The 288,358-nt window shown below is 38.3% G+C and overlaps 4 protein-coding genes across 6 annotated transcripts in view; 1 reads left to right on the top strand and 3 right to left on the bottom strand.

Moving 5' to 3' along the window:
• COX7A2L (cytochrome c oxidase subunit 7A2 like) overlaps positions 1–469 on the bottom strand; it is a 10,172-nt gene extending 9,703 nt beyond the window's left edge. For all 3 annotated transcript variants that reach the window (XM_074167930.1, XM_074167931.1, XM_074167932.1), the window contains exon 1: positions 398–469. In XM_074167930.1, coding sequence (XP_074024031.1) covers positions 398–469 — 72 coding nt within the window. The remainder of the gene's footprint in view (positions 1–397) is intronic.
• An 18,655-nt stretch (positions 470–19,124) lies between these two features.
• Positions 19,125–29,282, bottom strand: KCNG3 (potassium voltage-gated channel modifier subfamily G member 3). Its single transcript, XM_074169078.1, has 2 exons — positions 28,660–29,282; positions 19,125–19,770 (listed from the first exon to the last, which is right to left on the bottom strand). The coding sequence occupies exons 1-2, from the start codon at positions 29,280–29,282 to the stop codon at positions 19,125–19,127; spliced, it is 1,269 nt and encodes a 422-aa protein (XP_074025179.1).
• Positions 29,283–48,109: 18,827 nt separating this feature from the next.
• On the top strand, positions 48,110–186,110 carry MTA3 (metastasis associated 1 family member 3). The gene is made up of 19 exons (XM_074163119.1): positions 48,110–48,181; positions 50,399–50,466; positions 52,352–52,445; positions 71,343–71,469; positions 85,315–85,378; positions 86,560–86,677; positions 105,111–105,213; positions 114,634–114,733; positions 119,147–119,335; positions 124,554–124,628; positions 129,825–129,883; positions 133,014–133,138; positions 134,400–134,551; positions 135,059–135,281; positions 143,702–143,788; positions 148,588–148,734; positions 160,497–160,525; positions 167,701–167,855; positions 185,975–186,110. Exons 1-19 carry the CDS (start codon positions 48,154–48,156, stop codon positions 186,108–186,110), a joined length of 2,079 nt encoding a protein of 692 aa, XP_074019220.1. The 5' UTR covers positions 48,110–48,153.
• A 65,459-nt stretch (positions 186,111–251,569) lies between these two features.
• HAAO (3-hydroxyanthranilate 3,4-dioxygenase) lies at positions 251,570–286,528 on the bottom strand. Its single transcript, XM_074168502.1, has 10 exons — positions 286,390–286,528; positions 282,093–282,171; positions 273,056–273,139; positions 271,295–271,401; positions 268,552–268,641; positions 267,787–267,830; positions 256,745–256,890; positions 255,481–255,549; positions 254,239–254,321; positions 251,570–252,825 (listed from the first exon to the last, which is right to left on the bottom strand). Exons 1-10 carry the CDS (start codon positions 286,467–286,469, stop codon positions 252,747–252,749), a joined length of 861 nt encoding a protein of 286 aa, XP_074024603.1. The 5' UTR covers positions 286,470–286,528; the 3' UTR covers positions 251,570–252,746.
• Between the last annotated feature and the right edge of the window lie 1,830 nt (positions 286,529–288,358).

Genomic DNA, 288,358 nt, shown 5'->3' with positions numbered 1-288,358 from the left:
GCACGAAGACTTGCCCAAGGTCACACGACAGGCCGCGTACGCTAGCGCCACGGGGGGGGGGGGGGGGGGGGGGGCGAGGGGGGAGCGGAAGATCCCTCCCCAGCGAAACAAACGCCCGCCAGGTCCCGAAGGCCCCGGCCGGCGAGACCATCACCACAGCAGCCGCCAAGCGCCCTCCGCCCGGCAGCATGCACTCGCCCGCCAGCTCCAGCTCCCCGCAACACCCTTCCGCCCGCCACCACTGCGCGGGGCTGGGCCCCAGCCCTGCCGCCTCCTCCGGCTGGGTCTCCCCCGGCGGCCAGAGCCCCGGGGAGCGAACGGCGCCGCACAAGGAGGAGGACGGCGAAGGTCACCGCCGCGAGGGCACCCAGGAGGAGGGTGGCGGCGGCCCCGTTACCTGGGGGTTGTAGGCGGCGGAGGCGGCGGCCTCGACCAGCCGCTGCGTGACGCCGCTGAACTTGTAGTACATGGCTCTGGGGGCCACCGGCACGCGCCCTCCCAACGGCCCACCGGTTGCAGCGGCGGCGACGGCTCACGCGGAAGGACCGCAGCCGGCTCGCTGCGACGCCTTACCCTGCCAAGGCCCGCTAAGTCGCGGGCCCCCGCCACGAATGCCTGCGAGCGCTGAGCCTAGGGAGGCCGCCAAAGGAGAGGGGTAAAAAAAAAATAATTTGGTGAAAGACACAAGTCGTTTCTCAAGCGTTGGGAGCGCCTCTCTGCCTCTGAGGCCTGCCTGCCGCTCTCAAAGCGGCAACTTCCAATCAGGCAGCAAGCTGGCCCCCTAACCGGCCGAGTTGCAGTGCGCGTGCGCACCACTACCCCTCCGAAGGGCAACGGTGGCGGGATGCAGGTGGAGGGCAGGGGCGGGGTTGCCGTCAACCAATCAGCGCAAGCGGCAGGCGAGGCCCCGCCCCCGCCGAGGGCGGGGGAGGGGAGGAGTCGGGGCGGCGGTGGCGGCGGAGGGAGGGAGTGGGGGTTGGCGGCGGTGCCTGCCGGGCTCTGAGGGTGGTGTTGCGGCCCCAGGGTGCTGCAGGAGGAGGAGAAGAAGAAGAAAAAGGAGAAGAAGAAGAAGAAGAAGAGTAATGCGAGTGCGCACGGGTGAAAAAAGGCTCGTGTGCGTGGTGGTCACCCCACGGCGGCCCAGCCCGATCTGCCCCTCTTGGGGGCCGGCGGCTCCGGCCGTCCCTCAGGCCGCCGCCTTGCCGCCGGCTGAGGCAGTCTCGGTTGCCCGGGCTGTGTGCGCTTCCCGCTGCCGAGGTCGGGGTGTTAGACTTTGGGGCAGCCGTGGCGGCTTGAAGTGTTTGCTTTCTGATAGAAATTAAGAAGCGACAGCAGAGGTTTTGTTTTGTGGTGCTTAATCGCTGTGTCTCCACTCCGTCAAGTGATTCCCTTCTCTCCCACCATCTTTTGAAAGCATCTGAAACCTCTAATTTGTTTCATAAAATAAGGCTTTCGTTAAATGAAATCAGCACTGTGAACTTGGGGAATGTGATATGATGCTGCTTCTGTTGTGAATTTAATCTTCCTGATTAAAGTCCAGCAGCCCGGAGGCTGAAAGTGCGACATGCTAGGGTTTTGCCATGCTTACGGCTAAAGGGCCTGTGGGCGTTGAGTGGTCATTTGGCTTCTGTGCATGCCTTGGGCTATAGACGGTTGCCAACTGAGATGTTAGTAATCCAGAGCATCCTGCTGTTATCAGAGTCTGACAGTGCAAATTCATAATTTGAGCTGACCCTGTGAATTGCCTACTGTTGGTTAAGATTAAACATACTGAAGCTTGATTAAAAAAGGATTATTTGTTGGTAATGTTTAATCATTAGCAACCTGCACCAGTTAGAGTATTGCTTATTAGGAGTCCTATATACAGTTTTGCAGATAGGCTTGCTATAAAAATATTTGTGGTCATGCACTGAGTGAAAACTATTAAAATATACTTTGCTTATAAACTGGAGGAAGATCTATTCATAGGAGATGTTTTAGAAAGTAAAATACCCATATAAAAATATGTATGATATGATTTCTTAACTCACCCGTGTAACGCCGCCTTAGTTTTTAGAATTTGATTTTGGTGGCAGCAAAATGGAGACTTGAGTCTTCTTGGATTTATCCCCTTCTGAACAGACATGTTCTATACAGGGTAATGGCTGCTCAGTAACAAGGAAAGACCCTGTGAGCCCTGTGTGTCTATTTACTTCTGATAGTAGGGCTGTCATCAGAAGCATAAGTCCTTGCTGCTCTGGTTCTTACCTGTGCCTGTTGACCTGGAGTCAGGTTTTTTTCATGGTGAGACTTCAGTTCCACAAACTCCGTCTCTGCTGTCCTCTCATGGAGAGAACCAGCTGGATGCTCCATACGTGATACCCTGAGTTGATGTTCTGACTCTGTGGTAGGAACATTAACTGGAGAGGATATGTTATTTGCTCAGTAAGTAGGAAATTTATGGAAATATTTTGTAAATGTTACAGGAAGAATTGTGAAATCCCTGTAGCTTTCAAGACTAGGCAGCATTAATGAACTGGAACATGTGCTGCATAATTTATGGTAGAAAAGAATTTGCTGATCAGGATTCTACTTATTTCTGAGAAAACTAAAATAGAAGTTATGTTTGATTTCAAATCTGCCTGTAATGGAGCAAAAGACCCTGAAGATGGGGTATACATATTCTTTTAGAGTGGGATGCTGTGGATCATGGCTAGGCTTCTGTGGTAGCAGTTCTGACCTACTGAAATCCATGGGATCTGGCTTGTATTATAACTACTCTGGAACCTTCCCTGTGTATATCTGTCTGCAAATGCACTATAACTCCTGTCCAGCTATTTCAGCATTTGCCAGAAGAAATAGGTGTTCCTGGCAAGCTCACTTACTGTGTTTGTTTTATATCTTGCTCTTCTACCTTTTTTTCCCCAATATTAATACATGCTATAATCCCAGAGGAGCACAGGTTTTGTGGCAGGTCAGGCAGGGAGATAACGCCATTGTATAACTACTTCTTGCTCCATTGATGCTCTTGATTGAAGTTCTTGAAAAGTCATTTAATATTGACTGAAAGTTGCAAAAAGGTTTGTGCCCTGGAGCTCCAAGGACGCTGTGAAAAATGTACAGCTTTATCCCCTTTTTTTAGTTAATCAATTTAAGTCACAATGTTTAAAAGTTAGCTGTGAAACTTCTCTGCTGCAAGCTGTTAAAACAAAACCTAGGTGCTCTCTCTCTCTTGTTTTAGCTCACAAAATCGAAGGTGGGGAATTGTTTACCGTGCAAGAGAGGTGCATGGGAGGATGACATGGATAAAATTACAAATGAAGCTTCTGCTGTTGTTCCTGTAGTGCAGGAGCATGGGGTCATTATGAGAAAAGGGAAGTAAAATCAGAATAGCATGCAGTCTTTCCTTTAAAGAAAGAAACAAACTTGGTTTTGCCTTAGGCTTCTGGTCCATCTTTTGCTTTAGTCTCTAGACTTTTGCCAAGACTGCTTTGCTTATCAGACTTTCTGACATAATGGATAATTAGATTGTAAAACTTACTGCCATAGGAAGTAATTGGAACCTAGCAGGGTTCAAAGAAAGACTGGGCATCTTTGTGAACCATAAAACTCTGTACAGTTAATGTAAACAAAATGTCCAGAAGGAAGAGACTTCCTGCATTGGACTTTAAGCTGAGCTCTGACTTTTAGACACCGAGATGAATAATTCATGGGGACCGTCAGCTCTACAACAGGTCTGTTAGGGATTTTATATCTTCATCTAGTGTGGTATTGGCAGCAGCTAAGGACAATACTATCCTACAGGCTACACTGTAGTTTAATATATTTAATTTTTTCCAAATTTTTAAGATGACTGATTTCATATGTGCAAGTTTGTTTATCATGGCTCATTCCTGGAATAGCACTAAGATTATGTTTCAAGATGCATAGCTTTCTGAAAGTGAATGAAAGAAGCAGAGTACCTTGAGCTTATTCTGCTATTTTGTTGCTGTTGTGATTTTTGTGTATTTATTTTCTTTTTGAGGATAAAATAAATAAAAAACAAGACCTTTTTCTGTTGCTTAATGAACAGAATCTTCATATGCTGATCATTATTTCAGCACAGATGTCTGTAACTCGAATTCTGTGAATATGCCCATGCAGCTCTGTTCTTGAATTGCTGAGAACAACTGTGTGGGTGGATTTAGAACATGAAATTGCCATGTGCGCCTATGTTTTGTTTATGCAGGACTTTTTTTGAAGAGTACTAGATTGGATTTGCTTAATATTTGCTTTGTGTGTCTGTGTGTGTATACATAATATATGCAAACCCCCAAATTAAAAGATGGTCACCAAGCATAAGCTCTATTAATGCAAGAGGTTATGACATTGTAAACACGTTCCATTTGAATCATATTACCAACTGAAAGAAATATATTAAGTCTATGTGCAGAATAAGGTAGTAGTTACTTCTAAAACCTAAATTTATTGGTTCTTTATTGCCTACATGTACTGAATACAGCACAGATGACCTTGGAAATAGACTGCTATTGTCAACTAAGAGATTTCTCTTTGATAGACTTAACAATACTGAAAATTAATAAAAACAGTTTTTAATTTTAAAACTATTCATACAGTTACATCGTAAAAACTTTGGTGAAATTTATATTAATATTGTATCTTTCTCATAACAAAATTCTTGCCTTTTTTTTTTTTTTGAGGGAGATGGGATTAAAGGCAGCCATTTATATCTTCTCTGTGTTTAGAAATAATTCCATGTTGTTTCATGGGCACTTTTTTGTCTGGACATAAGACTTCTACATGTGAAATACTTGCTAGCCATAGTTACTTAAAAGCAATAGCAATTTTGGCAATAAGGATGTTGTGTTTACTGTAGTAGATGGGGATCAGGAATGTTTTTCAAGGTGTTGACTTTTATTTAGGGGTATATACCTCTTGTTACATATGTGTAATATTCTTTCCAGGTTCTCAGGCAGAACCTGTCTGAGAAGGTAAATTAAGGAAGTGAAAACTTGATGATATAATTACTGTAAAGCCTAACGATTGCATAGTACTTCTGGGGCAATAAGTTATGCTTTTTATAGACCATTTATCTGCAGTTACGTGTTACCTGTGTAAAAGAAGAATGGAAATTGTGAAAGCAATAGTTTATTCCAGGTTAGCAATGAAGTGTTCTTTTATCCCCCAATGTCCAGATATGAAAAGCTTTATAGGAACCTACAGTAAATATTGCTTTCACTACTTTTCAGCTTTGTTGTCTTTGCTTTTTTCCCCCCTTTATTTTCAGAATTGCAGAAGTGAAGGTAAATTTTTTATCTAACTGAGACATCAATGTTGGCTGTCGATAAAATAATAATTACCTAAAACCCCTATTAATTCTACTTTTGAGAAAGTAATCTTGAAATCCCCAGGCTCTACCTCTCTGGCTTATAACAATTCCCACTTCTGAAATGCTGTACTGGAAATTTGGATACTTTGCCTCTTGCTCTTAACTTTGATAGGGACAACCATAGCTCCAAGTTTGTCTGACGGCTTTCTGCTCTGACGCATTTTTTTCCTTTACAACCAGAAGGGAAATCTCATGATGGCAGTACCTTATTCTTCCTGAACTTTTCATTTAAGTGTTATACAGGTAGTGAAATAGGTTCCCAAATTAAGTGAGCAGTGTCTCTGGACGTTGAGAGGTAAAATGTATCTGCAAGGTTTTCTGTTTCCACATTGCTGCCAAAGTCTTCCTTCAACTCTTCCTGCTCCCTCCCTAGGCTGTAAGTGTTGCTGTCTCAAACAGTCAACAGTCTACAGCAGAAGTTTATTTTGAGATATGTTGTAGGTACTGGGATGATGATGCATTGTCCTTGTATTTAATTTCTTCTCGTCAGCCTTTTCATATGCAAATTACAGACTTGAGTCCAGAGACAACCACATCCTTAGTGCAGTATTGTAACAAATTTCCCTCAATAGGGCAAGATTTATAGACAAAAAAACCCCCAAACTCTCTGCTGCACATGCGTTAGAGGAAATGTTCCCTACATTTGTATAATATGAAGCCAAGAGATAGCAGGGTATTGTGATGGGCTGAGGAAAGATCCCATGTACTGTTTCTCAGTACTAACAACTAAAATACAATTGTATTGGAAATGCACAGGGCAATTTTGGCCAGATAGCTTGACTTGAATACCTAAGTCTTTTGCTTTCTTTGTCCAGCACCCACTTGTTAGTCACTTATACTTAATTTTAGGTATTATCAGTCATGTTTCAGAACATTCTATACAGCTGTGTTTGGGCTAAATTTACTCCTTCTAACAGTGACGCTGCCCTGTATCTACTCTTCTCCTTGGAGAAGGCAGTAATCAATGAACATGCAGGATTGCCAACACCAGCAGTTCAAAAATCATGAGCTTGGGTTTAAAAATTTGTCAGTTTATTCATGTTTTAGGATGTGATCATGTTTTATCACGTGATCATGTTTACCACTTCTCTTTCACATCTCAGAATATAAGGAACATAAATAGGTGAATGTCTCATTTCAAATGATGAGTTTTGATAATGAATATCATAGCTAATAAATTTCAAAAGTTGAAATTTCAACACAGAAGTTGCCATGAAGAAAGTATGAACTGTTCATTAGAGCTCCACCTTCAACATAGTGCAAAGTGACCTCTAGGTACATGCTGAGGCAATCCTGTTTGATAAAGTGCATTGAATCCATGCTGTTCAGAACAAAGAAAGAAGAATAACAGCAATTCTTCCACCACAGTATCACTGTTTGCTAATAATTCTTAAGGTGGTGCCATCAAGTAGCGGTAATTTACATCTAAGCATCCTTGTGAGAGCACTAGACATGTCTTGTAAAATCTTTTGGTTGCGTTTTAGCTCAGGATATATCTAGGATGCAGAGTCATCTCCTAGTTTGCTCCTGGACACAGTTTTCCATGGGAAGGAAACTATTGCAGCCTTTGGCTGAGTCTGTAGTCTGAGTGAATAGGAAATCAGGACTACTCAGTGTGCCGTGGCCACTCGGCCAAGGTGTAGTCTAAGAAAAGCCTGGACTTGCAACTCCAGTGAAATGTGTGCAGTTCTGTGAATCCACAAGGGTTGAAAACAACAGATCTCCAGTATGTTACAGAGGAGAAACTGAAATATAAGGACCAAAAAGAAATCTTTCCTCCAGATGTACTCATCTGGAAAGCTTTTAATCAGAAATATGCTTTTGAAGTGAACCTCCAAGTTATACCTGTGCTTTGGTTTGTATCACTGAGCAGGCTTGGAGCTCAGGAATGGAATATCTTTTTGGTTGAAGCTCAACTTCCTGGGCGACTGCAAGATACACTTAAGGAACACAACCAGTGTGCTCTGATTGCTAATGGGCATTCAGACAATAGGACCAGACTAAAACTATTCTGAAGTGACCCCCCTGAAATGTGTGTGGTGTGGGTGTCAGGTCCCCAGCATCACCTGTTTCATTCTGCACGTCGCTCCTCTTGTCTCTGCTGCTTCCCACAGTAGGCACCACCTGGTAAATTGTGGAAGATGGCATGTGACAATGGATTTTCTAGATCCTAATGCCTGCCTGGAATTCCATTCACAGCTACTGCCCCTAGGCCCTTCTTCCAAGTACGCTGCCATGGGATAAAACCATTCATAGCTGGGTGAACTATCACCATACTCAGGCAGAAGGTCCATCTTTGCCCAGATTATTTGTCAGCAGGCTGTACTCTAAGGGGTTTCTATTTGACTGATTAAAAAAATAAAGATATACTTAAATGTAGTCATACTAATGTCAATTGTCTGGTTACTGGAAAAATCTTTCTCATAGAAAATAGTCTTGTTTTATGAATCATTTAGTACATTAGAGGTAACATTAAAAATAGATTGCTGCCATGAGATCAGTGTCTCCTGCATTGGAAATAATGCATCGTTTTGACTACATATATTTTTGAGGGTTGTATTCTGCCAGCAGCAGGAACCATTACCCTGTGATACCTTTACAACTAACAGTCTCCTAATTATCTTTCCTGCAGCATCCTATCATCTCACATTCTATAAGTGTGTAACTATTATGATTTAGTCTCTTCATATGGTAGTGTAACTTGGATCTGCTTCAGGAAGTCATGCAGGTTTTTTGATGCATTTCTCCTTTGTCTTGCCACATTACAAATGATGGGGTTTTTTCCTTTTAAAGTATTCTGTCAGCTGTTGTATACCTATCTGTGCTTTCTTACTGCCGTCGGAATAGGGACACTGTAAAACTGAGAGTACAAGCAGATGAAAGAACTATCTACCTCCTTATCACAGCATTTTCCTGCTTCGGAGAAAGAAGTTCAGAAGATTAGGTAACGATGTGGGAGAACACTGATAAAAGTCCAGAGTGAGGGGAAGAGGGAAGCTCAGTTGCAGCTCTGCAGAAAAGAGGACTGGAGGAAGTGTGCTGGAGTGAGTAGAGTAACAGCAGGGAAAGCTGAAAGGAGCTGTTCCTGAGCCAAGTCCTTGCACACATTAAAGGGTTGGAGAGTTGCAGAAATAGGGAGCCCTCCAAGTAAATGCTGCCTGCAACATCTGCCTCTGCATTGTGCAGGAGCTTTTCTTTGGCAGAGCATCACAGCCTTACAGAGCCTACAGTTAGATTAGGGTTCTTCGTACTGGGCTTTGCATCTCTATAGTTTTCTCCCAAGCAAGACGTGACCTGTGTGAGTGTAGGTATGTGGATGTGGATGGAAGCAGTGCGAGTCAATTGCTGACCGCATTTAATATCTGAATAAAAATTTTTGTTGAAAACATGTCTTTTGACAACATCCTCCCTCCTAAAGATTTTTCCTAAAGTAAATTTTGCTGAACAGTATCTGGCACCCTTGTCTTGCGTAGGTTCTGTGATGCCAATTGCTAACGGAGAGTTTCATTTGGCTCAATATATAGGAGCTTGGGCTTTTTTAATGGGAAAATCTGAGTTCTGGTTTCCCAGGGAGTACTGGAGTTTGCAGTACCATTGGTGGTGCAGGCATGATCATTTAAGAGTGCTATATCCTATGCTGCAGCCTGACGGAACTAAAAAGGGGTGGTGAGGAGGTGTGGAAACAGATTTGGCACCATGATTTTACTTGCTTTTCACTTTGCATACTCTCGATTGTTTCCCCTCCCCAATATAGTTCTCTTTTTAGATTTTGCAGTGTGGAGCTGATGTGATTATGGTTTCCTGAAGGATTCCCCATCTCCTTTAGACGAGAGTATTTGTTGCTCACTGTTCAAAGGCAGAATGGAATCTTGCTTCTATGCATCCTCAAAATTGCTGGAGGCACCGCTTTGATGCTATTAAATCGCTTGTCCCAGATCCAGTTGCCACCAAACAGACGGTATCAGTTTAATATAATTTGAACCTACAGACTTAGCACTTGCCTTATAGTGTAGAGATTACACTAAATTAACGGGAACCAAATTACTCCAGGTTCTCTCTCTGTTTTCTCTACACTATTGAATTATAGTATCATGTTTGTAGTGCTTCAGGGAGAAATGAATTAGGACTGAGATCTACACACTTGCCTTACAGGAAAGTTTTATGGGCAGAGACAAGGGAAACATTGTCCAAATGCTATTAAAAAGATTTTACTTAAGGTCCCGTATATTTTCAATGTAATCTGAGAGCTGACTTTGATTCATACATAAACCAATTTGAACTTTGGAACAATATGTGTATCTGTTCCCTTTTGTTCCTTTTTGGGTGATTGCAGCTTTAAAGCTTAAACAACTTTCTTAAAGCTGATTGCAAAAAAACCCCAAACTCATTATTTGCACACTTGATAGGTGAGGAGGAAATAAAAGACCTAGTAGAGAGTTTAGGGATTATTTATGGCTACTGGTAAATAACTGCAGACTTCTACAATGGACTTACTCAATTTTCTCTCTAAACTGTAACATTCAAGCTGAACATCCTCTGATTCAGAACTGTATCTCTCCTTTGAGCAGAGAAAAGGCCTAATCAAGTACTGTAGTGCTTATCTTCTTGCTTTAGTCTCCAAGACAATTTATGGTGCTTCAGCTAAGCTTTTGTTTCGTACTCTTTTTAAAAGCAAAGTAGTATTGTTCGTAGTATATCCTGCTTTAAAATAGTAGAAGATGGATAAAGAAGTGACTTGGGAGCCCAAGTTATAGAGCTGAACACAGCAGCGTTTGCTGCATGTGTTATAGTTAGCCTTAGAGTGCGAGGAGTTGGCTGACACGGTGTTGACCACAACTTTAGCCTGTGTAAGCAGTAAAAGGTTGTGTTTTCACGTACCAGCTATCAAGACTAAAGGTTAGGTAGGGACCCGCCATGCCGAGATGGCAAACGTTCATGGAAGTTTCTGGTGGTCATCTCTGAAAGGAAAGGATGTGACTTTTGGGGAGGTTTTAAGTCAAAGCCCTGTATTTGCTTTTGTGTGTATTTTGAGTTGTAGCCTGCAGAATCCAGTCCCTGGATCCCCTTAGTGTGGATGCCTTATGCTTTTTGGTAGTCATTAGCGCTCAACAGAAAGAGAAGCGATTGCTGAGTGGCATGAGACAGTGCCAGATTCTCTTCTATTCTCCTGATCTGAGAGACTGCGTCTGCAAGCAGACACATTCAGAAAACACGTAGAGGGAAGTAGTAAATGACAAATGTTGGCAATACAAGTTGTTGTCACATTGTGTAACCCAAAGAAATGAGCGAAAGCTTTTCTTTGTAGCAAAATAGGCACATACCAGTTGGGTTACACTTACCAGGGATGAGTGGAGCAGGGAACTGCTTTTTAGCACAGTTCCTCAAAGAGCAGGATGCTCCATTTACACAAGCATGTACCTATAGAAATGACAGTAGGCCAGAAAACAATGGGCAGGGTGGGATGGCAGACAGTGGGCTGGCACTGCAATTTCAGAAATATTTGGTGCCAGCGCAGAAGCCTGCCAGTGTGGCTAGTGGCAGAAAGAAAATAGGGCAGCTAGGGAAAAGGGTAAAAACCGAAGAGGAAAGGAGTTTGATGGAAAAAGTCTGGCAAAGGAAGAAAGCAAAGATGTGTTTTTGGGGGGGAGGGGATATGGCCAGACAGCAGCAGTGATGGGGAAGAGGGCTGAAAAGCACAGCAACGTCCTATTGTGTTTAGTGTTTGAGAGTTACCTGCGTTGTATGGTCTTAGTTTTTGGTGAGTCACTTAGAAAGGACTTCATTACTGTCTCTGAGCCTTTTGCACTGCTGCATTTAGTATTTTTAACCTTTCCCTATCCTTCTAGCCATTTCCTTTCTTTGTTAATTAGTCTTCCACCTGCTCTCTGCAGTGTTCTTTCAGTTCACATGACAATCCTGGACTCTTAAGTGGGGATAAATCCCCAAAGCAGGGAACATAAAAGCAGAAATTCCTGTTGTGGATCTTAAACTGGGATCTTTAATACTAGAGTGAAAGCCTACCAGTTTCCAAGGCTGTTAGTTGCTTCTAGTATGACTCTATCATATGCTGGTGGAAGTAGACCAGCCAGTGGAAATGCACTGTCCAAGCTTGGCCAGTTTGCTTTACAGTTTCTTGGTAGAAACAGCAATTTAGAGTAATCAGCCAAAAAGTAAAGAGATACAAATCTGTAACTCCGACATCTCATTGACAATTCAGCTGTCAGGTCCACTCACGTTGGCAGGAGTAGGTGGCCAAAGGCAGATTGATGATCTTTATTGCAGAGTTGTGAGTGGATTTGAATGGGCTGTGGGATGCGAGGGGTCAGGATAAGACTGTAAATGAAGGGTGGGATGTGGATGATTTAGGCTATTTTGTATTGCTTTGTAAAAGCTTTGCTTTGCATGACTGTTTGTTACCATTATATATGACATTTATTGTGGAGGAGGAGAGAGCTTCTTATTCTACACTGAGACAGAGAAGTGTATGGATATTTATTCTCGGCTATCTAATCTGGCGTTGAACTGCATTTCAGATGTGAATGGGACAGTCTGTATGAAGAGAAGGCAGAGGTAACAGCAGTCTCAGTCCCTGGATGTTAATCTTTAACCAAAGTGCTTCTTGAGTGAGGATCGGGTGAAAGGAGAAAGAGGAAGGTCTAAGAAAACAAGACAGAGATGCTGAAGATTGGGTCTACTATAAAGAGGGAAGCCGATGAGCTTCATGGTCCCTGGTCTTGTGTTGTGGGCAACCTGGCATTTACATCCAAGACTTTCTTCCACAAACCAGATGACAAATAGATTTTCTAAAACAAAGCAAAATTCATCTTAGCTAGCTGTTACTCACACTGTACCCAAAGGCAGGGATACTCAAGGAATCTATATACATTTGAGGCTTATAAACAAGAACCTCTGGCAAGAATCCACATTTTTAGTTGTGTTTTGTTTGTTTTTTAATTTAAGTAATTTTGTTACTGATGCTTTTCAGTGGGCCTCTGCATGACTATGCTTAGGGAATACACTGTTGGGATTGTATTTCTTGATTACTCTTATATGGTATCTATATAATAGCATCCTTATATAGCACCAAAGATTCAAGATGCTATTCCAATAAACAATGGCCCCAATTTTACTCATTCATAGTATCCCATCAAATGACATCAAGTTCAAATATTAAACCCTAACAACAAAAGTCATGGATAGAGACTGTGCTGTCTTGGCACAGCCAGTACAGCTGACAAGGCCTTTAGCAATGTAGAAGAGACTGTCTTCTAAATGCTGCATTCTCTGGGAGCCTCATTAAATTAAAAACAAAAAAAAAATATGTACTTGAACACTTAGTACTTAAAAGTATATCAGACTCAATATATAAGCTACAGTCATGCTACAGAGAAATGCCATGTTGTTTGCTTGCACTGTTGTCTGCAAACAGCTTTTGATTTGTGTTTCAGTCTTGGATTATATGGGTTTTAGGAGCAGCGTTGTAATTTTGATCCATGGCTGCAGAGCATTTAGTAGAACAGAAGCCTGGTCCTCGCTGTAGTTCCTAGTTGCTATTTCAATACTGGTAAAAGAGCAGTGAAAAGAAATATAAAGGCTGACGTGGAGGATTTCCGGGGTACAAGGGAAAGAATTCCAATTTTGAACTTCTAGCTTTCCTAGATTTTAATGAACCTCTTTACTGTTTTGTTTTAAAAATTCTTACGGCAAACAACTGTATAAAATGTTCCCCAAACAGCAAGAATCAATCTTATTTTGGGGAGTTCTATATATGTACATTTTCACCTCAGATTGCTAGGAGGTTCAAGTGTTGAGCATATCTGTAAAATAATAACAGAGTTAAAGCATTTAAGAACTCTTCTGCCTCCAAAATACTTTAGGAGTTCTTTGAGAAAAACACTTCTAAAATATATGACTATGTGGACATCTGCTTAATTTCTTCACTGATTGATTTTATGTAAAACTTTTAAAACTAATAAATAAAATATGAGAAGTAAAAACGCTCAAGATTTCTAAACGAAGTCTGTTCATTTTCATAATAATGCAGTGGGCTGGTGCCAGAACAGTTCATAATTCAGTGATCTCTTAAAATATTCAAACTTTTTTTAAAAGAACATTAGTTGTGATTATTTTTGGAAGTACTTTTGAAATGGCTACATTTAAAGAATCACCAGAGCGTCTCGGATCCCTTCACAATAATGCAAGCATTCCACTGGTGAAACTTATGGTTGTTTTGAAACTCCAGAATGATCACCATGTTGGTGATTTGGGTGGGTTTTTTAAATATAAATAAATTTCAGTGAACTTGAAGCCAAATTCAGTCCATTTTTCCAGATTTGTTCTTATAAATAATCCCTGAGGAATAACATGTGTTACATGGCTGCTTTTTCATTTTGTTTTGACAGTTCTGTTGTCCATAATTATAATAGATACTCAGTTGCTGAAGAATAACTCTGTGTAGGTTTAACTTTATTTTTTGTCTCAGACTAACTTCTAGATCAAATATTCAAATTTTCTATTGAGTAAAACTCCTAGGTTCTAAATGGCAGACTACTTAGTAGCCAAAAATTGTTAAAGGAAAAAAGTTTTTGCCTAGGTACAATACCAATATGAATAGCCACAGAATTCATTTGTTAAAAAGAACACATTTTATAAACATTTGTGTTTTTACCACTAGTCCATGAAATATAGCAACAAGACCAGCAAATTTTATTACATGATTTTATGCATCTAATTCTGTATTCACATCAAAAAACCACATTTATTACCTTTTCAAATTATATTATACATTTTTCTTTACAGATAAGCAAACAATATATAAAATTAACATTCTATAAAATTATAAATATTTGCGTTTGTAAAGAATAAAGGAGTCTAAAATGTGTAGTTGCAAACATTCACATTTTATTCATTTGACCAAGGATTTATATTCTTCTTCTTCTGTGGCTCTTAAAATTCCTTGTCAAGCGGATTGTCAGTCTTGGTGGCTCACTGTGCAGCATTCTTGATCTGTCATCTGCAAAAGATACTCCCTGCTTTGTGTTGCCATACATCATGTTAGTTTTTCACTATGAAACCAGCGTTTTGTTCTTTATTCCATATGGGCTGGGGCAGCTCTTCAGCTTGTGTAAACTGTTACAGCTCTAGCAAAGCTGGAAGACCTTTCTTACTAAGTCTACTTATTTTAAACAGGGATCTATTTTAGAAGCTTAACTAGCATCAGGTATACTGACCTGCACATTTGCTTTTACAAACAAATACCAGCAAATGAGAATCAATTTCCTTTTCTAAGCTCATAGTGAATATTTTTTATAAAGCGATATAATCTTTTTTTGCTATGCATAGTTTATTTAATTTTCCAGCAAATGTCTCCTTAGAAGCTCATTTGAAAGGATAATTCTAAAATTTTCAAGGTACTTCAAATGATCAAACTTTAATCAGTAGTTTTATCCTGAACCTCTTAGGTGGGAGAAAATTCAGAGCACAGCAGACTTTGTTCGTTGTGCTGGTTCCCAGGAAACTGGCTGGTTTGGCTGCTGAATTTAGCTGGCTGGTGCGTGCATACGACCACTTCCTGGCAGACGTTCAGATCTGGTAAGATTTTTGTAGTTGTTACCCGGAGGGGAAAAGACAAGTGTTTTGAACCCATAAGGACTTCAGTTTTATTTTGGAAACATGAGGGTTGAACACTCCAAAAGCTGAAGACCGATTTCTTTACAGGCACAAACTGCATACACAATATGAAAACTCAGTACCTTTTCCTTTAAATACATGGGTATCAAGATATGAAGCTTGCGTGAACAGGGTTTTCATCTTCCTCAAACTTGCTGCTACGTACACCAAGATAAGCCATTGTACAGTAAGAATGAATATCACTTACTTAAATGGCTCATCCCTGTGCTGATAAAATTGTTTATAATCATCAATCAAATTAATCTTTGTTTTTTATTTGGTGGATATTCATCAAGACAATATAATTTCCAAGTCTTACATCAAGGGAAATAATCCTCCAGCCTCTGTGATTTTTGGGATGGTGCTTCATGTAGAACTGTAGCAGGAAAAGCAGACAGCTCTCCATTCCAGTGATTTTATTAATGATCAAATGCTTTTAAGTGGCACGCAGTACCCTGAAGGATTGCAGCCAATATATAGTTCCCAACAGGTCAGTCCTAAGGACTGAACCTGTTATATAATGTATGATTAACCTCTGTTGTCATCAAAATGTACAATGGCGGTTCAAAACTCATTGGCACTGGCTTTAGTTTAAGATGAACAGAAAGGCTAGATCACAATTATATAAGCTGTCTTCATTTATCCCCCGTTTTATTATATTTGTATTTCATCTAATTTGTTCCAACTGTGAATGTTTCAAGATATTGAAAAGGTACTGCCCATGAAGTATTTTATTGTACAGGGTTCAAACTGGCAATGACTAGAAATGAGCCAGCTTGCCTTCACTTGGCTCTGAAATGCTGAGTTTCGAAATAGAGCGCTGTACCCCATGTCTGCATAAAACGTGGTCTCACGTAAACTTTTAGTAAAACAGTTTCATCTGTTTAAAAGTATGCTTATTTTTGATTACACATACAATTCAGGTTTTTTTAATTTTCACTAAAAAACCACTGGTCTGTTGAAAATAAGATGACATATATTACTAGAAGTCAGGAACCCTATTTACTTACTATAAAATTCTGTTTTAAGGCTACTGTTGAGATCACGTTACTTCAACTTGGTTTCTAAGGAAACTAAAGTCTACACACTGATAACCATACAACAATAAAAAAAGCAAAAAAATAAAACCACTCCAGTATCTCTCCTTAGTGGGCTTATATAGAGAGCAGTTTCAAAATAATATTTTATTGTAACTCAAAAAATACATTAGGTCATTCTGTTCACATTTTGCCATATAAAAAGTGAACATAAGCTGTTAAAAAAAAAAGACTTAATATAATCTCCACAGACTTACTCCTTTACAAGATTATTTTCATTAGGTAATACTTTTACACTGGGAAAGGATTCTTTAGCTGGAAATCACTTTATAAAGTTGTATAAAAACATTTTGTTTGTATACCACGTATAGCCTGGATCTTTGAAAACTTCCTGTCCTTAATTGCTTATACAAAATGATTCATGTTGCAAATTGGTATTCACAAGTTATTATGTGTAGTAATTTATATTTTTTCCTTTGTACGGGCATCTAAAGATTAGATTTATGGGTAGTGCTGAAGTGCATTTTAGTCTTGAAATTAAGATTGCAACATACTTTAAAGTATATTCACATTCTGTATGGATTTCAAACTATTGTCATCGTGATGATGGTTTGGGCGTTTTGTGGGAGGAGGGTTGTATCTCAGAGTATTGGTTTGGTTAAATACAATATACGGACAAAAGACAAAGTAAGTTTTAAGGCGTTTTATGAAAAACACTATTTTTCCCAAGCAATAAAAACAGCATATGAAAATCTGTAGGGCTAACTTCTTATGTGGGTTTTTTTTTACCTATTTTTAATGGAGAAAAAAAATGGAGCAGAATACAAAAAAATAGCTATTTTCTCCTTGAAAATGATTTTGATACTGTCAAAATAAACTTTTCATTAGAAGATGAAAATGTCATTTTCTTCAACAGCTGTGTTTGGCTTTAAGTCTGAAATTTCAATTTTGTCAAGGAGGAAATTTTTTGTAAGGAGAGAAAAAAAAAAACATTTTGACTGACTATAATATATAATATATGCAGGATATATATAGGTACACATGCAGGAATACAGAGCCAGCATCTCCGCTGGTGTAAAACATCTATGTGTCTCTGAAGTCACAACTTGCCTAACTAACATCAGCTGTGAATCTCACCCAAGAAAGAAATTTTTGCTTATCTCATATTCACCTCTCTGTGGAATGCTGGAGCTGGTTTCTAACGACATGATTCTGATATAAAAGGCATAAATATAGGAGTACAGGAACTACAGAGCTAACCTGAACACCAGAACGCGTCAGTGGCAAGAAACAGAGGTATGGCTGTAACGTTATTTAATAATGTAACCTTGAAAAACTACTGCTCGTCTGTAAGAAGGCTACTAAAATTCTTTTCAGGTCTCCAGAAAACTTTTGTTTGCAATGTAATTCTTTAAGACTACTAAACACTAAGACCACTTAAAATGATAATGAATTTTTCAGGTCTCAGAGTGGAGCCTTCAATGTACTGGTTACTGACCAATGTGGTACTTTTCTTTGAGTGAGCAATTCCAGAGATGTGTTTTCTAGGTGGTGGTCATTTTACTTCTAAAGCTTTTAACAAATATGTATATAAAAGATGCTTCTACAGCACAGTAATAGTAAATGCAGTATTTTCAGGCAAGCGCACCAAATTCAACTATGCTGACGACTCTGAACTTCCATGTTAATAACAAAGCTCCCTGTTGATGTTTATTGGTACCCAAATTTGTAAAGCTGTACTGTAATGTGTTTTAGTATCTAACTGCACATTTCTATATAGCAGCCTTTCAGAGTTATACTGAATGATTCTATTAAGCAGTACTACACAAGAAATGTAGTGAACAATATTTCAGAACCTAACCTGATTCACTTTAATTTTCTAGTTACATTGGAGAATACACCATTTTGCTGAGTGCAACTCACACTTCTATATTTTACTTTCTTTGGTATGCTCTGCGCTTTTTACAATTATTTTTAAAACTTCCATTACAGTAAAGCGTATCCTTCAGTAAGGATTGCAGAATTTAAAGATGATGAAAAGTCTTATCTGACAGGAAGCAGCTACTCTTGTTTTCCAGTGCTTTCTCCAGACTGCTTCAAATGATGGAATCTTATAATTTGTCTTGGAGAACTTTCACTATGATGTATATGTTTAATTAAAAGGGGGGAAAAAACATCTATGCTTACGAGTCTGTAACTTCAGGTGGATGGAGTGGAACTGAATGTACATAAAATCTGGATAGCTCCCTCACCAAGTACCAGAAAATATATTTATCAATGCCCAATTTTTTATGCTGATCTTTATAAAGTACAACACTTGCTTCTACTAACGATTTGGTTCCATTTAAATTAATTGTGGCTAAGGAAGTTCTTGCTACAACATTCAAAGGTGCACTTCTTGCACTTCTTTGAATTATGAAATTCAGAGCAACGCCACTAACTTCACTGGTTTTACAGAAGATTGTGCTTCATCAAAGATCAGAATTGGGCCTCAAGATTTTTTGCCCTACAGACCTATATTCTTCATCTTTCCTGAGTTACAGAACAGCTCTACTCTGTTGCGAACCTCAAAAGTAGCAGCGATTCTCCTTCAGTATCTAGTTTGCTTATCTGAGTTAAAAGTGGAGATACTTCAGGCAAGAAGTTGTCAATGACTCTATGGAGCATTTAGATATTGAAATGTTTGAAAAACTTCTGCTACACGTTGCTTAGACTGGTATAGGATGTAATTATGGGAATGACAGATCTCAGTGTTAAGCCCATGTTTTGTTCTGCTTTTGTGTGGAAAGGCAAACTGAAGACCAAACTAGTCTGACTGAGGACTTCTGAATCCTCTTTTGTTAATTTTGTTCTCTCAAATTTAAAACTCCCTGCAAGGTGCCCAAGGCAGATGGCCATCCTTCCTGTCTGAATGGTGACGGGCTTTCTCCAGGCTGGCGAGAATGTTGTTCCATAGGACCATCCAGTCAAGGAGGACACGAGAAGGGACCTTCCACCATTCTCTTCTAAGACAAAGCTTAGCAAGTAACTACAACAGAATGCAAGTTTGGTCAATTTAAGAATTCAGCAGAGAGGCTTCTACTGTACCTAGCGGATCGGAACTTGAGCTCATGGTAGCATTGCACAAAGCTGTGATAAATGAAAGTGATCGGCAAGGCTAGTAAAACGATGCCACTAACCACACAAATTCCTCCAAGAATCCTTCCTGGTACAGTGATGGGACACATGTCACCATAACCAACCGTGGTCATCGAGATGATCACCCACCAACAAGCAGCAGGAATGCTGGCATAATCCTTATTCTTTGTTCCCAAGTCCAGCCCATTTTCAAGAAGCTGGGAAAGTGCACTGAAAATTGCCATAGCAACACAGATAAAGACAAGTAGCATCACCATCTCTCGGTAACAACGCTTCAGAGTCAGACCAAGTGTTTGAAGGCCAATGAAATGACGAGCCAGTTTAATCACCCAAAAAATCCTCATCATTCTTAAGACCCTCAAGGTGACTCCGGCCCTCTGAAGCTGTGAATTTTCCCCTGTGAAAACTGTCATTAGAACAGAGATGTAGTAAGGAGTAATTGCCAGTAAATCAATAATGTTGAGAGGTCTTCTGACAAACTCACACTTGTTTTTGGAGACGATGAACCTCACAATGCACTCTGCAGTGAACCAGCCTATGCAGATAGCTTCAATTATCCTGTCAAAAGAAACAAAGTACAGTATTTATGTTCTGTGCAAAAGCCTTAGTGGATGTTTGGGTTGTTCACAGATATTACCAAACTGACACTCGGAGCTTCACAAATGACAAACAGAAAGCCATGCTATTCTTATCCTACGCATGTAGCACCAGATTTCAGCAATTGACCTGAGGATCTAGTGAGGATTTTAAACTGATCATTGCTAAGAATTTACTCACTGATCATTTTCTTTGAATTATAGATTGCTACTGCTACCTATGCCACCAATGCCAATGTGTAACATTATCTAGAACTCTTTTTTGTTGTTGTTGTTGGTTGGACTTTGGTGGATTTTATTAATTTTTTTGTTTGTTTTAAGTCTATGAGGCTTGATCCACTTGGGAATGCAAAGGTCTGTGGATCAGTGCACTGGCTAGTTATGAACAGCAATGTATAGAACCAGATTGGAAAACTAAAATGGAAGTGAAGATGGAGTAGGCAGAAATGAGCTTTTGCATTGGATAATTCATGCAAATTGGCTCTTCAGGAACCGACCTAAACCAGTCTATCTGATTTGCATCCCAAACAGGTGCTTACCTAGAACTATATTCAGAACTTTATAGGTACTGCCACTAAATATAGATGGCATTTTATTTTTCATCATTGTGTACACAAAGTAATAAGCTTGGGTCCTCCTATTTACCACCATGCTCTGCATTACTGATTTTTTTTCTTTTGTTTTAAATGTAACTGCACATAAACGTGTTGCAGCAAGAATGTCAAGGTAACCAGAGAAATAGGCAAGATCACCTTCTTGACAAATACAAATAAGAAAAAAGAAAAGGAATCCTGGAAGGTGATTTCAGTGTGTTCCTGAATATTTTCAAGTCCCAGTGCAGTGAATGAGACTTGAGAATATCTCAACTTGAAACCAATGGAAGGCAGAAACAGAAGATTAAATTAGTTATTTAATAACTGTTGTGCATGTTATATAGTTATTTAATAACTGTTGTGCGTGTAGTCTCAAATCTCCCATTTGAAAATAACCCTTTTCTTAAGAATTCAGACTGTGCTCACTTGTTTAATACAGGAGGGAATGGGAGCTAATCTTTCCCTCTTTCCTGTGTTTATCTTTTTCCACTAACAGTTTGAGCCAAGAAAAAGCCAATCACCAATGCCTTCTCATACCAACAGGTCTGAAACCAAACTGACGTGAGATTGGGGATTTGAAAATATAACATACAACCAGAGCTTTTTTTTGCTACTGCGAGGATCCTAACAAGGTAGTGTCTGTAGTAACATAATGATTTGCAAGTAAAAATCTGTAATTTCAAACCTAAAATTTTGCTTCCCTAACACATCTGCATAATTTTTTACCAGTTCTAAAATCTATTGTTATTATTAAGACAGTAGCCTGTTAGAAAGACAATATTATTCTGTAACTGCTGTAATTTTACTAATAGACTCTATAACTTTTGTAAAAGTTCCATACACTAAAGTTTTATTTATTTTTTATTAGTTCAATTTTATTCATTCATTCATTCACTTAAGTTTTACACTAAAAAATGGAGAAAACAGTAACGGTCAGTTGATGTAACATCATAATTCCAGCCACAGCAAATTTAAATGAACATAAATTAATTACTTAAGGAAATAGTTATTCACATAAAATCAGACCTTGTTTTTCTTTTTTCATGAATAACAATGAAAGTTCTGTAAGCAAGTGGCCTTTCTTCATAAAGGGCTTATAAAACACTTGTTCATGTTAGCACCTTTCGATGGAAAGACCTGTGAATTTCAAAAATAGATTGCTCTTAAGAATTATGTGTTCTTTTAAAAATTAATCTTTTGAAAATATTAGTGCTTCTTTTAGTAATTACAGTGAGTGATAACTGCCTCAAATGCAGATTTAATTTCTTTTAAAAAATGCTCAGATCATAACGTCTTCCAAACAAAAGTCATGTACAGAATATGTGAAAGTTATTGTATGAATGTGGATTATCGTTCCTTTATGTTGGAAAAAAATCAAGAAAAAAATATTAATGGTTAAGTTCTCTTAAATGCTTTTTACACATGATGAGGAAATACCTAAGACTTCCCCTAGTAAAATCAGTCAAACAGCAAGATCACAGTAATGGACACACTGATAAAAGTCTGAATGTACTTATACGTTGGCTAGTTCAGACCTCATGTAATGATTAAAAGAAAAACTGTGTCTAGATAGAAAGTTTTAGCCAGGAATATTCAACAATCCCAACAGTCTATTTTGTTACATTTTATGAAATTTCGCTGGTAGTGCTGCCAGTATCCTATGACATGGAGCATTTAAATGAAAAGCAATTCGTAATTATACAATTTAAAGCTTTTTCACTGGTTATTTCCTCCTGATGCCCTGAAAATGTTGGAAAAGTGTGTTTCCTCCATTTTGTCACAAATTAGTCAGGTTATCTCTGAGTTGATCTTTAAGGAAGTTAGGTCCTGGTTGTTGTGATTCAGTAGAAATCTCCTTTATGAATCAACGTTGATTCAGTGGTCCACTATAACTTTGGGGAATAGTTGTGCAAGTAAAAATCCACGAAACATGATCAATCCATTGTTTTACTCTGGCAGTTCCTAGCACAAGAGATACTGTAAATCGGTTATACTTCAGTAGGAAGGACTGAGGAAGCCTTTTATTGTAGAATAGGTTTGAAGGGAGCTAAGGAATATCACTGATGCAAAAAAGACAAAGCAAGATCAGGACAGTGGGAGATGCATTACTGCCACTCCGTTATATATTGCACTTCCATTTCTCCATTCTACATCTATCCTTCTTTCTCATCAATTATGTGCATCCTGGCGAGGGAAAAGATAATGAAGAAAGGTGTCCCTTATTTTCAGTCCTGGTAAATCACGAGTGCTTTGGTGAGAAGAACTAGAAACCTCTGGCCTGTTGGGAAAACTGGAGTGCTTCATACTATGTTTCCCTTTCAGATCAAGTCTACCTCTCCTTGTAGTGACTTATCTTTATGGCTAACCTTGTTAATGGATAAATAACATCTAACAAGGAAAACAAATTTTAACAGTTAATCCTCAAGAGAACTTAACTGAGTATGAAGTTAAAGCCAAATAAAATGCATGCACTTGGAAGACTAAAGCTACTGTATCTCCTGTAATCAATTCTTAAATCATTTGCTGCATATTCACAGGACAGAATGCCTTTTATTGCCTGTTCCTGCCATAATGCTGTATTAAAATCTATAACTATGTAACTAAATCATGAGCTTTATTTGGTAAAATGTAGTAACTATTTTATAAATTTCCATCACAGTTTTTGGTTGGGCTTTTTTTTCCCCCCATCAGTTGTTTTAAAATAGCTGGTATTCAAAAAGAAGAAGGAAAATTAAAAACAAACTCATGAAGTGTTTCCTTGATGATTCCCCACAAAATTTTTGAATAATCAGAGAAAATAAGTCCTGATTTTTATTCAGTTTTAGGTTATTTCTGCTCAAACTTAACTGTTCATTGTCCCAGACCTAAGCACGTGAAAGAGGGGTTTTCTCCTAAAATTTTAAGCCTCTTGGTACTTATGTCTTTCAAGATTTCTCTAATGAGTCTTTTGTCCATAAATGGAAAATCAAGCCTTTTGTGAGCTTCATTTCTGCTGTAATCCCATCACTGTTCAATTTTCTGTTCCATCTGATAACTTCCTTTCAGAATAAGCTATTTTATGTACAATGAGTTAAACCAGAAATTTTTTCAATCACTAGCAAGACTAGTTTGTTATTACTAAAAAAAAAAATCATATTGTGAATGTCTTAGAATATTTCAATTTAGCATTATTCTTTGCTCCAGTATGCCAATTTGTATACTTTCAACATCCTCTGGTGAGTTGGTTGAAATCTAGCCAAAATATTCATTAGTGGCACTGTTATCTATTAAGCTTGTAAATAAAATATACACATCAACAGGACACATGAGGAAAACAGATGATATGATTAAAGACAGTATATGACAGGATTAAAGATTAAAGTCCGTCAGCACTGATTTGTTAAATTGTTGCTAAAGCCTATATCCATGTAAAGCACATTAAACCTGAAAAACATCCACACAGTAGCCAGAATGATCAAATTCCTGCTCAGGAAGACTCTAGTCATTTCAGCAAATATGTGGTTGTTTGGTTTTTTTTTTTAATCCTTTTGAAATCAACAGAGTTTCTGTCTCTCTACAAACTGCAGAGTAAGGGCCACAGAACAGCTTCTTTCCCTGCGTTAAAAACCTTGCTGGCTTGTTTCCATTCTGTCCCTGCTTTGGTAGAAATAGTATGTCTTGATACATTAAACTTTGGTGCCTTATGTGGGAGGCTGTAATGACCCAGCACTCCCCAGGGAAGGGACAAGTGCCTTTCACAGCTCTCAGGATACCTGGATATGAACATTTTGAGCCCTGGGGTCCTCAGCATCTTTTCCAGCTACTGTGAACACAAGTGGCATCTAGCCCTGGTGAGTTTGTTAAGGCTCTCCTGTGGTCACACAGTGATACACGTCTGTTATCTCTATTTTTCAAAAAGCTTGTGAATTCATTAGAAGAAGTCCATGGTTTTAACTTAGGCCTGTAGTTCCATTCTTTACCTTCAGCCTACTGTTTTAACTTAGTAAAAATGTGGTTAGATAGTAGGTAAAAATAGGTTAGATCTTACCCATGAAAGAAGTCCTTCCTTTTTTTTAACAGATGTTGGACGTAAGCATTTGGGTGTTCTGAAATTCTGCCACCGTAAATGAATAATGATTTTTGTGTGTCTAAAATTCAAATGCAACTTTTTAAGCTGATGTTTTGCAGAGATGGGAAAAAAAAAAAAGCCCGCTGGCATCTGTTGAGAGATGCTGTTTGGAGAAGTTACTGTGTTTATTTGCTTTTGCTTAAGAATACAGCAATCATATAGGCTTGATAACCAAGCGATTCTTTCAATACAAATTTAATCACGATTAGTAAGTGGAAAAGGGGCAACAGCCTCTCCCTTGTGCTAACAAGCTACTCATATTTAGCATTAGAAAAAGAGTTTAAAGGCAGGTGGATAGAACTGTGCTGGCAGTAAGTCAAGCAGCTTCAAATGACTTCCTATTACAGGCTTGATAAGGTCTCCCCAAAAGATTATGCTTGTGATCAGTTTATGGACAGGTCCCTGATCAGAGGCTCGCAGTATGCGTCTGCTGGCACAGTTCAGAGGAGAGCAAAGATGACTTGAAATTGCCAGAAGCAACAGAAGGGGAGACAGGTGTCCCTGCTGTCTGCTCCTAAACTGTGCAAATCTGATGCAAATCTTTAGCTCTGATAAGTGAAACGTGCCAAGGCAGGGAAGAGAGCAAAAATCTTAAAATGCAAGAAATTTAATAACTCATCCCTCATCCTGAGAACAGGCCTGGGGAAGGCAATCCCTCTGCACATCAGGGAATTAGACTGTCAGTGTCTGTAAGATCTGTGAAATTCAGAGGTCAGATTCCCCACCTCTCTCTCCTCAAAAAGACTTACTTGTGGAGTTCTTTGTTGCCTTCTGAAAGGTGTTACTCCAAAGGATTTGAAACAGCCATAGGCTGCTCACCCTTTGAGGGTGTGGTCACCATGAAAAGTCGTAAGAACATAATGGTTTCTGAGAAAAGTTTGGTAGACTCAATTCTTCTTGTGGTGAAGAGGTGTTCATACAAGAAAAATAAACACAGCTGGGTATTAGCTGGCAGCCGGAGTAACCCTCACTGCAAACCTCATTAAAGGGGCTGATTTTCTAAATTAGAGAGTTGGTGACACCCTCACTTCTAGAGATGATGTCCAGGTAAACTGGAGACACGCTCCTAGAGCTGTTTCCACTGCAGCTGCCCAAAGCAGTTCTGGGGATGGTTACCACACTTCAGCCACGAAAATTATCCATGTGGCACCTTTCTGAACTCTAACATAACATTGAGGGAAGGACAGGGGTTTTTATTAGTAAGTGTGTGAGAGACTATTATCAAAGTTGCTGAATTTCATGAGGTAGTTCTCACCTCTTCTAAGCAGTGGCTTGTGCTGATCTGAATAGTCGGTTACATCCAACATCTACAGCTGAAGGACTTAGACATAAGCCCATTCAATTTTCATTTCTAGAACTTTTAAAAATATGTTTTTAGAATAATGTAAAGTCTTCATACTAGTAATTACAGTGCCATGTGAGTCAAAACTTTCTTGCATACAGAATCAATGTCACAATTGCTCTTGACAAAAAAAAAATAATTATTGTATTATCATGTTAGATAGAATTTCTTTATTTAGATGAGGAACCTTGGTTAATAAACAAAAAAACAGAATTTGGCTTCAAATTTTTAAATGCGTCAGAAACTAGTGGCCAGATTTTTAAAAGCCTTCTCGCCTAAGATGGACAGCATTGACAGAGTACACAATCCCAGACACTCCTGTGTGATTTCTGTGGTCAGACTTTCAAATAAGCCACTTAGCTACTCAGGTTTTGAAAACCTAACTCATTTAAAATGAAATAACTACAAACAAAACAAAATATAAACAAATAAAGGTAAATATAGCCAGGTGACAACTGGGCATGTTAGGTCAAATCCCATGGCATGTGTAAGTAGGTGTAACTAAACTGGCTCACTCACTTAAAAGCAATTGTAGCTCACACCTTGTTTTCCAGATATAACAGGCATTTTAGTGATGATGCAGCATATGCAATAAAGAAAGGAGTGGCTCCTGTAAGAGAACAAGGCCACCTCAGCAGGTGACCAGCTGTGGACAGAAAGGAACACATTTTTATCTGTTTTCTATGTGTTTGCCATTAAATTGCTATCAGTTCCTGTGCAGTGAGAGCCAGTAGGTTAAGTCACACATGAAACAAACCAGCCTGTATTGGTGTTTATATGCAACAGATTTTTGCAAGAAGAACGTTAGATACTGTTCAGCCCAAACTTTTACTGTTCTCTTTTTTTTTTGTGTGGTTGTAACCACAAAATCACCAGTACTATAACCAGTACTGAAGAAACTCACCCTACCATTGACAGTGGTCCTTCTGGTTTTAAAAGCAGCCGTCACTGCCCTGTGCAGTGCTTGGCTACACTGTACCTTACAAGTATTTAGGACCTTATCCTTCAAACACTGCGTATACAATATGCAATCATTCAGAAGAGTAAAATTATGTGTGTATATAATACATGCACATTCTTGAAGACATAGGTGCTATGAAAGGAAAATTACGCGTCATATGCCTTGTTCCTCTGCAAGTTGAACTCTTTCAGTAAGAGAAAAATTGTTGACTCCCACGCCATGAAGATGTGAACAAAGATACGACCGATGTCATTAGTGCTATGGTAGCATTGCATCTATTTTCTGTCTGTTGGGGGTATCTAAGCAATTTGCTGCTTTACAAAAAGATCACCCAGAGTATCTGCCCTTTGAAGTAACCTTGCAAAGCTTAAGTAAGGCTTTTTAGCTGGAAGAACCTGTAAGAGCAACTTTTGACATATCTGAATCTAAACAGGAATCAACAGCTTCTCAATCTCTATCTGCTTTCTTTTTGTTCATACAATTAAATCTTTGGCTCAGCTACAATGAGAAATACAGGTGCCGTTTTCCATTAAGCTAATGGAAACTACAAAAATACTTTCCAAGGAATTAATTTGGCTACTAAGATATAATATATCACATTCCAATTAACTCTATGGTAAAAGATGATGATTTCATAATGGCAAGGCTGCGATTTCACTGTAGGGCCCCTTTAGCTGAGCAGAAGCTGAAAACTTTTTGTTGAATATTCTGTCTGTTCTAAAAGAAGGGAGAATCTAGCAAATACAAGAAATGTTTCCTTCATTCTTTATACGTCAGTCTTATTTATGGGAGAAATCCTACTGGAGTGGTCTTGATTCTGTTCTCTTCGGAACAGAAGAGCGAGAGAGTGCGATGATACTGAAGTCAGCAGAGTTGCATTGATGTAACCCTAAGCTGAGGTCACAAAGAAGATGAAAAAAGGTTCGTTCTTACTAGTACAGCTCAGGATTGAGCCTTATACCCCATGGCCTGGTTTCTGCAAATGTTTTGCAATGTTTAGTGTGCTTCCACACGTTTTATCAAAGGGAAATGTAAACATCTGTTACATTCATACTGGGGTGCTTATATGAGGCATTTGCAAGAGGTTAATGCACAGTCTGATCATCTCCTGTGTTCCCCAGACAGAGAACCTGAGATGGAAAGAGGAACGGGGGTAAGGCTGTTCCCACACAACAAGATTTTAAAAGAGCAGAACCGTAACAGGCGCTGGATCCACTCCAGCAGAAGGACCTGTATGAATACAAGCAGAATACATACAGGATTGTGCTCTCCCCGAAGGAAAAGAGAAGGGAATTTCATTCTTCTCTTTTAGGGGTTTATTTCCCTTTTTTCCCCCCAGTCGTAACACCTAATGCGACTTTCCAAGTGTTTGAACTTCTTTATGTAGGTAAGGAATCCCGTGGCTCCTAAAAGGGGGGGAGACTAACAGCTCCAAGGTGCTGCACGGACGGAGGCACCCTTACGGAGAAGAGGAGCCGTATTCCGGTGGCACCTGCTCCGATGCCAGCCCGCCCGAGACCCCAGCCTGCCCCGGGCTCCTCCCTGCGCCCCCGGGATCCGCTCCCACCCCCGATCCCTGCACCGGGAGACGCCCGGTGGGAGCCGGGGCTGCAGGGCAGCGCCCGCTCCCCCGAGACACCCCCACCTTCACCCTCCCACCCCGGCTCCCCAGTTCAGAGCTGGGGTTTTAAGGCGCGCAGGCGATCGCCGGCGGCGGCGGCTACAGCCACTCGGGGACCGTCAGGACGAGGGGCAGGACACACTGGACGGGACACACGGGGAGCGGACAGCGGGAAAATAAAGGATCCTCCTACCCTGAGGGCTCCCTCACTGACTCTGCTGTGTACCTGCTCTGCTCCTCCACGCTGCGGTTCTCCGGCGCCCGCCACTCGGGCAGGGTGCTGGCGCACAGCACCACCATGGACACGATGACGAAGAGGATGGAGACGGTGGCCAGGACCTGGGCGGCCACGGAAGACGTGGGCTCCTCGAAAGTCCTCCTCATCCTCTCCAGCCACTTCCCGCCCTCGGCTGCCGGCGGCCGCCGGCCCTTGCCCTCGGGGCCGCCGGCCGCCTCCCCCGGCGGCTCCTCCGCCGTGTAGTAGGTGCACGTCTCGGACATGCGGTCGTCGAGGCGGCGCTGGCAGCAGTAGTCGAGGTGGGAGCCCTCCAGCCCCCAGTAGATCATCTCGTTGTAGAAGGAGAGCTCGCACATGTGCGGCACGAAGCGCAGGTGGCCGTGCCGCACGTAGAGCATGATGAAGCCGAAGGCCTCCGAGTGCCGGTCGAAGAAGTACTCGTTCCGCTCCCGGTCGTAGTCGTCGCACACCTCCAGCACGTCCTGCTCCGAGAGGCAGCCGTGCAGGCGGCTCACCCGCCGCAGCGGGAAATCCTTCAGCACCTCCCGGGAGAAGGAGTACCGGGTGCCCCCGACGTTCAACACCACCGGGGGGCCGCGGCCAAAGTTCATGGCTTGGGCGGGACGGAGGAGGGGAAGGGCGGGCAGGGCAGGGCGGCGAGGCGGGGGACGGCGCGGGCGGCGGAGGCTGCCCCGGCTCCGGCTCTGCTCGCACCGCTGGCGGCTCCCGCTTGGCGACGGGGCGGGCGGGGAGGTCGGAAAGGCGGGAGAGGCGCCGCCGCGGGGCGCCCCAGCGGCCGCGCGGGAGACGGGGCGCGGCGGAGGTTGCGCGCCCCCTCCGGGGACGCCGCTCGCAGGTGCGGCCGCGGCCTCAGCGCCGGCGGGCGGGCGGCTCCGCGGGGCCCCGCCGGGGCGGGGTGGCGGCCGCGGGCATGGCGGGGCCGGGGAGCTCCGCGCCCGGCGCCGCTCCGCTCCGCCGGTGCCGGCTGGCAGGAGAGCGGGAGGCGGCGCGGCGGCGGGGTGGGGACACGCCTCCTCCCCCGCCCGCGCACATGGCGGAGCGGAGCGCGGAGGGATGCTGCGGGGCTCCCGCCACCCCCGCCCCGTCCCTTCGGGGACACCTCCGGGCAGAGGGGCTTCGGGGGAGAGCCCGTCTTCGCTGCCGGCCCCGCGAAGCGGCACTTGGGCGAAGTTGTCCACCAAACCCAAGTAACACGCTTTGGGGGCGTTTTTCCCCCAAAAAAGCTGAAAGCGAGCACGACACCACTCGCTCCTTATTCAAGGCTGCCAGTGCCTGTCGCTCCCGTATCACTTGTTTGCCGCGGCTCCCGGCCCCAGGGTCGCGGGGGGAAGCGGCCAGGCCCTCCTGAAAAACGCGGGTTCTTTTCAGAACCCGCCCCCCCGTGCACACCCCCCGTGCACATCTGGATGAGGAGACACTTCTCTTTTTCCTCCTCGCGTAGTCGGAGGCTGCCTCAGGCAGAGCCGCCTTCCCTGCTTCTACGCACCTCTCTCTCATGTGTGTACTTCGGCAGCTTCCTACGTCCTTGTGTCCTACACCTGCCTACAACGTTAAAACACACGTCAGCTGGTACGACCCTGTCTGCTCTCTAAAGCTTTGGTTTCATTTGGTTGCATTATGTACGGAGAGTTCTTCATTTCCACTACTGTTTTTTTTTTTTTATTATTATTCTTTTTTCTTAACCTGAGTATGACAATAGTCCAGGCTGAGGTGTTTTCTAGGCTTATTAACATCTGGAGCATCCTGGGGTAAAATCACCCGAGATACAGCTCTCCCTTTCAGTGAGATGCTTCCAGTTGCAAATGTGCCTCCAGTTATCAAGAGAAAAGGCAGGTGAGTATATCCTCTCAAAACCAATGCCAAAGATTCGTTGCTCAAGCGCCGTGTCTGTAAAAGGTTAAACCAGTGTTTTACCATCCCCGTTCTTTGTTGCTCTAGATATATGTACTCGTCGTCTTTATGCGTTGGGGTTTTTTTTTTGTTTTGTTTTTTTGTTGCTGCCATGTTACTTTCTCAGCTGAAATTTGTAAGGCACAAAATAAATAAATCTAATTGTGTAGTAAAAAATTGTTGTTTTAAAGGAGAATGCGATTAAGCAGTATTATTTTTAACCCCATTTGTCGTCTTCTGAAAAATACTCCCAGAGAGATTCGAATAAATGTCCACGTTAGCACTCAGGGAACTCTGCGAGCTCTGCTATGGTTGTTATACAGTACGGCCACTAGAGGTCACGCTTAGTCATTTTTCTCTGTTCAGTTACGGAGAAGACAAAAAAACCCACCCAAACTCCAGCTACAAAATGTAGTAAAGTGTACACGCCAGCATGTTGTTCCACAGTAAGGTCATTTTTTTACCACTCTTTAGTCATTCTGGTATCCGTTTTGACATAGCTGGAAAAGATTTTGCTTCCAGCAGCTGCGTTCAATTAATGTGTCTTGGCTGCTTGTTAATTTTATAAGCAACAAACACTATTTTATACCTCTTCACCTTTCTTTGATGCGTATGCTTCTGTAATTCATTCTTTCAGGAATAATTACTAGAATACCTGTTTAAAAAAATTAAATAGCAAAACCTGACTAGAACTCTGACAGTGATAATGAGTTCCCCAGCTGCCTCTGGCTTTGCAATTTGCCCTGCTTCCTGTTCCATACGTTTTAACCCCCTTCATTCCTTATAGGCAGCTTGCAGAGGAAGAAAGGAGAGAGTACAAATAACGTGGTCTGAAGATGCACGTTCACTAACTGTATAGAAATATGCGTTGAAATGTAAGTTCTAGAGGTTGTTTCAAGATGAACAAAGCTTTATGTGCTGTGAAGTTGTGTGGCAGAGCAGGTAAAGTGCTGGGCTGACAAGATTTTATCTGTACAGTGCATCACTTGATGAAACACTGTAGGTTGATTTGATGCCTATTTCTATTTCTGGCTTTCGGTTTCTTTTAAATACAGAATACAATTATTTTCTCCTTCAGAACAATATTGTCAAACAGTCAACGTAAACTAACCTAACAACAGCAATATTTTCTTTTCCTCTGTATACTGGTAAGTTCAAATTTAGTTATTTTAGTTATAATTACTGACTTTCAATTGAAGAGATTTCTTCTAGCGAGCTGGTGTTGATTGCTGTAAAAAAAAAAAAAACCTTGCACAGGGAGTGGTAATTTACAAGGATCAAAACCTTGGTTTTTAAAGAGGATTTGTAATTTTCCAGTAAATGTTCTGGTTTTTGGCTTTTTGAGATTGGTTGTCCCATTGCAGTTGTGAAATAGCTGGTTAATAGTGAATTTGTGGTAATTCACATTGTTTCATGGGAATTACTCAGAATTCGCAAGTTCAGTGGTTGTTTTGGGATATATGTCTTATTTTCCAGGAAACTTCAGTGAATGTAACCTTTTTCTTTCTCTTTTTTTTTTTTTTCTGATGTTGGATTTTGTGACCAAAAGTCTTAAAAAAATTGAAAAAATAGGATGGAAAGCCTGAAAGAGATAAAGCACTTAAGACTTTGTGTGACCGTAAGCGAAACAGTTAGTAATATATTAAGAAAAATACATCTTTAAAGGCTATTGTGAAAAAAAAGTTTGTTTGAAAGTTCTAGCTGTCCTGCTTTGAAAGATGGTACCTAATTAGTAAAAAACAAGTGAGCCAAAAATCCACTTAAATAGGTCAACATAGAAATTAATAAAGAGTATTCAACCTATATGTTAAATGGTAAAGTATGAGGCATAAGGGGAATCTTTAAAAGGACTGAGCTGGCTAACAATCTAAAATACAATGAAGACCTCTTTCAAGTAGTTGTGTTCAGGTGGCTGGGGGGTTGGTTTGGGTTTGGATTGGGTTTTTATGATCTGGAGATAAACGCTGGGATGTTGAATCAAAGCAATTACTCTTTTCCTGGTGTTACAGTTGTTATCATTTGCTGCCCAGAAGGAACTTCACAATTAATAGTCATTATGTAAAAATAGCTTGCTTTGTGTCAACATTTATTTTCATGGCTTGCACTCTGCTATTGCATCCTAGGGGTATTTAATGAACTTGAAATATTTTCTACAGTTCCCAAGTCTTTCTGGCCCTGCACTGAGACCATTGCTCTGTGTTTTGAGTGCAGCTATATGTTTGCTTTTAGAAAAGAGACTCTTTACTTGCATTTTTTATATTAACAAAGTGGTATATTTTGACGGCAGGCATTTTTCTTAACTCGGGATGAGATTCTGTTCCTACTGAGGTAGCTACTGAGTGCTGTTGACTTCAGTGCAGGCAAAACTGGCTTTTGGTAGGGTGTCTTCTCTCGGGAATCTCAGTCATTTTTATGACCACAACACGTAGGAACTCTAGCTGTGGAGCAGGTTGCCATGATGATAGACTTGTACAAAAAGATCTTCCTGGCTAGGGTGTATACAGTTTGTAACGTGTAATACTGTGGGGAGAGAAAACCCAATGCTTTTTGGTATTAAACATACTGCATTTGGCCATATCTATCTTAATTACTTGAAGAGGCAATACATATAGACTAGAACAAATGCTTCAAAAGGTTCTGCATGCACAGATGGACTATCATTTGCATTTATCTTTAGTTTAGGTCTTGGGGAAAAATGGTTTCCAATAGATGTTTTTTTCTTTAATCAAACTTCTCTGTACCAAAGCCCCTCTACTTCAATATGATTTGTGGGCTACGTAGGAAACCTTTGAGGAGATAAGCCTATTACCACATATAATTACCAAACAAACAGCCTAATAACAGATGCACTTTGGATTGTCAGTGGCACCTGACATAAGAGTACAAGTTCCCTTGTCACTGAGGCACTTAAAAAAATCTGAATAATTTTGAATATGAATGTTTCTAAAAGTGGATGAATGACATTTAGTAGGGAGTTGGGTATTCACATATATATACATGTGCACAGAATACAATCTGTAGTTGACATTTATAATTTGACTAACTTATTTCATGAAACATGGTAACAATTTGTGAAATTTGGCTGTGAAGAATTAAGCTTTGATACTGGAGACTCAATGTATTTGTAGGTCAGACCATGAGCTTTTTAACATGAGAGAAAACTGCCCTCTGTTGTCCTTCACCTCCATATTGAGAAAACCCCAGCAAAGCTTCTTGTACCTGATGCTGGGCTAATTATTTAAGGCTATTAAATTTCAATGATCATTGAATCAAATGAAGCCCCCTTGGACAGAGATGGTTACTAGCTGGGGTAAACCAGTTTATTACATCTGAGCTCCAGGCAGGCAGATACAAAGCACAGAGAGAAGGACGTTGCTTGCCTGAGGAAGGTGATTAGAAGGAGACTTGCTAATGGGGAATTCAAAGGCATGAACGTATTCTCACAGGAGAGTACAACACAGGAATGTGTTTTCACACCAGTGAAATCCTTTTCTAAATGCCTACCAATGGGAAGGGAAACTGCAGAGAAGATGGAGAGAAATACTGGGATTTGGAGAAGCCGTGTGTGTGGGTGAAACCAAAGTATGCTCTCTCAGAAGAGGAAGAAATTAACATTATTTTGTCACGATACTACATTTTTTTTTTTTTTTTGTGCCTTAGCTAACATAAAGAGTTACTGTGGTGCTTTTTTTTTTTTTGGTAGGTTTCTTTTTTCCTCCTTGCATCCTTAGCAAAGGCTACGAGCTCAGTTCACTTGCCTAAACATACATGACTTAATGCCACTTGAGATGCCCTCCATTTTCCCTGTTCTCCACCTGCTGCTCCAGTAGTGCATGAGCCTTCTGTGTCTGGTCCATCAGCCCCTGTGGATGTCCTGGGTGCCATACAGGTGACACTTCATGCCTGTGTTTAGGTAACTGAATCGAGCCCTAGGCATCGTTGAAGAACAACCCTGGAAACTTAGAAGTTGGGTTCGCTGGGATTCGGGGCAGGTGCCCTGGTGAGTCACCTGTGGCCTTTGGGAAGAGAATTGAGACAGCTGGGGACTTCTGCAGAGCCACTGAAGGCAGCACATGTAGCCTTGCCTGCTCATTTAGAGGAGGTGTTAAGCCTGGAGGTCTAATTAGGTGAAACTTAACCACAGTAAGTTAGTGTCCTGCAAGTAGGGGTTTACTGGATTTGTGGATAAAATGTTCAAAAGATAAATTTCTGGAAATACCAGATTAAAGAATATTCTTTTATACCTTAGTGAGAAATAGTATACTTTTCTATTTTATGTATCTAAGCTCTCAGGGAAAGGAGAGGAGAGTTAGAAACTCCCTCTTGCTCTAAGCTTCACACTTCAGAGGAAATAAAGGTACATACAGCATTTTTGAAAATCACTTGTTTCCTAATGAATAGGGGAAAAATCAGCTTCTCAAACACTGCTCTTCTCAAATGCTATGTGTTAACAACTGAGCGCTCCATTGTACTAAACTACAGCAAATTACGTAGAATCAGGTCTTGTAACACTTGAGCATTCAAAATTCAGTTACTTGGACCCCTTACACGAGATTTTTATTTATAAAAAGAATTATTAATCTTTTTAGTCTAATCCTATATGTTCTTCCAGAGGTCCCAGAAACTTTTCCAGTTGACTGTACTGGTTTATAAAAATGATTGAGCTTGCTAACTTAGATAAACATTTGCATAACTATTTAAAACTTAAAGATGATGCTCAGGTTCTTAAAATACTAAATCTGAAGTCAAAACCTCATCCAGTTAATAAACCAGTAGTGTCTTGTGTTCTGTACACATATAAATCCTTTGATTCTGGGTGAAAATGTGATCTGACCTCTCTGTGAAAATCCTCTTTTCCTGAGCCTCTCGCAGCACCGGGGAGAGTGATGTGCTCGTATCCTTCCTCAGGACATAGGCAGTCACGGCTCTGCAGTGCAACCAGGTGTTAAAACCTTTGCATTATCGGAGCGTCAGGAACAACTGGAGCATAGCTCCATTACCAGTACAGGGAAGCCAATAAAGCTGCTCTAGCCTGAGTTTACCATGTAGGATGTTAAACGGCAGCTTGCCTTTTGTGGCTGTGCAGAAATAACCTAAAGATCCTTCAGTACTTTCTGTAACGTATCTGAAATGTATTGGAGAGGACTCTGGCTTCTAGCAAAAAGGTTATATTAAACTGGGTTGCAGGTAAGCAGTTGTACACAGCTCTCCCCAGGTGCCTACATAGTTGCCATCAAGATCTAAGCAAATTACATAGATGTTCCCTGAGTTCACTGCTGCGCCACTGACACAAGTTGTTATCCGCTTCCACGAGCGGTAACTTCTCATCTCTTACATTAATTAAATCATTCCTTCTTAAATCACACAAGAGACCAGATTATGTCCCGGAATTGGAAGTTAAAGTTATTGCGCCGTTATCTCCATTACACAGCTAGAAATCTCTCATAGCCAGAATGAGTCTTTCTCTGCCTTCATTTTACAAAGGTATAATATTCCTTATGATGGTATTTGTCAATGATGACTTCAAGATGTAACCACTGACGGTCTGGGTGAGGTACAAATACTTGCAACAAAATCCACCAGAATGATCCAGCAGATTGATCACCTCTTAACAAAACATCTGAGAATCTGGTTCTTGAGATCAAACAGCTGCATAAGAAAATATTTTTCTTTCTTTCACATTGTAAAAATATACATTTGTGTACAGTTTGTATGCTGCGCTGTTCTCTGGCATAAGTTACTATAGCTTCATTTTCTGCAATTACTGACTTAATGATTTTTTTAACACATTTTTTTGTATTTCAACACACTTTTGTTTCTCTGCTGGCAACTGCAGATCCTACCTACGTGCAGACCTGCCCCCACATTTTAAGTCAAGTGTCACTAAAGTCACAGTTCCTGAGTCACTTCTTGGAAAGCTACAATATGTTAACTAATTGTTCTCTTCCTGCTAATTAAAGGAGGACAAGGTGGGGGGGAGGGAGGAGTGGGATTCAGAGGAGTGGTTCGCCAGTGGTATCTCTCTATAACGTCTGCCAAATCCATAATGAAATTGCAGTTGAAAAAGATGTATTCCTTTGCCATCATGAAGTTAGAAAGTACTGCTGGTGGTCTTGCAGAGCTCAAACAGTCATGTCATGCTGAAATGCAAATGGCAAGAGGGCCACCTGCGTTGCTGTAATGGCCACTACCTCTCTGACTCAGCTACTGATGTACCTGCAGGATGTAAAGCTAATCAACCGATGTTAGCAATTTAGACATCCCCTAATTTCCCTGTTTCCTGTTGCAATAAACTGTGGAACCACGCTGTGGAGGCTGGAGTGACTTTGGCACAACTTTGCCATCAAGTTAGGACAGACTCCAGCCTGGATATAGTAGAAAACCAGAATTTCCCAATATTGATGACAAACCAGATCTTTCCTAGAAATGCTGGCTAAGAAACAAATTTTTAGTGCTGTCTGTAGAGCTATGCAAATTTATTCTGATAAAGATCTTTGACTTTTCAGTATAACTGGGTTTTTGCATGTTAAGCTGCCCGGGCAAGTTTATAGATGTGCCTTTTAGCTGCAAGAGCCAGAATAAAATAGATTGCTTATTTCAGGTTCTAAATATTTTTCTTTCAATGTTTTCCTTTGATCTATGGGGGTCTGGTTCTTGGTTTTTGGTTTTGGTTATGTTTGTTTTTTTTAACCATTGCACAAGCAAGGCAGGAGATGTCAGCAATCTTGAAATCACAGTAAAAAGAAATGCGTACATGTCTCTTTAGAAACGCTTAATATCATTTAATGAGACACACTGTGTTGTGTTGCACTTCAATGAATATGATATTGCTCTGGTTCTCAAAGGTGGAAAATTATAGTAACGATCACAAAGGTTGTTTCAAAAGGCTCCTACCCTTAGCAGAAAGTCTCTGCCTAAAGACTGCAGCACCCAGCCGGAGGAGCTTCTTTGTGTTCATTTTGTGGCACTGGTGAGGCCTCACCTCGAGTACTGTGTTCAGTTTGGCACTGGTGAGGCCTCACCTTGAGTACTGTGTTCAGTTTTGGGCCCCTCACTACAGGAAAGACATTGAAGTGCTGGAGCGTGTCCAGAGGAGAGCCACCAAGCTGGTGAGGGGTCTGGAGAACAAGTCCTATGAGGAGAGGCTGAGGGAACTGGGCATGTTTAGTTTGGAGAAGAGGAGGCTGAGGGGAGACCTCATTGCCCTCTACAACTACCTGAAAGGAAACTGTAGAGAGGCGGGGGTTGGCCTCTTCTCCCAAGGGAATAACGACAGGACCAGAGGAAATGGTATGAAGCTGCGGCAAGGGAGGTTTAGATTAGATATTAGGAAGAATTACTTTACTGAGAGAGTGGTCAAGCACTGGAACAGCCTGCCCAGGGAGGTGGTGGAGTCACCATCCCTGGAGGTATTTAAGAAACGTGTAGACGTGGCTCTTCAGGGCATGCTCTAGTGCCCGGGATTGTTGGTTTGTGGTGGGGTGTTGTGTGTGGGGTTTAGTTGATGGATGCTGCTTTTTTTTTTTTTTGGGGGGGGGGGGTGTTGTTGTTTGTTTGGTTTTGTGTTGTGTTTTTTTGTTTGTTTGTGTGTTTTTGTTTTTTTTTTTTTAATGTGGTTGGACTCGATGATCTCAAAGGTCCCTTCCAACCACTAAGATTCTGTGATTCTGTGATTCTGTGTTTGGGGGCTTGGACTTCTTATCATTATTTTTATTTACTTATTTGTATTGTGTGTTGTGGTCTCATGCTGAAGACCACAAAGCATGACCTTGCAATCATGTTGTTTTCTTAATTTTCTGAAGAGTATTGTTATTGGATTATCAACACATTTTTTCCCTCAGCAGGTTTACATGTGACTCTCTCTTTCTTCTCTCTTTTTTAGAAATTTCATCTGTTGAAACATTTGTGCTGCCAAACAAACTTCAACCTGGGAACAGACATCTCATGTTCACAGTGCCTTGTTTGTTTGATTCCTTTCCTCCTATAGGTATAGCTTTAATTTTGAGATCTGTTTTTAATTCATCACTGAATTGATTATATCACTGGTTTTCTGCATCTTCTACCTATTGCTTTTTGGAATTCATATATGAAAATATTTTTTCTTCAAAAGAGAAGAAGAATGGGGAAAAGCTTTAAAAAACCAAAACAAACCAAAAGAACCCCCAAAATAAACCAGAAGAACCCCAGAACACAAGTACTGATTAAAACATAGGATTGAAATCCTGTGCTTCTGTTTTCCAGGAGCCATACTGGGAGACCTACTTTTGAGTGTCCTACTCAAGAAGTGATGCATTCATCCTCTCTCTCTCTCTCTCTCTCTCTCTCTCTCTTCTTAGCCCCAAGAGCATTTTGTGCCTCTTTGAAGAGGACGGTGAGGAGTTCCCCACTCAGGCTGGACTGTGGTCACCCATTAAAAGATGTGTACAGTTGCCATGGCCTGGGTCCCGGCAGAAACTAGGGATGTGGCAGAGCTTGGTGCTCTCTCTTACTATTTCCAAAGATTATCTGGAAAATACTCCTTACAATCTCCTTGTCTCTCAAGTTCAACATTTCAGTGACTTCACAGAATGTGAAAAATACTCAGCCACTGCCAAATATGTAACCAGATTGTCTGCTCATACAGCTGATTTTTGCAGCCTCTTACATTTCCGTTATCCCCAGAGGAGTGGTTCTGGAAAGCAGAGAGGAAGACAAGCTTGTGGAGCTGTGATTCCTAACCGCACGCTTCTTGGCAGCTTTGTGGGAGGGAACCTGTTGAGATGTACCAGTATTCCTCCTCCTGGCACACCAGGGAGGTCTGGCAGACCAGTTACCAACCTGAAGTGTGAGGTTTTCCATCCATACTGGGAGCGGAGCAGACAGATGCGTTGTCTTCTTTCATGGGGTTGGACCTTAAAGATTCAAACTAATGCTGAATTTTGTAATCGTTTCCCCAAGACCGCGATTCCTGTGGATTAACTCAATAATATCAATAGAGTTACTATGCATTTACAGTGGTGTGACTGAGAAATAGCCATGGCCCTGTATTTCTGAGTCTCTGTAAGCAATGAAAAAGTATTATTTTATTTGCCGATAATGGTGGTCTGCCTAGTACTGCCATACTCACTGTGGTTAAGGAATTTTTACTATGTAGATAGTAAATTCCATTGAAAGGAATCTGCATTGCAGAAACTGTGACCATTTAGGTCAACTGGCTCAAGAGAAAATTTTTCTGTTATTCAGAGTACCTTTCTCTCATAGACAAATTGCTTGGCACAACTGTTTGTGGGCATTAGATTCTTTGCCTGTTTTGTTGACGTAAAAGCAATCCTCTCTGTCTCCTACAACTGGAGAAATAATTTCGTAGTAAAAAAGAAAATAGCTCTTGGGTTCCTTAAACCTCACAGGACAAATTTCAGCCTAGCATGATCTTTTACTACCAAGTCATAAACCCTGGAAGAGATGCTAGTAATGGAAATAGTGATGGAGAAAATTTTAGAGTTATGAATGGTGACATGATGGATTCTCTGTGCCTTGAAGTTTAGCACTTGGAAGGGACTGCAAGACTGGTGTGTCTGAAATAGCAGCATTACCTTTTGCTGTTCAGAACAGCAGACTCCAACAGAAAGCGAGTATTTCAATTTAATACACAATTCTAGAAAGATTGTGAAGAACTGTAGTTACTTCTGTTCTCTCTGGTGGGCAAATAATTTTGATGAAAGTGTAATGGGGTTTCCCAGTGTTTGTAGGGAACAGCTCACCCCTGAACAATGAAGTTCTTGAACTGTGCCCTGCATTCAGAAGTGTATTTAAATGTGTTAAGAACTAATACAGCAGCAAATATTGTTTTCAGTCCTTGTGATAATTTCGTCATAGAAATCTGTGGGTGAATAAGAAAGCTGCTCAGTGGCACAGTTCATCCCATTAAAAAAAAAGAGGCTTAAATTACAGGTCGATACTTTCATTTTTACATTTTGATGTATGAGAAACTGTAAAAGGCCTTTAAAAATGACTGGTCACCTTTAAGTCACAATTGCTATTAAGCAGTGTACCTCTCCAAGTTTTAAAGGTAGAACTAATATATAAAGAATAAAATGTGTTAAGTCTAAACTGTATTAAGCTTGCTAAAGAGCTAAGGTAAAATGTCAGATTAAGTAGTCTAAACTCTGTGGCATCCAGATTCCACGCTATAGAAGACAGCACTATGCCCTGCCCAAACTCCACCTCCTGCTTCTCCCATCACAACAGATCACTGTGCTATATTCAATCATTTATTTTCTCTTCTAAACAGAAAAAGGTTGATAGCCAAATACATGATTCATGTTCAGAAGAAAATATTCATCAAACAATCGTAAATAACCTTTCTCATCCCAAAATGTTGGGTAACTATCAAAGAGGAACCCAATCAAAACATGAAATCTTCGTAAAATATTCATTAAAAATTTCATATTCTGAAAGGTTTGACAGTCCCTATAGCTAGGATATTTTTATTGCAATTTCTCCCTCACTATCACAGTGTACTATTTTCAACTGTTTTCATGGAGAAGTCTGTAAGGAGCTGGTGTTATGAATAATTATTATAAGAACTTGTATATAAGTTGGAGGGTCTTTGCCTGTATTGTACGTTATGTATCTTCCAGTTGATGTTCATGAGAGCAGATGGCATTCAGGACCTGTTAGAACTGAGACCTACAGTGGAGGGCTGGAATGTTGATCACTGCTTATTCACAGACCCAGCCAGTCCTCAAAGGGATATGAGTCTTCATTTGGGAAGAAGACCAGAACTTCTGGAAGCTGATCTGAGAAACATGCATGAGCAGGCCTCTTCTGTCTCAGAGTATATGTGATTTAGCAGCATGAGCTGTGCTTGTTTTCTCTCTGATGTCTTCTGGGCATTTTACGTACACAGATGTTTGTACTTTGACCTGGCTGCTGGTTGTTATTCTGGTGAAATTCAGGAACCGGCTTCAGTGAAAATAGTCCTGAATAACTTGCTGACTAGTTTTAGGGCTTTTTGGTTGTGTATGTGGGGTTTGAGTCTGTTAGGGGTTTTTCTCCCCCCATTGCTGTTGATATGCATTAGTTTAAAAACTTTTACAGATCTCTAAAGCGACCATAGTTGTAACAGTATGAAAGAGGGTTATTCCAGTATAGCTTATTCTTGTGTTTAGAAGAATAGGAAAACAAGCACACTGTATGCATGTGAGCCCAAGACTCATTCCTTCTTTCTGTTGACCATGAAGTATTTTGAGTTGTATGGCAGAGCCACTGGATCGACGAATCTAAGTTATTTCAAAGAGCATATTGTAAAAGACGCTTCTTTAGGCATATTCTACCTGAAGAGCAAGAATTTGCGTTTTTCCCTAGCAGTTCTCCTCATTGCCAATTCCCTAGTTCAGAGTAGTTGGTTGGATAGCTTTGAGGAAGACAGGGGAATGGAAACATTCAGTTTTGACTGTGTGTGTTTGTATGTCGGTCTCAGCTATCTGCTGTATTCCTGCCTCCCAGTGGAGCTTCATAAGGAGAAGGCAGCTGATGCACCCTGCTTTTTCATTTATATTGAAATATAAATTATAAGAACAACTTGTTGTGAAGCACATAACATATTCCTTGGCATTCTAGACAATATTGTAGAATATTAAAACTCAAATACTTGCAGACTGTTAATCTCAGGTATCCAGATCTTACAGGTTTCCATCCCTCACTGTAACCAAGACCCAAGCTGCAGAAGGGTCTAGTTGCAGAGGTTAAAGAATAGTGAGAGATAAATAGGCACCGAGGGTACATTTGATCAATACGTTGCGCTTTGGTGTTGCCTGCCCATAATCATTCAGTCCCCAGAAAAACGGAACTGAACAGATGCTGAGTCCTTGACTTAAATTAATTCTGCTCAGCTGAATGTACTGTACTCTACTTAAATATGTGTCATTAAGCACCTTTGACAGCTTTTTAGCAGGTGTTTAGCACGAAAAATAGATCAGTTGAGAGAAAGGGAGAGATAAAGAGTAAATCCAGTGTGGTGTGTTTAATGTCTAGCTAGTATTACTGTGTTCAAGCCTGAAATGGCTTCATTTAGGAGCACTGCAGATCTATGCAACGCTCCAGTGTGCTTCCAACTGCTCTGATTCTCAGCCTCCCTAACATCAAAGATAACAAAGGTATATAATGATCTCACCTTAGTCCTACTGGAGTCAACCACAATATTCACATTGACTCTAATGGAAGCAAGACGTCAACCAAGTCTTCTCTAAAACTGGCAAACAGAATGGGGCACAAAACTGAATCTTAGAGCTGTGGGCTTTTTTGCCATTAGGATGTGAACTGCAAAATAAACGGGTAGCTATAACAAAAGTTCTACATGGGCAATTTTTTTTTTTTTTAAATCTGATTAGAAAGTACAATCTTTGTTACTCAGAATATTATAAAAAACTGTAAGAGTTACGCCTGTAGAGTGAGAGAAATGCATTTCTTGCATATGTAATCTACAGTAGTACGTGAATAATAAACCCTACTTTACTATCCCTCCCTCCCTCTCTTCACCAAACCTGTAGCATTATTTCCGTTTGCCATAGAATGGTTTTCATTAAAGCAAATGCAGTCAGAAGATGACAGGTATATACAGATCTGGCTTATTTTGCACAAAAAAGTCCTTAATTCAATTGTACGATTTATGGGAAATGAAATAATGTATGGTGTCAAAGCAGTGCCATATGGTAGGCTATAGCATCTATCTATATAATAGTATGATACTTATTGAAAAAACATTACCAAATATCTCTTTTTTACTGCCCGCTCAAATAGTAACTTGTTGCCAGCCATAAGCACCATTTCTCTCTTTGCATTGATTTAGTGGCGTTCTTACAACTTTAAGATTTAGATTGAACATCTAAATCTGCAGACTACTGATAAGTCAGCAATTAACTTAAGCTATTGTTTAAATCAAATTTTATGAAAATAGTGACATATTTAGCTAAGAGTCTCTTGAGAGATCTGACTCACAGAGTCAATAAAAAAAGCCAACATTATTTCTGATACCAAGAGATGATTTTCTCTTGAGAGAGGTTTGGGATTTTTTTTCTGATTTGTAAAGAAGTTGATACGGAAGCACCTATTGCAGATTGCACCTAGCTCTGTTTCAGTAGAGGCAGCTAAAATTTTCAATTTCTTAAGATAATAAACACTGAATTTCATATTCCTGTAAATTTAAAAAAAAAAATCTCACACAATGTCTGTTACAAAGTGGAAGTTATCTAAGGTTTTAATAAATATAATCATGAGTACTGACATGGAAAAATGTTTTTTCTTTAGTGACTGACATCGATAAGAATTGTTTCTGCTACAAATTCCTTAATGAAATTTTGCAAGCTATGCTGTGTCTTTGCATTAGTGTTAAAAAAAAAAAAAGTGCATGTATTCTTTTAACTGCCTGTAAGCCAGTCCAACCAATGTGTAGCTGTATTAGCTGGCATGTTCCTTCATGGTAGATGAAAGTAACTTTGTACAGACTATGTATTATTTTTGAGCTGCAGGACAAGTCCATGAACTACTAAAGTACTCTGTGGTGGTGAATTACTCTCAGTGTTAGTAGGAGTGTAGGCTGATAAGAAATGATAACTTGTATTTTTTTTTTTTTAACTCTTTGCATGGGTTATGTGCATGCATCCTGCTTATGCATTGTAGAAAAGTTTTATTGTCGGGGAGCCATGTTCCCTTGGCATGAACTCGTAAACTTGAACTGCTGAATGTTTCCTGTGCTTCCAGATTACCCATGCCAAAAAGAAACTCTAGACTCAGCCCCTTTGAGTTCGGCAGGTCCTGTAAGTGTGGCCCAAGAATGGAAAATTCTAAATATGTTTTCCTTTCTGTTGTGTCATCATGTGGGTGAGTCTCCATGAAAGCTCTGCAAGGAGCTGAGCACCTTTTATTAAGGTTCAAGCAACTCTCTCCAACGCTTTTCTTGATTTCAAGATGATATTTCTACCTGGAAGCTCCCAAGTATTCTGTTCTTAAACACACTTCTACCAATATATCTTACTTTAGACCTCTGAACTGTCAGTTTAATCCTTAAGCAAGTAATTTAGGAAGATTTGTCTTCAGTATTGGTGTCTTTTGTGAGAAAGTTTGTGGGGTTTTTTTGGTTTTGTGTTGGTTTTTTTTATTACCTAGAGAAGATGCTGGGCTGGAACCTTTGAAACCAAGTTCTCTGGATGCAAAACAGGATGTTGCACAACAGCTGCACGGGAAGTTCCCTTATTCTGCTACTTTCTGGGGTGATAAGGTTGTCAGAGCTTTTCGAAGCTTTCATCTTGGCTCTGCAATATTGGGAAAAGAGCATCGATGGTGAAGAGTTTTTGCATCTGATGCAAGAATCCTTGAGGTTTTGTCCTAAAACCTCTCAACTAATCTGAACAGCCAGAATTCTGCCACTGGCTGAAGAAAACATTTGAGCTCTGAAAAGCTTATAGGGAATTAAAAATGAAAATTCAGAAATAAAATTCTCTGATAGCACATTCCCATTCCCTTTGTCCAACAAATTCCACACATGAGAAAGAAGCCTTAAATTGCCTGTGAAGAGAAAGTGAAACTTTCTGTATTAACCCTAATGAAAAAAACTGTATTTCATCATTGCATTTTTTTTTTAAATACAGTAAGAAAATTGTATAGCTCCAGTCAGCTTAATGGGTATTTAGTATACATGATTTAGATGCATCTGATGATGCTAAAGTGAAAAAGCAAATAAGAGGGTGCAGCCTGGACCCTCTTTAGGCACCGTATTGTTAATACCAAGAAAGGTCCTCAGGCAGACCCTGCTCTCATTGCCTCATCTCCAGCTCTGTCTGTACTGCCAATCTAGCTCACTGTGGGGGCAGTAGGTGATCCTGGACCAGAGAACTGGTCTATGCTTTAAAATGTTCCTTTACGCTCTATTCTTTTCTTCTTGGCTGTTTTTTGGAGGAGTATGAGGAGGAATGATGGGCTGCTCAGGATGGCACAACAAAAAAAATGTGAAATGAAGTTCTCAGGTAATCTGTGTCTCTAACAGGAATAATCTATTTTGCAACTTTGATTTAGGTTGCCACAGAAATGTGGTTTCTTTCCAATAACACGAGGAATCTCGGTCTGTTGCTGAATACAGTTCATTTACCAGGTTAAGACAAAGCTCTTGCCTGACTTTTTTTTTTTTTTCTCAACAATGTTGTGGTTGAAACAAGGGTTTTCCATTATATTTAATCTAGAAAAATGAATATGTTTACATAACTTGAATTTTTTCCCATTCTGTGCACTGCGATAGCACAGAAAATGAACTCTATCCAGAGTTTTGTATACGTTACACCAAAGCAAAATGTACTGTCAGTCCTGCAACTTGGTACCCAGCCACAGGTAATTGTGCCCATTACCTCCCTCAGCTTACAGCAGTGACTTTAAACTATGCAAATACAGCAGCACGACACTGTACCATATCAGGTTGAGCTGTCTGTGGCTGTATGAACTGAGTTAGTATGAATAATAAGGCCCAGTGATTCAGTACTAAGGTATATAAATGTCGTTCTTTATTTAGCTGGTCTGTGATGCATGCCTTAGTTGGGCAACTATAAATAAAGGGTGGTGGTGTTTTTACTATTTTCAGGCTGTCAACCCAAAAGGGCTGGCTGGTACTATGGGCTTTCCTTGGCTGCTCGCTCATGCTTATGAGAGGGGAATTCTGTATCTTCAGCAGCTGCCTTCCTTTTCCATAGGCCATGCCTTCAGATGATGGAAGCCAGGGTCTGTTCCTGTTGAGACCCACTTCTTGCTGGATGCGGGTACACTGTAAGCTTCAAAGTGTGGGAAATTCCTCTAATGTTGTAGTGCAGACTTAAACTTGAGGAAAAGAGCTTGGAGGCATTTTGTTTAATTGATAATAACTGAGACAAGCCAACTATTTGAATTAACTGTTCCCTTGCCTTGAAAGTTTAACCTATTTACCAAGCAGTGAACCACAAGAGTGAAAATAACACACCATTTAACTTCTAGCTTATTTGAATTTGGGTGTCTGCTAAGGTAGTGGTATTGTGCCTCTAGAAATAACCATCTAGATAGAGCTGCTACTTCCAAGGAAGTTCTGCAGACTTTCTTTTCAGCTCCCGCAGATGTTCTTGTCAGGAGACAAAATAGAGGAAGATTGCCGATTTTTTTTTTTTTTTTTTTTTTTTTTTCCCTTTCAATGCATGAATGTGTTGCTCTTTATTGAAGATGACTAAATCACTGTGAGTGTTGTATGCCAGCTTCACATATTTCAGGAATTTGGTACTCACTTGCCTATTTGACACAAAGTAGTTGCTGGGGAAATTAAAAGTGCCCTAAAAGTAGAAGAAAACTTAACCTAATAGTCCCAGATTCACTTAAAGGGGGAAAGCAAAGAGGGCATACAATCATATGAAGCACCAGGGAAGCTCATCCTCCTTCAACATGTTTCCCTGCAGCTCGGGATGAAGCGGAACGTTAACTTGGTAAAGCTCAAGCTACACGCACTAGAATACAGGACATGAAACAAATAATAAATCATCATCTTCCTTGCAAGAAAATGATAAAAAGCACTTCTCTCCCGAGGAAGCATTCCACAGCAAGATCAATTTGTTTGTAAAGTGTATGGATTGTTTGTGATGGTGTGAACTTTGTATCAACACGGGGAAATAGCTTCACGTTACATCAATATTGATGTTTTTGGAGCATCCCTCTCACCAGATGATTTGTAAGCATCTCCTTCAACGCTTCCTGACTCCCAGACGAGCTGCTACACTTATCTTTACCCTGTCGTAGATGCTTTCTGCTGCATTCAAGCCGGTTCCTGCGGAGGGCTAAGAGACCCTCCGGCCTTCCCCCCCTTGCCGGCGGCGGGCTGGGCTCTCAATCCCCGGCCGCATCCCGCTCCCAGGGCCGACAAAGGAGCCGCCAAATCCATCGCCAACAGGTGCCGTGCACACGCACAAACGGGGGAGAAACTTTTTTTTTTTTCTGGGTTATTGCTAGGAGTTTCCTCAGTGGGGGAGAGAGCCCTCGGCTGCAGGGGACAAAGCGGCGCCGGGGGCGGGGGGAGGAAGCGGAGGAGAGATGGAAGGCACAGCCGCCCGCTTCTTCCAAGGCAGCGCCGGACTCCCGAGTTTTGGGACAAAGCGGCGGGAGCCCGCGAAACGTGGCGAGCTGCGGGGCAGGGTGGGCAGCCCTCGCTGGGAGGTAAGGCACCGGCCGGGGCCGCCGGGCACCCCCACCTCCCCCGGGAACGCCCGCCCCTCCTCGGGCCGCCCCACCTGCGGCCGGGCCCCCTGCCTCCGACCCGCCCCGGGGCCGGTGCGCGGGGGGAGGGAGAGGGGGAGGGAAGCGGTGGGGGCGGTTGTTTAACCCCTTCCCCGCCGGGCGGCTCCGGAAACGGCCGAGGCGGCGGCCCCGTGAGGCGCGGCGCTGTGTCCTGTGCCCGGGCGGGGAGGGGTGGCGCAGGGTGGGGGCGAGCGTAGGGCGGGGGGGCCGCGGGAGCCGCTCCCTCCTTGCCCAGCCCGGCCCGGCAGAGGCGGCAGCAGGAGGAGGAGGAGGAGGAGGAGGGCGCAGAGCACAGACATGGCGGCCAACATGTACCGAGTGGGAGGTATGTGGGGACGGGGCAGTGCTCGGCCCGGCTCCGAGGGCCACTGCGCCCGGCAGCGGGGACAGGGCCTGGCCGGGGGGGCCCCACGGAGCCGCGGGCTGTGCGCACCGCGGCGGGGTGAAGAGAGGCGCACCGGCCCCCTTCGCCTGCCGCGGTCAGCGCCATGGACCCCAGCGGGGCGGCCAGGCCCGGGCGGCCGGCGGGAGGCGGCAGCAGACCCCGGCAAAGGGGCCGCCGGGCCCTCCGCGGGGCGGAGGGGGAGGACGCAGGTTCCTCCCCCGCCAGCCCTGCGCGCCGGGTGGGAGGCCGGCCCCCACCGCCGAGGTAGGGGAAGGGCAGCGCCGCCCTCCGCGGGGAAGAGGGGGGGGGGAGCCGTGCCGTCGGCTGCCTGCCGCCACTCACAGCGGGCCGGGCACGGCCTCCCTTCGCGCTTCGCCGGCGAAGGGGCCGCCCGGCGCCCCCCGCCGACCCCCCAACCCCGGCGCAGCGCGCTGGCCCGGCTGCGAGGCGAGCGAGTGGCGGCCTACCGGGGGTGTGCGCCCCCGGGCCGGGGGCCTGCCACGGCACAGCGCAGCCGCTGCTGCGGCCTGGCGGGCCCGGGCGGCCGGCGCCCCCCCTCGAGGGGTGCCCGTCGGCGCTTCCCTCCCTGCCGTTCCCGTGCCCCGGCTCCTTCCCATTAACGGCGGAGTTTTTCTGCGGCTTCCCTCGTCTGCCGGGGATAAATAATAAATCCGGCTGTGTACCCGGGGGGATTTCTGTCAGCTTTCCTGCTTTACCGACGTGACCCCGGCGGAGTGCAGTGATAACTGCAGTGACTGCTTGGCGCCGGGGGGGCACAAAAGGGGCCACATCGGCGGTAAAAAACACGGCAGACGTTTCTCTTCCCACACCGCAGCCTAGCGAAATAGACACCGGTAACTTTCCGCTGCCTTCCCTTGCGGAGCGAACATGGCTGTGTTCCTAGTGCTGCGGCTCAGGTGCACCCGCTCAAGTTGGGTTTTTCAAGTACCTGGTGCTCAAAACCGGCTTGTCTCCTCCTCTCTCCTCAGCAGCCTGAAGTGAGAGGGAAGATGCAAGGAAATGAGGGGTGCTAGTCGTTAGTTTGACTCTCTTTCTGCCTCTGTCTTGAGATGTGCTGATGCATCCACAAATCGTCCATCTGCATCCTCCTTCATTAGGGCATTTAGACTGTAATCCCATCAGCCTTTACTCATGAAAGTAATCCTGCTCTGAGCAGCGCTGTTGAAATCTGGGCAGGGTTTGCTTCTTAGGACATCAGTTCTCAGTTTTTTCGTTGTGATCTTAATAAGCAATTGTGAACGATATCTACAGATCGTATTCTTTCTTTAGAGCTAAATGGTCTACCTGAGGCTCTATTTCAGTGTAATCTAGCGTGAGAGCATTGCAGAAGAGTTTTATACGTCATTATGGTCCCTCCACTCAATCTTTTTAAATAAAGTTTGCATAGTGCAGAAGTCAAATGCGAAGTGTGGCTGCCATTTGACAGGTACATTTTCATTTGATGAAAACAAGTTTTGAGAAAAACATGAAAGGAAATGCGCCGTTTATCAATTCTTTTTATGTTACATGGGAGCAACTTTCAGGGCATGAGTAAACTTCCATATATTCTATGAAAATGGTTTTGTATTAATGATGCCGTAAGACACTTTTCCCTGGAAGAACCTCGCTAACCTCATGACTCTTACTGCTTAATATAGTTCATATGTTACCAAATGGAGATGACAACAAAAGCAAGTATCATAAAATGTACATCACTCATTTGGACACCTGTACTATCACACCACCTGATAATAACTGTGAGGTAGCATATTTTACAGAAATATTTATCTCCATAGTATAGAAACTCACTAAAGCACTCGATTCTTAAATCTTTCCTGATCGATCATGAGAAATGGCTGCTTTTATATCAAGATTTATGATGTGTGTGGATTACTGAATTAGAACATAAGTTCCAGCACAAGACACTTAACTTTATTTCGGCATGATTGCTGAAGCACGTGTAGTGCAGTTATAACCAGATTTTAGAAACAAATCATGTTAAGTCTCAGTATAGAAATACTTGGCTGCCTTAGCATTTGCTAAGAAATCTCAGATTTTTACAGCTTCTAGGTTTAGAAGAAAAAATTTTACACTAATAATGATATGCTTTTATATGTTACTTTTTGACATTTCAATATATTTCCTTTTTCATTGCAGATTATGTTTATTTTGAAAATTCTTCCAGCAATCCATATCTCATCAGGAGAATTGAAGAACTTAACAAGGTACACAAGTATCTACGATTCTTGCTTAACCTTTGAAACAGCCAGTAGTGCACTTAAAAAAAAAAAAAAAAAAAAGATTTCTATTGTGGTAGAATTTTCTGGGGTTTTTTTTGTACTTTATTGAGATTTGTCATGTATTTGGTGTATGTTTCAGTTACTGAAATCTTGCTATGTGATATCCTGTAATTATGCCCTGTTACTTAAGGAAACATCCAGTTGATCGTTCCTGGTGAACAGGAGTACTCTGCTTTAAAAATTTCCAAACGAGTCCTTTGAGTGCTTGAGGAAGTGAATGAATTTAATTCTCTGTATGGCGATGACACTGTGAATCCATCTGGAATGATAACGATCACGTAATCTGTCTGCTTTTGGATGTATGTGTAAAGAGCTAGTAGGTATCAGTAAGACTTTGCGGTGATCAAATAACATAATATGTGACTTCTGTGGCTGTTTATTGCTCTGCTTATTGGCAGCTGTGAATGAAGGATGAGCTTCTGAATAGAAAGAGACTGTATTCTCTATCTTTATCATGAGTGTATTTTTATGAAGAATGGAGGCTTTTCAGAGTGTCACTTTGGGGAAAGCATGATTACTTTTCTTCGTTTTTGTACTACTAAGAATGGTGTAGGATTTTTATTTTTAGCGTGGCATATTTTTACTATTCCATCAAGCAGTATTAAAGCTTACTGATAGATTATGCCAAAAGTTAATGATCAAAATGCGTATTGTGATGTAAATATGATAAAGATTTTTTTTTCCTGTGGTTAGAAAGTAAATTTAAAAATTGGTGACCTGCAAACGTTCTTTTTCTTGTTAATGGAACATAAACACTACTCCATAGCAGGCATCAACCACATTACCTGTTAGTGCTGTCCACCACAACATCCACTGAACTTGTGCATGACAAATCATTTTGGACTTTTATTGGAGAAAAATATTTTTTATTTACAGTAATTGAAGTGATTCCAATCATGTTCTGAATGTAATGTCTATTATCTTTAAACTGCAGTGTTGTAATTTAATCTTGCTCGTGGATGATCAGAGCAGAGTCATGTATTGATTTTTTTTTTTTTTTTTTTTTAAGAGAGTTTTGAGGATATAGTCCAGATATCTTAATTGTGAATTATGTGCTTTCATGTGTTAAAGGTATTGAGCAAACATGGAGATGTTATGGAAATATGTAATGAAATGTTATCATTTTACCAGAGATAAGATGCTTTCTTTTCTTTTTGGTAAGAAACTTCATCAAAATATGATACTCTTCAGTGCCACGTCTTGAGTTTTAAATAAATAACTCAAGATAATGAACTAATGTTGTACTTTTCATAGCAAGAAAGTGTACAGTTCTTCAAATATTAGTAGATTCTTTACGTTGTCAGGTTCTTTAGCCTGATTCCTGTAATGCATCATGAAAACAAATGTGAACTAAATAGCTCTTTTGTCTTACGAGCTGCAGTGAATTTTCAAATAAACCATGCTATATTAAATATAACTGAAATATTACATTAAATATCTGGAAAAAAGCCAGAGTACTTTGAAATACTCATTTCTGTCTAAAGCTGAGTTGTGAAGAAATGTTCAGAAGCTTCTAATATTTCGTAAGGATTCTCATGTTAACATGATACTGGCATTGCGTCTCTAAAGAGCTGCATAATATATGGATTCTTAGCACTCCATACTTATAATCGGTACTGCTACCTGATCTGAAATTGATGTTGGCCCGTGTCAGGAAGTTTTTACTTATTTGGGTAGTTCTGTTGATATCAACCTGACTGACCATGCGAAAACTACTAATATGAGGGAAAACTGCAAGCAGAGGGCATTTAATTTGTATTACTCAGCTGAGGAAGGATGCATTCTGACTTGATTTATCTTTCTTTTGTAGACTGCCAATGGAAATGTGGAAGCAAAAGTGGTATGTTTTTACAGGCGAAGAGATATTTCCAACAGCCTTATAATGCTTGCAGATAAGCATGCTAGTAAGTAGATTGTATAGGGCATTTTTTTCTCTCCGTCGCAGCCTGTTCAATTTCTGCAGCTACTTAAAACTGCATTTCTTTGGTGTGTGAATATATATTAGGCATTAATTAATATCCAGTTAGATGCTTAGCATTATCTGATAGTGGTCCTGCTCCTAGTAGTTGCTTCCGGGACTTAAGTTAAACTGTATTGAAGTGGTTGAAAGTCTCCATTTGAAAAAAAAAATATATTTTTTCCTCTGGAAGATACAGCTATGTATTTATTTTTTTTTAATGTCAAAAGTAAATCTTGGGTGTAAGTCTGTTTAAGCTTAAGAGCGTTCATAAGGATTTTATTTGACTTTTTTGAGTTAGACATAAATGTGTATTGCTTAATGTAAGGAATGAAATGTATCACTGGAGACTGAAAATCACTGGAAATTATAAAATAGCTGTTATGTGCATTTATGCTAAATGTAGATATTAATCAGTAAAACAGTAGTAAACATCATCTCATTCATTTTTCAGAAAAGCAACAAGTTGTAATAGGGGAAAAAAGTCCCATTTTCATCAGGATCTTAATTTTTTTTTGGTAGCTGCCATTTGGTCTCCAACTGAAATACAATATTTTTCCGTAACTTTATAATTAAAAATATAACTCTGAAGAGAAATACAGAACCTAAAAACCTGAGATGTTTCAGAAAATAGTTATTTGCAAAGTACTGAGCTCATGTTTGTAAATAACAGAAGTGTTTAAATATGTCAATATCTGGTAAATTTCTTGCCATATACTGTTAAATAACAATTTGATTATAAATTATACTGGAGTTTTCAAAACTAATATGTAAATAAATGATGTAAGGTTTATAAATCTCTGTTCTCTAATTTATTGGGATGAATCTCTTTAAAGACGTTACTTCATGCCATATTTTGTGTGCAGATATGTGATGGAGTAATTAGACGCTTAAAAAAATACCGAAGAATTTGTTTAATGTCAAGTTCTGATAATTTTACTCATTCAAGTACCGTTAGTGAAGAGAAACATCCTAGAGAAGTGGAGGTGATTTGAGTACATAGTGTTAAGTACTAGCGTGGTTTTTAAAGAAAGAAGGTACATCTTGCTTATGTTCTAAAGGAATGATTTATTTAAATGTTTTTCTAATGTGGTTGGCTACACTTTATAATTATTGGTGACTTATTTTATGGCAGTCTGCCCCCACAATCGCTACAGCCTCTTGAGTTCTTCCTTATGAAATGTGTAGAAACAAGATAACTTTTAGTGAGCTTAACTAAGCACATTTCCAGCACATATTTTTATTTTTCTTTTCTAATGGAGGAGGCAGGGAAGGATGAAAAGGATAATGATTTTAGTGCAACTACTTTTTTATTTATTTATTCACTTGTTTTTTAAAACATGAATGTTGTAAATTTTTTTTGTTGGCTTATGTTTTAGAAGAGGGTGTGTTAGTTCTGTGGGCATCATTCAATCTGGAAAGGTGAATAAATTTTTTCTATTTCATTTGTGAGTGTTACATTGCCATTTTGTCAGCACTCTGATTGTAAAGCACTTGTTGACGGTCTGTTGCTCTTCGACTATAGCATACTAGAGGTTTACTGGTGTCAGTAGAAGTACTGTGGAATCTTCCATCATGTTTTCTCTATTGAGATTCTCTTGTTTTCTGGTGAGAAAATAGAAATGTGTTTTCTAGCTGATTCAACAAGCGTCTTGGAATGCTTCTGTCTCACACGTCGTAATTCTTCTAACCCAGTGTTCTTACAGATTCTGTTTTCTCTGTACATAATGTTTTCTTTCTGACTAATATGTGGAATCTGTATAGCTAAGTTATCTTATGAGATATATGTTACAGTTACAGGGGACAGCACATAGTGAAGGATTGCTCGCCTGGATCTTCGTACAGCTCATACAGCAGATGTAGTTAAATGTCAAATCAACTTAAATGTTTTGATTCTGGAATAACAGAGTGTTCTGTTTAAAAATATGATGTATGTAAACAAAATATTTGTATATTTATGAATTGAATGTTTTGGGAATGTTTTACATAGCTAAACATGTTGATGCTTCAACATTTCTACCTGTTTTGTTATAAAATAAACGGTAAAAGATAAGAGTTTCTTACAGAATGGAAATTCTAGTTCAGTCACTGGTTACTCCAGTGTATGTGTCTAGAGAAGTCTTTTAAGTATAAGATCTGCTTGCTACTTTCTAATGACATTTTTATATTGCTAGCAATTTTTTTTTTTCTTTCTGATAAGTGAAAACTGTCCTGAATAATGCACTTTTGAAGATTTTTGGCAGGTGGGGATTGGGTTGTTTTTTTTTGGGTGACACTTCAATTTCTGAAGGTTGCATTTTGTGATGTAGGTATGGTCCCATTTAATAAGAAAAGAAAATAGTTCCGTAAGAAAATATTTTAGAACTTCAAGAAATTTTCAATAACTTGGAAAGGTTTCAGAAAATTTCAAAGAATGTTTGGGAAAAATAGAATGAAGTAGATCTAGTAGATCACTGGTAAAGAGTCAATATACTGGGTTTTGGGTTTGCTTGTTTGTTTGTTTATTGCCTACAAAAAAGTTTCAGGATAAAAAAAAGAATGTGGGGGGAAGCAGGAGCAGGAATCAACTTTTCCTCAGGCCATTCTACAATACTTGGGTACAGAGGAGTTCCCTTGATTTCAAAGCATCTGACACTAATCTGTGAGGAAATTGCATTTCCTCTGTTTTTTCTCTAGTGTTTCTGGTGAAGTTAATTAATGAGCATTTTTATTGGTCTACCAGCATCATGTATGATGTCAGTGTAGATCTGGGAACAGTTCTGTAAGCTGACTGTAGCCATTGAAATTCAGGGGTTTGGAAGGTTTTGTAGGCCCTTGAAGACATTACATTTTTCTCCCTTCAATTTCTGTAACTATAAAATAGAGCCTATGATAAGACCAGCTTGAAAGCCGAAGCAAAATACCGGCCGAGGTCAGCTTGTTGATCCTATGCAGCCTCCTGAGCGGAGCAGGGACTTCCGTTGGAGTGCATCACCCACCAGCTCTTGGGTTGTAGCCATTACCATAGGGTCACTGCGAGGGGGTCGTTCCTTTCTTCGTGCAGCGGAGTAAGGCTTACTTTATGGGGAAAAAAAGGAAAAGAGATTAATAGAAGACAGCAGGCAGTACAGGAGCTATTTCGCAACAGATGACTGAAGTATGTAAGCAAATGAACTTGGAGAAGGAATAAAAACACTCAGCTTGTTAAAATGGGTGAAGCAAATGGAAAGCGGTGGCATAGAGATATTTTCTAACCAAACGGTGCGATTGAAAGAGAAATTGCCCATTGTACCTGGATCTACAAAATTTAGATGATCCTACATCTGAAGTGGAGTTGATGTAAATATTTCAGGACAAGGTTTTAATAGCTGGAGAGGGGGGAGTATACTAGTTCTGTACCAGCACTGGGTTTGAGTTACAGTGAAGGGCTCAACTTCTGTATTTCCTTTTTTTTTTTTGTGACAGATTTACATACTGTTACTCTTTTGAAGCTGAGTAGAGTTGCCTGAGTGCATGATGCCATTTTTTACACTTCCTTACATTTTAAATTCTTTCTTTGGTCGTGTGCTATCAGGTACTAGTATGTCTGAAGTAATTCTCTTAGCAACTCCTCAAACAACTTTTGCCTGGTCAACCCCCTGGGGAGGATATAAAAAAATTTCCTTTCGTCAGCGGCTTTTGTCTTCTGATTTTGTCTTCTGGGCCGATGGTAAAGCCCATGCACTACGTATTTTTTCTCGTTAACAAAATTGATGCTCTTGTGAATGAGATAGGAGTCAATTTAAAAACAAATCTGAGGTATATTGGTTTCAGTGACTGAGAGATCAAAGGTAAAGTGGAGATTTTTCTAGATTACAGAAGCTGTAGTCAAAACCTCCTTTTTTCATTCTCTGTTATTCTGTAGAGATCACTTACTGGCTTTACTTCTCATAGTTGCACTTTTTTTATGACTTAGCCTTTGGCTCTTGAACAGTCATGTTTCATGTCACGTTGCTTTGCAAAATGGCGTTTCTACTACAGGATTTTTGTACACGATAGATTTCTAGGAAGAAAGGAAGAGTTGTGTTAGTGATCTAGTGATCCCTGTTGAACAGTTGGAGTCTGTACTCACTTCTGCCCTTGGTATGACACTGATGTATTACTGTGATCAGAAACAAATCAAGTATTCTCTCTGTACTTTAGTTTCTTTATCTGTTAAGTAATGCTCTTATTAGCAGTTCTTATTAAGGTTGGTGAAAAAATATTTAATACACCAATACATTTTTATAGCTCCCATTAAAAGATCTCAAAGCTCCTTACAAATAATTTGCCTAAAAACTAGTTTATTTTGTATATTAATATCAGGAAAATTCCAACAGTCCTGGAAATGGTTTGATCTTAAACAGCAGTTTTGCTGTGTTTATGGAGTTCCCTTATATAAAGGTGCTTTGTATTTGTGGAAAAAAAACCCAATTATTTTGTTGTTGTCAATCTACGTTAGCATCATAATAATTGCCAAACGTTCCAGATGCATCCAAGAGAATGAAACTGTTAATATTCCGTCTGATTTTTGGGAAGCATTTTATTTCAGTAGAGCCACAAGGTAGCAGGTAGCCTAGAAGATGACAAGAAAATGAGTAATGTAGATTACTCTTTAATATTCCCAAAGATATACAAAACTGAAATGTGAATTCCTTTCATGTTTTATCAGTTTTTTTAATATATGATTGCTGTTACACAGTGGTATTCTTAATACTCAATTCCAGGAAAAACACATGAGAGTTTTTCCTGCCCTCTTCAACAATCGAAGAAATACAACTTGGAAAGTTTCATTTTTCAGTACTTTTCTCAAGTTTACATAGAACTAAAACAGAAATAGGGCAATTCAGCTATTCAGTCCATCAGAAAAAAACCCTGTGTGTGTGTGAAGACCCTTGGGGTTCAGTAGAAGAGCTCCAGAGTAAAATGCCTAAAATGCTATGTGGTGTTCAGTGGTCTTTTCTCTTAGTCACATATTTGACTCAGTATAATTCAAAACATTTATAAGCTAGTATTACTGGGTTATTTTTGTCCAGTCAGATGATAACACAATCAAAAACTTGGTGTTACGTTTTTTGTCACGGTTCTTTTTCATCATAGTAGCTCTTGTACATCAAACTAGAAAGCTGTTATTTAGAAAGAATATAATGTTTCTTTAAGTACAATCCCTTTTCTGAAAAATCACTTTTAAGGTGAGATACTCGTCCTTTTATTAATTCAAATCATATGTCTTAGCATAGAATGTGTCTTTTGACTGGAGATCTTACTTGAAACCTTAAATTGGCCTTTTTTGGTCCCATTAGTTCCCTTGAATACTTGTTGTTTCCACAGCCTGTGTTTGGTTAGAAGCACCTTTGGTCAAATGAATATGAGAGACACATGCTAATTCTTCCATTACATATGATCCATTTTCTCCACCTTCGTAATTTTAAATTTTTTAATGATTCATACTTTTTTTTTTTTTTATAAACATGGTGAATGCTTATATTGTTGTATTCCTCCATGCAACTTCCAGGGAATTAATTTAGACAGATTATTCACTTTACTGGTAGTGCTAGCAGAGAATGACATCCATCCTCCAGGAAAGGATGCTCAGAGGCACAGAGAGTTCTTAGTTACTCTTTCAAGGGAATTGAAGTTTAAAGAGCTGCCTGTTTAGCGAGTGGTCCTTTGAATGAAAAGATCATTGTATTGCATTGGTCTTGATACAAATAAAACAGAAACAAACTTTTGGGTCTTGCTTATGGTCATATGGGTGAAAAAAAACCCCAAAACATTTAGAGCGTGAGTTCAATTGATTTGTCCCTCTTGCAGTAGTGCGTAAGTGGCTCTTCTGTGGAATTTATTGGCTTTCAGTTGTAGTTTAATCCCAGCCAGCAGCTAGAAACTCACAGCCGCTTGCTCACTTTTCCCAGCTTGGGTGGGGGAGAGAACTGGAAGAGTAAAAGTGAGGAAAAAAAACCCTTGTGGATTGAGACAAATACAGTTTAAGGGGTAAAGCAAAAGCTGTGCATGCAGGCAAAGCAAAACAAGAATTAATTCCCTGCTTCCCATGAGCAGGCAAGTGTTCAGCCTTCTCCAGCAAAGAGGGCTCCAGCACATGTGACAGTTACTTGGGAGGACAAACACCATCACTCCGAACGTGCCGCTGCCATGCAGTGCTATACCAGCTGCTAACGAAATGAAACTGTGACACTTTCAGAAGATTTTCTGTTAGGTTACAGTTCATTTTTTAATTGCACTTGTTGAGAAGGCCTCTTTGCTGCTTGCTGTTAAGAAAACAAATCTGTTGATACTACTCTATGATGAAGGATACAATTTTTCTGGGAGGGAAGGGAGGTAAGGAGTGGAAAGGCAGAGCTGGGAATCAAAGATAGGAGAATCTCTTGGATCATTTATAAGGAAGAAGGTGGCTTGGCTGCTAGATATGCCCAAGGAGTGGGTGAGCAGACTTGTGTAACTGGTTCAGTTACCTTCCTAATCTCAAGGTTTCTGTAAATATAAACCAGTGTTTGTTTGCAGCTTAGTGTCCCTGGCCCTGTCATCTATGTCCACCCACTTCTCCCCCCCACCCCCACCCCTTCACCCTGGCTGAGTACCCAAGAATTAGGAGAAAATTATTTTTGACCTCATGTATCTGCCCTCTTTTCAGAAGATCATTGGTTTAGAAGATCATAGGGTTTGCTTTGAAGATGGGGTAGTGAACAGAGACAAAAACAAATATAGTAAGCCAGGGAAGTTCAGGAGAATGAATTCCAACGGCTCTTTTGCTTGAGACTGGAATTTTACATGTTATACTTATTTACAGTCAACTAGTAGAGACATGTAAACTAAGCACTAGCAAATTCAAGTATGTTATGTTGCTCCTGGGGATCCTCAAGTCTGTGATGTGGGTGAGACACACCCTAGGAGGAACATTTAAGGATGATATAGACAACAAATTCTTTAATCAGTGGCTGAGTAGCTTTTATGCTAAGGTATTTTTATATTACTGTAACTATCGCTTTCACTGAAAATGAGTTTGAGGAATAGGATTGGCCTTTTTCATGAGGAAGACATGACCTTTTTGATCTCCTGAGACAAGGGAACATTAAGTTTTCCCTCATTTACCCAAGAGAATGCCTTCAGATGTAATTTATTTGGAGAGGGGGAAAAAATTCAGAAATTGCTGAAATAGAGCAAGCCTTGTCCAAAATTGCATCCTTGTCACCAAGGAGAAACTTGTCTCAAGGCTCCCAATTATCCTTTTCAAGGGCACTTTGGGTAGTCTCGTAAATTATGTGTTTTGTTCATTTGATTTTTGTGTAAGAACTGCATACTTGTAAATTTTTTTTTCTCTCAATGGCACAAGCAATAAAGAAGCAGTAATGAGGAGCTTTTTGCTTCTGACCATCTCTGTGTTTTCTTTCTGTGAATGACATTTTAGCATTAGGAGTTAACAGTAGTGTATATTGTCTCATTAACAAGTTTACTGTCAGCTCTAAGTATCTCGTGGAATTGTGAACTGCTGTGGCCATTCAGGCTCTATCTTTGCTGTAGAATGTCTTGTTTGATTGTGAGTGTTAATGATCTTCTTTTAATGGTGTGGGTGGATTTCCAACTAAGGAAATAATTTTAGGAGTTCTTAGCTCTGATGGAAAACTTGAGTAAATACACTTGTTTTCGCCTGAGTATATGTGATCTGGTTTGGGTATGTAGGATTTTGCACATACAAAAATATTGCAGTTAGTTTGCATAACTGCCTCTAAATTTTTGCATGAACTAGCATACTAGCTAATAATGGCTAGTTTCATCTTTTGACCTCTTAAGAATAGATTTTTAATTTTAGGCAGTCACACCTAGATTTTTTTAAATTCAAAAACCTTATTTTCTGAACGTTTAATTTAAAAGGCTCGAACACATTGCTGCCAGTCTCTGTGAATATGAAAACACACTAAAACCAAAATCTGGATGGACTCTGAGCTTGCTGTGGAAAGCTGTAAAATATCAGTTCATATTTACGCTTGAAACTGTTTGATAGATATTTGAAATTCAGCTCTTTATTTTTATTGCTTAATTACTGAAATTAATTATTTAGTATGTTTCCTCACTAGGGAGGGAGTCAGTGGGGTACAAAAGGTGGCACTTCTTTGAGCTCTACTCACAAAATAAATGCTTCACATTTTGAGTTGGAAGGAGACAGCATTTGCAGAAATGAAAACTACCAAAGCATTTTGTGTTCTCTGTTTCCCTGTGTTCCTTAGGATTCATTTCCCTGTGGTAAAGTTTAAATACACTCATCAGTATTACTGTATTTCTTGTTCTGGGTTCTTTTGATTTGAGGAAAAAATGTGTTGGTCATCTCTCAGCTGCTAACTTTCTTGCCTCCTTAATGTTTGTTAATTGTGCAGTCCAGTGATCCTACACCGTTTTCTTGATGGCCTCCAAAATACTAGTAGCATTTCAATTGGTATTGTTGATCATAATTTTTTGTGTCATGATGATAAATAGGATGTTTTGCACCTCCTAGATTTCCATAATCTCAGATGGTTCTACTTTTCTTTTTTTCTTGCCTCGTAATTTTAAATGATTCTTCCCACTTTCTCCCCAGTGCACCCACACTGTACTAAAGCACCTGAGGCATAAATTTAAGACTACAAAAACATTGCTGGGTTATCTCTATCTGTAAAGCTCCAATTAGAGATGCATTTTACATCTTCAGAGAGTTCTCTGATAGTCTAATTGAATCAGTAGTTTATATCACTTACAAATCTGAATGATGTAAACTCACTATTAATATAGAAAGCTTTTTCCCATCATGCAGTGGCAGGTAAATGTATGAATCGGGGGTCAGGCCTGATGGTTTAAAGGCTTACTAGCGATAATTCTTGAACATCTATGTCATGCAGTGGAATGATGTCTGCAGTAGTTGTCCTCAGTAGTACTCGTGCATCCCTGTAACTTCACACATGATGACAGAGATGGAACTTACTAGCTTGGGCAAAGCACTGTGTGAGAATGAATGTAGGGCTTCCTACCCAAGTTGATTCATGCAGTGCTGAGTATATATGGTGTGAGGTATTATGGAAAAGGTAGAAGTATCAGATAAGATTAATAACTAAAGTACTTCTGTGATTTGTCTGTAAACTCTTTTTCTGTTAAACGTAGCCTGCATCTATAACAGGATATGGGCTCAAAGTTCTGTATATATTGAGTTTGACATGCGCCAAACCTCATGGGGTATCAGAGTGGGTGGCTGGAATCGCTGTGCTCTTTGGCGATGTCATTTGTCTGTTTGATCAATACTTTGTTTTTCACCTCAGCTACAGTTTGTAACCCTATCTGAGCAAGGGAAGATTTGTAGTGTGGACCTGCTTTAATTCTAATTTTGGCGTGCTGCACAAGCGCTTCTACAAAGATCCTTGCAGAGAGATGTTTTGTACTAACATAGAGTACATCACTCCCATGAGCAAAACAAGTTTGAGTGGTAAAAAGTGCAATTTTTTTTTTCAGTAAAAGCCTGTTCTACTTTATCAAATTTCTAAAAGACTTCGGGGAGCTAAGTAGTTCGTTTTGACAGTCACCCACTGTCTGAATCCAAAACTTGTTTGCAGATTTCTCCCGGTATGTAAGATGTCTTCTCTGTGCAGCTTGAGTGGTTGCTGGGCTGTGCACAGAGCGCTGTATGTGCACACATCCAGAGGTTATGTAAGTACGGGTGCGTTTTCTACTGGTACAACGGGTTAAGCGTCTATGAAAAACCAGCACAACTAAATTAGCAATCTTCCCATTTTTGATACGCTAACTGATAAATTTTGATTTGTCTCTTCTTGCTTCTGTGAAGGATTGTGACAGTGATATGCAGCGCTGAAGAGAGTCATGTTTCAGTTTCCTGTATTAAAAGTGCAGCCTTGTTTTGGCTTAAACCAGTGCAGAAATTGTTAGTGTTGGCAGGGTCAGTGACCTGTAACCTAGTCCTACAGGGTACTGTGGCCCTTTACTATGTGACAGTTTCTTTAGGCCAGATCCTTTGATTGATGCTGCTGTCAGTAGTGAAATCCTGATGCTATTATTCTCAGTAGGGCCTCAATGAGCCAAGGACTTAGTTGCCAAGAAAAAGGACTTTGATATATGGACAGCTTTTATATTTATTTTTGCCTTCAAAGGGTGACTGGCTTCGTATACTTTCATACCACTCTTCCCTTTTTTCCTGTTTTTATTATTTTTTCTTAATAAAAGGGAAAAAAACCTGGATCAGAATACCGAGTATTCAACATGTATGAAAAGAATAAATGATGATTTTTGATATTTGACTTAATACTATAACAAACATGGTATTTGAATGTGTTGTCTACAAAAGAAAGTACTGAGAATACTTGGTTTACTTGACCTTTATTTCCGTTTATTTAAAGAAAAATAACAAAAATGGCATATGTATTAAAGATTTGACTAGTTAATACAATGTGATGTTTATTCTTATGCTGTTCTGTTTGTTTTTCCCCCACCAGCATCAGAATTAATTTATTGAAAGTTTTTAATAATTTCAAGTGATACATATATTCATATCTCTTTACACTTTCTCATTTCAAGTACATAGTTCCCATTAATTAGAATGTTAAGATCTCTGTACATGCATCAAGGAAATAATATACCTTGGAAGATGTATCTCTAGCATAGCTGAAGATGGAAAAAAAATGAACTTTTAAGTCTTGCACAAACCTTCAGAGTGAATGAACTCCTCTTCCTGCTTGTCTTGTCAGGTCTATAAACAGATACCGTGCAGGCATTGAGCAGACTTTGTCTTGGATAACATTCTTCTCATTTTAAAATCCTGTACATAGAGTTTTAATGTGTTTTGGTTAAGTTTATTCAAGAACAGGATATACAAATCTTTTTCTTTCTTTTTTTTTTTTTTCCTACTACTTCTTTCCTCCCTGCAAAAAATGAAGCAAAATTCAGCCTTCTGGAAGGAGATACTCTAGAAGTAAATAATTTGTATTTTATAAGCAGAATCATATGCCATTCTGAGTGTAGGGGTAGGAAAGTGCTTGTACAATCTGTGCCTTTTTGTCTCTGCCAACAAATTTTTAAAAGCTGTTCTGCTCTTGAGGATGTGAATTGTATGTTAGAAAAGCATCTCTGAAGCTCTGTGGTTATCATTGTCACGCAGTGAAAGAAAATGCCAGCATAGATCTTAAAAGCAGACTCTGGGTTCTTACAAAAACTTAAGATGATTTTTGGTGTCCTTAGTTCTCGACATGATTTTATCCTTTTAAAAATATTTACACTGCATTTTATTAAGGAGAGGCAACTATACAACTTGTTAACTAACTAGGTCAGGCACACCTGTTGCCTGTTCTAAAGGAAAGACCATCTTGTTTTAACAAGTTACTATTGAGCAGGAGATCTGTATAGAAATGGTGAAAATCCAAATGATGGGAAAAGTTAATAGCATCAGTCTCATGAAAATGGAAGATCTAGATCTCCTTTTTCTCAAAATCGAGTCTAATAATTATTCATGCAGGTTACATGGCATTTTTGCAGATAGCCTTTGTATTTCTTGAGCCATATGATAGATCTAAAAAATGATTTTTTGGGCAGTGTCAGGTTCCCATGTGCACTTTTGCTCTGTAGGGTCGCCTGCCAGCTGGGATTTGAGGGTAGAATTTACTAAAACTTTACACATTCTTTCCCACCACAGCTCTAAACACATTTACACTTTGGAAAAGTTACTAATTGGCTTCTGATTCAGCTGATGAGCTGGATACCAGTAATTGGACATTGTAAATATTCATCATGTTGCAAATAGCTGTGTCTGTGGCACAATTTTGATTCTGCTGCTTGCTGCTACTAATGAGCTGCATAAAAAAACACTGCAGAGGACTGTTGCTCTACACATGCTGCAGTTCATACAGGTGTATGCAAGACCAAACACATTTTAGCCCTGTAACAGGATATTTTCTTGTTTGGAAGAGTTTGCATTTGAATAGGTGAGATAGAAACCAGGTAAGAGGGAGAGAGGGGGGAAAAAAATCTAGTTTAGATTTTTGATAGAGAATTGCCAGCTCTTTCATAATTGCCTGCATGACATTGTTTTCATACTTCTGTGGGACCCTTCTGTTCTACAGTGTTGTCATGAACTAGTTTGCAGTGCTGAATGATAGGATGAAAAAACTAGCATACTTCCTCTTGTATTTATTCATGTCACATTTAATTTATTAAGAAATATTTATTAACATAGCACATCATGATTTGTGCTACTTAGGAAGGTAATCCTTCCCTGGCTTCCACCCACAAGTTCATTGCTCTCAAAAATCCCTAAAACCAGTTATCCAAAAAACCCACCTATCAAGTTTTGGAAGGTGGAGTTTTCTGGTAATGAAAACTGTGCTAGGTTTCATTAAATATTTTTGCTACAGTTATAGTTATAAATAGTTATAGATAGTTACCCAGTTGCTTATAACTGACTGTCATCCTGGGAATTGTTATTATTGTAACATGCTACTTGGAATTACTCAAAAACACCCTTTTGCATGATTTTAGAAATAATTTTTATTATCGGAGAGTAGTTGTGGCATATTAGTTCTTAATAGTTGTGCAGTATAATTATTTTTGGTTTGTGGCCTCCTTTAGAAGAATAATGATGAGGTGGTGTGGGAGGGAGGATTACCTGGAAAATTGTGTAAGAAAACTGGATAACCCCACAAAGGCCATGTGTTATCCAATAGGAATTAAAAGTACACTTGTTCCCTATAAACATAACCAATCGGTCTTTTTTCCTGCCTGCAGAATTGCTCCGATTCATGCTGTAGATAGTAATATGCTTTCTAAACGACTCACAATCCATACAAATTGTGCTTTAGATTTTTAATCCTGTCTGACAGTAACAGCGAATATCAAATGGTTATGTATTCTAACAGCCAACTGAACATTGTACTAACAGACGTGGTGTAAGTAAAGCTAATTAATTCAGCTTTGGTAAACACTTTCTCAGTCAAATTGACAGTATAACCTCACATAGTCTAGCTCACAAAGTTGATTAAACTGCTTTACTAGGGGCTTAAATATCACAACTTAGTACAACGCAACGTGTGGGAAGAAGCCTCATGCAGATGAGCAAGTTGTCCAACTGCCTACCTAAGAGAGCTCTTCATTCACAGTCTGAATAGAGTTGTTCAGATGTTTAGACTTAATGTTTATCTTTTTTACTTATTTTGGCAGTAAATATATTTACTCCCTCTCCCTCAAAAACCTGTATTTATAATTCTTACTGCTGTAGCATCTAACTGCCAAATGCACACTTGATGTTTTTGCCACAGCCAGCTAAGCTTAAAAAGAGACTTATATGCAGCCATCTTTCCTTTGATGTGTGGCAAACTTGCTGCTGTTCAGCATTTGTGGCTTTTTATCTGAAGTTTTTAAAATATGTTGGTGATACCTGTGATGTATATAGTTTTTGGGCTGAGTATAGAAGAAAAAGATATATAGGGAAGGAAAAAAGTTCAGAAACTACTTTGACAGTAAGGCTTAGTGGCATTCTGTGAACTGAAATTTACACTGATCTAATACGATTTTAAAGGTATTTTAACAAATTAGTGAAACTGCTGTAACTCCACAAATTGTAGTAGTGATTTAAATCTCTCCATCTAAGCTTGCATAAGCCGGATGCAGCTAAGCTGAGATATGGTTTCAAAATTGGAAGCAATTAAGAGGTAGGAAGTTAATGCACCTCAGTTTATGGTTACACTACTGATTTGATTCAGCATCGTTCCATGCTGCTGTTGAAAGGAGTGGTCTTGGTTTCATGTCTTCCCAGTTTAAATCTCTTATTCCTGATTCTTTTTCCTTTGTGCCAGCACTAACATTTTTTGTAGGCACACCAGGCCGAGGAACTGGAATTGATCTGGATTAAGGGACAATTAGGTGAATAAAAGACTAATTGCATGGTCTTAGTCCTAGGGGGCAGTGGTTATGGGTTCATACTGTGTGTGGAGTCCCACAGGGATCTCTATGGGGACCTGTCTTGATCAGTGATCTGGAGCAGCTGTTGTGGTGCACTCTCATCACATTTACAGGTGACACCATACTGGGGGGAATGCCCAGGTGATACGCTTGAGGGAAGGGCTGGTAGTCGGGTATTCCTAGAAAGCAGGAGAAATGGGTTATCGAGAACCTGAAGATACTCAGCAGAGACAAATGCCAAGTCTTGCACCTGGGAAGGACGAGCCCTGGCAGGGATTCAGGCTGAGAACAGAGGGGCTTGGGCAAGTGGTTCTGGAGGAAGGGCCCTGGGGATGCTGGCAGTCAGCGAGGCCCTGGCAACAAAGTTGGCCAGCAGCATCCTGGACTGTATCACCAGGCACATAGCCAGTAGATTAAGGCAAGTAATAACCCCCCAATTATTCAGCACTTGTTGCATCACATCTAAGTACTGCATCCAGTTTTAGGCCCCTAATACAGGGAAGTTGCTGATAAATTGAAGCAAGTTCAGCAGATGCCACAATGTGGGCACTTGCCTTGCAAGGAGAGGCTGCAGGAATTGAGCCTGTTCAGCTTGGAGAAGAGGCGAACTCACAGTGCCTGCGGGGAGGTTATGGAGAAACATGAATTGGGTTCTTTGCAGTGACTAAATTGAAACAGGAGCGATTCAGATTAGATATAAGGAAAAGCTTTGCCACCATGATTGGGTTGCTGGAGGGGTTATGTGGTCTCTGTCCTCACAGGTTTTCAAGACCCAACTGAATAAAATGCTGAGTAACCTGGGCTGACCTCACAGCTGAGTCTACTTTGAGGAGGAGTTTGTATTAGAGACCTTCCTGCTTCCAGCCTGAACTACTCTGTGTTTCCATGGCTCTCTGATCCAGCCAACCTCTAGCTGAAAAAAACAGTCAGCGGTTTGGTGGCAATAGAGGGAGAATTTTCTTCTTCCTTTTAAAACTGAAGATTTACTCCATCTCCCTGAAGATAGACTTCAGTGTTTAAACTAATCTCTCTTACTTTCTGTTGCAGTAGACGAGAGGAGCACATGGGTTACTTTGACTTAGTTAAGGAAGAGTAATATGTTAGAGGAATTTAACTTGTTTGATAGCTGATGCTTAACCATAGAATGGTTTGAGTCACATTTAAACCTTTAAGTGCCTTTCAGGATTTATTTTAGCTATTTTTAAACCACTTTATATTAAATGGGTCTATTGTGTTTCTAGACACTTGCCCTAAGTTTATTTTCATTTTAGTTGTAAAAACAAGCAGTTCTTCCTCGTGGCAAGCTTGAGTCATCACATTACTTAACTATAAACAAAAACACTATACGAAATCTAGGTGGCGTGGACAGTTGTCTCTTATTCTCACACTCACTAAGAACAACACCATTTTCTACCAGTGAATCCCACAAATTAAATTGAAGAGGGGAAAAAAGAGTTTATCACATTTTTAAAAGTAGCAATGTGTATGTAAAATGAGTGAGAATTATGTATGGTTTCTTCCCAGTATTAATTGCTTGCTTGTCAGTTAAGTCTTAGTTATGTCAGTGGGAAAACGGGAAAGGGTGAGTCTGCAGCGCTGCCACAGAATGGCTCACCAAATCACTATGCTTTGCAGGATCAAAGTAAGTGTGTACAATTGCTGATTAGAAAGCCCACGTATAATAAATAGACCTAAAGCTTTAAAACCTCACTGGAGATGTCTGCTTTTGCTCTCCAACAAGCCAGCATTACCTTAAACTTCGTCCTAGGCCTAAAGGGGATTGTGTCGTTTTCAAAACTGATTGTATTCATCTCTGTAGTCATACCTGAGACTTTCAACATATTTTTAAGCTGAAAAATTTTAAATTGAATTTTGTTTTCTCTCTAATCTTGGAATGATAAAGCAATATGTCATCACCATACCGCTCTGTTAAAATACTTGCTTGGTCTGTGCCATTGCTCTATTTCTCTTCCTGAAAATGTGCTTAGCTTAGTGCTACTTTATGATTTCCTATAGGTACTTTCCATTTCACTTCTTTTGACAGGAATAACCTCTCAAATTAAATTCCACGTATGTTGCTAATCTGAGTCAAAGAGGTGAAGAGATCTCTAAAAGTACTGGAAGTTCTTCACTGCTTTTCTTCTAATAGGTGTTAAGGCCTGATCTGTGCAAAAAAACAGCTTCAAAAGCTGGTTCGAAAGCAGCTATGTTGAGATGCAGAATGCTTTCTATTGCCATCAAGCAAATTGGTTTTCTCACTTTGTGCTATCCAGTGTTTCCTTCCTAGGTACAGGTTTGTGTACTGCTGAGGCAAGCTATTACTTGTATTTAAATGATAATACTACTGGTAGCATTGTTTTTATATTAGAACACTGAAGAGGAAAATAGTAAAATTATCCTGGTGATAAATTATATTGTGTTGAGTAGAACTGTTCTGTGGCTGGCCGTGGTTTGTTCTACTTATTGAGCTTCAGATCATCATGAGTAACACATGTATGTTTCCTTTCTAAAAATGAAACAATGTAACTTTCCCTGTTGTATGTCTAGGTTTGGAGTGTTTTAATAGATAGATTTAATTTCAGCTTCAGGCTCCTGGATCAACACTTTCTTGGCTTATGTAAGATTAGTACAATAAATATATGGGCAAAATGTCGGGGTTTTTTAATTATTATTATTATTTTTTAATTTAAATTGTTACTCTGAGGGAGCTATTAGATACTTTAATATAGGTGTCTAAAGCTGTTTAAAACTCTGGAATATCGTTTCTGGATTCCTGCAGTCACTTTAAAATGGCACGTATTCTCCTGTGTTTTGTGCCACATCTGCAGTCAGATGTTTTGGATATGCCAGTCTAAAGTGGCCCCAGACACCTGTGTTTGGATGCCTAAATTGCTTTCTAATGGAGTGGTTTTTGTCAGCTGTTTTCAGATGGTTATAAGACAAGATTACCTTGCTTTAATGTTTTTCATGAAGGAGAGAGGAAATAAATAGCCAACTGAGAACTTTGGACCTGTAGAGTAGTACAAGCAGTACATTTATTTTTTTAAAAAAAAACCCCAATAAAGCAAGCACTGGCATGTCTTGGTATCTTAAGAAATATTAACGCTTGAACTTTGAAATACAAATGTAGCTTGTAATGGTCATTTACTGTAATAAACAATTGTAGCTATTAATTGCTTGAAACACAAACCTTTTAGCATTAATTTATGCTTTTTGCTTTAATTACCTGCTTAATTAAAAATGTGCTTTGCCTTTGCACAGAATTTTTTTTTTTTTAAATCTTGATTTATTTTTAGTATTATAGATGCCAGAGTAATTCTGAGCTAAGTTGTGGTATGACTTGAACCTGTACATGTGTCAGGTGAGGCTGTGGGGTGTCAGGTGAGACTAGGGGAGTCTTGTTTTCATTTTTGTTTTTCTTATTCTATTTTCCCACAAAACATGCCAAAACGAGGAAGGTGACTGGGGGGGTCTGCAGCAAGATCTAGTTAAAGTGGGTGGAATTGAGTTTGAGGAAGTTGGTTATATCAAAGTGTATTTTTTTTATCACTTTTGTGGAAAGAACTATTAGAAGTGGAATGAACAACACAGGCATAATTTTAAAAAATGAAATAATGAAGTGTTGCATTTAGAGAGAACGGTGGTTGCCACGAGGACGCAGGAAGGCTTTGTTTTGAGATAGTGCCTGCAGGTTGGTTGTAAAAATGGTTATTGTTGGAAGAGCAGATGAAGTTATTTGTTGTAGGTAGTTACGTGATAATTCTGGGGTTTCATCCTTTAATTTCTGAGACATATTTTATAAAGTACACTTGGTTTTGCAGCTGATAGATAATTTAGCACGTAGAAAATTGACAAATCTTAGAGAAGTTATTAAAGTGTCTGTATTTTTACATACAGTTTTCCTGGAGACTTTTTGTCCTTTCTGAGAGGCTAGACAAAGTATAGATTCAAGTTCTGTATGTCCCAAGAATCCACTAAGTAGGCATATTTCAGCCATGGAAATCCCGGCGTAGCCTTTTTGGAGAGCCTGTCATCAGATGACGTGTTAGCAACCACTGTGAACGTTGCTCTTTGTGTGTCACTTCCTAGTATCTGCTTTTATTTCTTCCTTTATGTTTACAGTTTACAGTTGGTTTAAATTTTTAAAAGGGAATGATATCCTTGGTTTTATCATATACGAGGCAATACTAGACAATTTCAGATTATACTAACTATAAAAGATGGTTTTCAACTGAAAATATCCTTCAAAAAGAACTATGGAATTTATGATTTGCTGTTATAGATGTTATCTTCTAGATTAAATAGTGCCGTCTTGCTTAAAATAGAAATAATTTTAAATGTTATTTAAATACGAAAAGAAACTATTTGTTGTCGGTATCTAATAAGGTTAACATATTGGAAGGCAGTAGGCCTTTGCAGTTTTCTTAGACTGCGATTTGGCAATCTTAGACTGCAATTTTGTTTAGTAAATTTCTGTTCGTAGAAAGTATGCTTTTCCCCAGGACTTCAGTAAAAGTTTTAGTAATACCAGTATCAGCAACAGAAAATCTAAACCAAAACTGGTCAGCAAGAAAGAGGCACCTCCAGAGAAAAAAACCAAACAGATGAAATAAGTTGAAAAAAGAGTGAGTAATGTTGTCAGGATTGTTCTTACAGCTGTGTGAAAGACATCAGTGCGTAGTACAGTAGGAGAGGAGCATAATTTTTTTAAGAGTTTAAGTAGAAGATATAGAATTCAAAATACTTAATATTATGTCAAGTTACATAAACTGTAGTCTTGTTAAACTCATCTTTTCTTTGAAATATTAAGGGAGGTTGGTAGGGGGTGGGGGTGATGTCAAGCGAAATGGCTGTAATGGTGTTATGCAACAGAGTTAATTTCAACCTACGCTCTGCTTCTCTGCAGAAGAAGTTGAAGAAGAGTCTGAAACTACAATTGAGGTTGATTTGACTGATAAACAGAAACATCAGTTGAAGCACAGAGAGCTCTTCCTTTCTCGCCAGTATGAGTCCCTTCCGGCAACACACATCAGGTAAGAAAAAGCAAATACCATTTTTCTGTGTGTTCTGTTGAGGTGGATTGCCTGCCAGTAGCCCACCCGCTTAAACACTTCAGCATTTATCTTCCAAAAGGATGTGATTGATCACAACTGAGTTGTGCCAGGTTTTCCCATAAACTGCTTTGGAACTGCCTTTGGTTTTCGTTCTGTTACTTCATGTTTGAGCCTTGGAAGGGACAAGAGCCTGAGAGCTCTGGCTTGCCAATTAGAGCATCAGTTGATATTATGGTATAAACTCAGTCTGTTCCTACTTTGCAAGAGTGTTTTTTTGTTTGTTTTTTAATTATTCTGCTGGGCCAGAGGATCTTTGACCATTTTGTCTGCCCAGGGAAACCACAGATGGGTTTGGAAAGGAGACAGTGACTCAGTGGTCAGATCTGCAATTTAGGGCTGCACGTATTTAAAAACAAAATTACCAACTTACTTCAGTAAATGTGAAGAAGTCATGATTGAGTTTGGCTAAATGTTGCAAAAGCATGTCAAGTATTGTTTTAAATTGCCCTAATGCTAATGTAGGAAGAATCTTGCTAAAGGTCAAAAAGCGTTTGTTGATTTCTTTCTGTAAATGATATAAATGCTCATGTTATCTCTTATTTAGCAGTCAAGCAAATGCTTTTTGTGTTGGGAGGGGGTGTGTGTGTGTTGGGGGATGATGTACCTAGAAATGGAAAAGAAAGAGCACAGTGACAAGGGGGGATCAGGTGGTGAGTGTAAAACAAGGGCTCTTACACTGCATTCTGAAGGAATTTTCATTTTCTCATTACATCCAGCTCCCCTCAGCTGTTTCAGACTATAATGACTAGAAGCTACCAAAAGAAAAAGTGTATATGCTCCAATAGGAGAAACACTTTGTATGTGCATATATATTTTCTCCCTCATTGGGAAATGCGTGTCTTATCTTTCTCACTGCCAACGCAAAAACTGGAATTTGGAAATTTTTATATTAATTTCCTGTGCTTGATCCAGCTACTTGTTCTCTGACTTTCTCAAAGTCATTTAACTGTCAAATCTCTGCTTCTCCAACTACAGCATAGAGATAATAGTCCTGTGCAGTTTCTTTTACTTACTTTGACATTTAGATACCGAAATAAGGTATTCTCTTTGTAGAGAGAAGATTACATAGAAGGAGTATTGTAAATGTCTTCTCACCTCACAACTCAGGGAGCAAATACAATAGATGTTCTCCAGTACATACTTCACAAAGAAGCCAGAAAAACACGTGAATTCATAGTACATGCAGCACTGCACAGCAGGCAAATGCAGAGGGATGACTTGCATCTACTTTTCAGAACAGATGAATGCTGTAGGGCTGTGCTGTCACCTGTTACTAAGATCTTTAACAGACAAATTCTGGATCGAGCTGTATGTAGTCTAATGATGTTATAACAATCTCGACTCTATTTTAAAAAAGAAACAAGAAGGAAAATACACTGCAAAATAGTCCTTATTTTGCTTTTTAACTTACTAATGTTCAGATTCTGTGATTCTCAGTAGTTTTCATAACTTTTATTAATTAGCTTGTCCTGTAAAAGAGGATAGAAATGTTGTGAAGGTGGTACTTCTCTAGCTTCCTCCCATCGGTGCTCCAGAATATCCAAGGATGGAGATTCCACAGCCTCTTTGGGTGTCTGTTTCAGTGCGTGACCACCATCACGGTGAAAATTTTCCTGTCATCTAATTGGGATTTCCCTTGTTGAAACTTACTGTCCACTGCCTCTTGTCCTGTCACTGTGCTTCTCTGAAAGGAGCCCAGCTCTGTCTTATTTATGTATCTTTTAATAAGGTAATTGAAGACGGGAGTAGGATTTGTCTTTTTAGTTGTCATACCTCAAGAGTGAACAAATTCAGTACAGTATCATCTGCAGACTTGCTGAAAGTGTGTTCAGTTCACTTGTTCAGATTGTTAACAAAGACATTAAACTCTTGGCCCTTGGTATCAGCACTTGGGGGATGCCTGCAGTCACCAGCTGCCAACTGGACTTTCTACCACTCACTGCAACAGCCTGGTAGTCTGGCTGGGTTTTTTCAAACCTTATTGTCTACTTACCTAGTTTTGTATGTTACCGATTTGATTAAAGGACACTATGGAACACACTGCAGGCCTTGCTAAAGTCAGGGTAGATGACCTTCACAGCTCTTACTGGCCTGCCAAGCCAGTCATCTCAGATACTCATGCACTAAAAGTCTGAGTAGCTCCATTCTATGGGCCTCTGCTTTTACCAACTGCAGTTTTAGCCCCTAGATAGGAACATAAATCCGTAAATTGGATTTACAGCAGAAAATAAATGGTACAGTGGAATAGAGTGGAGAACGGAGATCGGTTCTCTCAAGGGTAAGAATACAAAAGCTCAGTCACTTTGGAAGGAAGAGGAGAAAGCTAACAGTGATTTTAAGAGAATGGAAGAGGCTGAACCATCTAGAGGTGCTTTTGGCAGCTAGAGATCTTGAACTTTTACTGACATCTTCAGCCAAGAAGATGAAGTTTTGGTTGCCTTTCTGCTTGTAATTTAAAGGAGTAAAATAATTTTACCTGATGTGGTATGTTTCTATTTAATTTTTACTAATACATTTTTACTGCTTTCATTTTGTCTTTCTTCTTTTCTTAACTTTACTCTTTTTACATTTTTTTTAAACTGGCAGAGAAAATTACAGCCCTGCCACCCCGAACCCTGTGACTGAGATTACTTTTATTCAAATTCACAATTACAAATACACTATTGTCTTATTTATATACCTGGTGCCATTGCTTTATAGCTGAGATGCCTTGGATTTATTATAGCAGGTTATATTTCTTTGATGTGCAAGTCTAATTCTAAAGCACTTTGGTCTGTAATGTTGAGATTCGAATAATTCTGATGTAGTTTGTTTGATTTTGAATTGCTGAAATACAGTTTTCTTATTCTCATAGTTTTTATGTTGCTGTATACATTATATATAACTCTCTTGAGATACAATTTGTTATCAGTATTGGGATTTTTTAGACTTCATCTGATTTCCCCTTTGCATTAGGTGTCATTATGCCATTTTAAGTAGCTTTAGGAAGTGGTATAAGTTTTGGCACCAAAAAAAAGAAGCCAGATTTGGAAAAGCATTATAAGCCGGTAGTGTAGTAGTAATTAAACATGACATGGACACAGTGTTCTTGCAGTGGAATGTATTTAAGAAGATATAATTGCCTTGCAGTACCATTCTGGAGCGATGGAATGTGGTATGGTACAAGCTGATGTACTAGTTTGGGTCTCAAAAACAAGGCCTGTTACTTTAGTGCTACTTGTCAAGTAACATGTGAAACTATTCCCTCCCCTGTCTGCTCAAATGTGTAAGTTTGGTAGCACCCCTCCATTGAAGTTTCTCCTTCCTCCCTAATCCCAGCATGTTACGGCACCGTAATCCCCAGATGTCCTTGTAGCAGAGTTACACTGGCAGCCAGACTCACTGAGTGCTCTCCTCCGTTAAAGTCACGCAGTAAATGCACCCAGAATTCACGTGGATGGCTCCTGTAAGCAATGCCAGTCCCAGAGAGGGGCTGAGTTGAGCTCACTGAGTGGCTGTGTACTTTAACTTGGCTTTTCAGATATTTGAGTGTTACCAATACAGCATTTTGGAAAGGCATGAGATAGCACAGGGGAAAAAAAAAACGTTGAAAGTTGTCATAAAGGTAAAATTGTTTGCCAGTCTTGTAAAATTCACCATAAAACTTAGCACATGGTGAAATGGTTCCCTTGTATAAAAATCTGCAAATGGTTATCTTGTTGGAGAGGTGCACTGGTTTATCTGACTTGGACTTTAAATTTATTTTTCATTCTTAAGGTCTCAAGAGTTAATAGGTGATAAACACATTTAGATTGCTGTAAAAGATAGCATTAAGTTCTAAGATCACTTGTAATTGCTTTTAAATTTAATACTTCATATGAGTTGTGTATAAGAATTTATCTATCAGGGTTCATCTTGCCGTTTCATCATCTTTGCTTAGTTCTTGTTTGCTAATAACTGTGTTTCAGTCTTGGGGTTGTGGGATTTTTTTGTTTTATTATCATTATTTTAAGTGTTTGGAAAGCACGCATAACCCAAGCATTCTCAGGTGGTGTAATAAAATCAGTTGTGAACCTTTTGGACTGCTCTATATCGCAATCGCACCCCGGGGGGGGGGGGGGAGGAAGGAAATATGAACTCATTTATGCAAAGTGAAAAGAGGTTTATATGCAGACTTCAACTAAAGTCAAAGCAGTTTGAGAATGGAGAAAAGTTTCAGAGAGTGGTGGCCGTTTGTGAAAGGGAAGAAGGATTTCAAATAGAAAATTATATCTGGTTGCTATCATGTTGGTTGTTACAGTTGGGTTTGTTAGTGTTAAGGAATAAGCTACTACTTTGTCAAAATTCTTTCTTACTTACAGCAAGGTGACAAATATTTATCTTGAGTAAATAAAAATGAAATTTGCTAATTTACTTCTGTTCAACAATCTTTCTGGTAAGTTAAAGTTTGAATACAAGTTTTTAAGAGATCTTCCCTGGGACTGGAGAGCAGTATGGGATTGTCATAACCTCTTTAGTTGCTCTTTTACCGGATTCAGATCATACAGTTTTGTGCAGTGGCTGTTGATGTGATCCCAACTGTTTGTACTTGAATTAAATTGTGTATTTCAGTGAGACATCCATGCTTGGTTGAAAAATTTCCAAGTGATGGATAATTTACTGTATTTTTTATAGTTTTATCAGTTGCTAATTGTGTGTTTGTACCACTATTTTTTTTTTTTATAAGTGCAGAGATTCTGATCACATAGTATTTTTTAAATTTTTTTTTTTCTCCTGGAGACTGTGTTTTCACTGAGCACTTTTTGCTTTTTGTGGGCACAGTTTCAAGATGCTGAAACTCTTGCTGAGCTTGATTTCTAGACTCGGCATGGCTGTGTATGATACCTGAGCGTTATGTGCGTGTTTGTCATTATGGAGATGGTTCAAATAACTGTAATAAATCTACACACTAATCTTTAATGGGGAGTATTTATTTAATCTGTCATTGGATGAACTAAGTGTTTCTTGTATTTCTCAGAGGATTTTATTTGTTGCTTGGCATAAGCAGCAAATTCAAGCTTTCTATATAGCTGTGGCCTTAATTCAGAAAAACTTTCTAAACTCTGATTTTGAAATCTTCAGTCCTTTGAAACTTAGGAGTCCTTCTCATACATACCCTTTATTTAAAAAACAGAAGAACAAACAAACCCCAAACGATTTTAAGATGCTCTTGGCTTGGTTTATTATTTCTATTCCCACACAGAAATGGCGTCATGAGCCTTTCAAAAATTATGATTGTATAAGATGATTTTATTAAAAGCTGATCAGTATGATTGGGGGGAAGGTGAATGTTTTTTGCAGAATGCCTATGCATGTGTGACATGAAAGAGTTTCCAAATAGTCTGATCATGAGGACAGAGTTCTTTAATTCTTATCAAGAGATTTGGAGCCTCTGCATACTTTTACATGTAAGCATACAAAAAGTTGTACTTCTGAGTTATCAAGCTATAAGAATCTTGGTTTCCCTCAGTTCTGAAATTGTTCCCTGGAGTAGTGTAATGTATTTTTTACTCTTTTTTGTTTTTTTCCCTGTATATTTTGACATCATTCTGATCAGTGTATGGTCCAGAACACACTGTCTTACTTTTTTTAGAGTTTGGTGGTTTTTGGTTTTCTTTGGTTGTTATTTTTTTGGGTTTTTTTGGGTTTGTTGTTAAATTATCCCCTAGCTCCTGGGTAAGTTAAAGTAACTCTGTTTGGTTCCACTTCGTAGACGTATTAGAAAAAGTAGCACGAGTATGTGCAGTTTATAAAAACACACAGTGCTTATGAGCTACCTATGAGAGTGTTACGCTTTTTAGATCCATAATAAATGACTCAGTTTTATCATAGAGATTCCTTTGTGCTGTGCTTTCTTCTTCATGATCTCATCAGGACTCACTAATATGGCTACTTCAAACAGCTAAGGTGTAGAGAAATGCTTTTTCTGAATGTGGGATTCCTTCATTTAAAACAGACCAAATGGTCTGAAGCTCAAGACAGATAGGGCAGGTCATTTTATAGAAGAAATGTCACTTTTTTTAAGGCATGGCACCCTTAGGATTTAGTGATAACTGCTTCATGATTTGTAGTTTTGGCGTTCTTGGCAAACTAGAAGTTTCTGGAATAGGGGGAGGGTGGTGTATGCATTTATATACCTTGTATATGTGTGTGCGATATATATATCTATGATGTACAAATTTTAGCTAGTTTTTAAAAGCTTACTTTGAGCCTTATAAGCCTGATTTATTTTCTGGCATAAATCAGACTGGATAAGGAGTGAATCTACTTTGCATAGGCATGTGCTTGCTTGGATTGTTAAGAAAGGAATTCTTCCTTTCTGGATTGAGTGTATTTAGAGCAAAGGGACTTTAGAAGCATGTCTGATTATTTTTTTTTTCTTTTTCTTTTCTCTTTCTTTTCACTCTCTACAGCTACTAGAAAGGACATTGTAGAGAGGTTGGTGCTGGTCTTTTCTCACAGGTAATTAGTGATAGAACAAGAAGGAATGGCTTCAAGCTGCAGCAGGGTAGGTTTAGACTAGACATTAGGAAACAATTCTTCACAGAAGGAATGGTCAGACACTGGAACAGGCTGCCCAGGGAGGTGGTTGAGTCACCATCCCTGAATGGGTTCAAGAGTCGTTTAGATGCGGTGCTGGGGGATATGGTGTAGGGGAGAACTCTGTAGAGTAGGGTTGATGGTTGGACTCCATGATCCCAAGGGTCTTTTCCAACCTGAATGATTATATGATTCTATGATTCTTTTTTTCTTTTCCAGTAGAATTAAGAGAATTCTTACATGAATTAAAATGAAAATTCAACCTGAGCCAGAATCTTGTTTTCAGAAGTGGTCAAGAGCCTGTACCAGTAACAGTGTAAGAAAAAGTGTATTTATTGGTGGAAAGTTGATACTTAAATACCTGAAAATCAGTACATATTCCTCTGTAGGGACATAATTACAAAGTAGGAGTCTTTTGTATGGTGCAAAACTTTAAGTTCAGTTGCATGGAGTGATGTGCATTTCTTCTGAGCTGGGCAGCCTTGTAACATCACGCTGAAAAATCATTCCTAACCAGCCTCCAGTGTTTTTGTTCAATGCGTGTGCATTGCTTCTGCTGTGCTAAAAGGTAACAACTTTTTTTACTTTTTAGCATGAATTAATCCCTAGAAGAAAAATATCACTGGCTTGAGTTTCCTACTATAGTTTATAGGAAGTGTATATGTACGGTTGTGCTTATTTTGAGATATCAAAACGTAGTTTTAATATGTAGTTACATATTAGTGTAAATCCAGTTTTAAGTGATAATGTGTTAAAGCTTGTTTCAAATGTGTGTACCTTCATAGATCCACACTTTTACCTCTTAACATTTTCTACAACTATTGAGGTAAGATCTTATGGTAGAGCTGTTGAATGCTTTGTCTCTTCAGGTAACAACATAGTAGCTTAAACATATAAAGGGCACACATTGTTACTGAAAGCAAAGCCTTCTAATTTTATCTTTTGGAAATTGGTTTCACATTGGGAATACTTTTTCCTGTTTAGATTGTGACTGGAAAGCAGTAGTAGAGAACTGTATAAAAGTTGGAACCTTAAGAATATGCAAAAAAAATTGAACATTATGTACAAATTACTTTTAAATCAGTGAGTTATGCATGATTGCTCCAAGAGGCTGCCTTTAAACCTTACAAATTTAGAATGTTCAAAATGAGCACTCCAGCTGTAATTAAGATTAAAACTATGAATTGTTTGATTACAAGTCACACATAGCATAAAAAGCCTGGGCCATCCATATGATCTGTGCGTATATTTACATGCCAGGCATTTATTGTTTCATTTAGATGTATATAAATCAATTTGCTGTTCATTCTGGTTTTAATTTTTTTTTGATCAAAAGTGCATTAATCAGGTAATACCAAGTTTATTGATCCATCTTTTGGCCATAGACACACAGTCTTGTACGGTTTGGGAGACTGGTATCATTTTGTTGGAGACACAGATCCCAGTAGTATTCACCTATCAAGCGGGTTCTGTTGGTTTTTTTTTTTCCCTTGTGTTTGAGACAGCTCTGGAAATGAGCAGAGCCAAACTTGAGCCAATTAAGTATGAATCAATACAACACAGATCTTTCTTCTGTCAATTCTAGATATTGATTATTTTAAAAGTCCACCTCTAGTTAGGGGTCTGTTGCACATTTAAATCACTATGATGATTTCTTGTTTTTAGTGTTGTGCAATAGCTGACTTTCCAGTTGTAAATATCTTTGCAATCTGGAGAACTTGAAATTTGCTATAAAGGTTTTGGTATGTGTCTTACAGCGTCATTCTGTGCCCCTTAACCTGTGCTTAAAAGTGAAATACACAAGTACTCTTACTGTTGCCTTCCTGTAACTGGGAAATCAATTTCATAAAATTAGCAGAAGCTCTTTGGACACCACAATCTGTGGGTTTGGTGATCATCATTGCAATTTAGACTGCTTGTAAGGGATCAACACTTGGCTCAAAGTGGTTGTTTGATTGGAAATCTTCAAAGCGCTTTCCCATTTAAGACAGTTCAGGAAAAATCTTGTTTATTTAAGGTAGCTCTCTTCTTCTCTACTTAATACCTGCACCTTCCCCCCCATCCCCACTTTCCCTTTATGCTGAGTATGTGAAAGGTTACTCCTGAGTTCTACTCCTGCACCAAACCTTTCTACCCCTCTTCATTATGCACCTTCTTTTTGGTTTAATCTCTTGTTGTCATCAAAGTAACAGCATATGTTAAAATTAAATCACAAGCATAATATTTCCTAATATTCTCTCCTGTTATGGTATTCTCACACTGTCTAGCTAGTGACTCACACTTCTGTGTTCCAAATCTCTACTGAGAGACCAACGTTTCTTGATGAAGATCAGCAGGAGACAACTGGTAGATCTGTACAGAATTACCCGACATCATTCTGTCATATTCAGGAGGGCAATTAATTGTTCATGACAGAGTTTCAAAGTCTGTGGGGTCATGTCTGCATATATTATTTTCTTTCTTGAACCTGTATCTGAATGACAAATGCAAATCAAGTTTCATTGACTTGGTAGGAGCCCAGAGCACTGAGTTCTGAGAGTTCTTTTGCTACATCAGTCTCACCCAAACTGCACCTGCTTTGCAGCAGGAAACTTAGAGGTTGCCTTTTCCACTCCTATGGTTTGTCCTGTTTAGCAGACACTAAGTGTTGTTTCTTGTGTCATTTCTTTCTGTAATTTTTGTTTGCATACCACCTGTCCCAAGAAGTCCTTATTAAAATAAGATTGTATCTCGTGAGCTGTCTCACTCATCTGGTGAAAACATGAAGAAATAGCCTGCAAGAATAGCAGAACAGGAACTGCAGACCTTTCCACTGGGTGAAAAGTAGGGGCTGTGCTGAAACAAGCAAGGACTCTAAAAGACGAAAACAGTTGCTGTTGATTTTGATTCATTGTGGTAGTTTTAAAAGATCAGTGTTTACATGAGTTTTTTCAATTTTGGTAACGGTTTGAAACTATCCTTTGGATTACTTTAAGAAAAAACTTATTAAAGCACAATTAGCCAGACAGTTCAAACAGTCTGATTATTTTTTCCCAGATACGCATATCCTTATTCTTCTGGAGAATTTGGTGGTTTGCTCTAGGTTGTTTAACCTGGCTATATTGAAATCTTTTCACAACATTGTCTTGTATAACAGCCTTGGTCTGACTTTCTTCGTACAGCTTAAATTCTTGACCTGTTTATCATCGGCTTGTTGTCTTCATTGGAACAGGTTGGTAGGGACAGTCTTATTGTACTTTTCTGTTCTAAGTACTGATCGTTATTATGGTCTTGTCTGAATTACATTCCCACGTTTTTCATTCCTCCGTAGGATCTCACTCAAATGTGGTGGGTTTTGTCTTTACTTTTCAAGGCCTGTTAGGTCCCATCTTTGGTTACTGTCTTTGAAATCTCTCCTTCAGGACTCGCATACTAACTGACATCTCATATAGAGTGTTAATTTTCTTCAGCTTGTTACTGAATTGTCCAAAACAGTCTTATCTGTGAGTGCCTCACAAAGCTGCCATTTATTTTCTAATCCTTTCTATTCTCCTTTTCTTTGTTCCACATTTAAGAAGAACATAACTAAAAGCACAACTTCCACTCTCCTGAAAAATAGCTCGCCAAAACAGGGAGGGGAAAAAAAAAATCCTTATGTTTGCTGCACTGAGACTTCTACCTACCACGATGACTAGTATGTCTTGCCATTTCCTTATAACCTTCCTTAATGTTTCTGTGCTTTACTGTTGCAGTTTTATATGGTGAGCATTTTGGCTGTGGGACTGTATGGTCCTGGCTTTCTGCTAGGGTTCTTAAAGAAATCCTTCTCTACAAAATCATTAAGGTTGCTTTCAGCAACCTGCTCTAATGGAGGTGTCCCTGCCCATGGCAGGGGGGTTGGAACTCGATGATCTTTAAGGTCCCTTCCAACTCTAACCATTCTGTGATTCTATGACAGTATATGTAAGAGCAGAAAGGATTCTGAACGGACAATTTAGTCTCATCAGAATTAAATTGTAAGTGAAGACGTAAGTGTTTTGGGGTTTTTTGTTTGTGTTGGGTTTTTTTGTGTTGTTTTTTTTTTATTATTTATTTTGTGGTTATTTGTACATTGCTGAGGTATCTGAAACTTTCCCTCAGTGTTCATACAAGATAAATTTTGCCTAAGTCTGTAGGAAGTAAAAATATTTTTTCCTATATTTTTAACTTGAGAAAAAGGTCAAAACCAGATATGTAATCTTAGCATCACTGAACCTTTCTGATGCTATTTGCTAGTAATTCATCCTCTTGATAACAGTTAGTTCAGAAATGCTGTTTGGTGGAGAAATAAAGCTTGAATCAGAGTCGGATAAGAGGAAGAATCTCTGGATTCATAACTGAGTAAATATTGGACAGCTCTTCAATTTTATTTTTTTTTTTTCCTTTCATGAAAGCTAGGTAATTCTTTGTAATTTTTATCTTAGTTTGGCTAGTTTTTGTGACATATTTCAGGCAGGAGACTCCACCAATAGAATAATGAATCTATGGCATTATACTCTACCAGTCTAAATAATACTCAGAACTTTGAGGAATCCTAGTGTCTTTGCAAAGAGAGTATAATTTTATTTTGGTGTGTAACTGATCTCGGAATCTGGTAAATGCAGTATATATTCTCTTTCAATTATCTCTGTAGGTAGCTAGCTGCCCCCTTTTTATTTGATACAAATCCATCTGTCCCAGTTATCTGAAATGGTTGAAAAACATTAATGAATGAAGTTCCAGAATACTGTGAGGAGGCAAATATTATATTTAAATCCAGAGAAGCTCTGGGTTTTTAGCTACATATCTTGGAGAAAGAACTCCAGGTCTTCTTGTAATGTGGTTTAAAGCACATTAACTTTCTCTCCAGGTCTTTTCAATTATTAATTAGTATTGGAAGAAAGGATGCAGAGTGTAATGGTGGTTGGAGAATATTTAGGGACATATCACTGCAAGTCTGTATTCGCTGAAGTTATTTCCTATGCATCCATGATTGAGAGGTACCAGAGACAATATAATGAGCTAGGTGCTTGATTCAAGCCAGTAGACCATTTATGATAGGCTGAAAGGTTTCTCCTCTGATGGAAAAAAAGAGAAAGAGGAGATACATAAATGGTAGGCTTTTGTGTGTTTGATAAAGTTTCTAAGCCACTTCAGGTTTTTAGATTATAGAATGTGGTAGCTGTAGTAAAGATAATTTTTTCTAATTTTGTTTTTATGTAATTTACCTGTTTTCAAATGCTTTTTTTCATTTTAGCGTGGTGTCTACTACTGTATATCTAGTATTGTCTTTTTTTGAGCCTCTAGTCCATGCATGTGAGATATCATATATGCATGTAAAATGTTACCTGTGTGTTTGACTCTAGCCATTAGATGTTTAAGAAGCTGTACAATGAAATGTAACATTAGATAGAAATTCAATCACTTAGAAGATGTGCTGGGGTGATTAATCTTATCTCTTAATGAAATAAAATGAAATTTTTTAATTTACCAGCAATAAGGTATAAAGTCAGTCAATAAAATACTGTTGCAGTTGCAATGACAGTGAAGGAATGCCTCTGCAATAATTTGAGTTAAATAGGGGTAGGCTGTAGTGGAGAGAGAGCATACGAGAGGTTTATGGGATGGAAACAAGCTACAAAGGTAAACTCCTGTTTAGCCTTTAACACTTAAAAAAATCCGTTAAAATGAAGTTGACAAACTGACTTAATGATACAACATATAGTTAGCTTTTCAAAGTGAACGTTTTAGAAGTGAATGCTCTGGAATTATCAGGGCCAAAAGCTTCAAAATTATTCATAGACATGGTGGAGTATAGAGGAGGTTTCTTCTCTACTGCAGGAGTCTTTTTCTCTGCTGTTGTGTATTATGCTCAGCTTTTTCTCGCTCATCTTCCCACCGTTTCTCTTATGTGGTTCTGACAAATACAGAGATGAAGAGAAATTCAGGAGGTTATATAGTGTAGACTTAATGCGTGGTTTAACCCTATTTCCTGTGAAGTGCAATGGTACCGTATAAGACATTAGCTGGGTAGATTTGTTTAATGATCAGCTGTTAACAATTGACATCTGATGCTTAAGGTTGAGGTTAACAGTCAACATTCACTGAAATGAATGACACTTTTTACAATAACTTCTTTGGTGTAATCCTAAAATCAAGGAGGTCTCTGCAAACAATGATCTTTTCTACATTTGTGTGCTGGTCTGTTCCGTGGGAGAAGATGGGAGAAGGGTGTTCTGGGCTGGGGCCCTATAGCTATAAGGCCACTGGAACCTCCTGGTAAATACCAACTAAACTTATAGAAATTGAACGAAACTTAGGCGCATGAAATACACAGTGATGTATTTAAGGGGTAATAGATATATATTATTATAAAATGGTAGTACAGTTGAAAGTGATAGCGTAAAATGCCAGTTGCTGGCAAGGTGATTCAGCACACAACAGTTTTCATCCACATCTATGTGTGTTTCTTTAAAATACCATTTGTTAAAAATAATTCTGCAGAATATTTGCAGAGAAGTTGGAGGCAGAGGAATTTGAGGCCAAAGGAATGTTGGGGGAGAAGGGGATGAGAGAGAGGGGAGAAATAAGGAGTGCGGGTAGTGGAGTCGAACTCCATTGCGTTATCTAAATGTGTTATACATGGGCAGATGTATGCCACTGCTGAGTAATGGGAAGCTTTCTACTGGCAGCCTGCACAAAAATACGGTAGTTAGCATTTTAATGTGACCATAGAAGAAATGAATAGAGTTCCGTGATTAGTAGATGATAAGTAGAAATCATTGCATATTTTACTTTTACAGGCCATTGGTAAAACCTTACATTGTTTCTAGTTTGGGTTACTTGTTTTCAAATTAGGCTCTGAATTTACCGGGGGTAAGTCACTCGGAGGTGATGTTTTACTGATCCAGGCCTTTTTATTAATTGTATGTGTATTATTGTTTACCATAGTACCTCTTGTTCCTTCATTACTTCTTTGTTTCTGAAACTGCTTCCCAGTTTTGCAGAATTCTTATGTATTTGAGCGCTTGGGTCAGTACAGCCACTTATTTTGTTGCTTTGATGTTAATTTTAATGTTTTAAAAGTGTGGTAAAGCTCATTTTACTATAATGTAAAAGTTTATAAAGTGTGTTAGGTTATTTTCTTGCAAATAACTTTTTGACAATTAACAATTCAACAATTAACAACTCTCCCTTATGTTTGTGTAGGGGAAAATGCAGTGTTGCACTCCTGAATGAGACAGAGTCTGTGCTGTCATATCTGGAGAAAGAGGTAATATGTGACTTGTATTTGTGTGAATATTGGGATAGGTTTATGGCTTTTATGGCTGTATTTGTAATAAATGGGCAAACAATACTTTGAAAATCTTTCTTTGAATGATAAGTTAGAAAAATTATGTTGTTGAAAACACTGATTTTAAGCATTATTGGATAAATACTTAATTGACATTCTTAAATGATGGTTTTATTATGAATATAGTTGTATTTAGAAAAAAATAATTCAAAGTAATTCATATGGTGTCTTACAAAAGAGTAATATACAGACTCTTTACTGCAGTGGATACTTAAGGGCGAATTCACATGACACTTCATTTCCCCCCCTCACCCCTTTTTTTTTTTTTTTTTTTTGTTTTCCTAGAGGTGTTCTAGAAAGAATAAAGTTCTGTAGTCAATGGACAGAGAGATCAAGAGAGGCTCCTGTAGAGGGCAACTTCGCATAGGAGTCTAATTTTAAGGTCTCTGAGTTATTGTGGAAAGTGTCTCCTGAGCTTTCATTTTCCGTGGAAGGAACTTAGGCTACTTAGCTTTACCAGAGGGGAAGAAAATTCCCTGAGATAATTGTATTGCAAAATACCTTTCAAAATAACCATATTTTTCTTTGGAGTGTCTTAATATAACATCAGGCGGACAGTGTTTTTAAGCTGAAATTAGCATGTCATTATTTGTAAATTTTTACAGCAAAAACCAGTGATAATCTGTAAAAATGTTTCTGCCCTTGCCCTATGCTTCTGGTGCCTGTTGCAGATATGCCAATACGATTTTTGTGTAAGCACTTTTCAGACACCGACAGTGTTTTATGCTTTTTAAGATTAACTTATAGTGCAAAGTCATGCAAAAGTATGGTAGAGAGATTTAGGAGAGGAAACATGTTAAATTTCAAAAGCAGTTAAAATTAATCATTTTCAAATCCGTTACATTTTTGTCTAAGAATCTTTTCATTATTTCTTTGTTCTGAAATAACTCCTAGTAATGAGAGAGGCTTCAATTTAAGCCTTTTAAAAATACTCATGAAACATCTGCATTATTTAAAATAAGGATTAATGTCCCAAACGTGTACTCTGTAAAAGTATGCAAGGGGGGTTACTTTAATAACTTACAAATGGAAGGTGATACAGATTTACAAACCTAATTTTAAAAATTATTATGCTGTTGCAAATATGTGTTCTTTTTTAGGATACTTTTTTTTATTCATTGGTATACGATCCATCACTGAAAACGCTTTTAGCAGACAAGGGAGAAATCAGAGTGGGGCCTAGATATCAAGCAGATGTGCCAGACATGCTTGCAGAAGGTAAATATGTGATCTTTGATTAGTCAAAAAAATTCTCACCTTGCATTGTTACTTATCCAGACTTTCTCAACTAAACTAACCAGCATAGAGGCAGACAAGGTAAAATAGTAAGTCTTAGAAAATTGATGAATACCAGTTGATATTATGAAGAAAGCAAGCTGTTCAAAAGACATTGTCCATTTCCAGTTTGTGCATAACACAGTGTAGGCATTCAGTGTTTATTTAATTGTACGGTCCGGTTAGTTCTTTGATATGGGCCTTATGGAAAGAAGATGTTGAGGACCAACCCATTTTGTAGAATAATAACACAGTAACAAAAAAAGTGAAAAATGTATTCTTTCTCTCCCTTTTAAAACAGGCTCTGCATAGAGAATGTATGTCTTTGTGTCTTCTCATTTTAAAATATTGGCTTCCATCAAAGTGTCTTGCCTGTTTTGTAGTGGGACTGAAACAAATGTTTCAAGCCTTGGCATATCTTTAAAGTTACTGGTATTTTTAAAATTTTATTTATTTTTAATCTAGCACAACTACCTGTGCCTTAGTATTTTGCTACATAGAAACTTTATCCTTTTAAAAAAAAAATCAAGTACAATATTTAGTGTTTGATGTTATTTAAGAAGCATAAGCAGCTGTGTCTTGTTATGCTTGCAATTATTTTTACTTAGTAAATTTTAAAATGAGCTGGTTTTGTTGGTGAAATGTGCACTGTACATTGAGTCCTAACAGAAGAAAAAGTTTTCTGAGAAGTATCTAGACATAGATACTATTTTCAAGAGTCTATGTATTTTATTCCCTAATAAGAAAAGATTATGACAGGTATACCACCTGTAGAAAGTTAAAGGAGTTCTGAATGCTTCAAATATGTTTATTTGTAACATTAAATGGTGTGTTTTCCATTCATCATGGTCTGCTTTTTTTTTCTGCCACACTCTTTTATACAAAACAAGCATTATTTCTACAAAGATTTTATAAAAACAAGAATTATTTTATTTCTTTCAAGTGGCAGATTATTTTACAATGGATGCCATTTAGTAGCTCACCAGCATTACTACTCTGACTTTTCTTTTAATAAGCAGGAATAAACTAGAGGAAGTCTCTTCCAGATTTGTTTATAAGATGCACAGACTTGTTTCACAACAATTTTATAACTAGAATATGATAGGCTGCTATTCTTGCTGTAAAATGTGCCTCTCATAGGGAAACAAATAATTACATGGACATTCCTGTGCTCAAGAGGGAAGCTTCCCAGAGGACTAAGAGAAAATGACTGTCTCAATGTGTGTATCAAGTAGCCAGGAAGTATTAATGTGCTTCTGAAGTAGCTGGTTGAATTGTTGGGTTTTCAGGATGAGCTGGGGTTGTCGGCTAGGCAGGAAGTCTTTTCATACTGAATTCTGCTACTTAAATTACTAAAGACAGAGCCTAAATATGGAATAGTGAATACTACATAATAAAGTAATTGGTTTTCCCATGGAATTTTTTTCTAAAATTAAATTTTGTATTTATTAAAAGTTAAATTACTAAGTTCTTCAGGAGCTTATCTTTGTAAGGTAAATCCTTGAGTCATTTAATGCGTAAAAGATCTTAGATCTTTCTCTTATATCATGAGGACAGGATTTCACTGTGTGTTACTGTCTTGTTTTTCTCAGGCCCCATTAATCCCCAAAGTGCAATAAGTGATGCAGTCCTCTCGCTGAGTTTAGTAGCCAATAATAGTCCATCAGTTATTAAGGTTCAGAAACACCAAGTTGCCCACAAACCAAAGATCTGGAGGCATCCAGAGCACTTCTTTAGCAGTTTAGTTGGATTAATCTACACTTATTTCCAGTGGCTGGTGGAAAAAAGAGTTTGGTTTTAGGAGGATAAAAACACCTGAATTATTGTAGTTTTGAGTGATTGTTACCCCAATGTTTCTGTAGCCTTCTGACCTCCAAGGAAAAGAAAAAGGTGATTCAGCTGATACTGTGTCTTTATGTAAGTTGACAGCCTGAAAGTTAATCCATTCACTGTCAAGCCTTTTCATTCATGAAAAATATTCTAAAAAATGTTTAAAATTAATAGAAGAAAATACATATGTTTGGAAAATATGGGATTCTGTGAAGATTTCTGAATCTTGAAATAAATTTTTCAGTTTGTATTTTTAAAAGTGGCTATGATCTGCATGTCCAAATTATCATGCAATAATGTATGATTCTTTAAAACTAAAAGCCTAGAGCAATCACCTTAAATTAAAAGAAATTAATTAGATAACTTTGAGTCAGTTAGGGATTACTTGAGAAAAATTAGGTTTTATATCACCTAATAATAGTTAGAAAGCATTGCTAACTTTACTCACATGTAAAGTTTGTCAAGCCAATTTAATGTAAAGGAAGTATACCTTTTTGAAGGTGGTTGGTAGGCATATTTTATCTTTACAGAAAATCCCCAAAGTCATTTAAAAAAAAAAAAGATTTAGAAAAATTGAAGATTCACACACCATCAGTTATTTTATTTTAAAAGTTACTGGCATATAAATCCAATTCAAATGACTGAAGACATGCCGGTCTTCATGAAAGCCAGAAGGCCAGTCACAGTGGCTGAAAAATTAAAAAAGTTCTTTGAACTGTGAAAGCCCTTCCACATCTTCTATAGACATTAAATTATTTATATGTAAACACACTGATATATTCTAGTAGATTAAAAATTCAAATTGATTGCATTTTCTCTTATGCTGTGGTAATTTATGTTCTATTTGAATGGACTACTGCCTATTTATTTTTTTTTAGTAATTATGGGAGAACTGTATGCATCTTTTTTTTGTGTGTGGGAATAGTTCTATTTTTTTTCTTCCTGGCATTGGTGTTACCATTTTTCTGTCCTTGCATAAAACATACTCCAAAACCCGGTGTTTAGGCCAAACTTTGGATAATGCAGCATACCTTTCCTCCCACCCTGCCCCATGGGTGAATTGGATAACTTTATATTTCTTTCTAACTTTTGGAATGAAAAGAATGTTTACTTTTTAAAAGACTAAAAGGCTTAATAAAATCAAGATACGTAATAAAGTATTACAGATCCAACTGTTTTTCTACTTTGAGATACATTGAATCATAAATCCTTTACACAGTTACAGTAAACATACAAACAAAGTTTAAATCTGGTTGAAAATGCCTAAGCCTTGTATATCTACACTGCTTTTGTTTGTAGTGGTTGAGCTAAATCGCTTAGATTACACATTTAGTAAAGACTCTAACTTTGGAGAAAGACCAGGTTTCTTTCAGCAGTCTCTTATGATTTCTGTTATGAGCCTCTTTGTGAGTAAAACTTTGATCAAAGTTGTCAGATTCAAATGACACTATGGTTGTGTGAACCCCTTTGTTCTCCCCCCAGTGCTCTGGTCTTTCTAGACTCTTGAAGATTTTGAGAGTTGTTACAGTTGCTCTTACGACTTCTCCTGGAGAACAGGAGACTGTACTCTACAGCATTGACTTAATTTCTGGCTAGTATGATACTAAAGAAGGTCCTTTCTCTGCTTTTAACAACACAGTCTCCAGTGGCTTATTTTGTCAATGTAGCAGTTGTTGATTTTCAAATCTGTTTCCAGTGTGGGGTAACATTCTGCTCCTCTGTACAAAGCAAGAATAAAAAGGTTTATCTTAGAGAACCAAAGCATACACCTGGACAAAGAGTATCTTGTTTCAAGCATCCCTACTCGGCAGTTCAGGAGTAAGGTACCTGGTTTTCTGATGTGATGGCCAGAAGCTGCTGTCTGGTGCATCCACCTCTTGTATTTGATCAGCAACTTATAAAATAGGCGACTAGCAAGTTCAAAAAATAAAACAAAAAAAACCCCAACAACAGAAAAAAACCCAAGCCTATAGAGATTTGCTTTGGGTAAGTCATTATTACCATTGTTATTTGGTTAAAAGGCGTACTTTTATAAATTGTCTGAGTATGATCAAATTGTTCTCACCTTTAACTAATGAACTTTATTTAGTCCTGTTTTTTCTCCAGGGAAATATAAGTATGAGGAAGGTCAGGGAAATTGCTCCAAGGCAAATCAGTTTAGATACCTGGTAGACTTTCATGGAACAATGATCCTTCCCAATCTCACAGCTTGATCTATTTAAAACCAAATGTTTTTAAATTCTGGCTTTTCAACCAGTATTTCTCAGGAAAAAACTGATGCAGTGCCAAGTTGTGTTATGTGGTTGACTAGAAAGCAGAGAATGAGAGAGAGAAAGGTATTAGCATAGCATTAGGGATATAGTTCATGAAGTAGGATAATGCTCAAGAATGGGAGTAACTGGGAAAAATTATTTTTTGCTCTACAGGATTTCTTTTAATGCATTGAAAAAATTGTTTTTCTCACATGCCTGCACTAGTATTTCTGCCTCATGCATACTATTGTACATCTAATTGTAGTTGTCACACAGTAAAATGCATGACAGCTTAGCTAAATAAATACAGTCAAAGTGTCATTATAGATGATAGGGAAGCCAAGTGTTTAAAATAAGCCCATTGGCCAAATGAGTAATTTCTTAGGTTATGGCTTACTTTTATTTCTTCATGGGGTTGTGAATCAGATGGCTGGGACAAAGCCAACAAAGGTCAATAATTGTTCTCCTCTCTGTCAAACTTGACTAAAACTCCTGAAGCAAAAAATATTTTCTAAACAAACCTGCTGAAGAACTTTATCATGACTGTGTTCTGGTCATGATATATGTAAGTCTAGTGAAACTATTTGGAGTAATTCTCTGTGTAAAAAAACAAAACCAAAAACAACAAAAAAAACCAACCAACAAAAAAAACCCCACCCAACCAAACAAAAAAACCACTAAATTGTATTTTCAATAAAATGAATAAAATTTGAAATAACTATCTTCTATGATTTTGAAGGGAATTAGAGAATAAGTGTAATTTGTTGGAATAAATTTTCTGATGTTACATTTGCTTTGTCAAGCAATAATGAATGAACCTTTTGTGTACCAGGATTTGGTAGAAGAGCACTTTGTTAGGCAATGCAAATTGGCATTTTCAAGAAAACTTAGCCCACCAGTGTAAGAACAACCATGATGAATCAGACCATCAGCTGTTTATCCATGCAGACTATCATGTCTCTTGTGCATTCTTAGTTTTCTTAAAACTTCTTTAAACCCTATTAGAAATCCAGTACGCTGTCACCATGAGCTTCTTACATATCTCTCTGATCTCTTTGCTGAACTTCAGTAAGTGTGTGAGGTGTGATTTTTCTTTATAAAAGGTGTGCTGAGCTATCTCCAGTATATCTTTGTTGCAGTTTCTACTAGTTTGGCTAGTATAGCTGTGGGTCATGATGGTGCTTAGTTGCCTGCATTCTCCGTTTAGCCCATGTACCCTCCTTCACACCCTAGATAACACAAATGGATTTGGGTTCATGTGTCACTATTAGTAGCCATTGTATCCTTGAGTTCCTGTAGAAATCTTGAAGATGTTTGTCCAAACTCAAATAACCTGTTAGTGTTCGTATTGTATAATAGTTCTGTAACCTGCACTATAGATGCTTCATTTTGAGGTAGATCTGTGAACCTCTAGAGTTTTATCCAGTCATCACAAATGCAGAGAATTAATTTGATTTCTCTGCTAACAGTTAACTTGAATTTCTCATTTGCTCCCTTTTTAAACATCACATTGCCAAAGTCTTAGACCCGTTTGTAGTCTATAGACCTTCTGACTATTGATTATCTGAGAAAACTGTAGTCATTTGAATGTCTTCTGAAATTTGGACAATGTTGTAGCAAATAGGAGGATGAAAGAAGTAATAATTAACCCTATATCAGGTAGTGTGTCTCAATGACAAGGACTGTTTTCTTCCTCTGCGACTTGACATTTGACTTTAATTTTGTTCTACCTGAAGGGAGAATTATATCATACAAAGGTACTCTTATTTATATATTTCATAAATGTATGAAATTTATTGGGGTGTGAAGAGGTTGAGAGGAGCAGCTCTGTGGGAAAGGCCCTGGGGTGCTGGCAGACAGCAAGAGAACACAAGCTATCAGTGTACCCTGGCAGCGAAGGAAGACAACCGCATTCTGTCTTGGCTGTGTCACCTGGCCACATATCCTGTAGATCAAGGAAAGCGATCATCCACCTTTACTGAGCGCTCATTAGATCACATCTAGATACTGCATCCAGCTTTGGGTTCCCCAATATGGGAAAGTTATTAATAAACTGAAGTAAGTTCAGTGGAGGCCATTGTGCTTATTGGGGCTAGAGCACTTGTGCTGCAAGGACAGGCTGAGAGAATTGAGCTTGTTGAACCTGGAGAAGAGGTGGCTTCAAGGGGGAGACTGACATCAGTCTCCCAGTGACTGAGGGGAGGATGTTGAGAAGACAGACAGGTTCTTGACAGTGGTGCGTAGTGGGAAGGTGGGCTAAACCAAACATAACTTGAAATGAGGGGTTCAGAACGGCCATGAGCAGAATGGTCAGGTGGTGAGGATGGTCAGGTGATGGAGCAAGTACCCAGGGAAGTTGTGCCATCTCTGTCCTTAGAGCTTTTCAAGACCCAAGTGGATAAAGCTCTGGTCTGACCTCAAAGCCTGCTTTGAGGAAAAGGTTGGGCTAGAGACCTCCTGAGATCCCTTCCAATTTGAGTTGATGCTACTATGGTACTCCAGCTTAGCAGCCTACTGATAAGATTCAGCCCACAGTCTTCTGCCTTCTGTCCTGGGGAAGTGCTGCTGTATCTGTTGGGACTGGAAGCTTAACTTACTAAAAAAGCATGCAAGTGAGCAGTCGTTAAATCAGTAAACCTTTGCTTCAAAGATGATCTTAGGCCAGATCTTCTTCTGTGCTTACCTACAGTCATTTTTCATTAAGAGAAGCTGCAAGAGAAACCACAAACTGCTAGGTAGTCACCTTCCCTCCAGTGATGATGCTGGGTAGTAGATAACCTTTTTTTTTTTTTTTTTTTTTGTATGTGTTCAGTTATTGCCATTAGCATGCTCAGTTTCAGCTGACTTTTACATAAAGGCTTGAGACAATATGTTGAGCTCTTAGCAAATCTCAGCCTAAAATTAAAAGGAACACCCAAAGATTAGGAAGTGCAAACACTAATGTTAAGCTAACAGCATTAATGCCTACCAAAAAATCTTCAGTATAATTAGATTTTAATACTGCAGTATAAGAAATAGTGTAAGATATGCATAGTATGATTCAGTTAACAGAACAACTACTAACCTTTAAAAATTTTGTTTCTCTCTTGTAAAAATGTGGGGTAATTTCTGAGATATAGCACAAAACCACCAGATAGAAAGTAAATTATAGAGGGAGTTAAGCTCTGAAATTTCTCCACGTCTTAAGTTGTTCAGGTGGTTGAAGGGTGTCTTTGGGCACGCAAAGATTCCCAACCTATGTTATGCTGAACAGCATCACAGTGGTAGGTGTTTGCAACTATCAGTGTGCACCTGCTTATCTGAACAGTGGAAAGTGTCTGGTAAGAATGATTTACTGCTAATTGCCAGTGTATGGTGGCAGCTTCTGTCAGCTCATCGTGCCTGCTGTATGGATACTGAGTTCTGAGCAAGTCATGTGGAGCTAGAGATCACTGGGCAAAATAGGGGCACGTCAGATTGGGAGACAAGATGATGGATGCATGAAAAGTTAGGGTTGATTTGCAGTTGGTGGGAAATGAGGTTTTGGTCTCCATGCAGGGATATATGGAAGGAGACAAGTGTCAAGAGGTTGGCAGGTCTGGTGAGGAATCATTGGGTTTGAAGGTTTATCTAGAGAACTGGCAACTAGTATTAAGTACTGCTAGTACTATTTGAGTGCTACAACAGGTAATGGCAAATTGTTTGCACATCCCTGTTTTAATTAGCCAAGAGGGTTGATCCTAGAGTCACTGTTACAGGGGTGTCTGTATTCTGCTACACGGATTTTTTTTTTTCCTCATGCTAATGTCCCTCGACCACTGCAGTCCTGTTCCTGGCCCAGTGCTGCTTATCTGTTGTATGTGGGTTTAAAAGGAGACCACTGTGTTCTGGGGAATTCTTTATGGAGCAGGAATCTGACACAGTTAGGTACTCTCTGGCCATTTAAAGCAGCACGAAGAGTTTGGAGTTGTCAGGGAAGAGGACTACCCCCTTACTAAGACATGGAGAGGAAGAGGAATTAGAGTCTCTGAAGTGGAAGAAGCAGTACCCTCTAGGAAAGACATTCCATTCAAAGCTTTTTTTTTTCTTTTTAATACATGAAATTATAAACTATATTCAAGATACCTGTATAAAACCCCAGAGTCCTTCTTGCACATCTGAAAGTATCCAGAGAGTACCTAGAAATAGGAATTGCTGTGCAGTCAGTTCCATTTCTTGAAGGGAAGGCATTTTAGAATTAATGGAGTTCAAATAGCTGCGTGATCAATAAGAAGAAGGAGAGCAGTTGGGGAAATTTAAGCTGTAAATTTTGGGTGATATTCAGAAAACTTGTATCCAGGACTTCTAAAACTTTTCTCTGTTTTGAAAAAGAACAAAATAATTCCTTTAGAGGTATTTCCTAGTGTCTTCTCTGTTTTTTTTACTTCTTATTGCAACTCAGTTTTAAGAGCATGTTGTTTTCAATAGATCAGACATTTCAGATAGAAACTATAAAACTCAGAGTTCAAGCCTGTTAATGTTCGGGAATATTGGAATTCCGAGATTTTAAGTTTAAAAATTGTTACAACTAAAGAGACAAATAAGAAACTCATCTACATACTGTTTGGATTTTTAACATTATTAAAGTACAAGATGCTTAGGCTCAATGTATTGTATTTTCTGGTTCTGGAAATGCTTTCCATATACATAAAATTTTGTTTTCATTTAATAAATGAAAAATATGTTTTAGAATAGTGGAACCCATCTGTAAGTTCATGAAGAGGGATCTGGTCTGTTACTTTGTGGTGCGTAATGCTCCCATTTACTGGAAGAACCACTGCTGAATTTGAAAATCACTTACACTGGCCAGAGACCTGCAGGAGCTGTTTGAATGGCACAACTGATTCTCTTGTCAAAAGTCTGTGTGCTGGATTATCTCTATTAGTGTTGATGTAGTTGCAATGATTTAATTCTGCTGTGAGAAGAAAAAAATCAGGCAATATGAAATATTTTTAGAATAGTCTGTATTCTAATATTTAAGTATTAAAATCAGAGACTGATGCAATTAGTTAGATACTGAAGACATAATGTGTGTCTATGAGAAATGTCTGACAGGATAAACAAATACTGTGTCTGTGTCCTATCAATTTTCAGAAAATATGGTCTGTAACTTGTGCTAAGTGATCAGTCTTATGACAATTGTTGTATATGAGAACTGGACACATTAATACAATAGGCAGTTCTTAGAAAATAAAATTCAGAAAATTTTGCCTTTTTTCCTGAGTTTCCGTATACTATTTCCCAAATAGTGTATGTCTGGCCTTTTGTTTTTAACTGGCTTGAAGAAACCATGAAGGCTCCTTAGTTTGAAACCATGTGGTCCTGAAGTAGTTAACGTTTCCTTTGTGAGTGAACCAATTTGCAATTACAGGAATAAATCGGTGGATTTAGTTTAAACCCAGTTGCTTAGGTAGAGTCATCAAAGAAAGAATTGCATTTCCTGTGCACGCAGAAGGTGACAACAACATTAGCTTTAGGCTCTTCGATGAGCAGTTTCTTGGCGTGCAAGGAAAAGATTTTTGTGGAAAAAGCTGTCAACTGAAAGTACTTTTTTGGATGGAGTGGAGGAACTCATTTGTGTAGTAGCTTGTGCACCTCTTTTGTTCTACACACAGCAATTTGTCCATAGTCTGTTGTTTAAGACCGGATTTCTGTCAGTTCAAGCTGACCTTACTGAGCTCTAGACAGCAGAAAGCAAAGCTCAAATTCTGGTACCAGAACTGCCTTCAGGAGCAAGTATAAAAGGAAACTTTTATACCTAACTTGCATTTGCTTCAAGAAGATGCCTAGGAACCTTGTAGAAAACTATTCCACCAAGTTCAGTGTGAAACGTATAAGCTTCAAAGTTGTTGGAAAACCTAGTAACTTATCAGCAAAACAAATTATCATTTCAAAACATCTGTCAGAATATGCAAGAAGCAGAGAGGGTGATTGAGGCTGATTAGTTCAATTAAAAGATAATGGCTTTCTATTCTAATGAAGTTTTCAGAAGGAGTGTGTGGCACAAAAGATCCAACAAACAGATTCAGGAGTTCCTACTTGTGGAAATTAGAATAGAGCGCAAGACACAAAAGGTGTGATTGTTCTAACCCAGTAAGACTTACCTTTATGGTCAGAGCAGAGGAACGTTGCCAAGACTTGATTCATCTCAGCTGAAGATGGATATCTAAAATACATCACAGGATGTTTAAGGTTAGATGAGATGAATGTCGACAAAGGTAATACACCAGAATAAAACTCCTGTTTATGTGTACACAAATGTATTTTGTTCTTGATGGAGTTTCTGTTGGTTGCACTTTTTGACTTTGAGTTAACGTGAAAAGTTTTACTATAATATTTGTAAAAGAAGGAGCTGTTTCTTGAGGATTAACAAATTTAAATATGGTAGTCACTTGTCCAATTTGCAGATTTTTTTTTTCCTTTTTATTAAGCTCAGTGGAGTAAATTATTTAGAATTAACTGTCAAATGCATGATCATTACAAATAGTGAAGTACTGTTTACAATGTTGTACATGTCAAATTTTAGTAGGATTATAATAGCCTTTACATCAGTCTTTCCAGTTTCTCTACTAGGGAGCTGAGTTAGTGATTTATGTGCTGGGCAATCAAATGCATGTTTATAGACTTTTATCAGTTTTACTATAAATTAAACAAAGCACATGTAAATGGGCTCTGTGCCTGTTTTCAGTAAAGGCTTCATTTACTTCTGTCTAACCTTGCAGATGCAAGGGAAATCTGTAGTTTAGGATTGCAGCCATATATACTGCAGAAGCTCAATTAGGTGTTTGAGAGCTTCGTGTTATAAAACAGTATTTTTTGAAGTCTTTTCAGTAATGTTATTTAAAAATATTTGTTGCCTTTCGGTACTATTCATTGAGGTTTTAAGTGCATGTACAATTTTGATCGAACAAGCAGTTATATTGATTAAGTTGGTTCTTATATACATATAATACAGTATTCTTATATAATGTAGTAATGGAAATTTCTGAGCTATTCTCAGATCATTCACAACTTCTATATCAACAGTCAAATGATAAATTAGAAGAGTTGGAAATTGTGCTGTTTAGCAATTACAGTTTATAAAAACTGCTCAACAATTGAGGCGAATTGTTTGGGTTGTTCTGCTTGGGGGTTGTTGGAGTGTTTTGGTTTGGTTTGGGGTTTTTTTCCCTGCTTTGTCCCTGCCCCGAATTGTAAAAACAGGTCTACTTTTCTTTAGTTTGCTTTATACTTGAAGTCAGTTGGAGTATTAGTCTTTGTAACAAGAGAACCATGGTTTCCTGCTGTCTTTAGCTTCTTGAGAAGTCTGAGGCATGGTGTCTGCTGGGTTGTTGCTGTAGAATGTTGGGCATGATTGCTGTCAGAAAGACTTCTTTATTAATAATAGCTGTAGAGCCTTGGCTGAGATTGTTCAAATAGTCTTGTAGACAGTCTTATGAGGGGTAGTTATTTATTGTATGCTGTGTATGTGCTTATTATCCCAAATAATGTATCACAGTGAGTGCTCAAATCTCTTTTCAAGCAGCAACGTCTTAGGGTTTAATTGACTTTGCCGTTTTTTTTCTACCTCAGTAACTTTGCCTAAATGGACTTATTGTAAGTTCACGTTTTCATTTCCTTTGCTGTGGTACTCTGAGTCTGATTTTCTTTTTAAGTTTATTCTGTAGAAGATGGAAAACAAATACCAGATGCAGATGAAATGTGTTTTTTACACTTGAATAAGTCAAAATACATTTCATCCTAAAGAAAAAGTTTTTCTCTAAATTATGTTTTGTTTACATTTATGCAAATGAATAGCCCTATTTATCTTTAGAATACTATAGTCAAAGTGAATTTGCATGTTCATACCATTTAGCCTAGGTAAAAAAAAATTGCAGAACTAGAGATTTAATTTTAGTTTAGCGGGGTTTTTTTGAAGAATACAATGTCTGTGCATTGTAGTATCCCTCTTTCCAAACCAAGAATTTTGAAGACTTGTTAATATTCATAGGTAGTATGGTACTGTTATTATTTATACACAGAATAATTTTCACTATGCTCTCCTGAAAACTGTATTACCTCATGTGTTGTTATTTCAGGAATTCAGAAAGACTGTTGCAGTCTTTCTGTATTCAGATTGGAATAGATACTGGACCACTGCCTAGTGTCTACCAACCAAACAAAAAATGTAAAATGGGGGGTGAGGTGCGGGGAATCTTGGTGCAAGTCACATTGTACAGGTTTATTCACAGATATCAAAGGAGTACAAGAAGCCAGTTCCAAAATAAAGGTGAATTTCAGGTATCTTTTCGTTAGTCGAATACTTGTCCTTGCCTTTGAACTGAAGAAGACCTTGTAATTTTATGCAATATATTAATTTAGGTCATTGCCTTTAGAATTGCCATAAAAAGCTAAAATGGAAGGACTTTTTATTATTTCATTTCTGTAACAGTGGGGATTCTACCTAAATGTAATTTAATATAAAGACTATAAAGTGAGGAATGGTATGATTTTAGGACATTATGCCTCCATGTTCTCTGTGGAAGTTCCTTTTTTCCTACTGTTCTGGAGGGCTTTGGGAAAGAGGCAGCCTTATTTGTTCCTTTCTTCCAGCACTGGACATTCCCATGAGCCAGTCATTTTTGATGCAGCATTATGGAAAAGTTTGTCATTACTGTGTGGTTACAGTTTAGTTTATTCTGAGCCCAATTGTAATTGTTTCTGTTTATTTCTAGGAATTTAGAACATGATGAATTAAAGCTCTTTTGAGTGCTTTGTGAGGTCTTTTGATCATCAGTGGTTGACTTACAAGCACTGCAAGGCTGGGTGCTGAGAGCGCTCTAAGGTTGTTGGTGTTGGAAGCAGTTTTCATTCGAAAGGGATTTTTGTGAGTGAAGAACGACTGAATTTTTTTATAGGCTAGAGCTTTATAGGATAGGAGGCAATTGGCCTATGCATGTTTTATTGGCTTGGAAAATGCTCAGTAGCAGTTTAAGTTGCTGTAGAGAAATACTGGGCTTGTATCACCCAATATCTCTATACATGTAGTCATTATATAGTCTGTTTCTAATTTCTAGTCTTTATAATTGCTTTTCATTCATATATTGAGTTTTACCTTAAGGTTTGTGCAAATATACAACTCGGTATCTGCATGACTAATTGAAATCTTGAATGTACATCTGTCAGGAAAGCTAAGGGGATTGGAATTGTTCTGCAACTGAAAGGTAAACAGATAATTTTTCTTTCGCCTGCACTTTTAAATAACCTAAGCTTTCTCATGTTACTTTAATCAGAGAAGTTATTTGCACATAACTTAGTTTTATGTTTTGCAGAGTTGAGTGTAAGTTTTTGAACTTATTTTTCTGGCTGATTTTTGATTATCAGTACTGGTGAGAATCACAAATCATTACCAAAAAAAAATAATATATATATAAGAATTCTGTGTCTGCAGAGCTTTTATAGTGAGAAGGGTTGTTATATCTGTTACTTAAGACCAACAGTCAGCTAGCTGTTTACTGTGAATTCAGTTTATGCAGAGATGAACTCATTAAGTGTCAGTAGATAAAGTTTATACATCCATCTGAAAGATGACTTTCCTCCTATACTTCACGTAAAACTGTTTTTCCCAGTGGCAATTAGTTTGACATTTTGTAACCTGCTTTCTCAGTAAAACGGTGTATGCCCCCCCTCCTCAGTTGTTTGCTAAAAGCTGTGTGATATGTTGTGATAATTAACCTCTGTGTGTGAACATATAATTCATTTTGTACAGAATGAATATGCTGAGTGTTTTAGAGGGGAAGTAATGAACTTTTCATTTAAGGACAAGGCTCACATTTTACTTTAGACAGGCTTAATGTGTGGAACTTTGTTCATAGCTTGGCAGTACGAGAAAATCCAATGTGATGCTATTTTTTTCATCTGTAAATGAGAGATGTTTGCAGACAAGCAGTCTAAGCAGCAGCATGAGAAGGTGGTTCATGAATTGAAGCCTCATTTTTGGTGATTTAGTTGCCTATTTTTACAATGTTATATAGCGCATGAAGCTATGTCCAAAAAGACATTTAGGATTACCTGCAGTTAGTATGCTGCCCAGCAGTTCTCTCAAAAATCTGCTAAATGCTGTATCTACTAAATCTGATCCTGTATTTTATTAGTAGAAGTTTCATTGTGTTGCACACTGAACTGGACTAAGGGAGGCTAAGAACTGGCAAGTATCTCTCTTCTACATCCTTGCAATGTAGCTAAGAGATATTTCTGTTTCACAGGTATAAAACTGAAGCGTAAAGACGACAACAATAAATTTACTTCTTACATACGTGCCAAGCTTTAAGCATATAAGCATCTACAAACGCCTTCATGTTTATATGCTTAGGTATCTAGTGAGACTGGTAATTAATGCATGAATCAAAACTCCTGGCTGATTCCAAGAGATTGTATCAAGCCCTGAGTGAATTTCCATAATAGAAGGAACTCTGTGGCACAAACTACTGGTCTGGTGTCCAACTGCTGTCCATGCGTCTGTGTCTGCCTTCTTACTATGACCAAAAAATCACAACTACAGATTTTCTGCCCCATGTGAGTAAGGATCTAGCAGCTGGTACCTCTGTTTTGCATATCATGAAAGATGGGTTCATTGAAATCTGAGCACTGCAGGTGTTTAGATTGTATGTTTGGATTGAAGTGACTGCTATATTACTTTTTGAAAAGGAGAATTAAAAGGTATTTTGAAAAATAATGCAAATCATACAAAATGCAAAAATAAGACATTGTACCTGACAAATGGCATCTCTAAAAGCGGTCCTCCTGGCTATTTTTCAGTCAGGTACCTCATCAACTGTTTGTCATTGAAAGTGGAATTGGCATTGTTTCCCTGAAAGCCATTTTTAAAAATCCAACTTTTATATATTTCAGTTTCTTAAAAGGATACAATATTGCAGCATTGTTATATATCTGTAAAATGAAGCACTCTAAGAAAATGTTCATATTGCAAGTTATTTTCTCTTAGTTGGATATGTTAGAAGAAGAACATAGAATCATGCTGAATCTAAGGTACTAATTACCTTGTGGGGATTTATCTGCAGGAAGTGAAGTCTAAAGGACTGAGTAGATCTTTAATATCTTGTAGTTCATTTTAATTGCATTCAATTAAAATTTGCATTTGGTTTACTTCTGTAAATTTTTTCTTACATTTGTTTTATGAAGCACAGATCTTGCTTTCCTTTGTTTAAAACGACTAACTGAAATGCAGAACCTAAATTATTTTTTTTTTAAAGCAAAAAATAACATTTTGCTTCTTATTAAAAGAGAACCATGAGAAGTAAGGCATTGAATGATTGATGTGGAGAAAAGCAGGCATATTTCTGGCTGTCTACTGATGTTTTCCAGTAAAATTCATGTTCAGGATTAGATGGGCAATAATGAAATTATAAGCAGCACTCCAAATAAATTTGATACACTGGTATGTCATACCAGCCATTCAAAAAAAAAATAGCCTAGCGCTTCTCAGAAGTCGTAATTGGTATGTTGGTGGTGGTGAGGGAAAGTAACACTTGTAAAACAGCACCTGAGTACCTTCTCAAATGCAACACTGAAAATGTTAAAAGTTGAACTTCCCCATTCCATTTGTATTGTAGAGTTTGCAGTATAAGGAATTAATATTATGGCAACTTTGATACCTGTTCAGTTTGAATGTCTTATAGTTCTGTGTCAAATTCAACAATATAAAAGATGAATGTAGGAGGTGTTAACAGAAATTGTGTCATAGTTTTAAAGGGGTCTGCTAAGTTAAAAATCCCATAGTATAAGGTGCAGGCAAGATTAACCAAGGGCAGACAGCTCAAGGAAAACAGGTTTGGTTTTATTTGTAATTACTATTTTGAAAGAAGACCTCTGGAAAGAAGACCTGTTAATCTTACGTGATCCTCCTATACCGATTCTTTCAGCACATTCAAAGGAAATAAACAAAATTTTTATTCCTGAAATTAACTTCTCAAAGATTTCTACAGTACCACTTGACTGCCCTCATGATTTCATGTTTACGTTACTTTTCTTCCTGTTTAAGGGATAGTATCCTGCCATTTCAGTGGAAAATGAGGAATGAAGCATTTTTTGTAAGTGCAATTTGGCAGACCACAGGCCTTCCGGAAACCTGACTGCTATTGTTGCAGTAATATTTAATATTGCAAATATTACATTATCTGTGCTTGGAATCTTTTGGTATAGATATTCCATTGATCATATCCTATTTATGTCTACTGCCATTACAAAATATTGTTTGGCAATATTTCAGATTTACCTTTATCAACAGTTACAACAACGGTTTGTAGTAGTAATTGTTTATTTACCCTTACTTGAAGTAAGACGTGTAGTATTGCAATTTTTTTCATCTTTTTGCAAGTTTGATTCAGAATAGTGACATGTTTTTGTTGAATACTTGTGTCGTGCTTGTATGATGTTTTTCGCTTTGTGAGAAGCGTGCCCTGCCTGAGTATTGGGTTTTGCCATACTTCTACAATTCTGATTCCGGGATATGATGTCCTGAAACAGTTAACTATCATTAAAGATATTTAAAAACTATATATTAACAGATTGAAGTGCTCAGAGATTATTTATAAGAGGTAGAACCTCACCCACAACATGTCTGTCACAGATGGAAAAAATGAATGTATTGACAAGGGTGTAGACCATTGAATAAGTTTATAGACCTAAAATCTTACCCAAGATTGCCAGAAATTAAGTTTGTTTCTAGTACTGGATGCGAACTATCTTAAACAGAAGCATAAGTCCCATTAGGAAGGCAATTTTTTATTGCCCGAGTACAAAAAAAAAAAGTAATTTACTTTGTTTTTATGGGAACGCAACTGTGAAATTTGTTCCTGAAGCATTAGCCAGACAATGGTGCGGTTTTCACTTGTGTATTTGGTAGGGATAAATATATAACACATTCCCATTTCCTTCTAGAATGAATGTGCTAGAGAAACTTGCCATATACGATGAGATTTCCGAAAAGCCAGTGCTTGGCTTGCAGTCTGCTTCCAGACTCTTAAGTGTACGGGTTATTTCATGTCTTGATGATACTATGTGTGTTTAGACTGGCTGTTTTCATTAAGTCATAAGAAATAACACAGATTAAAGTGGTCTGTGTGCTCAGAGAGGTACCTACGCAGCCTGGATTTTCAAAGGAAATGGAACAGCTGTATTTGAGAACAGGTTTTTATTCTTGTAATAGCTCATAAAAGTACTGGCATCCGACTAAACACTGGAGTTTTTCACATCATCTTGGAAGGAAGAACATGCTTTTACTCTAAGATACCAAGGAAAGACAACAATTCTAACTTTGTTCTTGTCATCTGTTGTGGCCCTAAATGTGTTGGCCACATTCCATAGGTAAATCTTCTCATACTAGTAGATTATGTCTTGCCTGCCTAATCAGCCTCTCATTTCGCAGTAGAAGTCCTTAGTGTAATAGTCAAGCCAAGATTTAGGCTTCCCTATGAACATGAATCATTGTAGCGTCTTCACACTTCACTGTTCTTCCAAGCGGTACAAATGCCATACTCTTTTAATGATGAATACACAGCAATTTATACAGGGAATTATCAAAATACAGGGCATTATCGAAAAACCCCACCACCATTGTTTCAGCCACATGCATGTACACAAATTGCACCATTCAGACAAATGGAGTTGGGAAATCATGATGTAGTATATAGTAACTTTCTTGTGCTGTAGCCCTATACATTATTTTATATGAGGATATAACTACTCAACATACACAGCAATTTTAATACAATTTGTGTTAACAATACAGACAATGTAATGGCTGAGAGCAAGAGGTGGAAAAAATAATTAAATCTAGTAGACAGTACTTTCATAATGTTTTTTGTTTTGGGGGCATAGAATACAAATTGGATAGAATTCAACTGCTAAATCTGGTTAAGTGTAAAATTAATTTTAATATGGCTTGAGTGAAACAGTAACTTTGATATAGTTGAGAAGCAATTTAAAGAAACCACTGGTTACTTAAATTCTGGTTTCAAGTTTTTAATCACATTTTCTTAAAAGTTCTTTGATACTACACCTCCTAAGAATGCCTCCTTAAATTGAAATGCTGATGTTAAGGGAAAATATTTATTTCACTGATGCTGCATTATGGAATTTAAATGGATAACTGCTGATTTTTAAGTACTGTGTGTGTGTTTAAAAATGTACAATGTCTCTTTTAAACATAGTACAATAAATACGCAGAGAAAAACATTGTGAGTAATAAGTGTTTTGTCCCATCTACCTTTTGACAGGAGAATTAGATGACAGAGAACAGGCAAAGCTGGAAGTAAAAGTATGGGATCCAGATAGCCCCCTTACTGACCGTCAGATTGACCAGTTTTTAGTTGTAGCACGGTAAGATTAAAATCCTCTAATAAAAAAAATTCCTTTTCCTTTTCCTACTGACTATTTATTCCCCTATATCGTGTTGCTCAACTTGTTTGCCATTTTGTGAGCCCTTTTCTTTCCCACAGTTAGCTAACAGACAAAATCAAACCATAATCTTGTGCATATTTATTGAAGCTACCAATGCAGAAGAGAGAAAAAGACAGTGAGTTTTGGAATAATGCTACACTGCCTGTATTTCAGGTTATAGTAGAATTTGGTACTTTAAATGTAGACATCAGTCTGTTTTCCCCTCAGAGTAAACGAAACAGGATTTCGGTGCTAATATTTTAGTCTTGTATTATAGTACTTGGAATTTCCTAGTGTAATTTAAAGCTAAGAGTAGAAATAAAGAAAATGTTAACAAACTAAATGGATGCAGAACTTGCCTGATTTGCATATAAGCTGAATAATATGCAGTGCACTTATTTTGTATGAATGTTGAAATAAAAGTTTTGAAGTGATGCATTTCATTAGTGAAAAAAATCTGATCAGTTCAATTTGATAAATTAACATGTGATTATGCAGATTTATAAGGGGAACATCAAAGCCCTTGGAATTCAGAAACACCTTTAAAAATAATTTCTCTAAAAAAAGAAACAGCTTTCAAAACTCTGTAGACTTCTTACTGAAGAACAACTCTACACTCATAAGATATAGCATGTTTCACTTGTACTGTAATTCGTACTCACAAATACAGACAGTATAAAGGTACTGTTCTAATGATGACAGATAATATAGTGATTTTATCTTGAATCACTCCATCTCCTGTATTTTCTGTAACGTGGTTGCAGAGCGGTCTCAAATCTTCTTAGGCAAACAATATTTTTCTGTTTCCAATTTCTGCCCTTTTTGCCAATTTCTGCCCTGAAAAAAGTGTTTCAGGAAGGAAATAAACAGAAGTTGCTTTGTATTTTCCAGCTTCTGTGTATGGTGAAATGGGTTGCCAATTTACTGTTTTACAGTTCAATGCTGATCCACCAGGGTTTCTTCTTTTTCGTCCACTTTGTAGCACTGTATCCTTTCTGTACAGTAGTAAAAATTGCCTGCCCTTGTTAAATTTCCAAGCAAGCCAGAGAGGGGTATAGGTGTGAACATGCATCTGTTCAGAAGATCACAATGCCTGGTAGATGCTCCAGAAAACAGAATTACTTCTATCACCAGCAATATAATACCTAGATATGTATGGCCAGACCATTATGGGGAACCTTAAAAATACCACCTTTGTGAAGATTATGTGTGTTTTTGAAGAGTTCATTCATTGCTTTAACATCCCTCCGCTCCCCATTTTGCAGCCACTCTGGGGAGCTGAAGTAGTATACTGTGAAGCTGAAAATATTCCCAGAGGAGTGCAAATCAGTCTACTGGGAAGTAACAGAGAATAAATGAAATTTTTAGAGAAAAACGTTCTTCTCTCTTTGCTCCCTTATTTAAGACATCCTGTGCAATGGTGTGCCCTGACCAAGACTGCATTTGTTTAGAAGTTGATACTTTTCTGTAAAAGATGGTTTTTGTTACGGAGGGAAGGGGTCTTGGCCATAGCTGACTAATTGTAGCTATCTAAGATCTTGTGTTAGGCAATCTTAATGACCAGCTGTGATCAGGTGTTACTCAGATACCCCTTTATTGATGTTCTTCCACAGAACTCTATTAATCTTTGTAAACTGCTTTTGAACTGGCGGAAACTATTTCCAAGCTTCTATATACCTGTATTCACAGGCTGCAACATTACATTTCTGTTGCATTAAGTGCTTCTGAGACAGATTTTCACCAGAAATGGTTCTCCTGTGGTGATTGTGGCAGCTTTAAATTCAATATGCTGTGTTCTTGCATGTAAAGACTTTCATGATACTGGACTACTAAAAGCTGCTTGAGTAACAGTGGAGCTGGTAGTATGATCTGTTAAACTCTGCTTATAGACTTTGTGGTGGCCTAACTGCTGCTCACTGGGCACTGGCTGTGTCTGCTGGGTTTCCAGTGAGAATGGTATTTCTCTGGTTCCTGGAAGCTATGTTTAGTTTTGCAAATCTGAAATTCTGACAGTAAGAACTTTTTCCCAAATGCTTTCCTATATGTGATTTTGGTTAAGTGTGGGTATGCTATCTGTATTTGAAATTTGAAAAGCATTTTCACATGATCTTTTTTGCATGGTGCATCGAAGGCACCAAGTATTTCTTCTCAGTTTTTCAGTCTGCTCTGGCTGAAGAAAGGGTTGCTTTTGTCCTTGTAGGCTTCAGCTTTTTCTATCACACAAGCATGCTTTGTTGGTTCTTTAGAAGGTGTTTAAACACTCTCTTTCTATTTGTATTGCCCATTTGCAAGAACATTTATATTTGGCCTAAGACATGTAGCTTTCCCAGTCTTACAAGGTTTGTTTACTGTCTCAGGAACAAGAGGCCTTTCTTCTAGGTTTATATGCTTGGTCGGTCTGGGCCTGTCACTAAGCTCTAGTCTGCAATAATCTGCTGGATATAAAGGTAAAAGAATATGCCTGTCCTGTCCAGAAATTGGAGGTAGTAGTGCCAGAAAAATCTATGGAGATTTTGAAAAAAGTAGAAGGGTACTTAACCTTGAGCTCCCAAAGTAGTCTTCCTTGACCGTGGATTTACAAGTCTTGAAAGTACCTTGTTGCTACTACAGAAGCATAATTTGGGCAAGGGTCTCTTGCTTGAACTAGCACAAGCATCTGTTAGGAGAAGCTTGAGGCATCAGACCAATGTATTCTGGTTTTGAGTTGTTTCTTGGGTAACACACTATCATTTATACTCTGGCAATGAGAATTCCAATACCATTTTCCACTCCATTCAAATAAGATATGGCTTCGTCAACCAATTTTGATTGTCATATATATTATTGGCAACAGTCCTTCTGTGTCTGTTAGCTTCAAAGAACTCTGAGAAGCTTCAACAGCAGTTGATAACTGTTCATGTTGGCAGATAGTACAATACAGTAGAAGTGGATTAGTAAAATTGAAATATTTGGTGCTGAGGACCTAGCATCCACACTACACACCTTTTGAACAGTTTTATTTTTAGGCTAACTCTAATCTGGTCCTGTGGACTAAATGTCTATGAGTATGTGGAACTACTGTTTAACTTAACAGAAATCCAGTTTGTATTCTACAAGATTCCTTTTGATATTGACTAAAGTGCAGTAGATAAAGATACTGGAGACAGTTGCTTTGAAACTTGATTCCTAATTTGAACTAAGATGCTGATATAGATACCCCCTGTTTTGTCCAGTCATCAGCCTCTATCGTTCCTAATACACAAGGAATACTTAATTTCCTTGTGAGATCTCATGTTCTCTTTCTAACTGTATTCCAAGTTGCATAGTATTAGGAAACAGAAACTTTCCTATGGTGTGTATAATGTAATAGTCGTGGGGTTTTTTTTAATTTTTTAAGGAGTCAAAAATGGTCCTGACCAGACTCAAATGTGGTAGGAGTAGATGCTCAGAGCCATAGACTTGACCCATTTTTTTTTTTCATTTTCATTCTGTCTGCTAATTTTGCCTATAATTCATTACATGATGTTTTTGGTACATTCTAGTCCTGTTTATGTACTTTATGATGCGGTGAAACAGTTAACGACTTAGTCCTTTTATTCTGCTTTATCTAACTAGATTATGAACATTGTCTTCTGGAAGGAATGTATCTCTGAATCAAACTATTTTCCAGATGTTTGTGGTCTCAGCTTGTTTTCACCTGAAACAGAGTTTTGAAGACTAATAAATAACCTTAAAGCATTGCATATCTACCTTAAAATTTTGTTCTTTAATTACTTTGAAATTAAAATGTCATTGCATACCTCTGGCTAACATAACATATTTCTCTTCATTTGAATGCCTGCCTATTTTTTTGATGGAAAATTACAGAAAAATGGAAAATTACATGTTAGTCATTATGAATTAGAGTTTGATCCTTCCTGCGTCGTTTCCACTTTTCCATTTCCTCTAATATAGTGATTATGTTCATTTTTGTTGGTTACTATTGATTTAGTTAAAAGTGCTCATGGTATTTGGAGGTTTATTTGTTATAGCAATTTATCTTACGGTGAGGAGGCAAATGCAGTGCAATTCAGGCAGCAACGTGTCTTTCATGATATTGAGGAAAAGAATACACTCATCACCTAAGAACAATAAGTAAAAGCATTTTAAAGCGTATTTAAAAAGTAATACTCTGTTCTTCCAAGATAATTCAGTGTAGTCAGTGGCAGTAAATAAGACCTCCTAAAGCTCATCAATGAAAACAAATACGTAGAGTTACTGGTTGGAAATCTTCACTGTTAGTGTGCTTCTGGATTATCTTTAAGCGCTGAGAAGTAAGAGGATTTGGAGTTCATTAAAGAGGTAATGAAATTTAATGGCAGAATTGCAATATAAAATTATGCAGTAAAGGTGGTAAAAATCTTTATGCTAATGCTGCACTCAGAACTAGATGTTTGCTGTTGAGGTGAATTACAGCATTTAATGGTAAGCAGATGGTTTAGCAATAAAAAGAAAAAATATGTTCACTTCAAGTTTACTAGGAATATCAAACCTACTATGTTTCTGCCTGTCTGTCATGCTTGGCCAATACATGTTTATTCCTTTGTACTTTTTGTGTGACTATATTTCTTCTTCACCAATTTAATTTGAAAACAACTAATTCAGAGTTGGAGCTGGGTTTTTTTGCATCTTTTTTTATGAAATTTGATCTATTGTACTATAAAAAAAATTTCTGCAGCAGCATTTCCCTGAACCTGCTCTTTGGGGGATGCAAATCTCCTCTTCCATGACTGTGAAATTGCAGGATGAAGTACAGATGATCACTTAAATCATATCCTGTGAATTTTCTGCTTGTATGTGTCAGATTCTATTTCTGTTGAGTAATAAAGATTTCAGATACGTTCCATTGCTATTAATCTAGTAATGAATCTGAAGGTTAGTTGTGGTGCGTAGGGGACATTGTATGTAATGCCACCTCCTACCCTAACTTTGAGAGTCTTTCAGAGAAAGAATAGTGGCAGGTAGGTGACTTTCATGTTTGTTATGTCATCTCCCTGTGCGCTCTAAATATCTGAAGTGATAATAATGAAACAGCACTGTACAGACAGTTGCTTAAAAAAACAAGGAAAATGTGTCTTCTGCAACAGCATCATTTTACTATGAATATGTTCTTCACGTCAGATTTTACATTATCTAGTAGTAAAAATCTCCAGGGTATTTTTTCAACTTTAATTAATACTGAGCTGATGATATATATCTCCACTGAAGAAGTATGTTTTTTCTTCTTTCCAATATTTTAAGTATCACAAGACTCTTTGAAGGAGCAATCAGATATTAATTGGCTGTTTGTAAAAGGCTCTTATTGATAGCAGTCTAAGAGGTCATCTTTTAGGACCATTTCCAATCATAGTGAAGGGAAACATTTATGTAATAATAAGGAAAACAAAAGCTTCCTAATATGTAGGAAACCACCAAAGATCCACTTAATTATTTTCCTCAAAAACATTAACTCTTGAGGTGGCACGTAGGTCTCATGCATTAGTTGCAAATATGTGAGGAAAATTGTGAATTTGCAGATTCATGTATGCACAGAGGTGGTTTGCTTTAAACAGATTTGTTCAGAGTATACCCACTATTCATCTCATATCCCTGAAACGCAGAAACAATGTATAAAAGTGGATAATTAAAATAAATGTCCTCAGATTGAAAAGGATTTCTATCTCAGCTGGATTTTTGAGAATACAAGAGGGAAGAACATAGAGGGTCACTGGCCTGGATCCAGACTTTCTGGACTTTCTGGATCCAATTTGATGCCAGACTAACGTTGCTACCGGGAGACTAGTGACTATTTTTATCCTGATGTACAATCACAGTGGTTTCAGATCTTCTTTCGTAAATAATGCCCCTTTTCAGAACTAGTTACTGATGAGCAATTTAATCTTTAGAAGTGTGTTATGCCTGTTATCTTGCTGCTTCATAATTTCATTGGCTATTACTGATAACTAATCTTATGCAAAAATTTGAACAATTCCTTCCTTTAATGTCTTGGACTTGAGTCAGAAGAAATTCAGAGCAATGTATTTTCTGTGTTCAATACCTAATTTGAAGTTTTGCCTGAACATATGGCACACAGGCACAACAAAATGATGATAAGCTACTTCATCCCTACAGAGTTCACTGTCAGGTTTTTTTGGACATAGATGTTGTTGAGTTTTGCTGAATTTGTAGATAGTCTTAGATCCTGGCACCGAATTATCTTGATTTGTTTTATGTTTGTATGGTTGTCAGCTGCATTCTCTGTTATAAGTCCTTGAGAGAACATTCTTGGTTCTGGTCTTTAAGGTACTTAAAACAAGGAAAACTTAATTAAGGAGACACTGGATCATTTGGTCTAGCCCCCTTAAAGCTGTTATATCTGCTTGCTGATACAGCCTGTGCAAAGAGTGATCTCCCTGCTGATAGCCCCAGTTGTTTATCATTCCTGTCCATCTCTACCACCTGTGCAATTCCCTGTCTGAGTGCCTTTTGGCCTTAGTTTATTTTGGGAGGCCTGGGAGTGTTGGTTTCTGTTTGAAGTCTCAGTGCTCTTATTACTCATTGAGTAACTAATTTGTGACTAGCTTACTGAGCACATTTTTTTGGTTACGTGAGTTTATTATTGTTATTATTAAATATACTTTTAATTAAGTATTTACAGTTATTCTTTGGATTCTACCAACTTAATGGAACATTTACATTAAAGAGTATGTTTAAAAGGAAAAATGAGTAGTTCAGGGTCTGACTGTTCAGCCTGTGTTGGCTTAATACTCAGTTCTAATTTAGTAGCAGGTAGGTGAAGACACAGTGTGTCTTCTGGAAATGGGCATTGGTTAGTTGGGTGGGTTTTTGTCCTTTTAACATTTAAAAAATAATTCTTTGGTGGTATAATTAGGAAAAAAAATACAAGGAAAAATCACAGGGGAAATATTTGACTTCTGTATCAGTATGTTCCTCATATCTGTTTTTTAAAAGGAAAAACATAAAAAAGTAATTTTAGTGGTTTCTAAAATTAATACTGCGTTTGGATGGCATGGCTAGATTATAAAGAGCACTGTATATCACTGTTAAGTTTTGAGACTAGTTATTATTTAACAACCAATGCTCTAGAATTCATATACTTACTTGGGTTGTCTGAAAAATTGACTGTTTTTCAAAAGTTTCCAGGAAAAGGTGAACTGGAAGTTACATTGGTTTCAATGTATAGCCACAGACACACACACTTTCCCCCCTCCTCAGTATGGCACACTGCCTACGTTTTATGGTGGTTTTTACTTGTTTTGCACTCAGGTACCCCATGCTCCCATGCAGCATTCCTCTGGTGGTTGCTATCGTCTCCTACTCAGTACAGCTGTGGAAGGGATGTCAACTAGTCCATCAATTCTTATTTCTTTATCACTTATTCGAAATAAACCTAGCTTTATATTGTGTCTTTATTTTGACTTTATGCACTGGGCAACATAATTCACATATGCTTGGGCTCTGAAGTCAGTCTAAAAGGTTTGATGTGCTAGAGACTGACTTGTGAAGACATACTCTTTGTAATTTTCATCGCATACTCATTTTATTTTAGAAATATGGTCAAAAGAAAATAGTGTTAATTATGCAAAAGGAAGATAAGAAGCTAGAAGGTAGCAGCAGAAGGGAAGTGCAGTCATGCCGCATGTTGCTTTACTGGTTTGAACAGTAGCGACAGAAGGATCACAGGAAAGGCTGTTTAGCTACAGCCCTTATCAAAGCCAACATGTTTAAAGGGGTTGACTGACTATCAGGAAATGTGTTCACAATAGAGCCTTATTCTCGGGACTGATTTGTGGACAAATACTGTTTTATGTACTGCCAAACTTTTTAAAAAAGAAAATAGAATGTGTATGTGTTCTCGTCACATATTTGCCATCTCTGCAAAGAGGGAGCAAAGGTTTTGGAACATTTGAATGTAACTTATGTATTCCACAGCCTTTAGAAATTTAAGCTGTTAATATCTGGAGTGTGTGAATCACTGCTGTTGAATCTTAACTGTGTCTTAAAAGTTTTTGGCAGCCAGTACTGAAACATGTATTCAGTATTAAATGTTTTGAGATTCAAGATAAAATTGCAATAACACGTTATTACCAGTTTCTCCACAATCAGTAATGCACCTCAGTGAGTTAAAATCTTGGTGCACACTACATTATTTTATTTTTAAATATTTGGTTTATAGTACACAATAATGGGAAACTTTTAGTGTGTTGATCTCTGTCAATGACATTCCTCGTTAGTATATTCTACGCTTACAACTTGTGTGAAATGTAACTGATGAATAAGGCTCCAGTCCTTCAGTCCAGAGGCTTACACTCTATTAAAAATGTTAGGTGAGTAATTGGATCTTTGAATTTAGAGGGACTTATATCATAACTGCAACAAGTCATTTTTTCTAATATCATGGTGACAGAGTGCACCTCCGAAGTCATTATGCAATTCAGGATACTGGAGCAGCTTCTGTTCTGTTAATTAATAATCTTTCTCATGTGTTCCTGCATCTTTTCTCTATGATATGCTGAGCCCAGTCAAATTCTCTTATGCATCTTTGCCTTCATCATCTATGCTATATCATAGATGTGCTTCCAAGAAAAGTTTGCAGTTTAAAACATTCACTGTCACACTAATTCTCCATCTCTGTGCCTTATCTTTTGTTGTTCTGGTAAGTCTAATCAATGCCATGTACAATACATCAACAAAGGTGCAATAAAAACATAAAAGTTTGGAGAAAAATGTGACCAGTTCAATAATGGTGGAATGCTTTTAGTAAGTAGGCTGAGAGATCCATGTACTTCATTGTTACATAAAACCTGTGACAAAAAATATGAGTTTGGAGGTGTCTAATATTAAGCTAATATGCTTTCTTTGTTTTACTAATGAAAGTAGTGGACATGCATTACCGAGTGAAAACAATGTTATTAATTCCTCATGGGAACCTGGTGAACTCCCTTGTTAAATTGTATTGTAATTTGTTGAACAGTGTTTTGACTTTTTAATTTTAGAAATAATAGTCACAGTTGTAAAGCTCAAACTGAATGAGGTCTTTGACTTCATAATTAATAAAAAATTGGTACATTAGAATTCTATTGGGTACCTTTTGTTTCCGTGCTGGTCTTTTATGTAGGTTGTTAATTTTGGGGGAGAAAGTCAGGATTTTTACTGCAATGCTTGGTGATTTGTCTTTATCATTTTGTCCTTTGTTAGCAAAGATCTGAAATCTTAAGAGTAACAGTATGTGACTTTTATTTTTAAAAGCATGCTTTTATCAATATGACATAGAGTCTGATAAAAATTAAAAGAAGGTTGAATCTTTCTATGCCTTTACTGTCTACTGTTTCTCTGTTGTAGTGCTGTTGGCACATTTGCTCGAGCATTGGACTGCAGCAGTTCTGTCAGGCAACCGAGTTTACACATGAGTGCAGCTGCTGCTTCCCGAGACATCACACTGGTAGGTGGCTTGTTAAAATCCCTACAACTTTTTTTTTACATCTGTGAATTCATCCAGAGTCCCTGTCCCTCTGGATGTCTGTTTTTCTTTAGATGCCTGCATGCAAGGTGTCTGTGTGTATTTTAGGTAATCCTGTGTGTTTTCTGCAAGCATGTTTGTGCTGCCCTTGTAATCACACTGTATATCGCTTGGCTTTAGCAGAAATTTATTTAAATATAATATATGTGATAATTTCCACAGCAGGGTGGATAGTACATGTTGTATAAGGATTCACTTGGTATAATTGATCAATAGTGTGACTTAAAGTATGCAGTAATAAAGCTGATGGAAAATTGTTTAGATGATATTTTGTACTTGCTATACCTGTGTGTTAGTAAATGTTCTAAAGTATGAGCAATCAGACTGTGTTAAGCACCGTTTGAAGAACCCTTTACTTAGAACATCCTTAGGATGTTTCTTTAGTTCGTTGAAGTACTCACTGTAATATAAGCACCTGCATCTTTTAGAGGAAAATTAAAAATTTATCAATTACAGACCAAACTTTTGTCTCTGTATATTCATATTAGCTGAGATGACAGATATGCTACGGTAATAAAAGCGAACCAGGAAAACTATGTGAGAGAAAAAAACCTACTGTTTCATAACATCAGGTCTGACTTAGATAAGCAAAGACATCAGCAAGAGTTGTTTATTTTATATTTTTTTTTGCAGAATCGTGAAGATGATAGTTAAGGCTAAAGTAGATTTGCTATTCATCATTTGCTTGAGTATGTTAAACTAGAGGACACTGAATGAAACAGATCACTTTAAAATAGTTAAGGTACTGCCTTATATAGTGGCTGTAGAGCTGGATTTTAGTGCTATAAAATTTTGTAGGAACAGGCAATATCAGCAGGTTAAAAAATGGGTTAAAAAAAATATGGACCATGGGTACTGAGGAGAACAGGGAGAGGTGTACCATCAGGCATTTCTAATTCCCAAGTTTTGTAGATTTTGGTGAGTGAAATGGGAATTGACCTCAGACTGTGGTTCAACTGACTTATTTTCTCTAAGTAACATCTGCTGCTGATGACCAGTCTGATTCAGTAGGGCAATTTTATATTCCAGATAAAACATATTCATTAGCGTGATGAGAAAAATATTTCATTTCTTACATTTTGCAGTGTACACAAAGACTATTAAACGGGAAACTGACTTAGTCTGAACTATTGTACTGTTGTAAAGGCAGTGGCAAAATGTAATGTTTTCAGTAATGCTTAGAATGAGTTTTCTGTTTGACACTTGCTGCTATGACCTTACCAGTGTAATTCTCTTCACAGTATATGCTTTTTTTTCCCATCAAAATAGTTCTTTAGTTTAATGTTTTTCATTTTATTAAGATTACATTGAATGAAGAATTTCTTATAAATCCTACACATTGCACATCCTTCTTACTGTATTCAGTGATTAATAGAATAGATTCATCCTTATAGCAATTTCTTGTTTGAAAGTATGTGTGCAGTGCTGCTAATAAAGGGATACGTTTAGTGTTTGAGTGCCATATAAATGTTTCTGCATTGCAAATGATCCATTAAGTTCCATTACACTTAATGAAAGGCATATCTAATAATGAGGCACCAGAGGAGCCACCCCAGGTTTAATTATTGTGTCTGTCTGTTCTCATTTTCCTACCCCCTCAGCTTTTTAAAACCCTTCTCTTTTGCTCTTTGGCAATGTACTTCCTTCTAAGTTAAGAAAAGATGTATTTGTCATTGTAGTAGTTACTCTTTCAGACATTCCTATGTTAATTGGGAGCATATTTTGAGCAGGAGTTTAAGTTAGTACAGACGTTTGCAGAACTTGTGGTATATCTTATTTATGCTTTGAAAGGGATGTAGGTGCACAACACTAAGAAAATTATACTGTCTGTATTCTTCATGCAAGGCAGATAACTCTTGCACATGAAGAGCTATTAATGGGATTTCTGTACACCACACCTCTGGCTTTCCAGTATTCCGAATTAGTTGTTTCAGTTAGAGATGACTGTAAACAGACTGATTAAAAAAATGCAATAAATGTATAGGTTATAGACATGAGCAAATTCAGGGTGGATGTACACAATAGGGGGGGTCTTGCAGCTTAACAGCAAGTAAGAGCTACTTTCAGGCTTCCTTATTTTGAAAACATGGGTAAGGTAATGAGACAAGGCAGGAAACTGTCAATGCTTTTAAGAAAACCCTACTGAAAGACATGAAACAATGTGTGTTTACCTTCTTAGATTATAGTAAATGTTCTTTTCTTACAGTGATAAAGACTTGCGAGACAAACAACTTGCATTTCTGGCCTCCTCAGAGGCAGTGTTTTATTTTATAATGAAAGTTCTCTGAGAAGAGGAGGAAACTGGGAAGACTTCCTGTTTCAGATTCCTAGACACTGCATAATGTATACACTGATGGTTAGAGCCATTAAAGCAAAGCAGGTTGATGGAATCACTTGCTTCTTGTATCACTTGGAAGAGCCCATGCTACTTTACTGTGAGGAAGTAAATCTGGTTTTGGATGTCTCCTTAGGTATCAGTTACCACTAGTTGTTTCTTGCAGTCCTCTCATCCTTGAGTGAATCAGATAAAAAGGAGATACTCCAGGACTTTTTGTCTTGAGCTGTAGTGATGTCTTCAGGCTGCTCTTGCTTTTGCGAGCACAGTTTACTTGCTGCCGCATGGGAATTTGATTGCAAATGAGGGCTGACAAACCTGTAGAAGGCAGAGTGTGTTATCATGGGAACTTGTCTGTGGTGTTCTGTCACAGAACAGCTCTGTGAAGATAGTACTTTATCCATAGACTTCATTATGAATCCTTTCTTTAGTAATATAAAAAAAAAAAAATCTTTATGGAATCAGATGTTTGTTATAGATGGGAAAATTAACGTAAGGCAAGAGCAAGATCCTTATTTATTCACTTGTGTTGTCATTCTTAAGAAAGTTGGTTTCGGTGAATAGATCCAGATTTAGCAGCTATTTGGAAAATGCCTGGTATGTATTGCTTTTCCACAAGGGCTGCAATTGAAACAAAAATTTAAATGTTGGTAACATATAGTGAGTGTTCAGTCTTAAAGCCTGATTTACTCGCTGCCTGAATGATAAGCAATAAACCAGTATTTCATTTTATTCTCTAATCTGAAGATGATGGATTTTAGACATCGTTACATATTTCCATATTAGAATACTTCATTTTAACAATAGCTTTTTCTCAAGGCTGCTGGTGAATTTGACTTGAACCATAAGTAAAAAGACTTGTTGTAGGATAAGAGTGACATTAGTTCTTGCAGATGAAACAATTCAAGAATCTTGTGCTTGATAGCCTTCAAAGACATATATTGAAAGCTGGAGCAAGTCTTTAGGCACTCACAGGAGATGGCAAAAGATAAGGAGAATTCATTATTTGCAGTATGTTTGTATGCAGAAGCTCAACTGGGTTTGCTCTGAGAATGCTATACTGACACATCATGCAAGAGTGTTCCTTCCTTGAAAAGTTTTGGATGTCCCCTCTCATGAGTAGAGTTTAGGGCTGTATGAGATTGCGTACAGCTCATCGCTGTGGTGGGATAAATAAGTGGGAGACTGATGTTACACAGTCACACACATTATTGGGCTTTATATCTCTAATAGCTCCTGCAGCACAGCAATTTAAGATTGTGGTGGTGGGATCTTTTGGGCTGCTGAGTCAGAAAGGCTTCCTGTACGTTTCTCATTTTCCCTGCGGGTGGATTTCTGACGTAGTTGTTTACTTTTCCTATTCCCCGTAATTGGTTAGTGATGTGAGCATTCAGTATTACCTCTAGAGTGAAATGCTATAACTTGCTCATTTTCTATTTTCCTCTTTTATAAAGGAAAGTGAAGTAAGCCAAGAAACCTCATTTACCCATCTCTGACAGCAGAGTTGAACAAGGAACAAAAGTTTTGCTTGTTTTTCAGTATGACGATAATGAAAACAATAAATGACTTCCTTCCCCAACAATGAGAATATTGAGTACATAGACGTCTCGACAGCTATTTAGCTACTGCTTAGAACTTCTCTTAGTTGAAAATGACCCCTCAGTCAATATATACTACTGTCTCTATTGGGTTACTTGGAGCCAATTTCTACAACTAAAGATTCTCTAGAAATGTTTGCTAGTAATTTGCAGGAACTAATAAACTAATGTCATTTTTGGTAAATATTTTATTAAGGCATTTCCTTTCCCAAATTAAGTAATAAACAATTTATTTTCCTTATGTTCCACAGCAGAAAACCTATGATATAAAGATAGATTCTAAATTTAGCATTAGTTGAAGCTTCTTGTATGGCTTATAGAAAATAACACGTTGAATTTGCATTAACTGAAATGGACTGCTGTCTGTTAAAACGTTTTTTTTTATTCTCTTCTCCTTGCTAGTTTCATGCAATGGATACACTGCATAAACACAACTATGATTTGAGCAGTGCCATCAGTGTTCTAGTGCCACTGGGAGGGCCTGTCTTGTGTAGAGATGAAATGGAGGAGTGGTCAGCATCAGAAGCTAGTTTATTTGAAGAGGCACTGGAAAAGTATGGCAAGGACTTCAATGACATTCGACAAGACTTTGTAAGTACAAAAGTAATCCACTTTTCTGTTACTGTTTTTTTCACATGGGTGTGCATAACTGCTTTCTGTAGGTTTGGAAGATTAGCTAGAGCAGAAACCTGTGTAGCTGAAGTGTAATTAACATACACATTTTTATCTGGATGCAAGTCAATGTGCTTTCTTATTCGGTGCCATTCTTTGGAAAGATGTTGACAGAAGATAATCTGTTTAATGGTTTAATACCAGGCAGGATGTCTCATACTGATGTGTTTTGATAAGGATTTTTACAAGGATCTGAAAAAGTTCCAACAGCTTTACAGAGCTTTTCCACAATTTCCAGTGAAATTCATTAGCAGCTACATGGCTGATTCCCCTGAGTGTTTTTGGAAAGCTGGGATTTCCCTCTATGGTTAGCTGAAAGAAATTCATATTCAGATAGCCTTTAAAGTGCACAGCAGGGAATTATTTTGACATATTAGGTATTTTGGCACTTGTGAAAAGTAAAGGAAATGTTTTCCAGAATGTTATAACTAGTACTGGTTTTGGTACTGAAGTATCAGACAATAGGGCAGCAAAACTATAATTTGCTGAATGCTAACGCAGATTAATTAAAAGAAATTTATTCTAACGCTGATTGCTGGAATTGCTAGTAGTTTGTTTGCAATGTTTTTTGCATGCTTCTCAGAGAGCCTGTTTCTTTCAAGGAAAAAGATTTCCTCTGATGTACTAAGTTCAAGTTGGGCTTTGTGAAAAAGTTAGGATTTGAGCCAAAGGAATTCTATTACTTAAGACTGAAGTCGATTGAAACATTTTCACAACTCATTCTGATTGACTCTTGAGAGCTCAGAGCTTTTTTTCTTTGCAGATATTATTAATAATCTTTGTGAGGGGAAAATAGTATTCCATGGTAAATGTAGAAGTCCTTCCAAGACAGAGCGTGGGACAGTGGGAGGAGGCTGGGCACTGAGCGAAGCTGTCTTTTCTTCAGTTTCACAGTTCTGAAATGAAACAGATAATTGCATGAAGGTGGGAAGGGAAGGCTATTGTTTTTCTGAAGAAATGACATTTTAACAGGTGTATTATATCCGCATGCTTAATTTTGAGATTCCTAAGGGAGAAAATGTTCACTGCGTTCATCACATAAGGTTGAAAATTGCATCATGGATAGAATAGCTCTGTTAAGTTCATTTTATGGAGCTTTAGAACTGAAATCTTGACATAAATTACAATTCCTTATTATTTATCATACAGAAAAATGGTCCTCAGCTGTAATTGTTCAATAGTTCAGTAGCTATCTCTTCTAACTAAATGTCTCTTAATATATAGTATTCAGCTTTTCAAAATGCCTAAAGTGTGTATTACAGATTTTATCAGCTGTTTACAAGTTCAGTCCCAACACAGTTTGTGACCAAATATATCTAAGCCTTGTCTCTGGTATTTATGTAATATTTTTATTTTCTGTATAATTTCTGTGTTGTATGTAATTTTGTTGATGCGCATACAGTAATGTGATACAGTACAGTAATGTGTTGCAGGAATCACGCGTTTGTAATCTTCAAATGCTAGATATCTGAGTGAGCCTACTAGAAGCTCTTTAAAGTGTTCAGTTTTTATCTCAGGTAGGCTCCTGATACCCTCCCTCTTTCACTGACTCATCCGTCCCAGAACGCAGATATTTTTCCCTTACTCTCCTCCCCAAGTGAGGGACACAAACAGATCTACAGATCTGTGTAGCCCACTGAGGGCACATTAATGATGAGTTGAAGCAGAAATAGATATGGAGCACTAATTAATTATAATCTCATTTAGTTAGAACAGGGATGTTGTCTGTCTTTAAATCTTTAATTTTTTTTTAACCTTTGGAAAAGTGGCATGCCATTTCTAAAACATCATTAGAAGAGCACCTATTTTACGTACCAATTTATGTGGTATTGACAACTGCACACAATCTTAATCTAATTCTATGTCATTGGAAGCTTTCAGGTACATTAATCATTGTGTAATCTTGGGGCATTAATCATTGTGTAATCTAATTTCTCTAGAGTAAAATTCACATGTTCTCACTTGCTATGTAGCATTTGAAAGGTATAGGGATTTGAAAACAAATGTGGTTTTAAGTAATCATCTAAAATAGTCCTTCAAGATTTAGGTCGTGGATATGTGAAAAGTTTCTGCAGGGTGAGGTAGGTGTAAATTTGTATCACTTAAGCAGTGGTTATGAATGAGAACACATTTATCTATTATCATCCCTCTCTTCAGTGGCTACTCATTGAAAAGTAAGTACTCTTATACATGGTGTAAAAGCATGGGCAAAGTAGCTAATGCACTGGTTCATGCTGACTTTTTGAGTATCCACGTAAGATCTAATAAAATTATATGCTGCGGTGCCAGAGATTAAACTTGAACCTAAGCAGTTTAATGCCACAGTGCAGGCAAGATGGCTGTGTAGCGTGCCAGAAAGTGGTTGGTAGCAGTCTCCCGAAGCAGAAGGGTTATGTTGTACCTGCTTGAGTTGTCATGTGCCAGAGGAGTTGAGTTGCCTTTTGTGACTTGTCCTGAATTTATAAAGCCGGCAGCTGCAATCGTAGCCCTTACGTGATAGTTCTCTAAAGGGCAGGCTCATTTACTTTTCCAGCAATTAGTAAGAACTGGCGCTATTTGACATTCAATGTGCAGCTCAAACGTTAAGCTATAAACATTAAATATTAGCAAGCAAGACAATTATTTTAAATTAAATGATGTAAAGGAGTTTACCTTTTTTTTAATAGACGGAAGCTCGTTTGTTATCAAATTACCAGTCTAGCCATTGAATAATCATTTTCATCAGCTGTTGACTCATCAACTGTTACAGGAGCTCATTTGTTAATGCTCTGCTGTTTTTAAGAACCTATGTGAATCCTAATGAATCTAAACTTTTTAAGTTAATTGAATTTACTTGATTTACTTGAATTACTTCACATCCCAGGGTAGTAGAATGGGAGAAGACTGAATATTTTATGTTGTCCAAATATAACTGTTTTCCTAATGGTAAGAGACAGCTGTTATGCTTGTCAGTTCTTAGTTTTTCATTATCACCAGTTTTCACAAATTTATAATTGTTACATCTCAAATATGCCAGGAGAGGCCTTGGGAATCAGACTTGAACCATTTATGGAAAACAGGAGCAACAGTTTTCCATCTTCATAAAATTGTGAAAACATGCCTTAAAGATAACATGTTCATTTTAAGATACTTTATAATCCTGCGTTTTTCATGCTGGTCTGATTTGAGTGGTCCAGTGCTCTACAGAAACTAAAGAAACAAAATTCCCTCTCCCTTGTTTTTGTACTGCTGACACCTCTTTGCTATTTTTCTCCTACACAAATGGCATGCAGATGGCCATTTTGCTTCTTTCAATTAGTGTTTAATAAAATTCGGTCACGAACAGTGTGTTATTCTGTGGCTGTTCACAGCTTCTCTGGCAGTTGAGAGCAACCTCTGGAAAATTCATGTCTCTGCAGTGTTTTGTCCTTTAGGTGCGTAGGTAAACAGAACACAGGATAGTCACACTACATCTGTCAAACAGGTTTTCTGAGTTGTGAATCCAAAGGATTATGGTTATCCAGTCCAAGCACCTTAATTATCTTTCTTTAATTGTAGATGCCTACTGAGTGAATGAACATAAAGGTGTCACAATCATAGTTAAATTAAAGTATATTCTAGAGAAGGTCGAGCATACTCTATAGCATGAATGTGTTAATAAGCATTCAGGAAGGAAAATAAATCTGGAGATGCTAAAATGTACTCGTTGAGAATGGCACGTAGTTGGAGTGACAGTGTTTCATCTGGGTGCCAGGAAGAATATGGACCTAGAGGCTGAGAAGCAGCTCATCTGTCACCTCACATCAAACACACGTTCCCATCACTGGCCTTTGCTTGGGCAGATTTCTCTTAAGGCATAATTTGCCTGAGAAAGTAAAAGGATTTTAGTAAACCAAATTATCTTGCTGTTTATTGGAACATCAGGTTATGCATTTGTTACACTGCTACTTATTAATTAAAATGCAAATGGACAGGGATTTACACAGTGTGGTACACTGCCTGAGAAAGAATTCACAGCTGAGTCTGGATCTGAATCCTGGCTCCTGAAAGGCAGAGGTGGGAGCTGGTCTCAGTTCCTAGTGTCTGCAGGCATCTTGGAAAACTGGCTGTGAGCTCCTGCGTGCAGGGAGAGGCAGCTTCATAGGGTGTTCCTCTGTTGGTCTAGGAACTTAATTAAAGGTTCAAGAACCAATTCTTTTTGCTGAAGGCTCCAAAGTGGAGTGAGTAATGTTGGAAAGGTAAGTTTCCACACATGTATTTTCTGGGATTTCCTAAAAATTATCCTCATTTCTGAAAAGCAGAGAATATTAGTGTTAATGCATGCTTCTAGAAAATACCATGCACAAAATAGTAGCATGTTTCCAGGTTATGAAGAAAAAATGCATGAATTTTGTAAGAGAATTATTAAATTATAGAAGGATATATGGAGCTAAATAGATTATTTGGTAGTAATTAAAAATGGCTGCTGTATGCTTTATTTTCTCTCCTAAACTTAGGCTAATACATTTTCATACCAATGAACACGTGCACCCAAAATAATCATCATCATCATCAATTGCCCTGAGCTGAAATATTGTCAGTATCACTCTTGTTGCTCAAGGTAGCATTTGTCCCAAGCACCCTTTAGTTTCTTGTTTAATGGTTGAGAGCATGTGGAGGTTTATACAAAACGAGTGGTATTGTATGAGCGGCTGAGTTGTTATGGGACTTCAAAAACCTCTGAACTAAGTACAATAAGCATTGTATTTTTTAAGAGTAAAATTGTCATGAGACTCGAACACAGTCTTGTCAAGATGATTTATTTTAGTCCTGATACACTTCATAATAGAGATATTACCTTCTGTTTTTCCTGATCATCCAGAATCTGGATTCTGTTTTGATCATTTTGTTTAACTGTATGGCTTAAACAGAATAAATTACATTTGCATATGGATGTATAATATTGTTGTAATTCTGCATCCTTGTTAGAAGGGTTGGAAGGGTTGTGTATCATTAATAGTAATGTGTTCCTTTGTGTATGGATTTTAATGTAGGTATTTAATATATTCACATTTTAGTATTTTTGTATCAACTAGACTTGACTTTAACATGTGTTTTAATAAGATGTGAACATTGCAGTTTCTTGGAACCGCTTTAATTTGTAACAAATGTTTTTCAGCTCCCTTGGAAGTCACTGACTAGCATCATTGAGTATTATTACATGTGGAAAACCACTGACAGATATGTGCAGCAGGTAATTTAATGACTTTCAGCATGAACCGGTCTGCCATGTTCTTAAAAAATCCGAACTTGTTAAAGCATTAAAATCTGTTTGTGTTCTTAAAAAGAAATATAGTGGGAGGCCTGTAGTAATATTTTGAGCTATAGATCAGTGGTTTTGTGCTGTTCACAGGGTGCATTGTCAAATCCTCTGATGCCTACTGTACATCACATAGCTGTGAAGAGCTTTTTAAGCCAATTTGTATTGTATGCTGGTTTCTGGCTATGTGATTCCTAGTTTGTTCTTGCCGCAGTTTGGGATAAGAAGCAAATGCTTTAGGCTGTGAAGCTGTGCATGGGCTGACGGAAAAGGAAAAATACACTGTGTTAAAGTGGCTGCTAAGATTATGAACCTTTTATTGGTACTCCATGATAAAACATTACTTTGGCATTACCAGGATTTTAAAAAACGGAGAACGTTCTGCATGTAGTGGATGTGTTCATCCTTCTCATTGAATATTCAATTGTTTGGGTTGCTCTGGAGCACAAACATGATATGATTATATTGCGTACCAAAACTGGAATATTTTAAGCAGATTTAGGCAAAATTTCAGTATTGATGCTTTTCATATATTGCAGTTTTTATATTTTTACTCCTTGTTTAAGATATATAAGATAAATATAAAATACTTCATTTTCATTTCTGATTTAACATTTAAGTTTGTACCTTCTTGTTGCATAATTAGTGGCTATGTACAGCAAATTGAAAATAAGTTTTATGCTGTAATGATTACAGCTGTATTGTTAGATGGATCTAGTGTGTCAGAAGGATGATTGCTTCAGGTTGTTCTGGTTTATTTGAAAGTGTTTCTACGTTATCTTGTTAGGATATGGAAAGTAAGGGTAAAGTCTTTTACTACATAGTAGAGTCTTGGACTATCAGTAGGACCTTTTAGTTCTATGGATCATACAAATAGAAGATAGCATGCTGTGTATAAAAGCATGTTTTTCTGAGTTTGTTGCCATTCATTTCACTTTTAACACTTTTTTTATTTTCACTGTTAATCTTTATCCTAGAAAGGTATTGCCAGCAGAGATTTGTTGTGCTGTTTGTTAGCTCTTAAGGACTGGGCAATGGATGATATTGAAAAATCAGATAGAAGGATTTCATTGATACTGAAAGCCATGGAGAAAGGATAAATTGAAGTGCAAGTTGACTTTTGTCAACACTCTTAGGTTGCTCAGAGACTGAGCTTGTTTCCCATGAAATTTTTCTGAAATACTTGCTCTGGAGTGGTTGGTGAAAGACTGAGACTCCCTTTTCTAAAGTGCCCTAGGGCTTCGTTGTGATTCTGTTGCTGCAGGGATGATGCAAGGTGTGTGATGGTGTGTTGAGTTTATGTATCCTTTTGCAGGATTAGATTTTAACCTCATGTACAAGAAAAACACATAGGCTTTACGATTATCTACAGCTTGAATACTCTTATAAATCCCTGAGTTTTACTTGTAACTAAGTAAATTTAGAACATCCTAACTCAGAACATGTCCATGCACCGCAAGATTTAATGCTTTAGACATCTTCTTTCAGGGTCGTGCATGTTCATCAATAACAACACCAGAGTAGGCCAAATACTTCATTTCTATCCTGGTGACAATTTCTGTAATCCTTCCTAACAAAAGATCAGAACTTCATCCTGCGCTTGTTTAGTTTGTTCTAGAATGGCACAAATAATACAGTTCAGCAAAAATTATGTCTGTAGGGGTTTGTTTCCCCACCAGAAACAAGCTGTGATAATTGAATGTATTTCAGGGAGGAAATATGTTCAGTAAGAAAGTGGCAATTTCAGAGTCATTCTTCTCTAAATATCAGGCTTGAGGGGAAGGGCAGCTTGGGGGAATGGGAAGACAAAAAGGTCGATGTACATACTTGAATCTTAGGCATAAAATACAGGCCCTGAATTCTAGATCAGTGTGATTTTAATATGAAAATATGCTCTTTAATTATCTTTATTTCTTTGTGCGAGTTGGCTGCATTGTGGCAGGCATAAAAAAGGTTTCCTAGTCATAATTGCTACTAAATGTTATTCTTGCTTGGTAGCTAAAGGTGGTGATTTAATGGCTGCGGAGATACTGCTGCCACTTTGCCTTCAGAGCATGTTCCCTTCAAGTCAAGGTGAAGGGAAATAGATATGTTAAAGTTCTCAGTCTGTGCTGAGCCTGTCTAGCAAAACTAATTCAGGTCTCCAGTAATCATTCTTGGTGATATGGCACCTTTCATGACCACTACATTATATACTGTTTGAGGAAGGCCAGGTGGCTCGTTCCGCTGAATGAAATGTGTTCTCATTATTGGTGGTGTTCTCATTAAAAATTTGATTCAATGCAAAAAGACTTTTACTGAGACTTTTCAACAGAAGAAGGAAGAACATATGTAAGGATAACTAAATTACTGTACTACAATAACATATTGCATTTCCTTGACATTTATTTATTTCCACTGTTGAAAACAGTACTAACATAAGGAAATTGTAATTTCTTAGGATATTTGTCAGTTGATACTCATAACAAAAGTTCTTAAAAAGAAATAACATTTGGTTTCAAGGGTAGTTGATTAAAAGTAATAGAGCCCAGGAGAAAAGCTGCTTTAGTGTAGCTTGACCTCCCCTACAATGCAGTCTGTAAGACTTGTTTGATATAGTTACTGTTTAAGATCAGATGTAATTTTTTTTTCAGGAAAAGCATCAGGTCTCTTTGTTACATTGCTCCAGTGATTTATTACCCTCATTGTTACAAACTGGTGCTTTGTTACCATCTAAATGTTTTCAATTTCGACTTCAAGCCTTTACAGTTTATCAGTTTTCATCCTCTAAATTTCAACAGGCAGAGGTTTCATCTCAGAAGTTGCAACTATTTGTTGATAGCTTTGTTTCTGCAACCTTTCTTCTATCTCGGTACTTAAAAGTTGATAGGTCAGTGTGAATTCAAGCTGTGACATTTTCTGTTGCTTTTAGAGAGCAATGGTAACCATAGTTTTAGTGCGTAAAAGTATAGCTTATACTTAAATTGCATTGTGTCATTATTTTGTAGAAGGCAGTATGTCATTTACTTTAGTAAATAAAGGAGGAAAGCAGTTGCTAAAATTGCATTCCTTACAACCCCCATGCTGGTATTAAAAGTATGCTAAAATTTAATTAACGTATATAGTCACTTCTCACTGACACTGCTATCAAGGCTTAATACAGCTTCCTACGAACACCTTTATATTTTGATGGTCCTTCAAGGCTGCTTTCCTCATTTCTTACCCTTTATGGTGTTTCTCTCTTTTGCTCTGATGATCTTGCTAGGTCTGTAGTGAGATTTATTCATTCTTTTTGTAGAATGGGACCAGTTTGTTATGAACCCATGTGGAACACGTGTTACCTTCTGACCTGCAGTCTCCCATGCTTTTTCAGTTGGAAAACAAACTCTGTATTGTTGGGTATAACATGAAAAGGGAAAAGAGACAGTTATGGAAACCCTGTAGCCTGACACTGTTAAGCACAAAGAGTTCACTGTGGAGAGCTCTTCTGCTGGGGCTGTGGAAAGTTCTCAGATTAAAAGCTATCAGTTTGTGAGACTTGGAGCCTGCTGCTGCTCTTCTTCCTTCTCGCTGATGGAAAAACCAGCTTAGGGAGGCAGGGCACACGGTGTTTGCATTTCTGCTCTGGGCCTGTTGAAGGTAGTGTGGCATTGCTAAGCCTGGTGCTGGGGAAAGACTGCAACTGCACCAGATGTGTCAATGGAAGTCACTTCTGTAGCTCCAAATGCAGCTAGGCACCTGTGAACAGCAAAAAACTGATAAAAAAAATAAAGCCCATCTTGGAAATAAATGAAAAAGGACTCTTGTATCGCACGGGAATTAATTTGTGGTGGTGTGGACTGCTTAGGATTCTTATTTGTCATAGATTGCTCCTCAAAAATGCAGGTTTTATAAATGAGAGTTATGGTGATGGGCAGCACAGAGGCAACTGTCTGAAATGGAAAAGAGCAGTGGCTTAGGTGAGGAGGCTTACTCAGGCTGCTCCACCAGTGAAGCTGATTAACCCTGTAACTCGCCCCATGGCTCAGGAAGAGACTCTCAGGGCAGAGTCTTTTGATGATACTTTTCTCAAGATAGGAAATATCTTCCTGGATTGTGAACATTGCAGAGATTGGATATCAGAAAATAGGAGTATAGCAGAGAAGAGACTTGGCTGTTGTAGGAGAAATGGACGACTGAGTTTTGAACACCTGATAAAGAAAGGGGGAGTCTTGAGTGGCAGGGAGGTAGCGTTGGTCTGTTATCGCTGGATATCAATATCCTCCCCCCCACCTTTTTTTTTTCCTCCTCTGCGATAGAATTGACCTTGTTTCAGCTCCTTTTCTCCTTTCTATGTTTTTTCCAAGTGAACAGAAGTAATGTCTTGAGGTACTGGAAGAGCAGGGAAATAATCTTTCTTCCTTCATCTTTTACATACAAACGTTTCAGATAACCAGTAGACATCTGAACTCTGCATTTCTTGTGCCATTGATGAAAAAATCGTCTTAGTTACTTCTGTAATATATGGCAATAACTAAAACTTCTTAACATTGCTACCTTGAGTGCAACACGTTGTGAGTTTGTTGCAAGTATGAAGAAAGAATTTAGTAAATTTCTCAGACTGTTTTGACAGTAGGGTGGCTGGCTGCTGCTGCTGTGTTCCTGAGCTACAGTTTAAATGGCACTTAACAGAAGCAGATGTTTAGTTATTTCTAACAGTCAGTGGACTTTACTGTTCCCTTTCCTTATACTGCTTATAAAATACTAGCCCCAGGCTTGACAGAGCGCACAAGTATTGAGTTACGTGACTGATGAGGACCTCATCATTTGCAATTTCATTCATTATTTTCCACTTACTCTGCAGTGAGGGTTAGCCACAATGTCCTACATGTTTATGTAGATGTAATTTATGTGAATTGTAATTGTCGTTTTTACAGTTCCGTTGTAGCCTGTGAGTTTTACTGGGGAGAACAGTATACTGTAATTTCAAACTAATAATATAAATAGAGAACTCGTTTTTCATGGTTTTCATCTTGTAGATTTCTATGCTTGTTTTGGAGGCTCTTGTGGAATCACAAAATAGAAATAATTTAAAGATGGATTGTGTGCAGTTTTATGAAATCTCATACTTGAATATAATAAAATATTTTAATGTGTTAATTTTTCAACTAGAAACGTCTGAAAGCGGCTGAAGCAGAAAGTAAATTGAAACAAGTATACATCCCCACCTAGTGAGTATAACAATAAAGTCTTTTTTTTGAATAATGTACAGGTAAAATTGAAACAGTAACATGCAGTGACATGCATGATATTTTCTTAGTCATCTTTTTAATAGTTACTTTCTAAATATTTGTTATATACAAACAGAATACACAGAGTTATAATCAGAAAATACCACAAACTCTTGTCATAAGTGAAACCTTTGTACTTAACTCGGCCCATTGTCTTTGACCTGCAAACTGCCTGTTCTGGAACAGTGAAAGTTTTACAAAACGTAATCAAGTGCTACGTGGACTGCTCACATGCAAGAAAGGCCTTATTATTTAAAAAGCAGGTTTTCCAGAATAATGGATTCTGAATCCCTGTAGCACAACACTTCATTATTTGTGTAAATGCAATGTTTCAAAGTAGAAGAAGTTGTTAATGTAGTTACAAATAAAATCAGATACATTCCCATTACAGTTTTAATCTTGCTGATACAGTCTGTTCTTCTGCTAGAGACAAGAGATGTTCTGGCTGTAAATTAAAGGTATCACACAGCCTGAAATCTTTAATCTTTGAGCAAGTCTTATTAATGAAATCTGTTTTGTTCTGAGGGGGTTTTAATCTGTTATTTTAGATTTTAACCCAGTGCTGTATTTGCTTTTGTTAACATGTAGTTTACAGAAACAAGATATAATCTGTCTCTTTCACATTCATAATTTCCTCATGATTATGAGAAAAGAAAGGATTACAGATGACATTCTTTTAAGCTTTCTGTGGGTATATTCAGTTTACATATATGGGAATTTCCCATTGTTATGAGTATTTGTATAGCAAAAGACTAGAATATCAAATTAAATACTTTGAAAATCTACTGTTGTCTTTTTGATGACTTGTATAAATTGTATACAACAGAGCTTCATTTCCATATCTCATACAGACTTTTCTCTCTTAACCATTTAATAATACAAACAGCAGATTGTTAAATTCAGTCTTTTAATCTCATCTCTTAAGAAATGTTGTGGGTTTTGAAGTCTCTAATCATAGAATGGTTAGAGTTGGAAGGGACCTTAAAGGTCATCGAGTTCCAGCCCCCCCTGCCATGGGCAGGGACACCTCCCACTAGAGCAGGTTGCTCAAAGCCCCATCCAGCCTGGCCTTAAACACTTCCAGGGATGGGGCATCCACAACTTCTCTGGGCAACCTCTTCCTGTGTCTCACCACCCTCACAGTAAAGAATTTCTTCCTAATATCTCATCTAAATCTCCCCTCTTTCAATTTAAAACCATTACCCCTCATCCTGTCGCTATGCTTCCCGATAAAGAGTCCCTCCCCATATCTCCTGTAGGACCCCTTCAGGTACTGGAAGGCTGTTATAAGGTCTCCCCAGAGCCTTCTCTTCTCCAGGTCCATGCCCTTCTTATGTTGGGGGCCCCAGAGCTGGACGCAGTACTCCAGGTGGGGTCTCACCAGAGTAGAGGAGCAGAATCACCTCCCTCGACCTGCTGGCCTCACTGCTTTGATGCTGCCCAAGATGCAGTTGTCCTTCTGGGCTGCTAGTGCACATTGCCGGCTCATGTTGAGCTTAATAAGCTAATGAATGAGCTAATTAATGAGCTAGTAAATGGTATCTTTTTTTAAAAAGCTGAAAACTCAAGTATGAGGAAAACTTTAAGGTGCTCAGTCTTTACATAATGCTTTTTTAGTTTCATTTCCTTGGTCCATGTGGACAGTTCAGGACTTCTGCCAAGATATTCACAGTAGGGAGAAGTTGTATTGAATGACAAAACTGGGTTTGAAATGCAGGAATTTTGTGCTTTTTATCTCTCTTTGTCTTTTGCTTCCATGTAAGGACAAAATCCATAGTCAATGGTAAGAGGGTGGTGGGACTTCTCAAGTCTTTGATAACTATGCAATCTCATGGGCAAATGGATTGTTAACACTCTGTTTCAAGACTGATTTATTTTATCTGAAATCCGAGCAGAATTGATTCTCAGAACCAAATGCCTTTTTGAACTTGGTCATAAGGTATTTCCTGTAAAAGCGAGGTTCTGTCCTTAATACCAGGGAGTCTCTTTCAATTCGTGGCTTCTCTGGAAGGTAACTAAGCAACAGATCATAACATGGGAGACGTAATCATCTCTTGATCCCTTCTCTTTTACCTTGAGCCCGAGGTCCTTGATAAAGAGTATCTGGAAATGGTAAAAGTGTCACTGGATATGGTGAAAAAGGAGGAGGCAGGAGACAGACTTGCTGGTATTTGGAGTAGAGACTTGATACAGCAAAGGTTTCTTCAGTTAGTCATTTTAACTGATCTTGGATATATTTTATGCTACCAAAAGTAATGAACAATCATCTTGGGAATCAGCGTATCCAGCCTTGCATTGTATTGAGAGTATAGCTTGTCAAAGAGGTAATTAACACCCACAGAGCTGGAGCTTTGGAGATACTGTACTTAACCTATTGAGGAGTATATTAATTCTCTCTGAATTAACTGACCTTAAAGTCCCACTTCACTGTATTAGTAGGTAAAATAATCATCATAATAATATAATAGAAAAATTCATCCAAGAGCAGTTGTTCAGCCTTCTCAGAGTAAAAGCAGTTTAGGACACGATCCAGGCAGAACAGGCTGATATATGGGTGATCTTTGCCAGGCTTATAGGACAATCACATTTACTGCAGTTGCTGGGGAGGGATTTACTTCTGCTTGAGATACGAGGCTGCAGGACCTCTTCTCGGGTGGACAGCCTTGTAGCGTTATATTCAGTGTTACTGCTGTTACTTATTACACTTCACCCAAAGCCCAGCCTCGCCTTGTAAATCTTCATCTGTTGACTGGAATCGCCTTCTTAAATTCTGTGCTGTTGTCAGGCTTATGCTAATGCTTGACCCCAAGACTTGGTCTTCTACTAGCTTAGACCACGTGAGAGCATTTTATAAAGATCTGTAAACTTGAATATCAAAGCAGCTCTTCACGTAGCAAGTCTCTTACAGTGCTGAAAATACTAGAGGAGTATAAAAATCAGTCATGTTGTTTACAGCAGTTTTTACAGATGTTGTCACCACACATCAGAATTCCAGAATTAGATTGTTTGTTCTCATGTTGACTAACTGGTTAGTAAAATTTTTCAATTTTTTTTATTTTTTTATTTAAAGCAATAAACCAAATCCCAATCAAATATCCAGCAATAATGGGAAACCTGCTGCAGTCAATGGAGCAATGGGAGCCTCGTACCAGGCACAGGCTTCGCTAATAGGGCGGGCTTGTGAAAGTTGCTATAGTAAGTACACTTTTAAAAATAATTAATAATATTATTTTTTAATCTTAATATGCACTTTTTAAAACAAATGTATGTACTTTTGTTTGCATGCTATAGGAGGAGGGTAATTTTCAATTGTGTGGCAGAAGTAAGTTAGAGCTGGCTTCACCATGTTGGCTGAATATCACTATTCAAATCCACTTCCATAAAAAAATGATGATTTTTTTTAACAATTCAGAAAGTACAGAAAGATAAAATAGTATAATATGATGGCACTGATAATGTTTTTCCTTTACCTTTAAAATACTAGATTCAAATTTATTTTTGATTCTCCTCTAAGTCTGAAGGGTTTTTTGAGTTGTTGTTCCCTGCCCCCACTTCTGTAGTTGTTGGGGGTATGCATGTTGGGTTTTTTTTCTACTATTTCGTGTATTTCTGGTGGTCCCTGGTAGACTTCTTGAAATAGCAGCTTTTGACATAGGTTATATGAAAGAAGATGTAATAAAATCCAGAACTGGAAAGAATTGAAAAGGCCTACCATGTCAGAATTCTTTACTTATCATTGCTGTGGCTCTCTGTGTCTTTTAACACCAACGCAATTAAAATCATATTCTGTATATAGAAAGTTCCAGTTATATTGTTTGTTGGGTTTGGTATCCTACTTTTTAAAGAACAGTTTTCTTGTGAAAGATTACAAAAAGAAAAGAAAAAATGGTTAAATTACTGTTTCCTGCTGAGTCTCCACATGCAGAAGATAAAGGTACATGTGCGTCTCCAACGTCAGTAGGAGAAGTGCTTGTCCTTTTCTTATATGGCTCGACTTATAAGTACTCACTTTGCATGATTTGGGCAAAAAACCCAGATCTTTAGCAATTCTGATAAGTAGCAAGCAACTTAATAAGCCTGTCTTCCAGGGTAAGATTAGAAATAGTGGAATGTTTATAGGGTTTGGGGTTTATTTTTCTGTTCAGGTTTTTTTTTTTTTTGGTTGGTAGTGGTTTTGGAGTTTTTTGTTGTGCCCTGGAAGAAAATCTCATCTTGGCAATACAGAGTCCCTTGTTTGAATTAAGTAGGGAAGTATTTTGAAATTTCTGTTTGGAGTTGACTTTTGGGGGGCTTTTTTAAAAAAATACACTAAAAATCCAAGTTCTTCTTTTCTCCGTGTGAAATGTATTAAATACCCATATAATTCTCATAGGGAATGCCATCTATTAGAGCATTTGGCTTTATTATACTGAATGTAGCATGCACCACTTCAGCTGTGCTGTTTTTTCCTCCTTAGCTCCACAGTCTCACCAGTGGTATTCTTGGGGGCCTCCTAATATGCAGTGTAGATTGTGTGCATCTTGCTGGATTTATTGGAAGAAATATGGTGGCCTGAAAATGCCCACACAGACAGATGAAGATAAACTGTCTTCCAGCCAACCTACAGAGGTAGGATTGCGTAGATAAAATTTCCTAAAACGAAGATGTGTTGCTTTATACAAGACTGCTGTGATTTGAAAATTTAATGGAATGAGGTTTTATGTATGTGTTCACCTTTACTGTTATAAAACATAATTTATTAATCCTTTTCCTGTCTTAAGTAGAACTGAACAGTGTACAGGTCCTGCCCTGTCTTTATATGACCAAGTCCTAGATAAACAAACATCTACTTCATGCAGTTTTGGTGGACAAACATCATTTTGTTAATCAAATGGTGTGTTATCTATAAAATGTTGATACGACTATACTATATTTCATATAGAATGGCATTATATATCCACTCACAATAGAGCTCTCTGCTGTGTTATACAGCTTCTTGCATAAGCCCCTTTTTTTGTGTGTGGTGCTTACCCATATTATTTGATTAACATTGTGGATTTATCCAAACTGTGGATGTTTTTAATGCTGTGATTCAGATGTATGTGTTATGATTTTTGTTTTGTTTTATTTTTGTAGGAGTCCCATGTTAGAACTCATATGTCCCGGCAGGCCACACAGGGAACTCCAGTTCGTAACACTGGAAGTCCAAAGTCGGCAGTGAAAACACGTCAAGCTTTCTTTCTTCACACAACGTGTTGGACAAAACTGGCCCGTCAGGTCTGCAAAAATACCCTCCGGCTGCGGCAGGCAGCAAGACGTCCCTTTGTCCCTATTAACTGTGCTGCCATTAAGGCAGAATGTAAGATGTTTTTTTAATTCTTAGTTCTGTGTGCTGTGCTTCCCACCCGTTTTTGTCTTTTAATTTTATTTTCTTTTTCAATAAACATTTCTTGTCTATACGCTTTTGCTTTTCATTTTTTCATTTGTCCAGCATATCACCAACACATTGGGTAAAGTCTGGCCGCCTTGAACAGATTTCAGGCGGGGGAAACATTTCAGTGAATTAGGAGAGAACTATTACCTCATTCACTTTAAAAAATTGTCATTAAAAAAAAATTTGGGGCAGGGAGGGGAAATCAATGCCATGACATAAAAAACATGCTTCCTGCTAGGCAGCGTGAAAGAAGTTTGGTTTTATATTGTTCATTTATTCTGTTGCTGAGCAGAAAGTATAGATCTGCACTTTTTTTCAGTGGGATTGGTCAAGGAATAAGGAGCTGAGGATGCATAAGAATTTAAATCTGGCGTGTAACACAGCCCCTTATTACTCTTTATTATTATCAGATGGTGGTGATAGCCATTATTATTTCATCAGTTGCATATTTTTTTTTTGTTTCTGTTCCAGTTCTAAATTTTAGTTTTAAGTAAAATTCTGTATTATGCTTGTTCTTTTTAAAGCTGGAATATAAAGAACTGATAAACTCAGTAGTAGTATAACAGAAGCTTATGTGTGGTTGTAGATAGCAACAGTAATACTCTTTGTATGCGTATGTGGGTAAGTTCTGCTGCAAAGTCACTGAACAGTCCAGCAGGTTTTGTACCTGCGCTGAGCACATTGTTTTACCGCTCACACTGTTTGGTTGTTTCCCAGCCCTTCTGTGGAGCAGTTCTCTGAGCAGACACTTGGTATTCCAAGATGTGCTGTGGCTGTCAATTGTATTAGAATTGAAGACACTTTTTTAGAATATTAGATGTTGGGTTTATAACCATGTTTACTGCATTAACGCTAAATGTTTTCCCAGCATATTTAACTGGGATGCTGATGATGTCAGTGTTAATTGTAAGAAATTTACTCCATAGAGGCTTAAAATCTGGTTTAGAGTAATTCTTTTAATACCAGCCATTCTTCACATGCAAACTCTTCACCTACTTCTGCAGTGATCCAGAGCTTGGTAACCATTTCTGTTTATTGTCTTTGTCTCATTTAGTTGTCCTGTTCACCATTTTCTTTCTTCTCTCAAAGCTGTGCAAGTCAAGAGCAGCTTTCAGATTTAAGGAAGCCATATATCCACTGTGTGGAAAAAAATGGATTGTACTTTCATGGAAGAAATGTGTCTAAGGCTGGACTAGGATTATATTTTTAATTCTCAATAAAAATAACTTATTTTTTGAGAGGAAAGAATTTTAACTGTTAATTTATGTAATTGGCACTGATTTCTGGAGGAAAACTAATTTTAGAAATTCACTTGAATCTTTTTATCCTTATCCCTATTTCTGTTCGCTCAATGCGGTAACTCAATTCAAAAGAAGATGAAGCTGTTGTTTAAGGAAGAAAAAAAATGTTTCATCTAACTGTTAATCATCATACTGGAAAAGTGTTATATACCCAGTTCAACTCTAAAACAAAGGAGTGAAAAGCTGAGCTTTTAAGCAGGAAATAGTCATTCTTGTATCGGACTGGCAGTGCTGTGCATGCTTCCTCTTTGTTCCCTTGAATGAAAAAGTGCCACATCAGATTAACATCAAGAGCAGAAAGGTATTTTTTTCCCTTTAGTCTCTGTCTTTCGTTATTCTTTTTACTTAAAGCAAAATTTGGACCTTGCAATTTCATCTTTTTGAATGCTCATGCTTCCTGATTAGGTCTAAAGTAGATTTTAAAAAAAGCAAGCAAAGAAACAAAGTCACAGTTGTGAATGCTTTTTGAACACAACATTCATATTATTTTATAATAGTGGAAACCAGATTATACCTCATTTAATTAATTTAAGTCATGTTTCTCTGTGTGTACATACACAGGTGTATACACACACGTGCACATATTCTGTTTCTGACAATATCTCTCTTTCTGGTATCGTACAATGCTCTTACCTGCGTTACCAAGACATTGTCATAGTCTTACTCTAGTAAGTAAGTAAAAAAACTATTTTCTAGTTTTGTTCTTGTACTTATATCTGGTGACCTGTGTTCAGTGCACTCTGTAGTTTTTAATGTTATAACTAAATAGGCTCTCTTCCTGAGTGCCTTGAATCCTTTTCTACGGATAGCTTGATGCAAGTAATTTTTTAATTTTTAAATGAGGTATTTAATTAACAGTAAAGTTTTTATATGTTGGATACCACTGAGTAGTTACCATATTGAATGAATATCTGTGTTGGTGTTACACAGGTTAACAATCATGCTTAGATAACAACCTGGCCAGAGTGGCAGGTGGCTTATGATGTGATGTGGCATGAAAATGAATTTGGTTTGGAATTTGTTTTCCACGGTGGTGTGCTGAAACGTGAATCTAATGACTTCTTAGATGCTTTGTCAGACGTACTTGACTCCTTGTGTGTGCCAATCCACTGCTCGAAAACACAGCTCTGTTGCAGCAGGCATCATATCAACACTCAGAAACCATAAAGTCTAAAGGCAGAAGGGCGGCAGGGCACTTACCCAGCAGCGTACCAGGTTTTATGCCTTCTTAGTTGTATGCAATTTGTTGAAGTGCCAGGTAGTAAATGAAGATAATTCCCAGCTCTGAGAAAGAAAGTCTGAACGAGCCAGTCAGAGCTTGTTCATAAAGTAAATTGATTCTTTGCATTCCACCTGAACTCATCTGCCGATGGTTCTTTTGTCTTGGAGGGGCATGGAAGCCTCTGAGAATGCTAATCTCAGGCCCCACCATCTTCTAGGTGTAAGCAGATCTCAGGCAGAACATTTTTTTATTATTGTAATTCTACCCACATAACTCTCCCTCGGCCCATTACATCCACTGGCAGAAAACAATGTCCTATTTTATGTTCTTTATTCCTTCAGTTAGTGCAGAGAATTAGATTTTTCTCATTAACGAACCATATAGCATGACCCCTGCTCAGATGCCAGCAGGAGGTAGTGGAGAGGATGTGTTTACATCCCAGTTTAATCTAGGGATGGTGACCAGGAGTCTGAGAAGGCATGGCATCTCCTGCTAGGAGCACAGCCCGTCACAGAAACCTCAAACTTTGTTCTGCCTGGAGATAATAGACTCGCTGTAGTTGTTGACAATAAATTTGTCTGATGGATTTCTGGGAATAATTAGAATTGGTGAATTGTTTTGGTTAAGAGGAGGTTCCCATGCTCTAAATTAGGCAAAATACCTTCTTTTTAGTTTGAATATATTGAAAGTTCAGCAAAACTATGCTGTCTGTGGAAGATTTCTTAATTAGAGGAAACCAAAGTGGGCATTCTTCTCCAGACATTCACTTACGAGACTGGGTCTGTTTCCAGTTTACGAGAATGTTGATATATGCATGGCAGTGAGCCATGCATCTGAGAGCCTTATTACTTCAGTGCAGGAAGATTTTTGAGTTGTCTTTTTTTTTTTTTCCCCTGTTCAGGTATAGTTTTATCAATATAACTATATATGTATTAATTATAGTAATTTAAATTTGGATAGCTACACTCCGTCTATGTAGACAGGATTGTCAAAATGTTTTCAGTGGATAGTAATATATTATCTGTATAATATATATAGTTATCTGGAAATGGGTATACTGTTCGTGATCAAAACTTAACATACCTTTAAATCTGCAGATTTAATAACAAGTTTGGTACACGGTACTTGCTTGTTACAATCTGGTTTGGTAAAACAATGACAAGTGAAAATTAAGTAGAATATGCAAAATGTTACTGATTTGTAAGCATACAGCCAGTGTTTAACTGACATAAAACTACCCGTTCATCTGAAGTGGGTAACATTTATGGGTGTTGGTTCATGAGCCGTTTTACATCCTTGATTTTGATAGCTACAGAAGATCTGTTGGCTGCATCAAGGATGAAGATATTTTCTCTACTGTTATCTTTGAATACAATTTGTGTCAGATTTTAGTAGCCAGTAAAATAATTGAAAGAACACACTATTTTTTCCCAAAATTTCTAAGAATACAATTCAGGGGATACATAGAGCACAGTACATTTATTATATAATCTGAACTTTAATAGAGATATGATGGAATGTCAAAGAGAAATAGCTCCCTAATGAGTCTCTAAGCTTGAGACCTACAAATCTAGTTTAAAAAAAAAAAAAATAATTAAAAAACCCTTTCAAATCTAAAAGAGCTTGCTGTCATTTTCTCCATAGCATTCCTGATTTCGTTGACCTCTGTAATACAAGAGTTATCACTTTTCTAGGTTAAGCCCTTGGTCTGTTTAAAACCTCATAAAGATTCCATTTCACAATGTGGTTCGTAATGTTGTTCCCTGGAGTTTTTCTAATTGTAGTGTATCCTCTTTAGCATTATGGTGCACCAAGTTATACGCACTTCAAGATACAAGTTTCCCATCATTTTAGAATGTCGCATGTTTTCTATATGCATATCATCATAATTTTTAATATTCTCATTTAAATTTCTTTTTGAGTGACCACTCCTAATATTGTCCAGATATTTTTAGAAAGCTGCTGACACTGACTCCATGAATTCTCTTCTGCATGGTGCTGGTGTAGAACTCATTGTTATATTTGTATGTTACAGTCATTTTACCCCTTAATAATTAATTTTACTTCTATTGCTTGATGCTGCTGATATCCTTTACAATCAGTTTCAGCTTTGATTATGCTCAGTAATTTCTTATCAGGAAGCTTTAGCTCTCTGATCACCTCTTCCTGATCTTTTATATGTTGAACAGCACAGATCCTTTGGAGATTACACAGACAATTAATTTTAATCAGGTGCTGATCCATGAAAAAAAACTTCTCTTCTACGCAGTAACAGCTGGACAGCACCGGTCTTCGGTGACACAGTTCGTTAAAAGCTAATTGAAATGCCATGTTGGGTGCCAGACCAGCTGCATGTGTATGTGTCTCGATTCCTTCAGAGGATCCCAGCAGAGCTGTGACACTTGCAATCCCTGGTTTGCAGCACGTGTAGGTAGGGAGGGGCCTCTGGAGGCCTCTAATCCCACCCCTGTGGAAAGCTCAAGTGCTCAGGGCCTTTTGTCCATATGAGATTTGTGTATCTCCAAGGATGGAGACTCCATGGCTTCTTCGGGCACCTGTTCCAGTCTTTGATCAGCCTCACAGTAAATAATCTTTTCCTTACATCTAACGAGAATTTCCCATCACCCAGCTTGTGTCTGTTGCCACAGGCAGCAATAGTATGTTGGCCTATCCCTGCATACTTCCAAGAAGGGTCTGGCTTGGTCTTCTCTGTGTTCAGTCACTAGGTAATTACAGGTGGCGATTGGGTCTCCCCTTGGCCTTCTCATCTTAAGACTGACCAGGCCCAGTTCCCTCAGATCCTCTGGGTACATCCTATGCCCCAGCCCCAAACCAGGCTCTCCAGTTCCTGGACTTTCTCAAGTATCATTTATAGTGGGGATCCCAGAACTCGACCCAGGGTCTGGACATGGTTTCACAAGGGCTGAGTAGAGGGGCTGGGTCACCTCCCTCTTCCCACTGGCTGCAGTTAGCCCAGCAAGGCCCAGAAGGCAGTTGTCCTTCTAGTTGCAAGGACACACCGCTGAATAATGTGAACACATTAAACGTTTTCCATTTACAAGGTCATTGTTGGCTCCCTTGATGTTTCTGTATTTAACTGTGTGCCTCTATTAATAGCTCAGCCCTTTTGCCAGTCTGCAGAGCTGCTTACTGAAGAACGTTATCACATTTGCCGTGTTTTTGTTCTCTTGAGCCAAAACCAGTCTAAGCAGTAGTTAAACGCCAGTAGTGTACGTGCTCAGCAGTTTCTGTTTGGATGAAATCCACCTGGTCCTGGTAACTTTTTTTATTCATTAACCAGTTTGTTTTGAAGTATTTCCTATGGACTCTTTGATGTGACACAGTTCTCACACTCTCCTCATAAAAGCGTTCTGGAAGTGACCTTGTTTAAGTTCCTCTGCATTGAGCATGGCCGCAAAGAATTCATTCAGCTTTTCTGCCGTGCCCTTATCTTTCTTCTGTATTTTCCTCGCACCTTGATCGTCTCCTATTGCTGCAGGCAAAACCATGCTTTCTGCTTTTGATATGTTTGAAAAAATATACTATCAAATATATACTCCAATATTTTTTTTAAATACATTTTTATTTCTCATAGCTTCCACTATTTTACTGGTCTTGCTAAGATTTCTGGTGTTCACGTGGAAGCCCATGCTTGATTTTAGGACTTTTTTTTCAATTTTGTGTTTGACAACTTCCTACCTAAATTTTAGTCTATGATTTTACACTTGTGATGCACAATCTAACTTTGCGTTTTTCTGTCTGTAGTGCATAAGGATCATAAACTTTATTATATTTTTCGTGGGAGTAGTGTATTGTAGATTAAAGTTTGCTGCTGTTAAACATAGTTAACTGTTTTAATAGATGGGTGTGCTTTGGAATACCCACCCGGTACCTCTGGTGAACGTGCTTTGCCTCAAACATGGAAATTGTGCTCTCTTTGTAGTCTGTGTTCTCTGTCAGCGTATTAATATCTCACCATGATTCAATGTCTTTTTTTACAGTGAAGACAGGTAGATGGAAAATCTTCTTGCTAATTACTTCTTAGGCAATGCTTTGCTGTTCCCAAAGTAACTATAAAATACTCACTGTATAGTCTGTGCTTATTTTACCAAGGGAGACAGTGGAGACACATCGTTCTACTCTGTCACTTAAAATATTTCAAGTGTTGTGGAATATTAAAAATATTCCAGGCACAAAGTTCAGTGCATTTTTTTCACTGAGGACAGGATATTTTGTTATAAAGGTAAAATAATAAAGTACTTCATGTACTCGGCGTTGGAGCTCTGGAACCTTTGGGCTTCCCAGATACCAGCTACCATTTACGCTTAGCACATATAAGAATTTCAAGTAGTTTCCTTAATATATGGAACTAAGTTGTACGTTGTCTGCTGCTGTCAAAATATCAGCGAACATACTGAAATACTTATTTCAGTCATTGCTGTGGTTTCATCACCTACAAATTTTTTGCACATAGCTCGATAGAATACCTAAAGGGATTGTAAATTTTGGTTTTTTCTTGTATGTAAGTTGTTGTGTATAGTGTCTTATCCTCTTCATGTGTCTGGGTACTCCGTATCTACTGCAGGAATGAAACAAGCAGGAACATTTTGGTAAAACAAGGTGGGGATAAAGTGGGATTACAGTTACAATAATCTATTTATAACATCTAGCTTTTGTGAAGCTTGTTAGAAAATGCAGATCTGCATTAGCACGTGAAACCTGTACAAAGAAAGGTGTACACATATGTATGTATGTATATGTAGGAAGTAATTCCATGTGAGGGAATTCTGGATCTACACAACCGACATACAGTTTTGTACAAAGCAGAATACCTGTGTTCTAGGGATACTGGAAACCATATATGGGGATTACTTATGTGTTTTTGGAAGCGAGATAACCCAATCCTTCTGAATAGTTTTTAAAAAATATAGCATAGTTCCAGTAGTCTTGAAAGTACTGAAACCTCTAGAGTCTTGTGAATTTTTGCCTTAGGCTGATTGACTCCGCTGTCTAAGTGTAAACCTCTTCATAGTAACACTTCTCTGTTCAGGGCATTTAGACAGATTCTGTGCTTGTCTATTTGCAGTGCCTTTTAAGTTGTGAGTTCATAGTTTCAGCATCAAATCAAGGTAGTTACTGAGCCGCTAATTTTCATTTACTTTGCAGGAAGTTCCCATCTTTAAGACCTTTGAGCTCTGTCATACTTGGTTACAATTGACTACTTTGTTTGCACTAAAGGGTTTTTTAGGGGTTTTGAGGGGTTTTTTTAAGCTTCACCTTGCTGTGATAGCCCCCGTGTTCTCTCTTACTTACTAAGATTGATATGAATCACCATGCCATGTGAGCAATACATGACCAAAATCAGTATTCCCAGCTTTAAATCCCCCCTTACCTTCGTATTACTCCATTTAAGGGGCAGACAAGCTTGTAGAAAACAATGAAGAATTTAATGCAAATTCTTTTTAATAGCCAGAGCTACTTTTATTTTAGTACTCGTGTTTTCATCTGTGTTTCATTTACATAGCTGACTGTCTCCAAAAAGACTTTGTAGGCAAAAAGTGCAATTAGATTTGTGTTAGAACTTATATCAACTTTAAAAAAAAAAACAAAACAAAACTTAACACTACCTGCATGAATGAGGACATGGCCTGCCTTTACATATCTATCATTATTAGCATTGATGGAAAAAAAAGAAGAATATGGGCTAAAAAGAAAAAAAGAAATTTGTGGTAAAAATGTAAGTCAGAAACTGGTTGGTGTATCCTAATTGTATTTGTGATGGTAGAATATTTAAACTGAGTTTCATTCTTTAAAATTCTCAGATGCAGATCGACATTGTGAAGTTGCTGGAAATCCTCTGAAGATCAAAAGCACCAGAAAACCACTGTCATGTATCATTGGGTATTTAGGTAGGTATCTGCCTCCATAGGAAAAAGTGAATCAAATGAACATTCAGTATTTACTGATACTTAAAAATCCTGTGTGCATAAAATGAGATGTATACTTGTAGTAAAAAAAAAAAACTATGAAGTTACTAAATTAATAAAAATTCTGGTCTGCTATCAGTTGCAAAGCTGGATGATTGAACTTGCAGGATGTAGGCAGAAAGCCTTCTGATACAGTTTTTAAATTGTGAAAGTGAAACCTGATGTAATTTAGGATGTGAAAAAATATTCTGGTAGTCTAAATAAATAAGCACTCAAAGGGGAGATGAGATACTCAGCATGCCCAGTGCTACTCTACTGTGTCCCTTGAATCCACTTGTAATGCTCCCACGTACTTCAGCCAGAATGAGATAATTTGATGACATAACTTTAAAAGATGCAATGAAATCCGTACGGAGATCATCACCAGGAGGTCAAGGTACTCACATAAGATAATAGAGAGAGGAGAAATTCTAGTAATTGTGATTCCTTATATAAAAAAAGAAAGTAGTCCTCTTTGCAAGAAACCACCACTGGCTATTAAAATATTTACATAATCCTATGAGAGGTGAGATACCCCAGAGGCTTTATATTAAATGAATACAGAGATCAATCCATTGATCAGAGCAGCAGTGAGTAATTCTGCAGCATGTTAATCCCATTCTATAGCAGTAAAGCTGAGGGGGGAACTCAGTGTAAATGTTTTTCTGAAAATTTCAATCAACAGGAGGTTTTTTGTACTTGGACAAAGTAAACAATAGCAGTCTCTGGGCTTACTGAAAGAGAAATTGGCTATTAATGCAGTTATAACTGTTCTTCCAGAACACAGAATTTAACAAAATCCAAACTTCAGGAAACCGCGTAATGAAGAACTAATGCCCACTCTCACTGAATTTTGATTCTTCCTGCCTTGGAGTTTAAGAAAAAAGCCAGTGATACTTTCCTGCGGGCATCCCAGCTGTGTGTGTTACGTGTCTTGTCGCCGCAGTGAACAAGGAAAGGGCTGCTTGGATGGACTTGGTGGAGCTGTGGTGATGAGGGAGCAAATCCGGCAGGAGATGGGTGGTTCATTGGGCTGACACCCTTTGGGTCATCAAAAGAAGAAAGGGCAGCGCGTGTTGTCTTAGAAGATGCTGCATGTTTTTAGTGCCACATTATTTAGTCGGTCAGGGGTTGTCGTGATACCTCTGGGAGCATAAATCTGTAGGTTTAATTGGGCTGACTGAATGAACAGCGTTGGGCAGCATTATGTATACTTAGGTGAGGGTTTTGTAGAAGATTGACAGTGCTAAAATACTCCAGGTAACTGTAGAGTCTGCTTAGCATCTGACTGTATGGGAAGTGAAGGTTATCTCCCAACAGCTGAAGGTAAATAGTGTGTGTTGCAGGGATATGAAGTGTACCCAGTGTAGTCATGGACATGTGTCTGAATTAGCTGTGTACAGATGGCAGAAAAATGGCTTTTTGTTTGCAATTTATCTTAGTGGGGTTTTTTTCAGTTTAGTTTGTGATGGATTTTTGTTTGTTTGAGATGTTTGTTTGCATATTCCAGTAAGTAATGCTTGCATTATTTTTCTCATAAAATTTAGCATTTAACATTAATTATCATGTCATAGCTTATGCATGAGGTATTTATTTTCTTTTTAAAATTCCTTCTATGCCATTCTCACAGACATTTATTGGAATACAGTTAACTGTGTCTCTAAGGGCACTACTGTTTTCAGCCCTCCTGGTAAGGCAGAGAGGATTTCAGTGTCCTGCTCCCCCATGGGTCATCACTTCCCTTTATCCCTGTTCTGCTTCTTGACTGCCAGTTCCTCAGGTGAGGTAGGTTAAGCATTAAAAGTAGGCCCTGTCCTCTGGAGAGCTGGGGCTAATCCCCTGGAATCTCTTCAGTCATCACTGTGCTTACTAAACAAAGCCCCTGAGGGAAACCCCTGGCTAGTTAAATGTCCTATATTACCTCCTAGTTATGAGGAAACCAGGCTAATGTTTCCAGCTGGGATACATGCCAAGGAGATGAGATGAGAGAGAGGTGCAGCTGCTTAAGCACCTCTGGAATCCAGGATCCTTATTTAAGTGTCTCAGTAGGAGACTTTGACTTTTCCTTGCTTTGGAATTGATTTATTTTTTTCACCCTAGTAACATTAGTGGAAATAAAAGTTTTTAGAGTTGTTGTTGCTAATTACTTGTTTGGGGGTGCAACCTGGTCTTATAATAAAGATCCCTAATAGATTGTTCAAGTATTGTTTCTTATTCCTGTTCTATTTTTATTTCAGAAATGACCATATAAACTGAATCTGGCCAACTGGTTATTTGTTGTGTGGCTAAAGGGGTAATTTGGATTATTTGGTTGTTATAGTTAGTTCTCTGAGTTAGCAGAAGGTACAGGTGGCTAGGAGATTCTCAGTGAAGTACTAGGCAATAGAACAATTATAATAGCAGCAGGAATTAAAAGATCCCTAATTACTATTATTCCATAATGTAATAGTATGATGGGATAATATAATTCAGACAAAAACCCTGAAATGCCTCATTACCTCTCTCAGGGGAGATGAAGCAGCCAGTTAGAAAGTGCTGATCTGAAGCATGCAAGTACTTGAAGGAAGTTTATATGCAGGGAATGAGTGAGTGTACGGTGTAAAGATCCCACGGGAAGGACTCAATCCATTGGGAAGTGGTCCTGGCTGTTTAATTAAGTTCCTTTCTAGAACTTAAAAGGAGAGCTTGGTCTTGCTGCCTTCCTCTACTGCAGAAAGAGAAAGGACAGCCTTTGTGGTAAACTAATGGAGTGTTAGTGACCTCCAGACTGAGGAGAAGTCAAAGGAAGGAAATGCTTCCTTCTTCAGCTCTTCATTCATCCTGAAAATATAAAATTATATCTCCATTACATCTCCTATACACTGTAGACAGAAGCCATTTACAAGTTTTCATACGTTGATCCAGCTGCTGGGATTTTTGTGGGTCCTGCTGGAGCTCATTGGCAAATAAGATAATATTTTAGGAAAATTAATAATTTCCCTCAGAAAATTGGAAAAGATTGCCAAATGAGGATTTTAGAATCCCAATTCAGGTCATCTTCAGCAAGCAGTGCAAACCTTTCTGTTTCAGTTGGAAGTTTGGCTTTAGCAATCAGTAGCGTTCAGAATATTTAGCACGCCTCTGTTCCTGGTTTAGTAAAAACGCAAAATTAGTGCTTGTTCTCTACAGCATGAAAAATGGGCTGTGCCGTGAAACCTGCTGGGGGTTTGGTGTTCCTAAATTCTCACGTTCCTAAACTGGTGTCCCTAAACTGAAGCCTGTGAAGGCTGTGGGAGCGAGAGCACGAGGCCGGGCAGGCGAGTGCTTGGATATCAGATTTCCTTGGTGTTTGTGAAAGGGGAAAAATCTGCTGTCGCAGTGGACTTTGACCTGGTGCAATGGTTTCTGTTTCTCCTGTGTGATAGCTGTGAATAGCAGAGGCTGGAGGGCCTCCTTCTTGAATACCTGACCTCACTTCAGATTTTGTATATTCCCAGCTTCTATACTTTTTTTAATTAAAAAAACAAAAAACAAAACAAACAAACAAAAAAAAAAAACCAAAAACCAAGAAAGGAGTGTTTTCACTTCAGGGGGTGCAAAATTAATTTTGTTCATCTTTTTTTACTCGCCTTGGACAGTTGACTCTCCTGATCTGTCTCCCAGCCCCTCTGCCCTCACGTTCTCAGCCCAGAGGTCTCTGCTGTTCTGGATGGCAGTGGGGTGGCTGGCCGAAATCGGGCTGCCAGCGCCTCGCAGCCTGCCCCGTGCCAGCAGCTGGTGCCCCGTGGCCGTGTCACAGGGACAGGGACCTGCCCTCGGCCCGTCTGACGTTCCTCGCAAATCCAGGCCTGCCCAAGGATGTATGCAGCGGTGGCTTTTTGAACCCAAATGTGTGACGGGAATAAGTTTATTGGTTCAGCAAATTCCTGGTGAAGGGCAAGCAGAGTCTACTGAGGCCTCCTTTCGCCACTTTTATCTGGCAGATAACTGAGAAATTTCCATAAAACCGTATCAGCGTTTGGCAAACGCAGCAGCTGCCACCCTGAAGTCTGCTGGGCAGATGTCACTGCCTCTCATCCACCTTTCTTCTTCCTCCTCCAAAATAATCCTACTCCCTGAACCACATTGGATACTGTGGGATGTTTGGAGATCCCCAGTGGTGACACTGTGTGGGAGTCCGGCAGTGCCTGGGGAACCCAGTGCAGACTTAACGATTTCTGTGTTCCTGTTGCAGTTTTGGGGTAATTTTAGCTTCAGCTCCCTGGCTGTTTGCACCTGGTGACTTGGGTTTGGAAAAACCCCTCAAAACTTCTCATTGTGACAGAAAATATTGAGTAGCTTGAGGTTTTGAGGTGATTTCACTATAGTAAAATGCTTTTATTTGCTTGCTTAAAAAGCTGTAGGTGTGTAGCTCCAATAAAAACCTCAAAACAGTAGGAAAGTGTAAACACAGACCTGTTTCAGATTGATGTGCATTACCTCTTCAATCTCTGAAATCATTACACATCTGCCCCATAGTACTGAACTGGGGCAATCTAAAGTTAAATAGATTTTTCTTATTTGGAAGAACTATAGGTATGAAGAATCGTGTTTGAATTGTTATTCAAGGTCTTGCAAACACATTCATGCTAAAGAAGCTTCCTTTTCTTTCATTAGAAATTGAAATGTAAATTTATGTTGAATAGACTATTTTTATTTAGTTATTTTTGAAATCAAGTACGTATGATATTTCTCTCTCTCTCTCTCTCTTTTGTCTCAAACAGAGATTCATCCTGCAGTGAAACCCAATGTAATCAGGTCAACACCAAGCCTTCAAAGCCCAAGTGCAAAACGACTGCTTGCACCCTCCGGTCACTCTTCACTAAGTATTTTGGGAAAAAGAAACTACAGCCATCATAATGGTCTTGATGGTATGTGAAGGGATAGAAAAAAAAATATTATTAAAGTCTCTGAATTGCAAAACTTTCTGTGGACCTGAGATGACATTAAATAAAGGGAGTACAGACCGACAGAAATGTAAGATACGGATAGCATATTTGTAGCATTGATTCTTAATGCAATCAGTGGTGGTGCTTATTCATTGAACATGGATATATTAATTCCATCTCTTCAAAAAACTACTTTTACCATCCTTCATACTGATCATGACATAAAAGCAAAAGAAAAAAATTAAACAAATTTGGTGAAGGCAGAGATGCAGCAGATGCTTTATTTCCATTTACTGCATTGTGTTTTTATCTGAAGAAATATTTTGCAGTGATATACAAGACCTTCTGAATTACTGTCTGTGAAATTACTGTTTACAGCCAACCTCTTTGCTAGTATGTGAATTCTAAACACGGCTTGGCCTGAATTCTCAACACTGTGATTGGTAATAGATGGAAAATAGCATTTGGCATCTTGCATCCCGAGACCGGTGTCACAAAGTCAGTTCAAACAAGAAGTAGTCCCAGCAGCAGGGACTGGTGGAAGGTGGGAGCCCATAGAAAGAGACTGTCCCTGCATTTATACCACTTGCAGGGGAGGAAGGACAAGGGGTGTCACAGAGGTACAGGAGAGGCTTTTTCTGTAGGTTGTGCAGGGCCAGACGTGATCTTTAAGGCCGGTGTATTCATTGTAGTATGGTGCAAATGGAGATCACATATGAAGCTGTACAAAAAAAAGATGGAAATTTGTGGGTAAAGCTAACTTTTCTCAAATAATTTTTTTTTTTTTTTTAATAGGGAAACTGATTGTTTATTACTGGCTTTTATTTTTGTTTTATTATTACCAACTGGAACTGTGAGCAGGTTCACCTCATGTCCAAATAAGAGGAAAGCACAGTAGGATATTATTTGTTTGTACGGGAAAGAAATGCATGCATTACCTAAACTCTCTTTTTGTGAGATGTAACTTCAGTAAGCCATTAACTTATTTGTTCTGTAATTGCATATGGTTGTTGAGATTAGAAATCTGAACAAAGTTAGACTTTGAAATAGACTGTTCAGGACAGGATCTGCACAAAGGAGGTGACTGTCTGTTTTCTTGCTTCATAGAATAGGTCGAGGTGGAAATGAGAGGGGCTCTTTTTAGACAAAATATTCCAAATACAGGAAGGAAAACTTGATCTATTATCTATCATCTTCCCATAATGATCGTGCTTTTCTGTTATTGCCAACGCTCTTTGTATCTTGCAGTGAAAATACCTACTGGACATTTAATAATACCTAGATAGAAGTCACTACATACTTTGACAAAAAGTGGTTATTTAGTATATACAGAAGAGAGGATCACTTGGACCTCTGCTCAGTGTGCGTGCAGCCATTGCACAGTAGGCAGGTGACATGCGTGGCAACGCAAGCTATTTGGTGGACCAAGATGGCAACCATGTGACTTGGATAAAAAAGATGATGCCATTAACAGGCATAGCCATAAATGCTTTTTTTTCACTGCGAACTTTGAGTGTGGAGTTCTGTGGTGATGGTCTGGTAGTTCCTGCATGGGAACGTGAAGGCTGCTTTCCCCGTCTCCTGATGCTGGCCAATACACTGGACTCTCCTTGTGAGGTTTTAAGTGAGGAATGACTTTCAGCTGGAAATAAAGATGATGTTACATTTCTACTGCAGAGAAGGCTGTAGTAATAAATTAAAAGTAAACTTTATTTTGATGATGTCCCTTTTATGAGGTGTGCTTGGAAGCCTTTAAGATTTTTATTCTGCTTAGTACAGATGTTCTCTTCAAAGTAACAGGTTTATAAAACCAGTCATTAGCCACACTGATTAGTTTGTATCAAACAGTCAGCTGTGTTAAAGCAATTTGCGTAACATAACATCTAATTAGAAAAATTGGTATTGAGACGTGTAAATCATTGCTTTAGGAGATAATTATTTCTGCTTATCTATTTTCTGTGAAACCATAACTTACTGGAAAATATATATCCTAAATAACTGAAATCTCGATTTTGTTATTGTAAAATGGCTATATTAGTGTGTAAAAATGGCTATTCTAGTATTTAAAACTGGCTATTTTGGTTCTTATCCTAGCCCCTCTCTTTAATTAAAAGCACGCAAAATGTAAATAAAATGCAAAGGAAAACCAAACTCTCTAAAACAATCAAACCAGTAGTAATGATTCTCAACAGCTCAGGTCCTCTGTTTCTTTTGACTTACATTTCGTATTTGCCTTTCACTTACCTTTCATATTTGCCATTTCACCCCTTCTCTGGTTATTGGTAAATATCAAATACGTTTTGGGGGCTGTAATGTACCCAGCTTCTCTTCAGCACACAGCAAAAACTCAGTGACCAGATTAACTTGGGAAATGGTGGTTTCTGTGTAATTGCACTGACAGCGGTGTGCTATCTGTGCAATGAAAGGTTTTGCCAACCTCCAGAGTTTTTGTGTTACTATAAATATACTAAAAAGCTTTTTTGGTTACAAAATGCTGTGGATTGTTGTTGGGTTTATTGCATTGTATCAATTAACAGTATCGAGAAAGCCAGTTATGGAGATGATGATGTATTCTGTCTTTCAGCGCATGCTTTGAAGAAATGAGCAAACAAAAATTAACACAGTGGGCTTATATTAAGTCTTATCTCTTACTATTTTCATAATGTTACTGACATTGAAATGTCTGCAGGTTTGCTTTTTTTCAACAGTATTAGAGATTTGTTGTAAAGAAGCCATATAAATATGTTTGCTTAAGATATACAATAATTTACAGCATTCAAGTAAATATCACTTAGATTTGTGTAAATATATATTTAGTTTGGTGTATTTAAAGTCAGTCTTACTGCCTGAGTTGAGTGCTGTATTTTTACAGAATTTGTTATTAACAAAATAGTAATTATTGGCTCAGAAATAAAGTGATGTAATATGGAAACGGCACTTATTTATGCCTGGATGGAGGAGTTGGGGGAAATGATGAGAAACATCATTAGTATTGGGTTTCGTGGTTTTAAGAGTAATAAATAAGAACGTGATTAACATTTCTTATGGAACTCTTATGTTGATTTTGGCCAATGCAGCACAAGTTTCCCTTTCATTTCTCCCCAGATGCACCTCCAGAAAGAGTCTGGTACAACTGGTAGGGATGAGGGAGTCTGTCATTTCTGATTAGTATTGCTCAGTCTTCATCAAGAAAGACGAGGGAGCACATTTATCTCTTCATAAGTGGTGGGGTCTGTGGCCAGATCTTGCTATTAAGGTGATATGTGAGTGTCAGTCAGAGTAGTTGTATGGATGAGCCCATGTATAAAGCATAGACCTAAATAAAATTTCACTGCTTAAGTATCATATATTGTAACTAGATAGAAGATCTTGTAGTTGTTTGTGTCTTTTCTTGAAGGAGAAGGACTTTTTCTGGAATGTCTTAGAAAAGTGTTTTTCCTTTTGTTTTCAAACAACAGCAAATCTCGCGTTATTCTGCAAGATGGAATGAAAAATGCCAGAAAGCTTTTTTTCCATTCTGGAAAAAATCAAAGTACTTTGGGGAGTTTTCATGTAATGTGCATGGTGGTACTTCTAACTGTGCTGAGATGCAGAATTTCCATTGCTGCTGGAAAAGAAAAAAAAAGTCAACACAAGGTATTTAAATGGCTCTCAGCAGTCAAGTCTCCTTCAAATGGGAAAACTTTCTCTTCAGAAGATCGCAATGTTGCAGAATGTTACATGTATCTAGTTTTATGACTGGAGTTGGCAATGAGAACATTTAGGTGTGACTGTAAAGTGCTTTGTAGATATTTTGAATATGATCTTTAAATTGCAGTGTCTGAAATTATTCCAAGCAATTACTTTCACCCACAAGCTGCTTAACTGTGAGCAACAGCACATCCAAGTAGTCGAGTTTCACGTCAGGCTACTGTTTTGGCAGGGTGAGTAATGATAATTTTCCATATAATATTTGGAAAGATCGGGTGAAGGTATTTTGCATAAGTATCATCTCTGTCAACTGGCAGGCGTTTCTGTACTTTTACATGCATCAGAACCAGAATATCCACAGGATGCCCAAGATATTAACGTCACTAATGAGGTACAGAAATCAGTCTGTGCCTGTTGATACCGTATTCATGACTTCGGGGCAGACACCGGAGAACAGGTTGTTCACAGCTTAAGAGACTTTAATCAACAGCCCCGATCCTCCTCCTCTCTCCCCTCCCCAGACCTTTAATGACATATTTCAGGCTAAGATGTCCCGATGCCTTCAAGAGGATTCTTTCAACAGTTGAATTTCTGTTCCTGAATGTACTGAAGTATGCAGCTGTATTTAAGAATGCAACAGCAATTTTTGGGTCCGTTTTCCTAGGAACCCTCACATCTCTGGCACAGCCAGATGGGAAAGTGACACGAGCAATTGGCAAAGGGAGAAAGACCTCAAAAAAATGCACCTTCTCTCTTAGATGCTATTTTGGTCAATCCTTCTCTCTCTGCTTATGACTAATAGTATTGTCTACTGGGGAGATAAGCAAGGAAGAAAGGCTTATATTTCACTCCTATTTTTCCGTGGGGAATTTGAGACAAACCTTTTCCTTTGACAAACACAGGAAAATATAAGCAGGCTAACTGACAAGCAGAGAGACTGGCGCCTTTCCTGCCCCAAATTTTCCTGAAACAGAAAACAATTCTCATACGTGCTTCATGATAATTAATTTACGTAACGCTGTGTGGAAGTATATTCATAAGGAATATATACTTTCCCTGTGTGAAAGTATAATCAGAAGAAAGTATATTGAAGGAAGGAGTTTTCACTGTAGGATGGGATTTCTCAGCAGAGAGTGTTGTTTTTTTCAAAGGTCTTTGATAGTTGTGATACTGTGTTTTGGTGGAGATGGAGATGTTCTGCTGCAGTGGCAGCCTAACAGCATGGAATGCATACCAAAAGACATCTGGCGGTCCATTACTTTGAAAAAAAAATAATAAAACCCAGCTTAAATTTCCTCTCTCTAACGTATTGATCAATTTTATACATACCTGCACTGTTACAAACCTCATTTTACATACCAGTCATTTCCAGCTGAAAGAGAAGAAATGAGATGTGATAGATAAGCTACTATGTGAATCCACTTTTGCCATTTCTTCCGTGCTGAAACACAGTGGGATTAAAGTTGAATAATGATTATCCACTTTTCCCAAAAGCAAGAAACAAAAGTTATATATTGTTCCATGGCCAGTTTTAACTCTGAAATTTGCTTTCGGCATGGGCATTCTTGCTTTGGACCTTGTTTTAGCCAGCAAATATTTTGAAATATTTGGCTACAGATCTCTTACTTAAATGTGCGCACCGATATCAATGGAAATGTGAGCATGGAAAGTAGATCTCTCTGGAAGAATTGGTGTTGTGTTACTGTCACTTACTGGAGAAACAGAGGACTATGAAAAGAGTGTTTATGACTCTTGGTTATTTCCCAACATATATTACTTGGAGTGTTTATTTATGTGGTGATATGATATGCTTTATGGTAAGAGCCTTTTCGTGCCTTTCAATACAAAGTCATTAAAACCGTCTCTGACTCTCAAGAGATTAACCTAACAACCTTTTTACCTTTGGTTTTTATGCTTGCAAAAGAGTAGCCAATTTCTGTTTATTTTAAGTGTCTGATTGAAAGTAATAATTTTAAATATTTAGTAGAAAATGAGATGCTCTAAAGCTTGCATTTATGTGGTCAATATATGCTCTCATTTTTGTAGAGGTATTAACAATTATACTGGAGACAGTGAACTAATGACAACATCCAGAATCCAGATTATGTACCTGGAGAATTATCCTTAATTACACCAGGGCGTTACTGCTGATATTGTCAGTCATTTGCAGAACTAAGCTACTACATCTCATGTTTCTATTTAAAGTTTTGCATTTTAAAACAATGTTTTTCCTTCAGTTCATTCATGATGACGTGATGATTCCCCCTCCCCACTTTGGTCTTCATTCCTTCAACCCCAGGATGCAAAGGACATTGTGACAATATGAAAAATAATCAACAAGCAGGAAAATATTTAAATGTGTGTCATTTTTGTCCAAAAATGGAAGAGAAATATTTTTTTTCCCCAGAATTTCTCAAAGTTGAAAAAATGATTTATTGTATTGCAGTGATAAATGTGCAGTCATCATTTGTTTACATTGAATTCATGTTAAAATTATCTCTTGAGTATTCGAGGTTCTTTGATTACAAATAAAAGAACAGTCTTCTGTTCTATGTTGTAAGACTGCTAAAACTTCAGAGTATTTTTTCAGATGATAAAGGTAAGCAGTGTGACTTCTTTATGATGAATTTGGTCACAAAAAGACTGAGAAGGAGCAAAATTATTTCTTAAAACTCATGTTTCCTTGAATTTCCTTTTGTTCCCAAGAGGACTTGGGAGGAGCAAAACTATTTCTTCAAACCCATGTTTCCTTGAATTTCCTCTGAGAAGGAACTATTCCTAAGCATTAGCATAGCATAGCATGGTGTTTTGGGTTTTTTAAGTATGGACAGTGATTGCTTTTGTTTTGTCAAAGCCAAAACGCAATTTCCATTCAACTCTAGTTCTCAGACTTATTTATCTTCTGGAATATGGTTTATTTCCAAGGGTGGAAGTACACTAGAAATTGAATAGGGAGTTTTTACTTTTTTTTTTTTTTTCTTTTATTTCCTGTCTTTCAAAAATGCATCTTTGGACTTATAAGGCTGCTTTGCCTACATCTGGTTCAGAAAACCACAAAACTAGAATTGCATTCATGCTTTCATGCACCACTTTGAGTGTGCCATACTTTGCTTACATTTTGCTGTCCTAAGGAAATGAATTCTTATGGCAAGAATACAGCATTGTATCTCTGAATTCACCAGTGTAACATGTGCTTCTGATAACAGCAGGGGTTAGAAAGAGCAAGCTGTGTTGGGATCACAGATGGAGGAAAGGGCACTTCATGGTGAGCGGCCCCATTTCTGCTGCTGAATCAGTGTTTCATTTTTTTTGTATACAGGTAACATGTAGACATGAAATTGCAGTAACACTGGCTTTTCTAATTGCAGAATAAGTCAGCTCTTAAACCAACAAGCAACAAGAACAACATTATAATTAAGTTAGCATTCAGAACACAATGCAGATAACCAGAACCTAATTCCTGGAACGACTACTTTCCACTAGTATTACTTTAAAGAATTAAAGTTGCAGAAAGAGAATCCTGGCTGTGGGATAACAGGATTAGTAGCGTATTACCTCACGAATTACATGTTCTGGTTCCAAGATCTGGAGTTCATACTTAAAGTGCTTCTGTATGTGATTACTGTCAAGTAGGTGGATTATTTTTGTAAGCTGTGATTGCAGAACAATAGTTCTTAACAATTTTATTACATAATGCGATAGGGAAGGCACCTTCAGAAAGTGCTTCAGCAGTATACATGGAATCCTGCATCTGGGGAAAATGCTTTGTGATAATTTTGTACAGTTTTGTGCTTTTGCTTTTCTCATCAGTATATTGTTTCTCCAGTGTTTCATATTTGTCTTGCGAGACTAAAGGTCTTCCTCAAAATTAGTCAAACTCATTCTTAGTATGATTATAAGATATATGTATATTACTGGTTTTTTTAATAATACTTTTGAAGGAACACTAAATGTCTCTTGTTCCATTGCTACAAACTGCTAGGAAAAAAAATCAATTACATTTGGTTACTTACAATATTCGTAACACAAGTGGAGAAAAAATTATGAAACAGTCTTCCTTTCTCTGCTTTTTTCATAACGTGGTCCATCCTGGGTGAAAAGGTTCTTTATAGTCTTATGCACCGTGATAAGATGTGAGTGTTACTAGGATTAAACTAAACACTTTTGCTATTCCCTCTCTGCCTTTATTTTCCACATGTTTAAATGACATTATCTTGAAGTGTATTTATTCTGGAAGGTTTGGAAGGGCACCTTTCACCCACTAATATTGCTGATGACCCCATTAATATAAAAGAGAAAGACGAAAGTCAGATAACCAAGTTTCCTATCAGCAGACTGTCTAAAGAATAGCATATATAAAAGTAACACGTGAACAGCTGGAAAAGGACTGGAGTGTTATTAAGGATGTGGTTTCTGTCCTGGCTTGAAGAATCCTTAAGGGGAAAAAAAAATGTTGGTGAGGAATAATATGTAAACTTGAAATAATTCTGTTCTGGCACCATCCCTTAGCAGTGGACTTTTTCTGATTTAGCCTTAAATGGTTTTACAGGGGGAACTTTTATAGTCTCCTAGCGCCCATAAACAGGGAGAAGCACTTGATTGGTCATTATGATTGATAAAGCAACTTCTAATGTGAAGAAATTTCTTTTTTACAACTTACTCGTTTCTATTTGAGTTCAAATACGTATGTTATAGAAAAAGCCTATGAGCATCTTAGGCAGTTTCTGCCATTGGTGCGTCAGTTTCTTCACAATAATAAACTTCTAAACATCTTGTCAATATTGGAGTTGCTTTTACTGTAATTTAGTCACATCACGTCACCAAAGCCTCTTGTTAGTGATGTTGTGTGACCGTTTCTGTTCAAAGTGGAGTAATCCCCTTCACTAGCACGTCACCAGCCATATGGAGAGAATCATTCTGTGTCTTGAAGTTTTCTGGTATGGAAGAAATGCAAGTACAGATTATTGCCTTGCACAAAATCATTTGCTATAACTCATTTATAAACCAAGTGTCGACTGAGATTCAGAGCCTGGTTATTTAAATTCCCTAAGACATTCTAAAACTTGGCAGCTAAAGCTGAAAATTCAAAGTTTTGTCTTCCGTTCTGTTGAAACCAAGTCATTTGTGGTTTTTAAATGAGCTCCCTTGTTCTCAAGCTGCACTGGAGGTTGCACGGGTGTGTAGACCTTTTATAAGACGCCTTTTTGAATACTGCATGACTGCTTTTTTAATTGGAAGCAAGGGCTTTCTTCCTTACTTGCATTACTTAAAAGCAAAGTTTTCTACAGAATTGGCTGGTGTGTGTTCATGCAGAAAAATTGGTCAGAATCCTGCCAAATCAGGGTGTATCTATTTTCTGGAAGAAATCAGTGTCTCCTCAGTTCTAAAATCTGAATATTTGGGTATCAGAGTATGTAAAAGTTTAAACTGTGTAACAATGGCACCTTAATTAGTACTCTTCGCTATCAAACAGTTCTTTCCATAGCTTTGTATTTATTAATATACTCAGGTCTTTATAAAAAATGTTTGGCAAATTAGATGGTATTTCACTATGTACAGCAATTAAAGCTAAGAAAATGATATGCAAAATGTTTATATAATATAACAGAGAGATTACTTTACAAATATCTTTCTTCACTTCTTTGCTTGGTTTTATTAATAGGTTATCAATATGGTAATATCCTGGAGTTAACATTGGCCTTGCATATAAAGTATTCTTCAAAAATGTGTTGTTTAGCAGCCTTCAGGTACATTCAGCTGTTCCTCAGTTCCCTTTAGGGGGAGATATTCTGTCTTTCACTCAGTAGTCTGTGGAACTGAGAGGGTGACTGGGACAATCATGGCTAAGCATATTTTTTTTATAGATTTGGCATATAAAACTATGCCAAAAGCATAACACCTCTGAGTAAGAGGGAAAATTTTATTACTGTAGTATCTGAGCATAAAAAGGTGGATTTTTGTTTGTCCACTTTGATCTTTTTGGGGGTGACTGTGTAATAATGTATCTTCTCTATATTTCAAGAGTGAAGAACCCCCATCCTTTTTGTTTAACCTGATAATTCTGCTTAAGTTGAGGATTCCTCAGGATATGCAGTTGTGCTTTTGGAGATAGATTGGTTGGGGTTTTTTTTTCTGGGTAGTTGGGCTTATAAATGAGATGAGTCCTTGTCTCAAGAGTTATTCAGGTGGTTATACCCTCATGAATGCAGTTTCTGGGTTTTCTCAGGAACATTCAAGTCCCAAAATGTTATTTCACTGGGATGTCAAAAAAAATAGATAAACTTGTAATAACGAAAATAACTTTACTGTGAAGATAAAAATTGAACAGATTATAGAGTTCTTCACTCTACTGTGATATTCTCTTACTTTATAACAGTGCCAAATATATTCAGGAATGTATCAGGAAACAGTAGACTTTCACAGTATTAAATTTTTTAACTACCAGTTTAAAACTTACCTGGAGGACTGGTGACCTAAATGTATTTTTGTATATGATAATTTTTGTGAAGGAAAAGAGGGAGGAAATGGAGGATGGCAGAGGAATTCACAACTAAAAAAACTGGTGGCTTTAGGTAGATTATCACATTACAGAACCTTTATCGATGGGAAGTTATTGATACATATGTTGATTATTATTTTTTTTAATTAGATTTGATTAAGGATTAAGACTTGTGAAAATCTAAATGTAAACTAGGTAACAGCGGTTACTGCTGCATGTTGGATTGCAGCTTCTAGATAGTTTGAGAGGTTTAAAATAGCTTGTCTCTTGTTTCTATTGGTGATTGAACTATACCTTCAGACTGTTTAAGATGACTCCTCAAAATGAAAGAGAAACACCAGTTTGAGGATGTAATTACCATTTTTTTTCAGAAACAGATGTGCAGCTATTCTTTTTCATATCCTTTTAATCTCTTTAATACTATTTTTAATGATAACAAAACCCCTGGAGATTTCTTTATGTAAGTAATGCCAGTTGGAACCCCATAAGAATTGCAATTTGAAACTGGAGCAAGAATAACTAACCCACTGTAATTATTCTATGTTTATTTCACTTGTAGAATTCAGACTCTGATGATTGACTTTGTGCAGAATTGTGTACATTTTACCCAGAATTGCATATAGTGTTGCTACATATCTCTTCCTTAAGAAATCTTTGTACTATAGCTGATATGATGTCTTATACAAATTTTTGAGCAAGTCTGAGGGGGTTACTAGTAGTATCATCTTGCATCTTACAGATTAGCAGCAAATTTTCTTGCAGTGTTTTTTACTGGTAAGAAGGATGTTTCGTTACTTTAGTTATACTGCTTCAAATAAGAATATAGCAGTAATATAGCAACTGTAGCATTTTAAAGCCAAAAAAGATAAGATTTCTGTCCTTGGGGTAAAAAAAAAAAAACAACTGTAATTTAGTTCAAACAGCAGGATGAAGTCTATGTTAGCTATTGGCCCGGTCGTGATTCCTCAGCAGTTTTATATAAATATGACCATGAGTTCAGTTGACTGACTCCTGATTTATCAGATAGGAGAGAATAATTAAGATTTCTGGATGTTATGCTTCTCAATATAGTTTGTCAATTTCAAACTGAGAATCCATGTTAAAATTCTCAGAAAAAGGATTGTCTAGTTTTACAAAGCTTTTTGAAGTGGGAATAGTAGAGGAATTATACTGGTTCTATTTGTAATTTTTTTTTCTCCAGAGCTAATCATCCATGTTAAATGATGCCATATGTTAAAAGCAAAATCAAAAAAAAAAAGCACTTCTTGAAACATGAATTATGAATTAGTTCCATTTTTATATTTTCTTGCAGAAGAGGATAATTAAGCAAAGAGAATGAGTGCTGTTAACAGCATACTATAGCTGGTCCTACATTTTCAGGACCGAAGATGATTCTCATGCTCGTTTCATGAGAAATCTCTCCAGTTTGCATTTCTGATACGTTCGTTGTCGTAGCTGAACAGTAGCATCTCAGCCTTCGGGGTGAGCGTCAGAAAATGGGGCTTTTATGGATAAAGACAATACTCTAATATGCTGTGGTTCTTTTGTTTTCCAGAATCGTCCAGCCATACAAGAACAATAATGGTAAGTATAGAGGAAATTATAGGTATCGGTCTGTCTATAGATACGATTTTTCCTTTGAAAACAAAGTGGATGCAGTGGTATCCTAAGCCGCTGGCATGCTTTCTTCTGAAGTCCGGTATCACTGTAGAGATAAAATGAGTCAGTCTGTCACCATATTTCATGGGAAATCTTGGAAAAAAAGTGAGGTTGAACAGTTTAAGAAATACCAGTGCTGTCAGTTTGAATAGGTGAAAAATCCAGTTACAATTCTGTGTGTTACGTTTAATTGATTTTTTTTTTTAATTATGTCAAATTAATGTTGATAAAAATCCCTTGCATTCTGTGTGTATCACGTGTGTCAGAGCACATTTAGAGTTCGAAACAATAGCTGAGTAATTTCTTGGATCACATTCCTGTGAGGCCGGTGTTTGACTCTACCTTGAGTTTGATAGTTTGGGTTGCAGAAAAATGTTTAAACAGACAGCTACATCTTCAAAAATGAGATTAAAAACTTTTATGCATAAAAATGTCATGGATTTAGTTTCTATCTTGGGTTTTTATAGGGTGAGAAATTTTATTGGTCTCTTTGTTTCAAACTCCTAATAAAAGTTAGATAAGGACTGAAGAAAAATTCACATAAAGAAAACCTTTCTCCGACTGGGAATGATTCATGCCTGTCCTGTAGATATTTCTACTTTTGGGAGTTCTGGGAAAAGAGATCAATCTTTGAGGCGAGTTTTGAAATTTTAGAATAAACCCCAACAAAACACAATGTGAGCTTGTTTGTTTTCATTCCTATAGTCTTCAGCGTGTCCCTTCAAGTTTATTACTTCTTCTGTATGTACAGGATTTGTAGGACGTATAAATTCCTACACAGACACTTCAACAGGGGACAAGGGATAAATTTAGTTCATTGCCTTTATCATCAATAGTCATTAAGAATCCAGTGCAAATGGATAATAAATAGGTAAAGACTACAGATCACAAAATGTCAAAACAGTAGAGAGATGTCTGGGAAAAGTGATGTTTTCTACTGGATGCTATATAATCCTTGTTTGTTTCAACAGAGACATTTCAAAATAAGATGCTTAAAGTTATTTAACCGTATTCGTCTGCTATAAAATTTTGGAAGGGATTGAAAATTTTTTCAGTATTCATTTCTAATTCTGTGTTGGTGTCAGGAAAAGAGCTAGAGGTTAATGCTGAAGCTGGTGAAAACTTCACTCTTCATTTCCCTTTAAATTTTTTCCTAGTAATTTTACTCTGAAGATAACACATTTTGTCGGTCTCTCTTTTCCATTAATGTATCAAAATAGCTTTAAAAACCAACGCAAAGAAATGGGGTTTTGCCTATATAAAATGTGACCACACCAAAACATAGCCAAGCTTTAAAGAGATAGGAGAAAGGTTTTTAAATATCTTGTGTTGTCAATGTTGCTCTGTTGTGGACCTCTCCAGATCTCTCTGCTAACAGCTTGCGTCACTCAGACTGTTGCTCTGCAGTCAGTGTGCAGTAATTGTCCATTGCACTTAAATAAATGAAAAGTACAATTAAAATAAGTATTGTTTAGTGTGAAAAGGTTATAACAATATGTCCACTTTTCTCTGCAATTAAGCATAACTGAATGTGTAATGGAAAATTTCTTACTCTCCAATTAGTAGGTAGAATACATCAGTAGAGGCAGAAAATATACTATTCCTTGCATTAGAAACAGTATGAGATTATCTATTCAATACAGACATAGTAAAGCAATGCTACTGAGATCCATTTTGTAATGACTATTGCACTAAATAATTAGTCTGAAATAAAGTCCCCCTTTTCTGATATATTGTGGTTGATATTGTAACAGATAAAACATTAAAGCATGATTTTTAGTCAATCAGAATGTGAGAGGTATAGCAGCAAACCTGTATACTGCTTTGGACGCTTTGATGTAAAAAAGCTTGTGTCTTACCAAGGCAAAGTATTTGAACTCCTTTTAAGTTGCATTTATAGGTGGTGGAATAACATAAGGCAGGCATTAAATCTGATCTTGTCTCTGAAGATTACGATTTATATTAAAATCAAAGCCAATGATGAATAGAGTGTACTTTGCTAAGGAAAAAGTGCAGTTTTTCTGAGAACATTACAAGAATTCTTCTTGTGTATTTAAATACAACGATGGCTCCGTGGTTTTTGTTTCAGATTCTTTTTCATAAAAGTGAAAAACTAGAAAAAAATTTAAGGGTCTAGGGAGGAGGGAGGGGATCTTCTATGTTTTAACTATAAACAAATTTCCTCTTATTCTGTGGATAGGCATCTAGGTTAGTCTTTCATTACTGATTTCTATAAATAATTAATTCATTAAAAATTCTTTTTAAGAATTTCTTTTAAAGAAATGGTTTATTCAGCTTTTGTGTAACTTCAGTGAAATACAGAGGCTATAAACATTGTAGTATTTTAGCAGATTCTTTGGAAAGTCAACTGGGGGGAAGAAGGGGTTGGATTTTTTGGGTTATTTCCCCCACTTGCACAGAAAAGTTACTGACTTGGATTTTCAGTGTTACATAGGTGATTTGTGAAAGGTTTGGTAGAAAATCAGCAGGTTCAAAAGTAATACTTGTGTTGACTATTTGCTAATTTCTTGTATATGATCTTTTGTTTGAAAATATATATTTTTTTTTAATAGCCTTCAGGTTTCTTAAATGAAATGCAATACCCAAAAGGAACCTGTGCCTGCATACTAGTATCACCGTTGGTGACTCCATGCTGTGTGGAGACTATGTTTTGTAATTTTTATATTCATCTCAAATCTCTATCAACAAATAAACTAAATTAGCCCCAAACCTTGACGCTTATTAGAAATATCAAGCTAACGCCTTTGCAAGTAAGAACACTCCAGGTGCGGCAAAAGAGAATCAATACCCGATTCAAACTTATTTAACTTATTAAATGTAATCCTACACTTATTTTACACTATATCCCATTATAATTAGGTCAACACAAAATATATTGAACCAATTAATATATATTATTACCAATCATCTGAACATGGCTGATTTCTTCTCATGATTTTTTTTTCCTCCCTATAGTGAACTGCTTTTACTCTGTTTGATTTGATTTGATTTTTTGTTTAAAGATGCAACAAAAATTTTAAAAATGCAATTGGGTGTTTTTTTCTTTCTGAAAGGATGGGGAAGATCATAAATTCAAGTCCACTTAGGAATTTATGATAACCCACTTAAACATTCTCTCAGCCACAGCATAAAGATTCACCATTAGGTTTTACGCTTACAATGCTTGTTAATGTTATGTATTTATTTCAAAGCTGGATGTCTTTTTAGATGCTTCGGTGGCACTCAGTGAATAAGTGCTTGGCCATTTATATCCAAGTACAAGCTGAGAAACTTACAGACAGGAGCCTTGACTGCGATTTGGGGTCCGAGTCCCATTACTGAATTTGTACAGGATTCCTCCCTTGACTTTCCAACATGCATTTCAGTATCCTTGTCCTTGAAATTCCTTTGGGAGCTAGCGAGGATAGCAGATTTACCCTCTGTAATATAGATGCTGGCTTAAGTTGCCACTTTAATATAAGGTGTTCGTGGAGTATCTTTGTTAGGTGTCTTTGGAACAGTATTCAAACTTTGTTGGACTGGTAACTTCCCCTACAGCACATACCACATGTAAAGTGACGCTATACAGCTAATTCCTCTGTTTCTCAGACACAGAAGAGTCTTATGCATTTACAGTTAAGCAACTGATTGAACGAGTGCTGCTGCTTCCTGAAGATTTAACAGAGAGAAACACATTCTTAAATTGCTTCTGCATGGGAGAGACTGTTGCATTCATTGAACGCTGGAGGTGTCTCAGTTGCTCAGTGGGAAATGAATATTTGTGTATGCAAATGGGAAATTGATGCCCCTGCAACTCTCAAAAATTGAACCTGGGAGTGAAATACCTGAGAATGGTTCCTGCAGAGACATCTTTTAGCAGGGGATTGGTGAAACTGTGAAGACATTACAACAAATGGTCTTCCCATGAACTCCTCCATGTTGAAGACCTTGAAAAGTTTGCATTTGGTCTCAGAGGTCTCTGAGAATGTGTGCAGTCTGCAGTGTGTAGACCTCCTGTTTGGAGGTGAAACTCTTCCCAGATAACGCTGTGATACAAGAGATCTCAATGTACATATCCACATTGAGATGAGGAAAAGCATGGGACAAAGGAAGTCACTCAGGAGGGAGGAGGATTTGTCCAACACACAGTTAGCAAATGCTGGGTAAAGCTCTTGCTTCTCAGGTGCTGCTATGTGATCTGCTACTGGTATGCAGACTCTTAATGTGGTTTTGTTGCAAAATCACAGCACAGCTTATTAGTGATGTTCACACTCAAAATCAAAATGCCACTTGCTAATTGCACGTGGCAGCGTTATGGTAAATTATTGGAGCTTTCTGCATGCAGAGGTTTTGAATGAATAGGGCTTCTGTAGTAGTACAGGTAGTATTCCTGAGGCTTTCATAACCTTTCTAGTGTAACTGTGTGCTAGAGGGGGAAAATATAAAATCATCATAATTTTAAAAACAAACAAACAACCAGTTTACAAGTACTTTGTATGAAAGTTCATTTTGCTCTTGGTGTTGATATTAGCATGACAGTGATGTTGAATGCTCATTTTTATACACAGTGATAAATACATTTTTGAGAGGAACTAATGAACTGATTTTCTACTCAAGAACTTCAATTGTTTTGTTTAACTAGAAATTAAAGATAATGTGGTCCCTGGCATATACTGGAGAACAATGATCTTATTTTCTATTGTCCTTAAGTGAAATGTAATTATTTTCTTCAAAGAGTTTGGAAGGATCAGAGGAGAAGGGAAATAAAAATGAAAATTCTAACCAGTATGATGCAGCAGAAATGAGATTATTTTGTAACCCTCACACCATTTTCTCTAATGTTATCTCTTTCCTGAAATAAGAGTTAGGGTCTAATAAAAGTAGACAAAGCAGAAGTTCAGAATTCGTAACTGCATCTGTCTCTGCCAGGGGAAAAAGTATTATGAAAAGCACACACTTTTCCCATCAGGCTTAACTGTTCTTCAGAGTTTATGCCATAGGAAATACACTTTTTGTACCTTGTACATTTCCTGCACGTTTTTTGCCTGTGCATGTTGTCTTGAGTAAAAGAAACATTCAATGGTGTATTAGAAAGGAGCCTGGGAAAAGATATAAACCATTATATTTGATAACTTAAACCCATGTCTGACTGGGAAAGCACAGCAAAAAATTGCGGTTTGAGACCTTGAAACATATAGCTGTAACATATAGCACTGCTCATTGCCAGATGCAAATAATTAGTCTGAAATCTGATGTGTGGTAATGTTTTCCATGCATGAATTCTTATTCACTTTTTGAGCACTATCCACTTTGTACACTAAGATATCATCAGTTAAATACCTTTATGAATTTCTAATTTCATCCAAACTATGTATTTTGTCCTGAATTTATTGTCAGTAACAGCTGAATTACTTCTAGTAGCACATCCTTTAGTTCTTCCTCCCCACCAAAGCCAATATAGAAAATGTGAAAACCAAACTGCAATCCTGACACTGAATAAAAAAATGGAAAAAAGTAGGCAAATATTTAGAGGGACTACAAAGATAGATTTAGAGCCCTTTGTGCAACAACTACTAAATCCATAAAACTTATTTGTTTCTAATACAAAGGAAAGTAGTTTAGCTCTAAGTAAGAGTTACATGTGACTCCCTCAAATTTGATGTTGCTCTTTTTGTTGTTTGGTATTTTTTTACATCATACCTAAGAAGTAATAGGGGAGATTGTTCAGTTATTTGCACTAAAATAATCAACACTGGAATTTTTCATCAGATGCATAAAATTTTTCCTACTGACTGGAGCAAATGGTGTGGTTTGGGGTATGTTGAAAGTTGTGGCATAAAGTGAATATGGTGCATTAAATATGAGTGTGAGAATTGTGCAGAAGAAATTAGGTCCTTGCTCATTATTTTTGGCTGTTAATGTTAATGACATGATGTAAGAGATGAGTTTTGCATTTTGTTCTGCTAGTTCTTGTGGATGCTACCAGCCCATTCCTTACTCAGTGGCTGTGGAATTGGTCCCCTAATTAGAGGGTACTCCCATGAATGTGCAGCATTGTGCACATTTTAGGGATATTACAGAAATGTTGCCAGTAATGTGGAATACTGGTATTATTTCACGATGAAAATAGTACTTCTTCCTAAGAAAACATGGTCTGGAATCCATGTGAGAGAAAGTAAGCATACTTTCATCTTTGTATAAGGTCTTCTGTTGTATCTGTTTTAATCAAATAGTGTTATTTGTTAGTCCTGCTGATAATTAGTCATGTGGGAAGCAAGATTCAAATTTGCTAATATATTTGTCATGGGATATTCTTCCAAAATGTTACCTATAGATGATATAGAAAACATTATTTTTGGTCTCCCCTTTTCATATATCAGAAGGCAGCTTCTCTCACTAGATCTGAGTACTTGCTTTCTTCTTGTATACTTATTTCAGGTAAAGGTTTAGTGGAAAATTAGTGCATTGGTCTATGTTCAATGTTATCTGTATTAAAATGAATGCAGCCATATTGCGGTCAGCTCTAATATGTAATGACTGATGAAGTAAACCTAAGAATCATGGCACCAGCAAGGCAATATCAACCTTGTTACTCTGCTTCCATTTAGGTCAGCAGCAGGACCAAACCACTTGTCTTGTTCAGTGACTTTTATTTAAAAGGTAGACAGAGTATGGAACTATGAAGAGTGAAGTGTGGGTTTTTAAAAATTAGACTAATGCCATAATTGAATTAAAAAAACAGCTCTCTCATCTCATTGGTTGGGATGCTGGGTTTTTGCTTAGAAAACATGAATTCTCTCCTAAAAACAACGGGTTTCTGTTGCGGAACTGCTTAGTTCATGGCATTGATTCACGCCTCAGTTTCTTTTTGTATAAAATTGCATTAGCAATAGTTAATTTAGTTTTTACAGAGCTTTAAGACCTGTGGGTAAAACATGTCAATGCTCACAAGGTGTTTTCTGACCCCCAGGTACTGGTTGAGGAAGACTTGCTGGTTTTTGAGGAGGGTGCTGTGTGTAGACTGCTCTTTACGGCAGAATTAGTTAACAGAATTATGCTTATTCTCCAGCAAATACCTTTCCGTTTTATTATGATTTCAGCATGCTGCTCCTCATGTTCATATGACTAATGGTAAGGCCTTGCAAGCCAGTGCAAGTGCCATTAAGACAAGCACCGTCCCAGTGATCAAGAGACAGAGGCAAAATTGGCTTGATGCTTCAGATGATGGTTTCTTTATAGCTACAGAAGAGACCAGGTAAGAGAAATTAAATCTAAGCAGGGAATGAGGCTTCACTGCATACATGTTATTTATCCACTATTTGAGTAACAGTTTTTGACGTTACTTTTTGAGGTTGCATTACAATGAAGAGCAATGTTACATCAAAACTTACACCCAACTTAGCATCTCTTCCATGCTAATATTACCAGTATTTCACTAATATGATTTATTCAGTCAGGGCTACTTCTCTGTGGCAAAGATTAGAACTTTTTTTATTGTTACTAATTGTAGTTCATATACAAAGAAGTTTAAGGCACCTCTGATTGTTCAGCAAAATGTAAATGCATCCACAGTTTTCAGACCTTGAAAAATATATAGCACACAATGGAGAAATATACAGCAGATAGCATCTTTTCCAGGCTAGAAGTTTATTTCCTTTAACAGCAACTAAGATGATCGTGTTTTTCAGTCTTGCATTTACAGATTAATTGGTAAAATTTAATGAGCTTTTGCTTTTCCCAGTAAAGCTTGATATCACGGAAGAGTCACTAGTTTTCTGGAGGCTCCTCTGTTCTTTTCTTCCCCTATTAAGATCTAGCCATTCCATGATTTAATTCAGACTAAGTCAAGAAGTTACAGTCTGCTTTTTTAAGTTGTGGTTGCTGGGCCTGTTATTTAAAAACCTTTCAAATCTTGCTTAAGCAAGGCGATTGTTACAGCAAGTAACATCAGACTGCTTCTCGCTTCTGTGATAGTTTCACAAGCCTAGAAAAGCTGGTAGTTGAACAAAAATGTAAATAATAAAATGAGGGAAAAGGAAGAACATATGCAAATATAGAGCTAACCCATGAAAATGTGCATATTTAGTCCCATTTATGGTAGATCAGCTCGGGAAGTCAAAATACTAGTACGTGACAATTTTGTGGTTATTTCAAGATCAATTAAATATGGCACTGCATTTTTCTTTTCTATGAGGAATGCAACAGTTCAGAGAGAGTGGTAGAAGGATGATCTCTTAGGCTTGTGATATGTAGAAAAGATTGATAGCATTCACTTTTTCGAGAGTTGTTTGATGCAAAGAGCTAAGTAGTATCAGACTAATCCCTAGTGATTATACTCTCAAAGCGAGACTGGTAACCTTTAGAAGTTTTAGAATTTTCAGTGTTTTTTTCAATTATTATAGAGAAGTGCCTGTCAAAGCATGAGGTAAATCCTATGCTGACAGTGTTTGTCTCTCCCCACTGATCTCAGAGGTAGCCCAGGCAACTGGCCTAGACTAGATGTTTAAATTCTAGGTGATCAAAGTATGATGACATGAGTCCTGCCTTTGCAAATCACTCATCCATGGCAGCCCTGCCTGTTCCCATCCCAGGGAATCCCCCTCCCCACTCCCATGGCTGCAGATGTCTTGCCCAGGCCAGGCAACAAGGCAGAACTTGCACTGTATCTCCTTCCACATCCACAGTGGTAGGTGAACAAGGGGCTTAGTCCTCTGCTACTCTTCTCCAAATCATTTAAAGAGTACCATTTGAAATCTCCTGATATGGGGAGCATAGGACATTTAGACCTCATTGATACTCCCTCAAACAAGGAGGTGCCTGAAAATGTCGTGCTGCATCACAGTGGCCAGTGCTGAAGAAGCACAGAGGGAGTGCTCCAGGACTGGTGTGAGTTGAGTCACCCCAGTACAGCCGTTTCCAGTCTGACCAGAGCTAACACCGTAGGTTCAGTGTCAGTACATATGCACGCACCTTCCTTCTATGTTGGCAACAGACAAGGAGTAATAGTGCCTCACTCACATTAATCTTCAAAAGTGTGACTAATGGAAGACAGCAACTTTTTATCCTTTGAAGCTCTATTTCACATGAGATCTGTTCCTTCTCTCTCACAGGGCTTTTCCTTTTTTATTTCCCTCCCCACCCCTGTCCCCATGCCATCCCCATGGATTCCTCCCCTACCTCAGGCGTGCTTTCTTCCTTTCTAACTTTTTCCTTTGATCCTTTGAATTTCCTCCACCTTAACTCTGAGATTGTTTAGAAGAGACGGTGTAGCTTGTTCTCCTCTCAGCTCTCACTTGCCTCCAGCCTTTGCAGCTCAAAGTGGAAAGAACCGCCTGGTTCTGCTGCTAGGAATGCACTGGTGCCCAAGACAACAATTAAATGTTCTGCTCTTTGAGAGAAGAAGGAGGAAGAGGGAATGGACGTTAGTCCCTGACAGCCAGCCTGTCCTGTGATAGGAGTTCACACAGCTGAACATGACTGTGACTCAGTTGGATGCAATATAATTGCAATGCGAAGAGATATCTAGGGAGGAGACATCTGTGAAAAAGAAGCAAACAATTTATCTAGCCCTGCCATAGAATGGAAAAAAGAAAAAAAGTCAGTTGCCAGTTTGCAGCCATTAGATGTTTAAATATGTTCTGAATACTCAGCTCAGAAATAACCATCCCATTTGAGTCAAGGTAACAACTCATTCTTTAGGGCACTTGTTTCATGCTGCATCTGGTTCATGTGTGTTTTATCATGTGTGTCTGGTCATTAAAACACATGGAAGACAGGCACATAGAATCATAGAATAGTTTGGGTTGGAAAGGACCTTTAAAGGTCATCTAGTCCAACCTCCCTGCAATGAGCAGGGACATCTTCAACTAGATCAGGTTGCTCAGAGCTCCAGCCAAGCTTACCTTGAATGTCTCCAGGGATGGGATGGGACATCTACCCCCTCTCTGGACAACCTGTGTCAGTGTTTCACCAGCCACATTGTAAAAAATTTCTTCCTTCTATCTAGTCTAAATCTTCCCTCTTTTAGTTTAAAGCCATTACCCCATGTCCTATCACAACAGGCCCTGCTAAAAAGTTTGTCCCTATCTTTCTTAGAAGCCCCCTTCAAGTACTGGAAGTCTGCTATAAGGTCTCCATAGAGCTTTCTCTTCTCCATGCTGAACAGTCCCAACTCTCTCAACATGTCCTCATAGGAGAGGTGCTCCATCCCACTGATCATTTTTGTGGACCTCCTCTGGACCTGCTCCAACAGAGCAGACAGAAGGTCCATGTCCTTCTTATGTTGGGGGCCCCAAACAGGACACAGTACTCCAGGTGGGGTCTCGCCAGAGCAGAGGGGTAGAGTCCCCTCCCTTGACCTGCTTCTTTTGCCACAGCCCAGGATGCGGCTGGCTTTCTGGGCTGTGAGCGCACATTGCCGGCCCGTGTCCAGCTTTTCACCTACCAGTACCCCCAAGTCCTTCTCCTCAGGGGTGCTCTCAATACCTTCATTCCCCAGCCTGTCTTGATACCAGGGGTTGCCATGACACATGCTAATTACAGCAAAAGGAAAATTATTTTTCAATATAATTACAGCCTGCAAAAGGGAAAATATTTTTCAGTATAAAGTTTCGCAACTGTCCATAACAATTTTCATTTCTCTCTTCTAAAAAATTTTTGTTTGTGCGGTGAGTTAAGGTTCAAGATGCATATTTCTATAAAACATCAAGTAGGGAGTCTAGAGGGTAAATTTTCTCAGACATTTAGCTAAAAAAATTAGTTGGTTGAGAAAAAAAATGTAATATTGCTGCTAAACTAAATAAAGTGCTAGTGTATTTCATGCTGACCAGGCCAAAGATGCGAAACTTGAGCTTTCTAAATTTTTTTATCTATCAATAGATAAGGTGAATATATGTATTTATGCCTATAGCTCCATTTTAGAAGATATTTTAAAAGAAATTATCATCCTTCCCCCTCTGAATTTAAGCACCAGTCATATTTCTGTAAAGTTAAAGATTGCGTATCTAATTGCTGAGAGATTCCAGATATATGTAGTGATGAAAGAGTAGGGAGCTAAATATTGAGAACAGTGAAAATAATTCTAGAAATTAGATATCATCTAAGCTTTCCAAGGTAAGCCTTAAATTTACCCTAGAATTTTAGGGCAGTACTCTTCACTCTGACCACAGTTCATCGGTGTCAGCAGGTATGCTTAAAATTTCGTGTGAGCATATGTATCATTGAAACAAAAATACTGGAGTTTACATGTGAAGTTCAAAGTATTTTAGGTGCTGATCTGCTCTGCAGAGTAGAAGAGGAATGTACTTTGTATCAGCAGTAATGTGCATCCTCATACATCTGAGGTTTTTTTTAATTTTTTTTTTTTTTTAAGTTGTAGCTATTTGAATGCAGTTTTCTCCCCTGCAGTTTCCTCCTCCTCTGCACATCTGGAGAAAAATGCCAGGATAGTTCCCATTTGTATTGCCCTTTCTCCAAGCACTCAGGCCTCTGCAAAGCTGGGGTGCATATTAGCACGGTGCTGAGCCCCAGTCGTTACAGCCCCTGCCAGTCTGGGGAAGGGACATATTAGTGCCATGAAGGAATCACCCGTATGAATTTCTTGATTGATCTACATCTATACGTAGATCCCCTTCCTGAATATATATCTATATATGTAGATCCCCTTCCTGAATACCTATCAGCATGCTCAGTGTATTTTGTCAATAGATACGGAGGTCCCCAGTTTTGCTATTTCATCTGTAGTGACTGCACTCTCCATTCAGAAACCTTCCTCATGCCTGTGTGAGCCCAGCTCACCTGGGATTTCCACATCTCTGTGCAGTCACAGGCTCACAGCAGGGATCTAGGCAGAAAACCAGGTGACAGTGCAAGAACACTTACCTTGACATTACATCATAATTTTGTGTTGAACTTGCTGGATTTAACATTTTTTGTATTTTTCTTTATTCTTACCCTTTTTGAATGAAAAAGGAATTCTCATTCCCTACTGTGAAATAGCTAGCTCAAGATTTTATTCTAAAGTGCAAATCTGTTTACACAATTCATTGAAAAATCACTCTTTAAAGAGCCTTACATTTATCACTGCTCACCGAGGGAGTCTCCTTATTTCTTTTTAATACACTTAGGTATTAGCTGCTAGGATTCTCGTAGCACTAAGTGCATGCTTTAGGATAAAGCAAAACTCTCATAACTATAAAAAAATTTTATTCAGGACATTGTACTAGATCACCTGCGCTATAAGGAAGCTTTCTGGGTTTTATTCCCCTTTTGTTGACTAGCTGTGATGTGGATTCTATTGTAGGCTCTGTCAGAGGTTAATGGAGAAAATGACTATGTTGTGTGAAATTAAATTCTTTATACTGAGTCACCATTCTGGGAGTTAAATAATAATTGAAAAAATGGGCCAGTTCATATTATGGTCTCCAGAAATTTAATAAAAAAGTAATATATCAGCTTAATATCTGTTGAGTTATATAAGACATAATCATAATCTGTAAATAGAATCAGTAATATAGCCGTTAGATGTCAGGGGAAATGAATCTGTTAATTAAAACTTTTCTTACCAGTTCTAGGTATGCAGTGTGCATACAGTTCCTATACACATGCTGTGTCCGTAGCAGAATGCACGTGCATGCTAATGATCATACTTGTATAGGGACAGATAAAACACTGTGTGGAAAATGAAATTTTTTTTCTCAGCATTTGCATTATAAGAAATGTGTAGAAATGTTAGACTGAATGGGTTATAGCAGCAGATTCCATATGCTTTCCCTTCATGGGCCAAAAAGCATATTTGCATATAGAACTGCAGTTGAATGACTCGATGCTTGTTTCCTTTCAGTGCTGAAGCAGTTAGAAACCTTCTCACGGTAAGTGCAACTCCATTGGGAATGAGTTAACTGCAAGTGCTAAAATTAGAACGTGATCCTTATCTGTTCCCAGCAGACATTGCTTCCTTTTTGCTGATAAAATGATTTGAGAGGCATCCCTGTGGCAGCATTATATAGGCAATTTTCATATTCTTCACTTTACATTCTTTCTCCAAAAGGAAAAGCTTCCCTTGATTGTTGAGGTGCTACGTAAAGATATCACAATTGCTGTGATAATTACCTGATATCACTCATTTTTCTTTATGCATGTCTCATAGCACACACAAAAAGCTTAAAATCAAAGTTGCATGTTGAGAAAAAGAGAATGTGAGGCTCATTACCAGCTTCAGCAAAATAATTGAGTCTTGCCATGCCGTCAGTGGTCTGGTTCTCTTGCAGAAGAGGGGGAGAGTAATGTTGGTGCTCACAGTCCTTCCAGCTCCTGCGTACGCTGCCAGCACTCTCTGCATTTCAGCTTTGTCATTGTAAACCCTAACGTGTACTTTTAAAAGTGAACTGAAAACTTAGGTGACCCAAACCCTTCTAAATATCACCAATATTAAGAATTGGGAATGACCTGCCCGTGATCCTTCTCCCTCTCCACATGCATTTTAATAAATGCTTAGACAAGGTCAGGCAGCGTATTTGAGTTACCATTTGTACCACGTTGCTGGGAGAAAAGAGAAGAGTGGAGAAGTGAGTCTCCAGTGCATGGGCACTGATTTACAGCTTATAGGTGCAGGTCTAGATCATAGTCAGAGTTCCGGTGCTAACTGCTCTGCTCATTCTTCCTCTTCACGTGTGCAATTCATATCACAGAAGTTTTCATAGGTACGTTTATTCTTTCTTTTTTTTCAGTTGTCTCCAGCTGTGCAAAAAAAAAAAAAAAAATTGTGCACCAAAAAAGGTATTTTTGATGTGTGCTCAGGGGTGACCTCTGCTTTTCATAAAGATGAGGCAATTTGATTTGAAGTGGGGTCCCGGTTTTGAACTTCACCGTACTTGGATCAGCATAGTGCATTTACATTTCTTGTCTGCATGGCGCTGTGGCCATTAGACCCCACCCCTGTAACCGACTGCATGAAGCCGCCTGGCTGCACCCTGGGAGCATCAGCTGCAAGCCTGAGAACGTGATGCACCAGCTCTACTACCTTCTAAACAAAAAATCAGCCTCTGAGGATGTAATTTTCTGGTTCCTTCATTTCTGCTGTATTATATAGTTGTCATACATCTTGAAAAGCAGGGATTACAGAATATATCCCTTAGAATTATGTCTAATCCTCGTTGATAGGATTGCAAATATCTTATTGATTGGCTGCAGCTGAGTATAGGTGAGCTGACAACCGTTTCCAGTCACTGTGACGATACTGCATATGGGGAATTTGGGAACTGTCCTTGCTGCAATTCAGGAGCAGTCCTACTTGGCTGGCTACTGCTCGAAGTTGTTATATACTCATGAGAGTGAAAATCCATAGTCTAATAGTTTCTGTGAGCTATCATTTTGACCTTCTTTAACATGGACTGTTGATGAATGCTGTGCATTGTTCACACCTTATAAATCATACCTTTCTTGAGCTTAAGGTACTGCGATACAGAATCACAACTAGAGGTATAGAAACTAGATGATAATCTCTTGCTATTTGTTTGTCATTGGGCAGCTTTAGATATTTTCTTTCGCTGTTTATCTACATGGGTTTTTCCTCTGGCTCCTTTTACAGCACCTAAGTCAAAGTAACATTACTATGCTAATGCAAAAGTTTGTTTTTAAAAGCAGGATCATTCCACGAAGCTAAAATCAACTCACTTGAAAAATGTGATTTTTTTTTTTAACTTATGTAAAGCATAATAGATATATACATGGAAAACATGTACATAATGAAACCCAAAGTTCAGTATAAATTGTGCCATTAGTTAGAGCTGGTAGGTTTGAAGAGCATATGGTATTAAGAGTTTTGCTTTATCAGTCTTCAGAACAAATGAAATGCAACCGTTCTGGTTTGAAGCTATGTATTAATCTTCTCACAGTTTAAGATGAAGTTTCAGTGGCATTGTAGTAAGCTACTTGCCCTGTTTAAAGCTACATGGGGGAAGAATGTGACAGTGATTGGAGTGCTTACATAGGACTTAAAAACATGATTCAATTCCCTGCTCCCTCACAGACTTCCGGTGAGACCTTAAGCATGTCTTTTAAGTCTATATCTCCAAGCATTTCGATGCCTAGCTTCTTGTATCAAAATTAACAAGGTGCCTAAATGCTTTCTTTGTTGAAGATCTGGAGGCAATTGCCTAGGTACCCTCTGTTCATTGCCTGAAGAATCAGGTGAGAAGTACTTTATTCTTTCACAGGGCTGTTGTACACAGAGCAGGTCAGAAGCCTTACAGGGCGTCTTCTTTCAGAGAAAACTTTTTACATTTATTGGTAATAAAATCTCACGGAAACGCCGTCCACAGCAGTCCAGAAGCTGCTGACTGAACCTGGGTGATATATTACCTTCAGAGGTGTCTCTGCTTGATTAGCAGGTGAAAATTAATTACTGCACAGCTTCGGTCATGACCGGAGGGAGTCTGAGGCTAAGAACAGATGGTTGTAAATGACCTAGTTACTGCTGCCTGAAAAGTCACACCGTTGGATCTTGTAAAATGATCTTTTTTGATCCTACCCTGTTGTGAGCAGAAACTCAAATATGCTGCCTCTCTATGGTGGCTTAGATACCAAAGTATATTTTGCAATTGCGTGTAGGAGCTTGAATATGGTTAATTGACATGACTCAGCTAAAAAGCAGTGACACATTTAGAGATGTTATTCAACCACTTGAAATCTTCTCTGCTCCTGTTGACGAAAGTCGTTTCACATTCAGACAGTAGCTGCAGAAGCAGCATTTTATATTTGGGAAGAGAAATATAATTTCTGAAATGAGATTTTTTGCAAAATTTTATTGTCTTAGGAAACTTGGGGGGGAAAAAAAAAGTGAAACACAGGGAAGCTAATAAGTTCATTAAGGATTGTCTTAAAACAAATGTTGGTAGAGAAGCTCCTGTATAAGTACTTAACTTTTCCGTAAACTTCACTCACTTACACTTTCCAGACCCAATTCAGCAAGGCTTTTAAATGCGTGCCTGACTCCCACTGAGTGCAGTCCGTCAGCTAGAGTACATCACGTAGTCAGTAATGCACCTTATATGTCAGATGTTAAATTGGGACATCATGCAATTCTCTTAGCCTCTTTTCTTACAGTTCTTGAGAAATTTTGAATTTCCTGCAGTACAGTTGGCCATTTCAAAAGGTTTTCCTTCAGAAGCTGGCTTTTGTGTTTGTGCAGAGGATTTGATGTAGCTGAACCCAATCCTCTTCACGGAATGTTTTAACTGAAGGTCTTAGGGCTTAGCTTTTTGTTAGCTTGCTGCTCAGCTTTTTCCTAAATCCACAGCCCCAATGGGAATATGTCATCTTGTAATATCTGGTCATCTTCTATTGTGGGTGTTAAAACCAATTTAGTTTTGAGCAAGAAGAAATTTTTCTGTAAAGAAGCATCTTTGTATGGGAAGCCAATTTCTCTTATGAAGTCTTGGGAAACATACAAAATAACAATAAAAATGCTAACTTGTCAGACCGGCATAGTCTTCTGCATATTTAAGTATCAAAGAAAAGATAAAGACAAGATTAATTATACAATTGTTACCTATAGCAAGGCTAGAGTAAAGTCTGCTCTCACCATTCCTATGCCTAAACCACAGAGGTTTATCACATTAAATCTTAGGTATTGATGATTGTGATCCTCAAAAACTGCAACATATCAGTCTTAAGAGATCTTTTTTTCCTTTTTACAATTTCTGTACCACATGAGCAATAGTAATTAGTAGAAGCTGGACACTTAAGAATTATTTCATCTGAAGGCAGAGAAATACACAGCAATAACGTGCGTGTAGATTTAAAAACTAGGTAAGTTCTGTGGCGAGCACACTGTTGCTAAAGTTAAATAGCAAAGAAGATGATAAAACTGTACTGTGGTGAATATGTTCAAAAACATGTCACTGATCCTCACAGTCTTAAAATTCACACAGAACTGCCCGCTTACTTTCATTTGTAAGTAGTCCTGTATTGGATTCTTCATTTCAAATGACAGAGGACTTAATTCTGAGCTAGTCTAGATTTCAGTGTATGTATTTAATCATTTACTCATTATTTTCCTCTGATAGGTTGTGGGTGGGTTTGGGGTTTTTTTTTGCGGGGGGAGGCTGGGTTTTTTTGTTTGGTTGGTTTTGGGTTTGTTGGGTTTTTTTTAACTCATTAAGATCTTTTAAATGAATGACCCTCTAGCATTAGTAAGTAAGGCTGTGAAAAAGCAAATGGTAGTTGGTCTCTTTGCGAAAAAGCTTGCAGAAGTAACTACATAGGCATTTTAAATGTAAAATACAGAAGAGAACATAATGACTGTGGCTGTGAAAGCCAATCACAGAGATAACTATCAGTTCTTGTCAAACATCTAAGGAGACATGGCTGGATGTTTTCCTTACTTGTGCTATGGATAGAGGCTAAAATATTTACGTGACAAAATACAATAGAAGTGGTGTTCTAGTGGAAAAATCACAGATACTCACTTTAAAATTCCTACCTCTTCTGTTGCTTGATGTGAGATGCCAGATAACTAATTTAACTTCTAAGTAGCTCCACCTTTCTGTCTGTAAACTTGAATAATATTGATGTATACCTACTCTTACGGATGCTGTGTAGTTTTTAATTAAGCAGTCCAGCAAGCGCTGTGAGATACTGATATGAAAAGTGCTGCCATTAGAGTGGAGAGCAGGATGAGTGGCAGAAAATGGAATCAAGTAGACTTTTGGTAACAGAAATATTAAAAATCAAAATAAAAATCCAATCTTTGAAATGGAACTGACCTTACAAATTAGCATCAAATCATTCTGCGGCAAAGCTTTCCTCTGTTGATGCCACAGTACAGATTTCTAGTACATATTCTGCATTGGAGCTTCTGTGTGTGGAGTAAGGGCTGATTATAGAAGAGATTGATGGTATGGAGCTGAGCCCTAGGGGACAGTTTTGTGAGAGAACTTCGGCTCTCCAACGGTTTCCGGTAACGCTGATTAATTTTGATTTTCAGTCCTAGCTTAATAGCAAGTAACCAGAATGCCAAGAAACTCCTCCAAATATACTCTATTGATACATATATTATTCCCAGAAAAGCATATGCATAATTGATAAAGAGGAAAAATACTGTCATTTTTTTTTGACCCTTAGGTATATTATAAGCTGTAATACTGTAAACACAGTGTCCTGGCCAAAAACCTCAGATGAAACCTTCTCAGAAGCAATCAAACAAGATAAGGGAAGAAAGACACAAATATACTAATAAAAAGCCATACAAAAAGTTTTGTGTTGAAACAGCTCTCCTGATAAATAAAATACTAAAGTGGTTAAGATGGGGTGTTCAAAGTATGTCTAAGTTGGAATCAGCAACAAAACTAAATTATCTTTTTTTTTTTCCCCTATGGACTATATGATAGAAAGTGTTCTGTTATCTTGGACTTAAATAAGCATATTTAGTTAACACAATATTTTTGAAAATTTTTAACACAGTATTTAATGTTGCTGGGGAAATGGCACTTAATGTTTGTAGCCCAAGGCCAGAAACAGAAGTTGTACATTCTGAACATTTTTGTCATCTTAATTTCTGGGATAACGCTGTAATTGTGAATTAATGGGCAAGATGTTCGGTGAGCAGTTGAAAGCAACATTGTGTTCCGCTCTTAGCCAGCTCTGATGCATCTTCTCTCAAATTTCTTGCCCGTCTCAGGAAAAAATATATGCTGCCATGTGGGTAATATTTTCATCTAATAGCGGGGGATGTTTAATCATTACACAGAGTGGCCATCCTTCTGCAGAATAACTAGATGGTGATGAAAATCCCTTAGATTATGTAGTATAGGAATTCCACCAGTCCCTGCTGATATAGTTAGGAAGAATAAAGGAGTTGCTTTGAGATCTTCTGGTGTGTGTGCCTGTGAGCTGTAGAAGGCTTTCCAGCGCCTTGGGTTCCCAGGGTGCCTACGTATTGACAAATCCGCAGTGATCTTGTGTGTGCGTTCATGGGGAGGAGAGGTTAAGCAGCTCTTTCTCTAACAGAGCAGGCTTCACACCTTAGAGCTTCTGAAGTTGAAGGTAACTGAGGAGAGGCTAATGAATTTCAGATAAGGTGCAGAGCAGCTGCTCCGTAGCTCAGGTTACAAGTCTGTTGAAGCCTGAGACCTTGTTTTATTCTAAGGAGTATGAATAATTTACTTTTTACCCATACCATCAAGCCACTTTTGCTAGGACTTACCAGTTCTAATCTGCTCTATGAAGCTGGACGCTGTGGTGAAACACCATGAATCCAAAGACAGGCCTGTCTCCCTTCTTCAAGGGGAAAACTGCCTGAGGAACATGGCTCTGAGCGTGCCTCTGCCATGGTCGCTACTGAGTGGTGTGTAACGGGAGATATCGTCCCTGCTGAGTTAACAAAGCTCCATCTGAGATGCAGGGCAAGTCATAGAATCATGGAGTAGTTTGGGTTGGAAGGGGCCTTTAAGGTTCATCTAGTCTGACCCCCCTGCAATGAGCAGGGACATCTTCAACTGGATCAGGTCACTCAGCTGCTTGATCCATATTGAGCTCTGTGGTATCCATCATTCCTACCAACTAGATCAAGGACTTTTTTAAGCTGTGCCCGCCTCAAATCGGTCTGGTAGGGCCTCCGTGCTGCTGGCTTCTGCGAGAAGTCAGTGTTGCACCAAAATTGATGTGTAGTCATTCTTGTCCTAGCAGTAAGTAACTTCAGTTTCTTGGTGGTAAGTACCGAGCTCACAGATGAGCTGATTATTAAGATTTAGACATCATGTGATGACTATTATATGGCAGCATCTCTTTATAATGTTTCTTAGGAGTTAAAAGTTTTCCTTAGTTTCAGCATTCAACTGAAAAATGAGTAGTCATGCTGCGAATAAGACTTTGCACTTCTTTAATTTCTTCTCTCCTAGTATCCTAAACCACTTTAAAATATTAATGAAAGATGCCATTTTCAGGGGAAATGGAAGCATGGAAAAACCCGTTGAACAAGGTGGTTTTTCCAAAGGCTATGCCAGTTGTTTGCAGTAAAACTGGATATAAATAATTTCAAAAATGGTAAGGTTTCTGTTGTTCTAGGCACTCTAAAAATGCACACAAAGAGATGGTTTCTGCCCTGAGGAGGTTTTGAGCTGAATAGATTTAAAATCAGCAGCAGGTAGAAAGAGACAGAGAGGTGGCCTGTGCCATGCAACAGGTCAGGCACAACAGTCATAGAAGTCTTTAAGAACTTGACCTGGATTTTTCCTCCCAGTAAAGGAAAGCTCAAACCCTATTATTTATTGCTTTATAGATATACATAGTAGCTATAAGCTGTTGCTCTGAAATGCAGAGCATTAGAGAAGCCCTTAAGATGGTCCAATGCTTGAAAATGCTTTATTGAGCTGCTTAGGAAGATCTGACACTGTAATTTGTAACTGGTGTGTCTATAAATTATTGTTTATAGAGAACAGTTTTGCTCCATAAATATTGATACAAAATTGGAAGATAAACACCAGTAAAGGAAAACATTTCTTTGCTAGGAGGAGAAAAATAAGACAAGCTCTTAAAACGTTTAAATGATGTTGGCACATCTACAGCAGCACCTCTTTAATCTTATAAAGGTTGTACCACTCTATCTGCCATCTGCATGAGCTTCGTAATGTAACTAAGTGGCTCGTGGCAACTGCTTTCCGATAGCCCAATGCTTATTAAGGCACTTCCAATTTGTTTAATAAATGAACATTTCACAAAGGAGCTTATTTTTAAAAGGCATATCAGTGTCAACTCACTTCTGCCTTCCAAATATATTTCCCCTAGTGTCTGTCATTTTGAGGTTAGATTAAAACTTTAATGGAACATGGGTAAGCTTTAGCCCCTAAGTGCTGAAGGGGGGGGAAAAAAAAGGATGTCTAAACCAGCAAGCCAAATAGTTAAATGAAATACTTCTCATTTCCACACAGGTAGAAATGTAGAAGTGCTATGAATCATTCAGTCCCTCTTTCACCTGTCAGGTTTCTAAGGATCTCTGCCTACAGCTTCATCCCAGTTAAATTCTCTTTGAGCAGACTCAGCATTGCACACATTTTGGCCTTTCACTTCGTTTAAAAGCATGTTGAAATGAATAGAAAGCCTATCAGCCTCCTAAGACAGTGGCCCCTCTTGTAATTTAATCCACTGAATAGTTATAGTGTACCTCTGGATACGAGAAGCCCCCGGAGAAATGAGTGATAATGAGGTGTAATAACGTCCAAGGAATGACGGTTATTTTTTAAATAGTTGTTTTTGCTAACTGGCTTTGAGCTTGCACTGAAAAATTACATTGCACAAAATTTATACTGCCCTGGAGCAGCAGCAACTTCATGAATCTTTGTCCAGAATTTATTTTTTTTTAGTTTAGTTTTTCTCTCTGAATGTCTTGATGGTTAGACTGACTGCAAATTTCACATAAAACTTGAGGCAGAATGCAAAATCCTGCCTTGCTGTAGTGTCTAAAACTCCATCTTCTTCCAGGGTTGGCAGCATTTTGTGCACCTGGCACATTTAAATTGCTGTTTACAATTGCCAAGTCATACCAGAATACTTCACCCCAATCTAGAGCTTAGGTGGAATTTCAGCTATGATTGCCCAGGGAATGTCCAGGGATTGCCCAGGGAATTTCAGCTATGATTGTCATCAGATAAAATTTCAGTGGGCCTTTTCATGCAATTTATTTCCCTCCCAGTAAAAACTTCTGCCATAACTTGAATTTATTTAGTATTATTTTTTAAATACTGTTGGTATAGCTGAGTAGACCAAAGTCACTCTAGTCGTCACAACTCTGAGTCTAATGCAGAGGAGGCAAGACTGATGCTCAACAATTTATATATAGAAGCAGTAACAGACACACACCCGATATCAATAGAGCTAAAGCAAGTAATGCCTTTAACTCCCATTAGAAAAGGCTTGAAAAACATGTTCTTGACTAACATCAATTGAAGGTCAACTTTCTTTATTTTATTCAAGTTTAAAAATTGCTGCTGTTTTAATGCATGGCATAATTAGAGCAGGGGACTTTGAGTCAGCTTTTACAAATGAGAAATTTTGTTACCAGCTATCCTATTTCTGAGGAAAGCGCCCATAACAGATTATAAAGGATTGTGCTTAGCTTCACCAGATGGTTAGTTATATGGGATTCGCTTACATCCTGAGAAGGGGTTGGTTCATTGCAATGGCTTGCATGATTAAATTTAAGCATGGCATAAATGCCCTATACAGCCTAACTATTATTTCTATCCAGTAGGTTCCAGTCTCTGTATGGAACTTTCAAAGAGAAGATAGGTCTTAATAGTATGTGGTACTTATGTATATTTCCATATTTCCCCTGAATAGGTGCCAGGGATCTTACGTACCTTTATCTGGAATTACTAATTGAAGTATCATGCAGACTTAAAAGAATTTGCCTTATTCCTACAGTAGCAGCAGTGCATCACGTTTGACATAAAAATGAGCACAGTGGGCTTTATATACCGATCACCTATTAAAAGTTTGATTCATTCTCATACCTTTGGTCTCAGGAGGACTAGAAATACAAGGCTTTAAAATACTTTGTAATTCACGTTTCAAATGAAGTCTTTAACACATCATACTTCAAGTACTAGTACAAAAGTCTGAGGAAAAAGCAGGGGAAAATGGCAATTACTCTGTCGTAACAACTGCAAAGTTATCAATGCTACCGATATTAAAGCCATTTACTTGCCATCACCAAATAAAAGCTCTGTGTAATTAAAACATATGGCTGGTATTAACTGAAAAAGAGACAGGAAATTGAACATTAAAGGTGACTCTGCCCTTAATTCCCTGTGTCGTTGGGGGAGGGAGGAGAGTGTGTTGAAGTGCTTGGAGTGAAAGGGCGAGCCACAGCCTTATCTTTGAATTTCCTGCCTTTCATCAGCTACTATTACAACCTGCATGTCTAAGTGTTAAAAAAAACAACTCTGAAGCGTTTTAAAACCTGATCAATGCCTCTCAAAAAGCTTGACTGTATTTAGATGCTAAATTCTTCAGTTCTCTTCATCCTCTATACTTTTTGCAGTAAAAAGAACAGTTTTGGATTTTAGTGAAGTGGTTGTTTAAATGTTATGTTTAATGAAGTCAGTGGAAATTTCCATCCTTCCAATTTTATTTCTGTAAGGCTATATCCCAGAAAGCTAATTTCTGGAAGCATTTTCACAAACCTGTTTAAATAGAAGTGGTGGTTTGTCTTTTTAGAGTGCATAAGAGATTAGTTCTTTTGACAGTCTATATAGAGCTACTTCCATTTATATTAAGTGAAGAGTTGACTTTTTGTGGTGTGCTTGATGTCATGCTGATGACTCCTCCTTTTTTGTTCTGCTTTTTTTAAGCTACTTTCAAAACAGTAATTAACGAGAATAACTATATCTTTTGACTTTACTGTCTTTACACAATAATCAGAAATTGTAATCACAGATACTTTACTGTCCTTACATGTAGTGTCAGCTGCAAATTGCTTTCATTAGTAGGAACTTCTTGGCAGTTCATGAAGTTGCCGTATTAAAAATTCAAAAGGGCTATCATCTAACATTTTTGTAAACCATGAGTTTCTCAAATGATTAATGACCACATTCGTTTTGTAAATAAATACAAAGTTTTGCAAACAAATATATCAAAAGGGATTCATTTCTGTAAGCTTTTGCTGGAGTGATCCCCATTAATAATGAGTGTGAGCTATTGTCTTTTCACATGAATTCACAAAACTTAGATGTCTTACTATTTTAGAAATAAGTGTTTCTACCAGTCTCAGGTTACATTTTTTACAATTTTACCATTCTGGAAAGTAAGCAATCTTTTCAATCAGTTGAATATCTCTTTAGGCCTAATTTAAGATGACCATGTAAAGTAAGTACTCAAACAGTAAGTCTGTGTCTCTGTGGGATTATGTGAAAAGCCTAAACTTCACTTTCTGGCGATTCATTTCCTTTTCATTTGCTGTGCTTGTTACTGAATGATGCTAAATCTTAATTTGGTATTCCAGGTCAAGAGATGCTGATGATATACTGCTTTCAGGCAGCTAAAATGAATACTTCTCTCCACCTTTTAAATATATTAACCAAAATAGATGTGTTTTTCAGGCTCCCTTTAACCTCTAGGAGCACGGTATATTCTCCTGATTTTTATCTTTTGGGTTTGCCTTTGATTGTGTTCTCTTCTGTAGCCCAGTTATTCAACTGGAAACTTACATTCCTGGGGAATACTCAACCAGTAACTAAATACATGTTTGAAAATTAATATGCAAATTATCATATTCATTAGAATTTATTTCAAGCTGATCCTGTATTTTCAGTGTCATGTGCCACCATTTTTCAGTTTCAGCCCATTAAGATGAAAGGGACAAATCCCTTCTTGAGTTACCATCTCAAAGCCTTGATGCAGGTAGGCACATCATCATCCTGTAGTTTGTAGTCAGGTCACATTTTCAACTTGGAAAGTTTGTATTAGAAAGCCTGGTCTCATTTAGTGTTAGAGGCCCCAGTTACTTTAATTCATTTCCATAAGCTCAAAATCTCTGTAATTTATAAAACTACCTAAATGAAAGCTAGGATTCTGGACTTGAGTGAATTCAGAAAATGGGGAAGTTTCCACCAACATCTAATATTCAGGACTCTGCCAGTGAAGGTGATTCTTGACATACTCTGTGTGTGTAATTTCTGTGTTTTCTGATACTCTGCCCTGGATACATGCAGCATTGTGGTTGCTGATTTATAACAGTAGAGATACAGAGCAGTTGGAACATAAGAAAGCTTTTTGTTTCAGAATTAACTATCCTTGGAAGTATAAGATTACAATAGAAACAACATGGCTACCTGTAGTTAATGTGTTTGATTTATCATATAAAAGTCTAAAATTAAAGTGAATTTACTGCACCTGAAAGGCACCGGTACAAAAAGTACTCGTCCTTTGTCTGCAGAATTGATATAGTGCAAATAATAATTCCTCCCAGCCCATCACTTTTACAGAGGTAACATTTTCTCTTGGGTGCTAATGAGGTTCTTTCTTTTTTGGTCCTTCATTCCTGAATTGATATCACATGTGAGGATTCACCATTTGAGCATTCTGGCCTAAGATTTCATATAATTAAATGTTATTGTCCACATATTGTCTAACACCAACTCACTTTTCACTGAACGATTATCAGTTACTAGTTGGAGACAACTGTGAATCATCAGTTGATGGACAGGGCTCACTCTTGTTGACTGCAAGTCTCTTTTCCATGAACTAGCCTTCCTGCTCTGGTAAGAGTATTTGTTATGTTTGCTATTGGATCTTGAGCAGTCTTCTGTTAAAGACTGAGATTTATCTCTTCTGTTGTGTCTCTCTTCTTTCCCTCCTCTCCTCCTTCCCTCCTTACAGAAAAATCCGTAAGAAGTTCACCAGATCACAGCTGAAAAGAGCTTCCAGAACACCTTGTTCTCCGATCATTGCAAAGGCAAAGTCTGTCATGAACAATAGGCAGGCACAAACAGAGCCAGGAACCATCATGCACTGAAGATATAACAGCATCAGCACCATAATCATGTCGGAATCATGTTTAATTGTGAATGCGGATACAGCAGGACCTTCCACATCTTTGAGACAGAAGCACTGTATGGACAGATTGTGGCTGGTTCTGTGTTCTGGGCAGGATCCAACAGCAGCCCTTGTTTTCCCTTGTGTCTGCAAGGGCTACTTCTGGTTCACTGTGCAGGTCTATCCTGGATTGTCCTGCTATTCCCTCCGTTCCCAGTCATCAGTGTTGGCTGGTCAGGGAGGGACTGTTTGCACTGGCCACACTGAAGGAGTATGGATGCAGAGTCCACTCACCACATATGTCTATGCCTTCTAGTGGCTTGATACAAAAATATGCAGCTTTCAAAACTGTTGCAGTGTCTTTAAAGTGGGATTTAGCCTTGAGGGCCTTGTATTTTCAAAAACAGCTGCAAACTTTGGGTGTTCGTATTTTTCAGTATTGGCTTGAGTCACTTTGGATTTGATTTTCTGAACTGCTGAGCATCCAGACCCTGAAATAAGGACAAGGAGTTGTTTAGCAGTTCTGAAACAGATTGAATTAGGAAGTGCCCATAATTAGTGGCCAAATGTTTTCAAAATGCTGGCCATATTATCTTTGTTTAAAATCCTGGAAAATATTATGTGTGGCAGTGAACATCCAGCTGGACTAGTTGCATGTGTGGGAACTGGTCCCATTGTCTATATATTTGCAAGCATCCACCTATTTCTTTGGGTATTTTTTGCATTTCTTGAAGCCTATTCTGAATAGTGAAAACCAGCAGAACGCCATTCCCAGGAAAAAATGAAGAAATACAGTATTTCCTATTAGAAATGTCTCTCCACAAAATAATTTCTACACTTTGATATGTCTGGATAAAAAGATGTGTTGCAGAATGCTTTGAAGTTCATGATTATAAGGCTACAGGTGGATACTTACCACGGAGAGATGATGTGCCTTTTGAAACTACTTGTAGGAAACTGGCAGTCCCCCTGAAAGTGGGAATGGCAACAGAGACAGGTCTTTTTTCTTCTCAGGTACTTACAGGTGAACAATCTCTGCCCTGATTTGAAATCAAGAGGCAACCAGTGTGTAGCACTGCTGTGTAAACCTAGTTGGGGTATGTTAATTATCTGAGGCAAGTTGTGTCCTTCGATAGGTTTGGTTTCCGTACAGCTGTTTAAGAGGTAGTCAGACAGTGAACATGTCATAGTAAGCTGAGAAAAGCTTCAAGACTTCTTTTCCCCTCTCTGTACTAGGTAGCTCTAACAGTATTGTATAGATGTCAGGTTTTCATCCAGTTGTGAGTGTGCACTCAGCTCTGTGGTTAGAAAGATAAAAGATGTAAGTGGTGTCTCACACCTCTGGGTGATTCCACAAAAATTATTTCCCCTCCATGTGATTTATGGTTTCAGCCTGAAAGGGAATCTGTGATCTCAGCCTATAACTAGCCATACTCTCCATGTAGGATTTTGAGCTCTTGATACAGTGACCCAGATGCTGCTTCAAAAAAGAAAGCGCCTTGACCTGCTGAAGGGACTTGGTGATGATTTTCTGGAGCGATGGATCCAGGTCTTGTCCACTGTCCTTCACCAGCAAGAAAAGGGTGAATATAAAGGAGAGACTATGACATGATGTGCTCCTGGTACCCTGAGCACCCTAGTGAATGTCACTGATTTGGACTCAATTGGAGAAGACCTGGGTTTCATCTGCTTACAGGTCTTTCCAGTAGCCGCTGAAGTGTGCAGCCCTAGGAGTCTCTTCTAGCCGCATGATCTGCTTTTTCCTCACAACAGGAGGGCTTTTCATCAGATAACTGAATAGAGACAACCTATTCTTATTAGTAAGAATTGCCTTTATTAACTACGACATATGGAAACACCTTCTGTATAATAGCTTCCTCACCCATTAAAATAAAGAAAACATGATTATTCAGCAATCTGTTTGACTGAAAGTATGAAAAACACGAACAGAAAGAGCTTTGTCTCTCTCAGGCATCAGTGAAATCACACACAGCAGACTCATTTTCAAAGTGTCATTAGCTGTAAGGCAGTGGATTTTTTTACTCTGCCTTATTAAGCTTGTACTCAAATTATTTCTTTTAGTCGATGTGCTGTGGTGTCTAGCCAGTGTTTTGTAAAATCTCGGTGTGTTTCTGCTTTTGACAAAAGTATTAGTATCTGTAATAGTCTGATGTGAAGTCATTTTTTATTTCTTTCCCTCTGAGGAGAGAGAGAGATTGGTAACACAATTCCCTGTTCCGCAGCCGGCTGCCTGATACCGTTATCTTTTGCATCTAATAGCCAAGGTAAGGAAGAATCCTTTGCAGCTTCAAGCTGAGGTGCTTCATCTGGATGCACTGGAGACAGTGCTGTTTGCCCCTCCCTGCCCGGCAGAGTCATTTCACAGGTTGCAGTAGCCAACCCTTGGCAGGGGTAAGGCACGGAGGAGGCTGTTTGATGGAGTAACTCCTGCTCCGCCTTTACGCTGTTTCGCATGCAGCTGCACAGAGACAGTCCCTCCCCTAAAACGCACACAGTGCAGGGAGAAACCGCACGCCATGTATCGCACCTTTGTCTTTACCTGCTCTCTCTCCGTCTTACCTTTCCTGCAAGATGTTCTCCAGAGATGGATACAGGATTTACCTGTGAACTTCAACCGAAAGCGTTGATGGAAGATTAGCTGAAGACGTGTTCCTGCTGGGTTTGGGCATAAAGATTTAAATTTTTGTAGAAACTGTGACGCTCTTTGCCACAATGTCATGCGATTCCATGCTTTTTTGTTGAGTTAAAGATTTTTCCACTGACTGTGAGCAAAGATGACACATTCCTGTGTAAAGTGTAACAGTGTATCCACAGCAAATCAGAACTCAGTACTGTTTTTGTCAAGCTTCCCAAGATAGTTATTTAAAAACTAGCTAACATTTATCAGTCATCAGCAATGACATTGAGTATAAACATAAGCCTCGGAAGCAAGGACAAGAAGTTTGGTTCTTACCATGGCTGTGAGCTAGAGAATCTAGGCAGCATCAGCATTGCATTTGCAATATGATTTATTTTCCTGTTAGCTAAATAAGAAATCTATCTGAAAATCTGCCACTCCTCTTACAAATGTGGGGCTAGAAAACCGTGCAAAATGCGTGATCTTTTTTTGTCCAGAGGTCTTATATAAAAAGTAGGCAGATTGTTTTAATGTTTAAAATGTCTGTGTTGCTAATTTCGACTGTATAGCTATTCTGCTCTCTTGAAATATTTTGTATATTGTTTTCAGATTATTTTTAAAGGCCACTATTTAGTGGTGGAAGCTTTGGTTTTGTAGGATGGGAAAACAAGGTTTTGAAATACTTGAGACTGCTTGAAATGTGTTGGTGATATGAAAAAACAACATCTTTTAAACCAGTGTTTTGATCAAGGGCAAATATAGCCTTCGTTTCTGCAGTCCAAACCTTGCAGCATATTGTGAAAAACTGGGTATTGACACTGAAATGCAGTGAAATGCAGACGCAAACAAGCAATAGAAATGGTGAAATGGAATCTGCACTTACAGAATGTATGCTTTTTATTAATCTAAAGTAAGATATATTTTTTTTTAATAAATATAATTTCAACACAGGTACTTTCCTAATTATGAAGGCTTAAATAAAATGGAATGGCTGCACAGTAGTTTCTGATTTAGTGACAGCATAACATGCCACAACCTTGAGCAGAGAACAATTATAGTCATTCAGAAATATTATATTGCAAAGTGCAATATAGTGGACTTGATGTCTTTATGTATGTGTACTGCTATGGTAATGGAACTGTTAGAATCCTCTGGAATTTCAGCAAAATAATATTCATTTTTCATTTTCTTTTGAAGGTCCTTTATATAAACCCGTGTCTTCATAAGCCAGAGTGGGTGTCAAGAGATCTGAGTTTATATAACTGCACAGTGGAATTTTTTGGAGTAAGTCAGGACTTTTTTATTCAAATGTTGCATGTTGAGGGAGGAAACCTAATTTTGGAATACATGGGTTTTGGATAAGAGTTTTGAGGTTGTACTATATAGTGATCAACAAATTTGCAGAATATACTCCCTTTGCTCATAAAGATTTAACAGTTGGTATTGAAATACAGTATTGATTAAATAAAAAAGAGAATCGTTAAAGAGCTGTCTTTTTTAAATTCTGTTGTTTAGACTAAAAGTGAATTTCTCAAGGGAATGGTAAAACTGGGAAGTTCAACACTGAGTGTTTGAGGATGTGAAGCACCTTAGAATGAAACATAGTACTATTTGATTTGCATTAAAGTGTCTTTGTGTACAAACTTTGTGACTCTTGGCCCTTTTTGCAGGAAATTAAATTTCTGCATTGACACTGTCATCCTATTTTACAGTAGGCAATTGAATAATCAAGAGACTGAAAATTAATGAGCTGTTTAAACTGCACTAAAGGCTCAAGTAAGTTGAAATGGGAACGAGGAAAGGAGACTCAAAAGTCAGGGAGAGACAGATGTGAGGTATTGAAGAAAGTTTTTTCTTTCCCTTGTGCTAGCAGTCAGAAAAAAAAGAAATAATAATAATAATAATAAAAAGGCTGTGCTGTCTACTTGAAAACAGAATTTATTGGAGAGGGTATTTTACTAGGAGCTGTGTTCTGTTTTGGTCCTTGATATATGCAGAACTTTCATAAACTGCTGTAAATGCAGAATACATTCTGTGTGAGACTGGTTTGACACCATGACAGTTTTCCATGAAGTCAGATGCACTGTGCTGTTTTATACAATAGGAAACTGGCAGATGAGTGACTGTTACCGTTTCAACTTAATGTAAAAGCCCTACATAGGCTTTAGGACCATGTTAGCCACTTGTTACCACTGTGGCAAGACCAAAGGTTCTTCAAATATACATTATTTGTGTATATATTAAATGTATGTTCCTTATAAGCAAAGCAGAGGGATCTTTATGGAAATTAAAAATCTTTATTGCTCATTTAAATGATGATAAAACCTAGATGCCAGGCCAAAGCACTGTCTGTGGCCAATAATTGTTGAGATACACGCTCAAATCAAGGTCTGTTTTGTGTAGCTGGGATGTTCCTTAAGGACATCTATTGGCACTGATATTATGTGATGAGGACGTTTGTTTTTAAGTGGCTTAATAGGCTCTTGTAAGGAACAAAATATCCTGCAGGAAATAAATCTTTGTACTGCTTTGGGCAATAGAATGGGAGGAAAAGGATTAGAGCCAGTTTTCAATGTTGATTCTCTTCCTACCAAGTTAGCAATTCACGACTGCAGAATTTCCTCCCCAAAGCTAAGCCCCAGTGAGCCTCGAGGAGTATGATGATTCCTTAATTTGTTTGTAGCGTTCATCTCCCTGGCTTGCGAGCTATGTTATTACTTTGGAGATTTGCTCCTCAGTAATCTGAATCAATAGTTTCATTAATGTGGAGGAAGCAGTTCATATCACCTTTGGGGTAAAAGTGGCTCTTTCTCTAGTTTCTTCTGCTTAGGCACATAAAAGAACATAGTTTGTAGTAATAGGGAAAAAAGGAACTTCAGAAGGATTTCTGCAAAGCTAAGAAGTAACTAAAGAGTGTTCTTAAAGTAGAACAACATCAGAACAGGACACTGAACGTGATTTTCTGTTGTCACATGGGCACAGCTGTCCACAACTGAAGGATCATTCTCTCAAGCAGTCCGTTCCATCCAGTTCTCTGGACACCGCACTTGCTTTGCTGTATTCATCAAACTCCTCCATTTGTGCTGTTCGCTCTGCCCGTTAGTCACATATTGGAAAAAATAACTACTCATACTTAACTTTTCAATAAGGTAAGTTATTGGGGCAGATGCAATAGAAATTTAGAGACTATAATATTGATGAATGGCTCCATATTTATTTCTAACTTCATTTAGATGGGGACTTAAAATCTGTATCACTTATTTCTCAAAGTCTGAATTTTTCTGCAGTCAATATAAAAGCAGAAACAAAGTAGTCTATTTCCCAAAAAAATTTTCTGGAGTTGGAAGCACTGCTCCATGCAGGGAAATGAATTGGTTTGGCAGGAGAGCAGTCTAGATTTCCATTTAGGACTTTAATCCCTTTTCAGACAGTGAATCTAAGAAGAGTTACTCTGAATGCCTTTGGTCCTTAGGATACGCATTTAATCCTTAACCCATAAGGTAGTTGTGTTGCATGGTCTGCTTGCAGGAGCCTGACTCTATCCTAGCTGTTTGTTAATCCTGCTTCATTGTTTGTTTTCCCTATTAGTAAGCACAGTATCGATTGGCCTTTTCAAGCGGACTAGACCCCATCCTGCAATTTGTGCATGCACAATTAAAGCATGGTTAAATATTTTGTATGGTCACTGCTTGCTTTCCTGCCTCTTGTACATGTTCAGAAGAAAGGAGAGCTTGATGATGCTTCCCTTCCCAGTGTGTGTGGGTTTGGCTCAGTTGCTGCTGAATACCTGGGAGAAGGAGAGGTGGGATGGCTGTTGACTGTCCCTTTGTGCAGACTCTGTACTGGGCACTACAGAGCACTTTGATACTTCTTATTCTAAAATTTTAAGTATGGGGACAGCCTGTCTGGCTGGTGCTGCTGTCAGCCCTGGCACAATAGCATCTGGTTCTGTGGCTAAAGCAGGTTTCGTGGCACTGCTGCAGTTTAGAGTGTAATAAACGGTTCATTGTGGCTGAGCCCTCTGGAGATGCTCCTGTTCCGCTGCTGCATAACTGAATACACTGCCACCCCTCTCATTTAATGGCATATTTGGATCCTAATGACATATTTGGATCCACTCCCTTTCTAAGTTGCTTCACCAATGCTCAGGCACACAAATCTTGCCATGTTATGTTTACTTTGCTTCCCTGAACCCTAATCTCTATTAGTTTTAACTCACTTTTCATAATGATGTCAAAGAAGCTTATAATTAAAATGCTATAAGCACCTAGAAATTTTTGCTCACCCGTCCTTTCTTCATTTTCCAATTTAAGGTAATTTTTACTCCATTACTCTTTATTTTCACCTTCCTTTCCATTGGTCTTTCTTTTACTGATAAAGATTCATCTAATATGCTCAGATTTTACTTGAAATATGACATAGTCTTCAAAATCACAGATCTGTACCTATCAGGGTGAGGGCAGCGAACATTTGACATGGGATTATAGCTCAATAATTCTAGATAGCGTATTGGCTAAATCATCATAATTCAAGTCCAGATTAATATTTTAAACCTGCCCAGTTTCTTAGATATTTGGAGCCAATGCTTTCGTACTGTCCCTTCCAAACACTGGGACTTGCTGCAGACTTGCAATCTCATCATGTTTGGCTTTTTTACCCTTCCTTAAGGCTTAGAGGAGTTCTGCTTGTAGGGTTTGGCTCGACTGTGCCTATTACACATGCCTTGCCAGCCTGTAATTAGACCTGCTACTTGAAAGCTGAGTAGCTTTCTTCTGTTTACTGCTTGTGTGGATTAAATTTGAAAGATTTCGGTAGAAGAATATAAATGAAGTGACTGCCTAGCTCTGGATTTTCTCCATCTTCCCTTGAAGCACTAATGAGAATCAATTGCAGTTGCTTATTATTTTTAAATAGCAGTTAATTTGAGAAAATCTGATTCACTACCTCTTTTGTTTTGCTGATTTGATTTCAGCCTCCTGCCCATCTGGGCCAACCTACGTATACTGTTCTAAAACCAGTGTGTAAACTCGTTGGTGCACATCACCAAAGTCAAAGAGACTCAGCCTGACAACCCAGCCAAGTGTTGTCTGCAACAGTGTGCTCCGACCCTCTGTCTTCTTATGGGTAAAATCCTCAACGAAAGAGGGGGCTTTACCCTGCAATTAATTCTCTCTTGTGCGTGGGAAAGAATCAAACAGACTGTCCAAAAACCTCGCCGAGACTGTGGGGTTGCATAGACAGAGAAATTATTTCCTGAGCAGATCAGTTTATCCAGTCTGGGGATGTTCTGAAAGAATCTCACGCTCACCGTAAGAATGGTAAAATTAATCTTTGTAAAGTCATATGACACATCTAGAAATGGCCTTCTGGTCAAACTCCTGCATCTGTGCAAATCCTCTTGAGGGCAACAAACAATCCTGAAGTAGGATTGTAGGCTAAGCTGTAATCTCTTTAGGTTAGGGCTAATATCCTCCTGTAATTATTAAAAAATGTTATTTAGATTTATAGCTTTGTGGCAATGTCTGTGATATTATAAAAAAGCAGAGAGACTCAAGAGCTGGTAGTAGATATAGAGTCTTCTTTAGTGATGGATGCAGGAGTCCCTAGTTTCAGGATGTCACTAGTTTCTACAGAAGAGGTGTGCTGTTAGCTGATACGAGGAAGAAAAAGATGTATTCTTCTCCTCTGAATCAAGGGGTGGGTGAGGGTTACTAGCTCCTAATGGTCTCCCCACATTTAAATCCATGATGATTTCTGTTCACAGCTTTTTAAATGCTTTTCACTTCCTGGCAAAAAAAAAAAGATAGGATAATACACTGAAAGGTACAGGATGGTTGTATGGGATGAAACATTGCTTTTTTCATTATACACACACAGGGAAGTTAAAATGTTATTTGTAGAGGATAAAGGTGAACTTTGCTTATGATTTTATGAACTTCTTTATTGCACAGTTCTCTTTGTGCAAACAGCACTTGATACTCTCTTGCCTTTTGTTATTTCCAGCAGATTGGAGTCATTTGTTTTGTAATGCTGAACTGTGACAGAGCAGCAGGTGTTGGATAAAAGGAATCAAGATCACTTCCAAGTTTTGTGCAAATATTTAGGGAGATTTGTGAAGTACTGTAAAATTCAATTAGATTTGCTTCCTACCTCCTTTTCCCTAGACCATTGATTTGCAATTCTGGAATAATTTGTCATCACTTTTCCAAAAGTGGAGCTGGTAGTTGGACTGGGCTAAGGTTGGTGTTCGCTTTGCAAACAGCCACGCTGACTGAAGATGTCACCCTGGAACAGCTACTTGCTATTAATCCTGTGCTGAGGGGTTCTGCCCTCTCTCAGCAGAGACAATAGCATGGACTCTGCTGTTTTCTGCTTCAAAGTTAGCCTGAAAACTAGGCTTAACTGTATGGTATTTTCTGAAATGAAAGAGAAAGGATTCATGTGAATCCTCTAACAAGGAGGGAGGGAGTAGAGAAGACCATCTGATGGCTATGGAAGACAAATAGCTCAGGTCAGCAGCATCTTCAGCTGCACAGCTGGGTCTGGAAGAGGACATCTCTCTGCGGCCTAAGGTTAGCCTCTGGGTTTACCTAAGGAATTATTAACCTTGTAGAAATAAATAACTTTCCATGAGGAGCTATTAAAGTACTGAAAAAGTAGAAAAGACCTCCAATTAATCAATGTAGCGTCATCAGCCAGATTCAAGCATCTATATATTTCTGACTAATTTGATATCTGCATGTGCATCTGCCTGTGACCAGTCCAGCTTTGCTATCAGTGTCTGCTCCTCACCAATTTTGTGTTCTCATCTGTGACTGATTGTGACCACTTGTGTTCAGTCACTGCGAATTCAGGAGGGTCTATCACTCTTCAGCCAGGACCAGACACCTATTAAACAGTGTCAGACTCTGAATTGCTTCGTCTTTTCTCTCTGTGCTGCTTGAATAGAGTCTGATTTGCTCAAAAATCAGACTGTAGCTGGGATAAAGGTCAGTGACGTACGTGGTACAGTTTATCTGTTTGAAATGTCAAGTAATATGATAACTTTTCCATAAACTAATAGGTTAATCCAATATGATCACTGAGAAAGAAATAATTCCATTTTCAAATGTTTCCACAAGCCAGTGTTGTCATGAACACAGATACTGAATTTCTGATGGCTGGTGAAATGTATTTCCATGTTGTTTGTTGCTGTGTGCTTATATTCATGTAATTCATTCAGCGCTCAATAATGCAGGATGCTATAAGTGACTGCAAAAATTTCTTAAATATGCAACTAAAAATCAGTAGTGATTACAAACAAAGCAAGTGAAATACAATTTTAATAAAGTGTGTGATGATCAGCAGTCAGGAAGAGACTCGGGTAAATAGACAGTTTTTCCTGATTTCTTGTTAAAAGAACTGCAAAGGAAGAACATGTATTTTGCTAATATGAAAAGTTTATCTAAGTTGCCATTGATTTTTTAACTTGAGCACCATCTAGTGTGCATGATAAAAATAATTTAAAAAATAAATAGAAGGCCAGTTCATTATGGCATTTAGCAGTGGAAGTACTGGCATGTTTTCAATGTCAAAAGGAAACAAGCACATCAGAGCTTAAGTCCTGCAAACTTTCAGTAAAACAAGCTTCAGGTGACATACTTGAGGACTATACAGACTATAGAATCACAGAATCATTTTGGTTGGAAGAGGCGTTTGAGATCATCAAGTCCAGCCATTAACCTAGCACTGCCAGGTTGCCACTAAACCATGTCCCCTCGGTACTACATCTACATGTCTTTTAAATACCTCCAGAGATGGTGACTCGGCCACTTCCCTGAGAAGCCTGTTCCAATGCTCGACAACCCTTTCTGTGAAGAAATTTTTCCTAATGTCCAATCTAAACCTCCCCTGGCACAACTTGACGCCATTTTCTTTTGTTTTATCGCCTGTTACTTGGGAGAAGAGACCAACCCCCACCTTGCTACAGCCTCCTTTCAGGTAGTTGTAGAGTTGTAGATTCTTGTGAGCCCCCTCCCTCTTTTAGTATGTGCTTCACTTAAACACTTGCTTGCACTTAAAGTAAATGCAAGAAATGAAATGCACAAAACTAAATGCATCTATTTACAAGGAAGTTAAAAATACAAAAATCAACAGCTGTTTTTTTCCAAATCCAAATGCATGTTTGTATATTCATACAAATATAAATGCGAAATCCTGCACATTGCTGGAGGTTGATACTGTCTGCTCCACCAAAGCCCTAACTTTCAGCTAAATGTATCTTGGCAGATGTTCTCTAGATCTTGCCCAGACTTGGCGTACAGTCAGAGATAAATTTCTTTCCTGTGTGCCTGGATCAGAGTGGAGTGCATTTATAAGTTCAGTGTGCTGCTACTTTTCCTATTAGCATTGCTTCATGCAGCACATGCTCCATGGCGTACTATAGGAAGGCCCATCCATTATTACCATTACTAATGAACTTCACCCTGCTGTTTGCAGTACATTTTGTTTGCACCTGTGTTGCAAAGTCCCTCTGGCAGTAACTTCTGCCCTCTTTCTAGTCACCTCACATTCTTCAGTATAACAAGATTTAGAGCTGCTGCTGGGGACCGTTACTCATTCTCACGCAGCCATCACCAGTCATGGTTCTGCATTTGCTACAACACTTCCCATGATGAGGGAAAAATCTCCTACTCCTTTGTATACTTCTGGCTTCCGAGTAGTTTGAAAATTAGAGGAGATCAAAACCTACTATTAGATTTTTTTAAAAAAGCTTGTGATTTGTTCATCAAGCAAATTATTCTTTTGGGAAGTGGAAGGCAAAGGAAGGGGATGTTACCAAGATTTTTTAAACTTTGGGCTTTAGAGCCCGTTGACTGCCATTATTTTATGACACAGGGGCTGCTTAGGAAGTAAGAATAAGACAGTATTATTTTAAGCCCTGAAATGAAAGCCAAAGCTGGTAAAACTACACCCAGGGAACCAAGAAAAAAAGCTTATTTGGGGCATTTCTCTTTCTCAGTTCAAACAAGGTAGGGAGGGTTCTGGGAATGGACATCACTGGTCTCAACAGGCCCATGTGCTCTGGCAAACTGAAGAGCTCCTTGCTCTGATATTGTGTTTCTATGTGACCTAGCTCTAATCTGAAATAATTCAGATCAATAACTGCAATTTTTAATGCTTAAAAGCTGTATTTGGATAAAGCTTTTAAACTTGACCTATCATTCGCTGACTTGCTACCCAGACATCTAGTCTCTAGTGCAGCACAAACTGCAAACTTTTCTCCAAAGCCGTACATGAAAAGAATTTTCAGAATATATTGTCCAGATAATAAGTAATAAAAACTACATTATGGTAAGTGACCCGATCGCCCACTGGGGTTTGAAAACTGTTCATGTGTTAGAGTTGTATACCATATGATCTAGGGAACAGCTTTAGTGAATGCTTGTTTCAGGAGGATCCTCTGGTGGGAATTACCTTCTCCATCTAAAACACTTTTGTCTTTCTTTGGACTATGCTAAGACTATACAGTGTGAGGTAACCTGTTTAGGCATTTGATACACTTTAGGAGTGAGATACCAAATAGAAAATATACTGGGCTAGAAAGAAAGGGATGGCTCTGCAAATTCAGGTGAGATGGCAGAAAATTGAGAATGCCAAACACTCATGTTAAAGTTAGTTCCTCTACTTTTATTAGTGCTATGTTTACTATCTGGTAGTTTGATGATATTTATTTCAGCTCAGATTGTAATATCAATACTGTTGAATGATTCATAGTAGACTAATTCAGTTTTTCTTTTGGAAAGGAAAATCTTACTGCAAACCAGATGTTATGTTTGATCTGAACTTTCATGGGTAAATTGATTACACAAGCACACGCGAATGTGTGCTTTGTCAGAAGCTTGAAAGCGGACAGGAACTTCTTATTTTCCCTTAAGTGGAAATATGTTGAAGAGAGCAACAATGAAGTGATTTATAAGGACTGTACAATTATCATTCAGCCTCACTCCCCACCACCACACACAAGTATCAAAAGACTTTCAGCCTCCTACATCACTAAGGTATGATTTCAATTCCTATCTTACCAAAGTTCAGGTAGAGTTGTTGCTCGCTGGTATGCAGCACAGAAAATTCCACCAACCTAAGGGTTAAGTGTGTTGCCTCTAGCACTACTGGAATTGTTTTGCTAACCTGAAGCACACAGAGCTAAGAGCATTTGGTGGTGCAGTCTCTTGGAAAGCTGTGCTTCAGTGGTTCTCCATTTCTTTGTGTAATTTCTAAGAAGTTCGGCATTTATTTCCTAGGTGTTTTAATAGTCCTTGCACAGTCAGCTATTAAAGTTATCTGCATGGAAAAGAACCATTTCCCATTAGTGCTTTACTGGCAATACAGGATTTCAGTATCTCACAGGGGATTTGGCTCTATCATTTGGAATACAGTTTGAGAGCTTTGCTATTCTGCCTTTTCTTCCTGGAATAAGCAAAGTTGTAATTTTTGATGGGATTGTTAAATGGAATTTCTATTTTGCAAGCAGAGTATTCTTTTCTTTCAAGGACATGGTTTTAAAAGCACTTAGATTTGGCTTAACCCCTTTCTTCTTCAACAGTAGTTTTGTAATACTTGAAGACTGTTAAGCCTACTGCAAACATTCATTGGTCCTCACCCCCTCCAAGAGTTTCTTTATAGGACAAAAGCTAATGGATAGGTGAAGCACTTTGGGCCATCATATCACATGGGAAGAGGAGAGGACATCTGACATCCCAGCATGAATTGTGATCTGAAGCCAGGCACAGTTAACACCACAGATCCCACAGTCCTTTCAGTGCTGGGGCATGGGTCTGTGCTTGAGTGCTTGGGACAGTCCCATACAAAGTGTCAAAGCAGAAACAATTAAATTCTTAAAGGTAGTGAATCAAAAGGAGAGCTGCTGGTCTGACGCCAGTGAATGGGGAAGTCTGAACACCAGCGCTCCAAGCTTCCTACCAGAACAACTGAAATGGCTTTGAGAGAGTTATCCTGAGAGGCATAGTATAATTCTGTCAAAATGTTGTCATTTTTCTGTCATTTCATTCTGTGGAAAAAGTAGCAACTACTCTTATTCCCTGACCAAGTCATCTGTCTTTGTGCTACTGGTAGACTACCTCTGAAGTGAAGGAATAAGTAGAGCTCACTGAATTAGAAGACAGACTGCCTGACTGAACCGTGGGGTTATCTGCAGTTCTGGTTTTCATATATATGTGTGTATATATATATATATATATATATAAAGTTCAGGGACCTCAAATCTTCAACTGTTTTCTTTTTTTGATTATAAGTGAATATGTCTTTGTGTCAGAGTCTGAAGGCCGTACACCTGCATGTCCCCCTTTCCTCACCCAATAATTAACTCCTGAGAGAAGCTCCCAAGAATACTTAAATCTTATAAAAATGAAACAGTCAGCCTTAGGAGAATTGGTTAGTTTAACAGGCAGGATTTAGATAATCTGAACAGGGAAATAAAGACCAAATGAGAAGCAGACTAACATTTGGTTGTGGTTATATTGAAGAGCATTCTTTGTGGAAAATTCAAACTGCTGTTTTTTCATATAGGTCATTGCATATTGTGCTTCCAGGAATAATTGGATTAGATTATGTTAATCCCTTCCCTGATTTTGTCTCGTAATTAATATGACTGATGATTTTTTTAGTTTGTATGTGTTACTCCTTAAGTAATCACCTAAATTCTCAGTGAGATAACAGAAAATAGAAATAGACAACAAAACCTTTTCAAATACATGTGTTGCTCATTTTTCTGTTTAGAGTCTTCACCCCACAGCAATTCTGGAACTCAAGTGGAATTGTGCCTTATAGCATCTCCCCTGCCTGCAAGCCTAGCAGGGGATTTCAGACTGATATAGTCTCATCTAGAGATCTTTAGTGCATGCTTTAAGATTCTTCTTCATTAGCAGGCACAGGCGTAGCTTGAGATGGCCTAAATAGTTTGGTTTAGAGAGTGTATTTACTATTCTGAATATTTGCTGCTGAACCATTGCAATTTAAAGCCCAGCATATGAAAGTAATCTGGCCTTAGTGCTTTTTCTTCTAAATATTTTGGACTAATAGCTATGATTGAGTAGCTGCTGCATCAACAGTTGAGTTGTTCCTGCAGCAGGAGCCACCCTGCAGCAGAGGTGACACAGCGGTGACTTGCTTGCAGTTGGCAGCAGGGCAACTGGAAATTGTCCTTATGCAAGGTCTTATTTTCCTCATGTCATAATTTTTTTCTATTAATTCAATGCAACCCTTAAAATACTGTGCCACAGGCACTAAGGGTGGTTTCTGGTCTGGAAGTGAAAAACAGGAGAGAGATGTTGGAAGGAATCACCTGCCAGAGAAGATGTGTAAGCAGAGAAAGAGTCATCTGCTTTGGTCTGCTTGTAATTGGAGTTTGAATGGTCATTTAATGCATGTATGAGAGTTTCCCCCAAACTGTCCCCAACCAACACAGCTCATATTAAGGGTGTAGACCTTGATCAGGGCAAAACTCCCAGTGATTACAGTGGGGATCAGGAACGTGCACTTCCTTGTATCCATTAGGAACTTGTCAATGACAAGGCAGACTAAAAGGGCTCACTCTGGGCATCATGTGGGAATGGGACTTCTTTAGAACCCACGGTAATGTATCCATACTCAATGTATTCTACTAAGAATACTTCCCCTTAGAAGACTACTGTTTATAAACCAAAACACTAGTTGAAGGAAGAGGCTGGAATAAGTAGCTACCAAGTCTCAGCATATAATGCCCCAGTCCAATTTTAAATGTTCCAAGCCCTAGACGCTTTGTAAGAGACTAGGTACAATCAATCTGGATTTTTCTGCTTAAAACAACTCCTGTCTCTGTAGATTTATCAGCACAGAGCTCTGACTCCATTTAATGCCATCAGACTTGTCTGTCATGTCAGGTCCACAGCTGACTCTCAGCAGCTGTAAATCAATGCATCTTTTTTTTATTTCAATGTTAATATGTTTCCTGTTCATCAGCTGAAGATCAAATCAAGAATTTGCTGACTTTCTCATCTGGGTTGTATTCTGTATTTCTAGTTAGATACTTACAGCGACTGTAGTTTTTCTTGTGGTTTTAACTTTTGCTCTGGGTTTATTTGCTAGATTAAAGCTGTATTTTAATGCATTCCTCCTATTCTAGCAAGTTACCTTGAAGCAGCGTACTGAATCAGAAAGCAGAGTAGTAGTTTTTAGTGATAAAAAGAAAATGTAAAATCTCCATCATAAAATGTTCTGTCTTCAGAATTATTGCCCATAAGTAATTGGCACCTTTCTGGGCTGTCCTTTGCTCCAAACTTTATTTTGATTTTTTTTCATCCGGGATTTTCAGTCTGTAGCAGACAGTGATTAAAAACTGGTGCATGAAGCTGCATAACTTTCTGCCTTAGGTTCCTTTTGACAGGTGTAGCTAAAAACCTGGAGCATGTCCTAATATTTCCATAAAAGCAAACAGTTGCAATGTATTAATTTCAAGTTCTCTGGTTTATCGCTTCGTGTTGAAAAAATTCGGACCCAGGTGTCTTTTCTCTGGGATTTCATGTTCCTTGTATTTGAATCATATTCAGATGTATTTTCTTGTATTTATAAAAGCAGTATCTCAGTAAGTGGTTGCATATGCAACTACCATTGTAAGCATGTTACTAAGGGTCAATACTCTCTTTGTGCTCTTACCTTTTAGCAGTTGTGCATGTAGTCCTCCTTATAAAGAGACAGCTCTTCTGAAGAGGCTCACCTCATTTTTCACCTCATCCAGAAATCAGAGTGTCTCAAACTGCTTTATTCTGTTCGGAGCTTTCAGAGGTGGGGATGCCAGCTGGAAAGGGCTTTGTCTTCTCTTCCTAAGTGCTTACTCAATGTATGCTCTCGCCACTAAGAAATGGCAAGTACTACTTAAAATAACTAGGGTAGTTGTGTGCAGCAATCTCTGCTCCCTTCAAAACTGGATTTGCTTAGGAATGTTCTGGTAGAGAGTAAGAGAGGTTTTTGAGAAAGATGGGCAAAACATCTTCATGGGGTCTCTTTCATCGTGAATAGTTGCGATGCTATGCAAATATGGTCAAGAAGAGAATGTTAGGATCTCACTGTATCCCTATTATTGTTTTGTCTTTAAGACAAACTCCTTCCCAAAAAGTGTAACAGGGAAGTCTCACTTGCAAAGAGCAAACTCTCAACTTCTGAAGGAGGCAGGTGGCCACTGGCAGTATCCGAGTCACGATGCAATGCTCACTGTGCAACGTGATGTGCAGTGTCATGGGTTGACTGTCATGCTCATGGAAGAGGAAACAAGGGAACTCTGTTTTCAGTGAACAGGAAGGGGACTGAACATCCAGCTCCTTGAAAGTAATTCTTTTTAGCAATCCATTTCAATTTAAAATGAAGTAAGTTGATTTACTGTTGTAAAAATCATGCTTCCTGAAATGATATATCTCCTTGGATGAGCAGAAAGAAACCAGGCGTTTGCAATGCCAGTCATCTTGAAGAATGCACAGGCATGCTGTTAAAAATGTCATCATCACAGCACAGACTGCATGGCAGAAACATATTCAAGGACTGAAAAATAGCTGGATATGAGAGCCCATTGTAATGTTATCTCATGATAGTTTGTGGATAATTTGCAATGGATGGAATAGAACCTCATTCTCGATAGGCTCTTGCTAAGTTTCAAAATTAGAATTCTGATGAGGTTCAAATATGAATGATATTTTCATCTCCATGAAACCAGTGACCTGCCTGGATAAGATGGGGAATAAGTGGCAATGATTGGTTACATCTTGCATGAAAATATAGCTTTGGGCATTATGTCTGCATTCGTAGGAAGGGGGTGCCTGCTGCTTTTAAAGGCTTCTCTTTAGATCTAAGTGTGCTTATTTACAGGCTGCCCAGGAAAGTGCTTGAGTCACCATCCCTGGCGGTACTTAAAAGATGGGCAGACATTGTGCTTAGAGATATGGTTTAGTGATGTTTTTTGTCAGTGTTAGGTTGATGGTTGGACTAGGTTGATGATGGAAAGGACCCTTCCAACCTACACGATTCTATGATTCTATAATTAATGACTTAATTTTTATCTCTTTCTGACAGCATCAGGGTTAGTAGGAATGCCTGTTGCAGTTGGTTCTGTTTTACCTCTTTTTGATGTTCAGCTATGGCACAGGGGAGTCGTAAGGGAATTAATGAACTCTTAGAGCTGGGAAATGCTTCCAGGTCCATTGTTAACCCAGATTTGCTGTGGTTGGAATTTCTAACCGGAGAACAGATGGGGTGCTCTTGTGTAATTCCAAGGGATAGCTTGGATGACCTGCCCCTTTCCCTAGAGGGGAGCAGTTCCTTGGGATTCCCTGTATTAGGGAAGAGAGGACAATATCTCTACTGTACCGAAGACATCACGTGTCATATCTGCCCAGGCTGCATGAGTAATCTAATATCTGAACAAGACAGAGATTATCTATTAGGACAAACAAACAGAAGCTGAACTGACATAAAGTTGTAGTGTCTCAGTCAGTAAAATAGCTATGGTTTGTATTAGCACTTTACATTAGTATTTTATATTAGCATTTATCACAGCATCACATAAGGGTTGAGGTTGGAAGGGACCTCTGGAGTTCATCTTGACCAGCACTCTGCTCAAGCAGGGCCACCTAGAGCCAGTTCCCCAGGACCATAGCCAGATGGCCTTTGAATATCTCCAAGGAGGGAGACTCCACAACCTCTCTGGGCAACCTGTGCCAGTGCTTGGTCATCTTCACAGTAAAAAAGTGTTTCCTAATGTTCGTAGAGAACCTCCTGTGTTCTAGTTTGTGCCCATGGCCTCTTGTCCTGTAACTGGGCACCACTGAAAAGAGCCTGGCTCCATCTTCTCTATACCCTCTCTTCAGGTATTCATATATAAATGGAAAAGATCTGCCCTGAGTCTTCTCTTCTCTAGACTAAACAGTCCCAGTGCAGCTGTTATTCTGCTTCACCTTTTAAGAACCTTAAGAAGCTTTTAGACAGTTTCTAGATGCTCAGTCAGTAGCTGTGATCAACAGGAATGAAAAATCTTTTTCCAGGTCTTGGCTTTGCTGTAATTGCAGCATTTGCTCTAATGCTGCAATTGTAATGTCATCACAATAACAATGCCATTCCAATTTTGGGTTCTGATTTCTGCAACACACTTCTCTTTGCTTTGCAGGGCAATATGTAAAAAAAAAACACCACATATCCCTATTAGATCAAATATTAAATTTTGGGCATCGGCTTCCTTGCCAATGTGCCACAGTACTTTGCTCTTCTGTAACCTGCACTGGCTGGCCCTGGTAGCTGACTGATGTTTGTATCTGTGGACAAAGTACCCACAGTCCCTTGGTGAGTTCTAGAAGAGGTCCATAGTTGAGCCTTGTTGATAAGGCAAATTTGAATTTACAAGGCCGGTAGGGTATGGGGCAAGCCCTTGTGACATTTCTTAGCAAATGGAGAGCAGTCACCTGAAATTACTTTTGTGCATAATGACAAAACTGATAAGGGATTTTGCCAAGACAAAGAGAGACTGAGAACAGGTCATGCTCTATTAGGAAGAGCATAATGGAGATGTGCTGTGGAGAGACAAGCTTGATGTGGTAATCACCAAAGACTGGTTATAGACTGTATTTTAGTACTTCTGAGAAATTTAAGTACATTTCTCAATTTTTACAGAGGTCATCTTATTTATCAAGACCAGTAGGGTTCGAGTAGTGACGTGTTTCGTGTGTTTAACCTGTGTCAGTTGTTAGGTCAGAATAATCAGTTCCTAGTGGCCGGGGTCCCTATGCTTCCTCGGACCTTCACAGGACTACAAAAGAGAAGAGCTGCACTCCTACCAATGCGGGTATATGTTGTGTAGAGCAACTCTTCTGCCTCAGCTGTCAGAGGGAAGTCCAGTGAGGAAATTCCATGCTGCCCATTGATGGCAGATGGAGCAGCTGCTCATCCTATAGCCCATCTGCTGGTGACACATCCGTGCAGTCCCAGAGAGCTGCCCCTGGGAAAGAGCTGCTGAAAGTGCCTTCCAGCTAAAGCTGACTTTGGCAGCTGCTCAAGAGTTCTGCATGAATCTGGACTGCCTCTACACCAGAATATTCTGAATTCCAGAAGAATTGTGCACTGGAGAACAGCATCTGCTTCCCAGTTGCTTTCAAACAGGTTTTTAAATGAAGATGTCGGGTTATGTATATTGCAGACTATTCCATGCAGGTATAACAATCCTGATGTTCAAGAACCATTGCATACAATGAATTAAAGTGAAAGACTTTCATGTACTCCTTTCAGTATTTTCCAGGAACTAACTTTTAGGTCACATGGGTCCCAAACTAATTAAGAAATTGCATAGTAAAAGCTATTGGGCAAATTGATACTTTTTTTTTTTTGAGTGAATTCTTACTCTACTGTTGTTTAAAACTTGAGGATATAAATGAAATAGAATTATAGAACAGTAATTAATCCATTATACGATACATTAAAAAAAAGTCTAAAGGGACATTTTTCAATGACATCTAAGTAGCAAAAAAACCCCATTAGGGTAAATAATCAAAGTTGGATAACTTTACTCAAGACTGCATGCTACATTTGTCACTGCCATTGAATTTGGTGCAATTTATTTGGATTGCTATTTCCAATACAATTTGGAGTTTACTTCATTTTTTAGAAAATACTGCAACAAGAGTCCAAGAAGAAAGAAACAAAGATGCACATGGGCTGTGTACAACCCACATCAGGAAAAAATATCTTTCCTTGTCAAGATCTGAGATAGTACAGAAAGGAATTAATTTATAGGTACTCTGGAAATCACCTTTAGCAAGAGACTGTCCTTTGTTCATAGATGTGTAAGGGCAAACTGTAACTTCAAGGGTGTGACACACAAAGATTGCCCAGCTGTTTGGCATCTCCTTCTCTACTTCATTTCCTGTGCTTTGCATGGCAAAATTGGAGGGAAGGGGTAGGGATCAGGCTAAGTTCTACTAGAGATATTCAGCCATTTTCCTAGCTATGGGAAACCAATCCCATTTATTTATTGATTTCAGAAGACTTCTGTATCACAAGTATGAAAGAATGGGCTTCCAAAACCAAACCAAACTGGGGGGAGGAGAGGGAGGCGGGAAGTGCACCTAGCACTAAGACTGTGTTGGTAAAAGTGTAGCCAGATATTTTTATGTTAGATAAAATTCTTTTTCCAGGGCATGGTATTTGCTGCGAGTTTACAAGCTTGAGCTCAAGCCCATCCTTAGAAATATAGTTGTCACAATATGCAAGTTCTTATCTCTTATTCCTAATCCTCCTCAAAAGATAAAAGCAGACAAAAAGGTGAGGTAAAAATATTAAACAATCACATCAAATTTTCTGTTCTTCTAAGTTTGTAATCCAGAGATTTTATGTGGTCCTAAACTTAGTCCGTGGAAATACCATAGGCCTGCAAGTGGATGGAAGCATTTAATTTCATATGATTTGATTCTAATATTTGAATATCTTATTCCCAACTTTAGATATACAAGGAATGTCATTAAGTTCGTTGATCAAGACTATAATGTCCTTGGAGCAAAGGCTTTTGCAAAAATTCCTTTTTTAGCATTCTGTAAAGACTCTTGGTAGTATTAAATGCATAAGAAGAACAAATCCACACATTAGGTTGCAGAATTTTTATTAAGTAATGACGACTCTGCGTGAATATCTTTGTATTAGGGTAATGAACTCCTCATTTCCTTTATTATTGGCTACATTAAAATGGTTAAGCATTTTTAAGGAACAGTTCAAATCTCTGAAAATCAGTACTCAAGAAATACTTTGGAAGTAAAGTATTTGAAGCCAAACTGATAATCTTTATTATTGGTCAGTACCAATAGATGTTTCTATTTCAACTACAGTCTTCTAGAAGCGTGAATAAATGCTGTTACTCTAAGGCAAAGACAATTTCTTTTCTGTGCTGGAGATCTTCTCTCCGCACACCACATATTAGTATTGTGTCCAAATCAATTATTTCACATAATGACAGTGAAGGCGTGGTAATGGTTCTGTCACAGTAGGAGTATTTCCCCCTTTGAAAATGAACGTCATGTCTTTACCATGTTTGTTGACAATGTGAAGGAGACTGTTTATTATTGAATAGCACAGCATTATCTCTTCACTAAATTACAGGAGTCTTATTTAAAGACAGCTTTTGTTCAGCAGAGTTTGTTTGGCAAGCAAGGAATGGCTTGTCCTAGCAAAGTGCTGAATTGCACATGCAGGCTATACTCCCAACATTCTGCATTTTTTATTGTAAGCTTCTATATATCTGTCTCCTATCTTATTGGAAAAAAAATTAGAATTTTAAAGACATGAACTAGGAAAAATAAAGCTTTTCTTTTACTATTCATTGCAGTTGCAAACAAAATTCAAATTCTCAAGCAGTTAATTATATTTTTATCTGAGGTGCCTTCCAACCTGAATTATCCTATGTTATCTTTTAATTTTATTTTTAAAGTATTTAAAGTCACTTTTAATTAAAGGTAGAATAGAGTATCAAGTGCCCTTCCACTCAAAGCTTACTTTATTTTGAGAAATAGTTATAATTGCCTTATTGCTGAAATGCTGATGATTTTCAAAAGCATATGGTATATTTGCAGACCCCTAGGAAAAGAGGCTCCTATATCCTGAAATAACCAGACAATAGTTACACGTACGTCATATAAAGGTATTGATCATGGAAAAACTGAAAGCATTCTGTTGCTGTAAGAAATACAGGCTGTGTGAGAGCTGTGTGTAGCTGGACTCTTCGTCTGAAGAGGTGTCTAGGAGCACTCAGAGCTGATTACCTGGATGCAGGCTGCCACGTGTTGTGAGGCACGTCAGTACATGGAAATGGAAAGGGAAGGCAGCAGGAGACCTGACCTCTTGCCACCCTGTCAGCCCACGGCTTCCAGCTGGGAACAGCTCTGATGGCAGGGAGCCCTGAAATGGCTGCCTGGGCACGGCCACCCTGAAATGGCCGCCCTCCAGGTGAGCTGCTGTGGGGGGCCAGTGGCTGAGACTGCCTCGGGTAGGTCACTCAGTATGGCCAGTCTGGGCCTCGTTGGCCGCTGTTGATTACAATGCACTCAGGGAGAAGCAGGCAAATCAGCACTGTGGTAAAATCTCCAGAGCTGGTGACAGACATTTTCTGGGTGTGCTTACAGGTACACATGATTTATAATGGGTTTTTCAGTAACACTGGTAGCCCTTCCCGCCCTGGGCCCCTGCTTTAGGAGGAAGCTTTTAAAAATCTGGTGCACTTTCAGTCACTTTAAGAGTTTTGGCCTTGCTGTTCCTGCAGCAAGGTATTCCTCACAGACCCCTTGGGCTGCTAATGGAAGTGGGCAGCACTTTATGCCTGCCTTATGTCCTGGCCTGAGACGAATCGGTCTCCAAAGTCCATTACAAACCAGTCAAGAAGGGGCTGTTACTTCAGCAAAATATTCTGTAATGCAGACAATTTCATTCCTCTGTCTGGAATGGAAAAAGAGGCCTTTCCAGTGCGAGAGCTAGGCTCTTCACTGCATTAGAGACCCACCCTGTAGCATATTAAATAGCTGACTTCTTTTCCATGAACAACAGCTAATCAAACTCCCATAAGAAAAAAATTGTCAGAATGAACTTACACTTCTAAAAAACCCTCTAGGCTCAGTGAAAATCATTACTTTTTTTTCAAAAAACATTCAGCTTGAGGAAACGCAAGGAGATGCATGAGGCATATTCTCAAGCCTCTACACTCTCTCCATTCATTTCAAAAAGTTTGTTAAATTTTTCATATAATCCCTGAACTCTGGGAACTTGGGCATCAAAAATTTACTCTCTATAGTAATCAAGATATGAGAATTGGTATTCTGCTGATCATTTTCTTCCTGCATAGTAATTCTGGATCAACTATGGAAAATATAGTTAAGAGAAAAGAGGTGGATAAGTAAGATAAAAAGCAATGAAAGCCTTCTTTCTAGTTACCTTTTTTCTTTTTTTCTTTTTTTTTTTTTTTTTTAATAAGCCTCTGCAAAATGCATAATTATGGAATGTATTGTTTTTCTGTGGCTGATTTATGACAAAGCTTTGAATTAATAATTTGGTAATCCATTGTAGGAACCATTTTAGAACTAGTAAGACCAACATTGTTTGAACACATTTCAAATACAGTAAACATTTAGAAGAAACAATAATAATCATGGTAGATGACAAGCAGGGCGACATAACTGGCTTTGAATGCAAAACTGCAGTTTAGGCAGCCTTTTTTTTTTTGCTCCAAGGTTGTCAGAGGTTCTTGCAACCCAGATGCATGCAATTAATCTCACAGAAATCAATGAAATTGTATGTGGGAGTGTAAGGGAAAAAGATCCTTTTCAGGTAGGTAACTATTCCATTTAATAAAGTTCCCTGCTTATGTTTATGTTGCTTCTACATGTCAAAGGCTTCTAAATAATATTTACTTAAGCAGTTGGTCTGTGTGTCACTCACTGTGCATACACAGTGTCAGAGGAAGCTGTGGTATATATACTGCTGTGAAATCCAGCCTTGCCAACAGAAAGAGAAATACTGTAGCACCCTGAATACAAAGTTAAATAGGTAAATAGTTTCCCTAACTAATGTAGCTATTTGTATTTACATCCATTTGCTCTAAGTGGTTGGGCTGATTGTAATTTTTTTTTTTTGATAGTCAGTATCGCTATTTTGTAGAAAAAGTGTTTTCTGACAAAACAAATGTTTTCAGAAGTATCTCATTTGGGTCTGTTATTTTCCTTCAAAAATATAAGTGGTTGAATATGCAAATATTTGGCTGACAATAAGATACTTCATTCAAAAATTCTGCTACAGTGCTTCATGGGAATCATGGTGTTTTTTTCTTAGACTGGGCTCTCAAGCTCTGTTAAGTTGTTCTTGATGTGCTCTGACCACAAGACTCCATGATATACCTGGCTTTTCTCATGATGCGAAACATTATGTTGCACCATTGAAAATGTAGTGTAACCTAGAAGATAAGTCTGTGAGGGAGACTAGTAATATGAAATATTAGAACTACAGTTCTTCTGGATCTCCCAGTTGGTGATATTTCTGAAGTGAAATATTTTGTTTTCTTCTGAAATAACTTTTGCTGTTAGCTTTCTTTTTGTGGGGTGGGGTGGGGTGGGGTGGGGTGGGTGGGTGGGTATGGTGGTGAGGAACAGAAATAGTTCCTTATAAAAATGCCGATAGCTTTTTTTCATTGTTTTTAATTTTTGTTAGTGTTTTTTTTTGTGAGAAAAGTCCTTGATTTCTACCAGCTTGTTTAGTCAGGTATTCACGATTAATAATGAAGCTGTGTGACATGTTATATTATGAATGTACATTACTATTTTAGTTCTTCAACTCAGCAAATGAACCTTTTAAAGTGCCTTACACTTGAAACAAAAAATGTAATCTTGTTATGTATCTTAGCCATAGAGCCAGAATTCATTTCTGTGAATATTCCTACGAACAAAATGTCAAACATATGGATGTTTTAAAAAGGAAACAAAAAAGGGTGGTAAAAACATTAAATCACATTTCTAATTAGAAGCCAATTGAATGTATTTGGTGATGTTAATGCTACTCACACAGTTGCACTGGCAACTCTTGACAAATATTTATTTTTATAATGGTGACTAGTCTGTGGCTGTTGCAGGGAACTGACTTGAAAGTTGTGTTTAATGCTGGTAAAAAGGATACGACTGTCTAAATTGGAGCGGTGAATATGAACTTCAGGTGTATGCTGGACTTTTGCTTTGCTGCTTTCTTCCACGTGGGAAGGAAACTTGCTAATGAGAGATGGGAAGGAGCTGGTGGTCAGTTGTGGCCACTGAGCTGAATGTCCCATGGAAAATATTTGGGTATTGCTGAGTAAGATGTGTAAATGAGATAACGTGTCAGCTGCATAGCTGTAATAAGCATAAACGGTGAATATCTTGTAAAATAATAGGGCAAGTATTTCTCAGGGAACCTATAGTCTGATTTATATTCCTAGAAGTAATTTTTTTAATATCTCAAAAAAGCAACAAATTACTAATTAATAGAAGATCTGCACATAGATCTGTTGCAAGAAGGAAAAATTGCTAAGAAGTACGTCAATCAATGTAACATCTGACTGGTATTTGGTGAGAAAGGCCAGTATACTCAGCTGAGAGGTAATCTACTTAACTGAAATCTGTAAATACTGGCTTCTTACCCCAGCAGGATTACCAGCTCTATTGGTAGTCTCTTTAGATCGTGCTGGTTTTATCCTGGCTAGTCTTCGGGGAGAGGACTTTTTCTTACTCTCTGGTATCATGTGAGCTGTAGATAATAACAAATGTTTGAACTGTACACTGTAAGTAGCTCATCTGGCTCTACCCACATTCCCCTGTAAAGAAAATGTCACAATAGCACCCGTAAGGAGAAAGCTGGAAATTTGTGCCAGTGGAAAAGAAAAAAACCCAAAACCTAAAGCCAAGCAATAAAGACAGCCTATAGAATAGCCATAGCATGATTTAGTAACACATGCAACAGCCATCATTTCCAGATTAAAGAGGAAAAGTTATTTGCTGGGTGTCAGGATGATCAATGGGTTGTTTTTAGAGCTTTTTTTTCCATGAATCAACATGTTACAGTTTCTGAATGCAACCCTAAAGAGAAAAAAGGTTGTTAGGCCAGTAGAAAGAACCAGTATTTTTCTTATCTATGATACCTTCAATTATTACAATGAATAGGTGCCCTGAAAACATAAAAAAGCTGGCTTCTGCCCTGTACTTGGAGAGAGATGTTGAAAAGCTTTCTTCGTGCCTGTTTCAGCTGAGGATTTGTCTGTCGTCTTGGTACATGCAAATTGCCTCAGGATTGTCTCAGGGTTTTCTTATTGGAAGGATTTAAGCAGTAAAGTTAACAGCAAACAGCTTGTGTTGAACGGAAATCATGTCAGAGGATCATAAAAAAAGAGCTTGGAAAGGACCTTATAGATTGGAAAGGACCTCTGGAGGGCATCTGGTCCAATCCCCTCTCAAAGCAGGGCCAAATTAGAAAACCTTTCTCAGGGCATTGTCAGATTGGGTTCATGTTGGAACTTACTTTTGGAATAGGTGGATCATCTGCCATTTGATTATTTGCAGAGGTACTCTGAGTAGATTCTGGATGTTTAAGGTGTATCTAGACAAGAGGAATTGAGCTCTGTCCAGAGCATGTTGCAGGAACATCTTTGTTCAGATTTTCTGGTTTGCTTCTATGCATGATTCCTCCATGATGAGGGACTGTCAGAGGGAATATCAAGAGGAAAAACAGCAGGGATGGTTGTCGCTTCTACCTTCATGACCATGCTTTGATCCACAGTTGAGTATAATGAGTAATAACTGACAAGAAAATGCAAACGAGAACTGAGTATATTGAGCCTTGGCATGGGCCATGGATCAACATATTATACAAGTACATTGTTTGAAACTGCTGGAAAGACAGACAGTGATATCGCTGGGTGCTGATTTGATTGGCAGCCTGTGCCAAAATCCTGGCTATAAAACCCTCCAGTAACTGAGATCAAGGGAAACATTGCTGTGCAGACATCCAACACTGCAGAAGATGGAGGACCCAAGGTGGAACAACAGTTCCACTTGGTGGAACTTGGTGCTGAGCCGCTGAACAGAGCCTGACGCTGGATCTGGGCCCAGTGGATGTTGCGCTTCCTCCAGGGAAGACTTATCTAACCCACTCAGGTGGTAACTGGGGTGGGTCTTGGGGGGTGTGTATGTGAGTGTAAACCTTTTCCAGCCAAAGCTTATCCATCACTTGGTCTATTTAATAAGCTGAGCTTAGCAGTGTTACATTGCCTGGTGTTCCTTTTCCCTGTGACACTGGCATACATCTGAGTCTCAGGGTGACGAGGAGCCCAGATGTCGCTGGCTCACATACAGTCAGGCTCAGGAGCTGGAAAGCGATATTTGTCCCTAAATCTAGTGTCTCAGATGCTGAGACTGTTTCTCTATGGAGGTTTGCCTTCGCTGCAGCCAGTGGTCCTGTTCTCCATCCTTATTCTCTGGATCAGTAGCTCCCAGTGCACCTTTTTTGGCTGCTGTAAACCATGGCCATGCTGGTGCAGGGTGTTCACAGATGAGAAGATGTGGATTAGCTGAAAACTGCTTTTGCATGCAACACAAGCACACACCTGCACGCCTGGCTCACAGAAGCAGACTGCTTACAAAGATGTAATTTTAACAGTAGTTGAACTTGCATCCCAGAAATCTTTTTTCCTTTCTCAGTTAAGTTAAAAGCTTAGAATTAATTCAAAACACTGAGGGTTGTGTTGCAGATAAAAGTCTTTATTTTTTCTGGCTTTTAAGTCTTGTATTCACAGCATTATGTCAAAAGAAGGCAAAGCAAGTGTAAGACGCTTCCAAAACAGAATCCTAGCATGCAGAAATATTTTACATTAACATTTTGGATTAATAAATGTTGCAAAAAAAAACAGGTATTCAAATTTCCTCATTTCTTGACCAGGACTAAGGAATGTAGACGGTTCATCCCTTTGCAGAGAAAAAAGTGCAGAAAGTGTAGGCATATCCTTAAGTATAATGGAAGCACCTGTTATTGACTGCTATGACAGTCTGATTCAGAATATATGGTAGTAATCCGTAGGCACAGGAAAACTACTTTGTGCCAAATAGGTTGAGTGAGTTTTAATTTTGCACAGTTATGCCCAACTACAGAGGAGAAACATTCTTAGCACGCTAAGAATAATAACCCATTCAGTGAGAAAAACCTATTTGGATAGGTGTTTGGCAAAGAACTCTCACAGTGTACAAGAATTGCAATAAACGTGATCAGTGGTTACCACACTTTTTGGAACAATGCCCACTGTATCTTACTCTGTACCAGCCCACAGCCAAAAATACAGGGATAGCATTCTGGGGGAGTTCTTCACAGTTTAAAATACTTCTTGAAATTAATATCAGAAGATTCTATACCATCAGTTTTACTTTGGTTAATGTCATGCCATCATGCAGCGTACAAGACAACAGCAAATAAAAACAGTTCTTGGTTCTCTCTGCTCAGAGTCTGGCTACCAAAAATACCATGAGATGAAATTAAATATTATGGCACTATTGCTTTAGCCTGAAAGGAAGGGGCTAATTCCACACACAAATGAAGGGCTTAAGAAACTCAGCTGTGGCTCTGAACATGAGCAGGGTATGAAATTAATCATAAAAACCCAATATGCTTTAGTCGGGATATTTTAACAGCTTCTCCCTTTAAAGCATTGGGCCTGACTCTAATCTCATCATACCAGCATAAGGTAGATTTCATTCAATTGGAAGAAGGTCAGATCAGCCTTTTGTAGCAATATGGCATAGCCTTTCCTTCTGGAATTTTTAAATGAAAACTGAAGCTCGATGGTAATTCTGAATATATCCACAATAAGCCTTTCAGATAAGAATTACTGGTGATCTGCTACCTCTGGCCATCTAGCAGCCTATCAAGGAACTAATTTATAACAACCTCTTAAGGCAGCAATGATAATTTAAAAAAAAAAGGGGGGGGAGAAAAAGGCGGAGTTAAATTATTTTTCTGTGACTGTTTGAAGAACACCACCTAGAAGTTTGGAGTTCTTCTTACCATCCCTAGCCATTAAGTTTGCTTATTTAGATCCAGAATAAGCAGGTGAAGTTAAATGTATTTTTCCTACTAATGGCGTTTTTTGTGGTAATGCTTTCAGCCGCATGACTCTTGCCTGCTCTATGATAGCTTAGAAATTTTAATTTAACTTTGAACCTTGGCCAGCTTCATAACTGGTATAATTTGACATTACTTCATTTACTTTGCAATGTTGACTATCACTAAAGGAGACGACACAGGATTTCTAATGTTTATGAAGGCGAGAGGAGTTCAGCCATATAAAAAATTTAAACACTGTGATCTTTAAATGAAGTGTATAAGAATTCTGATTTAATATCAGGTCAATACTGAGTTAATGCCAGGTTAATCAATGCTAACAGAACTGAACTGCTGCTTTAGGAAAATACTGTGAAACCATAGCTGGATCAACTAGGGATACCAATAAAAATACACTCTTGGGTTATTCTCTGCATTCCATCAAGGAAGGTAACTCATAACATGATATATGCTTCCTAAGAGAAACTGGTCTTGCTATTTAGCTGTCTTCTAGAGACTAGATAATAATGTAAACAATGGACTTGGACCTGACTTCTCACAATTTGCTATTCATTACATTGTTTGTGCATTGTTCGATCTGCATTGGATACAAAGAGAAGAAAATTTGGATTAAGAAATTTGGCTTGATTCTAGATTGTGATAATCAGGCCATGGAAAATTGATTTTATTTTATTTTCTGGTAGCCAAGGCAGAATTTACACTATGAGAAGCCAGTTTCTGATCAGATTTGAGTGTCAGTCTGGAGAGGTCCCATGACTTCAAAGCCCTGCTTCTCTTTTTTCTGCCAGTGCTCCGTCTGTTCACCTCTGTTCTCACTTTATTATTCTGTCTTCTGCTTCATACCTCAGTGCCTCTTTTGATATATGTCCTGTGCTTGGACCAGCCTTTCATTTTGTATGTCAAGCATGTAAACTACATTATTGGAAGTCCTTCTCAAAACCTGTTTCTTATACCTTGGTTTTCATGTCATACTTCTATTTCATTAATGAAATTCTGACCTCATTGAAAATAATTGCAAAACTCCCATTGGCTTCCTAGGAGATAGATTTAATTTTCTGCATCTGGATTTGTCAAAGAAAGATTGAAAAGTATTTGGGGCAGAGACAACTCGATAGATTTCCAGTACCTATGGTGGTACACAGGCCAGATTTTTAATTTTTTAGTGCTTAACACTTCGAAAAAGATTTTTCCACTCCTGTTAAATGAAAGCTGAGTTCCTTTGAGATTGGGACTTTAGAAGTAATAACATTTGTACTCTTATGCACCCTGTCTACTCTCAGCAATTTATCTAAGGTCTCTGTATCAAGAATTGAGTCATGCTAGATTTCCTTTGTAATCACTAGATGGAGAGAAGCAGTCTAAGGAGACAGGTCTAGTTCTCTACGATAGGTATCACCCTCTGGATGTGCTGCTGTCTCTCTCTAGTGACTGCAGTGGTGTTTGTGCTGACTAGACTCCAAGTCTTGGCAACTCAGATTTTATTTGAAACCTTAATGTCCCAGAAAATCAAACAAAGCATTAGCTGAATGCATACAAAATTAAGTGAAGCCAATTCAAAACTCTGAGGCCACTTGACTTGCCCAAAGTTTTAGCTGCTGGAAAAAGACTATAAATGTTAACCAAGGATTCCCTCATGCTCCTGTCTTGAAATGCTGGGCCGTGATGCCTTATTGTACCCAAATCACACATGTATCCATGATGCCATATTGTATCTAAGCCTCAAAAGCACCCTTTTAATTTAGTAAATAAAAAGGAGGAGTAACAGAGGGATGCAAACACAATTCTGAAGTAGTTCTGCAGTCACAACATTAATGCTTTGAGAAACTGCAGTCTTTGTTTTACATTTGTTGCTGAACTCTCATTTTCATCTGCTCCAGGAGTCTCTCTAAATAGGTTAAATAGGTGTAGCTTTTTTCTTTTCTTTTTTTTTTGCATCTATTTATGAACCCTGGACTTTAAAAGAAATACATACCTGTTTGGGCACATTGTTTAAGTATGTAGAGGCAACTGAATCATGGAATAAGATGACTACAATACCAACAGTTTTTGTAATGCTTTCCACAGTGCCAATCAGAGCAAACAGAAGAGCAGGAAAGAAGCAGGCGATATATACAACAATGAACAAAGAACAATGCCTGTTAGCACTTTGTAGCTCTTTGGACTGTGTTCCTTTCAGCCAACTGCTTCAGTTTGAAGACTGCAGAAAATACTGAAGAAGATGCCTAAAAGGCATAAAAGAAATCAAGAACAAATCAAAGTTTTACGCCATACAACTGCTGCTTGTATCTTACTGGTCAGGTATGTAATTTTGACAATATTTGTCATAATGAAAAGCTTTCATGGCAACGACATGGAGGTTCAGCAGCACAGCAGTAATCCAGACCATAATTGCTATTTTTATAGCACAAAGTATTGATGTTTTATTCAACTGGTGGCACAGATGAACCACTTTAAATAACCAATCATCTAATGCGATGACAGGGAGAAATACAATACTCCCTGTCCTGTTCAGTGGCAATATGAACACATTAAAGCTGCAGAAAGTTCTTTGGAAATCCAATATTCTCTTTTCAGGCTGTACTGCATGTGAAATGACAGACTAATCATCAGTAAGAAATCAGCAACAATTATGCTGAATACATATATTTTGCTTGGTCTCAAATTATTCCTATAAAAGCTCAAAAGATGCTCAAAGCAATTCCATTGCCAAGCACAGGGTCAAGAATTATCAAAACTGTGTAATGTCCACTTGTCATTTTAATCATTGCTGCAGTTCTGGAGCTTTTCCTGGTTTCTTCATCATCGTGGTTGTTGTTGTTGCTCAAAGCCTACTGCCCACAGTCAGTTGTTAAATTGAGCTGTTTTCTAGCCAAGAGTCTGTGAAGTGAGCTGCAGAGGAAGTACATTGAAGTTTCAAGATGTGGTATATTTATATGCAAATTATGAGTCATAGTGAGTATGATGGACTCTTTCAAACTGTAGAGAGCTGTAGTGAAATATTTGATCAAATAAAGCATTGCCATAGCATGTCAAACCTGGTTGTACTGGTTTTAGGTCTCCAGCAAAACCATTAATTTTTTTCTTGCTTTCATTCAGTCTCATTCAGTGAGAACTGGTCCAACACAAGTGGTTTCCTTTATTTGGGATACAAAATCTGTAGATCAGTGTTCATTAGTCAGTGGTGTAATCAGCAGAATCCCATTTGTCAAAGTGCTTAGGCATCCGACTTCCTTTTGAAGTACATTAATGTCCATTAGTCTTTGTATGTGTCTGTTTAGTACTTTCTTTCTACAAGTGCTGTCAACAGCTGTATCACAAGGAACTCTGTAGCTAAGAAGCCAGGTAAGAGAGAAAGATACCTTGCATCCCCCTCATCTTTCTAAGCCATTCAATTTATTCTTTTTGTTCTGTTGGATTGTAGATGCCATTTGCCTTGATATGGGCTTATCTCCAAATGGTTCAATTTAAGTATGAACTGGGGCATGGACTTAAGGTCTATAGGATGTCTAGAGATAGCTGAAGCTGCCTAGTAGAAATGAGTTTTACAGGCATGTCTGTACCTTGTAAAAGAATATGTTCTTATGCATTAATTTCAGGTATGTTGTCTTCTGGAATATCCCCTTTTTCTTGAGTTGCCAGAGGAAATAAATAAGAAAAGGATTCTTTATTTTTAAAGCATTTATCACAGTACTTCTTATTCATTTCACCTGTGATGTGCAGAATTATGTTTTTTGTGATTGTATCACAGCTGTCAGAAAACCAGAAGAAATTCTTAAATAGAAGCAAATCATTTTGAAATAGAAACAAAATTTGACGTGTTGATTTTTGTCATAGAATGTGAATTAAGACCTTTGTTTTGAAGAAGAGAATAAGAAAATGATGTTTTCACCTTTCCAAAACCCTTCTGCAGTTCTCTAGGATGTTTGGAACCCCCAAAGCCTGTTAGTTTGGTAGTTTAACAGCCGGGGACAGATGTTCTTAGGCTTCTTCATCATGGGGAGTACCCCGGTCCCTGCTGCCCATTCTGGGAGTCAAGAGGGCCTGTATTGCCAAAACCCCATAAAGCTGCACATGAGAAAAGTGAGCAACATTCAGGCTATTGACTAGATGTAAACAGTGCTACACCCATGTCACTTGGCTCTTGACCTCCAGACCACCCTTCATGTGGGAAAGCAGCATTTAGAAAACAACAATTTCCCTGCCCTTTCTTCCTAGAGCTACATTTTTATTTGTGCTCTGGTCCATTTCATTTTGCATCTTTCACTAGTCAACTAATTAAGAATTGTGATACGGTTTTGTGAGGATCCTTCATTGAAACCTTTCTAAATTACAGCCTTTTCCTGGTATCTTGCCTTTTATGCTTTGAAGGTGGGAATTTGCTCTCTGTTATCTTTGTTATGCAATCTTATTCATGCAGGGCCCATGCTATGTCCCTAAGGTCGCTGGAGCTCAGTGCTTCTGTATAGATTTGATTCTTGAGACATTTTTGAGATTCAGCAAAAGGAAATTTCAAATAACAGCAACAGAAAGATTAGACTGAGTGGTTTTGTAGTGTAACCCATGCCTAAAATATACAGCAGCATTTGTCTTTCATGCCACATTTCAGAACTGTTATAGAAGTTGTTTGCTAACAGTAAAATTTGCATCATCCTGCAAAGGTTTGTCAAGTATAACGGGATGGTTTCACCTGCAGGTTCTGACTTTCTTTGAACTGTTTTTGTCACATATTTTATACATAAAATGCTATGGTAATTCTTGTTGCAGCTTCTACATGTGCAAGAAAGTTACAGCTTACACAAGATTTCTCAAACATGTGAAAAACCCCTTTTTTCCATTTACTCACAGCTATCTTTGGGTAACATCAGGCCAAATGATCCATGCTTACAATTCAACTGAAATGTGTAATTGGCAAACCAAGATCCTGGATCTAAACACGCAACAATACCTTCAGAACTAGGCTCAGCATATATTTATATTTACTGCTCAACCTTTTACAATTAATCTTGGGAAAAGCTAGACGCAAAATGCAGTTCTTACTGGTTCTGGTCAGTCTTTGGTCAGTCCTTGCAGAAGGATGCACATGTGTGTCTATAGAATATATAATAAAGTCTATGGGATAGCACTAGAATATTTTGTAACATTGGTGCCCTACTATATTCCTAATATTCTTCTTTCTTCTCCCAGTATTGCTGACTTAGAAGTAGTTGTGAAGAAATATACTACCCTGGAGTGTTAGGTAAAGCAAGTGTTAAGACATGTTAAAACCAGTTAATTTTATCATATTTCTATTCCCCTTCTTCCAGTATTGACAGCAAAAGGGTGACCCTAATTAACACAGGAAGTTACAGAAGGGCCTGCATGGCACAAATCAATAAGATTAATTTTGTGCACATAAATCCCAATGAAGGTTTTTGAATGTCAAAATGTTGTCTTAATTGAAAAGTGTTTGGTTGTGAGAGAGAGATGAGACGGCAGTGACCCAAGTGACTTCTGTTGGTTTAAGTCTCATCAGATGCGTTGCATAGTTCCAGTGCATAAGGAAATTAAATTATAAAAATATAAATGTAATAGAAAGGACACAATAATCTGCTGGGTTTGGGCTCTTTCTTAGGCTTTTTAAAATTCTCTTCATAGTATGTGCCTGGATGTGGGGGAGGAGAGAGAGACAACCTTTTCTTTCCTGCCCTGGGACGCCTCTGAAGCAGTAAGCACCAGTTTTGGGCTGCAGTAAGGCTGCCTTCCACAGGCACTAAATAAGCTGTCATGTCTTCATGGGCTCTGGAAAGGGCGCCAATGCCGAGCAGTATGAAATTCACCCTGATATTCTGGAGACTCTGCCTGCAGAACTGCCAGTGGAGGTGCTGGCGGGAGACTTTGCCTCAAGAGCCTCTTTGGCCTCTAAATTAGCAAAATGAGTTTAAGCTCCAATTTGATTTATGTAGTTACTAATCTTACAAGAGATACTGCAACTCTGCTTTTTGAGTTAAGGGGGCTAGTGAATAGCGACAGAAGCCATAGTGATAAGTAAAAATAATAATCTTTCACTTTTATGGCATCGCTGATGTCTTGCCATGTTTTCTATTGCATACTTTATTTTGGGCAATACAGAAATTGAGCAATGCTATTGCCAGTCTTGTGAGCTTTATGTTTTGATACATTCTTTTAATGACAAGATTGCTGTTTTTCCTTCACCCATACCAACATAAGCCCATGTAAACTTGACTCCAAACCATGCTGAGGGCTGTGAACACAAAGAACATTGCCTCTGTTTTGTTTTATTTTTGCATTTTAATTACTTCTTTGCCTTGAATTGGTTTGTTTAGATGATGAATTGGAAAGATAAAGGCATCTTGTTTTTTAGACAACTAAGCTTTGCAACCAACAGCTAATATTTATATTTTTGAAAAAAAAAATAATTACAGATAGCTTGAAATCTTCCCAGATTTTACTTCTAGAAACCTCTTGCACTGTTCTGATCACCTTCTGCTGCTGGACCATGCAATATGACAGATGTCTGACACATCTAGTTGGTTAGCTGGGTTGTGCCTGGTACATTCCTCCTCCTGTGCTAATGCCCAGAGTACAGTTGGGTTAGATGTCAGTTGATTTGTTTGCATGTATTTTGTGAAGAGAGGGCAAAGAGGAGCTTATGTTTTCCTTGGAGCTTTAGGGAGTGACGGGTTTTTTTATCCTGAGTTCTTTAGTCTTTTGACATAGTTTCCTCCGTGACATTTATGCCTGCCTTGATGTCCCATTTCAGAGCTCTGCGTGAAAAGGGCCACAAAAGAAGAGGCAATTGCAGAAAGATCTGTCTCAGCCAAATATCTCTAAAGAAGGGGAGAAATTCGAGAATGTGAATGAATGTAGAGAGACAATGCCTGCCTCTTCTGTTTAGGGCCTGCCAGAAGAGGTTGGGCCCTTGCTGCATCTAAGGCATCTGTACCTACCTGTTGCCAAAATGCACTGAATACTTGTGGCAGCTAGATGTTGTGAGAGTATAGGACACACAACTGTGTTCAACTGCAATTGCCTCAGAGTGAAAGGTGGCTTTTTGTTCATATGTGTGTTTTTGGACTGTGGTTTTGGAGCCTGTGCTTTTCAAATGCAGTGACTGGGCACTTGCACGTCTTGTCTTGCTTTGCTACACCCTGAGCCCTTCCTATCCAAGCAGACTCTCTGAGTACTCTGTTGTTTTTATTAGGCTTTTGCTTGAGAAAGGAAACAGGATTATTGGACTGTGGCTTGGCTGTACATAACCACTGTTTAGTTTTTGTTCCATTATTACCACTGCTTACATTAATTGAATTTTTAATAAAAGCCCAAGTAATTCACACAGCAGGTGTTCTCTGAGGCTAGTCACAGTCTGAGGTCATTGTGTCTTTCACAGGCAATTTTGCAACTTTTTTATTTGTTTCCTGCTGTTTTGTCTTGGTTTGTTTTCAATAGGTGCCCAAGAGAGAAATAATTGTGTGTTTTCTTCCTCATTTACTTTGTTTGTGGAGGGATTGTACACCCTTCTGATCATTCCAGTACTTCCTCCATGAGTCCCTTTTCAGATCATTGTGATAAAAGTAGTATAATATGCTTTTCTAACTCCTGGCTTGCTGATTACTTGTTGTAGTCTATTTTCTGTTTTCTGCTATTCATTCCACGCATAATTCCATTGATTTTTCTAGCTCCTCTTTCTAAATTAGACTTTGGCAATGCAGACTTCTCAAGCCTCTTCTGCCCTGTGAGACTCTGAGCAGTAATCATTCTAAGAGACCGGACAGGTTCTTATTTCTTTTAAGTGCTGCTTCCTACCAGAGCATCACAAAAAAAGCCATTAGACAAAATGCCATATTCCTTTTTTTCCTCATTTCTGGGGAGGTAGAAACAAGACAAGCATAGGCAAGTACCTGGAATTCCCAGAACGCAAAGTGGTCCCTAGGGCACAAGACTCTTGCCAGCATTTGGCTCCATGGGTTTGCACCCTACTGAAGCCTGTGCCCATCTCAAGGCTGTCTCTTGTGCACTCACACCTTTGTTTCTCTGCACAGAAACTCCTGAGGATCTCTGGAAGTTCATCTTGATTTTTCCAAGGCCTTCCCTTGTTTGGATCTGCCTGTGAGCTTCCTGGCCCACAGCAAACTATGGGTGCCCTAGTGTTACATTCCCATTATTTATTAGATGCTTAGTTTTTAATTACCCCTACCTCAGTTTCGGAAAGCTGAGTGTTACTACTTCAGTTTCCCCAAATATTTATATATTTAGCTGTGCTATGGTGTCTCTCTAGATACCAGCAGGCTCCAAATCAGCTGCCAAATGCTGATAGATGGTAGGCAGGAAAATATTAAAGAACAATCTTGTAAACGTCCTTCTGAGACTGCAGTATATAACCACTTACTGGAAATCATTATCTTCTTGTAATGGTATCTTCACATATCAGTGAGACCTGAAGATGGCTTTCTCAAAGATAAGGGTGACTTTTAGGACCAAGATCTTCATGCAGATGCATTTTCTTCAATTTATTTTTCTAAAAAACAGTTAAATAACCACTGATGAGACTTCATAAGAACCATATACTGAAGGTTTGGTCTGCACACAGTTTTTCTCTTGGCACAGAAGCTTTTCCCGGCTATGACTTTTTTTAATCTTCTCTTCCAACTCAGTTATTCCTGATGAAGCATTATTTGAATGAAATTGAACTGGTATAATTTAATTTGCTTTTCATATTGTAATTATTCTACAATAGTGCTGTGATGGAATCAATACTAATGGATGTGAATAAAGTGATTTTTCTATGGACAGGAAAGCCCTAAAATATATATTTCCCCCAACATTTAATATCATTGAAGATCCTCCAGTGTTTGGGGAACATTACAGGAAGCTAAATTTACTATTTTGTCTTAAAAATAGTCCTACTTCTTTCCTTATATGCCACAAGAAAGGCCAGCTGATGTTAAAAAAATCCTTCTATCTCAGCTTTTGAAATGCCTTTTTTTTTTCACGTTAAGTCCTGAATATGCAAAAAACTTTTAGCCCTCCGAAACCAAATTCCACTCTGAAGGAGCTGAGCTTCTTCAGTACTGCAAAATAAAAAAGAGTATTATGGGGTAGAAGCGAGGGAAATAATCTCAATTTTACAAATGTACTCCAGAATCCCTATTTCTGATAAAAAAAATATTTTTTTAGTCATGTATTTAGTGGTCTGTATGCAGACAGAAGGGCTCATTAGAAATACATTTTCCGCACATCAGTGTTATGCCTGAACTACGTTTTCTGCATTTAGGGAGAATTTAAAAGCTGAAATTGCCTGAATTGTGTAATACTTTGACAACAGCAGTTTTTTAACAGAACTGACCATGGACTTAATTTATTCTTTTTTAAAGAATAATTGAGAACTTTGGCTCTTGGCTCTTTTTGAACAAGCTTATTTGCATTCCTATCTCTTAGGATTTATGCCTCACAGCACTCTTGCTTAATAGATACCTAATATTGTCTTCACAGCGTCAGTGTGAGAGCGGTACCCTTCAGCAGCTGGCAGGACTGGGTAATGTTTAGCTGGTCACAAGATGTCTGTACTGAATGTAGGAGAGGAAGTGGGATCCTCTGATCTCTCTGAACATCATATTCTTGCTCATAAGAACCTTCTTTACAAGGCACACTGTCATCTGTGGTATGGCTTAGCCTGTTTGGATATTCAATACAATACTAGACATTTGAATATTAGTATTATGTATAACTCTCCTGATAGCAAATCTGTGCAGAGTATTGAAATAAGTGAAATATATTCTAATACACCGCAGAGTAAGCAACTAGGTAAGTCTGGTGGAAGGTCCTCATAGTTTCAAGCAGAGTATTCCAAATGTTTCCTTATGATGATTTATAATGTTATGGGGCCTGTATTTTCTTTGCTTCTAATATATGATTGGTAGCGGTATGGCTTCAGCTGCTGCTTGTGGCAGCATATAGCTCTGTATGTCTTACAACCCTAGCTGCAGTTTTGCTTTCCATTTCTGTTGAATCAAGCACTTTAAGGGGCCTATGGTTCAGAAAAACAGCATGCAGCCAAAAAAAGAACTATATTGTAGGCTGGTCTGTTTTTTTGTTTAATTGCTTTGTTTTTTCTTTTCCAAATTTGGCTTTCAGTCACATGCCTAATTTGTGTCCTCATGCTGCACCTTGAAAGCTGATAACTCACCCATGCAGCCTTTCCACTCCCACACACCTTTGCACTCCAGTTCCTCCATTGCTCTATCTGACAATATTCCTTGTAATAAAAATTTATAACTATCTAACACAAATGAGAAGGGAAAAATATATTTCGGTGGAGATGGGCTATTGAATGCATAATGGTGTCATGAACTTTCAAACTCTGATGTTGGATTTTTGTGTCATATGGGAAAAGCAGCATAGCAACATAACTGCTACTCCTAATTATATAAATGTCAAGCTTGTTCAAGATTCAAGGATTACACGCTGCCAGAAGAAACTCTGTCTTCTGTAGACTGAAGCTTTTTGGCAACAGGGTCTGAAGGAAGAAGTACTTACTGTTTGTCATCTCATCAGCCTATTTCTTACACAGCAGGGAGATGGACAGAAAAAGGCATTTTTACAATGTCTCTGCTAAGGGACAAGACAATCTCTTGATTTCAGCTCTGAAAAACTTCAAAGATACAAAAAATTTCAAGTATACACAAATCTTCGTATTAAGATTAGGAAAGTTAACATATATTGACTGGATATTTAAACATTAACAATGATATAAAGTACATTCATGGAAAAGTCACAGATGGATATAACCAGCTGACATTTTGGTTGCAGCAATGTAAAAAAATAATTAGAATTTATTAGCTGAGCATTTAGCAAATTATTATAAATAATTGCTGAGATGATCTAATAGATATTATTTTTATAATTTTAGTGACATTCCTACTGGAAGAAATAAGAAATACTATAAAATGTCTATTGTAAAAGGCTATCAGTACTCAAGGGTCTTATGAGCTTAAAAGCACGCAGACCGGTGTGTTAGAGAGGAAATAGTTTCATCTCTATGTCCTGGGTTGAGAGACACAGGACTAACTTTTCTTCTAATGCTGGGGAAAATTGCACTTTTAGAAGACTCTAGTGTCTGAATTTGTGAAAATATTTACTTTATAGCCAGCCAGGCTCCCTGGGATTCAAGGTTAGTGTTTTCGAGCCTTGCCGGGTGCAGGGACAAGGAGGAGCAAGGCCTGGGCATTTGACCCAGGCTGGCCAACAGGAGTATTTCATACCATGAACATCACATCCAATATAAATTAGAAAAGTTTGCTGCGTATCGGGCTCTCTCCCTGATGGCGGCGGTTCCAGACAACTCCTTGCCCCGGTGCTGGAGCCCTGAGGCCTTCCCTTCCTCCTAAAGCCATTGCACTCGCAGTGTCCAATACTTGCTATCCGCTGCTGGGAGTGCACAGCTTCCTACTGATATAGTCGGCCGAGTATAATTTCTGTATGTCTTATATCAGTATCGGAATTAATACTGGTTCTTTAGTATTATTGCTAATTATTTAGTCTTAGTCTATTAAATCTATTTATACTTCAACCCATGTGTTTCTTTGTGTTCCCCGATTCCCCTTTCTGGGTGGGGAGGGGTCATCGGGTGACAGAATAATTGTCTAACGACAAGAGATTGTTATGGGTTCTCTCAAACGATAATACTCTATTACACAGCAGAGAACTGAAAGTGAGGTTTATGCCAATGTTATAAGGAAAATGTTTGGCAAAGCTGATTACCTGTTAAGAGAGGTCTTCATGAACTTCAGAACTGCTTCTTGTAGAATAGATCATACATGAAAATCCAGGCAGGTGTTTGGCTTGATTCATGTTGATTCTGAACAGCTTTTAAGTTATTCATAATCAGCTTAATAGCTTCCAAAGTGACTGTTTCATAAATAGTGACAAATCATCTGAATGTGTTAAGAAACCTGTTTTGTTTTGTTTTTAATGAAACTGCAGTTCAAAGCAGTATAAGATATTTTAAAGGGCTATTTCATACAGTTATACATAATAAAATTACCTGCAAAAACACTTTACAGAAAAAAGTGGCTTACATGACATTTTTCTTTATATATAAATGGTAAAGGAAATTCCTACATGACCTTTTTATTTATTACCTAATATGGCTTGATTTAAAGCCAGAAAAGCATAAAAGTCAAATTTCTGATTTGACCAAGTGGCAGAGAACACACATATGATGTATTTAGAATTGGCAAAGGGTCATCTTGGTGAAGAGTGCTGCAAATTACTTTTGATTAAAAAAATCAGCAGAGGAAGTGAAAAATCATTACTACCAGAACGAGAACAATAAAACATTAATGCTCTGTGTAAAGATTGATGGGTAGTTGAGAAGTTGATTTGTAAAAGTCACCAGTACCACAGGGCATGAGTTTATTAAGAGTGTGAAAGAGGCAGAGTAAAAAATGAGCTCATACTTTAATAAACAGAAATGGAAAATAAACAGCTCAATATTTGTAGGCTTCTTTCAATGGAATTTTAGTTTGATGATAATTGCCTCTGCAAAAACCCCCAAAGACTGACCACTTGAAAACTAGTCTCCCCTAACTCTGATTTGTCCAAGGAGCTGAAGACAGATAATAATGGGTTGAGAGGCAGATGAGGAAGGTTGACACTTCTTCTTCTTTCTGATAATTAAAATATGTAAGGAAATGCATGGAAAAACTGTGCTTTTTCTTCTTCCCCCTTTTTTCCTATGTGAGTTGTCATTTTCATATCCTTATGTGTACTATAGGTAGTACCTTACACAAGTAGATAAATTGCTGATTCCAGACTGGGATGAGCTATGCAAACATAGACAGGAGAATTAGGGCTCTAAATTGGGAAGCTGTTGGTGGCTGGGATCGTGCCTTCACATCTATTTCTACACTGGCATCTATAAATCGTGCTGCCTTACTGGGGGTCCTGACCACTGCTGTGTTATGCCAGCTGCTGCTAGCCCTCTCTGCTCGGGAAAGAAGTAAAAGGCCCAACAACTTCAGTGAAAACGACTGGCTAAAAGTTAGCGATCAGTTGACCAGACCTTCATGGTCTCAGAAACAGACATCATATGTTAGACACTAATTGTATTTGGCATACTAGCTTAAAATTCAGAGCAGAAAGTCCAAGGATCTCACAGGCATAAAATATCTTCTATTTTGAGAGATGAGTCACACAGATAAGAAAGCACAGAGATGCTGGTGACTACATGTATTTCTGTGTACTGTTTCCACTGTTGATCTAGAATAGGAAACTTTATGGATAAAAGTCCATGTACAAAATTATACTCTTGGAAGCTGCCAAACTGACAGTCTTCATACCACTGGCAGAGGTAACATGCATTTCTATCTAGCCAGCGTGCCTATATTTAACTCTATCTAAAAGCACTAAAATACAGTATAAGGAAGATATTTTATCCTCTTGCTCATTTATGGTTTACTGCAAGATGCTGAGCTTTTCTGGGAGCTGGTGGGAGTCTTTAACTCCCACTAGTTTTGCTGAAAAATTGGCATAAATATTTCACAAGAATGCCTGCCATTTTGTGGAGACACACTCTGAGTCCTTCACCTCTCCTCTGATGTTTTATGAAAAGCTTCACTTCAAGAAGATCAAATACATTGATATAACTATCAAATAGAGAGTTCCAGATGTCTAATTGTTTAATTAACTTCCCTCACAGTAAGCTTATTCTTCAGCTCTCACCATGCTTGGGTCCAGCCACAATTTTTACTTGGATTTTGCTTGCAATTTACCATATTAATAACATTCAGCTGACAGATTTTAAGTGTTCTTCTCATGGAAGGAGCTAAGTCAAACTGGTTTTTGTCTAGTTTTAATTCTTTTTTCCTAAGAAACCTCACATCTATAATGCCTCACTCCTTTGCTGCAGTGTTGCTTGTGCCTTTGTATCCCATCCACAGCAGAGATCTGACTAAATTTTTATGTCTCTTTTATTGATGCAGGAGGGTAGGTGAGAAAGAAGAAGAGAGAATGTAGTACATCATTTGTTCTTTTAAACAAATGGTGTTATCTGGCAAAGTGTTTGACACTGTCCCGCATGACATCCTGGTCTCAAAATTGGAAAGTCATGGGTTCAATGGATGGACCACTCGGTGCATAAGGAAGTGGCTGGATGGCCGCACTCAAAGGGTTGTGGTCAATGGTTCAATGGCCAATTGGCAGCCAGTGACGAGTGGAGTTCTTCAGGGGTCGGTACTGGGACCAGTGCTGTTCAATATCTTTGTCGGAGACATGAACAGTGGGATTGAGTGCATCCTCAGCAAGTTTGCCGATGACACCAAGGTTGGTGGCACGGTTGACATGCTGGAGGGAAGGGATGCCATCCAGAGGGACCTGGACAGGCTTGAGAGATGGGCTCGTGCAAATCGCATGAAGTTCAACCAGGCCAAGTGCAGGGTCCTGCACCTGGGATGTGGCAATCCCAGGCACAAGTACAGGTTGGGCGGAGAATGGCTGGAGAGCAGCCCTGAGGAGAAGGACTTGGGGGTGTTAGTGGATGAGAAGCTCAACATGAGCCGGCAATGTGCACTGGCAGCCCAGAAAGCCAACCAAATCCTGAGCTGCATCAAGAGAAGTGTGGCCAGCAGGTTGCGGAAGGTGATTCTACCCCTCTACTCTGCGCTCGTGAGACCCCACCTGGAATACTGTGTGTCCAGCTTTGGAGTCCTTAACACAGGAAGGACGTGGACCTGTTGGAGTGGGTCCAGCGGGGGGCCACAAAGATGATCAGAGGGATGGAGCACCTCCCCTATGAAGACAGGCTGAGAGAGCTGGGGTTGTTCAGCCTGGAGAAGAGAAGGCTCCGGGGAGACCTCATAGCAGCCTTCCAATATCTGAAGGGAGCCTACAGGAGAGCCGGAGAGGGACTCTTTGTCAGGAGATGTAGTGACAGGACAAAGGGTAATGGTTTTAAATTGGAAGAGGGGAGATTTAGATTAGATATTAGGAAGAAATTCTTTACTGTGAGGGTGGTGAAGCACTGGAACGGGTTGCCCAGGGAAGTTGTGGATGCCCCATCCCTGGAAGTGTTTAAGGCCAGGCTGGATGGGGCTTTGAGCAACCTGGTCTAGTGGAGGTGTCCCTGCCCATGGCAGGGGGGTTGGAACTCGATGATCTTTAAGGTCCCTTCCAACTCTAACCATTCTATGATTCTATGATCTTGGTGTTACCAGCTGCTGTAAGTTGCTGTTTCCTTACAGGACCAGTGGATGTCATTGCAAAAAGACATGACAAAGGGTATATCCGTGCTGTCACATAACACAGCTTCCAGACCTGGTTCCTGGTTCCCTGATTATACACGCTTGTGGATATGTTAGTTCATTCCCCAGCTTTCTTCTGGAGGGAACTAATTAGTTCCCTTGGGCTCTGTCTACATTTGTAATTCAGCCCACAGGAGTGGAGCAGTAGATCAAATTGGATGGTGCTGAGGATCCCCATCTCTCTCATATTTGTATGCTACCAGCGTTGTGCAGGATGTCATGGGCTGCTGCCCCCTGTGATCAGCTAGCTGGGATTCCTGCTGACATGAAAGCTTTGCTATCTCTCATCTTGCACGGTGTTGTGTTATGGTGTGCTCTGCCTCTGATGTGCCATTAGAAGCAATGGCATGCCAGCGTGACCTCTACTGTTGCCCCAATAAAATGATGTTCTAGGGTCACAAGCATATGACAAGGGCCCCAGGCAAGAGGTGCGCCTGTCACACCTGGTAGTTTATGAACGTGACTAGTCAGATATAGAGGGAGAGGAAAGTGGAGAGAAGGAACTGAGAGAAGAACCCAACATTTAGTCTGAGGACAGGAAATCACTACCTTGAGTGTGGGACTTTGAAGAGTAAGCAGAGTTTATCTGTGTTGCTCTAATAAAAGATATGCTCTCTTCCTACAAACTTCATTTCTCATTGAAAGGAAGGACATCTTTTATGGGATACTGTAAAACTGTCATGTATTGTAGGTAAGTCTGAAGATTTATTTTTAAAGTCCTATTCTCAAGCTCCCTGTTTTTTTTCTGAAATCTGGCTGTTTAAGCAGTCAGTCTTTTGCAACTTTGGCAATCTTTTCTTTGGTGTACTCTTATCTCCTCTCAGGTGTTTTTTCTCACTTAGGAGGGAATTCTGTGCCCACTCTGATGATAGAGTATCTTTACATGGCAGTAAAGGGAATCCACTGCAGCATGTTGTATGGCCGTTAAAGCCCATTGGTAGTAATTCTTGTTGATGGGATAGCTACTGTGTGCTTGGAATCCAGAACAGTAACCTCCAACACCTACAAAATACCCCTCCCCCCCACTGAGACAATAGTCTATGATGCTGGGGGGAAGGATTGTGGTGGTAAAATTATTAATATTTAAGACTGAGAGTTCTGGATAAGAAGAACTTTTACTTAAAGAACATTCCTTTCAACTAAAAGCTAGCAGTCTGTGATTGCTTCTGAGCTAAGCTAATGCTGCATGTGCCACTCGTATAGGCTCCACCAAGAGACATGTCTCCATATTGTCATGTTATTTACTGTTTGATTCCTTAGAAACATAGCAATTAGCAAGCAACTTTAGGAGTTCACCCCCCCAGGGGTGGATACCTGGCTTTGTTAACACTGAAATGACTGTTTTTCCTCACCTCTTTCATTTTTTTCCGAAACAGTACATATATATATGTATAGGTTGGTTCTCTGCAAAAATTTGGCAGAGAACCAGGGAGAACAGGGAGAGGTGCTGTCCCAGTGTTCACAGTTAATAAAGCTTCTGTCTGACCTGTCCTAAATTGTAGCTGCGTTATTACGCACTTGGAGTCCCCAGAAGCTCCAACAAGAGTTAACTGTCACCTTCTTAGATGGCAAAATTTGAATCAGGTAGGTTGGCTAAGACTTAAGGTAGAGACTACACACACACACACATATACTTATGCAGGCATACTCTAATGAGTGCTGCAAAGATACAGTGCTTTCAGGAAGAAGCATTTTCAGCAATGATGTGGCCAGACATCCAGAATATTAATTTAATTTCATTTCAGACATCAGCAGGAAGAAAAAGGCTGAAAGGATCTCAGGAAAGGAACACACAGAGCAGACAGGGATTCTTTTAGGAGTATGCTATTTTTCAAGGAGACGTTTGGACAGTACAGAAGTCCTAGCATACCTGCTATTCCCTGGACATTAGCAATAATGAATGTCTTGCTATGAAAGCCAAAGAAAGTGGTGTCAGGTAGGATAATAGTACAAAATATGAGCCCATGTGTCTGTGTGATTAATGGAACAAGGCCCTTCCAGAAAACAAATGGAGACCTTTCCAGAGCTTGTGGAATGTGCCCAGTTTAGCATTACACAGAGATGCAGAAAAGCTAAAAATTCGTGTGGCTGTTGATGTTACCTAGAAAATATCAATAGAAAGTGCTGGGTGATTGAACAGAAGATCTGATCCATGCACATTTTCCATGAACAGAACTAAAAGCCAAAGGATCCACTAAGTCCAGCCTTGTCAATTTTTTTTGTAGAGGAATGGGAGGGAAAAAAATTAGTGGTAAACTAGGTGATAAAATTTTCTGTGTAAAGTATGAATCACTCAGTTTCAAGTTAACCAATATAATTACACAGAGTAAAATAAATAACTTGCCTGGTCACCTATGAGGAGGCAGATGAGTAATTTTACAAATGGTCCATGTCTCAAATGATTTTTATAAATTAATTGTACTCTGAAGCCAGACTCCCTGCCCCACAAACGTGATAATCTGCCATGACCATTCAACAACAGCTTACCCTAAAAACTGTTCCTACTTACAAATAGAGGAAAATTCTTGATCGGTTTTAATCTGGTCTTTGTTCAATGATACTAAGATTCTTTCCCAAAAGACCTCCATGCAAATGAAGTACCTAGCATTTTTGTCCCTTTTCAAAAACTGTTTTGTTTTGTTATGATGATGGAGAACACTACCAAGATGAAATTAGTGAGTCGTGTCCAGTGACACTATTGACAGACCTCGTATCCGAGTTCTCTTTCAGCGTGTAGTGCACAATACTCTGGGGGCAAAACATAGCCATCCCAGTCTCCTCCAGGCTGAACCACAAGTTCTCTTGCTTTACCATTCCTTGCTGGACACAAAACATGTTATCAAAACCAAAGTCCTTCATCACTCAAATCTGTGATCCTGAGCCACAGGTGAAATACTGGATTGAGTACATGGTGTTGAGCAACTGTTTCTATGGCTTTAAGGAGACTCTTTAGTCTCAGACTGTTTTAAAATAGCAGATACATTTGGCTGCATTTTGGTATCATGTTGTCATCTCAGTTTCTGAAACTTCCTTAGAACACTGTAGAGGAAATGTGTTCTCTATGATGCTGTTAATTTGGGTACATGCTGACTGTGGCTTCCAAAATAGCACTGTCACTTACCTGCTAGGATGCCACTAGGGCATTCCACGCTAGTGCCTAGGCCTTGGAAGCTTACATCTCTCTCAAACATTTAGCTGCACTTTTCAAGTTACTGGGACATCTATTCATAGTTATGGCAGTATGATACTCTTCCATATTTACCAGTAATAATTGTTCTCTTCAGCATGATGCCTTTCAACCCTGCAGGAACCAGTAAAAAACCCTCTTCTTGAGAGCTTTTGTTACAGGGATGTAATTCTTTCAATTTTTTTTTTGTCCCTCCATCATCGTTACCTTTTTTTATTCCCTTCTTCACACATTATCTTCCGTCTGTGCTAGTTCTTTTTCTTCTGTTCATTCTTGAATATCATGAACTATTCCCACTGAAAATGGTTCTGGTTACCTTTCGCAAATGAGTAACAAGCACAAACACAGGGCTATTTGGTATACTTCAGTGTCTTGAGTAGTCCCATGAAAGGCAAGACCTGTCTCACACTGACCTCAGTGATCTCTTCTACTCTTCTGCTTGAGACTGAAGAGCACTTGCGTGACTTGAAGAAGCAGGTCTGCTGAGAGAAGGCAGAGTTATTGTATTTAACTGGGCAAGGGGGAAGAGTTTTGCCTTTAACCTAAACTTAGAGTTATTTTCAGTTTCTTGCGCAGTCACAAATTTCCTGTTTTCTCCCTTCCAGAGACTGAATTTTTTTCCTGCCTGAAAAGAAAAGCTAATTTGTGAAAGACAGGAGTAAAGTTGGAAAGCCCAGCTCATCAGTGAAACTAAAAATGCTTTAAGATCTGGACAGGATCTTTAAGCAGTGCTGGATAGCTGTTATATCTGTGATAGTTCATCATGACAGCATAGGAGTTTTTGGTCCAGCCTTGAAGGATGCCTAGCCACTGTTATGCTGTCCTTTATCAATAGAGACTACGGTAACAAAAATATTATACAGTTATAAAATTTTTTTGAATGAGAAAGGAAAAAATTGTCCCTCTAGAAATCCTGCAGAAGGCCAATGTCATTTTGATGTCTTTTAAGCTTTGGTTTGAAAACTTCTGGCCCTCTACACAGTAATTACTTCCATTGAGGAAGCGCACACATTCTGCTACTCATGCTAATTACTGATAAGAAAAAGGCAGGAGAGCTCAACGATGAAACATGTTTCATGCACTTGTCTTTCTTTTACTAAGCCAAGTTCTGCAAAGCTGGCAGCATTTACAAAGAGTGCCTTCTGTAATCATCCTCCCTCACTGCAATTCGAAAATTCCTTCTCTTCGTTCCATCAAAAATAACAAGATAGCGGCTCATGTCTTGTGAAAATGGGCTTCACATGCTATGTGTACTGAGTGGCAGGCAGGTAATTAGGCAAAAGGCCATGCAGATGAGTAAAAAAAGGGAAAATTGCCTCATTTCTTCAACTTTGCTCCTCTATGAAGATTTGCTACACTATGAAGATTGAGGGAACAGGTGCTGTTATAAATACAAGGAAAGGGAAGGAGCAACAGCTTGGCTGGATTACAGTCTTGAACCCTAGACACCCAGTTTGTCATTTTAATTCTGATAGCCAGGATTGCCAACTCTTCCTCAGTCATGTAATTCTTGGCAGTGAGACAGTGAGGGAAGGAGTGAGTGATAAATTCCATCATATTTCCAGCTTCCTAGATGTCTCTAGCTCTTGAGATACTGCTGTGAAGTTTGTAAATGAGATGGGTTAAACCTTAAAGTAGATAGGTAAAAATAGAACTCTTAAATACTTTTTTATTTTTACAAAATATGATTTTTAAATTAGTTCTGTGATTAGGATTTTTAGTATCTGAAAGTAGCAGTATTGACTGTTAAAGGTTAAACTCTTCAATTTTGGCAGAAGGCAACTGGTTCCCTCTGAGATAACAAACATTGTACCAGATACAACAAAACCTTTATAAACATGTCTTTTGTTTAGGACATGTATTCTGATACAACTTCCCGCTATTGAAATCATTACCAATTTTCCTAACTTTACCTGGCATTACTTTAGATTTACTTTAATAAAAAGTCAGGCCAAATAGTGAGGCCAAAATTATATCATTTACATCTTTGTGTATGTGAATTCAACGTGCCTAAAAATATTTTAAAATCTAGACACCCTTAGTATTTGCAGAGCAGTGGCTAAATGAGTCTTGTCTGGAGTTTGCAAGGTTTTAGAATTCCTTTCAAAAGAAGGCTAATGAATGAGGAATGAAACAGCAATTTATCCTCTTGAGCTGCAGTGATGGAAGTGGAAAACTTTTCCTGAGATTTTATTATAATTCAGCATTAACACTGGCTGTTCTTTGGCCACTTTGAGGTCATTTTCTTTTAAGATTCTTGACTTTTGCTTGGTAATGTTGGGTAGAAACAGCTCTCTTGTCTATTATGACTTCCTCGTATCAGGGGATGAATAGGTCAAGTCTTTCTAATTTGAAGTCTCCATTTGAAGAGTGACAAAGTACCTGATACAGAGAAACCGGTTTACTAATCTCAGCCTTTCAGATTTTATCAGCTGTACTTAAAATCAACACTGAGATGGAGAATTAGCCTGTTTAATTTCTCTCCCATCCCCCATATTGTGGTTTAACCAGGACACCCCAAAACTGATATAGACAAGTTTTTGAAATCTAAAAATAAAATTTTGGGTTTTAAAAGCTAAGATATTGTGGGAATCTTTGGAAGGTGCTTTGCTTTGAGAAGTCTAACACAACATTTACATGAAGACTCATGAACAAATATCTCTTCCATTTTAGTGGAGAAAGTATTCAGATGTTGCATATTAATCAAAACACCTGGACTGACTTGGTTGTTTGGTGGGGGGGCGGGCATAACTGTGTATCACCCACCTCCCTCCGGAGATGTGGTACTCACAACTGGAAGCAAGACTTTACCTGCAGCCTTGTGAGTCCCCCATGAACTGGAAGGATTTCCTTTAGGATTTTGTTTGTGCATGTCAGTCTGTTTTTTTCTTTTTTAATGCCCTGTTGGTGATCCATTTTCATCTTGTTATGAAGCAAGTTGTTGCCCATGTTTTTGTGCAGTTGATTTGTTTGTGCTTATGTACATTCATTGTTGTTCAGTTTTCCCCACTGAACTGCAGTCTATTGCTTTTAGACCTTTCTGCAAATGTATCAAGAAAGTTTTGAATTCTAATCCTGACCTCTAGGTTACTGGAATTCTATCTGGTCTGGGATTGTATGTGTTTTAAATTCATATGCTGTCTACTGCATCATCCAGATTACTGTGATTTATACAGCATCGAATGCAAGAAGACCATTCTGCCAGTCAACGGCTAACAATTCTCTGCAGTATTTTATTCAACTACTTTTAAGTATGACTTAAAGTTTAACTCAGAGTATTTTCACCTAGACAATACTTTCTTGATTTGTTTCTCTCCTAAGTGAACCAGTGTCTAGGGCCTTAAGTGGGGTCAAAATATGACAGTCACTTTTTCTCCTTTATTTCCCTTGTTTCTAGATGGAAATTAGATTGGTTCAACCTAATTTAGTTGTTAACCGGTTCAAGCAAGTAGACTTATATACTATATGTATTTTTGTAGAGAAATTACTGGTTTGGTACACTATTCTATGCTGGGTAATGAGAAGACTAATAAGATATAAAAAGATTCTTAAAGAAAAACAGAGATTCCATATACCATACATAGCGTCAGCAAGACCCAAATATCAAACAAGGTGGACTGTTCTTGGTCAAACTAGAGGGAAGTCAAAGATAGTTATTAAAAATATAAAACACCTGGACTGTTTCTTTGCTTCTATTGAAATATTCTTTAGAATAGTTAATGAGATCTAGCAAGAATTGGAAAGAAGATGCTTTCAGGAAGTTCAATGGAGGTTTTTCAAATCACATAATATATGGAAGTTGCAAATTTAAATTGTCGTGAAAAAATCCCGTATTTATTTAAGTGGATTCAGTAGCCAAGATTGGACTATAGAAATGTTTTGATTTAGTGTGATGTGAGAGGGAGAGAGCTCTAGACGCATATATTTTGATTCCTATGTTTATATAGCTTATTAATTCTAGGAAAAAGTAATATAAAGTACAGCTGAACAAATGCAAAGAAAAAATGTGGGTCAGCCTGTCACCCCTGGAGAAGACAGTAAGGTAAAATGATGTGATAGTGCAACCGCAGTACCTTACCACAGAAAACAAGTATCAACAGGTTTTCAAAAAGACTTTATAGTATGGCCATTTCTGTCAGAGCTCAAAATAGGTAGTGTTTTTCTGAATTCCAACAGAAATGAACTGCCTAAATAAATCAAAGCTTTTATTAAGAGGAGGGGGCGGGTGAAAGTTCTCTAGTCCTTGTCATTGTTGAGAAAAATGAGATGCAACCTTACTTAAAAGTGAGGCCTAAGAACTCAGGATAACAAATTGAAACTCTAGAAATTGGCATTAAAATCAAGATGGTACTATTCTTTAAGCATATAGGGAGTTATAATACTGAAATGTACTGCTAAACCTAAACATATTGTGTTAGGTTAGCAGAGCAAAAACCAGACCACAGAGAGCCATATAGTAAACAGATGATATGTACAGAACAATTAAAGAGATGGTAATGTGGTATTGATCACTAAAAAGGTTGTCCAATAAATCTAACTCAATCTGTCTTAAAGGCATAAATATTAAGGGAAATAGAAATCAAGTGTATAAGGGTAACAGACCAAGAAGCAATAAGCAGCATGAGCTGATGATGGAGGAAAAATCATGTCAGATAAACCTGATTAATATTTTGGAGATTGAATTACAGATGGCTGCAATGGAACAGATGTAATTTGTATGGCTGTCAGATCCTGCTCCTATTAATACAGATGAAAATCCTGACTGACTGTTGACATCTATCGAGATTTTGGTGATTGAACTCGGAGAGCAGGGAACATATCCATAGCATTCACTGAAACAACGTTCTCATTGTAAATATTCATTCAAATGTGGCTATGTGTATTAGCATAGTCAGGTAAATTTATACATCATAGAAAGAGGATAAACTTGTAGATCTGTAGTTCTGGGGGAAGCAGGAAATGAGCTGTGGATAATCATAATGTAAGCTTGTTTTAACTTGAAAACAAGATGGTCTAAATGAGAAGTTCCTAAAAGATAGTGTGCTTACCGAGAGGACATGGTGTGCTTGAGGAGTCTGTGCCTTGTGTTTTATGGGCTGGGATGTGGTACGAGGGTTTGCCAGGAGTGATGGAGAATGAAAACCATGGTGGGGTAATGCCAGAGGATTCCAAAGGCTGGAGGGAGACAAACCTGTAACATTATTCATCCTGCAGGGAGTGATCCTTAGGAATGCTCTTCCCTCAATGTACTCCTTAATTTTGAAGGGGACTAGCTGGAATGCCGCACAGCAGAGCTCTGGGATGAGACTGAGAACAGCTCTTAGTCTCGCTTCCAGCACTTGCCTGCTCAGCAACAGATGCATCCTGAATCACAGGGTAATCCAAGACAATTCACTGAATGAGCTTGTGCCATGCTCATAGTTCCAAAATGTGAGTAGTTTCCTATTCGCAACGGGAATTAAGATCCCCTAGACAATGTCTAAATTGCTGATAAAGTATGTACTCAGATTATGAAGGATATTAAGGTGTGAGGTAGTGCCAGGACAGTAATATTGCAGAAACCAATCTGATGAAAGTTGAAATATGGGTAAAAAAAAGGAAATTGCTTTATATAAAAGTTATTTTTTAATGCTAAGGAATATAAGAATTATTTTGAAACTGGTTTGGATCATGCTGGATTTCAAGTTCCCTGTAGGAGATTCCAGTGGAATGTGTGAGAGGGCCATCAGTGTATAAATACAGGTCTTGAGGTAACATTTTTGCTCACCGACTCCCATGTTACTGCTGCCAGGCATGGCATACAGTGCTCTCTATAAAATGGAAACACAAGTACTGAAAAGGTTCAAAGTTATGAAGTTAGTACAAAGGGATAGAGTAATTGGAATTTAATAGTGTCTACAGCATAGGAATATTTTTAAATATACTCAATGTGCAGTGTGCCAAATACTGATGAAAAGACAGTAGGACAGGAGAGCACATAGTTGTTGCTATATAGCTGGAAGGAATTATTTGATTGCTATATTACTGCTCACCCTGAGAGTATTGCTAATTTGATGTTTACACATCAAGAGCTAATATCTTGATTCAAAAGCAATTAAAGTGGCAGGGATCTTTTTCTTAGTCATCTGTTCTATTCTAGATGTCTTTTTCTCAGTCGGGCACCTGAATTTTCACAACATACAGTGATTAGAGAGGCAAAGTTTCAACACAATAACTCTTTAACTCAGAGGACTATGCAGCCTTTGTTTCTCACTGCTGGATACTTAGGATAAGTACTGCGCATACAGACCTTGGAAATGCCATTTCTGAGAAGAAACAAACATGTGCTGTGGGTGAAGCAAAAGGAGGGCTAATGAGGCTTTTGCCAGATGCCTTCCTCTGCTTGTTGTGTAGCTGCCTTTCTCTAGCTTGCTATTTAGCCTACGAGCCTCAGGGAAACACATTGTCTCAATCTAAGTTTTTACAGTGCCTTGCTGAGCATAGGAGCCTTACATCATACAGTATTTGCTTTATTGATCACTCAAATATAGCGGGATTTGCCTTCTATGCAGCTTATCTTTTCCTTCCTGGTCTCCAGCAATAGCACAAGCCTAAGCAGAGAGAGGGTTAGCTTTTTCCTAGAGGACAGGGAATCCTAAAGAAAAACTCATCTGAGCATGCAGCAATAGCAATGTCTATCCAAGCCACGTGGGACCATACTATGCTTATCCACATGCTTTGTAGCTGAATGTGGTAGTGAATGTAGTAAAAAACCTACACAAAGCATGTTCAGGCACTTAATATTTTCATCCTTGGTGAAGAAAAGCACTTCATGAACTCAGTGGAAATAAATAAAGACAAGGAGGATATGCCATTCTCCAGTGCCCAGGTTGAGAGTCAGTGACATTAGCTGCGGGGGGCAGCAAGAATAAATACTGCCTCCTCACTCAGCTATGGCAATGGAGTTGCTTCTGCGCCACCCAGTCCCTGCTTTCAGGACGCTAGCTGATGAGCAGGTATAGGAATTTGTGCATTAACTCTTCCTTTGTTCTTCTCTAGCTCAGCTCATTCTTTCCTTCATCCCATTTGAAGGCCATCAGAAGGCCAGCAGAAAACGTTCTGCTGCCTATCACTGCAGTCCCAGGGCAAGTCCCTTTGAAACTTGCCATCTTCCTTTTCCCGAGAGTAGAAGTTAAAGTATTTTTCAGTGCTAAAAATAGGCAGAGTAGAATTGTTCAGGGAGCTCCTGTGTAGCCTGGATGTATGAGGCTTCCTCCAGCTGATGTGACTGCCAACAGTCTGACTCATTGCTCTTCCTTGATACATTTCTCTACCACTATTATGTCTTTCATGAATGAGTCCTTAAATGTCCTTTAAAATGGACAATATGGTTTTGTCATTGTTTGACCAGTCAGAGGATAAGAAGATGAGATGGTATGTAACAGAGAACATTTATTTCCAGGCACTTTTACCGTAAGAAACTGCTTCTGTAAGCATAACTCTGACAGCTGCTTATAGGAAAAAAAGGACATCTGTTCAGGCCTTCCATGAAGTGACAGTAATATCAACTTAATGGAGAAAACTTCCAAGAGGAGACTATTAAGCTTTCCTGAATAAATTAATGTTATGCAGTTTTAATAGAGGTCTGAAATAGATGTGAGAATTAAAGAGAATATAAAAACTAGGTATTCTGTGGAGCTTTACTTGAGTTGATATAAAATTTTTTCTTTCAGATGATTGCATGAAAGTAAACTGTATTTTTCAAGCTAGCGTTAATGATCTGCATCAACTTCACTATATTTCAGAAGGACAGCTTTTAAATTATAACTTTAGCAGATGGGTAAAGGTATCAGCCATTGGCTCTGTGAGGTGAATACATTCAGCTGGATCAAGCAATCACCATGAAGACCAGGGCTGAGAAGAGTTAGTTGGGGCCAAGTGTTTTTAGGACTTGTTCCCTATCATCCCGTTATAAATTAACTTTGGATTGCATCTGTGCTGGCTGGTTTTGATCTCTAAAGTGTCTGCAAGTTGAGATTAGCTTAATTCCTGCCCTTATCTCATGCCTGGTAAAATCAAGACTGCACCTGGAGGGAATGGAAACAGGTATAAAGGATCTGGCTGCTCCAGTTTTGTATTTGCTGAGGCAGGTATCTGATTGTTTTTTCTTCTTCTTCTTCACTCTGAGCAATGCTTACTAATTTAGATTCCCCTTTTTACTATTTTATCGTGCTAGAACTTCTTGTTGTAGCAGCTTCAATATACTGGTGAGTACTTATTTTTTAAATATTTTAATGACTGTTGAGCAGTTGTCATCTCTTTGGAATCTCTTTGCAGGTGAATTTCAATATACTTGGAAATGTTCCACAAAATCTGTTTTTGTGCCTGAGTTGACTCTGGTATAATCTTCTTCATGTAGACTTTCTATAGGCTACCTGATGTACTGTATACTAGGTAATCTAAGGAACTCATTATTTTAGCTATATGTGTACATGTAAATGCATTACTATTTCTTGTAAAAAAAAAAAAAAATTAGAAAACATAAGGTCTTTTTTAACTTAATGAATTATTCTGAAGTTGGTTCCCATAGAGAAAAAAGAAAGTTAGTTTACTTGGCCCTGAACAAACAATCTCTGTTTAGGTGGTTTATGTGGTATTATTACTGTAGCTAACCATGTCCCTGGGCTCTCAATTTCAAAAATGAACACTTATGTCACTTTAAGTAGTTGCCATGGAAATCCTCACAGCATGAACCTCTTCAGTGAAGACCTTATGGCAGATAACTTAAATTATGTCTATTATTTCCCTAAACACATCAGGCACTAGAGTGAAAGGGGTTTTGCATGCCTTTAAAACACATGCACAAGAACTACTACTTGCTTGTTGTAGCATACTTTTCTTAACCTTCTTCAAACCAGATATAAATGAATGTCAGATTATAATAGTGTGAATTTATTTGAGAAAGCAATAAAATGAATTGGAGAAATCTCTTTTAGCTCTTAATACCCTAAAATATTTTCAGATCAACCTCTTTCTTTTTTTAAAAGGGTTCTGTATGCTGAGCTTTTAGGAATACAAATATGGGAGATGTTACTGGTGTTGGAATGCTTTCCATTGTTCTACTATAGGGTCTGCTCTGAGCAGGTGTAATGTTTGGTAGGGCAGGGTCAAATCTAAAAAAACCCCTAAAATATACAAATGGTCTTTCAGTTTCAATTTATAACTTTTTTTGTTTGTTTTGATGATTAACAATCTAATTTTAGAGATTGCTTTGAACTACACTTAATTTTTAGTTGAATTCCAAAATAATGAGAAAGAAGTCAGTGAACTGAGATTTTTTTTTTGAGAGGTTCTTATTGATCTCCAGTTCTGTCTTCTCCATGTATCTAGATGTTAACATTGACATCTGGAAGCTGTTCCCTTTCAACAGAATGCAGCTAATAATATCTATTTCTGTAAAGACGAGCTCAGCTGTAATAAGTGTGTTAAAGCAGCAAATGTTTTGTTCTTTTATCTTGAATAAGGTACAGTATTAGAGTGAAGTTATAACCTGTGGATTAGAACTGTCACATTGGAGTGTACCTTGTGTTAAGCAGCCCTCTTTAGCTGATGCAATTCCATCACTGTGTTAAGCTTTGGCTATAATGCCTATGTAGATAGAGAGCCAAATTGTCCTCTGTTGCAGTGCTGTGAGATCAGGGTACTTCCATTAGCCATGTATTTAAACAAACACAGCTGAGAATAGCATTTGTCCCAATATAGACACGTGAGGAAATTAATAAAATGGGTTCAATATAAAATGTTAAAAAATAATTATGGAAAATAGCAGTTTAACGAAAAAATATACAGGGTGTATAAAATAATCAGTAATGCAGGGTTTCAAAATACTTTCTACTGTTTCTATGTGTCTTAATAAGTAAGACAAATAAAAATACTCTTTGTGAAAGGTACTAATATTAGTCCCGCAGCACAAGGAACTTGAAGATTGTTCATGTGATCATACAAACTGTATTTATCTCTGTCCAGCTCCCACTGCATTAATGTTGATGCCATGGAAATAGCATCTGTGACTAACTTGGTGCCAGCTGCAGCAAAGGCCACTCTCAAATACAAGCAGAGATGGTGCTAATGGTGCGTTAAAGCACACAGATGAGCAAGAACAGAAAAGAAGTTTGCTTTGCCACTTAACAGCTCCCCCATAGTAGACAAAAGGAGTACTTCATTCTCCTGAGCTTTCAGTCTGTCTCTCCATTCACTATACACCCTTTTAAAATTGAGTCTGTTTAGCTTCCCCTGCCAGACGCTCTGGCACAGTTCCTCAGGCACTTAAATATCATTGTGGATTTGGGCTTCTGAGCCTACATCTTATTTCCCTCTGAGGGGGAGGAAGTTTTGCAAGTAGAGGAAATAAATGCCATGAAACCTTTCTATTAGATTAAAACTGAAATAAAAAAACAACCTTTGGCTCTCCATGAGGAATGCCTGTGAGCTGCATAGCCCCGCTGCCTGGGATGCTGTGAAGGAGCGTGGTTAGGTGGAGCATTTAGTGTAGTCAGCTTCCAGTGAAGCCCAGGATAGTGCTTCCCTCTTGTACGATCTGCTTTTTCTGTCCTCCAGCAGTATGTATGGAGTGGGTCCAACCACCAGAGAGCACAGATGTAGCTGCTCCATAAAAGCTTCTGAGACATCCTGTGTCTGACATAAATAAAAATGACCTTTAGTATCAATCTCTCTCTCTCTGACTGCCAATAATGGGCTAGTCGCGTTACAAGACGCCAAGCACACACGGTATGCTTGGCACAAATTTCACCAGTATGGGCAAGATACGACTAATTACTGCATAAAAATACTCATAAGGCATATATAGGTGTGTTTGTGTGTATATATATATGTGTGTATTTATATATAATATAAATAAACTCTATGCAACTATGCAATGGTATTCCCAGCAATGCAGAACACAGCAAGGCAACATTTGCATTATTGTAGTGTAGCAGCCTGATTCTGTTTATATACTGGCATAAATCAGGGCAGCTGCATCTAAAATGGCAAAGATATAAGTGGTGGCAAATTGCTTTCAGTGAAGAACTGGGTGTAAATTGCCTACCTTATGTCCAAAAGATGGAAGAAATAGCTTCAGACAACTGAATGTTGTCATCCATATTGGAAACAGAAACCAGAGTTGGTTAATTTTAATTTTAAACTCTAAGTCTGATGCGATAAGGCAATCTGATTCCAGTGCTGTCATACTGTTTCCTATCTTGGTTTAAAAGTAAAGCTAATCTAGTAGATTTGGTGGGTAAGATAATTAAATGAATTCTTGTCATTCTGTGAAGCTTTTACTTTGTTTCATTCAGTATTTACCATTCTCCTCCTGAAGAGAATAACAAGATACTGTATAATGAGGGGACCTGCGCATTGAATGTTTATTTCCCACTCAGTAATAAAGCATGTAGGGTTTGAACCATGTGGGTTGTTAGTTGCCAATATCAGGAAGCAATCAGTAACTGTTAACATTTTTCTCAGGTTGTCATAAACAAAGCTGATCTATTTGTGGTTCGACAATCTGCTGATGATTTTTTTTCTAAGTCAAAATGTGTTGTTCACCTTCATTTTGTAATGTATGCTAAGATGCTATAGACAGCTCAGATTGCAAATGTGTTCAGGCAAAAAATTACCACTGGAACAATGGCTTTGTAATGATATGTGCGTTCTGTCAGTACTTTTCTTTTACAGAGTAATATTTTCTGTAAGTACATTTGGGGAGTAGGAATTATCCCCTAGCTCACTAGCAATACTGTGGTGCTTCCTGCATGGTTCAGTTGATCTTGCTGCAATACTATGGAGCTGTACCAAGAGGGGCTGGAAATGCCCCTGACAGCAGAGCCTGTGACTGGGATGTTCCTGAAGGACAGCAAAGATTGAGTTTGGTTTCCTGCTCCTGTGTGAAGATGGGGGCTGTTCCTGGGACTTCTGCTTCTTGTGGGACCGCTCTTTTCCTGGGACTATTGGGAAAAATAAGGTTATAGATCTCTGGCTGTGGTTTGCAAGAAGAGAAAGAGCTTTGCTCGGCTCTTGGCCCTGTGGCTGCTCAGTGGAGGTGGCTCTCTGCAGCACCCTGAGAGCAGAGCGTGGTGTTTAAATGGCCCTCCAGGCATTTCCTTGTGGTTCCACTGTGGACAGCTGTGTGTTGTGTGTGCAACCCTCTGCTCAACGCACTGGTTATTGTGGAGCCTATTTGGAGGTGCTCAAGTCTGCCTTCTGCATGGAGTCCAGATGCTGCCCTGGGGTTTTTGGCAGAAGAGAGAGATACCAAAGAGCTAGGTAAGGTGTAATGACTATTTCAGGTTCAAACCCCAGTTGTGTTTGGAAATGGTATGCTGAAGCTTTCAAGCTTCAGTTCTACACACTGGCACGTTTAGCTGCTTTGTTCAATTGGATTGTTAAATTTATTTTCAAATCATAAAGCATACAGTTTGAACTTATGGGCAACTTGTATAGAAGTGCTTAAGTCTGCTATGAGTGAAGTACAAGCTTCATCACCGATGTGCTTTAGTATTGTTTTCTAAGCAAGCTAGTTTCCTTCAAGGGGAAAACATTAGAACATCTTTAAATAATATTTTTTGCTATAGTTGTACAGCACTGCAGAAGTCCTATTTTTCTCTGACATGATAAAGATGTGCCCAAATTCCTCACCAAAGCTCCCAACGTGCTTATGCTTAATTTACTTTTTCATAGCCATGACATCTTTCTCAGTGGCTTATGAGGTTATATAATGTAGTGTTTTTAGAGCCCAAATAATTTTGCTACAATTTCAGTGCAGTTTATTTCACAAACCAGGGACATAATTTATTTAGCTATGTAATGGCCATGTACACGCACCTATTTAGCAAGTCTAAAGCAGTGTTCAAATCTTCCAGCATGTGGTCCGGGTGCAACTTCTAATGAATTACCAGGGCAAAGATCTTGGAGATGTGTTTAACCTAGAGCAATAGCAATTGAGAAGGAATTGTTCTACTGCTTGCAGACCCCACACAGGAGACCTGTCTGCGAAAGGGAATCTGATGTGTGCATTGGGATTGATTTGCCTAGTGACTGCCATTTCAGGGCTTGTTTCTGGAAAGGTGCTGAATACAAACTGGCTGACTTCTTGTGTGTTTGTGTATATATATCCCTAGCTTTCAAGCTACAATCAAAATTCAAGTAATATTAAAAGGGAGATGACTTATGCACTTCCACACTTTCTGGACAATCACTGAAAATATTGCTGACTGGATCCAGCATAAGATCTTTATGTACCAGATAGTGCTAGGACCTGTAGGTCAAGTATTTACTCTGAGCTGCAGGGCAGATATTAACTTTGTCTTCTTAATTTTTACTTTAAAATCAACAATTTTACTTTGGGTCCATCAGCTATCATTCTGCATACTTTGATATTGAAGAGTAGCTCTACAAGTACTTGTGTAATCAATCAGAAACAGACCAGGAGGTGATGACCTTCATTAGCCTGAAGCATTCATTCAAGTGCACTGTGGATTATTAACTAAAAATAAAATAAATAAAAAGAAACTCCAGAGCCCTGGAATAGCTTGTGTTCATAGCAGCAGACGTTTTTGTAGGAATTTGTTAAATAGTTTAATTTTTCTTCCTTTACTTATATGCAATGATGGTGGGAGGGTTGCTTTCGGTGCATCTGTTCTATAAAATAAATGTGGCTAGAGAGCTGAAATCAGAGTACAATGAATGTTTTTAACAACAGAATGAAAGCATTTATTATCTTCATGCAACAAGATAAGATTGGTTTACAGGTGTGAGTAAATGCTGTGTGGGTTTGAGGAAAGAGTTTATTATAACACACCTGATTTTACTAGTTTACTGATCCACCTAGTCTAGTTTTCTGCCTCTGGTAGGGATTGTTACTTCAAAGGAACAAGCAAGATCTAAAAATAAAGCAAGCATGGAGGAAGAAGAGTTCCTCTCTTGACTTTTACAAGCTGTCAGTTTATGCACTGCAAGATGAAATGTAGTTAGCATTAGATCATTATCTTGCCTTAACTGCCTAACTTTAAAAAAAAAAAAAAATAATTGGACTGTCTTGAGCTCTGCTGTTGATCTGTAATACATTTACTACGTGATCTGTGAGGGTCATTGTTTTCCTCTTGTAGTTCTCTTGGAACCACAAAAGTGTTTTGCATAAAGTTGCTTTTTATAGGTCTTATTTCAATATTATAGAAACAGCTGGTGAAGATTAAGCTTTATTTACTGTAGCAGGATTATTTCTCTTTTTTTAAGTATTATGATTATTTCAATCAATACTAGTTGTTTTGAACTGGTGCTAATGTATAACGTAAGCTTGCTAATCAACATATCTTTGTTATTTTCTCATATTTCAACTCTTAATAAGGAGGAATATAAAGAGACACTATCAATTTATTACCATAATTCATGTAAATCAGCATAGCTCAAAATAAGAACATAAGTACACTATCAGGTCAGACCTGCCTAGCCTAGCGGCAATAGGAGACATTAAATAATTTAAATATTTTTGATCTATATTGCTAATTTACATGAAGTGAAAGACTGTGAGATGTAAGTTACTGGCTCAATTTTAAGTACTATAATAATGCTTATATCGCTCATTATACCATTTAAATGATATAATAATAGAAGTCAAAATATATCACAGAATTATATGGGTTTGGAAGGGACCTCTGGAGATCATCTAGTCCAAGCCCCCTGCCAGAGCAGGATCACCTGGAGTAGGTTGCACAGGATAGTGTCCAGGCAGGTTTTGAATGTCTCCAGAGACAGAGACTCCACCACCTGTCTGGGCAGCCTGCTCCAGTGCTCTGCCACCCTCAAAGTAATGAAGTTCCTCCTCATGTTTAGGTGGAACTTCCTATGTTCCATTTTGTGCCCGTTACCTCTTGTCCTGTCACTGGGGACTGCTGAAAAAAGAGTGGCCCCATCCTCCTGACACCCACCCTTTAACTATTTGTAAGCATTGATAAGATCTTACATATATCAATAGTTTAAAAGGAGTGTTTTATCTTTTTCTTCACAAAACTTACCAGTTTTCTCACTAAGATTAAACATTTTAAAGGCACTGAATAATGATAGCCTCTCCTGATAATTTACTTGAGAGCTGTCAGGATTGGGCTGCATCAGCTTTTCCCATTTGAAGTGAAGGGGAATGCTCCTGCTGACTTCCAGGATAGGTGAGACTCTGGATGCTTGTAGGTAGACTCAAACTCCTTTGTGTGTGTTTTGAAGCTTTCAATTCAGCTCCAGCTTGTGATACTGGACAATCCTGCACGTATCTAAGGTAATAATTAATTTATGAAGCGTGGTGCAGGTATAGCTTCTGGTCTGTGTAGGCTTTATTGTAATACTGCTTAGAAATATATATTTTTATAAAGGCTTTGCTTTTGAGTCTTGGAGAAACAGCGAGCAACAGATGGACTGTCTATGCAAGTCTGTAATATGAGGTTAGCACAATCCTGCCAAAATGTAAGAAGTTTATTAAGTAAGAGGTGACACAATATTTGTACAATTCAGATGGAAAATGGGTGCCAAAATCAGGGTGCAGGTACACCCTGTATAGAAAGAACTGTAAAGAAAAAGTCCTGTATATGCATACGACGTGGTTTTGTGCTGGTGCATTGTCAAGGACACGCACGAACAAGCACCTTGTCAACAGGAGTGCATTAGGGCACTTTGCACACAACATGCCTAAGCCTCTGCCACTGACCTGAGTCTGAAATCCTTCTTAGAATCATAGAATGGTTAGAGTTGGAAGGGACCTTAAAGATCATCGAGTTCCAACCCCCCTGCCGTGGGCAGGGACACCTCCACTAGACCAGGTTGCTCAAAGCCCCATCCAGCCTGGCCTTGAACACTTCCAGGGATGGGGCATCAGCAACTTCCCTGGGCAACCTGTTCCAGTGCTTCACCACCCTCACAGTAAAGAATTTCTTCCTAATATCTAATCTAAATCTCCCCTCTTCCAATTTAAAACCATTACCCCTTGTCCTGTCACTACATCTCCTGACAGAGAGTCCCTCTCCGGCTCTCCTGTAGGCTCCCTTCAGATATTGGAAGGCTGCTATGAGGTCTCCCGGAGCCTTCTCTTCTCCAGGCTGAACAGCCCCAGCTCTCTCAGCCTGTCCTCATAGGTGACGTGCTCCATCCCTCTGATCATCTTCGTGGCCCTCCGCTGGACCTGTTCCAACAGGTCCATGTCCTAATGAGGTCCATGTTCTTTATGAGGGAAGATTGGTATTGGAGTCCCCAGACTGTGATCCCAACAACTCTAGTGCAAAAGTATCTACTGTGCTGACCAAACGTACATAGAAACAGCTAAAAGGACCCCAAGAACCAAACTTGCATCTGGCCAACTTCCGCATGGGCAGAGGAGCATGGGTGCATCTAATTGTAAAAGTACCATTGTTGGGACAGTTTACAATATATATAATACAGAGGATGAATAAAGCACCTGGAAAAGATTCACTTACTGATAGGAGCCCCCTGGAACTATTTGAAGGCTTGGAAAAAGAGAAGTTGCATGTTTCTAAATCACAGTGGTTGCATCATGGAAGGAATACATGACAAGTTCTCTCTCTGTGCTCTAATTTGTCCTCTGGCTATCAAATAATTATTGAATTGGGGCAGGGAGGCAGACAGAGAAACACAACAACTGAAATAATTCTCAAAAGAGATACTATAATACAAAATTTCCCCAGTACTTGGTATCTAGGACTTTTTATAAATCTCCTCATGCTGGTTTGATCCTAATTCTCAGGCATATTTATGGGACTGGACACCTCTTACCTAATCTTTAGACAACAGTGGCTCCTCAACAGAAGTTACCTGACGACCTGCTCAGCCCTGGTTTCTGAGCTCTGGCAGTGGCAGAACTGCAGCTGACAGAGCTACGGCTTAATGCTTCCGATCTGGTTCTTGCTCTGATTTGAGGCACCTAGCACAGGACTTGGGTAGAATTCAGGGGTTCAAGCACAGTTTGTGATAAAAGGGCTTCAGCACAAATACAGTTTGAGTGGAGCCTTTATTTTAAATCCTTAAGTCTCTAAAACTGGGAGAGAGGTGCCTTATTTTTTATTCTGAAATTTCCATGGCTCACAGTGTCTCTTGATGGGTAAAGAGCTGTTGATTATTCTGGATGTTGTTCTACATGTTGCTGTGTTTTATCCACTTATCGTTCAGAGTGAAATATAGAAACATTTCTGTGATATGAAGTAAATCCATAGCTAGCACTGCAGTGGTTCCCCTGTAACCGGTGCACTAAAAATGTAAGAGTTTGGTACCCTAGATCCCTCAACCACAGATGTTCACTCAAGGAGCTGGCGATTCTACAGACACGCCAATACGGATGTTAATCAGATCAATGACTCCTTTGTTCAAAGGGAGTGTTATAACTCCTTTTCATGTGTGATAGCTGGTACCCAAAATAGCCTTAAAGACTGGGCTCAATTTCTTAAATTAGGTCCCCTGTTATTAGGAGGATGTAGCAAAATCCTGCTGTATGCTCTACTAGAAAAGCTAGTAGACTTAAATATAAGTTACAGATTAAAGCCAAGCCATCTGAGTCTTTCTTATCAGAAGAATGAACACTTGGAAAAAAAAAAAAACCACAACCAAACCCACATATGACATCTCAGTTTAATGAGCTTTGTAGGCGAGAGATATATTAAAGAAATATTTTCTGACCTTAACTAGAATTACAAAAAAAAATTGTAAAGAAATTGTAACTCCTTGCTTTCTCAAACATATAATTGATAATACCTGCAGATGTTTAAGTAACTTGATTTCTGATGCTAGTAATGTCAAGGACAATAAAAAAACCAAAACAACCCCCCCTCTGGAGAGTTCCTGGAATAAAAGCAGGAAAAGATAATTTGACACTTGTTATTTCTGCAAGAAATAAATCTCATTGTTCAAAAAGAATTAGCACTTAGTCGAAACTGATTATAATAACTTTTCTGCTCCCTCGTCTTCCAACATACTTAAGCTACTTTGACTTGAGATTTCTGCTGCACAGGAACATCCATGACCCTGGTGCTCCTGTGTTAGTCATGTTGCTGTGCTATGTTCTTGATAGTGTAGTGCATGGACAGCATCCAGCATGGTATGTGTGGCATCCTACTGATAACTATGATTGATACTGCATTGCTGGATTTGGTAAAATCATAATAAACTACCTGAAGCAAGTATGGTACTGCTTCCCCCTTTACTAATGCACCTTCCTCTCTTTCACAAAGCTCTGACATCCTCAAGCAGTGCAGCAGATTGTTTTGGTTTTTAAAGGGCCTTTTAGCCAAAGATCTCAGAAGGTCTGTGAGCTACTGCCAATAAAGTTCTCTTACTGTGTAACTAACATTATACACAATTTATTTCAAATGACAAAACTGAGACAAAGAAATTAAGACTGCTCCCTAAGTACGCGTAACAGTAACTGTCCTATCTCATCTTCTATACCTTATGACAGAGACCTGCATTTGAAAGCATTTAACATATTCTACGTAGTATCATATATATTATTATATAAGTAATCCTGGTACTTGAATCTCGTTTAATTTTCTTTCAAATGAGAACTATTGTTCTGTTTGTGTTTTTTTAAAAAAAATTACTGATTGTAGATTTTGGTGAAACTTCAACTACTTGGGGGGAAAAAAGTTTTAATTTGGCACAGCACTTGACTCCACTTAATTTAGTGTAATCACTGTGTTAGACTACTCAAATTTCCAGGTATTCCAACTAAAAGATCATTAAGATAATGCAAGTAGGTTAAAACTAAGTTATCATCAAAGTCAGTGGGCACAGGAGCTAGGTATAAGGCTGCTTGCGTTTTGGATCCTGAGCAATGCAAAGAGCAACACATTCTTCTGCTCTCTTCCAGCAGTACCTGAAAAAATAGAAAAAGAGATGATCTGATATGTGTGTGGGGGGAACCACAGACTCAAACCAACAACTGAAAACTGATTCTACTGAAAAGTAGGGGAAAACAAACAGGTTCTGTTCTGATTACCCTTGTTCTCTTTCCATATTGGTATATCTTGTGATATTTCAGGTAATTACTCTTCACCATCACTAATATAACCCAAACATCGTGACATGGTGGAGAAGAACTTATATCTACTTATGGATGAGCCAAGGGGAAAGGCATCTATTCTGATTTCAGTGATGTGAGGACTGAAACAGAATCACCTCAGTACAGATATTATTTTAATGAAACAAGTATCTATGAATTCAATAGTACTTTTCTTGTGGTCATCACTTTTGTATTAGCTGTTTCTGTGCCAGTTGCAGAGATGGCCAGAGATCAATCCCTGTGCAATAGTGACATATACAATAAAAGGTGCCTGCTGTACAGATCTCATAAACGTCTTAATCCAATATGAGCTGTGCTGGTAGATCTCTACACGTGCATCATGCCATGGTTTTGAAACACATGCTCATTGACTAGACTGCAGGACTGGGAATTAATTTAAGATAAGTGATTTCACATAAGCGGTGGAAGTAATGGTGAAGGGGGGAGGTGACTACACGTTCGAATCAGGTGCAGAGAACAGTTCTGTGCGCAGCTGGATGGTTTCAGCTCTTTCATGAAATGTTTTCAGTGCTGTACAAAAGGTGTACAAGAGTGCTGTACTGTTTATTAGATTTCTCCTGTAGGAAAGAAGGTTAGTTTTATCATCTGCTTATAATCTGTTGCATTGCATTACCAGTGAGTATACATCTTCTTTATGGTGGGCACTTTCATCAGCTTATGCCGTGCTTCAAGACTTGGCAACTACTTCCCACTCTTTCTGGAAACTATTTTCACTGCCTTTTTTTTTGTTGGTTATTTTGGTTTTTTCCTTTACATATATCACCTGTGATCAAGATTATGAAACAGCCATATGCATCCTACACCAGGAAGAGAGCTGTGTTTGTAATCTGAACCCCAAACCTTGCTCCATTCATGTTGATTAAGCCTGGTCTGAAGCATAGAGGATCTGCTGTGATTACTGATTGGTGTATTTGTGCCATCTACCTTTATGCATCGTCCTTTTGAAGGCTGCTTTTTCTTGGTAGTGCTTTTATTTTTTATTTTCCCCAGCTTCAATAGTAAGAGGTGAACTAGAATGAACGTCTGGCTTTGTTTCCTCCTGAAGAGACTTCTGCCCTGAGAAATAATGGAGGCTATTGCAAATCCTGCGTTCACAGATGTGTGTTTCTGCACCAGCTGATCCCCAGACTGGGGACTGAATACACAGAATTTATGTTGTTGGAAACTGCAAAATCACGCATTGAACCACTGTTCATCTCTACTCACATAGACTGGGCTCGGACAAGCAGGCTGTCACCAGCAGACAGAGTCAGGGTTTTACCATCCATGGTAACAGTCGATGAGCCCTCCTGAAGGGACAGAACAGATAATCAGTTTTTAATTTTCCATGGCCTGTCACTAGCAGAAGAAGATGCTGCAGGTAAGTGTGGAAATCTTTCCTACTGAAAAAGCACTTCAAACTTGCTCTGTTTCTTGAGGCCTAGCTAAATATTCAGCTCACCTTCCCTCTTTGACACTATTAGCATCAATAAAAACATGCTTCGTGGTTCATTGTTCCCCATTGTAAGGCAACAACCCATTGCTTGACTCTTGGGAGCACACTGCTACCAATCTAACCTAGCAACCTGCCAGTTGGTACAGCTCTGGAAATTAGAGATAACTTCCTGGAGTACTTCAAATTCCTCTTCTACTTTTCTGATTCCTAGTATCTTAAGTCTTGAAAAGCAGTTCACAAGTCAGCAGGGAGCTGACAGAAATTGCTAACAGGAGTCCATCCGCGCTGGAATGGACTCGTCATTATCTTGTCAAGCAGAGGTGCCAAGTTCCTGCCAGTGACAAGGTCTTGATTGCATAGGCTGCTGTAAGTTGCAGTGTAAACAAATGCCTTTCAAGATTATTATGTCTTTTAATTAGTATTTCATACTCCCTATGAATTTCAACAGAACAGGAACTGATAGAAATATCTGCCTCCCTGACTTGTGTAAATGAAAACTAGCTTTTCTCTGTTTTTTCCCTTGGGCTGCAAATGTTTCCTAGAAGCCAGCTGAATGAAGGGCAACTGCATTACTTACCACTGTGCTTTAGTATAAACAAGTTCTCAGACTTTTTTATTAGCTCATTCTACCTGATTCTAGTTTGACTTCAGTAGGAGGAGAATGCTTCAAGGCAGAAGTAATAGGTGATGCTTTTTTATCACTTGGAGGCAATCTGATGTATTTGCAGGATATACCCTAGGTAGGTTATATTAAAATCCTCCACTGAGACATGATGGAGGATGCTGGTATCTCTGTCATCAACATACAAGATGACGAAAAAGAGAGACTATTTCTATGGTGGCAGTAGTCTACAGTTATTTTTCATGATAGTTTGAAGCTGAAGGGTGGTGCCTGTTGATGAGAAGGAAGGTAATAATTTTAATTTCTGTTGCTGGTGCTAGAATGCTTTTCTACTGTTCAGTCTGAACTGAAACATGCACACATTGGTTAACAAGTGTGAATTGCCACATACCAGCTGCCATATCCAGATATCTGAATTCTTTTTACTTTTCTCAGTTGTTCCTGGTCCATAAGCTATAACCTTTAAAAAAAAAAAAAGAGAGAAAATAAGCAGAAGAAAAGTAACAGCTTCATCCCAGTGACCAAAGTGTACATATTCATCTTCCTACAGCATTAAAAACATTCTATTTTTACAGAAAAATATTCATACCATCCATGGTAACAGTTGATAAGCCCTCCTGAAGGGACAGAACAGATAACCATTTTTACAGACATTAAAATTCACATTACGTTTGGTATTCTCATATTGATTCCTACTGATAAAACGGGAACTGATCACACCTGCCATTCCTTATGCTCCTCTGCATCCTCACTTATCTATTCCTTCTGCCTCCTCCCACTCTTAGCTTTGCATCTATATCCTTCCTGCTTCTGTTCTTGGAACAGGCGCTTCCTCCTCATGAACTCTGGGCCCTGTCAAGAGCCTGTTGAAGTAGAAAAGATTCCTCCATTAACATTAGAAAAGCTGCGGATTGGACCTTATTTTTCTCATTATCTGCCCTTTCTGTGTTCTTCCTGACAACCCCACAATCTCTGTCACTTTGCTGTCAAACGTATTGGATTCTTCAGAGTGCGACTCCAAGTAACCCAGGGAAAGAATATGTTTTGTAAACTATCATGCACACAGCACAGATATCAAACAGCTTCAAAATGACAGCTTCATTTACACCCAAGCTAGACTGTGTTTGACTAAATTGAGTAGTACAATGCTTTAGCACAACCCAGGCTCTCTGGTGCTGTCCAGTTCTCCTTGTTTTCACAACTGAGATTTGAGGGGGAGCAAAACAGTGTATTTACACATCCAGATTAGATTTGGCACCAAAGATGCTGTTCAAACATATAGGGAAGCTGAGCGCATTTGTGACTAGTATTTGCATCAAGCTGGTTTTTCTCATTTAGGAAATGTGGATTGATAGGAGAGTGGAGAGAATGAGCTGTTTAAATCCTAAAGGAAATTAATGAAAATAAGGTTCAGGTTGATTGGGCAAATGGAAGTATCTGAGCTAGGAAGCCTCTGTCCTGCGCTGGTCAAATCAATGGATGAGGACAGGCGCTTCGCAAGGGCAGGGCTGGCTAAGACCGAATTGTTCTGTAGGGGCGCATAATTTTCTCTGCTAACTACATATTGCTGGATTCACCCAGTCTGAACAGTAGGCACCTATTATCTGTACCTTTATAAATATCTCCATCTTTCAGAGAAATTAGACCCCTCCTACCTCTGTTTCAAAGTTATCTCCAAACATACTCAAGGATTTCTTCTGTTTTATTTCCCCACGATGATCATTTAACCAGCCTTGGAAGGAAAATGGCTCCATAACAGAAGTGGAATTTAGTGGGAAAGGTGTTTCTTTCAGGAGTTCATCTGTAAGCAAGGCAGAGGGCTATCAGTGATGCTTGCTTCCCTTAATCTTTGTGAATGTTCTGCTGTTGTTTACAGCTTGAAGGGTTCAATTTACAGATATTATCTAGTTAAAAGTGAGCTGTAACAGTAAACAGTTCTATGGTCGTTATCAGCACCTCTTACTTGAAGTTGTAAGATGCATGTATTATTTGTGTAGCTTTATGGAGTCGCTTCTTTGAAGCTGTTGTCAGAACTGTTGTGCATCCACACTTGTTAAAAATGCATTCAAATGGTATGCAGTAGACTACCTACTTCTTGCTGGCATATTCTTCATTCTTTTTCAGACCAGCTTTTGCACTGGTAAAATCTGATATATATCATCTCTGAGCCTTTGCTGAGTCACCCCTTACATATTCCCATATAAGCAGAATTAGGCCTATAGAACCAGTTTACAACTTTAACATAGTTGTAGTACTGGCTTTTATGTTTCTTCTCCCTTATGTGTTTTTAAATACACCGACCACAGTGAAGCAAACAGGTTATCACAACCTCAAATTTAATAAAATTCCTTTTTTGTGGTGTTCCTGGGGTTGTAGCTGGATTTAATTTCCAATATTTCTCTCTCATAATTGATTTGATTTAAAATAGCTGGAGGACCAAATGCAGTTTTAGTGTAGCTGGTGAAATTCAAGATTTGTGCTGTGTGTTGCTGGGTATATGAAATTAGTTTGTTATTTATCAGCTCACAGTGAAATGCAGAGACAGTACAAAAACGTTGGTGGTCTGAAGTAGTTTGTTCTGAGATGCCATGGGGGAACACCCATAAAGTAATTTCAAGTAATAATGCCAAATGGATGCTGGAAAAACTCACTAGAAGGCTGTCTCCCAAATGCATCGAGGTAATAAACTTGCAGCCAAATCTTAGTCTTGGTACTAGTAATAGAGTAGGTCTTTTTAAAGTAGTAATGTATTCATTTTGCAGTGTTGTTCTGGTTCTTTTCTAAAGCTGTGTTTCACTGCTCAGCAGTGTTTTGAATGTATCATTTCAGTTTTTCATGGAAGGCCATTTCGTATGCGGCCTTTGAACAATAGGTGAGAAGGTCAGTGGATCCAAGGGATAGCAGTGCACTGAATAAGCTACTGCTGCCAGAAGGATCATAATAACCACCAAGTATCTACGTCTATCTCCAGACAATCTGGATGGGGATGCTAAACCTTTTATTGTGGAAACAGGTTTTGACATTCAAATTTCTTCTCCATTATACTAAATTAAATGGAAGAATTCAACATGCTTCTGCAAATTATTTGTCTCAGCAATGCCTCTTTCAGGAAATACTGAAAGCAATCTGAAGAAATTTGCAGCAAAAGAAGGAATTTTTTTTGTTTGAAAGCTTTTTGCCTTTAAGCTTTTTTTTTTTTTTTTTTTTTTAAAAAAAAGCATCCTACGTTTACAGTATTTAACTCAAATACTAACACACTTTTATTGAAAAGCCAGCTCCTCTGGAGAAATTAAGAAGCACCAGAAGGAAAAAGGAAAATCTTTACATTAGATTTATTCTAATCTGGGACTGGACACATTAACAAGATTTAGTCTGAATTCTGTAGTTTCTTGTTTGGTAACACTAAAAAGCAGTATTAGGGTCATTGGTGATTTATTTTCACATCTCAATATGTTTGATCTTTTTGTTTTCTTAATTTTCACAGGTACATCAAACTTACTTTGGAAGTAATTAGGAGTACATATACACTTTGTCCTCAAATTATGGATATGGTCAACTTTAGCTGTATTGGAAAGTTGGTTTTTTGCTAGGGTGAGATACAAAATAAAGGTCTAAAATATTATGGTATATATTCACACACAGCAGAGAAGAAGAAAACATTAAGACATCTTATCAGAAGGTACTCAGTGCAATTAGTATGCAAATAGATTTTTTTGAATTATTTTGTTTCATTAATAGTAGTAATCTTTACCTTCTAAAGTAATATGAAGTTGATAGAGGTTTTTTCTCTTATCAGAATAAAACAGGTCGCTCTTGAATTTTGAAAATTCGCTTGGAATACAAGTTACACATTTGTAGGGCTTTCTACTAAAATGCATGTCCTAGTTGAGCTAGGTTTTTAAAAAAACAAAACAAAAAAACCCCCACAAAACAAAACCAAACCCACAACATAACAAACAACCAACCTCCCCCCCGCCCCCCCCCCCAAACTGATATATAGCACCCGATGGGGCAAGACACACATACTGAGATGCCATGTGTATCCTACTCAGCTCAAAGGGATGTATCTTCTCCACAGGTTAAGAATTCTGGCATCAAGGTAACAAGTAAGTTCAGAATTCATATGCTGGAGAACGAATAGCAAAAAGCCGAGTCTCTAGGGTGGGCACTGTGATGTTTTGGGCAAGCAGAACTATGAATGTTCCCCACGAGCTGCAAGGAATTTGGGGTTGTAGAAAAAAGCCAAAGTACTTGTTTGTTTTGAGCAAGAACCAACACAAATCTAACAATGAAAAATAACTATAAACTTCTAAGTTTGTAGCTTAACTTCTATGACTTATTTCTCATAAACATAATCTTGCTTGTTTTCCTCTTTCTAGTGATTTCTGACTCCAGCTGTCCTGATCAACAGGGACAACACTCATGGGACAACAGTGAACAGTGACCTATGCATGCTTAGGGCCAATGTAAGGTGCAATATCCTCCTACACTTACTACGGAGCACTGTCGTTTCTTGCTTGTGATGCACAGGCACTTTCTAACAGTTTCATTTACTTCCAAGTAAAGGTGGACTTTATTTATTTATTTAGACTTTAAGTTCCTCAGGACAAGAGCTGTCTTTTGACACTTGTCCTGTCAGTGTGCCCTGGTCTGTGATGGGTTTTAGCTTATTACTAATTTTGATGTTAATGACACTTGCCCAGTGATAGCACAACAGCCTTTGAAAACTGTCTGGACAAAAAGAACTTTTAGCGTGATCCAGTACAATGACTTATGTCCCTGCTCATTGCAGGGCGGGGGTGGACTAGATGACCTTTGAAGGTCCCTTCCAACTTAAACCATTCTATGATTTGATTACCTGTTACTGCAGCACAAATAAGAGAGCGCTGTGATGATGAAGCATATGACATACGTCTGACATTACTAATAGCCTACTTGACTGAGTCCTCATTTAACCCTGATACTTATCCCTCACATGATGCTGAAAGCTGCAAGTGCCCTAGTGCTTGTGAACTTGAGCTAATGAGCTACAGCGAGCGGGATCCAATATTTTGTGATCACACACATACCAGAGTTGAAGCCTGGTGCTTCCAAAGGAACTGAGTGTTTCTTATCAGGCTAATGGCTTATATTTGCATAAATTTCTGCTTTAGCCTGTACACTAGCTTTCAACAATATCTCAGGAAGTGTGAGTTGGTGTGTTTCTGGAGTTTTTAGGTTCTAGTAATACTGTGAGACAAGGAGACAACATGTTTAACGACTAAAGAGTAAAAACATGCCAGCAAAATGCAAGAAGATAGCAATTCGAAGCTAGTCAGCTAAAAGTCTTGTGTATTTACCTTCAAGTGATGTATCACTAAGTGGAACATCAAATCTAATATTTTCTTACATGTTCAGGAGATCCATTTAAATAGTTCAACAGTAAAGTCCATTTTTGTAGATCATTACTATTAAATATTCATATCACAGCAATGTGTTCTTTATGGGTTTTATAACTCTTTTCAGCTTTAAATTAGAATGTGGTGATATCAAGTGAAGCTGAAACATACATCATGTTTACCGAAGGAGTTTGTAAATATTTTAAAAAGGAAATTACAGGTTTTAGAAGTTGATTTCAGTTAAATAATAGAGACTGTACCGAGACTGAGAATATGAAGCTGTGCAAAAATGAAGAGAACAGCTTGCAAGAAAGCAGCCAGTAAGCATACAAGTAGTTACAGCCTCAACAGAGACCACCTAAGGAAGAGTTTGAACTTCCTGGGAGCACTGTACTTCTGATAGCAATAAAGAGGACAGGCAAAAAGAGGACTGCCACTGGCCTACCAGGTGTACGTGGGGTGTACTTCCTTACCCCAAGCTCACATGCTACATGGAAGCTCCTCCTTCCCTACCCCAGTGACATGCCTAAGCTTTCCTGTCAAGAAATCAGACCATCTCATTCCCACAGAGTGTTTCTTGAGTCCTGCTATCCCTGAGCTCTTCCCATAGCTCTCTTGCAGACCTTGTTTCTTTGAGATTTGTTGCAAAGGAAAAGAGCAATAAGGCACATAAAATACAATATATTGAGACTGTGTCGACTGTGAAACTGATTACATTTTTTCAGTGACATGCCATCCTCCACTTCTAGGCAGCACACTCTAGGTGGAACAATCTTTGAATCTTTAAATCACCTTTTATATTCTAACTAATTATGAAAGCCCCTCCATCCTGAGTCACTGTGCTGCCTGAGAAACAGTCCATCTCTGCGTGCTGTGGCATCATCTCCACAGAAGGATGTGAGAAAGTCTCTTAAAAACGGTGTCTCCCTCTACAAAAGCAGAAGACATCCTTACCCAAAGTGGAGTAGTCAGATCCTCTTTGTTTTATAATCCTTTAACAGAGAATAAAATGGTCCAGACTAGGGATAAAGAACTCACAAGTTATTTTAGAATTACATATTCATTTATTTCTGTCTGCTTTTTAATTACCCTTTCTAACTCTTAAAGAATACAGTTTGCAGCATTTCATGTATTGCTGGCCAATGCCAGTGATAATCTATACTCTAGGATGCTTTTCTCATATGTGCCTACCTAATTCCTATGAAAACTCTGCTTTATTCTTAATGTTAACAGAAATGTCAATGAGACTACTAGGAGTTTAACACCTCTCCAAATAAAACCCGTGGACTGAAGGACATACTTTCAGGCACCTGTGTTTGAAAAAAATAAGCAGTTAGCTCATTCCATATAAAAATCCAGAGTGAAAGCACTGACTGACTGAGTACTTTGGGGGCAGTTGGTTCATTTCACTGTTGTTGAGTATAGATGCAGAAACATTCAGCTGAAAATGCAGCACTCACTTGGTGTAATCATACCTTTACCTCTGTAACTGTATTTGTTTTTGTAGCATGCCCTGAGAATTGGCATGACTGCTAATTTATGACTTCTCCCTGTAATTACATCTAGGCACATTTTTCTTCATGTCATTAAATCTATGCTGGAAACTAAACAACAATTTTAATTTTTTTGTCCTAATTGAAACAAAGAAGTTTGATGAAAGCTTTGAAAAATATTTTTGTAATAAAGAAATATAGCCTTTTCAAAAGGTGGTATCACCGGCCAGAAGGAAGGGAATAAATTAGAACAAGAAATTGCAAGATTTAGGCCACAATTCTGTTTAAAGGTTCTTCATGATATAGCTACATCATTGTAATTAAGAATGACAAATTGTACTGAGAAATACTGAGCATTGTTCCAATCCTAAAATCAAGAATCTTAATTTTCATTTCTGAATCTGGCTTTTATATGACTGGGTATTTCATTAATCATCTTTGTGCGTAACTTCTGCTTCTACAGAATAGGATATTTCATTATAACAAGCATTGTGAGACCTCACTACATTTGTGAGATAAGGATTTGTCCAGCATGCGTGAGCTATTACTACTAAGCTGCCTTTGAAACACTAGTGAAAATGTCAGACTGACTCCATTAGTGAGTCTTCTGTTTCCAATGTTGCTGGCTGGGGAGTATTTAAGAGTGTAAGGAAGAAAGAACCTGCCTTATTAGAGAAGACGTACCTGCTGTGAAACTGCTCTGAGCTTTAGAACTCTCAAAAATATTAGGGTTTTTTTCCCGCTAAAGTCTGAATAGAAAACAACTCTATAAGGCATTTCTTCCAATTTCCCTGATAGGTTTATTATATATATTATGTACTAAAGGTCAGTAGTGGCTTGGTTCCTATAGTGAAGCATTAGGAGAGCTCCTGGAGATTACAGTTTATGTTCTGCCTCTCATTGAGGAGGCTCAGCTGAGAATATTGTGGCAGAAGCAGATTTTGTCCTGGAGCATTTTTTTGGATTTTGCTTGGTGAATGTTGTCATTAGCAGTTCTAGACTCTGGGAGCCTAATGAACTTCTTGGAGCATTCCTGGCTCCAGAGAATGTGCAGCCCACAGTCCTAGCTTTTGGATGATATGTTGTAGTTTGGGATTAAGAAGTTTGGTAGAAGTTTTCATATGGCAAATTATAGCAACCATACTGCGGACACTGTAATTCTACTTTACTTGCATATTAAATGTTGCTGACTTAGGTTGGTTCACGTGAGCTCTTCATTTCCAGTACTGGCTACATACTCAGTAGGCACTGGTGTGGTGTGGAAAGTTGTTAAATATTAAGGGAGGGGAAATGGATGAAGCCAGTGAGAGGTTGCTGTTGGTTATACAGGATTGGACATGTATATTAGATTATTCTATTCCCTTCTTACGCCAGTGTACTTTTTGCAGTTCAGGTAGGCTTCAGGAGAGAGATGAACATCACTTTAGGTAAGATGCGATAAAGATGAACAGTGTATTTATGTGGGCATCTTTGCCAGAATAGAGACAATGAGGATGATATGAAAAAGCAGTAGATTCAAGTTGTTGATATAAGTTATAGAGACAGTGTCTTGGAGAATTGTACAATTACTAGACAGTTAAAAATGGTTGAGTCTCTGTGTTGGTTTGCATACTGTTATGTGCTGGTGACCTCCTGATGGCTGTTTACAAAATAAATTCCCTAGACAAACACTCCTTAATATCTAACTGCTCATATGTTGTTTCTTTTAATATAAGTACTCAAAGTAGAAAGAATCAAGATATTCTAGAGGGAGCAGTCTATCTAGATATGCTGGGAGTCCTTAAAAGATGAGAGAAAAGAGAATCAAATATTCAGTTTTCTAAAGAGCTTCATAGCAAATAAGTATTTCCAAAATCATCATTCTTATTTAAAAAAAAAAACCCACAGTGATAGTATCTTTAGAATTATTTCAATGTGCCTACAACAGAAAGACACAAATATTTATACAGTTATTTTAAGTTCAAAAGAATGGCCCTATATTTGCTTTAGTGTAAATGAAGACAGAATTTCTCTCTGTCCCTGTTTTTATTTTTCTGAGGTAGTTTTGATTGAATTAATATTACCTACTAGCCAATTATCTTTATTCTTTAGCTTTTTCTTATTTTCAGTTATTAACACACTTCTCTTTCGATCTGCTTGTTTGTATACATCAGTGAAACAAGACTGAACAGCAAATACTCTCTACAGAGGTTGCACTGGATTAGCTACATGGGATGACAGTACAGAAGCTGATTTTTATAGTGCTGAGCTCACCCTTAGAACTTGCCTAATAGCTGTACTGAAACCAGAAAACATTTGCCCTGGGCTGTATGGTGTTCCTACTCCAACTAACTGAAGAAAGCACCCAAGTTCCTCATGCTCGTTCAGATCCTTCGGTTTTGGCTGTTCTGAATCACAAGCATAGAACTGTGCTGTGTTCTAATGATACTAACCTGATTTAAAGAACAGACTGTAAATTTCCCTAGATAGCCCTAGAAGCAATGAAAGTTTTGCTTATGAAGTCACTACAGGACAGGTATTTGTATTTAATATCTGTATTTCCACTGACAATAAAGCTTGTATGGGAATTAAAATTTCATTGATAATTAGAAGTAGATTAATTAATTTGAGTAAACAAAAATCTGACATTCTTCCTACACCGTTAATGTTCTTAAAGATCATTTTTAAACAAGCCTAACTTAGGAAAAGTCTTTTCTTGCACTTTTCCCCATCAAATTTCACATAAAAGAAGTCTGGTTTATTTCAGTGAGCATGGCAGGATAAGCTTTTCAACTTCTGGATACTTTTGTGAGCAATATTCAGCCATCATGGTTTATTACAACTGGCGTTCGTCTGTCTGAACGGTCTCTTGTCCTCTTGACTATAAAATTGGGATGAAATAGAAACCTTGAGAGAATCTTGCTGCCAGTCTGATTGAACTGAAAGTAGCAAGAGTTGTTTTAATAACCGTGATTTCTTCTGTCAAAAAATTGTGTAAAGTAAACCAAATCAACCTATCTTGAGTGTTGCATGTTTAGATTATATCCTAAATATATTCACCCTTATTGATAAAAGGAGGGGGGAAGTTTTCTTGGGCTTTATTTCTACACATGGTAACAAAAGAAGCTAATAATTCAGTATAAAACAGTTCCAGGGAAGATGTCTGAAGGAAGGATTGCATACAAATGTTTCTGATTGTATTTCACCTGATGATATTTGAGTCCCTCTTCTAAAAATGTATCTTTTTAATAGCTACTGCTGCCTCTTGATATACTCTGAGTACCTTGCTTTCAGAGGGACTTGCCCTAGTGTTGGCTGTGCCAGAAACCATAAATAAATCAAGAAAAAGTCTGGACTTAAGGCTTTTTTTTTGGTGTGTGCGTGTGGTGTTCTTTTTTAAAGCAAGTGTTGCTTGATTGGTTCCATTTATAGCTTTCCTCTATGAGTGAGCTGCAATCAAGGGTTTCTTTCAAGATGTTTTTCTTAAATTTTATTCCATTTCTCTCTAAAAAGGGAAGGCATTAGTTCTCGCTTATGTAGAGATGAACCTGAGAGTGCTTCAGCTGGCGCTTTTAAGCTGAGAGGATTCTGGATTTTCAGAAGAGAAACTGAAAGAGGCTAAAACCCAGCCCTCTGCATAGGTCAGCTGAAATCTTGTTAAAATGTGCTTCGACTGAAACATCATAAGAAACTGGTGGTAGCTTGTTACGTTACAAGTGTCACTGCTGGTGTTGAATTCTACTTCTTAAGAAAAAAAAAAAAAAAAGAGTTGTTCAGGGAATAAATCCAAAGCATTATTTGTCTATCAATTGTGTATGCCTCCAGAAGGAATATATTACCAGCTTACTCATAGCTAATTCAAACTTTATTTATTTATTTATTTATTTTTTAACACAAGCCTCACTGACAGTTACAGGAGCTGCTAGCTAAAACTTCCATAACTAAAAATCCAGGGTATTTTCCTCATGTATAAGACTTTGAGCTTCTTATTATCCATGAGAACTGAAAATTGGAAAAAAGGAACTGTACCCCAGGCTGAAAGGCTGCCTTGTAACTTTGACTGTTTTGTGCTTACAGCAGGAGTTAAGCCAAGAGCATTTCAAATACTTTTGTCTTGATTTAGCAGTTAATCCAAGAGGAGAATCCATTCAGGGGAAAAAGAGCTCTGAGCAAACTAACTACATTTACTTGCTTTATTTTTGTTTTTTTATCTTTAATGCAAGTCTGTCATGCCTTTTGGCCTTTCTACAGCTTTTGAATAAATTACAAGGAGAAAGCTTCTGTACTGGATTTATCAATAACAATTTCTCAGAGTTCTATGTTTAAAAAAAGTTTCAAGATGCATCATAGCTTCTGATTGATTGTCAGGTTTGTTCTTTAGCTCTAATCTTCTGCAAAAATATTAACAATATAAATCTTTAATGTTCTTTTTTTCTGCACTGATATAATTTCTTTGTTACTGACATACAAGCTCTTAGCTCAGACTAGTGAGGGATGCTTATTGGAAATCACTGTATTGAACAAGGATAGTATGTGTGAGATTATATTTTTTTTATTACAGCAGCATCTAGAGGCTTCATCTGAAATTATATTTCCTCTGCTAGACACTGCATGAACACAGTGAGAGACAGTACCTGTCCTACCTACCCTTCCACAAAAAAGACCCAAATAAATCACCAACACCCAAGCATGTCACACAAGTGACATGTTCAAATTAAAAAAAGATCAAATTAAAATAACCACATTTTGATGGTGCATATAAAGAAAAGTAAGATCTTGGCGAAGACAGCATTTTGTTTGTAAGAAACACAGAGCCTTTTTCTGAGAAGTACATTTCAGAGTCAAAGAACCAATGCTAAAAGCTGGTTCAGCTGCAAAGCCTTTCAGGCAGGGCTTCTGGCTGGCTTACTATTTCCTGCGGCTTGGAAGGTTGCTATCCCATACAGAACGACTCTTCTGTGAACTTTTCATTTTGGTGACAATGATCTAGTTTACTATTTTTAAGAAAGATGATGTTCATGAAAAAAAAAAAATCCCTGATTTTAGGATTTGAGTAAGAACTTTGTTCAATTATTGATTGAGATGTCAGGCAGTGACAGTTTTATGGTGACTGTCAAGCTGAGAAATGGGATAGATGTAGAAATAATGTTTCATTAGAACTTTTGTCTCTGATAGAGCAATTCATAAAAATTGTCTGTCTTAAGACATTTGGGAATGAATATGGAGATTAAGGACAACTGGTTGGTTCCAAAAACTTCTTAGAGAGGGCAACTAAAATTTAACTTATGGCAAGAGCTATCGAATTTCATTTATGGGTGTGGCTGAAGGACGACATTCAAGTTTGTCATGTAGTTGTAAGAGTAGCACAGCTGGGTATTACGGCTGTGCATGTGCACCTGTGCACCTGAGCCATAAACTTCCTGGCTGGTGCAGGATGTCCCCCAGTCAGTAATCTGCGTAGGTGAGATAACAGACTGATTTGAAACAACAAACCTATTAGAGCGATGGAATTGACTGAACTAGTGGCCTTCACAACAGTATTTGGCTAACTGGCGCAGGAACTCTCCAGGTGGGAATGGCAGGCTGTCCTGGAGATCCCACCGGCAGCTCCTGCTGTGCTTATGCTGATTTGTATGTGCCCATGTGTCAATTAAGAACCTGGCAATGTCATGGAGACTTTCTAGGTAGTTCCTGAGGTTGGGCTAATGAAAGGAATTACTCGCCAACGTAACTTTCATTTACATAATCGGAAAGAAAAACAGAAACTTAGTCATTTGATGTGGAGAGAGTCATTACTGTTCAATCAGATACAATAATTGTTCTAATTCTGAAACTAATTTTCATTACCTGGATTTGGTTTTCCAGTTTGATATTGCCTTGAATTGAAAAACCTGGAATAATAAACATTTAAAACAAGTAGAAAGTCATGTTCATGTTCTGCAGGTTAACAAAGACTAGGCAATAATACTGGCCATTAAGCTTTGTGCTGAGAATGGATGTGCCAGATCCTCAGCTGCTATCACATGCATTCAACAGGGCTATATCTGTTTTATCGACAGAGGGTTTGTCTGAAAATCCTCCAAAATTCATGTCACCAAACAATTGCCTTGTTCACCTTTAGCAACCATTTAACAAATTAATTAGTCAATTGATGATATTCACATATTTCCTCAAAAGCACCTCTCTACCAAATTTGCCACAGTCCTGATTATTCATGAATAATATTGATTAAAAGTACTTAGATTAAAGCATGAGTGAAAAAAAAACTAAGGCGATTTAGTGTTTTACCTAGTTAACCTAGCATCAGTTCAGTGTTAATTTTTTATTCAATTCTTTTTGCACTTAGCAGCAATGTGTTTTTACTTGTTTAAAAATTATGTTCCAGATAGATGTGAGGAACACTTGATTTTTTTTTATTTTTTTTTTTAAATCCGATTTAATGTTTGGGGTATACAAGATATAATTAAAAATTTGTAGAGCAGCAATTAATTTTTAACAAGTCTATATAAAATGTAGCATAAACAGAAAATTTACTATGTAAGTCACAGACAGATGAAGATCTATTAGATAATTTTAACTGTTCTTTTAAGATTTACACAGAAAAAAACTTACTCTTGAATTATTGGTATAAGTTGAGTGCCAAGATCTTCACAGTGAAACCATTTTTCAAAGAGGACATTAGTTGTATCTCCAACGTAGTATCTGACCAAGTGAAAAAAAGTTAGTCAATCATTTTATTAACTAACTGATCAGGCAGTTTCAGTCTTTTCAAGAAAATAGCTTCATGAAGTGTATAACAGTGTGTTATTCTCAAGCCTGGTGTATTTTATGCTGAAGAACGGTTATTTAGGGAAACTTTGTGTTTCCTCGATTATCTTGATTGGTGGGTGGGGTGTTCGAACTTCGATCAAGGGCCTTTGAGTTTTGTTGCTCAACGACAGATAAGTCACCAAATTCCTTATGCAAACTTTCCAGATTTAATCCCAGAAACTGATTGGTGCCTTGGGAGCAATAGCTCTCGCTTTGGATGTAGTTACTACAGAAATAACTGGCCCCAAATGCCATTTCCAGTAACTATGTCCATGCAGCTACAAGATAAATGCCCATATTTAAGAGAGTTGGCTCGCATCTTTCCCATGCATGGACTGATAAAAATACAAGGGGGTTTATAGATTTGTTTGCAAAAAAAAATGGTTTTCAGCTGCGTACATTTGGGAAGTGTTATTTAGCTCACCCCTTTGAAGAGGGACTTAATGCTTAGAATCATAGAACAGTTTGGGTTAGAAGGGATCTTAAAGATCATCTAGTTCCAGATCATCTGCCTCCCTTGCATTATTTTATATCTTAACAAATAAATAAATAAATTGTGCTGAGATCAATAGGTTAAGGTTGCTGTAATCTATGGAACGGCAAGTACAGAATTTACATACAGATTTTAAAAAGGCTGCATGGGATGTAAAGGGAGTGATGCTCCAGTACAGTCACGCATATTGCGACTGATTGTAAATAGGTCCTGTGTGTCCTTTGGGTTATAGTCACTGGAATGTGTGTTTGAAGAGGGAAACAAGGCTGATATGATTATACTGTGCATGTACGTGTATTTGTGTATTCATGTCTGTCTTAATGTATCTATACAAATGTTGTCTAGAAGAGCTCACGAGTCCCTCAAGTTTTGGAAAACCAGGGTATTTGGAAGATAGTAACATTATTAATGCCTCCAAGATGGAAAAAGTTGTGCTATGAGCACAAGTTTTGAGCACAGAGAATCTACAGAGAAGAGAGATGTTACAAATGTCTGGGTTTGGAAAAGGCTTTGCATCTGGGAAGGACTTTGCACCTTACCATGTGTTAAAGAATCCAACCACGCAACTAATATCAAACTTAGTTGTTTCTGTACTTGTTTCCTATAGAATTAAGATTAGCTAGTGCATTTTTTTTTTTTTAATAGTACAAAGCATGTAATCATTACTTAGGTTGAAACACCAGGGCAGGCTACTTATTCTTCACTTGTACAATAATCAGCATGCTGGGGGCTCTGATTTATGACTGAGGCTTGTAGGCATAATAAATAATGGAACAGTAATGTAATATTAGACCTTGAGTCAGCATACTTCAAAGTTTATTATGACTTCCTCTTGTACAGTCTTTGCTGCAGGTGGCTGGGAGTGAAAAATGTTTGAGAAGATTAGAGGTTCTGGTTGTAAATCCCCATCTCTTACAGGAGCACACAGAGAAACAATGCAGGTTCAAAAGCATGACATGATTGTTCACTTCCAAAACTTCAGGTGTCTTTGTTCATCATGTCAGTGTGAAAACAAGGGCATTAAAAACCCCCAAGTGATTTATTTTCAGGTACCTGATTAGATATTTTCTATTAAGAGTGTGTGGAAGGAAAAAAAGGGACAAGTGCATAGATGAACAATGTTTTAAAAGAAACGGATTTGTCTTTAGCTTGGAATCCAGTCAGGTGTTATTTTGAATCATCCCTTTCTTATTTTCTTAATTATTTCTTAACCTTTTTTATTTGAATGAAAAAGCATACCTTTCTAGCTCCACGTATTCGCAATCTTCCTGCTGTGACACCACCCATGCAACAATCAAAAGTGTAGGCAAAAGGAGAAACCCACCACATTACAGATATTACCGCAGTTTTAGATCTTTATAAATTACATGAATAGCTGTAAACTCTTTGGTCAGTCATATCTGGTTAATATCAAAACAGCTTTTCTAACCTGGTTAAGCTACTGATGTGACTTGCCTTCTTAGACTTATGAATCCTGTATGACCACAGGACAAGGCTTAGTCCTGCTCCTACTAGAATAAAAAGTAAACCTCTCATTTCTTTGAAGATGTTGTTCTCATAAGGCAATAAAAAGTAGGCAGAGGTGTGTACAATGTAGAGGGGTTTGTGTTAAGAAAATTGACTTTTGTTTCCAGCTTCCCACACGCTTGCCAAGAAAGCTCTTCTTCATTTTTTTGCTTTCAGTGCTTACAAAAGAATTAATGTTCTGCTTGCTAGAATTGATAAAAAAAATCTTTTTTGATTTCTGGTGTTACAGAGCTCTGAGATTTTTAAAACTTAAGGCTATGGTAGTAGACAATACATAAGTAGATATCTATAACCACAACATGCATTTAATACATTTCAACAAGTTCCTGGTTTAACTAAATCAAATTCTAAATGAGATCTCTCTTTATGTGTGTATAGATAAATAGACATGTGGATAAAATTACTACAAAATTTCTAGGGTGAATCTGATAAATTATCAGGAAAGCAAAATACAGTATTGTACAGACATGAGAAATTAGTTTATATTATGATTCCTAACATATTAGCCAACAGTTTATACTTCACCTGAGCCCATCAATTTCTGTCTTTGATCTTTCCCTCTCAATCACAAGACCCACAGTGTTTGCGTATCTCTGAGGAGAATGAGGTATCCTAGCAGGTAGGAGGAACATCTGTTCAAAGAAATGGGAAAGCATCAGTGTCAGGAAGTCATTGTTCTTTGTGTTGTCCTTCCCCTCTGTGCCCCAAACTGCAAAATCCTCGGCTCCTTGCCCCATTTCTCCCCTACTCTTTATTGATTCTGTGTTGCTGCTTTGCAGCTGCACTCACTTTGGTACCAACAGTCCAGTAGATACTGTTTCTTGCTTTCTCAATGAATGATGACCATTGACTCTGCAATCAGCACTGCCTTTACAACAATCAAGTGCTCTCCTCCCGGTTTGATCATCATTGCTAGACACAATTGAAATGAAAATCTAACCACTTACTCATCTGGAATTTATATATTTACTGCAATTTCTGAGTATCAGAAATGGAAATAAAAAGTTATCTTTTTTTTTTTTTTATTGTCAGCTCAAGGAAATGTCTAAACTAATCAACCACGTGTATCCGTACAACACAGTGAGCACCTGTGATTGCATTATGAGGAGTGTTATTCTCTCCAGAAATAATTAAAAAATATGAGGGGCTACTTACTCATGCAAGTGACAAAGTGAATAGGCAACATTTGGTTGGGAGAAGTCTATTACTGGAGTATGAGAATAAACCTTTTTCTAGCAGTTATCTGACTATGTAGGAAGCTGGTAAGCTGCAGATTTCTTAGCTAAGTTTTGGCAAGTCATTACAATTCCTCTGTCTGCAAAGCAGAGCTAATGATAGTGCCTCACCAGCACTATTGTCAGGCTTCCCACTACGGATATTGTGTGCTCCTTTTCATTAATGCTTCTGCTATGTGCCAAGATCTCAGCTGGATGTACTTCTCCAGCGTGAAGTGTATTACCAGAATCTCACCGTCTATAGGTTTGAAAACGTAGCTCTCTTTCTTCATTGAAAATGTTGTAATACTTTTAATGACATCAAGCTACTGGGTGTAATACACGTCTTCCATTTTAAAGGCTGGCCCCATTAGATCCCGTAACCCTTTCAAAGACTGAGTCCAGTTCAAGCTTGTGACAATAATAATGGGTGGCAGTTGTAGCACATCTAATAATTTGTAGTAACATCAAGTAAAACACCTAGTCGTGCTCTTATTAAGAGCACTGCAATCTATGCTTTAGCAAATCTACTACTGTGAGGAAAAGCAACTGAATGTGGCTGCGTGCACTGTATCCATAAATTGTCTCTCTTAAAACCGTTCTCATATTGTGGTGGTTGTGAAGGCTAGCTGTGAGCACTAAAGAAAGAGGCTGAAAATAGCTGAATCTAGAACTTTCTAAGTTCTAGGCAGTTTGCTTAACAGTGCGTTTGGATGGGTGGCCGGTATGTACCTGACAGTGTATAAATAAAACACTGATCCACTTGAATTCACATGGCAGATTCCATGCCATGCAGGGGAACAGGAACTCCTCTCAGTATATTCCTGACTATCTGAATGGGTATCCCAAATACCCAGAGAGATTTTTATCTGTTATTGCAATCATGAAGTGTTGAACACAGTACATCTTAGTTTGCTGTTAATTACATGGAATTTGCTATACTGCATTCAAGATTTATTGTTTTCCTGGTGCTATCTTTTGCAGTAGGGATAAACTGATTTTAAAATACTTCATAAAATATTCATTTAACCTACCTACGTACAACAATAACAGAAAAGCAACTCTGTTTTACCTCCCCTTCTCGGATGAAAACGTCTTTTTGTTTCCCATTTTCAATTATCTTCAAACACATATCTCCTTTAACCTGGTAAAAAAGCTGAAGGAATAGGAAAATAACATTAAGGCAACTACTCCAAAACATTCTGTACTTCATATTCTGTTTATAAAGGATACAAGTACAAATACATTCAATCTGTAATTGCAAATATTTAGAGATCTTTTTTCTAACAATAACAGACTTCCAACCTTTGTTGCTTTTGAAAATGTTACTAAATATGTATTATTTCCATTATCTTACATACATTTGACAATCTAAGAGGTCTGTAACTGCTTATAGAGCTATTCTGTGAACCCGGTGGAATTCCATTGTGCTGTCTTTACTCCTGGGAATTACTCTTTGTAGAGCTGGGATGTTATGGTTCAGACTTCCGTTGATTACACTGTATATAAAGCTTCATTTCAGATGTAGCAGGGTCTTCACTGTTACAAATTAAATGTCAGTCTTCCAAATAAGCTCCAAACATGCATGCACAGGTTTTGGGTGTGTGTTTTTTTTCATTTTTTAATGGAGATTTTTCATATGGGAATAATTGCCCATTTGGAAGCTGTTCTGCTTTATTTCTGTGGATACCCTCAAAGCCCAGCAACAGCTGCTCCTCTTCCTACTGTGTGTGTAAAAAGGATTACATTGAAGCATGTATAAGGGTAGAACCACTGAACCCATAACTCTCTTCAATGACATTTCCACAGCTCTGTTTTCAGAGTAGCTTTGTGGGGGCTCTGAGGTGCTCAGACCCAGCCTCATGTTTCATGGCAGAACTGTGCTGTGATCTGTAAGCAGATCTCTCTTTGACCTGGAATAATGGGCACATTTTTCCTCATTTCATACAATATGGAGTAATAATATTTCAAAAAGTCAACCTTAATTTTCTGCTACTCTCTGCCAAGCTTCTGTATGCTTTCCAGGTTCTGTTTGCCTATCTAGAAACCAAACAGATTAATTCATCTAATTGCTGGTGCAGCTGAAATTGTCAGAAACCTGATTAAAAGTTAGAACTATAATGAAAATAATTTTTTTTTATAGTGATTCACTACAATTTTAGCAAAATGGAAAATAAATAAGGGAAAGAAAAAACCACCGAAGCATATAAAAAACCCTGAACTAAACCTTTTCCAACATTAGAAAAGATTAATCAGCTTTTTGAATCAGGATTATTACCATGATTATTACTATTATCCATGATATTTTGAAATATTAATACATGCCCCTGAGAATTCAAGGAAAACCTCTATGAACGTAAGAAAGCACAAATATGCTGCCAGCGAATGACATATTAGATGCATTAGATGCAACTGAAGATGCACTCTCAAGCTGAGGGCTCTTACAGGAGTGAAAAGGTCACCTTGTGCCTTATCACCATGGATAAATGATAACTCTTGTCTAGATGGCCACAGTGTCAGGCTACTTATCCTCCTCGCACCCCATTTCCCCATGTTCTTTTCCTGTCATTTTCTTTGGTGTTACTGAATGACCGTATAAAATACACTAGTAGCCCTCATTACAGAGCACATCAGGCAAGGCTAACTGCGCATTGTACAACATAAAGTGATTTGAGTGGGAAAATAATGTCGCCTTCACTTCAAAAAAGACTCATCTAAGACCATAAGACCTTGATGGACTATCACCCAGGCCATCGGTAATATGGCACTGGTAATGCTGAAATTGAAATAATCTTTTTGAAACACTTGAGCTTTGGAGTGTTTTCTTCCCTATAACTACCAAGGCAGCTATTACTGAACACATGTACAGAACATGTAGAAGAGGAAAAGGATAACAGAGGCAGAGACTTATTCTGCTTGTGACTATGAATCATGAGGCTAAGCAACTTTCTGGTAATAAGAGACTGGGGAGGGAAAAGGGGCTATCCAGTTCGATAGCTAAGCATCACTATTATAAGGAAAGATTCTGAACACTGAATTAAAAGAATTGTTTTGCGGTGGGAAAGGAGGAATGAGGTGGGCTACACATTGTCAATAGAAGTGCTTTTCTGAGTGAATTTAAATAGTGCCTTTCACTATAAATTATGGTCTATTCTTCAAAACTCTTTTTTTGAAAAATGTCTAAGTGCTTCAGTCATCCATAAATCATCTGATGTAACTATGATTAATACAAGTGGTGGTAATTATTGATTCTACTGCTGTGATTATATTATCCTCTGAACTTTTATCAAGAAAACTGTCAACTGTTTTCTCAGTGAGTTATAGTCCATGCCCATTTCACAGGACAGTTTGGCAATAAGGTATTGTACTGTCTTTTGGCTGGAATGTTATTTTTTTTCTAAATGCTGAGCAAATTTTGCATTCTGGGCAAATCTAGCCTCTTCCTAAGTACCTCCTGAAAAAATCAAGGCCTGAGTAAGGAAGTACTGGCGTGTGTGGGGGAGGTGCGCACACACGCGTATGTTTATGTACACATATACACAAATATGTATGCATATATAGATAGAGAGTAAGTCAATAGAGCTCATGCCATCTGAAAATATAAACTTTCCTAGTCTGTTTTTACTGGGATAGTCCGGTATCCATTCTCCACTGTATTACTGAAAACTGAGGAAATGTATAACATTGTCGCTCTATCAGCATCTTATTAATGACAAGGTCTCATGTTACATGTAATATCTCTCTCTCTCTTTGCAAAAAAGCCCAGATTTGTACATTGCTGCTGCATAATGGGTCAAAATTGGACATGGATTTGTCTTTCTGGGTGAAGAATGTGGCTTAAGGAAGAAACAAAGATTGTTCATTCTTTTTATTAATTGCTAAAAGTCCTTTTTTTTAAAATTATTTTATTATTTTTATCTCTCTTTTTCTTCCTTTCATTTTTCCAGTCTTTTGCCTTTCATTTAGCTTTCCTGCTTACTATGTGGCACCTTCTTGTTACAATTACACTAAAAACATCTCTCCTTATTAATTCTCACCTTACCTCTAGAAGTTGAGCCACCTAAAGTTCATAATATTGCTCAATATGATTAAAACTGCTGTTATACCTACGAAAACAAAACTGAAAGCCCCTTGACAGTTTATTTTTTGACTCATTTAGTTTTCCTTAAGCTCTCTACTGTAGGAGAATTATATGCTCTTTCCTTAGTCTGCTTCACCCTTCTTGATCATGCTTCAAACCTGATAGTACTGTGTTAAGCTGCAGTGAAAGGCAGCATGACCAGTGCTAAATCATTGTCAAGTCTGTAAAAGGGTATTTCACTCAATTATGCAGACTTGTAAAATAAATTATGCAGGCATTTCTGGAGAAAAGAGGTTGGGTGCAGAGAGGTGGGAATTCACTGTTCCCTTCAATGGAAGCATCACTGAAGCTGCTGGTAGGAATTCCTTTCAACAAGGTAGTAGAAAGTGTGGATACTACCTTAAATAGAGCACTATCATCCCCACCATGCTAATGTGGTGAGAATTGTATTGCTCCTTCATCCAGGTATGTGTATCCTAGCAGAGTAAAAAAGGAAGCATGTGGTAGGGGAATAACATGGTATTTCTAACTGGTTTGCATAGGCCAATTAAAAAACAAGTATATTTTATTTTATGTACAGCGATGTATGTGATTTAATTTAGATCCACCTTTGATATCAAACTATGCCTAGATGTAGGAGCCCAGAGCTCTGTAAAGGCTTTTGTAGCTGACAGCTTATTCACAGACCTCTAAAGATACCTGCAATTTTCAGTGTACTTTGAGTACTGACCGCTTCTGAAAGTGGAATTTGGGGTCGCTCAGCCACTTCTGGGATTAGGCCCTGATTTGGTATATCCTGGCTTGTATTGCTTGTCAGATTGCTAAATTCTAGATTAATTTGCAGAGCAAATAAAATTCTCATGTGGGAGTAGAGCCTGGGTGTTCTCCAGACTTCAGCAGTGAATGATCTATTTGAGCACAGAAAAACAATTTTCACTCTCATCCCAAGGTTTTTCAGCCATCACGAGTCTGAGAGGCAAACACATGAGAAAGGTAGAGAAAATTACCATAGAGAAAACTATGTTGTGGGTTTTGGTTTTTTTTCTCTACTCATTCATGTCATCTGTGAAACCTGAATACTAGCCAAGACTCATCCCAATGATTTTATGCAGCAAACTTATTTCTGAAGACACAGTCTGTTTCTGATGCAAAAGGATCATCACTCTTATTACTTTGTAATAGGAGCCTCGTTTCTTATTAAAATATACAGAGTTTTCACCAGATAAATGTGGGGTTGTTTAAATGTAAAGAAGCTAAAGGCTTTCTCTTTGCTGCATCTCGTGTTCTCAGTTTTATCTGGGAGATAAGCACCACAAAACTACCTACTGGAATGTTCACCTTGCTCCTCCTCAGGCATCTACTATCCCCATAAACGCAATGGGAAAATTGAGCTGCTAGGGAAGAGTTTCTCAAAAGCATGCTGCCTAGAGAGCAGCACACGCTAGAAGAGGTCAGGCTTCATTTAAGCAGGTAATTTAGTCAGAAACTGGAGCAAAGTCTCACTTGTAGTGCATGTGTGTGAGGAGGAGAAAAAGAGAAATCAAAATTCAGGTTAGAAAACTCAGATGAGCTGTGGCAGATGTGACCTCAAATCTGTATCATGTTTCAGAGCAAGACGTTACTAGATCTCAATTAGACCCTGTAAATACACAAGAAGCAGCTGCAGAGGTTGGCAAAGATGATCAAAGGAGAGGGAATTTCTGTTCTGAGGGTCCTCTTTAGGACTGCAGTGTAAGGGCTTGGATCTGTGGGGCTGCATCAGTACTTAGGTGGCTGTATCCACAGGAAACAACCTAGATGCTGAGTGCAGGAACTTAGGGTAAAATACACACAGCACAACGAGAAGCAAATCTTTTAAAACCAAAGCAGAATATTGTGCTGATGCAAATGTGTTGCAGGTGGTAAACGAAAGGCTGATTTGAATTTCTCTGCATGGAACTGCACTGTTTTATGTAGACTTGACATTAGAATATAAATTGTTAAGAAATCAAAGTCAGCTAGTTGAGATTCATTGTGTTTAAGTGGTGGACTGAAGTGGGTAAAAAGACAGAAGCCTAACTACTTTTGTGATCCTGGATTTAGCTCTTAGTATATCTCACTTTCCCCCAAAGCAGCCCACATGATGCAGTAAATAAAATCCAAAAATGGTTTTACTATAGCTAAGCTTTATTATGATTGTGTTTTTTATCTGTCATTAACTCCCCTCAAAACATACAGTGTTGTCCCCCGTCCCCCGTCCCCCTCCCCCGCCTCAGGCTTTGCAGTGCTGAAACTCAGAAATGCTACTGTATGATGAAAAATGCAAGAGACAAAGGTAGGTCCAGGAGAGTTCCCTGGTACCTGGAATGCATCTGCTGCCCTGCAGCCATGAGGGGTTGAGCATCATGTCAGGGCTGCCACAGAAGCTTTCAGTGGTCTCATCAAGTTGACTACACAAGAATTGTAGCCACTAGCCTTTGTAATCCAAAGCTCTCTTGGCAAGTGAGGTACATGGGAGTAACAATTCCTATGAAAACTCACTAAACTAGCTCTATAGTACAAACACTTTATTTTTAGTGCATATTAAGAAAGTTTTGTCTCTCTAGCTATATAGGTGCATTCTCACAGCAGGTTTTTTGCCATGTTTCAACAGAAGATGCATTTCCCAAAGCAATTCAGTTTCACTTTGGAGAATGGGTCTGATTTAGAGGCAGAGAAAATCTGGGTAGGTGTTTGTTGACCCTGTCTCTGTTCTGATGGAGAAGGGAGGAAGGGGGAACTTAACATTTACAAACAGGAAAACGAATGACCATGAGATAGTGGTAAAGTCAAGCCAAAGAATGTGAATGGTTTATCTCTTGTAAGGTGCAGCTCCTTATAAACCTGTCCAATGGAAAACAGTGTCTCAGGTATGAGGCAGCGCAGAAGGATGGCAAATAAGTAGTGTGCAGAAAATTAAGAAGGAAGTGAAGTAGTGCAGAGAAAACTAAGGAAGAAAATGTCGAGTTACATATTTAGGAAATTTCTGCTTGTTGAGAGAAGAAAAAAAATTGTGCAAGACTAGTTGTCATTTTAGCCTAAATGACTGTTCAGGAGACAATCCTAAAAGGCTTTGAAGAGCGTCCAAATCAAGCCTCTTGTTTTTTCTCATAAATAGCTAGTCAGAATTGATCTTCCTGATACACCTGCACTTTAATGGCACCAGCAGACAACAGCCGGAGGATGCTCCTAAGCCCTTATCTCCGCATGTGAACCGCTCGCTGCTGTGAACTGCAGGCTGACAAGTGCAAGTTGTGCCACAGTACACACTCTAAGCTGTGTGTGATAACAGGCATAAAATAATGAGTGAACAGATATAAACAATCCTGAACTTTCTTTTCTAAACCAACGCTTCCTTGCTATCAGAATAATGCTAATAGAAGAGCATCAGCTAAACTTGCATAAAGGATTTGTGGGTTTTCACACTCATAATTTGGCCTGTTAATAGTACACCTGTATAGTTTGTCTTTCAAATTGTCATTCAGAACCATAAATGACCTTTTGCCTGCCAAAATAATAAGCTGAACATGGCTTTGAATGTTTGTATTTTCAACCCCAAGTCTAATTTAGGAATATGCCCTTTTGCTAGGATACTCTCTGTCTCACAATTCTTCTCTAATGAAAAACATGGATCTAAATCGGATCACAGGAAGGTGCAAATGTGTATGATAAAAGGCTATAGTAAAATGCAACATATGAGTATATTTTACCTCTACAAAACTGGAGAAAATTGGCCCATATGTTAAACTGATATGTAATGATAATGCTTCTGATGGGTGTATTGCCAATTTTACTATCTGATAGGAATTTTATGTTTCCACTTTTTGCTGCTGAGTAATTGTGGGCAATTTGCTAGGCAGAGGATGATGTATTGATACCTAAAAAATCTCGTATCCAGTTGAATTAGCAATAATTTACTATACTGTTGCATACTGATATAAATTATGCCTTTATACATATGGCTAACTTTTTATACTGTTGGAAAGTCACGTAATGGGTTTAGGATTATTAAAGATAGGCCAAATTCTCTTCAAAACACAGGAACCTCTTGCAAAATAATAAAAAAAAAGGAGGTAATTATATTAATCTAACTTTCATTTTTAGGGAAGGGCAGGAGGAGATAAATTTTTAAAACATGAAGCTGCACAGGAATGGTTTGGGGATGAAGGATAATCCAGTATGAACTGGGAGATGCAAGGAGAGACAAGATCATAAAGAAAAGGAAAGAAAATACAATATATTTAATATTGTAGTACAAACCACTGCACCAGTTAAACTTCAGCTCATTTGTGTGTGTTCCTCTCTTAGTGTGTAACTCTAATGTATTCTTCAGAGCAAGAAAATAAATTAATTGTATAAAACCAAAAAGGTTTAGTTACAGAAAAAATATTTGGAATCATTAACTTCCACATGTACCTTCACGTACCTTCATTTTATGCTTTGCCTAACCTTGATGTCATTGACCTCGATAAGAAAATTCCCTCACTCATTTTTAATCTAACATATAATACTTAACAATATACCATAACAGCAGCATAAAGATTAGATATTCTTCTCAGTGCTTTCTAAGCAGTCACACTACAGATGTGATTGCTCCTTTCCCAAGATCATGGATCCCAGGATCTTTCATAATCATGTTGCCAGAACCACATTTTGTTTTCCCCAGCGAAGTACCTCTGGACTTTCCTTGTAAATATATGATGGATGCTAAAGTCTTCTGGTTAGCAACAGTCTCTGCACACGCACTGCCATGAGACCTGGCTTGCCTCCTTCCAGCCCAAGCCACCTGCCAGCACGGTCCAGGGTGTCGCCAGAGCTCCCCCTGCACAGCTGATGAGAAGGGGGACATAATAGAGTGTGTGGGTGACCTGGTACGTGACCGGAGGAGCCTGTGCCCACAGCTGCAGGTGGGCTGTGAGACCGTGGTGGCAATGCAAAGCTGGCAGAAGTCTGACGGTGATAAGGTAGCATCTGCTCTTTCAGAGCTGTACGGCTATAATGACTACAAACACCTGCACAGCACAATTATAGCAGAAAATTAATGAAGGCTGTTGTGAAATGGTTGGGTTGGTTTTGTGAGAAATGATTCAATGATAAGTAAACACTTTTTTTTTGTTTGTTTTTTCAAAGGATTTATTAACTCACTTCTGCATTGAACTATGCAGATCCTTAGGCTTGGGTTTCCAAAGGTACTTAAAATTAGTGGCCAAATTTTATTGGAATTACATGAAATTAAATTACTCTGCTGGGAAGCAAGGCAAATTCTCTCCCATCATGAAATCCTCACTGCCAGGCCTCTAGTGTCCCCTTTCCCTTAGGGTTCCTTCAGAGCCAGTTGTGATACCTCTGACTCGGAGTCCTCAGGCCAAGCAGACAATTCCATGAAAAAGGCAATGAACAAAGTAGGTGTAAATTGTTACAATTTCCTAAATTCTGCATTTGGCACAATGGCTGCTCACAGCTCAAAGCAGTGGGATGGCTTTCTTTTGATGTAGATGTGCAGCGAAGGGGACTAATAGAGACTCTATTCTTTAACCTTCCAAACCTGGATGAAAGCTGAAAATGCTAATATTTTTCACAAAGTCCAGAAAAATATAATTTCAAGCCAATCAAAATACTTAATTTTGATTTCTGAATTTCAAAGTTACTTTTGAAATATAGATCACTCTTCTGCAACAAAGTATCACTTTAAAATTATCGTTACCTTTCCAAAGTTTTGTTCCAAAATGTTGAAACGAGACATTTTGATGTGTCAGAACACTTTATCCAGTTTCCTGTTGGAAATTAATTATAGCAAAATAGATCTGATCTCATGTGCCTGTTTCAAAGGAAATGCACAGATGGTGTATGGTTCTGGTGAATGATTCTGTTTAAGTCTTTGAATAGGTCTAATAAATACACGATCACTGAGCCTTGCATTGCTAATCTGTAGCTGTAGCTTCAAAAGCAGCTGTATTTTAATCATTATAGATCAATTAAAACAGCAAAATATAAGCAGCCTATAGGTTACCTCTTCTCCTTCTTCAATATGATAATCCTTCCTTTCATTTGGCCCTCCAACAAACATCACATTTAATTGATGGCGATGCCTAGAAAAGAAAGTGACATTTTAAAGCTATCTCCATTCATGATGCTCTTTATTTCCTGTAAGTTTTGGATTTTTTTAATTCTTTGAGGTCAGTGAGTCAACAAAACAATGCTGAGTGACAAGCAACATCCAGAATGAGAACTCAAAAGACTTTGGATGCACCTCTCTGCTTTGCCACTGTCCTGCCGGGTCACCTGAGGCCGGCTACCTCCCTCCTGGTGTTTCAGTGCCTCCAGCTATGAAAAAGGGACATTGACAGTTACCAACTGTGGAAAGAACTCTGAACTGTAAAGATAAAGGATTCTACGGAAGTGACCAGAACACCAGAACGACAGGAAAATGTCTTTTCAACCTGAGATGATCAGATAGGATTCTCTAAAGGTAAAACACTTTTGAAGGTTAATAAAGGTAAAAACATTTTTTTTCCCCATTGGTAGAATTACCAGAGATACTGATGGTAGGAATTATCAGCTAATTTCTCTTCTATTTATACTGGTTTTGTTAAGGTGGAACAACGTTACAGTGGTTTCATTGCGGTGGTGGCTAATTCAGAAAAGGAGATTCAGACCCTTTTAAGAGCCCAAATGAGCACTTGTCTCAGCTGTCACAAAGAACAGATATCACCCCAATTATCTATCAGTCCACTTAAACTAATAAAGAGGTAAGGTAGCATGTTTTCATTTGCTAAAAAACCCAACTATAAATTAGGCCTGTTAGCTGTGATTCAAAATTTGATCTTAAGCTCTTTTTAACATGTGAGCTGAGGTGTCTTGACCTCTACTTTTCAGTGAGGAGATTCTGGGCAATAACAGGAGATCCCAGTAACGCAGAACCAGCAGAGCCGCGCCTCCCTGCAACACGGGGAAGAACAATGTGCCTCTGTGTCAGCACCTCATAAGCCTTAATTGAGAGCAGCTCAGTTCTGAATAGCTGAACATACCTGTTTGAACTGCTACCATTATCATGTTTACTTTGAAGAGTATTTACATGATAATGAACACCACAGTGAGGACCAGTAAAACAGAAATAATAAGTAAAAGTGACAAATTAGTAGGCCAAATAAAAGTCTGAAGAATTAAATTAGATTACAATTTTTAAATTGATTATTTTCACCATAGGAAGCTGTATACATTATAGCACTTGGCTTCATGCCCATACCCTAAAATAAGGAACCGAAATCAGAACTGTTTGTACCATGCAGATTTAATATTCGTTTTCAAGAACGCACTGTAATACTCCTGCATTAATGAACGCTTCTACTAAAGAAGGGCAGGAAGACCAAAACAGTAATAACATAGCTAATAATTAATGAAATACATTAAAATCAGCCCTGGAGAATAAAATAAGAGAAAGGCAATCTATGGGTATTTTGTAGCCTACTATTAAGATGAGTTTGGTTTTTTTTTATAGAAACCCATACAGTTTCATTCTTAGTTCAGTAACTTAAAATGAAAATATTGCTACAAAAATCATTCTTGCTTAACTTTTTGTTTGGCAAATTTATCAGTAATTCTGTTACCCTGTGGATTTAGCTGGGTTTTACGTAATAAACAGGCAACTATGGGTTGATCATTCCTATCATTAACAATTATATAATGACACCATCAAAAAATTCCAGCTATAAAATACAAGCAGGTACTCCAATAGGTTTGTTTGTCCATATTGCTAAATAAAGTTGGTTAATATAGTTGCACTAAGTTAGAAGGAAAAATCATAAGGAAGGGAAGCAGTTTCAGTTAAGACTGCCAAAATGCACTTAGAGTATCATAACGGTTTCAGGGGTGTGAAAATTACTTGATTGCACTATTTTTAGAATGAGTTGCTAATCAATTGCCTAATACATTTTATATACACTTTTATTTCTCTTCTTAACCACATAAAGAAAATGGTACCAGCAGGCAGCCTTTTAAAAATGTCTTGAGACCATGAAGAATCATATAGTCCATGACCACAGTTGGGTCTCCTTACGGTAAGTATCATATTCTGAACTCAAAGAAGAGCTTTAAAAGTGCCATAGCTACCCTGTAAAAATAAGCTATGTTAAGGGTTCTGATTTTGCACTAATTGCTCACTGTTGAGGTTAAAAAGCACTTAAACTTGCAAGATAGTGTCATTAAAATACATGTAATTAAATTGCAGCTCTTACACTGTAGCCTTTTCTTGACTCATAAAACTTTAAACAGGTGGTGATTCAGGAACTGAGGTTTTGTTTTGAAATCCCAAATAGGCATTTAAAACTTTTGATCCTCTCAAGTGTATGGAACACAACTGAATAAATGTTTGAAAGCCATAATAAATTTAGACACCAAACATCCTACTGATTTGCTGTAAGACCTAGATTTTAACCGTTAATTCTCCCTTGAAACACAGGATCATAAGTTACTTAAATGTTTTGAGGTGGTTGCCTTCCAGTGATGTAGATGGCAGTGAAAAAATTGCCTTATACATCTCTACTCAGTACATAAAGGATCAAAGCCTTTAGAAAAATGTTGGAAATCTATTAGTCACTTCTTGGAAAATCACCTAAAACCTTTTTGGAAAATCATGAAAAAATCATGCTTTAGATAGCACAAGGAGCAGGTGGTGAGAGATTCAGAATCCATATAATAGATGGCTCTCCTCTCTTTCACAAGCTGAGGCTATGTTGGAAAATTGATTTATTTTTTTTAATCTATGCAATTTTTATCACAAAAAATGTTCCTTGTTTCACTGTTGCTTCTTGCAATGTTTATGGAGAACACTTGTCAACACTCAGTATTTAGGGACCTATGTGACTGTCTGACTTCTGATAGATGTCATGTTCCAGAGTTACTTCAGGATTACAAAGAACTGCTGGTAGAGGGTGCAGAACAGTGCACTAGTGACAGAAAGGTTCATCTTACTGATGCAGAAATAAAACCACGAATATTCCACACACTGTAAAATACTAAAATTTTAGTACTATCATTGGTAAGCTTTAGAAATGGCTATGCTTTACAAAATGCTTCCTAAATCCATTTTGAAAATGAAAGAAATGACAACACTCATAAGGAAAAGACACTTTCCTCATTCTTTCCCTCTGTGAAAACTATTGTAGCGATTCAGGTTTCATAACTTCTCAGTTAAACACACAACTGTAGTTTCAACAGTCATCTCAGTAAGGACGTGGCCTTTACCTTGTTTTTGTCTTGCAATCATTACTTTGAAAAGTTAACCCTTGAACCTGCAAATGGAAATTAATATCGCTGCTACAGTACTGCATATTCAGCTTTTGATTAGAGGTAGCACTTCAGAGTTGGGCAAGAGGCACATTCTTTGGTGCTTTTTTTAATGATTAAAGTTGCAGAACAAGATTTAAAAAAAAAAAAAAGCAAGAAAAATGCTTTTCGTTTTCTTTATAAAACCTGGGTTTATACGAGTCTTTACAGAGAAACCTTTCTTAGGAAAGCCTTCTGTTTATAGAGTTTTGGACAAAATACACTGTCCTTGACTTCACTGACAAAAGAAATCCTTATTAACGTTGTGACTAGAAGATGCCACACATTGGACCATCTACACTGACATTTTCTCATGAGTTTTGACACTGAGAATATGCATGCTATACAACTGCATAATGCTCATACTTTTTCTTATATTAGCTGTCTCATTCAGAGTGTGGTTTGTAGCTCTAAGGTGCTAGTCAGCGCTCTGAATTACTGCCTCCTCAGCCTCCCACCGAACAGAGGGTCCTACCCTGAATGACAGCTCTGGAAATGCCCTGGAAACCTGCTCCTCCAGTGCCCCTGCCCTTCCCTTTCTCCTTATCTTTCAGTGACACGTCCCACTGTTTTTGATTGCTCCTGCAGCTTTGGCTCCTCTGCAATGTTGGAATGACTCTCAGCAGCTCTAGTAGCTGTTTTAGGCTGTAATTTGGTAGCGTTAATCTGTTAGCTAAATCTTATCATTTGCGGATATGATGTCATCTCCTCTGATTTCTATGAGTTTATTGTCATTTTATTTATTTGACAAAAACTCCCTTAATGCAGTCTAACTGATGATCTTTACAGCTTCTGCAGAGTTACTACAAAATGGATTTCAGTCACTTTCAGTTCTTCAAAACAGCACTCTGACTGCAGTCTGAGAGGAACTCCAGTTCCTTACTAATCTTTACCATGTATGCATTTTAGCATCTTCCTCTTATAACTAAGAATATTTATGCATCTGAGAACTGAGTTAAAAAAAATAATCTTCATTTACTTACATAAGCTTATTGCACACAGGTGGCAAAAAGGCGGCTTTGTTTTCTTCTATCCATTTTCTTACATTTACAAGAAGCTCCATAGTCCACCAGGTATGAAAGTTTTGACAGAGATATTACAGTTTGCAGAGGGCTCTCTCCATGGGCAAACTGCACATAACTATCCCCAGAGCTCAGGGGATTGGTTGGTAGAAGAGGTGTCTTCGGGCTTGGGTGTCCGTGGGGTCAGGTCCATCAGCCAAAGGTTACTTCATAAAGAGTACTAATGCTCTAGCAGCTTAGCTAATAATTGACTAGTGCTTTCAAAAAATATATATTTTCATTGGGAGACTCATTCTGCCCAAAGGAGGTTTCTTATTTCTCTTTTATGCATCAGCTGGAGTGTATCTGTTACCTCTCTACAGAAATTGCCTTGTTACATAGAGAAACTGAGAGGAAAATGGGCAAGACTTGGGCATGCACACCCTTCGAGTCTAATACAGAAACAGGTTTCAAAGCTAAATGCAAATTGAGAGAAGTTGCTCAAATTTTAGTTACATATATATTAAAAAGAGGGGGTTTATACATGCATAACTATATATAGGTGTTTCAGGCTTGAGAATAAAGCCCCATTTCCTTTCCACACCTCCTCTCAACCTTGTTAAGATCAATGTTTGGGGAAGTGGTGTTTAAAAACATTGGGATCTTCTTCTGTCAGATAACAAAAATAAAGATGTCTTTTGCATTTGTAAAACCAGAAGCAGTTGTCCATAAATGCTCATTTTAATTTGATGCACTCTTTGCCAATGTTACAGCAGGGCTTGTTAGAGAGCAGAATGTGCTCCTGTGATGCCCTTCGGGAAAGCACAGCATATTGCCATCAAATTATCAGGCAAACAAGAAACTGAGAACTACCAGACATTCCAGATCTGTATTAGTCTTTATTCCCTCAGTGGTTTCTGCTCAACGTTTACATAGTTCATACATAGGATTGCTCACACTGTTCCTTTCCACCCCCATTTTTTAATAAGAAAATGTATAAACGTGTATTTTCAGACTTGGAATACATGAAATGGGTGGTAAACAAAAAAAACCTAAGACATTAAAAATTTTTGGCATTTTTCAGTTCCTCTTGACATAGTTTAGTCTTCTGATTATTTCTACATTGTGCTTAGTGGGTGAATGTCTATAAGTATAAGGTTATAATATGATTTGTTAAAGTGAGTGGTACATCCTCATGGTTTGCACATGAGCAGTGCAGCTGCTGGACTGAAGAGTCAGTTTGCTGGGACAGTACAAATTTGGGAGTTCCTTAGCTTATACCATTATAATTTTGCAATGGAATGTGAGTTCGAAGTCATACCATGCTCGTATTCCAGTATGTGTAAGGGTGACCGTTTTATCTTCATCTCTATTACTTCTTTGCAGTTTAGTTTAAACTAATTACATAATTGATCAAAAGAAGTCCATTTATTTTGGGATAAAAGGATCCACATGTAGATTACAGTTCCACTATATTAGTACAATCACAATGGGACTGGCAAAAATTTCCTCTGAAGTAAGCCTAAACAAATTAGTATTTCACCCAAATCATGGGGGGGAGTGTGTGTTTATAATTATTTAGCACGCAAAATTTCTACCACCAGAATGGCTGTGGCGAGACACCACTGTGTGGCAAAGTCATTAGGCCTTTTTGGACCTACAGACAGGAACATTTCAGTGCTTTTTCTACTGTAGGCAGCTGGCACACTATTTAGCTGCAAAGAAAAGAGAACTTCTACTTAAAATAAACTTTTACGTGGGGGATTGTGACCCAGCCTGGTGGGCCCAGGAGAACTGAAGACACTCTATTTTAACAACCATGGTTTTGTAAAGCTCTGTCTCATCATTGCTAAAATGTATTGCAGAGCAGGACTCCATTTATCGGGCATGAAAACCAAGAGATTTTACAAAGCCACAGTAGGAAAAAACACAGATCCTGGAATTGATAGAG

This window comes from Numenius arquata, chromosome 2, assembly GCF_964106895.1.
Source record: "Numenius arquata chromosome 2, bNumArq3.hap1.1, whole genome shotgun sequence".
NCBI classification, from domain to species: domain Eukaryota; kingdom Metazoa; phylum Chordata; class Aves; order Charadriiformes; family Scolopacidae; genus Numenius; species Numenius arquata.
This window is presented reverse-complemented; position numbering and strand designations above follow the sequence as displayed.

Bases quoted from the DNA above. Each gene is read 5' to 3' on its own strand.
- MTA3 (XM_074163119.1), top strand. From the start codon at position 48,154: ATGGCGGCCAACATGTACCGAGTGGGAG. The intron at 105,214-114,633 runs GTAAGATTAAAA...TCTCTGTTGTAG, and splicing joins CAGTTTTTAGTTGTAGCACG to TGCTGTTGGCACATTTGCTC. The intron at 124,629-129,824 runs GTAATTTAATGA...TTTTTCAACTAG, and splicing joins CTGACAGATATGTGCAGCAG to AAACGTCTGAAAGCGGCTGA.
- HAAO (XM_074168502.1), bottom strand. From the start codon at position 286,469: ATGGAGCTTCTTGTAAATGTAAGAAAATGGATAGAAGAAAACAAAGCC. The intron at 267,831-268,551 runs GTAAGTTTTTTT...TTATTATTCCAG, and splicing joins CTTATACCAATAATTCAAGA to GTTTTTCAATTCAAGGCAAT. The intron at 254,322-255,480 runs GTATGTGGCAAT...CTGTCCCTTCAG, and splicing joins ATATCTGGATATGGCAGCTG to GAGGGCTCATCGACTGTTAC.
- KCNG3 (XM_074169078.1), bottom strand. From the start codon at position 29,282: ATGAACTTTGGCCGCGGCCCCCCGGTGGTGTTGAACGTCGGGGGCACC. The intron at 19,771-28,659 runs GTACACAGCAGA...TTCTTTTGACAG, and splicing joins AGCGTGGAGGAGCAGAGCAG to GATAATTGAAGCTATCTGCA.